Source organism: Drosophila montana, unplaced genomic scaffold (genome assembly GCF_035044405.1).
Source record: "Drosophila montana isolate Dmon_TW-CO22-7 unplaced genomic scaffold, ASM3504440v1 contig_1505_1, whole genome shotgun sequence".
NCBI lineage: Eukaryota > Metazoa > Arthropoda > Insecta > Diptera > Drosophilidae > Drosophila > Drosophila montana.
This window is the reverse complement of record NW_026996452.1, coordinates 1815003-2103360: the sequence shown is the minus strand read 5'-3', so window position 1 is coordinate 2103360 and position 288358 is coordinate 1815003. Positions and strand designations below refer to the sequence as shown.

The following is a 288358-nucleotide window of genomic DNA, read 5'->3' as shown; positions in this document are numbered from 1 at the left end:
GAGATCCATTCTTGTTTAGGCCTTGAATTCGGTGCGTAGATAACGCCGAGGCGTGACATTTCGAGCGTGAATTGTAAACTTTTGATTGGATTGTGCGGCAAGTGGGCTTGTGTGCTATGTGAGTGCGTCACATGCGGCGTATACGCAACGTGTGTTATATTATTGAAGGAAAACAGCTGCCCTTGCATTGCGATGAATCACTGCCTGTGGGCCCTGGCACAACTCATTAAAAAGTTTTCTTTTTAAAACTGTTTTGATTTGCTTTTTGCCACCGGCTGCCGCTCATGAATGTTACATCTTTTTGCTTCTTCCTTTCGATGGGTGCTTAATTAAGCAATCGCCTCTGCGAATTCATCTAAAATATGTCATAGTTGGCAAGGGCAGTCGCCGCGGCTGTCAGCTGTGCCAAACACGAAATCAATCAACAACAACGGAAAAAAACTCTTGTGCCCCCTGGAAAACTCATTTTCATAGCGAACTTGTGCGTCAGCCGACAGCCCCATGGCCATGTCATCTTGTGGCTAGCTGGTAATATTGGTTTGCCTTGTGCCTCGTATACTCTTACAGAGGGTGCCATAATTATGCCACGAATTAGGTTACAATATGGTTGTTTTGTGACTGTTCAAGCAGAAGCAGAAGTTGTCGCGTAATATATCAACGGGCTGTAGACAGCACATTAAAGCGTTTGCCTATTTTTAACAAGAACGTAAAAGTGTTTACAATTGAGTTTAATATATATTCTTACTTGTTTATGTAAGTGTATTTAGCAAGCGAATTTCGGAATATTTAACTTTGTTTTATTTTCTTTTTTCTTTTTGGTAGAATTTAGCCAACATTATTTAGTATGTATTTGTTGTGGCTGAGTCGTGCTCCTTGGCTTTGACTGGCATTGTTTTTGCTGTTTATTGGAAATAGATTTAATCTCTTCGTGGTCTGACTGAGCGTTGTGCTGTGATTTGCTGCATCGCGTAGACGATTTCTACTCTGGCTTATCAAAAATCAATTTGTCCAACATAGAGTCGCGTTAGTGGAAGAGAATAAATATTATTATTTCTCAATGTGCAGCACAGAAAAACCGATAAATTATTCGCAAATTTATGCATGAAAATAAATGCATAATTCTCAATAGTTTTATACAATTTTGTGACATTATTTTGCATTTAGCTTACGGATGCCATGCTAATTGTGTGTCAGGAAGTTTAATTTCGAATATGTGCGAGAATTCGTTTACGTTGCTTTTTATGTAGTATACAAATTGCATCCGCAACAAGCAACAACTGCAACACAAACACATAAAATTGAATGATTCAAAGCCACACAAAAATGATTTTCTAATTTCCACATACTATACAAAAAGCAAAAAAAAAAAGAAAAAGAAAACTGTAATAGCGGAATTGCAGCAGTAGCGAAATACTCGGACATGATGACAACAATCAAATGGAGATTCCGGCGAAAAGGGGGTGCGGCGGGGCGAGTGGCAAATGAAAATCATCAGTTGTAATTTAAAAGAAAACACAAACACATAATACACGCAAATACACATAAAGGGTCAACAGCAGCAGCTACAAAAAAAAAACATTGAAGGAAAATAAAGCAAATGCTGTCAGTTATTTTTGGCGCGGAAAAGTATGCTACAAAAAAGCAAAGCGGGCAACAAACGTTGAGCGCACACACACAGACACATGCATGTTGTGAAATGTGCATGCAAGTTGTTGCAGAGTTTTTTCTGCATACCCTGGCACTAATCAAAAACCAATATTTTTATTTTATGGCATATCCGTACGAATGCAGTTACTCATTCGGCTTATAACTACGTCAAATAGTGCTGCGCTTCTTTCAATATAGAAAAACTGCATTTCTTTCTCAATTATCGATCGAAAATCATCATATTTCATTTGAAATGTATACTAAAATAACTTTCCTAAGAATTTCCGAAAAACAACAATGTTTAAAATTAAAAAAGCATTTATTTTACCGCTTATTAAGTCTTGAAGTATACAGATCTATTTTTTCATCACATCCATTTACGCATTTAAATATCACAATTGAACTCGTGTCTCCCACACTTTCAGATAATTTAAAAGATTCATTCTTAAATATATAGGGCTACGCCCACTAAAAGTTCAGAAATTTTAAAGTTTCAAATATTTTCTCTCCCTTCAAGTGGTTTTTATATGTATATTTTTTACTTGCAATGCATAGAAATTAATTAATATAAAAGAAGTTAACATTACATTTGGTATTTAATCTATTTACCAGTACTTGATTATAATACCTGTCCTGCATGTATATAGCGCACAATAGTCAGTCATATGATTCCATATGTTGAGACCAAAATAATCTTTATCAAAAATGTTTTTTTCTTCAGCTCGACAGATCGTTTTATATATGTTTTACAGGGTATTGCATATGCACATATTGAATTGTTTATTTTTTCTCTCACTTTTGAAACAGTTTCCCTAAAGTAGGGCTTAGCAATGGGTTTGGAGCGCGCCGCCCTTTATTTTCGATTTTGCGTCAATTTCAGTAGCCTGTCTAGCTGCAGTCACGTACTCGTGATCATAATAAAATGGAACTTGACAATAGACATAAAAAGCAGCCGGGCAACGTTGCGACGGCAATGGCACTACAATTCCACTGAATAGCTGACCCTAAAATTCGTGTTGCTGCAGCAGCAGCAATTGGCATTAGCATCAATGCGCGTAAACAACAAATTGCTCAAATAGCTGGCACCTCCGCCAGGCAGGATGTGCACAGTAGAGTTGTGTGTGCATACAAGCATTATTCCGCCGGATGTTGTGTGTGTGTGTGTGTGTCATGCTGCTCGATGGCAAATTGAGTGGACATGCAACTGTAAAGTTTGCAATTTATAAGCACTTGAACCAGTTAAAGCTAATTTGCATGCAGGTCTCTTAACAATGGGGCCTATTAAAGGGTTGCGGCCGAAAAGCTGAGACCTAAAAGTCTGCAAAAAATGTTATTTTCGAAAAACAGTGCCACGTTGCAACAATATTGACAGAGACAATGCCATAATGCATGCAATCATGTGTGTGTGTGTGTAACGTGTGTGTGTGCGTGTGTGAATGCAAACAATTGCAACAACAGGCATAACATGCGGAAAAGTGTCACTGTTTTCTTGGCAACAGGCGGCAACAGCCAAACACACACTCACACACCCTCGACCAGTTGCATAAACACTTATAGAGCCATTTCAGCATAGTCATCTAAAAGCACTACCATTCATCCCACACACACACACACACACACGCACAAGAGCCTCTTGCTCATACGTTATGGTCGCTAATGTATCTGTTTTGTGTGTCCCAACAGGGCCGAAAGCAAGGACGAGGCATTGCGAGTGCAGTGTCCCAGCACTTGCAGCGTTTACGACTGAATTGCAGGGCCTTTTAAGCAGCTAGCGTACTGCACTGGCTGGTTTTTTAACCCACTTTTGAATGAGCAAAAAAAAAAACGTAGAAAATAAATAACAAGCATAAACAATTCGTTTTGGATTGCCGAACATTGAATACCCTTGTAAAGGACTTGCATGTGCGTCAATCAAAGAAATTTTTAGTCGATGCATTTCGATTGAAGAGTTTTTTTTTGTAGTCTTCTCATTGTGGCAAATCGGGCTTGAATTGAAAGGATTTTTAATTAACTGAATTTGTATTTGGTTGTATAAAAAGTTCCTTTTGACATGGATTTATTCAAAGAATTTTTTATCGGGCTTGCAGCTATGATATTCACATTTATTCATTTAATGTATTGAAATAAACATTTAGTTAGGAGCATTCTTAAAAGTTGACCCAATTTGCTTGGTCAGCATACTTAGGCTGAGCCTTACCGATTTTCTAATTACGATTTCCTAACTACTCTTAATGAATTGATTTATGCTTGCCATTTTAAGCTGAATTTAATCTAATATTAAATGCAGACTTATAGTATTTATAACTAGCTTTGTAACGCATTGATATTACCTTACTCTGTAGTGTATAAAAGCCATGCATGTTTTTTCATCCAGCGTGTAAGTCATTCTCGAATTGCAACCTGGCGGCATTGGCAGCATTGACAATCTCCAGGCATTCAGGCCAATATAATTGGAGCCATGCTGAATGGCCCCGAAAGAGCTTTAGCCATTTGCAGACACCTGTTGACCAATTGCTGCGGCAATTAAGTAGGCGAATGGCTGGCCTGAATTGTCTGTCATAAATGTGAAAAGCCATAGATCTGTTGCGACCAGCCTTAAGCAACTGAAGCAAGGCAACGATTTGGTCAGAGAGACAATTGCCTGACAGTGAGCACATTGTTCATGTCAATGCAACTGGCATATTGTTGTGGCTTCTGTTGTTGTTGTGGCTTTTGTTGTTGTTGCCCGAATTCGTTGTTGGCCTAACGTGCGCACGGGGATATATGAAATATTTCGCATAACTTTGTTGGCTGCTGCTGTTCTATCATTTAATTAAGTTTTCTTTAATTAAGTCGACATGTGAGTAACCGCAATGGCAGTCAAAGCGGAGCTCATGTCAGCGGGTTGGCGGACACACAAAAGAGCGCCGCATGTTGCACCAACATGCAGCAGCAATAAAAACTGACTAAATGACTTGTCTGTTGTGTGTGGCATCTATGCTTAATTATTAAGCGGAAATGCACACAACAGTGTACCCACACATACACAACCGCACGCCCAGCTGTTTGTGTGCGTGTTAATGTCAGCCTTCTTAAGAATTTTCGCACATTTGCCAGCTGCAAACACAACTACGAAATATTTGCAAATCATTTGCTGCATTTCGGCATCTAAGGGAAATACATTTTCTCAAGTGTCAACTCTAAACAATTTTTTTTTAAAATTATCAATATTTTTTATCTTAGGGTTTCGGCTAGTCAGATTAGTTCCCAAGGCTTATATAATGGTTATCCGTCTGAACCCTTACATAAACCCGTCCAAACTCAAATAGTTGGGTTATTAAGAATTTACTATTCACATTTTCACATTTATTCCTGCTATAAAATTGTTTTAATTCATACATTTTATTCAATTTTGAAATATTTTAAACAAATGTGTGAGAATTTGTGCATAGCTTTACTTATAATTCACACGAGGATTTTTGGATTCTTTGAAATGTGGACTATTATTAAATAACGTGTTACAAAACTTTTTAAACTATTTGTAGCATTGAAGAATTGTGAGCTTTTATTATTTGTAATGAGGAACAAGGATCTGGAGTCGAATAAAATATATTTCTATAATATTATTATACTCAAATAAAATTGTCATTTCCTATTAATTTTATTGACGCGTTTTGTCAACAAATGAATTTGTGCTGAAACTACGAACGGTTAAAAGGCTCTTCTCAATTGGATAAGTAATTTATTTTTATTAAAAATTGTGTTTAGATTTCAAAAGATATGTTTCGACCAACAATTAGCAGCATCGGACTTGTATTTTATATGGCTAGAGAAAAGATCCGTCGGAAACTGATGACATAATTTCTATAAGCAAAAAGGTCGGCAGCACTTGAATACCTGTTGTTTTTATTTTTATTTTTTTTAGATGTATAAATAAAAAGCATTTTCAAGTTGTTCAAATGAGTTTTAACAGTTCTTTCATTTGCTTTGCATTCAGCCTCGATTCATCCTTCACACTTGTCTATTCTGCTACTCCTACTCTCATTAGTCCTGTGCCAGTGACCCACAAAATGTCTGTCACAATTGTTTGTGGTCAATAATATTATGCTCACGAGTTGTGTGTGTGTGTGTGTGTGTGTAAGTGTGTATATGTGGGTGGGCTGGTTTTCGTTGTTCATGTAGATGAGTCCCAAGGTGACCGTTGGATTTTCGTTCATTCGTTCGTTTGTTTGCCCATGTGTTGACAGTTCACGCACACAATGCCCATTTACATATTGAACTTTTGCACAGACACACACACACACACACAAACGCACACACAGTTGCATGTGCCTGGCATACTGTCACGTCATGTGGCTGCTGCATAATAATTGCAACATTTGCCATACTCTCACAGTCTCTCAGCTGTGTCCGCTGTTGCAGGTAGCGGGGCAAACAACAATGGCCGCTGCCGCCATCAACGAGCGCAACTGCAACTGCAACGCGATGAACATGTCCCCCAAGCATTGCAGCAACATCCTGTACACACACTGTCTCTCTCTCGCTCTATCTCTCTCTTGCTCTCAATTATCAAGGCGACTCGCAGCAGGATGCTGCAAAATTGGCCCAGTTGGCGCCTTTAAAGGCGATCGATGATTGCTGTTGCTGCAACTTTATGCTTTCGGGTCTGACGAGAGTCCTTTAACAGGGAACTGACTTTCGGCTAAAGCCAGACTTAGCTTTGGTCTGAGGGACTTTAACTGCTTGCATTTGTGTTTAAATTGCGCGTGTTGCACGGGATTTGAATGCGGCAGCTGCTCGTCTGCTGATTGCATGCAGTGCGCTAATTATGAAAACCCAAGCACTTTGTCTAATTAAGCATAAGTTCGAGGGGACGCCCATTTGGTTAATTTTTATATATATATTTTTTTTTATAATTTACAGCTCATTTGCGCAATTAAGCAGCTTTAGGGAAGCTTTAACTAACGTCCAACTATTTGAAAAGCATTTAAAAAGAAAAAATTGAGCTGCAAACACAAACGAATTACAAAACATGCCGCAACATAAAATATTTATGATATTGCGGCTGGCGTTGGTTTGCGGCAACTTGGCCAGCCAAAATTGTTGAAACAAAAAGCAAGTCAAAGTGTTCAAATGGGGCGTGTACGACTAGGAGTCCAGCTCAAAAAAAGCATAGTTAAATATTATATTTATTAATCTGATTTGAGCTACAAAAAGTATGAAAATCTATAAAATACTTATATGGGATTAATTATATGGTATATAGTTTTTATAAGAATCGTATGCCAAGATTTGTATGTGGTATAATATATACCATAATATGATTTTCTTTTTTTCTCGGCCATGCCGAGGCCAAGACTTTTTCTATTTGTTTTCCACCCAATTTTAGTCGATGATTTAAGATAATCGGGAGCATAATCAGTATGTCAATAAGTCAGTTGGCATATATTTCCTATTCATATAGATAAAATAAATTGATATAATGAAAACGATAAGAACTTGACCTTGAACCAATTGGGGAAGCAATAGATATAAATTTGAAGCAATATCTTATACGAGAGTATATGGCAGATGATGTTCTATCGGGCTAAAATTAAGCATTTTGTACTTCATTCGTAATAAATTATATTTATAAATTTGAAGCAATATCTTATATGGCAGTTAATTTTTTATGGGGTTAAAATTAAGCATTTTGTACATCATTCGTAAAAAATTCAAAATTTCTTGAATAAAGTACATTTGTTTCTTACATTTAAATAAGTTTTAAACGATCTTAGAGTAAGTATACAAATTCTTGAACCAAGTAAGAGCAAGTCATATTTAATTTAAGGTCTTAAATATATCAAGAATTAAATATATCAAATATTAAATATATCAAGAATAGTTTGCTATGACGTTTAAAATTGAGCGCCCTCTCCCATTTGTGGACAATTGTAAACAATTTTATGATACTTGTCATTGCTCATTTGTGTGGCGTACAGGGTATAACAAAAGTTTAAAGCAACTACAAAGTGGGAGCCATAAACTATTTTCGCGCAAATGTGGCATTTGATAAAAGCTTGCCACAAATGCTGTTAAATGTAATTTTTAATGTTGTGGCCCATGCCACAAATGCAAGCATTCGTTTTTTTTTTTTTTTTTTTTTTGTAGTTTTGAGGCAAGCATTGTATCATTACATCAATGTATGGGTATTTCATTCAGTAGGGCTCTCAAGTTTTGTCACCTGCGGCTAGCCAAAGCTGCTTTCACACTTGATGCCAGAAACTTTGCTGTAGCCGTGTGTGTGTGCCAGTGTGTATCTGTGTGTGTCTGTGTGTGCTGCCAAGTTGGCTTTTTGTGGTCAGCACTTTGCTTAGATTTCTTTAGAACTTGCCACTTGACTCAGAATATTGCAAAATGTGTGCTGTGCAGCTTGCCAGAAATTTGCACAATTTGATTATCTGTTTGTTTTCTTTTTTTTTCGGCTTACGGCGTAGAGGTGAAAATCTTCGTAAGATATTGAAGGGCGGGCCAACATTATGCACCAGCGTATTCGCGTCTTCGTCCAGATCTGAGCACTATAGAGTGTCTGAACCTATATATTTCCTGTAGCCGCCGTGTCCAGTAAAAAACTGCATTAGGTGGAAGTTAGTTTCACCTTTCCGTTTACGATTCTATTGCTCCAGATTGGGAGTTAGTTTTCGTGTCCAACTCCCTTTGTTCGCCGTGTTCCATCTTTATTGTCAAGTTGCCATTGATGCTGCCATCTCCGATCTTTTGTTGACGTCCATTCAGACGGCATACGTATATTTTTCCATTTCCTTGGCTGTGTGTGTGTGTGCGTGTGCCAAACAAACGTATTTTTTTACAGGAGTTGAGTTGAAATTTTGTTACGCGCCTGAAATCATGCAACAACTTTGTCCAATAACGGCCTTTATGCTGTCTATTTGAACAGGCAACCAAAATATACATTTCAACAATTTGAATAAAATGTTAAATATTTATGTTTACACTAGGTAACTTAATTTCCATCCTTTTGCTGAACCCAAAACTATCAAACGAGAAACAAAGTGCGTGTGGCATGGCATTGCTGCTATTGCCAGCTGGACCCACAGCTTACAGCTTTCGATGCAAACAGGTGCAAGTTTTTTGGCCATCCAAATGTATATGTATATATATGTATATCTGTGTACATATATTTACCTACAAACATACATGTGTGAGTGTCTGTGGTTTTGTGTGGTCGTGTGGCTTGATAACTTTGCCCATGGACTGGGGGTAAATGCCAAAGCCAGGAGCTTAAATGCACTTCACAGTGAAGGAAAAGTTATTTGAAACATACAACAGTATATATATATTTATATTACATATCGTTAGTGCAGATGTTTCGTTGTTATATGTTAGCCAGTGTGGCTTTTAGTATGGGACAAATAGAAAGTTTTTGTGCCACAGCTACATTGAAAAGTAAAAGAAAATAATGGCATTGCGTCTTATTTTCTCCATAGAGTAAGACCTTAAGATATACTTGAGGTAGTAGGAATCATCCGGGTAAAGAGTCTGTCTCTTCAGATCAGATCAAAGGATTTCAAGAAATTTATAGTAGTTCAAGCCGTTGTGCTTGCATTTAACAGCTGTTAACTTAACATATCCAGTTAATGTAATGTAACTATTACTTAACATTGTTTAGAGCTTTCTCATGCATTATTTTTTACAAATTTGAACGCAAGAATAGTTCACTTTCGAAATAAAATTTGCAATTAAGCATCTTTATTTTTAGATTTAATTTCAAAGTGCAAAATTTATACACTTAGCCCCACTGTAGCAGTGGATTGGGAGAGTCATGGTCAACTTTGAGACAACTGTCGGTGCTGAAGTCCTTTCTGAGCAAACAAGTTTTTCACCTTTTGCACTTTAGCATTAATATTAGGAAAGTGCGTTGGTCTGCGGGCAGAAAGCAGCTTTTGTTTTAAAAACCTCAAACAAGAAAGAAACAAAAAAAAAAAAAAATTTAAATGAAGAAAAATAAACAATGAAATGTTGCAGGATTTTAGTAGAAGTGTTTGTGTTTACCCACACATAACATATGCAGACAAATGTGTGTCAGAAGCAACAGCTTAGACCAAATATTAGTATCAACAAATAGTTGCAACATCCCAAACTGCAACATTGAGCGGCACAAGCATCATGTGAGAGCAGCTTAAAGCCAAACCAAGCCCAACCAAACTAAACCAAACCAAACCGACTCCAAGCTGCAACCGCAACAACACAACTGACAGCTGACAGTTGAAACAAAGGCGAGCAACAAGACAAGCAACAAGAAGCGACGCGACGCGTCGCGACGAGTTGCAAAGCGATTCACATCGCAGCGACAATAAAACATTTTTGTGGCTCGGCTCTTCCCCTACCCTTGCACTGGGCTTGATTCTAGTTTCAGGAAGTGTAACACACAATTTGCGTTGAAATGCTTTTAAAGAAGTAGAATTAAATCAGGTTGACAAGCTTAATTAATCTGCTTTCAGCTGGTCTCTACTAAAATTATCTTTACTTATTCTGCATATTGGACAACAATTTATATATTGTATCTTGTATCTTGTATCTTATATCTTATATCTTATATCTTATATCTTATATCTTATATCTTATATCTTATATCTTATATCTTATATCTTATATCTTATATCTTATATCTTATATCTTATATATTATATCTTATATCTTATATCTTATATCTTATATCTTATATCTTATATCTTATATCTTATATCTTATATCTTATATCTTATATCTTATATCTTATATCTTATATCTTATATCTTATATCTTATATCTTATATCTCATGGATTTTACTGGTTGTTACTATCCTATTTTTGGTGCGTCTACCTATTTTAAAATGGACAAGTGGCGCGACAGTGGCAACAATTGCCAAAGTCTGGCATTGTTTTTGGTTTTGATGTTGCTGTCTTTAATTTCACAAAGTTGATGGCAGCTTTGCCCGTAGAAATTACATAAAATAATGAATTCTCTATTTCTTGAGCGTGCATGATGCGGCACATGCGAGCGCCGACTGGAATGTGGCGTCAACAAAGTTGCACTAATCAGGCAATGCAGCAGCCATGCAATCAGTGGCTGATTCAACGGCATCATGTCCAGCTATGCATGACACATGCCTGTTAATTAAATACGATGTATGTGTATGTTGGTGTACACACTCTTATACATACACATATAGTAGGGCAACACCTGCTTGCACCGTCAACTTTCTTAATATTGTAAATGTGATGTTGGCTTTAATGCTCGTTACTTGGGCTGTGTGATAAAATGCATGCAATTACGCATCATGTTCTTATTGCTATTTGTGTTGCAATATTTAATTTAGCTCATCAAGCGCGCCCCCACACACGAGCTGATATGTGCGTGTGTTTATTTAATGTGTATGTGTGCTCGGTGTAAGCCCTCTATAAAGCAGCACGAAATTAAAGCTTTACTGCCACAGTCTTGGTATGTTTGTGTGCTTGCGTGTGTGTGTGCGTTTGTTCGTAGTGTAAAATTATTTGTTTTTAATGCTGATGATTGTGTGCGATGTGTCTGTGTGTGTGTCTCTGTTGCTAATGTGCTACAATGCATTGTGTTGGTGCCAAGCGGCGTATACGCAATATTGGATTACGCATACGCCGCGTACGCGTGCAACCCTTGTGGCATTCCTATACAATATTATGACAGCTCAATTTGTCATGCCAGACAGAATGTAGCATGCAGCAGCCGCAACATCAGTCCATCAATCAATCAATCTTTATCAAGTCATTTCCAGTTGCCAACTGAAAGGAATATCCACTTGCCAGCTAAGCACGTTAATAAAATCCAAAAGGACATGACGGCAGGCAGTCATTACTTATTTTTACGCAGCCTTGCAAAAACAATAAACGCTTTTAATGGCAACTTGTCAATGATGCGAGCTTTACTCCCGCTTATAGCACCTGCCATTTGTCAGCTACCTGCACTTGCTGGCTCACAAAATCCATATTAGAATTTAATCGCATGTTAAGCCGTAAGCCGTAACTAAAAACTGCTCGCTCTTAAATTTTGTAGAGCTTGGCTTTTGTTTTTCGTACCAATAAATTTTGATGAGCGCACCAAACGCTAACCTTACTAAGAGCAATGCGCGACTAATGGCAACTATAGACACCTTCATGCTCATACTTTAGGCCCTGGCTAAGTTTATGACAGCGCCCCATTGGAATCAAGCCGACAAATTGATTTAAAACATTGTGTATATATACGTGCAAGACTTCCCACAATGGGCAAATATATCAATCATAAGGTGTTAAAATAAAACTTCAAAAGATTACATTTAGACAAAATTTTGATATTTTTGTCAATTATAAAAATTAATTATCACATCAAATTGCTTTTCTTAATTATTCTAATTAAATGTTAGATCACATGCTAAAATTATTACAATTTACAATTTTCAATTAAAAAGTAAATTTTTCTTTTGGTTTGTTTTCGGTGTCTCTGATATAAATACCAAACGAGAATTTATTTAATATATCACATATACATTCCTCACCAGATTATAAAATAAAGAAATGAAAAAAAAAAACAAACAAACACATTTGAGATATAAACGAAAATAAATTGTATGCTTTGTTGATTCAATACAAAAAATATTAAAAAAAAAAATATACACAGAAAATAATCTCAATCTAAAGGACTGCGGTCTAAAGGACTGCGTGTACACAAAATTCAACTACAAATATATATGCAACCTATGAAAAAAGGAGTTGTTTTCGGAGTACTGAAGATTAAATATAACAGATATATAATAAATAACATGATAACAGATACATAATAAATAATTGATATTATTAGAAAAGAGATTAGTTTACGGAAAAAAAATTGTTCTTTAAGATTTCTTAACGGAACCCAGTTCTTTCGAGTAATGCAAACTTCGCTACCAAGTAAATTCAGATATCACTATTAAAGTACATTTTTGTTATTATTTTTGCACAAGCTCGCCCACTGTGCGTTGCCTGGCACTCGACGGTATTTTATTTATTGGCATTGGCGCTGGTAAAAACAAGCGGGACGAACAGGAGCCAACGTTAGCTGTGTTGCCTTTCAATCTTAGCTTGTTTACCTGCTCTCCGCTGTGCTGTAGTCAGAAGGCAATTTAAATGGGCATTTTGGCTATTATTGGCGCCCATTTGGTTCCAGCCAGGTCTCAACACAAGTTTCGTATAGTTGTTATTAATGGGTCGGCCGGACCACCCGCTGCTGTGTTGATAGTGCGCCACGCAGCGCTATATAAAATTGTGCTATGCGGCGTATACTTAATTTATTTGCTTTGCATTTCTATATGCTTATAAGTTATAATGCTGTGTGGCAGCAACAAGTTTTCTAAGGACCAAGACTAAGTGGTATGCGATTGAATGTAGCACGAATGGACATACAAACTTCGTTGGCGCAATTAAAATTGTGCTATCTAATACATAATTTAGTTGAATTTCATTTCAATATAGTTATAAATTATGATGCTGTGTGGCAGCAACAAGTTTTCAAAAGGGGTATGCAATTAAATGCGATACGGATGGCCATCCATGGCAGCCTTTTCAGGCCTTTGTGCAAAGTTGTATGTTTTCAGCACTTATGAAATCATTCGAAAAATCTGTTGCCACACTACGTGACTTTGAATTGCCATAATTGCTATCACCAGCTGTAGTAGCAGCAGCAGAAGCAGCTTATGGCCCTCAGTCTGGCCCTATGATGTGCTGATGGTGTCCTTCATTTGGTGTTGATGTGCCTTCCAAGGAGCACGCTGTGAGAAGCACAGCACATGATGGGCCAATAACTCAAGCCTTGGCCAATATAAAGTCATAAGTTTGTCCCTTGGGCAGCAACACACACACACACGCACACATTCATTAACTGTTCCACCCTAACAGTAATTCAGCCATTTTATATGGGTATTACAGCACTTGTCCAGGGCACAATTAAATAATGTCCTATTGTAATGCCAACTAAGCCGCATCAAATGAAGTCAACATCAGAGAACTTAACTTTGGCTTGGCCCTCAACAAGGATTTAGAGCCCCGGGCAAGAACATTTTGAAAAGTTTGCCAATCTCTGTTCTTACACCCTTTAAACGCACAAATTGCCTAAGGGGGGTATAATAATGCATAGAAAAGTTGTTTTTAGGCAGAATATATTAATCATCGATGTTGTAAACTGCTTTTATTATTACATTTTTTTTTTCTTTAACACGCAAGATATTGTTTGCTTAATTCCCATTCGAGTCAAGGGGAGAATTGTTGTCCCATTTTTATACGCTTGTGGGAGGTGTTATAATTATGTCATTAGATGTGAAACGCATAAAAAAAAACATCTACTAGCCCACAAGTTATATATTCACTTGATGAGTGGAAAGAGGCGAGTCGATAGGGCCATGTCCTTCTTTGTCCTTCCTTAGCCGGGTCCTTTTGTGTCTTTGCATTGGTTTGTCTTTCTGTCGCAGGCAGTATTTAACAATATCATATAGCTGTAGCAATAGGAACGATGGATATTTAAATCCCTCGACCTCCTCTAATCAAGAACCGTTTACAGGGTATCATCATGTGTGATACTCTCCTTTTAAGCAAGCTAGCTTTTGTGTGGCTGGCATTGAGTCTACAATAAATTAAAGGCGCATCCGTAGACGCATCCTGTCAACAATTTTCCAGTTGTTTCTTTTCATTAGAACAATCGAATTTTCGGCTAACGACGCAAAGGTTTTCAAAAAGTCAATTGCCAGCCGGTGCATTTCAGCTGTGACTTAATGGCCGCTGCAGTCGCACAGATTTGCCACTGAATGAGGCTCATCATGCTATAATGCCACACTCGTACCTTTAGTGGGGGGAAAATTACTGAGCTCCAGCCAAAGCCGCTCGCTCATCGGACTTGATTGCCAACTGCTCCGTTGGTCGGCTGGTTAGCTGGCCAGTTGGTCAGCTAGGTCATGTAATTGTCTGTCGTACACACATGTGTGTGTGTGTGTGTGTAGATGTTGATGAGACCGATGCCGGATGCTGGTACAGCACCTCATTGAGACAACGACAAGTCCGAGTGTCGGGCAAATGCACTGCAGCTGGTCTCTGTGTGGATGCATCTGCTGTTGCAGTCTGTTGTCTCATCCAATGCCATTGCCATCATTTACTGCACATTTTCAGCTCCGTTCGTCCTTCGAAGTCTAGTGCAGGTGGCCTCTTATATAGAATAGTCAATCTTTTCGGAAACAATTAGAGAACATTGATTGTTGTCCTCTATCCCCTCGGGCAGCCAAGCAGTGCTGGCAAGACCCAAAAATTTAGCTTGTTTAGGCTAGAAATTAATATTAAATAAAGTAAAGTTTCATATTTTAAAGATCATAAAATATTTTTAAATACTTAGCATTAAAATATTCACAATTATATTCATTCTTTTTAACGTTTTTGTTTTTATAAAATGTATTGGCAGAATATTCTCACGATTTACTCCAGACACTTTCTTGATTTCTGGTCAGACTTATTTTTTTTGTATTATCCCACTGTTTAACTTTGACTCATTAATTATAATAAAGTTTTAATAATACTTGTTTTTACCAAAAGAAAATAGAAGTATTACCGAAATGGAAAAGCAACCTTCTCAATGTCTCAAATGATACGAAAAGTGCACTTAAAAATGATAAAGCAGCAAGTGATATTGACTTTAATCTAAGGGGTCCGAAGATGCTGCCTAGACAGAAATCGGCTAAATGATTGAGAGGAGCGCAGTTGTAGCTGGCATAGTTTACAAATTGGTAGACATTGTAGCTCGAAGCTGGGCAAAAAAAATCCCCATGCCAGATCATATCAGCATTATCATGATCTGACAAATCCAACTAACACTTTCTGTGGTTCGGTTCACGACTTTCTACATCTGTGAGGTCATCTTAAACAGTTTAATTTAATCAAGTAAATGTATCATAAATTAAATTAAATGTATTTATATATTTTTATTAATTTTTATTTATATTTTTGTTGTTTTATAAATGTTTATGTATTGAATCAAAAATAGCATACATTTTTATTACAACACAGTTGGCTTAGGTGATATTTTGCCAAGCCTGCTTGGGTCCTCAGGCTTTAGCGTGGAGGCGGTCTTTAAACGATCTACTCTTGAGCCTCCTGACTACGCAGCTCCCAGCGAGGTCTCTTGCTACCCGGTTGCAATTTTTATTAATTGAAATTAGTAAACTATTCCCATATTGGACACGGTATCGCACTTAACAAACAGCGAGAACTGACGGAAAAGCAGCGGCAGCACTGTCGCCGTGTTGGCTCATTCGGGGAATGACTTGAATTGCAGCAGTAACAGCAGCAGCTGCAGTGGAACAGCTGCAGTAGGAACTGCAACTGCTTGTTGCAGTCACTCGTACTAATTTGGCTTTAAAGCAAACACTGACGATTAGTTTGTTGGTTTAGCTACGTAACGCAACGATTTCAATTAAACGCGAAATCCACTTAATTTTGATGACAATTAGTAATGATTGCAGTCGCAAAGTCATTCCACGATGTGTGTGTGTGTGTGTGTGTGTGTGTGTGTGTGTGTGTCGGGGCAAAAACTACGTTATAATCACTAAATGACAAAATCAGCAACAAATCACGACAACCAACAAGCCAACAATAACAAGAACAGCAACAACAAGAGATATGTCAACAACAAATCAGACAAATTGCATTAAAAATGCTGCGGCACTCGAATGTCTGTTGACGGACAGTTACATCTAGATGCTTTGCCGGGGGTAGGGGGGGAATCGGAATCGGGAGCCGGAGCCGGAGTCGGACGCCCGATTGGGGCCGTCAACTAACTGAGCGATTAGTGTCAGACCAACAACTGCTTCACTCGCCCGACTGTCCATTAACCGGCAGCAGAAGCAGCGACGACGTCAACAACAAATCAAATCAAATGTACTTTAACACGCTCGGGCCCAGAGTATTTAACCGATACCAAAAAAAAAAAAAAAAACCAAAAAAAAAGGAAAAAAACATCAAGAAAGAAGAGCTATGTGCGGCACACCGACGCTTAAATACCCTTTTCAGAAATATTGAGCGTAAAAGCACAATTTTTCCCCACAAAAACTTACTTTTCAGCTGATTTTGAGGTTTGATTGCAAAAGAGGATTGATGGCAGACAGACATGAGTATATATATATATATATATCGACTCTGCTGTTATTGCTGATTAAGAAATTATATAAATTATATAGATAATAAAAATTATATAAATTATATAATCTTAATTCTCCCTCTAAGCTTTACACATTTCATAACCAAATTAATATACCCCTTACAAGAGTATCAAAAAATTGCCGTAAAAGCTGGCGTAGACGAAAAGGAACGGATAGAGCAGCGGATAGATGGCAAGTGGTAAATGGTAAATGGGAAATGGCGCTGGGCAAACAACGGTTGCGCCTGAGCCTGACAATGAGTGCTCACCGCTTCCGTTTCCGTTCTAAGTGCTTTGATATTGACTGCGAGAGGGGCCTGGCAGAAGGGGTGGGGGGGGGAGGGGGGTCACTCCTATTGCCTCAATATATATGTACAACAAATCGGTCCAAGGCAAATCGACGTACTCCATCAAGTGGCAACATGGCAGCGCCTCGACTCCAACTAGAGCCACGTTCGTTAGTTGCAACTTGGCTCAGTGCCTCACGATATCTCCGTCTCGAGATAAAAGCAGTTTAAATGTTTGGCCAAGTGTGCGACAGTTTGCATTTTTTGTTGTTTTCTAATTGCTGTTTTATAATACTCTGTACAAATGGCAACTGGTACGAGAAGCTTTTCAATCGACCCTTGTTAATTGAAAATTTCCCTGAAAGATTTATTAACCACAATTCACAGACCTATTTTCAGTTAATTGCCGAATATTCCCAGCTAGGAATCTCTCTTATCGATATTTGCGATTTACCTGTGCCCATGTAGGCTAAGTTTGCGAACTCTACTTTAGGAGTATAGGAGGAGTAAGGCGAACATTTTAGAAAACGAAAATACTCTTTCAAAGCTTGTGAACAGAGTATTTTAGTCTTCCTAGAAAAACTTAAATTATTTCGGCATTTAAAATATAGAACATAATTGCTTTAACGACTTTGATCAAAGACATTTTTGTAGGAGATAACTTCATCTAAATATTTATAAATATACAATTTTTATTTGCAAGTTTATAAATGAATTATTTAAAGATTTCCTCATTTAGCAAGTAGTGAAAAGAAGTGAGATAGACTGAATCTATATAGCTAGGCGCTCTTCAGGTCTAAGTATCTTTTAATAATAATATAATAATATTTAATATTGAAAGAATAGCCACAGACAAAGCTTAAGGCCAACGTTTATCACTGCAGTAAACCGATTCGGGTCTTTAAAACTGTCCGTTGGCAGTTGCCGGAACGGAAGCCGCACATTAAATAACACCCAGCTGATAATTAAGTTTAGGCCGAAAAGTTGATATCCAAAAATATAACGTATACGTCATGTTTGACCAAAATGCATGTGGAAATTGTATTGAGTGAAACTTAAAGCGCTGTAAAGATGATGCAAAATCAACTGGAAATTGTGTTTGTGTTGGTGGCCGACAAAATAATTAGTGCAGCACACACACACACACAAACACACACACAAACACACGCACACACACACAAGCACACACACACATATCACGAGCGCGATGACAGCGCGAATGCGAAATGGCTTTGCCAAATGGCAACAACTATGCGATCTGCGCCCGATGAGGCGTGCATGCGGCACGGGAACTTAGTTAGAGGCTAGAGGCTTGTTTAATGGTCGCTGGGTAATCTAATAGCCATAGTGGATGGCCTCTAGTCATGGCCAGTTCAGTTGTCGCGTCCCGCTCCGCTCCGCTGTGCTGTGCTGTGCTCTGTAGCCTGCTAATGCAGCATCGCATTTGTTGCCGCCAGCAGCTAGGCATAATTTGTGCTTGCTGTTCCTAGTTTTTTCTTTTATTTATGTCCACGCCTACTGGCGAATTAGCAGCAGCAGCAGCAGCAGCAGCAGCAGCAGAGGCGGCAAATTTATGTGCCGTTGACTGCAACTTTGTCAACGTCGATGTTTGGCGCTGCGTGTGCGCAGGACCTCGCATATGTCTTGGCCAAAAGCGCAAAAAATTAGGCAACATTTTGCTGTCGGCCTGTCATTTGTCCTGACTGCTACCTGCCTATGTGTTTACAGCTGGCCGGCCGGATATTTATGGCCAAGCAGCAGCTGCCAACTGCAGTTGCTGCTAATGACTTTAATAATTGGCTGCCACATGTTGCAAAAGATGAAGCAAAAATGAAATGGAAAAACTGCTACAACGCTGTGCAATTAATGTACGATTTTTGGTAGCCAATTGTCGAATTGTCGTTACGTATTACGTATGCGCCCGGTTGGCCAAAGTTGCCAGCTGCTTAGACATATGCTGGCCAGCAAATTGTTGCCACTGCAACTGCTGCTGCAGTTGCAAGTTGAGAGCTATTAAATTTGCTGCGCAGTGAACAATTTCTGCTACAGCTTCGTTTATATCGCATTGAATTTAAAGGCTAGACGAGCTGTCGCTTTTTGGCCAGCCTTTTGACCACGTTGCTGCATCTATTTCAATTTAATGTGGCGCAATGCCAAGTTGCGGCAGATGCTTTGTCCTTTCCAACTCTGGATCAACATTTCGCTTTGTCTGCTTGCCAGAGATCTCAACAGTTTTGCTCCATATTTCGCCGCCTGCTTAATCCGTTCACCATTTCATTTACCATGCCCCATTTGTGTTGCATATCGAGACGGGGCATGCGGCAGCCATATGTTGTTTTTTTTTTCTTTTGCTTTATTGCAAATGCAAGCGTTAAGCTGATTAAATTTCTCCTTATGTGGTTAGGTGCTTTAAGAAGCTGCTGCAGACCGCAAAAGCGAACACGGCCAAATCGATAAACGCTTCCGCTGACCTGTAAGATGGCAAAGCCGAGGCTGCTGCGTTGCCAAGAGCGACAGGGTATTACGGAATGCCCAAATGAATTTGGAGCAATTTTCAATTATTGCACAATTGAAGCGTAAATAAGTTGTAAATCATCAATTACCTAAAAAGCAGACACCTACACAGTAACACTAGCAACGAGCTTCCCCAACAACAACAACACCTGAATTTGTAGCAAAAAAGAAAAATAACAACTGCAATTGCTGAAAAATCGCCAAAGCGGATACGTGTGCTATCGCGCCGAATGAAAAGCAATATAAAAATACAAAAAACAACGTATTTTGAGCGGACCGACGCTTAAATACCCTTCTGAAATGCTTTAATATTCTAACAATTCAAAGAGCAGACATCAAAGGCAGTTTTTGAATAATCTCTTGTATTTATTTAGATTTTATTTATGATTGATTGGGTATTAAAGTTCTTTTCCCATTTTTCTTTTGGCAATCATTACTTACAGTTCATAAAATAATTATAGGTTAATCAGTGCTAAATGCAGCTTGTAAATTAAAACTCAACATTCCTATATTATTAAATATTAGTTTGTTTTCTTTTTTTTACCAAGTTTGAAGAGTCTTAAACTTGTAAAATCTCATGAAATGGTCCTTTATAAAGCTTTTAATATTCAAATTAGTAAGAAAAAAGTTTATTTTATTTATTATCATAATTTCTTACCTGCAGAACTAGCATATTCCATATGACGAGGCAACATAATGCTCATAGTTCAAAAATGTTAACAAGTTTTTAATAAAATGCTTTTATAATTTTTTTTTTGGCTTGGCCAGATTGAGGTTCTGCATTTAATGTGCTTTCAAAAAATTGCAGTCCTAATAAAGATCGAAGAGGAGAATTGTAATATATATTTGAAAGAAAAATTACATAAAATGGAGGTCAACTCGCAACAATTATTATTTGTAAAACTAAAATTTTTAAATGCGAAAAATTAATTTTCCTAAATTTGATATGATACAGGCCGACAGGTTTTGTCCATACATAAATTGTATTCAACAGATGCATACAATGTTGTTGACTCGGTTGATTTGGGATATGCACAGAAAAACACGGATTGGTTTTAGGTCTTAAACTTTGATGCTGATCAAGGATATAAGCACATTCTGTTGTCGGCCATGCTCCGCAAGGGTATAAAACACAGAAAACACTCACTAGAAATGGAGTGATAGGGGGATAGGGGGAGAGTTTGGGAGGCAGAGAGCGAGAGTGTGCCAAGTAGACAATGAAAATTCTATGAAATGAAAAAGAAAATGGGCAATCGTAAAAATAGCAACTAACATCCAAAAAAGTAGTATTGTTATTGTATAGTTAGCTGGTGGGCGGGACAGATAGGTGGGGAGTGTATGGGACAAAGTCGTAAGCAACGAGCCGCAGTAGCAATAGGAAGAGAAACAGCAGCAGCAGCAACAACTGCGACTGCGACTGAAGATAAGGCAAAGGAAGTGCTCGGAGCCAGTGCGAGCGGCTAAGTAGATAGATAGAAATGTCTTTGCCATGGCTTTGGCTAGTGCCAAGGCACGTGATTTATGTGGTAAATAAAAGCAGACACAAATGAGAATCAAAGCGCGCAGATACGGGCACAAATGCAACTGTAGCAGCAGCAGTAGTAGCAGCAGCAGCAGCAGCAGTAGTAGCAGCTGCATCAGCAGCCGTCGACAAAGTGCGGTTGAGGCATACATTTAGGCGCAGAGAGAAACGGCGAAGACAAAGCAAACTGCCTGCAGGAGGTGGCAGGGCAAAGGACTTGTGCTGGTAGACAAAAGCAAGCGAGAGAACATGGTATCCGGTGCGGCTGAACGGCAGACAGACAGACGGACGGACGGACGGACGGACGGACGGAGAGCCGGATAGACGGAACAGACAGCCAGACGGCAGCGAGTTGAGTAAAAGTTTTTAATATTATTTCAAGTCTGAAATGAGGGCAATCAGCGGCGCAATTGTCGAGCGGCAAGCATAACAAAGAAATTCTCTTGCCACGAACCAAAAGTGGCAGCCATGTGGTGATAGGGTGTTTAATAGGGGTGGGGTGCGGTGGGTTGTGGAACACGTTGGGGGTAAACACACGGCGGCGCACAAAGACGAGCGTTTAACACAGACAGCGCCTTTGCCAATAACTGGGCACTGTTCACGGCGGCAGCTGATGCATTCGAGCAGGAAGGAAATGATAACTTGCTGGCGAGGATGCTGCAGGATGAGCACAAACAAAAGTATTTCCAAAGGCAGCGACAAGAGCAAAGACAAAAAGAAGTGAAAACCAGACCAAGGTGCAGCCTAGACAGACATCGGCTAAATGATGCAAGATGAGCGCAGTTGTAGCTGGCATAGTTTACAAATTGGTAGACATTGTAGCTCGAAGCGGGTCGACAAAAATCCCCATGCCAGATCATATCAGCATTATCGTGATCTGACAAATCCGACAAACATTTTCTGTGGTTCGGTTCACGAATCAAAGGAAATGCCTTGCCTTAAGGTTCGGTTCACAAGCTTGATTTTCTACATCTGTGAGGCCAGCCTTGGGTCGTATCTTGGTTCATCCAAGCTCTTTAAATTTTTACCAGATTAATTTATTTTAATAATTTCATTTTAGTTATATTTGAATATATATATTTCGTAAAATTGTTATAATTTTTTCTTTTTCATATTTAGAGTACTGAAAATATGTCGAAAGCTTAAGGAATCTATATTTTTTTTTAAATAGCAACAAAAAGAATTTAAATAATTTTTTGAAAAATTAATGGTTTGGTTCAGGCTGTTCTAAATTCTAATACGTTTCAAGACTCAACGTAAATAATAAATTGAAACCAGAATTCGGCCTTGGTAGAAACAACTATTTGCCAATGAATCCGAATTTTACGACAATCCCAAACTGATGTGCCTTGGCCCATAGAAGTTGTATTAGGTTTTGTATTTACTGACGAGCCGTTGTATTCCCATCGGTATTTCATGGGCCACTCGCAGCGTGCACTGAAGGACATCGGCGTTTTATCCTGTTTCAATTCCACGTCGTGCCACAAACTGGAATCGAAACACAGGCGCTGCGCCAAAGCGCATACTGAACTTGTACCACTAACCCAGTTAGGGTCCGTGTTGAATCCACAGGATGCGTACCTAGCTGCAGTCACGAATGCGTGCGAGTCCTGTAACGAACAGATGCATCGGCAAAAAATGCCGAAGCCGAAGCCATTGCCGAGCGTTGTCCTGTAAACGTTTTGGCATTTGGACGGGCGCCGAGTTCGAGCGTGTTTGAAGGTTTGAAGGCGCCACACAAAACGCCTTGAGTGTGTTCTGCGCATGTTGCGCAACATTGTTGCTGACTCAACGTGCAAATGTTTGTATACAAATTGCTAAGGTCATTGCCAATTTGCTGGTCACAGTTGTCCACGGTATTATCGCATGGTTATATCAGCTTTGATAAGCCTCCACCCAAGCGCCAACTTGTTGTTTGTATTGCAAAGATTTGAATAACGCTTATAAAGCAATATTTATAGACGACTTCTTTGCAGTTCAGCCTAATCAGCACGGTTTTTTATTGGACCCCTAATCTTCCATTTATATGCCAGACTTTCTGCTGGGCTGGTAGCACGTGCTTTTTGATTGCCATATATCTGACTATGCTCAACCTTTGGCCAAAAGCTTCCTTGCAAATATTTTAAATTATCTTTATAGTTATCTCCATCGACAACTAGCCTAATATTTCGAGTTGGGCAAAAGCAAAGACTATTCAAGCTTGAGATAACAAATAGCTATATGCATAACAAACAAATTTTTTTAATATTTTAGGTATATTTTTTGTATTTTGTATATCCCAAGCCTCCGTTCCAGGCTTTTTGCTTTATGTTTTAGACATAAATTTACCAACCATGCCCATGGAAATTATAAAACCTCGTAATTGAGTTAAGCGTCTTGATTTATTTTAAATAAATCTTTAAAAATCAGTTTGAAATCCATTCAATAAAGAAACATAAGTTGGAATTAATGTTTTTCGCCCATTTTGGTCTCGTTGTGAGAATCTTGTAACTAAAAAATAAACTTTCATTCAAATTTCGGCTTGCATTAAAAACATGCTACAAATAAAACTTCACAAAAGATATTATTAAATGAGTTTGAGGCAAGACACGGAATTTTCCCCCAAACGTTTTTCACGATTTTTCCACACTCAAAGGTGGAATTGGGTTGTAGTTTTATATTGGAATCACTATTTTTTCAACCTCATATTCATTAAACTGGAACAAAGGTGAAAAAATGAGTGAAAATGTAGCACAGAATATTATCTTAGGATGAGAGATAAAATCACAACCAATTTAAGATAATGCGCGTATATTGTAGTTCTTCTTGTAAATTCATATTATTTTATATATTACTTTTATCCCCATTTTGTATTTGGCTTCGTTCTATTGCATTTCAATTTTCTTATCACATGGTAAAATCTCAATAGTCGCAAAAAAGTGACTAAGAAATTTTTAATTAAAAAATACTCAACGCCAAGCGGTTGTAAAAAAAAAACAAAAAACAAAATAAAAACGAATGTCATTTATATCAGCTTTTGTATGACACAAGGACACTTTGAGCCCCCTCTAACCCCCCACCCCCCTGACTGACCGCACCCTGCCTCTGATAGGAAGCAACATCAGTTGCCGTTGCCTTCGTTTCACTTAGTGCTTATCTTGCGTTGACATACCTTGTCATTTGGGGCTGTCTTCGTAAAAATATCCAATGTAATTTACTGCAACAGGAAAGTCCACAAAAACAGGCAAAAGAACCTGCATAGAACATAGATGCAGCCGATGCATCAGACCTAGTTGCTATTTACTTTTATTTAGTTTCGTTTTCTATTTGACAACAGAAACTTCATTTCCATTAAAGTTCATTTTAGAATGTTATTAAATGTACAATTTAACTTTGATATATTCTGTTGGTCAAATTGAGTGAATTCTTTTGTTAAAGTATACACATTGTTTAAGAGACAAGCCTTTTGTAGTACATAGGCAGCAACTGGACTTCTGGAAAGCTACAAAAGCTATAGCCACAAAATTCGGTGTGAAGGTAATTGTATACCATTCGCAGAAGTTTGCTTAAAGTTGAGGTTGTTTACTTTTGGTTTTCTTAAGTTTTGTTTCAAGTTTAAAGCTTAACACATAAGTTTAGTTCATGTAGTTCCTGGCATCAATATACTCTTCATCATCGATACCTCTTTCTGATAAATTAACTTTATTCAAATTTTGGGTATTTGGAGTACTTTTACATTTGTATATAGATCTACTGATTAGATAATAAAAAGGTCCTGAAAATATATATTATAATATGTAGCGAATCAAATTAATCGAATCAAAAACTAAACTAAACTAGTAAAATTAAAAAAAAATTGTATGTAGTTTTTTTTTAGGCGTCAGCAAAGCTTCACATTAATTATATATAAAAAACTATATAATTATTATAATATATTAAAATATATCAATTAATTTTGCGATTACTCTAGTTTTTATTAGCCTAGTTTTTTTATATTTTGCTTTAGGTCAATTAACCTGAATCGCAAAACTATTTGTTAGTCAAAAACACTTTTATATCAGTATTGATATATAAATTTTAATTGTTTAATATTTCCGAACCTACGGCGATAATTTTCATTGTTGCAGCCATGCCGCATGCCGCATGCCCGATGCTGCGTGCTGCATGGTGCATGGTGCATGGCAGGCGAACTAGCGCCAGCTAATTTATTTGCATAATTTACTTGTTTACAATTTGGGTCGAGAGCAGCAAGAACTAGCGAGAAGAGCATTGTGATTGACATAAATGAAGTTACGACTTTGCAACAAGATGGGGCAGCAACGGACTAAACGCTGCTCGTAAGCAAGTGGAACGAGCAGCAGAAGTTGGAATGAGACAATTTATAATATTCAATTTATATGCATTTTTTTTTTGTGTCGAGATGCCCGAGACGACGGCAAAGCGAAAAACAAGACAAACAACAACAACAATTGCAACTGCTAAGCTGATAATTCCACACACACACACACACACACACACACAGAGGCACAACAGTGGACGATGTTCATCTCCTTTCATTGCAAAATAAAATCTTCATTGTGATTAATGAGATTTGTCACTTGCTTCATTTGTATTTTCCAAGCTGTTGACTTGGATCCGTGTTGCGCCTTGCCCCACAGAACAGGCATGCATATAAATTTCATAAATACTAAGAGGCTGCAATTGCAGGCCCTGAAAAGTATGCTACACTTTCGGGCAGTATGCTCGGACGAAGATTTTATACCCTTTTCAATGGTATAGAAAAGGGTATAATATTTTCTAGGTCAGCATACTTTTCTATCCGTTTGTCTGACTGTCGTTTTTTTCCCGATTTTATGAAATCGATGACGAAATCCTGTGTACTTAAGCATAGCTCGCGTTTCTCCTCAATATTCAAAAGAATTGAAGAGGTGAAGCCTTGGGCATATGTTTTTACACACATGCCATACTTGTCCGCTAAAAATTTCAGAAAGATCGGACAATATATACCGAAGTTAATCAAGAATGAATTTCCCATTGGGTATTTTCTAGTCGGGCACACTCTCTTGTTTCATAATTTACCCTTGTAAAGTCTATATTAAATTAATCACGAAATATGCGTCTGTCTGTTTCCATGCAAACCAATCCAGGTCTATCGACCTGCTGCAGGTAATATATACTTAAGTCGGAATCGGTTTTTGCTTTTGAGCAAACTTGGCATTTTTCAGCTTGACCATAATCCTTTCTTGGGTATAAAATCTTATGAGAATCTTACTTCCATATCATCTAGCTCTAGAGGAATACTTTTCCTGCTCTTTCAAAATATCTTGTGTGAAAAGCCGTGTCATATGCTTTTATTATATGGCTACTAAAAAAATAATCGGCCGGAATTTAGATGGGTATTTGGGCTTCGGCGTGCCGAAGGTAGCTGCTTTTTCTGGTTTTGATCCCAATATGCAAGAGGCAACTAGGCCATCATTGTCGTAGTCTAAGTTGCCTTATTTGACGATTGACTGGCGCTGGCAAATTTAAGGCAGGCTCTGGTTAAATTGGGCTGGCCGGGGACATAACGAAGTGGCGCATTAAATTTGACCCGGCCAATAATTCATTTGTTAAGTCCCCCCCTGGCACGCGTCCAGGCAGCAGGATAATCATGGGCCAAGGACAGCGCTGCCTTATTTTATTTTATTTACATTTTCAGTTTACATTTACATTTTCAGTTTCAGTTTCATTTTATTTTTAGTAAATTTTAAACGCTGCACTTTCGGCTAGCCGAGTGAGTTATGGCGGGCAATAAATTTCTATGACATATAAATGTAAATAATTGAGTAGCCCGGCTAGGCCGCCAGCCGTCTAGAGCGGCTGCTGGAGCTCCGTTTCGCCTTTGTCTCCCATTACCATTTGCATTTGGCCAACCGGATGCCGAGTATGAGGATGTGGTCCGTCGACGTCCTTCGTTTACCACGTGATGGATGAATCATCCCACTTTAAGGCCATTTAATTTCAAACATTTTATGCCTTCTCATAAAGCATAAAGCTCTCAAATTATAGCAGCTTGTTTTTAACAATTATATCTATATATATTTTTATTTTAATATTTGTTTACTTAAGAATATTATTTGGAGCTGCTGCCATTAAACGGTCAGCGGCATAGTGGGAAACGGTGACGTCATGTCTATTTTGAGCCTCTTTATGGTGTCGAAAATCTGATTCTGGCTCTTCAATCCGTACGCTTCAAAGGGGCGTACATTGAAGCGCGTAGTTCTGTAGAAAGAAATTCATGGCTGATGAATGAATATGTTTATATATATGTTATATGTAATTATACCTGCCACCCGAAACAGTCAGCAGGAACTTGTAGTAGCTACTCCGAATAGAGTTTGGCTCCAGAATGGCGCAGTGGAACAGCAGCGCTGTGCAGGCCGAGTATAATATCATATTGAAGTGCGTTAGTTCGGGCAGTACCCCCGCCTTGGTGCCCCAATTGTAGAGCAGTTGCAGTGTCTTCCACATCACATACAACGAAATGGTGATGTTGGGGAACTGCAGCAGGCCAATGGAGCCCAGCAGGCCGGCGGGTATGGCAAAGCTGGCGCTGTCATGCCCACAAACATTGCGCAGCCCACAAGAAATTGCCTACAAAATAACAATAGAATAATAATAAAATAAAAAAAAAAGTATAATATTATTTATAACCCTAGCAAGCGTACCTTAAATATCAGCGAGAAGCTGCCAAGGGCCAGGCCCAGCTGCAGTGAGCCCTTGTTGAAGATCTGTTTGCGCCAGTCCATCTTCAGTTTGACTATCTTGGTTATGTTCAACAGCAGCTTTAGGCCCACCTGCAGCCCCACACCGCCCACGAAGGGCTTCAGTCCGCCGAGCAGGGCGTAGGTGCCGCAGCCTTGCCGATGTGGACAACTGGGATGCTTGGCGTTGCGCATGCGATCGTACAGCTGAACATAGGCAGAGATGCTGCGAAAGTTGAGCGGCTGCCGGCAGGTGCTTTGCGTGGTGGTCACAGCGGGCGTTTTAACTGGACCCTCCTCCCCCCTGGCCATGAGAATTGTCAGCGCCTTAAAGGTGGCATCCTTGACGGTGCCCTTGTGCACGCCCAGGCGATACATAAACAGCAGAGCTGTCAGGCTGCAGCCCAAGATCAAGACTTGTCCATTCGGAATGGAGCGCACCAGGCCGCGTGCCTCCAGCATATTCCAAAGCGCCTCGGTGGCCTCATTTGCCACATACAACGCCAGCGGAGTACGTCTCGCCGGACGCTCGATGCACAGTGCCGCATAGCTGCCAATGAAGGTGGGCATAAAGGCGACTGTGCTGAAGTGGAAGCCGCCCAGTAGGCGACGCAGCAGGCACACACACAGCGTGAAGAGATAGGCGTTCGTCGAGAGAAAGGCTGACGATTTGAAAATGCCAATAATCGTGTGCTTGAGGTCCAACAGCCTGGGTATGCGCATTTTCATGACCAGCGCAAGCTGTAAATCGTAAACGTGTTATAAGAAAGGGCATATAGATCGACTGACTCCCACTTGCCAGATAAACAATGCTGTAGGTGCGCATGGAGGCGGGTATGCTGGCCAAAAAGAGTCCGCATGCACCGCAGAAACAGCTCGCTGTCCATGGATGCACATACTCATGGCAGCTGCACCTGATGGCTGCGTCCACAAGTTTGCTCTGCCCGGCCATAATATGTATATATGTATATCTTTATGCTTGGCTCACGTAGCAGGTGTTCCGATTGAGGCTTAAACAAGATTATCGCGCTGGCCGCTGCCAATGATTAGATTAACGATGGAATGCGTGCACGCGACTAAATTTGCACCCAAATGCCAACTTCTTTTATTGCAGAAAGAAGTATTTTGTTTTTTTGAATATGCAATCGTAGTTAATTTCTTTGAACACACTTCACACTTTAGTTGCAGCTTGACCTTTGCCACCGCACAGTTTTTATATCTAGAGTCGCCTAGACAGCTGCGCGCTCCACTATCGACTGGCTGCGCCGCGGCACAATTATTGAACACTATTTATTTCGGAGAATTCCATTTGTAGCTTATCGCCCAGTGTTAAACAAATGGTTGCAGGTAACTGTGCAGAGCACAGTTCTTATCGCCCCTAACATTCGGCATTTTTTATTATGCCCTTAACCCATTGAAAGTCGTTTTAGCGGGTATACTGGTTGGCTGCGAGTGTATGTAACGGGCAGAAGATGGCATCGCCTAGAGCCCGTGTCCGTCTCAGAAACTACAAAAGCTAGAGAACTGAAAGTTGTAAAATATGATAACGAATATTTCACTTTTTAGCTACCTTCATCAAAATTACGAAGAAATAAACTCATATTTTAAGATAGAATCTTGTGCTTATATATACCACGTGACAGTTATGTATGCCATATTTAGGCCCTGAAAATTTCAAATGATCGGACTATAAACTCCGAAGTTTGCCATGGTATGGAGCATAGGCAGCAAATTCAGGGTATCTCCTAGTCGGGCACGCCCATCGCACGTTAACTTCTGTTCTTTTTATAAATTATTTGAACTCTTAGCGGCACTCTTTAATACAAAATTAAGAGCTAAAGCCAAATTGCTTTTTATTAAACTTTGATAACAAAAATAAAAACACTCAATTAGTTTGTCAATATACCCCATACTAACTAGTTTGTTTAACCTGCACGCGCGATGGATATACACACGCCCACGAGTGCGGCGTATAGTAGAATTGGGTTTCTTAGATACTTACATATATATATATATATATATATATATAGATTCACACTATGAATATTATGGTAATTGAGAGGCGCGTATTTCACGCTAAATATGCGCACTTTAAGTGCTGAGACTTATTGTGTTGACACTTCTGTAGCTCGATTTAGTTCTACATTAACCGTGGGTTAGCTCAGGAGGCAAACGCAAAAGCGGGCAGCGTCTTTTTGTCAATGATTTTCAAGCTTTTCAGCATTTCGTTCGTCTGCTGCTGAGTATTCAGGCCAAAAACGTCGAAGGCGCTCAAATTGAATTTGTTTAGCCTGTTAAAAAAGGTTTCAAAAATGGTTTGTTTACGTTTTAAATTTGATTTTTTTTAGAGTCAGAGCTTACCTCTCGCCCGATATGGCCTGCAAAAATTTGTAGTAGTTGGGTCGCAGCGACTGCGCCTCAATAATGCCTGCATGGAAGAGCACAGCTGTGAAGAAGGCATAAGTGTAAAGCATAAAGTTGGGAATGCGTGGAAGAATGCCCCGCTCTTGGCCCATGGTGGCGAGTATCTGCAGAGATAAACCGAATTATTGTGTGCAAGCTTTTTCAGAGTACGACCAAAAACTCACTTGTATGGCCTTCCACATGACGTACAAGGCGACTGTATTGTCTGGATATTGGGTGAAGGCCAATGAGGCCACCAGACCTGAAGGTACTGAAAATAGAGCGTGATCCCGATTGAAGCAGTGGCGCAGTAGGCAGGACATGGACTGAAAGTGAATATGAGTTACACATGTGAGTCAAGGTATATTTTTACATTTTCACGCACCTTGTAAAGGAAGGAGAAGCTGCCCATGAAGATGCCCAGCTGTAATGTGCCCCTGTTGAAGATTTGTTTGCGCCACGGCATACGACCTTGGAATATTGTTTTCATATTCATCACCAGCTTTAATGCCACTTGCAGCGCCACGCCGCCCGCAAAGGGACGCAAGCCACCCAATATGGCATAGCTGGGGCAGCTCTGCTTATGGCGGCAGCTTTCATGCTTGGCGTGGATTAGGTTGGTGTAGACACGCACCCAATCGGCGGTGGTGGCGAATCTGACGCTGGGTCGACGGCGTGAGGGTGCCGGCTGCTCGCCGGATGCCAGGGGCTCGGAAATCACCACCGGACCGGCCTCCTCTTTGCCCACAAAAATGCGTAGTATATTGAAGATGGAGTCGTCGTTTGCGCTTATGCGGTACAAGTACAAAAGTACCGACATGCTGCAGGCAAATATAATTGTCTGGCCATGAGCCACCGAACGCACCCAGTTCCGAGATTCTGCCATTTTCCAGAGTGCTTCCGTGGCAACATTGGCAACATAGAGCGTCAGCAGCGGACGGCGCGCCGGGCGCTCCACCATAATGGCTGTGAGCGAAGACAGAAACGAGGGCAAAAAGGCAACAGTGCCAAAGTAATAGCGACCCAGTAGATTGCGCAGCAAGCAATTGTACAGGATAAAGGTGTAGGCATTGGTCACCAGAAAGGCTGTGGACTGCATGATGCCTAGCAGCGTGCGCTTTAAGTCCTCCAGCGTTGGTATACGTTGGCGCATCAGCAATGAAAAGGCGTAGACGATTGTGTAGACACGCAAACAATAGGGCGTAGCTGATAGCAATATGCCCGCCGTGGCATTTACGCACTTATCCGTCCAGGGATGCTGAAACTCCTGGCAGGTAACGCACAGCGGATCAAGCAGCTTGCTTTGAACGCCCATTATGAGTTGTATACGACTGTGAACGAATTAATAAAAATGCATTAGTTACGTGCAGCTTAATGGAGACAGGGCTAAGGCCATAAGTCCGCAAGTTGGCCTTTAATCTTATCTAATGAGCATCGATAAGGGGTTGTTGCGATTTGCACCTTTGATTTTGATTGTATCGAGGCAACAGCTAAAGAAAAAGCTATATATAGTTCACATATGTATCAATCAATTTCTTGAAAGCATTTATTTTTGTCAGTGAAAATTATTGGCTTATCTTGTTGCGCTTGCGGGTCAAGCACATAGTACACAGCTGATAAAAAAGTCATTGTACTCTGGCTTTCCACTTTATGCTCTTCTCGAACTTATCTGTGTGTTGTACTTACGCTTAATGTCTATTTTCAAAACCAGTTGTTGCTAAATCGCAACTGTGCGTTTTAGTAGTAAATTATTCTAGCCAGAACACTTTAATGACTTTGGACTCAAAGCGGAAATAATTGAGAACTTACTGTGTGTCAAATGCACTGATTTGTGCTGAAACTGCTACTGCGTTCCATTAAAATGTAAACAAAACAATTAAAACAGCTGTCCGCAGTGTGACCGTAGCCTCTTTCTGTGTTTAAGCCGCCAACGTTTTTGGAAAATATCAACCTTTGAACTTTGGTTAAGTTAAGTTTTATGGCATTTGAGTTTATTTCAATCCGCAGCCTTAATTGAATTGTGGCTTTTTAAACATAATCTGTTGTATTTTCAAGCATTTTATAATAGCGCATGTGTTTTTTAAAAATAATGCAGTTTCGCAACAAGTAAAAATATCGAGTAACATGACCATAAGTCCAGCTGTCTATTGGTATATATTTAGAAGAAATACATAATAGTTTGTATGTCTTAACTGCGCACTGTAAGGCAGCATTAAAACTGCAATTTATTTAGCTTTAAAATGCCTAATACGCGGCAAGCGTGTCTGCGACGTGTCAAGGCCTTCTAAACATGTTAACCGCTTTCTAATTTAAATATCGATATATTGCCGGCATTTGTTACGATAGTTAGTGCTATCGCACACGGGTGTTGTAGCAGTTAGCTTCGTACTGTAGACTGTATTGCTTTTCCATGTGATTTGTGAGACAATTGGCGCGCTATTAGTATAATTTTATTATAAATCTTAATTTTGTGTTGTGATAATTATAATTGTATGGGTACTGACTTAATTGCTACCATAAGGATTACCATGGCAATTACAATTCCTGTTGCCTTGAAGGCACAGTGCACAACAGAGGAGCCCTTGGTATGCTTAAATTTGTGCATTATATACACGTACATACATACATATGTATGTATGTATTAATAGTCTAATTTGAATCACAAGTTGTGAAGAGAATTGTTTGGGGGCGTGCTGCGTACGCTTTTCTAAGGTGTCCTGCCCAGAGTTGCGTCGACATACTTGACATTGCTCAGGGAATAACAAAATATTTCCTTCAGGTGAAGGGTTATGGTTAAGAGATGCTTGCCCTTACCTGTGGGCAGGCTTATTTCGCAAAACTTACGTTCCTAAGTAGTTGCCCATCACGGAATATGAAGGAGTAGATGCTCTCGCTGCTGCATAGCGTTTGCTTTTGTTGTTTTGGGTTAGCTGCTTAGGAAAATTGCGGTTGCCATTGTGTGATTTCCGCCTTTAGGGCTTAGGCAGTCAGTTGCCACGGACAACAGCCCCTCATTCAAGCTCCCGACAGCGATTGGGGCATTCATTTCATGCATACCGTCATTGGGTGGCAGCTACTTACCTAATTTACTCGAGGTGCTCCTTGGCTGTGTGAATAAATCTTTGCGTTTGACATGCCACTTTCCGCTAAATACGCACTTCAAGTTAATAGCGTTGGAGCTTGCCGTGTGTTGGGGATTGGGGTTGTGCTGGCGGCTGTGCCAATGCCAGAGGCCAAAGATACTCTCAGCATTGACATTACCTGCAGCTTGTGCAGGCTCAATTGGCAAACGATTAAATCCTGATGCCTGTTTAAATTTTTTATTAAAATTATATAAGAAAATTAATGCTTTAAATATATTTATTTTTGTTCACATTTTTGTTATTTATTTATCAATTTTTGATAATGCAAATTTTCGTACAATTTTTTATTTGTTTCCAGAGATAACTTTTGTGCAAACAGAAAAGCTATATTTGACACACCGAAAGGAAATTATTTTTTATTTTAATAATTAATGAAAATTAAGGCTTTAAGTATTTATATTTTTGTTTACACAAGAAAACAGTATTTTAAAAATTTGTATTTATCAATTTTTGATAATTCAAATTTGCGTAAAACTTTTTATTTGCTTCCAGTGATAATTTTTGTGCAAACAAAAAACTGTTTGTAAAAAAACAAAAAAAAAAAAAAAATAAACAAAGAAAATCTATATGTGACACACCGAAAGTAGAATACCCTTTAGAGATTTTTTTTTTATAAAAAAGATACTTCCCGGTAGGAGTTATGTAATAAAGAATTTTGACATGATTCTATTTTGCGCACAAAAAAAGAGAACAGTGAAGTTCGTAATTGTCCTATCCTTTATCAAAAACCATATAAGTAGTACAATGTTAATAGAATTTGGCACATTTGAGCATTGCGTAACGCCGATATTGATTTTGGTTTTTTTATTTAATAAAGCTTTTCATAGTTTAGTTAGTTTTGATCAACATTTGCTATGTCAGCTTATCTCTATATATAAAACTGTTTGTCCTGACTGACCAACTTATTGACAGACTGACTGACTGACTGATTGATGATCAAAGCACAGCCCAAACCGTAAGAGCTGGGAAGCTGAAATTTTCTCTGAGGTTACCTCATGTAATGAAGGTGCACGTTAAGACGGGGTTTCCGGAAATTCCACCCGCAAGTATAGAAAAACCTCGGACAACCGGTTGTATGAAACTTTTTTGTTAACCATCCCATCGGCCTCTAACTCATATTCAAAGATATTTGTTCAAATTCATTTGAGGGGTGTTTCGCACTTTTCGAATAATCCATTCCTCCTTGGTGGAAATGGGGGTCAAAGATTTGGTGGGTGACGTTTCGCGCTCAAATTCATTTCCAAGGATAAATATGAAAAATCATTTGAGATGTGTTACACATTTTTCGCAAAATCAAAACTTCCTCGGTAGAAAATACGTGTCAATGTTTTTTCGGGGGCAGCTTTAAGGTCCGCTCGACCTCAAACTTACATTCAAAGCCCTACAAAAGAACTTAATTAAACGTGTATCAGCGATTTTAAAAATTCCATTCGAGACTGTGGTAATTTGGCGATGAACGATTCTATGAAAGTTTATTGTTTACCATCCGTTCAACTTTAAAATCAATTTCAAATGCGCTCTTCGTGGATGATAAATGCGGATGAATATATCTAACTTTTTTTTAGCACAAAACTTGCCACGGGCAAGGCCGGGTAAAACCCGCTAGTATAGCTATATATCATAAAATACTGGTCCGATCATTTGCAGAGTTTCATGACGCTAGATTTAAAATTGAGAGAATAATAGAAGCAGACAGATGGACTGATCAAAAATGTATACACTCGATGGGATCGGAGACGGCAATTTCTAGGCGTTGCACATAAAAGACACTTTTTTCTAGTCAGATTGGGACCTAATAAATTGGCCAGCTAAAGGAGTTTGCTGTTCGAGCAAAAAGCCAAAGTAGAGCTTTGAGTGTTTATAGTGCCAAACGAGCTTCCGTTCCATCCACATAACGAGAGCTTATTAAATTGTTTGCCTTGTTAAATGCTCTGCCAGCTGCAGTTGCTCCGTCCAACATATGCTGCAGCAGCAATTGCTCATGTGGCTGGATTGCCATTGATTTTCCGGACATATCTTTTGACTAGGCTAAGGCGTCTCATCTATGCTGTCGTCGTCGTCTGGAGCTTTGCCTGTTGTTTTAGCTGCTGGTTTGGCCCAAGTGCGTGTTTGTGGGTGTGTCTTTCTCCCTGTGTGTGTGTGTGTGTTGTGCTCCTGCTTCCTTCTAAATGTGTTCAATTAAGCGGTTATAAATTGTTCATTTGCCCATTGGTGCGCATGGACAAAACAACAACAACAACAAGAGCAAGAGCAAAGGGAATGGCATCCGGTGCAACAATGGACGACACAGCAGGCGACATTATCCTCGTTGTAATATTTTACTTGGGGTTTCAGCAGGAGCCAGCAGCTTGGGCCGATAAGCGCAATATGTGTGCGTCGACATTCTACATTGATGCATATCCTGCCATTAACAAACTTGCCCATAATACACAATTAATTATACGCAATAGTTGTTATTTTATTAATTGCTGCATTTATTTTCGGTTTTATTTCTGTGCCAATTCGTCCCAGCGATCAGTAACAAGCAATTACTTGGCTAACCAGAATGTTGGCTGCCAAAACAAAAGGCCGAACTCATCAATAGTCAAGCACTTGGTTGGGGCCCGCCTGTGCGGAGTGGTGAGGGGCTAAGAATGTGAATCGCTTGCATGCGAAGGCAAAAAGTCAACACACAAAAACAGTTTATAGAGCGGCTCAGGGACTGTTCGGTATTTATGCCATAACCAAAATTGTGGCCAAGACCGCAGAGACTTCACATCAAATAGAAATTTGCGGCTGCTGTTAAAAACCAGCATCAACACACACACACACAGCAGCAGCAGCGCCCACAAGCACACTTACACACACCCACAGTCTGTCTGTACATGGTGTCCACATTTCCGCAGCAAATGTGTCAAATGTCACACACTCGCACACATACTGACACCTCCAGATACACACACATACACACACACACACTTAGGGAGCAATTGCATTACAACTACTTTTTGGCATGGCCAACAACTGGCTCTGACTCGACATTGGGTCTGCAGGATTTGCCTTGTCAAGCGGAAGCTGTTACCAAATGTAAAATTAACAATGGATTATGTGCTAGTTGTGCGTATGTGTGTGGGAGTGTAATTTTTCTATACACTGCACCTCCATTAAAAATGTGTATAAAAACAGTTTAATAGACATAGTATATAAGAGTATATATATTCTTGATTAGCATCAACAGTTAGCACAATCATCGTCTGTCTCTTTGTCCGTCTGTATAAACACATCGATCGATAATTTTCTTACTTTTCATTTAATCGATAGATCCCTGTGATGGCACAGCTTATTTACTTTTCGATTAATCGATAGATCCATGTGCTGGCACAGCTTATTGAGCGTAAATCGTAAAATATATGTACATATTTCAATTAAAACATATTCACATATTCACGCACCTATTACCACCCACCTTACCTAGTCGGGATTACTTACTTGATTTTAATACCCTATACCCTATAAAGATGAATAACAAGGTTATCATATTTATTCGCAAGTGACCCCTTTCTACATTTATGTTCTAAATTAGGAGCCAAGACAATCTAGACATGCCTGTCTTGATCGTCTGTCCGTTCCATTGAATTTTTTGACAATAAAAGCAAAAGTTATCTAAGATAGATAATTTTACGATGTGTGACTGGGTATAGGGTATCCCATAGTTGGATACCCTTGACTGGAGCAGTCCCAATTGTTTTTTGTTTTTTGTATTGACGGCTTAATGTGTCTAAAATGTTACGAGAACTCTGAGCTCTGTATGGTTGCAATTGAAATTGAAGCGTAGGCCAAGTGGAGCCACTTGTCCATTGACTGCTGTTGGACACTGTCTTACTCAAATTACCCTAATGAAGTGCTATAGGAATGTAAATTGAATAGCAGCCGTTGCTACACATTACGAATTCATTTGACGAGGGCTTAAAGAACGAGATGAATAGTGCCAAAATGCAACGCATTGAACTTTGCTCTGCTTTTGAGGCTAGTTTTCTGTTTGTATGCAAATGTTTGGCACATGCTTTGCCGGAAAATCCGAAATCAATTCCCACCATGGGGCAGCGCAGTCGCCGGCGCAATATCCAAAGCAAAACATGGAGTGTACTCATACAAAATTAGTTCGCTGCTCATAAAAGTTTCGGCAAAGTTTGCCGTCGCCTTCCGTCGTCGTGCCGTGTGTGTGCCCCCAATGCTCGTAACTTGCCTCCTTCGCACTGATTTGTGCCACAAAACAATTTCGTGCTGCGGGGACCATCACTTGAGAAACTTTCGTCCCAATGGTTTAATTGTATTTTCAGTTTCCAGCTCTCGCAAAAACAACAACAAAACCAAAAAAAAAAAAAAAACTGAAAATCTCCGTGAAATGCGTACATACATTGCATTTTCATGCGTGATAAACGCGGCGCATTCTTGCAGCTCTGTGCTTCGATTAGGAGCGCGGCTTTCCTTTGCTCGCACCGCCACGCCTTCTCTTTATTTCCGCGCACCGGTTGTGTCTTTCATTTTGTCCCGAATCCCAACTGACCCTTGTCGCTGGCCGTGTTTTTGTGCCCAAGCACTGCGTGGAAGCTCTTTGTTTTGCTTTTTCCATCGTAGCACACCGTTCCATTGAGGTCTATCATCACCCGGCTTTACCATATTAACGAACAAGCGTGAAGTCCACTGAATAGCAGAGCCTTGTGGTTGAAGGTACACTGTGAAAATTAAGCGAATATTTTAAATTTTAGTCAAATATAACTGACATTAGCAGTATTATGAAAATCTGAAACACATGTTCCAGGCTCTTGTGCTTCCATTTTATGAATTTAAATGCTTACTTAAATACAAAACATCTAAAATTCTATATGAAAAATTATAAATTTAGGTGCATAAGAACTTTCAATTCTTATTTTTGGATAGTTTTAATTTGTGAAAGTTCTAATTTCTGAATCGAAATTGTGTTGATATCATTTGAATTATTAACGTTAATTAATATTTAAATAACTATTACTTTTATATTTTTTTTTGAAGGTAACAAACTACACAAACAATTACATCTGGAACATTGCCTGGAATTCGAGTTGCGTACCTTGAGGTTAAAAAAGGTAAGTTATAATACATTTATTTTTAATTTGCAACATTTATTTTGTAAATATGATAACCCGTACATATGCCTTAATTACTTTAATATATGTTCTTAATTTTAACTACCAAAAAAATACAATCATTTTTTTTACCGATGCTTAATTGTTAGCTATTGCAAGGGGAGATGAACTTTGATATGTCTCGGAATATGACATGCAAGAAAGAGAGAGGCAGAGACAAAGTGTAAATAAAAAAAGAAGTTCGAACAGAGATAAAGTTCATTAAGTTGCCAATAATTGTAATTAAAGCATCAAAGCCTTCAACTCTTAGTTGAATTCATGAGAATCGCAGAGTAGGGCCATATGTAAAACATGTTTTTTTTTTTTAGCCAGTAAACTTGGTCTACTTGCTAACACACACAAACATACATACTAAAAGTATACATATTAAAAGTTTAAGGCATCCATCCATATTTTTCTCACAGTGCACAATGCATACTTGTAATTGGGCTAGCGTGTTTTATGCGAGCAATTTGGTACGCTGGCTTGTCGAGAAACTTGAAGATTTAATTTATTTGAAGTGCGCTTCAGTTCGTGGCGACTTGGGGGTAGCCATTTTGCAATCCAATTTCGATTCGTTTCCCGCTTACCCATTTTGAATCCATCTATCGATTGGTGAAAAATGACTTCGTTTTGGTTTGATGCGCTGATTCGTTTTCCATTGCATTTATTTAAACGTTTCAATTGCTCGATTTCTGTTTTGTTTGGCTTCCATCGTTTGGCATTGCTTTTCCGCTTTCCGTTTCTCCGCTCCTTCTGTGTATAATGTTTTCCCAGTGTACATGTGTGTGTGTGAGTGTGAGGGTGTCGATTTTATCTTGAAGTGATCTATTATGCAGTCGCTGCTGGGCGTGGCAGAGCCCCGCCAAGAATATCTAATACAAAATGGACTCGAACCGAATGTAAATAATAATTATATCCAATGTCTGCGTATCGTAGCTTATAATTTGGCATATGGATGGCTATAACCGATTTCTCCCACGCGCCGCTAACTGTCAACAGTTAACTTTTGAACGGTAGACTATAATTTAAATGCATAATAAATCTGGGCACATATCCTGGCTATAAAAGTGCGTGCATTACAGCACGTATTTCATTTATTGTTCAAGTGAAAGTTAAGGGACAGCTCTCGACTATGCCGCTGGCCAAAATGGATAGCTTCTTGAAGTATGCCAACTTCTTTTATAAGGCCGTTGGCATTGAGCCCTATACGAAAAGCTCGCATCCAAATGTTGGCAGCATTTGGATTAGCCTTGTCTTCTGGGCCAATATCATAAACCTAAGCTTGGTGCTGCTCGGCGAGCTGGTCTATGTGGTGGTTGCCTTCGCCACCGGGGAGCACATCTTGGAGGCAATCATGGTTATGTCTTACATTGGCTTCGTCCTGGTGGGCATGAGCAAAATGACTTTTGTCTGGTTTGAGAAACCTGCGCTCAGTCGCATCGTGTGGGAGCTGGAGGAGCTCTTTCCAGGCGACAAGGCAGCTCAGTCTGCCTATCGATTGGATTATTATTTGCGTTCCTGTTCGCGGATCAGCTTTACCTTCTCAATGCTCTACTCCGTGCTCATCTGGACTTACAATCTGTTTAACCTCGTGCAGTATTTCATTTACGAGCTGTGGCTGCAGACGCGCATCGTGGAGGAGACGCTGCCCTATCGAGTGTACATACCCTGGCAGTCGACGGAAAATTGGACCTACTATCTGCTGCTTTTCTGCGAAAACTTTGCTGGCTACACCTCGGCGGCGGGTCAGGTATCCACGGATCTGTTGCTCTGCGCCTTGGCCACCCAGATCATTATGCACTTTGATTATCTATCGAGAAGGATTGAGCAGCAGCAGCTGAGCGGCAATTGGTCGAAGGACTCGCGCTTCCTGGCCGATATTGTGCGCTATCATGAACGCCTGCTGAAACTCTCCGAACAGCTCAATAAAGTTTTTGGTGTGCCTCTGATATTAAACCTTCTGATCTCCTCGTTTGTCCTCTGCTTTGTCAGCTTTCAAATGAGCGTGGGCGTGGAGCCCGTTCTGATGATTAAACATAGTATGTATCTAATATCTGCGCTGACTCAGGTCTATCTGATTTGCTATCATGGACAGCTGATCGCCGATGCGGTGCGTTTGCTTTGAAAAGTCCAAGTTTAAATAGTTTTTTAATTTCTAATGTTTTTTCCGTGCAGAGTTCGGGCATTTCTTTGGCGGCCTACAAACAGAACTGGAGCTATGCGGATGCTCGCTATCGCAGAGCCCTCGCTTTTATCATAATGCGCTCCCAGAAGCCTACTTATCTCAAGGCAACTGTTTTTCTGCAGATCAGCAGAGGCACCATGACAGATGTAAGGGTATCTCTATATTGTGGAAGACTTTTATACCTTGCTTACTGGGTGAAGTTTGCTATGTATGCACAGATACCCTTAACTTAAAGTTTATATTCGCGTATTTCCGCGAAAATCAATGTTTCCCAGTACTTGAGTGCTAGAGTCACCAAATTGGGCAGCTAGACTCCAATGAAGATCGGCCACGCTAGAGGGCATTATAATTTTGTCACGAAATGTGGAATGCATAGAAGAAGACATTTTCGACCCCATAATGCATTTATATGCTTAATTATAGCCATTTCCGTCTATCCTTCTGTCCGTCTGTCTGTTGATATGCTAACTAGTCTCTTAGTTTCAAAAGCTATCGTCATGAAACTCTGCAGGGGTCTAACTTTCAGTTACAAGCATTACATATATCGGAGCAATATATCATATAGTTGCTATGGGAACAATCTGTCGACAATTTACTTCTTGTATGACGTAAATATAAACTCTACTTTTATTAGTTTGACTGTGCTCCTTACATATTGCATTTATGTAAGGAGCACATCGGAGCTCAATATCGTACAGTTTTATTGGAAGAATGCGTTGAGAATGAGTTTTTGTATGGCAAACTATGTTGTTTTTCAAGATATCTTAACTAAACTTGGAATATGGGGACTTTTACCATGTTTTTTTTAACATAAAAACAATATCCTATCAACATCCTATCTACGTGTAAGGGTATTTTATCTCCGGCGTGTTAAAGATAGCCGTACTTGCTCGTTAATTGTTTTACATGTTTCGTTTTAAGCTTTCGACTAAGTTACGGCTGATAGGTCGTGATAGCATTCAATAGTTTAACATCCATTAACTATATTTTTTTTTTGACATTTCTCATTTTTGTTTTACAGCTGCTGCAATTATCGTACAAGTTTTTTGCGCTGCTGCGAACCATGTATGTCAAATAGAAATGCCCAGCAAATGCATGTATTAAATGCTCGAAATCCTCTACACATTACGCATGCTTTTAAAGGATCAAGGTTCATAGCACCAGGTCTTCATTATGCAAACGCATGTTCACATCCTTGTGCATTAGCTGGCATCCCGAAAAAAATACAAATAAAAACTCTAAAAAAAAAAAATAGAAATGTTGCCTAGTTTGCGGGCGTGTTTGCTCAACATTCTGTGTAGGAAGTATTCGCCGGCTTCCAAGTACTACATTTAACGCGTTTGGCTGGACGAAAGTTGTGCCTTATGAGTTTTTCAGTTATATTTTATTTGTTGTTGTTGTTGTTTCAATATGTTTTTTCAGCTTGGAACACAGAATGTTGAGCAGTAGAAATTTTTCAGCAAAACTGTTTGATTGCATAAAATGCACTTGCTATACACTGGGTGTGCGTGCGTGTTTGTGTGTGTGTGGGTGTGTGTGTGTGTGTGTGTGTGTTGACTACGCACTCAGCAATATTAGCTATTTATGCACTGAAGTGTGCGAAATGCTACAAAACGACAGCGACATTGCGAGCTGTGCCACAGTGTAGCCATTCCTTACTGTGGCTTTTTGGCGGTTGAGAAATGGCCAAACGACTGGGACATGGCCATATTATTGGCAAAGCTTCTCACTTTTGCCAGCCAGGGGGTCTAACAATAAAGCCAACAACATGCAGTGCGGATTTTTTGACGAATTTATGAATCACCTGCAACTGGCATTCGCACAACATGCGCTTCAGTTCACCGGCCGCTTATAAAACATATTAAAATATATTATAAATGTGATGTATATGCATCTCTTTTTTCAGCTACGACTACTACGCAACCCAACCTATGCATATACTATATGTATTATGTAATAGTAGCAGTATGCTATATTTTTTTTGGTTGCTATTGTTGTAGTCGTAAATATGTGCGCTTTCATTTTGGCTTGGGTCTTTCGGGGGATTTATTTTTCATTTTTATGAAATTTTTATAAAGCTTCATCTGTGCTACAAACATTTAATTTCTGGTCACGTCTTGTGTGATTTTGCAAATGCCAACAACAACGAGATTTTTCAATATCTGTTAGCTGCTTTGTTTGTGCGCCAATTTGTTTGCAATATCATGGACCATATTTTATAATATACTTGTAAAGCGCATAATGTTTACCGGGTCAAACTGATTCTTCGCCAAGCCATTGAATTACACTTGATTTAATCCTATATCTAAATAAGTGATGTAAAAGCCTTGGCTTTGTTTCAGTTCAAGATCCGGTCAAAAAAGAAAGGAAAAGCTACCAAGCTGATCTTATTCAAAATATCTTTCAGTTAAGATTGATATTAAACACAGAAAGCTGCCCAATTTCGACTCGCTAAATACAAACTTACAATAAACGTATATATCATGAAATGTCGACAAAGTTGTATATGCAAGGATCATACAAAAAACAAGTATATTTTAAAGCTACAAATTATATTTATTAATGAATATGTTTAGCAGCACATTTCAATGACATGTTGAATTGAACGCATTCTTAACGAGAGACAAATTTTGTTTCTCTCTCTTATATTCTAGTATGAAAAGCTAAAATTTATTGCTTAAGGTCTGGAATGAATAATAACAGAACTTTTGAGCAAATTTTATTCAAAATATCACAGTAGATTGAACAAATTTCATAAAAATTTAAAGTATCTTGCAAAAATAATAGTTTTTTAGCCTATAAATTGAGCTTTTTCAACATTTGCTCTGGTTTAAGAAGCTTGTTATTTCATTTGGTGAGAAATATGTGTTTTCTTAAACTTGAATATGAATTCATGCATATTCTGTGAATGCATTTCATTTTAATGAATAATTTATAAACTTGCAAGAATGATGAATAGAATAAGATAACATTAAAAAAATATATATATTTTACTATTTTTTAACAACAACATCCAAGTTATATTCATTGATATCATGGAATAGGGCATAGAGGCTTGAATCCTTTTTGACATTTTGGATTCGCTTGCAATAAGAAAAAAAATACACTGACTCTTTGATCAACCTCTGCACGGTAAAAATCAATTCATTTTATCTTTTTGCATTTTGCGCATTCCGCTGATTGTTAAATCCACTTATCAAAACGTGCAAATAACTCAACACCCGGGATAGACACACACAGCTGACACTCACTCTCACACACACACAGCTGACACTCTCGCACACACACACATACACGCCTAAACTCCCATGGATATGCATATGGCTCACATGACCTAGTCAGCCGTGTCCATTGACCAGTACACAAAAAATTGTTGGCAATTTGGGAAAAAAAAACCCGAAAAAAACTCAAAATGTGTCAGTCGAAAGTACTTGACTCGGTGATACCCTTTATCTTTATCTAGGTAGAACAGATAGGTAATGTATGGCTAGACAAGGGGAATCGGTAGTCTTGCTGAAAATGATCTTTGCTGGTTAGAAAAACAGTTTAACCAGCTGCTGCCTTCAATCCTCAGAATAATTTTTCTATGTTTATGGACTTCCATGCAAGAATTGCCTTGAAAGAGACACAAGACTTTTTGTTTAATATACCAAGAAAGGCATCTAGTTTGGTACAGTTGAATATTTGAGCCGTGTTGTTCGTGTAACTTAAACTTATCGAAAAAATACATATTTTCTAATTTATTTTAAATTTAAATTTAAACTGGGGTTGGATCCCAAAACCTCGTGCTGAGTGACCTGAAGAGGCATATTATTATTGTTATTATTATTATTGTAATTATTAATATTATTATTATTAGTATTATAACAGTATATAGCAGTAGCTCCCAGGGTCGCAGATGCCAACTTCTGTGCCCATATTTTTCCAAGGGTATTCAAATGTGATCCCTTTGTTCAGAAACTGTGATGTGTTGTTGCCGCAATTTGGGCTCAGTTCACTATTTTTTCAATTAGCTGCCATTAAATTGAATTCAAATATTGAAACTATATGTGGTACACGCCCACAGCCTGCCCTGCCAGCGGGTGCCACGCCAACGGGTTCGCAGTTTCAATGTAGTTTCAGTTCAGCTTAGTTGAGTTCTTTGGATGCCATCATATGATTTATTGATTTCGAGTTTGCAGTTTTTCTTGTCAAAACTTGACTGCGGCAAATGCGAGTGTTGTGCTGCCAGTTTTATCGTTCGGATTGGTCGGCTTCTGTCGCTGATGTCCACTGAAAATGTATATAAAAATTGCGTTGAAAAATCATAAAACTGTTAGCTTTTAGGGTGCTCTGCAGACAACAATTTTGTTGTGTACGCATATGCGGATATGTGTGAAATGCTTCTAAGTACTTTAATGTGCGCAGCAATGATAAATCGAAAAGTTAATTGAATATTTTGTGTGCTGGTCAGCTCGCTAAAAGGGCTACATCAGGAGCAGACCAACAGAGCGTTTAAGTTAACTTTTGGCTTGTAACTCTACTAATCGGCTTACAAATGGAATGCCAATATGAATGATGGTGAGCAATAAGCCCGTGTAAAAAAAAAATGAAGTTAGTATTTTATAGGTTTCTATCGTCATGGATTTATCTAAATGAAGGCAATTTAGTGGCCAATATTGGTTACTATTGTTTTTTTTACTCCTTTATTAAGTATATTATATTATATATATATATATTAATATATATAGATTGCGCGTTCTATCTGAGAATTCGAAAAACGTTATATCTCTGACATAGCTTGAAGCTAGAGTAATTTGATTAATTAGTCTGATTATTGTTGTTAAACTTAAAATACTGGCGAGTCCGATAACACCGATAATCTTTATTGTCGTTATCGAATCAATAGTTTTTTAAGCGTATAGTATGCACAGATTAAAAATATTATCCAGTTTGTGGATAGAATATTATCCAGTTTATAATGGGTGCCATTTCCGAGCTCTATATAAAAATAAACATCTATATGCATATCTTGAAGCCAGAGAAATTTAATTAATTAGTTTAATTAGTGTTGTAAAACGTACAATACTGGCGAATCCGATAACACCGATAGTCGCTACTGTCGTTATCGAGTCGATAGTTTTTTAAGCATAACTTATAAAAACAAGATTCTCGTATTGTATGCACAGATTAAAAATATTATCCAGCTTGTGGATAGGATATTATCCAGTTTATCATGGCTGCCATTTTCGAGCTCTGTATAAAAATAAACATCTATATGCATGTTTATCGATTGATATACTTGATTAGGTGAGTTACTGAAGACGCGTGTGGTAAAGCCATTTACCTGGGCCATTTCTTTAAATGCATATGAAATGAACTTTATGCGACAACGCGTTGAGTCATCACATAACGATTCTATGGACAGAGATAGAAAGAGAGTGAGCAAGCGAGAGAGAAAGAGAGAGGTAGATAGAGAGTGAGGGAAAAGAGAGCTATTGAAGTGGGTCATAATAAAAGTTGTGTATAGTACACTGCTATAAGTCGAGGGAAAAGAAGATGAGGACTTAATGTGCTGCTGAGACACACAAAGCGGCCGCAAAGAGGCGCTGCTTGTATGCACAAAGATAAGCAGCCGGATTTCATTTGCTCATTACTCAACGGCTTAAATGGCAGCGGGGCGGCACCATGCCGGATGTGTGGGGGGTGTGGTGCAAGGGGGGGGGTTGGGGTGAGTGGTGGCGGCGCGGAACATAGACTCTTTTCGCAGCGGTATATAAGAAATGCATGTGCACATAATTCATTTTTTACGCTAGATTACAACAAAATGCTAGCGACAGCAGCAGTCGCAGTGACTGTGGCAGTGGCATGTCGCTTAAGTAGCTACCAGCAGCACCTACACGCACACACGCACACACGCACGCACACAGACATGCAGAACATATCACACGCACACACTTGCAAAAAACTTCTTAGAAGAAAATTAAGTTGAAACAGACTATGTTAGAGAGCCGACATCGTTGGTGGAGGCAGCGGATACGGATGCGGCAACCAAGTTTATGTTAAAGTTTGATGCATGACATACACCCACAAAACCTCCCACAACACACACACACACACGCACACACATAACTAAGTAGCTATATTCGCTGGCAAAGTTATATTCGCAAGCACTTGCTGCCGTTGACTTTTATGCCTGTGTTGTGACATGCGGTGGTGTCCGTTGCATCGTGTGTGTTCGCGTCGCAATGTGTGTGTGTGTGTTTGCGTGCGTGTGTTGCAGGTGTAGCGGAAATTAAATCAGCTTCGTGTACAGTGCACGTCATTAGTATGTAAGAAGGCGGCGCCAATGCAATTAATTATTAATCCTGCAAATTGAGTTTACGCAAAATTGACAAAAGTGTCCTGATTCGTTGCAGCGCGTTAGATCGCACTTGCCACACGGCAACCGTATATGTATATGTATATATCTTAGCTATAGTGTGCTCTTTCTCTGCCCTATTGCTATCTCAGCTGACCAAACAGCCAAACGGCATTGCGTGCAATCACTCCACAACTCGTGCTGGCTGTTTTGTGGGCCTGTTTGTTTGTCCCAGAGCTCAAAGGCCAGCAAAAGCGCCGCTAGCTGCAACTGCAACTGCTGCATCATAGAGTGGCATCGAGTGGCAGCCAGAATGCTCGCACGTTGACGCACTTGCCGCTTAAGCTGCTTTTTATGATATTTATTTTCATTGACTGCACAGCGTTGAGAAAACATAGACATTGAATGCCTTTTCAAAACTTTAAACTGTTTGTGCTCGGGATCTGACTACCGGGGTAAGCTGATTGCAAAAGACTTAAAGCGAATTTTCAAGTTGTTTTCCTGCACACAAAAGGTGGAGCGTGGTCGTGCTCATGCAGTGCGGTAATGGTCTCCATTGCATCAGTCATTATATTATAATTAGAATGCTTTCAACCATCAGCTTTTCCTATATGTGCTTATATGCATGGAAACTGTGCAGCCACAATAAAAGACTTAAGAAGACCTCAATTTATGACTGATTGCTCCTATTGCAGTTCTGCAGTTATGCTTATTGTCAGTTTTAGCTAAAGTATTTGTGTCATAGTTTAATTTGAATATATGTACTTTAATATATATGAAAGGCAGATTAGTTAAGATATCGTGAAAAACTAACTAGGTTATAGTGTTCCGATCCAGTCTAGACCCACATATGCGCTGCTGTCTATAACAAAAAGACGAACAAGAGCAGAGAAATATAAGTATATGTACCGATCCGGAATATATATAATAAAGTCTAAGAGGCTTAAGATGAAGAGACGTTAAACAGTTTTAAACAAAATTATAATAACATCTACAATGATATACAAAAGTAATTAAGCTTCTACAGGCGATAGGACTAATCGATGCTAGGCTAACAGATATTATCAAAACATGACTATATACAATCCGTTTCTTCATGCAGACCATGAATATTTAACATATATATGGTATGTCTTTATTAAATGCGTGACAAGTATGTCATAACCACAATTATAAGTAATAATAATTGAATGCAGTGCAGGCATTACGTATACGCAGCAGAGTCCAGACAAAATCGATTGTTCTGCATTTCATCTTGCTTTTGTTTTGCACTTTGCTGCTTCACGTGTGGCATGTGGCAGCTGCTTGCAGCCATAGATTACCTTACGGCTGCTTAATTAGAAAAGTACTTTGTGTCGAGTGCTCAGATGCGAGAATAGCTTTCACGACAATTTTATTATTGTTGACAGACTTGCGGCTGTTGTGGCAGGCCACAGAATGCCACTTGAAGCAGTTTATTGGTCGCTGCTGCTGTTGCAAAACTGTCAACTATCAATGCCAATGCAGGCGGGACGGACAAATGACATTGTAGGCGTGGCACGCCTTCCGTTTTCCCTTATTCCTGATGCTGTTGTTGTTATTGTTGCTGCCGCTGCCGCTGCTGCTTCGGTTTTAATATCATTTTCGTTCCACTCCAGTTAGCATTTTAATTTAAGTTTCATTTTCAATTTAAGACTTTGACTTGCCAGCAAACGCAACGTCCCACCCGCGCCCGCGCCCCTGACCCAGCCCCATCCAGCCCCATCCAGCCCACCCTAACCCTTTCGAATGCTTCGTCGAATCCTCTTGCATCCGTTGTTTTGTATTTTCGCGCTTTTACGCTTTTGTATGTGCTGCCCCGACGCCATTTTGTGGCTATTTTAAATTTATTATTTGTATTTTGTATAGGGCGAGCTTTGCTGCGGCACTTCCCCACCACCACACCCATTTCCACAGGCCCCCGCCCTAACCGACCAGCGGCCAGAGACGTGGTCGAGTGCAGCTGAAGGCGCGTTTGCATTTTCAATTAGAAAAACTTTGCAACGCAGCCAACGTCTGACAAGAAGTGCGCAACGGCTGCATGCGGCAAGCGACAGGAGGCAGGAGGCTAAGGCTGTGGCAGCAAGTTGGCTTCTTGTTGTCTATGCTAATGCCTTGCATAATCAGTTAATGAGAAATATTTGTTGTAATGAATTTTCTTTTGAGTTGCGGTCGCTTATTATTATTATCATTGTTGCTGCTGCTGCTGCTGCTGCTACTGCTGTTGCGGCAGCGTCTTTGTTTGCGTGACAAATAATTTATTGGCAGATTTTTAATTAAAAACTTTGCCACATCCCCTCAATCTTTGCCCCGCACACATTTGCCGTTGATCACAAAACTCGATATTATAGCCATCAATTTTGTATTTCACTAAAACAATTAGAATACTCTGTTTGAAAACCCTGGCCGCGCTTATCTGTATGTTAGACTGTGACTAACCAAGTGTCAAGCTGCTGCTACAGTAGGGAAAAAACCGAGCTGAATGAGCTCCTGTATATAACTGACAAAGAAAGTCTTGGGTATCTGATATTCATGTGGCTTGCTATAGCGTATCGCTAGGTTAGCATCTGAACAGGATACAGGGTATTTTCATATTCTCATGCCTTTAAGGCATTAGATATATCTATCTTCGAATTTAATATTTATGTTTTTCATATTTATTGGAATACAATTTTTCACCCTTTTGCTAAATTTTTTGCTAGTTACAGGGTGTTTTCCTTGCCGAGCTTTTTTACTTAGAACGCTTTTTTTATTGCAAGTAAGACAAATTGGCTTCACGACTTAAATGCAAAAAATGTATATTTTGTTGTAATTATTATAATTTGAAAATTATTTGGACTCTCGATAACAGTTGTAGAAAAAGTATTTACAAAGGATTTTACAACTTTGCAAATTAGTGTCTTTTTTGGCAAATCGAGGCATTTTCTTATCTATGTATTCTGTCCCTGTGCCTAATTGAACCATCAATTTGTTAAGTGGGTAAAAAACGAAAAATATATATATACATACTATATATCCAAAAGGTAAACCAGCTGGTGCCGTAGACCTGTCTAACTATGCCCATGTGTCAGCTGGCTGAGCTCCGGCGGGATCCATTATTTATGGCCATCAGGTGGGGTGTGCTGCCTAAATGGAAATCTTGAAGACCCAAATATACCGTGTTGCTGCCCTTTGCCTACCCTTTTTAATAAACTCCGTGTCGGTGTCTGTTTCTGTGCTTGTTTCTGCCTGTCGACAGCAGCTTTTCTCAGTTGCCTGTGAAATTGGGTAGTTGCTTTTTAAACCAAATCCCTTTAAATAAGTTGAAATAAGTTTGGAAAGCGTTTAGGTACGCGTAGCTGCTGCCTGATCTGTGCCCAAACTTAGTGACAGTTGCTTGAGAACCCTTGAGCCATGATTGTGGCACTTGGGCCACAACAAACTGCATTGCCAGCTGAAGGTTTCTTGGTTCTTGCTGGTAATTTGCATTGCAATTTTTATTTTATGCAAAGTAGCTGGCAAAATTGTTCGACCATCAACAATGCATCAGCGGCGATTACTGTCTTTTGCCGTATGCCACTTGACGCAACAACCAAACGAACGTATTAAAATACGCAAATGCCACAGCAACAACGCACAACAAGCAACAAAAGCAACAACAACAACAAGAGACAGCAGCAGGATGAAGCATTTGGCGAAAAATGCAACTGCTACAAATTATGTGAATTATGCGTTCGGCTGGCGCATGCGTTTGCATAAATTTTGCAGCTGCCAACATAGCCAACAGCAATGCAGGGACTGGGATAGGGTATAGTAAGGCGTGGAGCGGTGTGTTTGTGTGTGTGTGTGTGTGTGTGTGTGTGGGCAATGTGGCACATTCGCAGCGCGCTTGCCACATATCTTGTCTAACAAATTGCATTCGAGTGTTTAACATGCGCCCAACAGCCGTTGATGTTGATGTGCGAAAGGATGCGAAGGACTTTTCCATGTTATTCGCAAGTTTTACAGTTGCCGCCACCAGCCGCCGCATGCTGTGTGTTTGTGTGTGTGTGTGTGTGTGGTCTGTCCTGGATTGTCATAATTTAGTTGAAGTGGCATTAATGGTCGCCCAGTTGCCCGTTGGCAAGCAGCTAAGGCCACAAAAAAAAAAAAAAACCAAAAAAAAAAAAAATTGTTGCCGCAAAAAATTTGTATAGCCGCAAATGAAATCAAATGAAAAACGCAATGTTCTATTCACGGGTAACACCGAAACACCACACAAACAAACACACACACACACTCATACGCACACAGGAGCACATGCATTTGGCCACAATCGCATGCATAATTGCATAAAATGGCCAAAATTTGATTTGAAAATGTTGCATACTTTTTGGGGCAGGCAGTCGAAATGGCGGCTCAGCTGCTGCGCACAATCAAAAGTCACACGGCGCACGGCCTCAAAAACATCAAACGGCCAAATTGTGCAAATTTAATATGCAATATCGCACACACGTACGCATCACATAATCACGCACACATCAGCACTTATTTGCATTTAATTAAAATTCACAGTTATTGTCCAAAAGTATTGAACGCTTTTTTCGCCTCCTGCTGTTGGTCAATTTTATGGCATTTGTAATTAAATTAGGCTTACAGCATGCGCTAACACATACACACTACATGTATGCATAGACAAATTGAAAATAAGGTGATTTAATTGCGAATTGATATTTGATTCAACAACAATATATAAATAAAATTGTTGTATAACTTCTCTGCAGAACTTTGGAGTGCTACAAATGTTAATCTTCAGCACGCGTCTGAAAGCTGAGATAGTTAAAAAATCAACATCAAAAATGAAACGAATTTCTTTTATGTTAGCTATATATAAAATAATAATGCTATTGTGAAATAATATTTATTCATCAAAAATTAATTTAATAAAAGCCAAAGTTATCACATTTAAAACGTTTTTATTCAAAACAATATTTCTTATATTGCTTCCCTTAATTAAGGCCCTTGCTTCTATGGCTGCCAAGTTTGTTGCAATTTGGAATTACGCTCAACTCTTTTAAATTAAAAAGGAATAAATAAAATTAAAAATTTATATTGCTTCTCCTGAAAGTTTTATAATTTTGATCTTATTATATTTAATATTTTTCAAAGTTTATCATATTAGATAGATTATTATATAGATTATTGAAAAATTTCAATTTCTAACAAATTTGTCCTAAGTTTAAAGGAATATTGTAAAATTTTGATCAATAGTGAAAAACATTCATTTAAATACGAAGCTCTGTTTTTTTTTATTAAATTGTTTCTTTTGCTTAAAACTTTCTTCGTAGTACTATATTGATAAATAAAAATAATAATAAAAGTGTTTTAAACATAATAAAACTTTCCAAGATAAACAAAAAGTTTTCTAAACCAAGTTTAGGCAAATAATAAAGTTTTAACCAAGTTTTTCTTCTGGCAACTGCATATAATGATATTTTTGAAAAACACAAAAACTGTTTATACAAGCTTAACCCTATCGTTTTTTGGCAGCTATCTGATATCGCACTAATAAAATAAATTTATCAAGGTTTATCAATACACTATGTATAATACATACATATCAAATCGGAAACAGTTGCAATTCGTTTTTCAGTTGAACTTTACTTGAAACACAAATTTATTCACAAATCTTATAGATTTTAATTGATATCATAGATAAAACCGACTTTTGAATAAATATGCGGCAAAATGTTGATTGGAGTTTAAGGCAAATGTATTTTAGTCATTATTATTTCTCGAATTGAATTAATTATTTGCAGACCATCGAATATACGTTCTAAGAATACAGAATACGATATATTCAAGTTTTTTGGGGTGGGTATGAGTGCAAAAACTGTGCCAGTATTTACATACATTTGCTACAGCCCAGTGCTTGCGAAATATTAATAAAGCTGTACGACCCACATGTCAGTACACACACACACACACACACACACACACACACACAAAAACACACACACATGCACTGCCGCCATTATGTTTGGAATTTGCGCAAATATTTACAATGGATTAGAATAGTTTAGCTATTAGCGCTTAGAGCTCAGCACATGTAAATAATGATAAGCCGAAAATCGCACAAATATGATGACAACAATTGATTGCCACGCCCATGCCCTCACATACACACACACAAGTGCAAATAATGGCGGCCGATAATGGTAACGAGTTTTTAATCTCGCATTTGCCAATTGAATAACACATTTTATATATTTATACTTAACCAAGAACCAGTGAGCGTTTAGTAAGTATTATACTAGTCAAGCGAAAAAATGTAAAATACAAAAATCGTGCTGGACTATAAGATACCCCATAGTAAGGTCAAAAATAAAGTCAGATTTTAGTTTCTTGTTTTAGATGTGTTTAATGAACATAAATAAATTGTAACAATTAAAGGGAACATAAAAATATCTTTAGATTAAAGAAAGGTGAAACCAAGGCCTAGACTTTAAATATGAGGCGAAAATTTATCCTATTTCCCGGAAAAAATGCTTTCCCATGTTCCAAAGTGAGCTAAAAAGCAGTTGGAAGATAACAAAGCGATAACGCTTCATTTATATTGTATTCAATCGATTCAATCAATTTCGAGATGCATAGACAAAGGTAAAAATTAAGCATCAAATTAAAACTACATAAATTTTGAATTAAATATTCAAAAATAAAGAGGGGAATCTTCAGGAATTGCCTTAAAAATGTGGAAGAGATGTGTGCTATGAGAACCAATATTATACATTCTTATGGTTACAGGGTATAGAAATAAAAAAGAAATGGGACGAAAAATGAATCCTAAATTAAATGGACTGAACAGCTGGCAATGTTGCAATTATGTTGTGTGCTTGTTTGCTATTTAAATATTTGAGTTTTAAAAACATTATTATTAAGCATTTGTGGTCGGCGCCATGTCCACACAATTGTTGCTGCGGCAGCTTGTATTTTAATGGGGCTTTCATATGGTATTTGGTTAGGTGTTGAACATGCACGCTATTTGAGTTGTGCCACACACAAAACACACACACACATAAATTTGGCATTAAAGCAAGCGCTTAATACTCTAAAAGAAACAGTGAGTGCTAAAAAAATGTTGACAAATTTTAATTACTTTTTTTTTTGAAAGCATTGCTTCGCGTGGGGCTATAATCAAGTGTGGTATGTTTCATTATTTATGTTTGACTAAAATTTACACACACACACGCGCGCGAAAAAAAGGAGAATAAGAGAAAACGAGAGCGACAGAGGGAGAGAGAAAGAGAAAGAGCGTAAGGCTTTCACTGCGGCTTGCAGTTGTTTTGTATCCCATTAGCTGCCGACAGCTGGCAGCACGCATACGCCATGTGGCCTGTCACTTGCTGTCATGTAAGGGCGTTGCTTGGGCTGCAAGTTGCTTACACACACACACACACACACACTTACACACAAACACATACACACACACATTGACAGCAGCTGCAAGTGTGTGTTTTCCATTTCATTTCTACTTACGAGCAGATACAATTTGTGCACGAACAATTAATTTGAAACTGAACAGCCCAGTTGGCCAACTTATTGCGACTTTTTGTCTGTGGTCATTTCTCAAGACTGACAAATCGGTTGTGCGAAGCCAATGCATTTTGTGTTGGACGGCAGGCCAAGGACACGCCACATTCTGCAGCAAATGGCAAAAAGCTGTTTGTCTTGTGCTCCAAGTGCGGCTGCGAACTGTGACAATTGTCAGCCTGTCACTTGGTCTTACTGGCAGCACGGAATTCGAACTAGAGTCGGGTCCGAGATGAACATAGCGCTCCAGCGCTTAATGCGTTATCAACCCGAACCCACAATGCAAACGCATAATGAGCAGCCGCAGAAATTTTTTAATTAAAATATTGCAAAAAAAGCGCAGCACCGGAACCGGAACCCAACCCCCCCCCTTGGCCGTTTGCTGGGCTGGTGTCAAATGGCAAATAGCTAATGCGGCGCTAATGAAAATGTCACGAAGGCTTTGCCACGCTTCGCTTCAGCAGGCAAATGAATAGCGATGCTTTTTTTTGATGCTTTCATATTGCTTATCGATTCTGGTGGGAATTTATTAAAATTGACATATTTATGAGACATCACGATTGCAATTATGTGCTTCAATTGGCCACTTCTTGCGGCTGCTGCCCAGGATTTCAGCTTTTTTGTTTTTGTTGTTCTTCGATTTGAATGATTTCAAGCATCAGTACCTTGTCGAGTGGCACCTCTGTTTACGTCGCGGTCGCTGATAACGTGTCACTTAAGGGTTAACATAAACGTTGTGCGGCCGACTCTTCTCCTAGTCCCATGTCCATAGCCTGACTCAGATGTCGGAGCCTCAAAGGACACCGCACTAAATGCCCTGCGGCTGGCACAACGAGCTGTTTCCACCACCACACACAACCACACGTTGGCCGATTAGAGTGTTTCCTGAAATTCTGACTATCTATTGTTGTTTAACTTTAGCCTGGCGGCAGCTTTGCATGTTGCTTTTCAGCAAAGTTGAACAATACGAAATGCAATTTAATAGTAAACATTTCTGAATGGAATTTATGTTTTTCACATTTGAGCGTACTGTTGCCACATGTTAAAACAAATACATAGGAGCAGCTTACATTTAAGTGCCACAGGCGTAATACCTTTAGATATAGCAATAAAAAGGAATTATATAATACAAATTAGGTTTGATCTAGCTTAATATATAAATCAATAAAACATTATAAACTATTATGGCAGTTATAATAATAATAAAAATCACAGTATTAATTTTAGTTTAATGAAATTAATTATTCAAGATATAGATACAATTTTGGAAGATGCAAAAATTTAAATTTCAAAATCATGTTCTTATATCGTGGTGCCTTGTGATGGTGAATGACTTTTCGTATTTTATGTTTCCTATAATTGTGTAACATCGCAATAAGAAAGAGCCCAGATTCAAATCGTACTATTGGGGGTTGACATCGACTTCGACTTCGAGTAGAAGATGGTTGGCATGGGTCCGCAGTCTGTTGTTATAGCAACTGGAGTGCTTATTTCAGAGTACAATTTCGTACAATTTCGCTCTTCGGGATGACTTTAGCCAGTCGAGTGTGTTTCGACAGGCAGCACCCCAGATTGCGATGCCCCAAGCCCAAGCTGGCATCAATATAGTTTGAAAGCATTTTTTCGAAATCAAAAGGGGTACGTAACTTAAATAAGTATCTTCTCTCTGAAATTAGTATCCTTGCTTGCCATGCAATTCGCAATGATTTTTAGCACTGGAAAATTTCCCCAAAGCCGCATCACATTAGCGTGTGTATGGCAAAGCCTGCAGCCTAAGCTTCAGCAGGAGCAGCAACTGCGATGAAAGGCAGCTGGACAAGCGGCGGTGGCTGTTAAGGCCAACAAGCCGCAACAAAAGCCACACACAACATGGCCAATCTGTGGAGTTCATAAAAGTGTCAACAACTTGGCCCTCGGCGAAGGCAGCGTTACGTTGCGGCCGATGCGGCGGATGCTGCGCTGACCGCTGATAACGCTGCGCAAAAATGGTCAACAAGCCACGCCCACACAGTGCAAAGGCTTCTGCGTAACTATCGCGTATTCGTTTGGGTCAAAGTTAAGTGGAAGCCATCCTGGACACTGGGCTGAGCAGCCAGCCGCTTTGTTTTTGATGCCAGCAACACCAAACGAGGCAATCAACGTGAAGGCCCCCCGCTCGACCCCGCTTGACGCCCGCAGTCTTATCAGACGCAGATTCACTTGCCTGCAAGCTCCGCCGGGTATCCATGTAGTTGCACCTGTGTGTGCGTGTGTGTGTGCGTGCACCATTGCAGTCGCTGACCATAAAACTAAACACGGCTGCAACCGTTGGCTTTTTGATCCCACACTCTATTGTCTGCGGCGTTGTGCTGCGCGACTTGACCAACAACTGCTGCTGCTTATGACTCTTATATGTGGCAGTTGCAGCGTGCAACTGTTGCCATGCAGCCGGATGTTGTACAGCTATTTTTTGTTCTCTTGTTCTTCGGTGTGTGGCTCTTTGCTATCAGCAATTGTATATCCTTTCGTATGGCAGCGCAACATGTATCCAGTTTCCTGATTTATGCAATTTCATGCATGTGCCACATTTGTGCAAAACATGCCGCACGCAGGGGCATAACAACTGTAGCGACTGCAGCAAAGCCACAAAATCTGCCACAACGCCACAATTGTAACATGTGGCCATGACTTATGCGAGTTCCATGACAATTCTACGTATCTCTCATATAGTTTCTAAGAACCTTAGGTGCCAGACAGTTTTAGATAAACCCATGCTCCATCCAGTCCGGGGTGTTGCCTTTGACTGGCACCTCGTTAGCTGGCCTTTTGTTCAGGTCCAGAAACTATGCGAAAAAAAACTTTAATTGTTAATTACGTTGCTCTGAGGGCGGCTGCCAATTAAATTTTCATTTAATGCAATGAAAAGACTAACACTGCGCAGTGTAAATAATAAAAAATATGGGGCGTCTAGTTGGGACTACCCTGTAAAATGCGGCATTGAGAAGAAGGTTCTGCCCGACCCAAGTGTATAACCTAAAATTATCTGTGTTCCGATCCTTTTCCGCCCGTGAAGTTGAATCTTTCAAAAGCGGTGAAACATATTCATATAAGGCTTACCTAGTGTTCGTTTGCATGAATTTTCCATATACAACCCTATGACAATGTTAAAATGAATCTAAGCATTTCAATTTATTTTTTTTATTTATTTATTTATTAATGGTCGACAAGACGAGTGTCTTCCTAATTAATCAATACATTATACACACATTTTAAAAATTGAATAATTAGAATACACAATTGTCTAATAGCATCACCGACCGATAGAGGTGTTTTATTTGCCCGTTTGGCCAGCTGTGCCCCTTTTTACAGCTAATTTTGCCAGTGACGCTATAAGAGCCTACTACTAAGAAGAAGGATGTTAGTAGAGAAAATGGTGTTCTTCAGTAAAATTAAAAATAATCTTTTTTTACTATATTATTTAAGAAAATAGAAAAAGAAAGAATGGAGTTATTAATAAAGTAAAGAAATTTAAACAAGACATAGAGAAGAATGTTAGGGAGATAAGATAGGTGGGGGAATATGTATATGTATATATAACGTGAATAAATGCTTACTTTCAGGTTTTGTTTTCAATTTCGTACATAGCTTACATTTTTTTGTTGTCGAGGAGGCTTAAAACAAGGTTGCAGTGGCTGCCCAGTTGGTCTGTTTGCTTCAGACTTATTCGATTCACTTCTCCTGTGACGGATGGGATGTTGAGGTACTTGTGGATGACACAGTTTTTCGAATAATAGGGAGCCTTATTGGAAACTTCCAGGTCGTGCCCCACAGCTGAATCCCGTATGTCCAGATTGGGTTCGGAATGACCTTGTATAGAAACACTTTGTTTCTCAAGCTTAGCTGCGATCTGTGCCCAAGGAGACAGTTCATCTGTCGGAGTTGCAGGCTGAGCTGCTTTCCTTTGGCTTTTATGCGGGTTGACCCCGTCAATCGCCTGTCTGGGGTTAGGCCAAGATACTTTACGGTGTTTTCTGTTGGCAGCGTGTTGCCGTTTAGGTTAACAGATAACCTACATATAACGTATTTTTTTTAAAGAATAATTCGAAGGCTTTTCCTTTTTTAATTAATCGTAGAAATATGCTTGGTGTAATATTTATACATAAGCCTATTGCGGGTGTAATCAACTTTTCTGGGTTGACTAGCAAATTAAACTTCTCTATCCCTACTAGACTACTGGGTGCTCTGTGCTGATTATAACAGGCATTTTAGATTCTGCTATTCTTAACTATTTAGCAAGCAGATAGTATTAGCATATAGTTTTAGTTTGTATTCGCTTTGGTACCTCGCGACTCGTGTCGTATTTTACACGATCACGACTACTAAGAATATTTCATTTTTTGAATGTCTTACAGTTTTGTTTTTTACTTAATACTCAAACAAAAAGACGAATGTAAATACTGATCTATCAGAATGTGAAAAAATACAAATGTTTAGCAAAACGGGTTTCCATCCGATTTTCCGGTGTCATTTTTAAAAACCTTGCCATAATTTTGGACGCGGACAAGTATAACTTAGAACAGATATTTATGAGAATTCTGTAAATTATAGTTTATAAAGCGAAATCAACATCTATGGCTACTTTAAGGTGCACAAATGTTGGTTCAGCGAATCGCTCTATGTGCCAGTTGCCCTCTAGCCAGCAGCTGTGCGAAAATTGTCATATGTAGATTTATAGTGTAAGATAAGAATAATATTTACAACGCCCAGGGGTAACACACACACACACACACACACACAGAGAGTCACACACACATCTATACAGATACAGTTATGGCGACAAAGTTGACTTTATGTGTTGGTAAATGCTTTGCTGCCCCGCAGCCAAAACGAAGCGACATCCAAAGCTGATGGCCCATTATACCACATGACGCCCCTCAAATTACGTATACGCAATGTATATGTATACATATATGTGTATATATAAAGCTGGCAGCCGATGCGACTTTGGCCATGGGCAACGGCTATTCGCCGCCCAAAACACTTGGCTAGTTTCGCATTTAATGTTGAACTTAATATCAAAACTGGACACTTTGATCGTAGCTGGCGATTAGATTTTCTGCTTGTTTATGTTTCGAGTTGCCAAAGGGGGTGTGTGTGTGTGTGTGTAAGTCCGAGGGTGTGCATGTGTGTGTTATCATCGGATATGCAGCTAGCCAGCATCTATGCGAGCCTGTAGTTATATAGTTGAAGATATTGGTTTTTAATATTGAATTACGACCCCAACCGTTGGCTAAGACAGTAATAAGGGCGAGTGGGTGGCGAGTGCAGCTGTATCTCTGATGATAGAGGCACTTCAGCTCTTCAGCTCGCTGTTAATTATCGGCCGCTGACGGAGGAGCCACAAATCATCACGCGAAAATGGATTGTGTTTACTCGCAATAATCGCTTTGGCTGACTCAGTTCAGATTACCGAATATAAATTCTCTGCAGCGTACCCAACAATTTTAAACCAACAACAAACGATACCAGCCGGGCAATGGCACTCACCGAGATTCGGTTCGCCTGACAGTGGCATGGTAAATAGATGGGAGAGGGCTGGCAGGGGGGGGGGGGGGAAGTTGGTGTGTCAGGCGAGCGGCGCTGGGAGCCGTCCAATTGGCGCCATTTATTTACTTGTTTGTTTCAACTTCCGTTCATTGCCACGCCGCAAAAAGTGTAAGCTGCTACCTACTGAACCTTCCGGCGGGGAATCGCCTTGCCAGTAGCCCCTGTCCCCATGTCACTCTTGCTCTCGCTCTCGCCCCTTCCTGCAGCCTCGCCACGCCTCATCCCGCTCGCATTTCCGCTGCCATTAGCCGACAAACTTCATTTGTCATCTCATTTTTCTGCACGCTCGACAGTTTTCCTTTGCTGCGCAGCGAAATTTATGTAAACGGACATTCGCCGGCTCGTTCGCCAGTCCGCAGGATGACCGGCGACTGGCCGGGACATGCGGACACAGCGCCTTGTTATAGTCGTTGCGGTTATGATGACATAAAAGCCGCCACTGATAAAACCCAAAAGGGCAAAACAAGCCAATCGCAGCTAAAGCAGCAGCAGGAGTACAAGCAAAAAAAAAAAAAAGACACAAAAAACAATTCACAGTGGCGATTGGGATCTCTGAGCACGGGCGACATAATCGTCCTTAGCGTGTTGTCCTCGCCAGTCGCGCAGCCGGAAACGGAGCGTTAAATGCGTCGCGCCGGCACAGCACTGGTCAATCCCCAACCCCCTCCCCCATCTCTCTTTAAGTAATCGCAATGTGGGGGACGATGCAGCGGAAATAACATGCTGTGATTTAAGACTTCATTTTGTCGGCGCCTGCTTGCTCCTCATTTAAACTGCCCGGGTGGAGGTGGCGGCTGTGCTCCTGGGGTTGTCGGGCTGTGGGGCTGACTGCACAATTTATAAACTTCATCATTCCGCTATGCAGCTGGTAGTCAACAAACTGGATTGTTTCTCCTCTTCACGCAGTAATTAAAAGTTCGCATTGAACGCGCATTAATTGGGAATTCTTTGCCTGGTGTCGCTGCTGATTTGCCTCTCGCCTAATTGAATTGTTTAATGCCGCGAAATTGTAATTGTTACAGTAACTGTGACTGTGACTGTGACTGTAACGGAACGGAAACGGATATGGCATCTGGTGTGCTGTAGCTGCTCCTGTTTGCCTTTAGCATTCAGTGAACCCATTTAATTAGAAAAGCTCCGCTCAATCCAACTGTTAATTTGCGCAATTGTGCGTTTATCGCTAGCCAAGAGTCAGTTTATTATATATCAGCCTGGCATAGATGTAGTCAGTCAGTCGAACTAGCTGTCTCACGGCTTGCTGAGTTCAAAGCTCTGGCAAATTATTATTCGCGTGTCGGATTCATTGTCTCGAACTTGGCATGAACACAAATTTATAAAAATGCTCAAATGTCGCGCTCCATTTTTTTTAATTTATTAATTTAGGGTTAATTTAGGTTTTATTAGATTTGAAGCAATAAGTGAAATATTTGTTAATCGAACGCAGTTTCAGATTAATTTGTAAATGTATTGTTGTCATTTAAGTATATTTAAGTCATATTTTAAGTGTTATTAATTTATTTCAATTCTTATATTTTTAATTTTTCTATAAAAAAAAAAAAAAATTAGTAAGGAGCTGGGAAAGGTTTATGTCAGTTTTTTTTAGATTTCAGGCAATAAGTGAAATATCTGTTAATCGAACCCAGTTTAAAAGATTAAGTTGTACATTTATTTATTATTAGACGATTTTTATATTCTCTGAATCTTATTGGCAGTTGTTTGATTCTCGTTAAGTCGGTTTTAAAGTCAATACTGCTCTGCTAAGGTAAAAGACGCTTAGAAACTCAGTTTTATGGATGGAAAACAAGCAAAGACGATTTCCATACCAAAACTAATTTTTCGATTGATGTAGATATAGAAATATTCAGTAGTTCGAATATTAGGATTTTGCTCAAAAGTAAAGAGAATAGTGCAAAATAGTTTTGCGTAAATGGACGTCATGTCGAATCCGACAAGACGATCCCATGCAAAGTAGACATGCACATTTATTAGTTTTCTAACTGAGAGACAAGTACGCACATAGCTATATCGAATCGAGCCTTGCAACTAAGAAATATAAAAGAATTTATACATACTTTATGGGTTCGGAGACGTCTCATGATATATATCCTCATAAGTATAAAATTCTTTTATTTATGTACAGTGATACTTCTATACTACTAAGGGATATTTCTATTAGCCGGACGCTTCTATTATGCGGACGCGAAGGCCGCTGTTCGCCCAAGACAGTTTTTACTATACTCGACTGCTTGGACACGCACGAATACGAAAATGTTTTATTTTTGTCGTGTCATGAAAGGAAACACGAGAAGTGCTCAGATCTAACTAGGAGCCAATCTTGTAGCTGCAACAAAAATCACGTGCAAGCATTTAAATGGAGTGTTGCATTTCTTTCGAGCTGCCCCAATCGTCGTCAGTCGGAGTCAGAGTCGGAGTCGGTCATTGGCACTCGCGGAATTAAACTATTTTGTTGCTGGTCAGCATGAAAGGCAATAAAAGCGCCAGTTGGCCAAGTGGTGCGTGCAGTGCAGCAAAGTGGTGCAAGTAGTAAATGGATGTATGGTTATGAAACGGATGTAAGCGCGGGTGGGGCAGAGAACGGGAGAGAGAGTGAGAGTGAACGTGTTGCTTATAGCCAACATGGCTGGTGGGTAAATCAAATTACCTCGTTGCTGACGACAAAATCCAATTAAATTTTATAAGCCATGCTTCCGCCAGTTTTCTTGGCAATTGCGGACTTGGCTGACAAGTTCAAGCGCAGGCATTGCACGCCCCTGGGGCACAGTTGAAACTTTTAGCAGAACCTTCGGTCCGTTGCGAACTCTGCAGATCTACATTTGGTATTTTATCTGGCATAGAACTTGGCAGTTGCAGCCTACTTCTTAACTACTTTTCGGGTTCAAATTCTGCAGTTGCCGCTTTGACAAACCGCCGACGACGACAATGTTATCGAACAACAACAATGCCGTTAATTATTCATGAATAGAAAAGCCGTAGAAAAAGCCAAGTGCAAAAGCGTGAGTGCAAAACTTATGCCAAACGCAAAAGTTTTTCCGCCCAAACCTAAAAAACTTTTTCTCATGGATTTATTTAAATATAGAAAGCTTTGTCTGTGTGTGCGTGTGTGTGTGTGTGTGTTTCCCTAAGCCCAATGACCGTTAAAGGCCTGCATGATAATAATGAAATGTTCGCCCTTAAGTATTCATCATACGCAGCGTTGTACAAGTTGCATATGTTGTAAATACTTTCGGCTCAAGTCCAGCCACAGCCGAAAAGTTTGCCGTTTCCTTTCTGCGAAGGGCCGGGCGAGCCGATTTCTTGATTGATTGATGTTTGGCTTGAGGGCATTTCGATTTGGCCAGGAGTCGTGAAAAAAGGATACGAAACTTGCAATGTGTTTTTCAACTTTTCTCGTTTTCATGCCGCTTGGTTGTTTGCCAAACTTATTTCATATTTATTTACAACAATTTAATAACTGAGCAACCGGCCCAGACTGCATCAGCCTAATGAAAGCCCTACGGCTCGGAACGGCGGAGAGAGCGGTTTATTAAATTCCTTTAAATTAGCAGTAAAAATTCGCAAATAAATGCAATCATTTATGGCAGCGAAATCATTTTTCATATTTACATTTCGTTGTTTTCTGTTGTTTATTTGTATACCCTGAACCCATTTAAAATAAGTAAAATGGGTATAATGGTTGTGTTCAAATGTATGTAACAGACAGAAGGTCGCATCTCCGACCCCAGAAATCCAGTATCAACAGCTTCAAGCTGCATTTGGTGTTGGTAGAAAAACTTTCAGAGTATCCCTAGTCGGGCACTCCCGATTAGTGCACTCTTGTTGTTTGCTGCCTTTGTTGGCTTCTCGCACACAAATCCATGCAATTTAGAAAATTGCATTAAACGTCGAAATGAATTTTAAATGGAAATCGAATTGCAAAAAATAAACAATCAACATCCCAATGTGACAATTGTTTGAGGTTTGATTGCGTTTGATATTCGAACCAGAAACCCATATAAATATACAAAATGCGTGCTGTAGTTTTTTTGAATTATTGATCTATGTGCGTTTCCAATGCATAATAATGCCTATATTAGCGCAATTTGTGTGGCTTTTCATAGTAAACACTTTTTATTTAGACAATATTTGAATACGCGCTAATTTTTTGTTTCATATTTACAATTTGCTATTTGGCAATAGAAGCTATATAAAATTATATTAGAAGCGTGCTTTGGGGTAAATATTTATTATAATGCATTGCTACAAGACACGACTTTTTTCGCGTGCGTTTTAGTTAGGTAACATTTTCCCCGCACCACCGCTTCACCCTCCCGCTCACCACATTAATATTTCATTTAACAAGGAAATAATAAAACTTAAACAACAGCCCAATTTTCTGTATTTTATATGTTAAGTATATCACATCAATATTTTATTTATAAGCAAAGTAATACAAATATGAAATATGATGTTAAAAATACAAGTGCATTTTTGATGTGCAATTCGCGCTGCCTTTAAAAGTATTCGAAGCCGTTCGACGCATCAACTTTACTCTACAAAAAATATTTCTATTAATATTCTCTCTTGTTTTCATTAATATTTTTTAACGAATAATTACACACTAAATAAACAAAAACTAAACTGTCAATTGCTGCTGTTGTTGAACTGCTGACTTTCCGCTCGCTAGTCCGAGGCTCAAAACCCATCTCACATTTGACCCAGAAGACAGCATCAGTAAAGAATTTCAGCTTAGAGCTTTTATGTTTTGGGCAGTAAGGACAAACCCTTCTCTATATATGTATATAGATAGCACCTGGAGTATGTATGAACTTGGCTTTTATTCAGAGAAGGCGTAAAAAAACTAACGGGCATTCCAAAAGCCAAACAGAGTCGAAAGGTTTGCAAAAAAATATCCAATATAATCAAGTTTATGCTACAGAACAGTCCAAGAAACATATCACGAATATGATATACGGGCTACAGAATAAATAATGAATATGTTGTGCTGTTTTAGGAAAACCAGAAGATCCGGCGGCATTTTACTCGAAAAAGTAGATCAAGAGCTCCGAGATGTGTGATGGATAGAAGCTGTTGCCTACGTTTCGCCGTCCGCTAGCCTGAAACAAATGATGATAAATTATCTAAAACCCCGCCAAAATCATAATACAACAGAAAAGATGTGCATAAAAAGAAAATCGGTATAATATAAGAGACACATTTAATGGTCTTGCAGAGCAAGTGTTAAGTGTCTCCGTTGGCGTTCACGTTGTCCTGTGTCAAGGACTTCACATGTGTACACGCTATCTTGCTGTGGGCTGAGACAAACAAGACATTTACGGCCGGCCGGAGCCAGTGGACCAAGTCAAGTGGTTGAACTCGCAAATGTCGTAAGTAGCCGCTTCAACGAAATTTGTCGTCGTGTCAGGACAAAGTCCCAAACTAAACGGGGACCAAGGACAAAAATATCTCAATGCCCAGCGGTTGTGCGCTTGATAATTTATTCATAAGGACAAAATTTATGTCACCTTGAGGCTGTGCAAATTTGTTTAGTTGCCGCTTTGGCTTAAACAGCTGTGCACGGGGCGCAACCCCTTTACCTGGTCCCGTTCGTGAAGGGGCTAGCATTTTTTTTTTCTTCTTCATGTTGTCACCGGGCCTTGGGCTGTTGTTTTTGTTGTGCGCCGAGCGCGTCAATTGAAATGCGGCCTTTGAAACATTTATCATAAATAATTTATATATACGAATTTTGAGACCAATTCATTTTGTTGTTATTTAATTTGGCATCAAATTGATCAAGCTACAAAAATGTTGCAAGCTATGTGTTTTTCACAGGCCAACGACTGCAGTTACGGGATGCCTGTGTGTGTGGGTGTGTGTGTGTGTGTGTGTGTGTGTGGGTGGGCGGAAGTGCGTGTGTGTGTAAACACTGTAAACATTTCTTTAGCGAAAAAATGCAATATGAATCTACGGGTAGGAAGCGCATATTGCACACAATATCGTTTTAAGAGAAATAAATAACTTATTTTGCAGGGATTTTTGTGATATAAAAAGCCAAGGGGAATGTAGGGCAGGGGAGGAATAATATTAAGTGCTCGAGTAATAAAAAATGGACCGTGTAACGCAGAAAAGGAGACCTCGACATCTACATTGAGTAATCACAAAATTGTTTAATCTGTTTGGATGAAAATGCGATATAAATATTATCCAAATCTATTGCGGAAATAGGAAACACTTCAAATTGTTTGCAGTGCATGTGCGTATGTGTGTGTGTGTGTGTGTGTGTGTTTTAGAGAGAACTCATTAAATTGTAGCGCTGTTGCCGCGGCAGCTTGTGGTCATCATGTTGGTGTTTAATTTTACTAATTCACATGATGCCACGCACACGGAGACACAGATACTCACACACACACATGCGTATGGCTAACCAAATGTTAATTTTAATTTATGTGGCCGCTGCGCACATTTGTCGCATTAGTTTGGGGCACTTTAATGACTGATTTATTGGTTAGGCCGCAGTGGCAAATCAATTGGTGCCAAGAAGAAGAAAAAATACAGAAATAAAATAAAATATTGTATTCAATTATTTATTTATCGTTGATCGTCGTTTGTCGCTTGCATTTCTAAATGTGTGTATTATAAAAAGCGCATTGCTGGCAAATGTAACAAATGGTGTGAAAAAAAAATGCGATTTTCCCACCCGGCGGCGGCCAGCATCCTGGCTGCGGTTCACCAGGAGGCGGGCTGGAAAATTGGTAGGCGGCTGTTAGAGTAATTAGAGCATTTCGAATTTGTGGTCGAGCTTAATACTTATTTGTGGAAACAATTGTGCATTGATTGATTAAAGGCGTGGCCATGCCAAACTGCTGCGGCTTCTAAATGCGCCTTTTGGTCGAGCCAACAGACCGGCGGCGGGCTTCAATGAAAAAGTTGTTCCAGCAGCGAAGCGCCAGCAGTTAGCACTTAATGCACAGTCGTGACTGAATGGCCACGCCTCCCCACATACGCCACTCACACACACACACATACACACACTCACACACACACACATATGCCCCCTTAAGCACCAGAAGCTACCGTGTGCGAGTTTGCCAGCGAATAAAGTCCACTTGAAAATTTCGTTTGCGTATTTCAATTTCAGATTTTGATTTCGCATTTGATTGCCAAAGCGGTTTTAGTGTTTTCACCATGCATCAGACCATGCACACACACACACACACATACACATCGTATACCCATAAAATGATTACAATGGGTATAATTAAGCTATTAAGAATTACACATTCGACCCTATGTACATGAAAGAGCAGCAAAGCTATCGATAACAACTCTGCTCGATAATTTCGATAGTCCATGATAGCGCCGCAAAGCTATCGATAACAATTTCAATCGATAATTTCGATAGTCAGCAGATGATTTTATCGTTTTTTTAATGTATTTTGATTAAGATATTGTCTTAAATTTAAAGCTTCAAATCATTATTAATATGGAAATCATTTTTAAATTTCATATTTTCTTTAAATTTCTGCATATCTGATCATATTAATTTTTCAAAGTATTTAAGAAAGTTTATATACTTTCAATTGTAAAAAAATATGCAACTTTTCTTTATTCTATTATATGTTTATAATACAGGGAAAAAGAGTAAGCGCGACAGAAGTTAATGCATATATATATTCTTCGATATTCAAATGAATAAATGTTATATAAGGCTTCAGGCATTAAAGCCTGCCCAGGAAATAGATGTTTTGATTTCTTAGCGCCTTATTAAATTTTTGTTGATTATTATTTATTGTTCAGATTTTTGTGTGATATTGAGTCCGTGTTTTCTTCCCATAGGGTATCTATATGTTGTTAATGCTACGAATCAAAAAAGCGCTCAAAATGAACGCGCCAGCTTGATGCAGAAAAGTAAGTACCGAGCGCATGGGAGAGTTGACTGTTGACTGCTTGACCTCACTAAAGGTTGTGGTCTCTCAGCGAGCGCACACTTAACTATTAATTTGATTAAAAGTCCGCATTTTTATTTGCCGGCCAGCACACGCGCAAAGTTAACAGCGACGGCTGCTGTTGACTGCTGCTGCTTGAGTGTGTGTGTGTGTGTGTTGGCTGGTGTTGTTGTCGCCTTTTCGGTTTGTTTTCAAATCGCATTAAAATGTCGTTAAAGTTTCTGCAAATCAAATGTACGATTTTTTCCATTACCCAAATTTATAGCGCTCTGCGGCACCGCGCGTTGCGCAGCTCGCGGCGTCATTTTAACACCTGATTGTGGTTCCTCGCACCTCTGCTCGTGCTGCTGCTGCTGCTGCTGCTGCTGCTGCTTAACTGCTTGTTCAGTGGTTGACTTGCGGTTTTGTTTTGCGGTTGCAGCAGCAGCCACAGCTGCCACGACTGCCACTTGGCAGCCTGCTGCGACTCTGCGCCCGCCATGCGCTCATTTGCATGCAATTCATTTTCTTAAGTGCAATTTCCATTGTTTTGCGCGAGTTGATTTCCTTGCACGGTATTTTTGCCTGAACACGGCTGTCGACGGCTGCCCTTATTGCTGTCGCGGTTATTTTGGGCCTGCGAACGCCAACGCCCCCTTCTCTCGTTGCTTGTAAAACCTTTTGTGGCAAATTACATTGTTATTGTGGCTGCGTCAGAGCTGTACAATGCACAGCTCACCACCCCGCACACGCATACCGCTCCACACCTTTCTTCTGGCTGGCAAATGAAAAATGCATTGCATTTTTCAACTAATCTTCGCATAAGTTCCCGCTCACAGCTGACAACTACAACTTAAACAGCGAGTGCGCTTAAAAATTTAAAAGAACCTATGAGAATAAGTATAAGGTTAGCCACTAACTGTGCAATACTCTATTTCGAGCTGAGAACAGCTTTCTTTGTAGTTTTCTTTTTTTTTTTTTTTTGGTTGCATATTTTTATGGAAGTCAACAAGTCATCCATGAATTTTGTGTTAAAGCTTTCTTTGTAGAGCTGAGAGTGGACAAGGCGAAAGAGTAGCAATGTTTTTTTATCTGTCGTTGGCATACACTCCTTTTGACTATGGAAACAGTGGATAAAAAGTTTCAAAGACCCCGCTTTCTATGGGGCATGGACATGGCCAAGAGACGGTCAGCCCTGCTGTGCGATGAAATTCATTCAAGTTGGACTTTGGCGACTTTGAAGCACGCGCCGGAAAATTATTTGTACTCTTCTGACATTTTTGTTTAATTAATTTTACAAAACGCCACAGCGAATGATGCCCGCAGTAGAAACGAGGGGAGCGGTCACTGTCAGGGCGAGTTTTGTAGCTGCTGTTTGAAAAGTTTATGACACTGTTCTGTTTGGGATTTCATGTTGACAACATTGACAGAAATGTCATTTCACGGTGGCGGACTGCGCTGCGGGCGGGGTCTGGCTTGGCGCCGCATAATTAGCCCTCATTGAAAGCCATTTGCATGAATTAATTAGCCAAAAGTTGTGGCAGTTGTGTTCGAGTAGTGTCAAAATCCAACATTGGCGCATACTTTGTGTAATTGAAATTGTTGCTAAAGACAAAAGCGGGAAAAAAAAATGCAATCAATCCAAACGCAAGCTCAAAATTTGTGCTTCGCATTGCTCTCTTCTTCGCCGCCTCTTTAATGTTTTTTTCTTCTGGTGCTGATGCTGCGCTGCATTTTAATTAAAGGTACAAACTGCCGCATGCATATTTATGAAAGTAATGCAACGGGGGCTACAGTAACGCCAACAACAACAACAACAACCACAACAGCCACAACAACCGCGACACCCAATCCATGAAACACCTTTACCTGCAGCACTTGCAACTGCTGGCCGCACGCCTAGTCGGAATTAAATATGCGCATATTTTATGCATTTTGCGGCGTTGCTCACTTTTTTTCTACTATTTTTTCCTACTATATTTTTCTTTTTTGTCGACGCTTTCGTTCTATGCCAAAAACGCAAAATCGCTTTGTGGCCTGAAAGTATGCGGCAGTGCGGAGTGCATACAACGGGCAGCATATCCCTTCCTATTCCACACTAAATTTGCCCACGATCTGTGCATTCTTTCGTGCCGCAATCGGCACGGTTCGAGAGCCTGGCGCTCGGTAGAGTCTAATTCGAGCTGTGGTTTAAGTGGAACCACAGAAACAGTCACAAGCACAACACACCCGAAAGTTGGTTTGCCAAAAATGATGTTTATTGGTGAAGCTTTCGAAAAAAAAATACAATTTATCGGTGCAGCTTGTGTAGCGATATATACATATCAATTTATCGATACCATCAAGAATCACGATCTATATTACTATCGGACAAAATTCTTATTTTGTCTTGAGTATCGATATGTATGTTAATTTATCGATGCTCCTTTACCTCAAGGAGCACGAGCTATATTTTTACCGAATGAAATTTTTCATTTGTGTTGTGTATCGATATGTATGTTGATTTATCGATAGCCTCAAGGAGCACGATCTATATTATTAACGGATAACATTCTTAATTTGTGTTGGGCATCGCCAAAGAAAAACGTTATTGTCATAAATCAATCAACTAATTAGCAGCCTTAACATGATTACATGCAGAATAACGCAATGGTATTATATTACAGAATAGTTAAAATCAGCAAACTTAAGTTTCGACTTTGATACGTAAAGGAAAATATCATAAAATTATTATATTGTTAAGATTAGGTTGTGGTCTAGCTTGAGCTATAATGAAAAGGTTGTCAAATTAAAAGCAAAGGCTGATTCAAAAAAAAAAAAATTATATTTACTTCGTTTCTTATATTATGCAAAAGGATATTAATGTACACACAAAGCAAAAGATTCCGATTAAATTTGCAAGTATTAAAAATGTCTTATTTCAAGTTTTTGTTTTTTGAAAGAAGGTACTCGTATCTCTTTTCTTTTATGCATAGTATATTTCAATATTCAATCATTATTTTATTTTCCGTTTTACAGCCAAATCAGGAATATGTATGCGCATTATAATATATTATTTTAGCTGGCATAATTGGAGCTATAATCAATATGTTTTTAAAGTATCGATAACTTTTGAATAAGCTGTTCAATGCAAACATTTAAAGGCAAACTTTAATTAGCATTAAGGGTATTGCTTAACACATATAATAATTTAGTATAAAAACATACATTTGTGTGGCAGCACGGCCCGAAGTCATCTCTATTACAAGCGCCCACTGGCCACATAGACTCTGAGTGTGTCTGCGTGTGTGTGTGGGTGTGTGTGGGTGTGTGTGTGTGTGCGTGGGGGTGTGTGCTTGGGTGTGTGTGCTTGTGTAAGAGTTGGTCTGTTTGTTTGTTTGGTGCGCTCGAGATGAAAAAGTTAAATTTGTTTCGTGTCAAAGCGTCGCCAGCGGTGCCGGACTAAAGCTAAGCGCATTCGACATTTTTGGTCAGAATTGAAAAAGCGTATAGCTAACATAGATGCCAACACGCAACTCCACCTGTACCCACCCTCTCCCATCTCCCCTACCCATTGCCCTATTGTGTGACAGCATTCAAGGCCCTGTGCACATGCACATATTGCGCATACGTCACGTTGACCAGTAGTGGGACGGCTTTGTGTTTTACTTTAAATTGCATAAATATGAATGTGTGTGTGTGTGTGAGAGTGTGTGTGTGTGTCTGTTCGCTTGTGTTCTTGTATATTTTAGCCACAAAAGTGTGGCCTTTGCTGGCGTCATCGCCCTGACAGTTGCCCGTCGCTTTGGATGACACCTGCAATGTTCGCATTTTATTGCATTTTATGTGTGATGTGTGCGTTTGCGTAGGCATGTGTGGGTGTGTGTGAGTGTGTCATGTTGTGCGAGCCTGTCAGTTGGTGAATGCGTTGGAGCGCATAAACAAATGATATTCAATTTATTGTATTTATATTGTAATGCTGCAGCATTGTTTTCACATTTCGTTTGGGTCCAAATATTTTCATACATTTTGTATACCCACAACTCAACATCGGTAAAAAAAGGGTATAATGGCTTTATACAAGTGTATGTAACAGGTTTGATCATCATCAGAAAGATAGATGCGACGATCTCGAAAAGGAGGATCCAACTAGGATCCAACTAGGCTTTGTGCAACTTTATCTTAGCTAACTGTCATAAAAATGTATGTTATTCTTGATTTAGTATAATAAATGAAAATAATTCAGGAACTTTCCCATCTATATTTATCGATTTTTATTGGTTTTTGAGACGCTAAGATCGCTAAGATATAACAAATATTTCACTTTTTGGAGGACGAATTAAATAATGATCGCACTATTAACTCCGAAGTTAATAAAGAATGCATTTACCATACATAGGCGAAGAGGCAAAGCAAAAAAGATAAGCCGAATAATGGTAGCTTTTGCGCTGGGTTCTGGATATTTGTTAGTCGTTTGCTTCCGATTTGAGTACTCTTATTGGTTTTTATAGAGTACGCCTCTTGATCTGGTTGATGTTGTTGTTGGCAAATTATTTCCGGTATGCGCAAATTCCTGGGCAAAGCGTGCGAATAGTGCCAAAAAGATAAGCAAACCAAGCGACGTGAAATGAAACCAACCGACTGGGCGCAGCTGACTGTCAACTCAAAACTCATTTGGAGGATTAATTTGACTAAGCGCTGAGCAGCGCAAATCCGCACTTATATCACCCTGGGCCAGAGGAGCTGCTGCCGATGCTAAGGCGATTTAACGGGCCAGCGACGGCAGTGCTAGATTGTTCACAAGACAATGGCTGAGGTCACGCCCCCTTTTGTTAGTGTGGAATAATTAGCAGCTGGCGATGCAAGCGCCTTTTCCGTTGCGTCTCAGTTACCAACTGCCGCTGTCAGTCTAGAAGGTGCGAGTTTTGATTTACAGATGAAAATGTTTGGCAAGTCCAAAATCAGATGCTACTGCGATGAACAAAAGCTGTTCAAGTTTAGCGTTTTGTTCAAAGTTTGAGCCACAAGTTTTGCCAGCGCAGACAAAGTCGCACGGCTCCTGCGGTCGCCTGTGTCGCCCGGAACATCTTGCGCCTCGCACACAGCGCATATGTTATCGTACACCATGACATTCAATCTCTGTTGGAAATTGACTTTACTGACCAGGCCAGGACATCGACTGGGTGGCTCTGCATCAGCTTCTGTGAGGCAAAAAACCTTGTAGCAATTTCTTGAAGTCCATTGAACTTTCTTGCAGTTGCTTTAATAGACTGTCCCGTGTTTGAGTTTTGTGAATGTTTTTGCAATCAGCTGGAAACCCAACACGTCTGTAGCTGGCAGTCCAATCGTTTCATATATCTCCATGAAAAATCGCTACTAAATTGCCGCTGTCTATTAACGACGATACAATTTACGCCTGAAAGTAGGCAACAAATTGTCTGTACAACTTTAGACAAAGCGAAATATAACAAAAGCTAAAACTAAGCCTGGTTATGGGGTGGCGAATTTTAAATACTCTGGCATTTATATTGCTGCATTCGACTTTTGCTCTTAGCAACAGGAGCAGTAAATGCCACATCTCGTCAAATATATGGGATTAACATCTAGTTTCAATGGAAGCCGGATTTTTTATTTGGAATTTCAATGGAACTATTAAGTCCATTTAATGCATGCCCATTCCAATGCAATTAGCGGGAATGTGGGCATGATTCAATGAGGTCAATCATTAAAGGTGCGCCGGAAACAATGCATTCACAATGACCTTAGGAAATCCTCTGCAATAGCAGAAGTAGCTCAAATTATACCGAATTACTGATTCTGCAAGCAACAAATGCATCCCTTCAAATACATATGAAATAAGCCACTAATTGTGCCATCAATTGCTTTGGCAATAATCTTCAGCAACAATAGAAATAGCAAGAACAGTTCAGCCAGGCAAAACAAAAGAAGCTTCAATACATCTATATCAATGACTGGCCGACCTATTGAGAGATGTTCAATGCGCAGCCCAAGACGTAAGGTAGCTGCAATTTAAAGAAGTTGGTTTATTTGAGGTAAATGCAGGCTTAGACGGTGTGGAAAACAACTGTGGGAAAGCGTTTCCCTTGTTCTTTCAAAAAACTTTGTGAAAATTAATTAGAGATATGTTCCGCGCTGTTCGCAAAATGCGCAGATTGAAAATGGGGGTCAAAGGTTGTAGCTCGACAATTTTCGTAGTAGTGCGGAAAAATTATATTGCAGCCTTTTGTTCTTCATAACGTAGCAGGATAAGCACATTTAGCAACATACATACATATTACATTCACACGTACATCACTCAGTTCCATATTACCTTGTCATTCACACACTTTAACATAAGCATTAACATTAACACGCTCTATAACATCATTGTTTACGAGGGAGTTCTATGTCGAGTGGCGAGCAATAAATAATAACAATTGTAATAATAAGTAATAATTCGCTATTCGACTGAATAGCATTTAAGTCTTCCACAAGCTTAAATTTAAATTCACACAGGCGAAACAAGTTACGTCTAAAATTGCATGCAAAAAACTGGATCTGCGCCTTAGCCCAACTTTTTGGGTAATACCCGCTAGTCTAGTTTGTTTTATGTTTGTCATTTTTTTACGGCAAATGTTTATTGGGTACCATCGATACTATCGATACTACTTATTAAAGTGCCAGAAAAGTCAGATACTACCCGCTAGTTATAAAATATCAGAAGATTTTTAAAATTTGTTTGATTGCTTTTTTATGGATAATGTTAATAGCTCATTTTGTCACTATCAATATTATAAAAATCAATTTAAGCATATTAAAGTAATTTAAATAATTGCGTAAATTTAATTTTCTTCCGTTTATTTATTATAAATCTATATATATCAATAAAATATGATTATGGTAAATAAATTCTTGGAGTAAAATTCTGTGCTGATAATTAGAGAGCGTTACAAACGATGCTCGGTCTGTTGCCTGCTCATAACTGAACTAGAATGCTCTGTTTTTTAAGGGTATTGGAATAACGAAAATGGATGCACATATCAACGTAAATGCAAATAGACTGACATTGGGGCACCGGGGCATCGGGCTCTAAATATAGAGCTATAGAATTGGGCGTTGCCGGGAGCAACTGGCGTTGAAGTCTACAGCAAACCTTATGCCGGCGGATGTGGTTGCTGTATGTACGGGCACTTAGTAAGCATATCCGTTTTGGTTTTATTTCCGCTCGACACACAACAAACACACACACACAAAACACACCTAAGCTGAGTTTTATTTGCTGTTGTTGTTCCAACATATATGCATGGAAGTGCAACGGCAATTGCAATTTGATGCACAAACAAATCCAAATGGCCGGCCAATCTAACACACACATACACACACACACACACAGTTGTAGTAGCGCGAGTTATGGGTGTGCGCGGGTGTGTTATGTGTGTGTCTGTGCGTGCTGCCCTTTGTTAGCGCTTTGGTCGTTTGCACTCAAATTGAGTTGCCGGTTTGGCGAACCAACTCACAAAATGGCGCCCGTGAGCCATTTGCAAATGCGTTTCGTTGCATACTTTTTGGCGCGTGCGGCAGACTTAATTGCCTGCTGCCACAGCGCTGCTGCGCTTAGGCTGTCACGTTTGACGTGGCCCAAAAGCTCATTTCCGTTGCCACAATTAAAATGTTAATCATCGCGTTTGGACGTCAGGGCTTCAACAGCTCAAGACATCACTTTATATAAATGTATGTATATATAAAATGTATATACATATATATATATGTATATGCATAGGCGGAAGTCGCACAAATTGCTGTAAAAGCGAATCAAATTTGACAAATTTTAAATGGAAATTCTCAAGATGTGATGCTGCTTGCTATTCCATCGTCGACCTCAGCGCACTTGACGGCTGCAATTTTAATTTAGCCCACAAAATGAGGCAGGCGGCAAAGGCGGCAAAGGCGGCGCATCGGCTGGGCAAACAAAGCGCCGCAAAATAGTTGTTCGCATTTATTTTGCGACGCGGGCGTTTGCCTAATGTACAGCTAAGTGCAGCTGCTGCCGCAAAAGGCAGAGCGGCTGACGTTGTATCTGGCTCAAGTCGCCGCGGCAGCCAGGGCGTATGCGCAATCTTCATAAGTTTTTGTTGTTGCTGGTGCTGCTGCTGTTTGCATTTCGTCTAAAAATGTCAAGTCACAAGTGTTGAATTCACACTTGACAAAGCAGCTGTTCTGTGAGTTTTGGGCATGCTGCGTGTTGCCAACACCACACACACACACACACAAGTGCAACTGACAGTTTTCATTAAAATGTTATCAAAAACGCAAGTTCCTTTTGGGTAACGTAAATGTGCCTGGCTGCAACAGCAGCCGCAGCTGCGGCGCCAACTTAAATGACAGCGAAACACTAATAATGGCACAGTTGCAGCTAACAGTCAGCGCACAGCAACTGTTGCAGCTACTACTAATCTTGGCCGGCTCAAAGTGACTTACAGTCACGCCACGCCCCCCGCACCCACAATGCGTATTTATTAATTACTCTTACGCTTTCTTGCAAATGTAACGCGTCACGCCCATTTGTCGCTGTGCAGCATATGGCGCTCATTTCCGGTTCGTATACTCTGTTCCCAAATGGAAAAGTGCATTTCTTGTTGTCTGTCATTTCTTGTGTTTTTGCATGCGGAAATTCAAAAATGTTTTACATGATAAGCTGCCATTACAAACAACGCTCAAACCTAAACTCGTGCGAATTGTCTTATTAAAATTAATTACATAATTGTTAATTACACAAAATAAAACTATTTTATCAATAAATGTAAAAATTTGATATTAGTTAGGTTTTGAGAAATAGAAATTGGCCGTGCGTAAAAATGCGAAGAGTTAAAGTTTCGTGTTCTTTAAATAATTCAATAACAAAATAGCAAAAATTACTTATGATCAAAATAATATTTTTCTCTATTAATTAAACCACAACATTGCATTTGAAATAAAAAATGTCTGCCAGGTCTTTTATAACTGGACAAATTCTGTGCGACGGTAGATATATCCCATATATTATGTTAGTTACAGTTTTAGGGTCACAGGTTAAGAGTCACCGTTCTTAAATCATTATTGTAGTCACTGCTTGTGATGGCTAAAGAGTCGCAGTTCAAGCGTGTCAGTTGCCACAATTTAAAACTCTCAGTTGTATATTTACAGTTTCACACGAGCAGCTGTAAAGTCCCAGATTTGTAGAATTAGTATTAGTCACAGTTGTAGAGCTGCAGTAAAAGAGTCACAGTTGTAGAGTTTCTATTATAGAGTATTGGTGGTTGACTTTTAGTTTTAAAGCTACAGTTTTCGTGTCACATTTATATATTCTCAGTTTTTCATTAATACTTAAAGAATCCCAGCTGTGGAGTATTTGTGTAAGTAACAGACTCATAGTTTTTGAGCCGAAGTTGAATGTAACAGTTTTACATTCTCAGTTTTAGAGTCATCGTTTCACAGTTAAATAGTTCGCGTGTAACAGTCACAGTTCTCGAGTTCCAAGTGCTGAGTATTAATAGTAGAGTCACAGTTGTAGAGTCATTGCTGTAGAATATCATTTGTAAAGTCAGAGTTGTAAAGTTGTATTTGTAGAGTAGCAGTTTACGAGTCACAGTTGCACAGTCATTGCTGAAGAATATCATTTTAAGTCACAGTGTTAAATTCCCATATGTAGATTTGCAGTAACAGCTATGAGTCTAAGTTATATGATTACAGTTGTAAACTAACAGTTGTGGAGTCACAATTACAGTTGTACAGTTAAGGCTGTAGAGTTTATGTTGTTATGTTATACTTATAGAGTTACAGTTGTAGAGTCGACAAATGCTCAGCTATTTTATGGAGAGCAGAGTATTGCGAGTCGGTTTATGCCACTTGCAACATTCTGACTCGTTTTCAGTGGGACCGCAATGGGCTGTTTGCTTCTAAGAATTTCTTGGCATTAATCAATCCAAATTACTGGAAAACTTCAAACTGCAACTCAGGTGCACTTCAGTTCGGTTGCAACATTAAACTCTTAGCAAAACATTCATCAAGGCAAACTTTGCAACTGTTACTAGACACACTTACACAAACACACACAAATACACAGAAATACACACAAGCACACACAAGCACGCACACACACTGCTTAGATAATAATTTATTTAGCGTAAAATTAAAATGAATGCAAATTTTTGTAGCGTTGCCAAAAGTTTTTGATTAAAGTGAAAACGAAACTGCCAAGTTTTCTAGAGTGTGTGAGTATGTGTGATGTGTGTGAGTATGTGTGATGTGTGTATGTGTATATGCTCATGTTATCGCAGGTGCTGTGTGGAATAGCTCTTGTTACCTCTGCAGTAGCTTCTGTTGCTGCCTCCACGGCTTCTGCTGTCAATTGCTGCAGTTGCAGTTGCGGCTGTTGCCGGTAAAACATGAAGTTTATTGTGCTGAATTTCGGGTTCCTTCTGTAAAAATTGGTTGAATTTGTGTGTTGGGCATGTTTTGTGTTTTGCCATGTTTTGCATTATAAGCCAAAAAGTTTCATTGACTTTGTATTTTGGGCCACTGTTGCTGACGCTGTTGCTCATTAGCCAAAGTTAGGGCAGCAACTGCAGCAGCAGCAAGTTGCAAATCAAAAATGACGCAACTGCAGCAGCCGATTGCCGGACTGAAGCAATTGCACGCCATAAGTTTCGACTTGGGGGTGGTGGAGGCCATCGTCGTGAGGGGCTTGCAACTTTTCTAATTGGCATTTTTCCGCAATGATTGCAGTTCAACACGCTGCAATAAAAGCTAATCGAATTATGCTTTTGGCAATTGCCAAACAGACGAATTAAAAAAAATACCACACAAACACAAACACAAACAATTGTTGTGGACAGTGCAGTGGCGTGGGCGTGGCTCATGTTGCAATGTGCAGAGTCATGTCAATGGCCAAGCTAGCTGCAAAAATTTTGCTTCCGGCAAAAAGTTGAAGTTCGCAAAGGAGAAAGCCAAAAAGGATTTTTTGTGTATGGAAACATTTTTTACAAGCCATTAACAAAAATGTTGCGCCTTGCCATATGCCACATAAAATTTGGTCGGCAACAGCAACAATGGCCGAGTCAGAGTTGGATAATCTGAGCCAAAATGTGCATTGGCTGTGATCTTGGCGCCGTTGTGTCCTTTGGTTGGGGGCGCCTGCCGGAAGCACAAAAAACAAACAAGCGGGTTTTACAGATGGCCAAACCGAACACACACACACACACACACACACACACACGCGTACACGAATAAAAAATGTATGTATAGGGTAAAAAGCAAAATAAAACTGCGTTACGGAAAGGCATGTAGGAAATGGAAACAAGAGCAACAACAACACCGACAACAATTGCAGGGGCGCTCGCGCCTGTCGTCTAAAATGATAAATTTAAACGCAGTGACATGACAAATCGCTGCTCATTTGTATTAATCAGCCGAGAACAGAAAGAAAACTTGCCAACGTCCCCTTCCCGCTTAAAGAGTTGGCAGCTGTGGGCGAAGGGCGAGATGGGAGCGAGCCCCACACAACAATTCCCAAGCCCAAGCCCAAGCCCAAGCGCAGCTGCTTGTTGTTGATGTTGCAATTATTGTTTTATGGCTTGCTGTTAGCTGCAGCCAAGTCGTTCGCCTACTTAAGTGATTCGACTGGGCGTGGCAGTGTGTAGTGTGTGTGTTCTTGCTGCAGCTGAAGTTGGAGTTGCCATTTGCATTTGCATAGAGCCCCAGCATAATAATTCGAGTAGAGTTAATTTTGCGAAAAATTAAAATTTCTCTTTGTGCAGCAACTGCAACTGAAATTGAAACCCACCAGGGTGGGGCAAGCAGTGTGTTTGGGTGGTGCAGTTGCTGGGGTGTGGGGTAGGGGGTAGGGGGTAGGTTGCTTTCTTCATTATAGCAAAAGTATGTGCTATATGTGACTTGGCTTTGAGTGATTTATTTTGGCTCACACGCTTGGCAACTGACAAACGAAGAAACTGACAGCAACTATGAAAGCCAAGAGTTGGCTGCTGCTCCTGCTGTTGCTGCTGGACAACTCCAGCTGAAAGTGCCTGCAATGGGGCCTCCATTTGGTTGTCGTTATCAGCTTGTTGTCAGCATGTGTCAATTTAATAAATATACAAACACAAACAATGATGAAGTGCCACAGCACAAAAGACAGGCATCTGCCTGATGAACGTGCAGAGTGCGAGCAGAGCTGGGATGCGACTTAAAAAAAATAATATATATATGAAGAATCAAGAGTGCTCTAAGGCAGTATCCGACTAGCAGATGCCCTCTACCCAGCACCGAGCTGCAGTTTCAAAAATGCAAGCTTTTTCTATACATAAATACATACATACATACACACACAAAACCATGCATGCCAAAAATAAGTTCCCTACAATTTTATGGGGAACGGGGGGAGAAATACAAAAACATAAATATTCTGGATTATATTTTATTCGAAGATCTACATTCGAAATTGGTGACTCTAGCTGCTTTAATCTCCGATATATGCTTAAATAACAGGATTTCGATGTCGATTTTTTCGATTGCTTGGAAATTGGGTCTGCTATCGATGATTGGAGACAGACTCATATCTCTAGCAACTACATACGGCCGGACAGACGGCTAGACAGACAGACCGACACGCATCGAAGATGCTTAATACATACTTATGCTTAAGACCAATCTACCTTTTTTGGCCATTTTCATTGAGATAAGGGTATCAAAATGAAATAATTCCAAAAACATGAACTGAAAACATAATTGAGTGAGTGTCAAGAAAAGGAACCACGTGCTCCTCACAAAAGCAACGCCGCTGGCCAAAATGTCTTAGCACCTACCCCAACCCTGCGCTCACTTTACTATGGAATAAATGAACAGTTTTTGAAGTGTAAATTATGAGCTTAAACATAAAGCTGGGTTTGGATCTGGTCTAGTATAGCAATAGGAATTACGACAATCGTGATGTTTATACTAATAATTCTGAACATATTCAGAAGGGTTCGATAATATAGTTCAAGAATATCCCTTGAACGAAATTTTATGCTAACTCACTAACTCTTTGTCCTATTCGGACAGTTGTAAAGATATTTAATCTTTGTAAAAAACTCAACATCTTTAAATCAGTATACCGAATTTTTGAACCCTTCTTCCCTTCCACTAAATACGAATTTGCACGTATGTTAATCATATTCCAATATTTAATCAGGATTTGTTTTTCAAATATATCAATATAAAATTGGAGGCTCGATTAAATAGTTCAACTTTTTCCAACTGTTTAACAATGTACGTTGAACACGTGTGTTTAAACAAATGTTCTATGCAGAAAATTATTTCTATAAATATCGAACGGAGCATGGAAACTTATAAGTTTGAAGGAATTCACATATCAAAGAGTATAGTTAAACAGAAGTTTAACAGCTGTTAACTTAACATAAGTTTATGTTAATATACAAACATATAAAGCAAAATGAACTGGAGAAATTTTTAAAATAAAATTTGCGAATCATAAAATAAAGTTTTAAAATATTAAAAAACGACCCATAGTCCGTTGCCCAAAATGTCTTTTCTTCCCTTCTGTACCAGAATATTGACTACAGACACTGACACATAAATAGACTTGAGAGCATTTTGGACAACAACAGCACACACTCACAGATACACACACACACACACATACACGCATACAACCCAACATGCACTGGAAAAAGCAATATTTGTGATTAATTTGGTTTGCCATTTCGGTCGGTTGGACAACGCAAAAGCATACGCCAAAATATTACGCACCCACTGATGACTGCAGCAACAACAGTCACATAGCAACAAGCACACACACATACACACACACACACACGTACACCCAGCAGCAGCAGCGGCAGCAACATCATCTATTGGGCAACGCGAACGTGAGCTGTCAAGAACTTTTCTGCGACTGTTGTTGTTCTTTGGGCATAGCCTCTTCTCTTCCTCTTGCCCATTGTTTACTTTCGCTTCAGCGACGAAATTAAATCGATTCCATGTACTAGCTCCAACTTTTCCAATGGACAATAGCTCTGTTGCTCTGTCCAGCAAAATGGCTTAAAGCTGTTGTTAAAGCGAGCGCACTGAGCAAAAGTCACTGAGAACTGGCACTTTATTCATTGAAGAACTGTCGACTATCAAAAGATTTCTTTGGCAGCAGTTGAAATCCGAGTTGGCCAAGTTATGATAAATTTGCAAACAGAGCCAACTTAATGAACAGTTTTTAGCTATTTCTCCAGCTGGCTGCCAGTTGGTGACATCCGCGTCAGGCAGACCACAGACCAAGACGCAAGGCAACAAAACGAAACAGCACAGTTTCGAGTATCGAAGTTTGAATACCCTGCCGTACCGTTAGCAGCTAAACGAAATTTACAGCATATTAAGTTAATAAATACAACAAATGAAGAGACTTTAGTTGAAAAAAATATCTTAAATAAATAAAAAAATAATGTAGAAAGTGAACCCTAGAAGGCAACTTGCAATAAATGAGAATCAAAGAATTATTTTATATTTATCTTTATTTAATATTGACATTCTTAAGGAATCGATAAAACTCGTTCGGAACTCTTTTATAATGAGAGATTTGTACATCGTTCCTGTTATCTAAAAAATATTGCAGCTAAGCATAAGGATCGGATGTTCGATCATTGAAATGCGCTTGTCTCATTCCATCTCTTCCTTATTTCTAGATAGAAGGCCGAAGCTCATATTCGTCGAACAATTTTGCGCCTATGTTAAAGTAATAAACTTATATTTATCCAATGTCAATGTGTTTTCACAACTGTGATTTAGGCTAATTTAATTAGCGACCACATTTATTTTGCATTCAGAGGAATTAATATTAAATTGACTGTAGTTAATGCTGCCCAACTCTTCTTGCTTAAATATAAATACAATTCTATATCAGTCTAATGCATTACACATTACATCACAGACTTAAAGTAGCCTTATTGTAAGGGTATGACGAGTAAAAGTCAACAGTCGTAAGTAGCGACAAGAAGTACGCAGCTTAACAAGCAACTAAAACAGCAAATCAGCGCACAATGTGAAAAGAGTTGGGAAAACTAAAGCCAGGGCCACTTGCGAGGCGAAGTGGAAAACGCAGCTTAAGCTAAAAGGATTTCCAACTATTGTACATGCTTATATACATGCACTATTAACCGACAACTGGCGACTGACTACAGCTAGTGCCTGGGGCAATATCCCAGTTGCAGTCACTCCGCTTTAATTCACTATAAAGAGGGACCAAAGGCAAAATGGCATCCTAATTGTTGGCTACATTCAACATTGTCGCCACTTCATGTTGAAGGCAACATTAATGTTGCCTGAAAGACGATTCCCGTCTAAGGTCTTTTTTGCAAATTAAAAAACACAATGCAGACAGCGACTGAAAGTGTCGATAAAGATAAATGTCAAAAAAAAATGTACCCTCGCTGGGGTCATCGGAAAATTGTCGTTAAATACGCCATCAAGTGCAATGGAGGAATTAAAGTGTCTCTCCATTGTGTATGCTCGTCTAGAATATACTTTGAAATATTTTGTTTGTAGAACAGAAAATGAAGCTTATCAGGCTAGAAATTGCAAAATCGCCATTCTATGTGATTTTCAAAAGCTGAAATATTACTTTATTTGCTACCTTAAGCTGCCTCGTCTTAACATATATGTTGTATCCTTTGTGAAAACCTCTTACGCCTTTCTATGTGATTTTCAAAAGCTGAAATATTATCCTTTTTGAAAACCTCATACGCATTTTCTTTCTCAATCTTCTCTCAATCATTTAACCCTATAATTAATAGTCACCAATAAAGGAACAATCTAAAGATGCAAGTTTATATTGTGCTGCTTTCATGTAACAGAAATATTATATTGTGTGTTAATGGATGCAGGGTATGTGCTAGTGCAGCATTCTTAACTTGAAGCCACGTAGTTTATTTTGTCTCAATCACTGGAAAAGATAAACATATCAGAGAGTTACCGAAAGTTTAGCTAGTGAAACTGTAAAGTTCATTAGGTGTTCTGATATTGTTTTTCGAATTACCATAATTTAAAAAAACAGCGTTGAAAAAGATTTCTTCATCAGATAGCTGAGTGTGGCTGAACTTGAAAGGAACCGAGTATTATTGTTAAGGAGGTCTTGCGACAAAAGACCACCCGCATATTATGAAAGCTTGTGTCGGTATGAAGGGGTGCGACGCATGCCTCCTAAATAATTAAATACAGCATGCATATTTAATCAGCGACCGTAAGTTACAAAGATAAGCAAATTTTCTTTGAAGCGCATTTGTGAAGCGGTTGCCCTCAGCAATTTTTTTAATCAATTCACTGATAACCAACCCTGTGGTGCAGTAACTTCGCTGCCAGACCCACCATACTCCCCGACTTTGCATCATGTTCTTCGGGTTTTTTATTTTTTTGTCATTTCACACATTTCGGCCACGCTGGGCATAAAGATATTTAATTTTAATTAAAGTGACATCTACGTCGTCGTTGGCGTCGTCATTCTTCTCACCAAAATCCACGTCCACGTCCTCGTCCTCGTCCTCGCTCTCTTCGCTCGTCCTTGTCGTAATGCCACCCACAGCGGGCTGCTTGCCAGGCGGAGCCTGTGGCATTTGCGCGGCTGCATTACGACAAAAAAAAATTTGCATATTTTTATATTAAAGTATTGAAGCGCGCCACACAGTGGGGCAAAGCGACAAAGTGCAACGCAACAAAAGTGAGTGTATTTATGTGTGTGTGTGTGTGTGTGTGTGTGTGTGTGTGTGTGTGTGTGTGTGTGCGTGTATGTGTCTGTGTTGCTGCCGCTGGAGTTGGGTGTCAGTGACTCCGTGTGAAACCCCAGCGACCACTTGTGCGCGCACCTAAGCGGCAGGCCAGGACATGCAGCAGCAGCAACCGTTGCGACCGCTATTTAAATTGTGGGCGGGGCAAAGCAAAATCCAGTTAAAGTGCTTCAGTGGTACGTGCACGACGAGGAAATACCCTGCACCCAGTGTCCACCTGTCGTTGCAAGCATTCCAGTTTCCTTCCTTCCAAAAACATTATGCTGCAGCTGTGCTTCTTCTGCTCTAACTATAGAAAACTGGATTCTGAAATAACTTCGTTGCTTAAAGTCCGATCTGCATGAAATGTGTATATAACGAAGCCCGACAAAACCATGATACCCATTTGTAGCCTGTTTTAATGGCAACAGGGTATACAAAAAAGTTGCACCACACGTGGACACTTGTCAGGAGCTGTGTGAAAGCGGAAGGTTGCATCATTTGAATAGTCTGGAGTGCGACGACTTTGCTGCCGCGCATGTCGCCTGTCGGGCCTGTCGCCTGTCGTGGCTGTGTCAGGCAAAAACATTTGAACACGTTTAACTCGGTGCGGGGGGGGGGGGGGGGCAGTAAAAGTTGATTTAATTTATCAAACGACAGCCTAATTCTACAGACAGATACCAGCGGCATGGGGCCAACGACTTTAACGCACTTAGCCAAATGAGAAAGGCCAACAAATGAGCAAAAGGCGTTAGGGGCAATGGCTCGCCTACCATGTTGTGTGCGACACGTGTCTCTGTGTGTGTGTATGTGAGTGGCACGGCGGATGCTTGTCTGCCCGCCAGGTGGAAAGCACTTAACAGCCGTCAACCATGCCCCCACCTACTGTGCCCACCACAATAGAGATGCAAAAAATGCAGCAGGTTAAACAGCCGTTGCCATCGGTAACTAGCGCAAAGTGGCGCATTGAGGGTTGCCCAGATAGAATCCTCGCAATGTCCTTTGCGTGCTCGCCATTTGCCGTTTGCTCTTGTTATTGTTGTTGTTGCTGCTGCTGCTCTTGTTTGTCCCTGTTGTTGTTGATTATAACGCATAATAAACTGAAATGCCACTCAGCGCCTGCATAGACAAGTATCCCTTTGTAAAAAAAAATTACTGTTGTGTTTTGTTCGAGCTCTGTTCTCAGTCGCGAATCCAACTGCTGTTGTTCTGTGTGAACCTTAAATATTGTGCCGACTATTGTCAATTTGTTCAGCAACTCGACTGAAACACACAAAACTCAGAGCAAGAAATAAAAATTATACACAAAAAAAAAAAAGAAACATTCCCATGCACATTAAAAACACACGAAAACAACAACTACCACGTCCAATCATCCCGCCCCTCCTGCTAACTGGAAACGCCGATCCAGGCGGTTGCCACAGTTCAAATTTTGCGGTTGCCGTGTACTTTATGGGCCTCTCTGCTAGCATTTGTTGTTAAAATGTAAACAAAAACGCCCCCTCCCCCCTCCCCGTCGACGCCCCTGCTGTCGCAGTCGCAGTCGCGGTGCAGTCGGGCAGAACGGCAAGTCAAAATTTGTCGGCGTCGGTCTGTCCATGGACTTCCTATACCCAATTCCATATCCAGATACCGTCCCCTTGGTTCTGCCGTTTACGGAATGACGGCGACAGCGTTCTATACAAGGGGAGCACGAGGCGTACAGGAGCGGACTTTGGAACGGCCAAATGATCGTTTAACATTTGATTAGGCAGTCAAAACTGTTTTTAGCAGACAGCGACGTCGGAATGCATTCACTTTGTCATGTCTGTCTTAAGTCCGTTTGATCCCCAAAATAATATAGATCTCATCAAATACATCTACAAAATGGGAACGTGAATTCAATAAAATAAAACCAAAATAAACGTTTTTTTTCTGTTACAAAAGTAAAGAAAACACAGTGCATTAAAATATTTAATTGTAATTTAAAAATCTTATGCGTATTATAAGGCTTTGCTCAGGCCAAGTTCTTTCGTATCAAATTTAAGACTTCGCTTTTCCACCTATTTCACTTACTCACAAATTAAAATCTGCCTTGAACCGCATGTCTCAAATCATATTTTGCATAGATACCCTAAAATGAATTTGAAGTTACTCGAATGAAAAAACAAAAAGTTGTCGTCATCGTTTTCTGCCATTTTACTTGCACGGGCTGTCTGACCACCCCACTCGTTTTAATGTGGAGCCTTGGAAATGACTCACACTTTCCACCCAAGAAGGATGGATTTGACTCAAAGTGGGAATCACGTGTCAAATTTATTTTCAAAAAGATCTTTGAAAATGAATTTAAAGCCAATTTGATTAAAACAATATTTTATACCACTGTTTTCCACCAATTTTTCACAATTACCGGTGAAATTTCCCGAAATACTTAAATCACGCAAGGTAACAAAAGTAAACACTTTAGTTACCTAACGGCTTGGGCTCCGCGTTTATGCTCTATCAGTCAGTCAGTCAGGCAGTCAGTCAATCAGTCAGGCTGTCAGTCAGTCAGTCAGTCAGTCAGTCAGTCAATCATTCAATCAATCAAGACAAACAGTCTTATATATTTATAGATAGACTTACCAGAGACAAATTTAGATATAAGCCGTAATGTCACTGCATTGAACTATATAGAGGGTGCCGCCCTGACCCTGCGGGCCTTTGAAGTCCGCACCTGGACGGGAACGCAGCGAGGCGTAAACGGCCTCGTTACTGGCGTCGCAGTCGACGCTGGCGTCTCTTCTGCTTGGGATTTGTTTTGCAAGGTTTACCTAATGCACAGTTCGTCGGCTCGTCTAGTAAGTTACCTTTTTGCGATTGCCGTCTATGGGTTCATTCTGTGACAGAGCAAGTGAGAAACACACAGAGAGAGAGAGAGAGAGAGAGAGAGAGTAAAATTCTGGGATACATATTCAATTTTATGCTTGGCATGTGCCGCGAAGGCTGGCGTCACAAAGTTTCAAGCCGCCGAGGCGAGTCAGAGATCTCTGGCTGATTTAGCTGGCAAAGTTGGCTGCTGATTACTTGACATATGTTGGAGCCGTTTGCTTTGTGCGGCGGCGTGTAAAACGGTATTCGCGTTTTCTCGGTTAGCCAAGCTTAATTTCGGCAGTCGAGCTTACCTGGGCCTTAACTTGGCTAAAGATGGGCCAACGGGCCAAAGGCAGCTGCTGTGCACGGCATAGCCTGACAGCGTTGTGATAAATGAAGCGCAGGAATGGCGCAAAATGTGGCAGCAGCAGCAGCAACAACAACAGCAACTGGCTGGCAGCAGAATGCCGTGACCTATGTCCTGAGCTGGTCAGCTGCCCCACAATCCGCTTGACGCCCCAACAAGTTTTGCAACAAAATTTACTAATTTAATTTTTCGCTATTTTGTTCAGCTTTTGGCGCTGCCAGACAAAGTTGTTGCCGCTGTTGCTGCTGTGTCCTTTAAGGACGCGTTTTGCATACATGCAAACAGCAGCCTCGCAGCAGGCGACGTGCTGCTAAAGCAGTTGCCATACTGCCACTTGCCGCACGTTGCACGTTGCACGTTGCATGCTGTGTAAAGTACCTGCAGCATCATCGTTGCTCCCTCAACCCTGGTAGCCGAAACTAATGTGGCATTATTAAGTTTTGAACTTTGTCACCAGCAACGCGCATCCGCCAAACAGCAGCCGCAGCGCATCCTTCGCTTCATTGCATGTTGTTTGTTGTGTTTACTGTGTGTGTGTGTGTGTGTGTGTGTGTGTGTTTGTGTGTGTGTACACCTTGTTAGATCATTAAGAGTCCATTAGTCATTAGCTACGTGTTGTCAGCGTCGCAAGCTTCCTGCCACGCTGTCGCCTCGTCTTAGCTTCAAGCTACCATTGAGTGGCCTCTGCCTGCCCCACCCTCTTCTCCACCTCCTTACAGCAAAGCGTCGCATTGAAATAGCTGAAATCCTTTTGATTTTAATGGGAATTTCACTGGGTAAACGGGGAGGCGCACGCTGTCAAATTTTGTTGAGTTTATAGGCATTCAACACCTGGCGGGGCTTGCGTTCATCTGGAATACCCGATAATCGACTCCACATGTGAGCGATATATTTTTGCTTGATTTTCTAGCTAGTCAGTGTTTCTTTCTTCTTCTTAAAGGTTTCCATTTAAAAGTTTTGGCTGTAGAAACTCGCTTTAACCTCGCATGTCTAGCCGAAAATGGTTAATTAAACGTTGCCTGCTCCGCTGCCAGAAATAGGGGGTGTGGCTCGTCTTGCGGGCGTGCTCAGCCGTAAAAAATAGCTGTAGACCGCAGGCAAACTTAAAACACAAAACGAACGAGTCGCAAAGTCAACGATGCGTTTTATGCTTTACCTTAGGCCCATAATTTGTGCGACATAATCAGGCCAGATTTGTAAATAGACGAGTCCGCGAGTATATGAGTACTTAAAAGCCATCACAGCGACTCGGCCATTGAAGCGGCAAACTGAGCCCGAAAACTGTGTGCCTGAGTATGTGTGTGCCTGAGTATGTGTGTGTGTGTGTGTGTGTACGTGTGCATACATGTTGATTTATTACAAACACGCTGCAATTTGAAAGAAACAGTTATTTTATATTGCCCTACTTTGCGATTCTCATGAATTCAAGTCAGAATTATTTGTTTTTATATCATTTGGTTGAATTAGGAATAAAATGCACTAAATTTAGTGTAAGGGCTCATATACAACCTACCATAGTTCTTATTAAATTTACATCATCGGGCAGTATGAATTGTGTTGACATTTTCAGTCCATAGACGCGTGCATATATAAGCCAATTTGAATTTAATTAATGTATAAAACAAACAGTTGAATTCCACGCGAAACTTATTTTGCATATTTTGGGAACGGACCTCAACAGTGGCAGCAATTAGCTGCTAATCAAATGTTGTGTAGATTTCGTAAAATTAAATAAATTATGTTTGAATAACACAGTTGTTATAAAAATAAATAAACGTAATATATAAATGAAAAGTTTTGAATAAATAATTAAATTACGTTGAAGCAACACAAAATAACACGAAATATTATTGTACTGATATTGTATTGTACTATTTGTCAATTAATTTGAATTTATTATACAGTTTTTTGCTCTGTTTATATGTGGCTGTGTAGAGATTCCGACATTTTGACAAAACTTCGCTTTTACTGCATATGTTGAGGAGGTTGCGCACAAATGTAGCTAAAACATGTTGCAGCAACACGTGCGTGGCAACATGCTCAAACCGGTTTATGAACTTACGTTTCGAAAAACGTAAACACAACATGTTGCATGCGGCGGCGCATTGCAGCAAGTTTGAGCGCATTGTCATAGGTTCGCTCGTTCCTTGGCACCCACATACGATGCCAATTCCATTCGTTCCGCTGCCACTCAGAGAGCCAGATAGGGAATTGCTGTTAACAGTCGGCAAGTTGAGACGTTACGTTCCACTAACGTCAACGGTAACGCTGACGTTCAGTTCACTTCGGGATTTCGTGCGGGATAGTTCGGAGCTGCGGCGTACGCGTTTGTGTCGCGCCAACAGTTAACAGTACCTAGTGAAAGCAAAGATACCTACCCCAACGCGGCACCAACTCGGGCTAGCCCCACCGAAACTCGCGCTACTCCATACAGTAAAACAAAATAAATCAAAAGGTATAGCAAACTCGTAAATCACCAAATAAATTTAATAAAAAGAAAAAGAAAAAAACAGAAAAATTGTAAAAACAAAATCAAAAAAAAAAACATCATATATTTTTGGCAACACGCGCCCCGAAACCATGCAACGTGGAGCTGCGATTTGTGGTCAGTACTTGCAACTACTCTATCTTTAACTGTAGCTATTTGTTGTGTATTTGTGTTTGTTGTGTGTAGCTCAGTTGGCTGGCAAGTGCATTAGTCTGTGCAAGTCACACAAAAAACTTTGACACACTTTTACCTCAACTTTGTGCTAAATTTTTAACGCAAGGATAAATGCTCGCCAAAAAAAAAAAAAGAACCTAAGTAGCTGCAACAATAGCAACGATTTTGTCAAAGGCAATCGTTTACGCTTGGCCACATCAATAAAAAATAAGCTCAATTTCTTTGCACGAGCCAAGAACTTGCTGGCTTACTCCTTGCGCCTGGCGCATATATATCTATATGTCCATACATTTGAAGTGCGACAAAGGATTAAGCGCTCGGTCGCCCTCTTTATGTGCGCTTGTATTTATGGACAATTATTTAAAAATTGCCAACGTCAAGGGCTGGTTGAGCTATTGCCTTGAAGGAGCCAGCCAAAGGAGATGGCCAGACTCTTTGCCAATTCCTCTGGCTGTGCATATTTTGTGCGATTTGTGAATTTCGAGCCAAACATTTTATCAGCTGTCATTTAAAGTCCTGACAGCGCTGTCCGGAGTTTTCAATCAGGCAGCGCATAAATTTGACAGGCCAAATATAATTTTGACAATCGAGCGCAATGCTGCTGGTCGCACAATAAAATTTAATTAAGCTGGCATTTTATTGTTTATAAATTCATGTTAATGATATTTTGACGGCGCGCCGCTCAAAAAGGGGCCAAGAGTCTAAACCAAAATATTTGCAATTAACTGAAATGGCGAGGCGCGTTCAAGAAATTTGCCGCTAATTGTTTTGTGACAAGCAGAAGGAACTGGCACCGGGCCCGGGCCCTGAAACAGTAGCTGGGAGCACTTCCATTGGCGGCGCCAGCTGTGCGCCAGTTCTACGCTGGGGAGGATTTCATTTTGTTTTGATATGCAAATGGTTTTAAATTCCGTGCTCCACTTGAAATGAAATTGCCTAAAAGTTTTTTGTTTTCCGAAAGTTAGCGGGCTGTACGCGGAGGCGGGCGCAACGGGCTATGGAGTCATTTAATTTTAAATGCCTGCCATTTTTATTAATGGTTATTGCCGTGAGTGTAAAGTAAAAGCCCTTCAGAACGGCGCACGTAATAATCGGAAATTGTTTTGCCATGCCAGCAGCAGAGTATTTCCACCTCAACAAGAAAATTTCGGTTTTTTTTTTTTAAGAATCTTGTTTGTCTTGCTTTATGGAGCAGAGCAAAATTTAGTGAGTCAAAAACTTTACTTTACATAACCCTGGGCTATGAACGGATCTGCAAATTTCTGGCTAAATGAATTTTTGAAATGAACTCGTAACTTTCTGGCGCCTGGCTTAGAGTTCAGTGCGTGAATTTTAAATTGAACATCAATTTTTTTTTATATCGAATCGCATTTGAAAACATAAAAGAGTCATCCATCCAAATAGCTGCTAGCGTTGACGACACTTTTCTCAGCCATTTCTACAAATTTGCGCACATTTCACATAATTCTATCTATTTGCGTAGTGGAAGAGCCCACACACACACACACACACACACACTTGTCTGTTTGCACAAACATTTATATCAATTTCTTTATTCCATTCGGGTTCGGCTGACTACGACTTGCATTCATATATTCCTCCCCCAACCCCGCGCGTCCAAAAACTCCGCTTGATATTTTGGTTTTGGCTCCAAGAAAATTTATGTATGCGTTTTATGGCTACGTGGCTCGTAAATAAGAAAAATGTTGCAGCGCCGTTAGAAAATCGGTCTTATCTCTCGCATATATGTGGAATATATAAAGGGGGCGGGTTTAAGGGTGCGGGATAAGCGTTAAAATTGCCAAGGCAGGAATAAAAGCCAGGCGAGGTACCTGCTTTATGCCTAATGCGCATCTACTTTACATTTGTTTGCATCGTTATCATTCAGCAATCTTTATAACTGTTCCCAACTGTTTCTACTATTACATAAGAATTCCTGATCTTACAGGTAACTGTGTAACCCGAAGTTAGTTAACAGCCGTTTATTGAAAATTGTTTATAAACTAAGTGGCATTTCAATTAAATATTAGTCAAAACAATTTGAGACTTTTTCTCTAGTTGATATCTAATATTTGGTTTCAATTTGTCGTGTACTTTCATCATGCGATAATTGTTTATATCAGACGACAGTTAAAGTGTTTGTTATTTTTATTGCCCGCAAGATATTTGATTGCTCTGTTAAAAATGGAAATACATTAATTTAGCAAAGCGTGAATTTGGCAATAACTCTTTGTTCTAAGAAAAACACTAAATAAAAGCTGTTGATTTTACGGAAACAACAGCGCAAATAGGAAAATAATTAAATTGCAGTTTTTCTTTTACAAAGCGTTTTGCATTTTAAGTATATTACCCGGAGAAAAGAAGAATCGCACAGGGCCGATCGAAAGTTAGAGAAGTCGTTAGTTAGACCTGGCTATAAATGAATTCGTTCACTGTCCAACACTGGTCTAACGACTTTATTAGTCACTAAAGCACTGGTGTAACTAATATTTTATCCGAAAACACCGAATTAACATTTTTATGAAAAATAATATATACGAATACGTATATTAAACTTATATATGATTTGAAAAAATTCTTTAATTTAATTCCATCGGTATTTATGATATCATCTAGATTTTGTTTCGAAAACTTGCATTTCATAAGGTAGAAAAAGGAGTTTTTAAAATTCAACATTTTTGGCACGCTTTCTTTGCATTCACTGCTAACTCATATTCAAAATAAAGTAGCTCTAGCTCTTCTAGTTCAGTTAAAAATAAAAGTGGACTTTCAGAGAGTTATGTAAATATTTGAGCGACGCCCTTTGAAGAATGTTGTAACTTTGCAGTATCGGAAAAGCCTATTACCTATATTTGCAGAAGTGTTTGTCAAGTTTTCAACCGTAACAACCCGATTTTGCAGTTTTCTGTGTAACAAATATTCAAATATAATTTTCAAAAACCTTACATACTTGATAAGCTTGACTTGTATAGGCGAGAATCTCATTTAAAGCACAGTCGGTGTTTGTGGCTGAACGAAAATGGCGTTGGCGTCGAGAGCGCAAATATATTATTGAATTACAAATTCTTGTAAAATTTGTTTGTTAAAATAACAATTGATTATTATTTTTGTGTGTTGTGTGTGATTCTTTGTGCTGTCTTACAGTTACCAAATGCCTCTGCAACGCCTGAATAAAAAGTAGATAAAAACAATGCAAAATTTGTGCAGAGAAGCATGCAAAAAGCGAGTGGAGATCGCCAAATTGGTTTAGCAGACCAAAAGCAAAGCACAAAAAATAAAAACAGCTTAAATCGAGTAAGAAAGCTCTAGTAGGGAATGCCCGACTGTGAGATACCCTGAACAATCATACGAGCTTCCTTTTATAAACACAACAAAGTCATTTATTCATTTGCACAAACATGCCACAATATCAGAATTATAAGAAATTCATTCTTAAATATGCTTCGGTGTTTATTGTCCGATCTCTATTTTATATTTATAATTTTGGAATAATAGCATGAAATATTCGTAATCTGGGTATACTCTATGAGAACAAGCATTACCAAGATTAGTGTATCTGGCTTTTTTAAAAAGCTAAGTCATAATCAAAATGGATACTCGTTCTGCATATAGTATGCGAGACTATATATTTGATATTTCAAGTCTCCAACTGATATATTTCAGGATAGACACGTTCACACAGACGGATATAGGGACATGGCTAGATCAAGCAATATATAAACTTTATCCCTCTGCCTGTTACATACAATTGCTAAGATTCATTATACTCTTTTTGCCCATTAGCAATGTGTTCGGGGCATAACAAAGCCCAAACGTAGTTCGTTAAACTCGGCCGTTTATGAATTTATACAACACGTTGCTTGTTGTTCTTGCTATTGTTGTTGTTTTGGTGTTCCTGTTGTTGTGGTTGTTGCTGCTATGCGTGTGTTGTTGTTGTTGTTGTTGCCGCCGTTGAGCTAAGCCAAGCAGAACGTTGGCAGCGGCATTGCGTTTCGTTTTCGGCTTGTATTTTGCAGGTTTATAAAACAGAATTTGTATTTGCTACCCAACTCTGCTCCCTTTACACATGTTGCCACCACCTGATGTGGCAAGCAGCAACAACAAATAACAAAACAGGCAACAAATAACAAGTTTGTTTGTTGCAGCAACAATCAAGCTGGAGGAATAATATTAACGCAGCTAGACAGTCGAGTGAGGGTGGGGCGTACAGGCCACCCTCAGCAGACATTTTCATGCATAACATAATTTGAATATTAAACTAGAATTAGCCAAGTGAAGCATAGAGCACCGAGATGCTGCTGTTGCAGTTGCAACCCTCGCCCGGACCGCAATTCACAAATGTGCCGTTGTCAAAGCCGGAAACGGAAATGCACACGGGACTCGCCCACTGCCTAATGCATGCGCTTTGTACTCACAAAGGAGGGGGTGGGCGTGGGGGTGAGCGCGCGCGTGTTCTCAATTAACTAGAATAATTCATGCAGCTGTGTGAGTGTGTGTGCGTGGGTGTATGTGTCTAGTTGTACTTAAGTTCTAAGTCCTTGAAACACTTGGCGCCCAGTAAAGCTCACAGCCAATTACCTGCCCTTAACAGCTGTGTGTGTGTGTGGGTAGTGTGTGTGTGTGTGTGGGTAGTGTGTGTGCGTGTGTAGTGGCCACTTTCTGCGAAATCAATTCAATCAATTGGCTTAGTTTACTTTCCTTTGAATGCATTTAAAACATTTCCCGCGAAACGTCCTCATTCAACATTCAAAATCAGGCAGCAATTGCTGCCATTGCCGTTGAATTTTCTTTGGCTTCGCAACGCTTTTCGTGGAAAGCGTTGCAATTATATGTGATTATGTTGTTGTGGCCCACTACTCGAATGTCAGTCAATAACTGCATTTGCATAAATAGAAAAACAACCAAACGGCAAATCAAAACAACAATTTTCATTTAAAGTGTTAATCAGCGGAATGCGTCTGTTTGCGTTTCTGGTCTGGCAGATCCACTTCGCCTAATGAGCTCTAATGCGCCGATCGAAAAATCAAATAATTAAAAAAAAAAAAACATGAACTGGGAATTGCCACCTGAATGGGGGCTGGCGGACACTTTGGTGGGCAGAGATTGGGTTGCGGGGTATTATTTTCATTATATTGACAACAATGTAAATACCTGAATAAAAGAAATTGGAATGCCTTAGATGTAGCTCAAGCGACTGACTAGGATATACCCTGCACTAAGAATTAATCTTTTCAAATACATTTATTCTATGTAAATCCCAAATACATATATGTATATAATATTAAATTATATTTTTATATAGAACAAATCGAGACAATAATTTTACTTTTACATAACAATTATTTAATTTATTTTACCCAGAAGCATACAAATTCCTTAAATATATATTAGATAGATTCTGCATTAATATTTTTAAAAAATAATTTGAGACAAACTCCATAAAAAATTCTATTATCATTTTATTTATTGAAATGATGATTTAATTAACTGAAGAGCTGCAAAACTAATATTTAAAAAATATAAAATAATATTATAATATTTTAAAACTTTGATATGAAGATAACCTTATTCGAAGGGTCTCTGGCTGAGTCTATATATGTTTTAATTATTTGTGTATACTGTGAAGATGAATTAAGTTAAGCTTATATAGCCCGACTTGGTTAAGAACCTAAATTCCAATTTTGATTAGGCATTCCTGTAGCTCGCCCAGATAAGCTAAGACGAGAGTAGCTCTGGGGCAGAGTATATACGCATAAATGTGTTCTTTCTTTAGCTCCATCACAAAGTGAATATTCCCTTTCATAAACATTGCCAGGGTATCATTTTGTATAGCTTTGACAGTCTGACTAGACTGCAATATATCCATTATGGCTGATTTGTATACATATTTATTTGAAATTGAGGCCTGGAAAAGCTTCGCATATCATTTTTCATAGGCACTCTCGTAATTTGGTCGACTGCACTCAGCTTGAATGCATTGCAAACGCATCTCTAACCCTCTCTCGCATTTGGTTGCATTCAGATAAGCGCATAATTTGACGAGTGGCAACATTAGCTGCTCTTATTGCCGCAAATGTGTGTGTGTGTGTGTGTGTGTGTGTGTGTGTGTGTGTGTGTGTGTGTGTGTGTGCAGTGGCAGTAGCAATAACAGTGGCTGCAATTAGACGACATTAGCCAGGGCCTCCACTTGAAATGCACTAATAGAATTCGAGTACCGTTAATCGCACAGCGGGCGGGACATTGAACCGCCCGGCATAAGAGCCAAATCCACTTAAGATTAAGTCATAAGTTGTTTGGTTTTTATTTGTTCGCTTTTGGGTCTGCTCAAGCTGGGTGCCGCAATCAAATGCGAGTCAAATGTCTTATGAATTTCAACTCAAAAATTCATTAGCCGCAAATTGAATACCCATATCAAAAGCCAACCGACCACAATGGTAAAAAGCCAAATAATTTACTTACAATGCCAAACAACAATAAAAGCCAAATAGCTGACGCCTCGGCATGCAGCACAGTCTGTGCCACAACACACACAACTTGCTGCCACACTAATTTGCACTAATTGATTTCTTTTTTGGGAGTCCAAATACCGATGCCCCCTGCCTACCCCCCACCCTCCCCTACTCCTCCCCCTGCCTAACCAGGCTCATTTGGCGGCTTTAATTGAGCGTCGGGCTGTCTGCGTTGCCTGCCAAATGTATCTTTCATTTGACATGCGTTGACAGTTTGTCGGCCTGGCAGGGAGCGGGGTCATAGTTTTTCTTCTTCTTCGACGACGACGACTATTGTTATTTGTGTGTGGCAGCCAAATCGAAAACTAAATAGCCATCAGCCAGGAACGACGAGAAGTCGGCTCAGTTCGACGCAGTCAAAGTCTCATTAGCTGATGGCTCAGATACCAAAAGCGAACGCGCCACGCCCCAACACTTTGATTGGGTTTTAATGCGTTGTACGCCCCACGAGCTGAAGGTTGGGTTTCGGTTACTCAGCACTCACCCATTGATGGTGCCCCCCCGAACGGTGTCGTCTTCACCCATTAACCAAAAAAAGAAGAGGAAAAAAAAAACGATCTGCGCAGTGACAAACACTTTCTCTTCAGCTCTTTGTTGCAATTAGGCATTACGCAAAACAAAATCGGTGTACTTAAACAACTATTGTGGCCACGATAATGATAGAAATTATATAGATGATGCGTACATATTGTACATTTTTAGATGTGGGCGGTTCCACTCCAGTAAAGTTCAACCTGACCAGATGCTAAAAATACGTTTATTCAAATACGCTTGATTTAAGAAATTATATGCTTTAATGTTTGCATTTTTATTTATTTTTTGGTACAAATGTTTGTATATTGATTTAATAGTTTTAAAAATGCAATGTTGAAAGTCGTAAGCTATTCATATAAAAGAAGAAAGGTTCAAATTGTTGATTTATTTATTTATTTTATTTGAACACAATATTTAGTATTATTAAATATATTGGTAAAGCTGCAAGTTGAACAAATCGAGGCTTTAAGATGTTTTCTACAAGCCAAAGAATGATTCGAGGCGTAGCCTATGTTATATAATACTTTTGCCAATAAACATGTACTTGGGAAGCGATTCAAAAGATTCTTAAATAAGGCAACAAAATCAAAATGAGCCGCTTTCTGATCCTAACTAAATTGTAGTATATAGTTGAAGAGGAATTTTCTAGTTTCAAGATCAGAAAAGATTAAAATTAATCTCTTTTTTCTCATAATTAATTTGAAAATGTTAAAATATAGTTTTAAAAATATATATTAATATTAGTAGCATTGCGTAAATTTATAAATAAAATATTATTTGAACAAATATTTTTGGTTTTTGGTCACTGTGCAGAGTCCTCAGGAAGTGGCCATAAAGTATGTGCATATAGCTATGCTAAAGGGACTTTTTGGGAAGAGGGTTGCAGCGGAGAGCGTTCAAATTGGTGTCAATGAGGTCTTAAACTCCCAAGTTCATAGCCGGGCAAATGAAGATGCAGCGTTTGGAGGCAACTGTGCAGACGCGCTTGGCTGCCTCGTGCAGCTGTACAGGTGTACACACACACACTCACTGCCTGCATGGACAATTTAGTGGCTCACGCCCACCTGCAAATCACTGGCATGAAGCAGCAGCAGACTGCATGCTGCAGTTGGCCCGGCACGATTTCAGGGCCCTTCCTCTGCATCTTTCACTGTAAATTGCTCTGGCCGTGTAAATTATACAACAACAACAACAACAACAATAAGAACAACAACAACAAGATCAGCAGCAGCGGGCCAAAAACAATAATCGCAACGCCAGCAGCAATTGGCACAGACGAAGTTCGGAGCTTGCAGTCGGCATTTCAACGCTCCAGTTCCAGTTCACAGACATTGACACAGTTAGCCCAGATACGTGGTAATTGCGAGTCTACTAGATGGGGTATGCCACGCTTTGAGGCAGCCCAAAGCGAGAGTTGTTGCATGTGTGGGAGTTGTGGAACTGCTGAGCAGCCAACGAGTCAGCATCTCTGGCTGTAAGCTAATTAGCAACATTGGTTTTTGGTATTATTGCAGTCAATGCATTGCTCGTGCAGCGTGCAACGTGCAACGTGCAGCGTGCAACTTATAATAAGCCTGCCACACAACTTCGTGCAGCTCATCGGAAAAGCAAACAAAATGTTGTTTGTTTTTGTTGTTGGCTTTTGCTGACTATAAATCTTCAATTGTCATTACTTGCTGTTGTCCGTTATTTAACGTTATTATTATTGCCGCATGACCCTCCCCCCTACCCACCCCGCATCCAAACTTGCCCCGCCCCCCCCCCCCCCCCTCACCACCGCAATTGACCTCTAAGCCGCTTACGTTTGCCTTTCTTTTGTTTCCATATAAATACGAATCTTAACAATTGGCTCGCCTGTGGCAGCATCCATAGCAATCTTTCTCTCTCTCTCTCTCTCTATCTCTCTCTCTCTTTTTTTTCTTGTCTGCCATCTCTTTCTTCATTAAAGGTGCTAACGAGCTTCGACAGTCGTTGATTGCCACGCAAATGGTACAGCACGAAGGTGTTGTTGCTGCTGCTCATCTTGCTGCTGCTGTTGTTGCTTATGTTGTTGTTGTTGTTGTTGTTGCCTGCAAATGCTAAAAGCCGCTTAAGTGTACATCAAGCGAGTTGGGGTAATGTGAGTGATTCACATGCGAAAGATTTGTCATTCTTATGGACTCTGAATTTGGGAGTGGGAACTTTGGGCTCATCCCAAATTCAAGTGCTCCTCTGCTGCTGGGGATCACAAATCTGTGCCAATTATGTTAATTTGATTTCGTTTTGTTTTTTTCTGTGTCTGCTTTTTATTTTTCGACGACTTTGGCATTTTATGGCCAAATCAAATTTGTTGCGGCAATTGCATTAAGTAGCCAGCAAAAACAAATTCGAATATAACGGCCAAAATATTGCGACTGCTCGGGGAAGGATGTTTCGCAGCTCCATAAGCACAATAAATAGCCACTCCCCTCGCCTTTCCTCTCCTCGCCGACCAACACACAAAACACAAAAAAAAATTGTTATGACAAAGCAAATGAAAATAAATGAGCCCACAAATGCGCTGCCAGTCCGAGATCTTAGAGCGGGGACAGCGCGTCCTGGGCACATTTTCTGTTTGTGTGTGTTTGTTTGTTTTTTTTTCGTCCTCCGGAAGATAAGCGTGCGGCGACACAAAGCGTTGCAAAATTGTATACAAATGGTCAACTTAACTAAAACAATGGCACCAAAGGGAAAGCACCGGCAAGGGCAACACCAAAATGAGCAGACCCCATAAAGGAAGAGCAACATCAACAACAACAACAACAACAACAGCCAAAACAAAGGCCGACAAAAAGCGGCAGCCATCTGTGGCGCCAATAGTTTGAGGCAAGCCTGGTGCCCGGGGGTGGCTGTTGGTCGGAGCTTGTCCCCGGGGGGAGCACGATAGGGAGAAATACAAGAGGCTGTCGCCTATGAAAGCCAACGAGCTGCAAATGCAAAATTAATAAGAAATCAATTCGTAAAAATATCAGCGACGAGCCAAACGTAACGAAGCGAAAGCGAAAAAGTCATAAATAACAAATGAGAGAATGCCCCACATAAAAGTGCCAAGCTAGTAGATGCCCTATAAAACTAACCAAACTATATCAGTTCGAAACGAAAAGCCAATATTTACCAACTTCATTTACTTAAATTTCTCAAACTGATCTGCATTATTTTATTAGTTTTATCATTTCATATCCTCCTAAATTTCTGTTCTAAATATATTTTTTTAAATAAAACATCAGTTTATTTAAAAATGTATGAAAGTTTTCCTGAAAATTTTTCAATTTTTCATAACATAAGTATGTATTTGAAAAACCACAATTAGCGTGTAATGATAAAAAAATATATGATAGTTAAAAGAAAAATATTTAGTTCGCTAAAATTAATTTTTTTAAATACATAATATATATATTACATTTTATCGGCCTTGGATCGACATCTCTTTGAAAAGTCACAATTAATTTTCATTTTTCGTTTTTATAGTTAGATAATTTCCTAAAACTCGCTCCAGCGGGCTCAAGGCTAAATTAATAATAAATAAAAGTAAATTAAATAAGTTAAGGTCTTGATACTGGGAAACCGAAGATTTGACAAATGCTCAGCAAAAGTCTTAATATCGTTTCGTGCCGAGACTCTAGCCCTGAAAGTGTTTGTTACTGTCGCAAATATATCTGCCAGGCGATAATCTTTTCGAACTACAACGAGATTCAACGATTCACTTACCTCTCGTTTGCTTATCGCCTAATTCGAAGATGAGAAAGCGAACAAATATAATATCGATACATTTATTTAAGAGGAGACATATTCATAATAAGCTTCTACAGCTAAAAAGAGCTGAACCTGGGGATATATTCTCGAGTGTACCCGCGTCAGACAAATTTTTTAAAATGATAAATTATTTAGATTATGACAATAACAAGCAATAACAAAAATCAATGCTACATATTATGCCTACGCCTTAAAATGGAGGCATGGCTATGATGTAAATCGTCATCTCGTAATAAATTATTATTAGTCTGTGAACGAGTATTGCACAACCAGTTACACCCGACTGCAACATTCCATACACACTTTTACTAATCAACCCTCTGCTACATACATAGTATTACATGCCAGTGTGTTTGTGTGTATGCGCGTGTGTGTGTGTGTGTGTGTAGAGGGTATACAAAATTGAATGTTATGAATTTCACTGTGTATTGCCTTTGTCATTTCGCGGTTATCAATTCAGGCGGACGAGCACAGCTGGCCAACGCATGGTTTTGGCATTAGCCAATAACTAAAATTTGTCCGCTTGCCCCGCTGGTCGGCAGCCCCTGTCTCTGCCCCTGTCCCTGCCCCTGCCGCTCTCTGTGCCAGCTGGCAAGAAACCAGTCTAGTCAATGTTTGCCAATGTTGCCACATGCGCGCAGCCGAAAGCGCTCCCACGCTCCACTGCACAGCGTCGAAGACGCTGCTGGCGCATCAATTTGCGATTATGAAAGGCTGCCTGGCCGGCAGCAGCCGCAGCCGGAGCAGCAGCAGCAACAACAGCAGCAGCAGCAGCAGCAACAGTCGATGCGGCAGCGGCAACAATTTTGAATCTGCCGCTGGCCAGAGATGCGCTCTAACAATGGGCAACTCTTTATTCCATTCAATTTTATGTGCATAGCCAAGAAATCTGTGCATTAAATGCGCTGCCGTCGCATCGTTAGCATCCACTGACCCAGCGGCCACTTTGTTGCCACTGCCACAGCTGCCTCAGAGCAGCAGCAGCGGCAGAGGCAGCAGAGGCAGAGGCTCTGGCTCTTTGGCCTTCACATTTAGCGATTGGCGTTTTGTATTTGGTGTTGCGACTGCGCATTTATGAGCTTGTGCTATACCCTGTACGCAGTATAAATGGGTATAAAGGGTATAATGCATGCATTTACATGGCAAAAGAAGATGTCCATGGGAAGAGCTGGGTTGATAGGGATCTTTGTCTATGTACTTATAAATGTACTTATAAATGTACATAGACTAAGATCCATATCGACCTTAAATTTGTACCCCTTATAAGTAGTATAGGTTGATGCTCGACTTAATACCCAAATTTAAGAATTTTCTACATTTTGAATTTATTTATTTATGCTCATATCAATGTATATCTAGTTTTTAAACCCTTGCAGAGGGTATTATAATTTTGTCTTAAAATGTGTAACGTATAGAGATGTCATCTCCGACCCCATAAAGTATAAAGTATTCTTGATCAGTATAAACAGCCGAGTTGATATAACCATGTCTAGTCTCTCAATTTTAAAGCTATCGTCATGAAACTTTGCATACATTCCTCTTTCTGTTGCACACATACGTATGTCGGAACCAGCTGGATCGGACCACTAAATCATATAGCTGCCATAGGAACGATCGGTCGAAAATTAAGTTGTTGTATGGAAAACTTTTTGTTTTTCACTCGGCATTTAGAGATGCCTACATTAATGCAAAATCCTTTATATCGGACCACTATATCATATAGCTGCCATTGGAACAATCGGTCGAAAAGTAGGTTCTTGCCTGAACAAATTTTTTGTTTCTCAAGATATCTTGAGCAACATACATATGAAAAAGCTTTTCAATAATATTTTTAGGTACAAAAAAAATGATAATTTTTTCAACCAAACCCATTATTTTTGTAAACGAGTTATTTCGTCTGTTCTTTGCCCAACTAGTCCGTTTAAAGACTCAGCTTATGGTATATAGGTTTTAGTATTTTGAACTAAAGGCGGCAATTCGTACAGGATATCTGATTCTCTTGCATTCCTAATTGTTGTTATTTTTTGTTATATTTGTTGTGAGTGTCGCCTCGCGTAGCAAGCTTTTTCGGTTGCCTGTCACAAAGAGCTGGTTGCAAGTTCCTTCGTTTCGTTTCGTTTTGTTTCGTTTCGTTTCGTTCTGCTGCACTGAAGCGCATCGCCGGCTGCGTTGTTGCTCTTCTTCTTCTTCTTCTTCTGGTGCTGCTCGTTGTTGTTGTTGCATGCCGCGTGCTCATTCTTATTTATGCCTCAGCACGCTGGCGCGATCGTTGTCTCTGGTTGCATCTACGCTTAGTTGTGATTAAATGGGTATTCGTGCCACAGAGCTGGCCTCGTCGCCGACTCAATTTTTATGGATATTTCGTGCTTTATTGACTAAATGCCAAGAGCTATGCGACTCGGAGAATCGTTTGGGATTTTCGAGAATTTTGTGAGAATCGCACGTTGGAGTTTGGTGTTCTTGTTGTTGTTAATTTAACGCTAAATGAAGTGCGAAATTACAAAAGCCCCGCTCGCTGCCCTGCCCCATCGTTGCCTTCGCTTTGTTTGTGTAAACACAAATGGATTTCGGTCAGCACCGAACTTGGCTTTTGACTCATTTCCTGCTCTGTCATAAGCAAAACAAAGACCCAGCGGTGAGCCGTAAGATGAGAGCTCTGGCACTGTGCTGGGCTGCTCTGGGCTGCTCTGGACCTGCAGACGGACCCCGGCTAGTGCTGCTGATGCTGGCAATGTGGTTTATTAGTTTTGTTTGTTGTTGAATGAATGCTTTTAATTGTTGGCCCTCTGGGAACGATGCGACTCGTTTCGCATTTGTACCTAGAGCTCAGAGGGCGCGGCTGCGGTTGCGGGTGGTTGCCGCATCAGCAGTAAAATGATTCGCAGCAGTTGTTTGAATAACATTCGAACAGGTTCCCTATCTTGGGTCCCTTGGTCACAGATGAAGCTATCCGAGTCCAATATGCGGACGCAGCGTTTGCTTTTCAAATTAATTTATTTTTTTATTTTATTTTATGCCTCTCTGCGCACACGTGCATCGGAAATGAGTGGCAATAACAGCAACAACAACAACAACAACAACGTCAGCGGTGCACAACAATGACAATATGCGCGATAAGCGTCCAGCTCTGATTATGCGCGGCAGGCAACAGACGGAGTTGCATGCCACAGACAGGCGCGCGTCGCTAATGCAACTTTAATGCACGCACCGCAATAAAAACAGGTGCAGGCGCAGGTAAACGGCGTCTCTGACTCACCTTCGGAGTTGTCGCCTGTTGCCTAACAACATGCTGTAATTGGCTGGCTAATAAACCGTTAGCAAAATGTTTATATTCATAGGCTCGCGTCGCGAGTCGACTTCATAAATAATTGATGCTCTGTTTGCGGGAGCAGACGGCGGAATAGCTCTTAACAGGACGAGGCAATAATGGCCAATATTCAATTCAACACTCCTCCAAGTCTCCTCCAATGGACAGCAACCGCGCCTCTGCCCAGCTCATTGCTGTAACTAGCCCAGGCGACGCATGAATATCGATGTTATTGTCGCAGCTGCGGGTGGCAACTGCCGACTGGCAACTGACCTTGCCTCCTGTCTGCCCAAACTGAGTGCCGCTTGCGCCCTTCTGTATTTTCTGGTTAACCATGTTATTTGTCTGCCTGTACTGAGTGGCTGCCGCGGGCTGTTCGAGAAATCGGCTTGTTGGTTTTTTGTGTTCATAATGAGAAAATGATGCAGCCCGATGCTGCATTGTTGCCAGTCCAAGGCCAATCACTGTGATTTATCCCAATCAGTTTCCTGGCGATGTGTCTCGTATTACACACTTTGCTGCAGGCAAAACGTTTTAGAGATATAATTTCCATAATTTATATAATGCTTTCAAAATTGTTAAATAATTCAATCAAAACAATTTATGGCATAGTTTCGTAAATGTGTAAGACAATACATTAGTTGGTCAAGAACGCAAACATTATCTCTTTTATTTTACTGCCTTTTTTTGAAGCAATTTAAATGTGTTAAAATATATTTTACAATAAATGTTTTATTACTAACAAACATTTTTCCTTCGGTTTTAATTAATTTGTTCTTCTTAACAAGCCAAATAAACCAAATTAAGTGTCAGAAAAGTTCATTAAACGAAATAATTTTGGTATATTTAATAATTATACCATTTAAAAGAGATTTAAATATTGTTTTGAAATTCTCTGTAATACATAAAGTACAGAGTATAATCTTCTTTAGTTCTCTTTTATGGCTCCGCCAGTTAGACAGAAATTCAGTTTATGTAAAAGTAAATTGATATTTCTTATAGTCAAGACTGGCAGCCGATTTTAAGCTGAACCGAATCGAAACTAAAATATTTTGAGCCACGAGAAATTTAAGTTAAACCACCTGCCAAAACTGAACCGAAACCTGAATGGAATTCTATTTAGTTTTTGAATGGCTTACTTTAAAATAAAAATAATTTTGAGATTCAAGTTTAGATTGAATATCGCATTTAATTGTTTTATTTAATTTAAAAAATATATATAACAAAACAAGACTTGAATTAAAATCTGGGTTTATGGGTTGTGGAGAATTAAACATAAAGACAGGCAGCCGGTTCGCTCTGCGAACCTAACAAAAGGACAATTTTTCATATTTTATCTTACTTATTTGTTATTATTCTTTTTTAGATGAAATTACAATTTGTCTGCAGTGTACCAAATCATGTGCTTTATGTTCAAATACTTGAAATACGGCTTAATTCTAGCTACAGCATATTTTAATATTTTTTATATATATATTTTTGGTTTTCACGAACTTTGTGGCGCTGCGAAGCTGCGCTCAAATTAACAAATTCAACGTTAAATTTGCGATTCTCATTATATTTTTGCTTAAGCTAAATTAAGCTGAGGCTTTGGACAAAGTTGCAGCCGGCACGGAAAATTGGACTTCTGTCTCGAGTTTTTCCAGCGCTACGAGTTTGCATTAAATTTGCTGCGATAGTCGTCATGGCTGGCTAACAGTTTTCGCCATTGTATCTACTTCTGCGGGAGGCTAAATTGCTGTCTCTTACTGACACACACACACACACATACAAACTCTCTCTCTGTCTCTCTCGCTCGCCCTCGCTCTCGTGGTTGTGTTTATGGTCTATGGCCACGTAATTCACCTGCTTTGTCTGGATTTATGTATTTGTATTTAGATTTGCGGTAGAATTGTTGCTGTTGTCGAAAAGTTCATTAGAAAGTGTTTCATTGTAGCTTTTGCTGTTGTTGTTTCAGCTGTATTTGTTGTTGCTGTTGATACGGGCGCTGCACAGACAATGCCCCAGCACTGTGCACTATGTGTCACGGTCATGGCTACTTGCAGCTAGAGCGGCTGAAAGTTTCTTTTCATACCCTGAAACTATTGAATATGGGTACCTAAAAGCCAAAAGGAAGCTTTTCCGATTACATTAGCTGTATATAATCTTGAGGACGATAGTCGCGACGTTCTCGGAACTTTAGTATTTCCACATATTTGTAAGCCATATTTCAGCGCTTAAAATTTCATAAAGTTCGGACTATATACACCGAAGTTAATCCGGAGTGCATTTCCCAGACGATTTCAAAGGAAGCTTGAATGCTTGTAACGGCAGCTGAGCGCATCTTTAAGGGTATCACTCAGGCACTCCCGACTTTCCTATATTTTTGTCTTTTTTGTAGAAAGTCAGTTTTGGCCAGGGACTCGATTGTCAACCGCATCAACTGCTGTCTGTAATGCTAATAGAGCTTACCGCCAGCCAGCGGGCGTTCAGCTAATTGGCTGGCACTGGGATGACACACACACACACACACACGCATACACCCACACAGGCACACACCCACTTACCCCGCCAATGGCCAGGTGTTAATTACACCACAAAGTCGAGTGGCCGTGCGGGCCATTGAGTATTGTAGTTGTAGGCCAAAATTGGCCTATCTCAAGCGTTGCCTCAATGTGTTTTTGTGCTCGCGTGTTTGGTTTGTCCTCTGTTGTCAATTGGTGGGCGGCCTTTGGCCCTTGGCTGTTCGGTGCAGTGGGCGTGGCGCGCGTAATTAATATTCAATATGTGCGCTAGCTAATTAATTGTGCTGGCAGGCTTTGCCAGCATAATATAAGTAACATTGTTATAGTTCAGGCAGAAGTACACACGTATATACACCCTCACACACACGCACACACACTCACACACACACGCGCGCCCAATTTGCGGCAACACGCGAACAAAAACCGCAGCCGCCGCAGCCTACAAACCAAATCATACTGAACTGCACGTAGCTGAGCCGAACCGAACCTATCGACATATCACGAAGCGTAGCAACATTATTATCGAAATTACGCAAATATTTACCAAAATAATTTGTCAACTTAACACGAAAACTTAACCGCAGGCCGCTCTACCACATATGTCAGCCCCCCTCATAATGCCAGCCAACCCCCCAACCCCCTAACCGTCCAACCCCCCAATCACCAACCCACCCGCGCAGACGGCTTAAATGTTTGCTCGCAATTTGATTAAGCGTGCAATTTGACTCGCTTGGTTGTGCCTGCGAGTGTGTGTGTGTGTGTGTTAGTCCATTCGAACGTCAATTGCTGCATGACACACAGGCTTAACTCGCATCACGAATGCTCAGCAAAGCAGCTGGCATTGAAGCGCACATAATACTTTGTGAAATTTTGTTTTCGGCTTTCTGGTTAAGAAGCCTGGCTATCGGCCATGGGCGCTTTGGCACCTGGCCATAAAATTAAAATTTCTTTACAAGCATTAAACGCTAAATGAACCTGAAAATAACACACAAATCGGCAGGCATAAGGAAAAATCAGTGTCTGTATGTTTGTGCCCGAGCGGAGGGTGATACCCGAAGGGCAAATACCCTACTCCCTAATCTAAAATGCCGTTAAGCTTATTCATATATGTTCAGTTTTCTTTAACTCCTTTCCTTAACCCCAAACTTTAAATAACAAACTTTAAATAGGCAATATTCTCAGAATACTGTGCACACGATTTGAATGTCCCTAGATCTAATAGTTTTCGATAGAGAAAACGATAATTATCGAAACAACAGTGACATGTGGAGTTAGCAAAACGGGCAGGAGGTCTGATACAAACAAAAATGTACATAACAAATATGTTGTTCAAAGTTCAAATAAACGATGATTAAACTTAAAAATTGATGGTTGCAAATCGATACTTATCGATTTTGCGGTGGAAGAAACATTGTTCTTTATTAAAGCATGTTGTATATTGATTATGGGTACTATTTATTGAAAATTAACTTGAGCTTTGAAAACCTAATTACTAAGAAAGTCTATAGGTCTTATATCGATTCGACAATGCCTGATAAACTGACATGAATAGACAGACATAGCAACAGATAAAATGTTAAGGCTCTGTTATGTAAAGGGAACGGATGTTAATGAGAGCATACTATGTTTGAGATAAAACATTTGGATTTTGGCTTCTGAGGCGAAGAGACATGCATGTAAGATCGTTTAACAATTCGAACCATGTTAAACCAATATTAAACCATAAAAGCCAAATTAATAAACCTTGAAAAGGCTTACATTTGTCCACAGTTGCCTGTAACATACATTTGTTCCACTCACTAACACCAGTTTTTCAGGTACAGGGTATAGAGAGACAAAATGAATGACAAACTGAGCAGCCATAAAGCGCGTCAATACCTTCCCAAAGCAAGCAAACAGTGTGTGTGTGTGTGTGTGTTTGGGAGTGGGTACACACACGGGTCGACTGGTTCTGACTGCTTGACGCATTGAACGAGCGATTGAATCTGCAGCTGAATCTGAGTTTGAAACTGGCATCGTGTTTCACGCTTCGCATAACCGCTGTGAGTGTGTGTGTGTGTGTGTTACTGGATGTGCGTCAGTTGCCGGGCATGTATCAAATTATGACAGTCGCTAGATGCTTACGCTTCGGCCCACCTGTGCGTGGCCACCCCTGCCCTTGAGGCAGCAACAATCCGTTGCCATCTTATCGATGAGCAACCTTTTTAGCGGCATGCTTTCAGGGGCACAAATTGCTGCTGCTGCTGGGACAAAAGGGTTGCCAAAATCGTTGCCTGGTCCCACACAGACGACTTTTTATGTTTGCCGCACACACACACACACACACACACACACACACAGACATGTGTGTATCAAGCCAAAAATATTGCTTTATTTGTGTTTAACTGATGCGCGCGGATTCATAATATCGAGGCTCCTTCTGTATACACACATGTGTGCGTGTGTTTGTGTGAGTGGGGGTGGGTCTGTGTTTTGGTTATGAATATAGATTTTTCCACTCAGTGCGTTGTGAGTTTTGGCCTACCTGGAAGCGCTCTAAAAAAAACAAAATACGCTATTGCCGAACAGCAGAGACATGCGCCAAAAAAGCAAATCACATGCGTATGCAAATGTGAGTGTGTGTGTGTGTGTGTAAACAATGTCAGTGGAGTGGAAGATTAGAGGGCGTGGCGCAGGGCACACGCACTTATACATACAAAAGAAAAAGGTGTTGACACATTTCGTGCATAAGGACCGACAGGTAGATGTGTATAGGCATATATTATTACCACTAAGCTGATTTTTATGCCCTTTTGCCTTTTGCCTGGCTCTGTGTGAATTGGCCTTGGAAGAATGGTAATCAATTCTAATTTGGTTGCGAATCACGCCATAGGGACAGACTTTGAGCTCTCTAGGGAATTTTATTTAAATTCTGCCAGATCTTACAGGTATTTCATTTTATTTGCAATTGCATCTAATGTATATTTCCCTCTTTTATTCACAGGTAAGCTTCAATAACATATGCCATATAAGAATTATTCCTGGTTGATCGATGAAGTCAGCGCCTTCGGTAAGTTTGCCAGCGAGTCGGCAGCCTGTCTGACTGGCAACGGCTGTTAACGTTGCTGACTTTGACAATATTCTGTGCACTCTAACGTGAATTCAGGCAGCTCATCAGGCGTTTCTGTGCCAGCCTTTGGAGAGAAAAATAAAAATAAACAAGACATAACGGCATTCTAAGCCAAGCCGAATTTTAAATACTCTTGTAGGCATATAACTAAATTATTTTGGAGAATTGTGAAGCTCGTGACTGCTGAGTTTGGTGAAAATGTTTCGAAAAATAGAAAATTTGTACATTCAAAAAATCATATACTAGTTCGACTTTGTAAGGAGCTGATCAGTCCGATATCTGCTCATATGTAAGGAGAAATTATAGTACCTCTTAGAAGGGTATACAAATTCAAACACGCCAGTGTAAACTAATGTGCAAAAGCATCAACGGCAAATTGCAAACGTGTATGTGTGTGTTGTTTGTGTGTCTCACATAAATTGTTCGCCAAACAGAGCAGTTAGTCTAGTCGAGGCAAGGGCTGACGCGTGGAGCGGGCAATTTGATGGGCAACCATTAAAAGTAGACTGAATCATTTAGCTGAAAGTGCGGCCTATCGCAATTCAACAGCCCAGATCTAAAATAAGAGACTCGGTCTGTTAAATTGCAAATGAATTCCTATACAAATCGCATTTGAAGAACTGCCAACGCAGCGTCCATAATTATCCAAAATTTAACTGCGCTGAAAGATTGTAGTAATTTATTTTCATTGTGCCCTGTAATCGTCAAGTTGATCAAATGGAGCTTACTAAAGTCGTGTGACTCCTGCCTGATTCCACAGCTGAATGCTGTCCAGCTGCCCATCTGAACAGAGAATGTACAAACTTCAACTTGGGATGTTTTCAAATATTTAAAAGTCAACGTTTTATAACGAATGAAAGTCTAAATCTGTAGATTTCATACATTGTTTCCTGGGATATTCTAAAAAAAGTGATATCGATCGGCGGTCGTTTATAGAAATCTCTACAAATAAAATAGAAAAATGGAATCGCAAATGTTTTTTCTCAGATTTCTTCATTCAAAAAAGCTATTAAAAAAAGAAACGCGATAGCTACTGGAAATTCACAATCCCATTCTTTATGTCAATTAATATTTGCCAGTCTGTGCTTAGTGTAAATTTGTATCTACTGGGTATCTTCTAGTCACACACTGCCAACTCAGGGATTATGGTTTATTTCCTATTATTGTAAAGCTCAATGCGCTCGTGTGAATGTAAGCGGCAATCTCCACCACCGCCGCTTTCAACTCCAACACTAGAACCAGCCCCAGCTCGATTCTCCCACTCTGTCGTTGTTTCTGTTTAGCAATTACTTTGAAGTGGCGCACTAGCCGACTATGTGCTCCATCGGCACCATTAAATTTGGCACACTTCATTGGCTCGCACAGAAATAATAATTTATTATTTAATTTTGCCAGCTCGTCCCTTGCCGCGCGACAGGGTATGCTAAAAAAACGCGGCTGGCTAACTTTAAAGTAATTAATTTCAGGAAGTGTCAAAGTTGCGATGCGGGCATACAAAATATTTTGTCCCCAACCCTGCAGCTTAAAGTGACCTCGTTTCGGGCACCGCGCATGACTTTGTTAAACTAATCATATTCCAGAAATTTAGCTATAGTTAAAGCAGTGAAATGGGGAGGTTAGCTGGAGAGGGGGAAGGTAGCTACAGCTTCCGCTTGTGGACATTGGCGTTTAAATTAAAAATGCAAATTAATTTTTAATATGCCATTACTATGTTTGCCAACAACGAATTCCGCTTCATCTGCAAATCATCATCTTCAAAGACAGTCTACATACGCAATTAGCGTTTAATTTGTGTATGTGTGTGTGTGTTAAAGACAGGCTAATTTAATGCCTACGGCTAGCGGGCTGGGTCAGTGAATACCTTTGTGGTGCGCACGCCTACCCGATGTCCGTCATAAATTAAAGGTGCGTCCTTTTTGCTTTTATCTTAATGCCGCTTTTATTTTTTATATTGTTGTATATTGCACAATAATTTAAATGGCCAAATTTCATTAGGCATCTTAAATACATTTTTATTGCATACTTAGGGGCGCAGCAGAGGAGCATAAATAATGCTCTTAAAGGTGCGCATTAAATGTCCGACAATTATTCAATTCAGCCAGGCAAGCGATTAATTTGCGCAAATTACATTTGAGCCACGGTTTGGGTGGGCGATGAGTTACCCTAACCCATAATCGAAATCGTAATCGCAATCGTAATAGTCATCGTAATCGAAATCGAAATCGATAAGCACCATAAGCACAGCTGACAATACATAACAGCTAAGAACCGCCAACTAAGGCAAAAATCGAGGGAAACAAACACAGAAAATAAACTTCAGAGCTGAAAAACAAATAAACACTGGGCGACCCACTTGACCCACTGTAGTGGCGGTGGCCAACATCTCACCACAACGCTGAGTTGGCAAACAAAGAGAAATGTGCCAAATGAATAGCCAAAGTTGAGGCTGAAAGTGAGCAGGCGAAAACATTTTAAATGCAAATGAAGTGCCGCACTTAGGTAGCCAGCGATGTGAGATCCGGAGTTGGCCAAGTTGCCAGAAAAGTGGCAGAATCGGAAAAATGGGAAATAGCAAATAGCAAATGGGCCAAGGGGCTGAAGGGGCTGGAAGGCATCGAGTAACGCTGATAAATTAGTGAGGTGGCACCCGAGCAGCAAACTTTGCCGCTGCACTTTGCTCAAACATTTGCAGAGTTATTTTTTAATGAACTTTCCATAAAAAAAAAATGCCTAAACAAATTTTTGTACTTCTTCCTAAATCCCCGCGCCCCACACATCAGCGAATGAGCTGGCAAAAATTGCAAAGTTGTTGAAATGTATTTTTATGATAAATGTACAAAACAATTCTCAAGTGTCTCTCGCCCCGAAAAACATCCAGTCCGCTTACGGCTAACAAACTTCGCTAGGGGCAAAACTGAATATTCGAAAACGTACTCATAAATAATAATCAGGAGTCTGAAGCTATTCAATTCTTTAATACACTGTGCTGGGAGAGTTTACTCAAAATGATATCACAAAATATGCGACGGCCCGTTGGGAAGGTTGCCAAAGCTTTTTATTCTAAAGCTCTTGTTAGTTCTTCAGCTCTCAATTCGATTTTGATTCTGATATACGGTGTATCCAATAAGCTAAATAATTTGGAAGATCTTAACGAAATGCTTATTTTCTTAGTAGAAGACTTGGTTTATCTTGAAGAGTTGTTTTTACTAATGATTTTTAGCTTATCTGAATTCCGCTTTCGAATTATTTTCCTATAATAGATTAATCTTAAAATGAAGAGCTTTAAAAATGTATCAAGTACATCTTAGCCAGTCTAACTTTAAACGAAATGCATTGAACTTACAACATTTTCTTTTATCGCACCCGAGCTATTGCTTAACAGAGCATAACATTCAAAATATAAATGAGGCTTAGTTCGCAACATTCGCATCATCTTCCGTTTTGTGAGAGCATTTAAAATTCGGCTACTCAACAGCTACAGTTATATTTGTTTCATATTTTGTCATATTTCGCTGTGGGGCGTCCAAGTTGTAAGTCCTGATTGACGGGCATTAGGATGGTTATTAATCTTTTTATTATTATTAAGTTTTGCTTTATTTTAATTTTTCTGTTATTATCAGGAACAACTTAAATTAAATTTATATGAATATTTACAAACTACTTATTCTACTGGTAAGTCTAATATACAAATTTACAGTGGCGACTATATAAATCGATCTGGGAGATCTATTGGGTGAGACCTTCGCAGTCTCCTCCGCGTTCGGAGTCCTCCAATTCTACGCCTATTCAGAAGACGCCTAGCCAGACGATTAGGATGATTTCTCAGTCGCGCTATATAATTTGCGGCCTGTATATTTATTACGTCCCCGACTTTGGGCACTCCTAGGTCATTTTCCAGGTCGGAAGTTCTCATATACCAGGGGGCACCAGACAGATTACGGAGCGTTTTTGCTTGGAGCACCCTGATTTTTGTTAGACGGCACTTTGCAGCAATGCCATATACCTGAATACCATAACGCCAGGCGGGAGCTATGCAGGCCTTATAAATATTTACTTTAAACATTAGGATGGAGAACTTATTTCGTTGATCTCGCTGATTTATTTGCTGCATAATTTGGGACGCAATAATGGCCTCCCGGGCTGAGGCTCTGACCACAATTGGCCGGCCGCTGCTCTGGCGCTCGACAAGCTCCGGGCCACGAGTTTCAAATAAATTGAAAGCATAAAGTTTGTCAGACGGGTTCAAAGTTTTGCTCAGCTGTCGAGTAAGTAATGTACTGAGTGGAGCAAAACAAAAAACAAAAAAAAAACGAGTACTTGCATACTTTTTGGTGTGCTTATAATTGTTTTTCAGCTTTAGTGGAAATGCCTTCGTCGCTTCGCTCGCTTCGAATTACCGCCACATAACTCATTAGGCAAAGTTTAATGCATAAAGTGAGGCACAGGCTGCTGGGGGGTGGGGCGAATCGCGATGCGGCTGCTTGTTGAGATTTACTTTAACTACTTTTTGCGCCTGCAACTATGCAATAAATTTTGTGAAATTTGTGTCCTACGCGCAGAGCCGCCCGTCTGACCTAAATACACACACACACACACACACACACACATCGACACACAAACTTGCTTCGGGTTATATAATAAGCAGCATTAGCTACACATGCTTAAGGTCGGGGCGAAAGGCAGGGGACAGACACAGCGAAACAGCGCGGTGTGATCACAAAGGCATGCAGCCCTGCCCTTGGGGCCTTGGGCTTCATTCAGTCCGGTAGCCAAATCACAGCTGCTGCTATTGTTGCGAGTTACTTAAGTGCAAGTGCGCCCAAGTCAAAACCTAGTGGTTGTACCTGGTGCCAGCAGTAAGAGTCGCAGTCGAGGGGCTGACGGTCCAGTGGACTGTCGAAACTTTTCCAATCTACGTTAAATAAAAAGAAAAGTCCTTCGTGTCTATCATGTCAGTAGGTATTTTATTATTTTTAACCTCCTCCGGCACAGCTCACAGCTGCCTGGCAGTGGAAGTTGGTTTAACCAACTGACGCACCCCAAACCTCTGGCTGCATTGGGTGGCAGCAAAGAGACGCCGGGACACTGCGCTGTTGTCTTCTGGAACTAATTTGTCAATGTCAAGTGTTATGCTTTATATATATATATATATCTCTTGTTTCTTATTTATTTTTGTTTTTTTTTTTGTTGCGTCTGCAAAAGTTTTGCACACGCAGGGGGTAACATTCTCCAAGCCCGCCAGCATCCGAGCACTGTCATTGTGGCACGCACGTTGCGGTTGCACGTATTCTATATCAATGCTGTGTTCTTTTAGGCGCCCCCCAGTCAAATATCCAGATACCCAGCCTTAGCCACGGCCACGGCCTCTGTCTCAGCGAGCGTTAGCTGACAGCCGGAAGCGTTCGCGCGACGAACGGCAAATAACACACAGCTGCCGCTTCCGTTTGACACCAGCGAAATTTCAATTAGGCAACTGCTTTAAAATGTGGCACGCGAAGCATGCAACGCAGCACTTTAAGGCCGACAAACGGCAACTTTTGCTTATCACAACAGGCGGCAGCTGTCACATCATTACGCGATGCAACAAACTTTTTGACACTTTTTAAAAATACCCTACATCAGCCAATCTACAGGCAGAGCAGTTGGCCTACGGCTGCTGCTGCTGCAGTCGCTTGCCTTAGTTGCCGCTGGTAGCTTCTTTAAGCTGTCATCTTTGGTTGTGGAACAGGCGTCGGCGGGCAGCTTTTATACTGAGACTGCTGCCTAATTGTTGCTCCCCAGCTGGCCCTCGATCTTATTCCCGCACTGATTTCTCTGAAATTCGCTAAATAGATTTTCTTGCACGACGTTTTTAGTGACAGTGGCAGCGGCATCAGCAGCAGCAGCAGTGCCAGAAGCAGCATCCGTAAGCGCTACACTTGACACTTGGTGTCAAAGTTCATTGCTGCAACAGTCGCTCTTGGTCACTGTCAACGTCAGCGTCAGCTTCGGCGTCGGCGTCGGCGTCGGCATCAGCCAACGCGTCACCCACAGTTTCCTTGTCGCGTGTTCGGGACGCATATATTTCCCTCGACTGTTTCGGATTTTTGTGCGGCTAATTAATTAGAGTAGAACAACGAGTCAGTTGGTTCCTAAGGTATGTGTGTGCGTGTCGCCCCTCGCTCTTTAAGCTTGTTTTCAAATTAATAAGTGGGAATAATCTAGTTAAGAGTACTCGCAAAGAAAATCAAAAAATACCCTTACCTAGGTCAAGGGACTATGATTCTTTCTTGTATTGCCAGCAATGACGTCTCATTTATCGCTTTTGTATATAACTTAAAAAAAATTAAAAAATGTTCCTACAATAATTGTCGAACAAGAATGTCGAAAACAGAATAAATTGAATATTGAAAGATTCTTAAATGATAGATTCCAAAAATTGGAGAGTATGAACGCGATTAGATAGTCATGACTAGAAAACTTGATTAAGGTTAATTTTTTTCTTTTTTTTTTCTTGGGTTTATTTCAAATTAAAGTTAATGGCTTTCAGGATCGCAAATTTTCGGTGTGTGCAGTGTGTAAAAAAGTCGGTGCTTATTAGTTCAGAGAGCAACATGGAGTGCTAAGTACTTTTTAAGCCCCGTTACAAAGAGATGCGAACAACATTTCCATAGAAAATCCATAATTATATGGCACTCAGCTATAATGAGCTGCCTTTTATGCCCGCATCAATCGACGACAATGACGATGGAGATGTCGACGACGACGACAACAACGGGCAGAGGAACTGGAGGGATCTTTGCATAACCCGAGTCGCCGCACAACAATTGATTAAAATGAAGAAGACGGCGGCAACATGACGTGGCATGTGAGCACCGCCACATGTGTCTGTGTTTGCGTAATCACATGCCCCACTGAATTTATTGAATGCCAAAGCAAAAATACTTAATAATCTACGTATGTAACATTTTGTCTCGTTAAGGGTGTGCCTGGTAGCCTCCCATGAATGTCTATTAGGCGCAACAATTGCTGGCAAAGGCAAAGCAAGGACACGACACAAATGTCAAGGCAAAGGCGCCATACGGATGCCCGGTCTCAGTCTCAGTCTCAGTCCCAGTCACAGTCACAGTCTCAATCCCATTTCTGTTACCGCTGCCATGCGACCCTGTCCGCTGCCATTTTCAATTTCCATTATGATGACGAGCACAAGCAGCTGCTGAATGTTGACGCGCGTTTATAACAATGTTTAACACCCAGCCAAGTGTCAGCAACAATAACGGGAATGAGTATGCGATTTAATAAGGTCGCACATACCATATGGCCCGAATGAGTGGGGTGCAGAGAGTTCAGCAGCTGCTACGCTGTTAAATGTTTTTTAAAAATTCAAATGCCAAAGCCAGTCGCTCGCAAAATTGCCTCGCAAGTTTATAAAAATTAAGCTGCAAATATTGTTACCTGCTATATCTGGCAAAAACCATCCCGCCGGAGAAGGGCGCCGGAGAAGGGAGCCTGTTGCCGCAACACGGCTTAGTCAATAATGGCCCGTGCAGCATGAGCGAGGCTGCCTTTCGCCTGCGCTAAATTAGATTTTCCTTTTTACACTCATCAGGGTTGTCGCTTCATTTTGTCAACTGCTCGGTCTTGTTAGCGCGCTGAAGCGACGAGCAAATGACCAAAACGTTGCTCCCGGAACGCACCACACAATGGCGGACGATGGCAAGCAAGCCTCAAGCTGGGGCAAGCGGGGTCCACCCAGATACTTGGGTCAGAGGTTCATTGTGCTAGCTGTTTGGCATTGTGATATCCGCTGAATGGCTCGCTAAGTAGATTGGGGCCAACGACAGTCTGTATTGGTGTGTGTGTGTGTGTGTGTGTGTGTATGTGTGTGTCTTAAGGAACTGCCGCATAGCTGCTGCAAATATTTAATTGTACGAATTTCATTTATGACTTTGTCAGCTGCTTCGTGCGCTGCCTCGTAATGTGCCGAAAAGCCAAATTGGGTTTGACTGAATTAGTAAATACACACACACACATGCATAGGAAAACACTCTCACACACACACACATGCATAGGAAAACACTCACACACACACACACATAAACTCACTCAAAGCAAAGTCAGTGCAGTGAGATGCAATTGCTATATCAATGCTGTGCTATTGCACATGGTCTATATGTGTGCTGCTTTAGTATGAAAGACAAGGCAACACACACACGCAAACACAGTTGCACAAATACCTAGACACACACACACACACACATACATACAATTACAGTGCTGCCATTGTGCCTTTTTCCACTTCATCGGACTTTTTTGAACGCGCCGCAATATTTGGAGAACGTTTTGTTAGCCTTATATATAATGCTGCATGTTTTGTTATTTCACGCTGTTCATTATTTTGGCCAAATATTGAAATTATTCTTCGTAATTTTAGTTAATAATTATTAACATAGCTTTTTAAAAGTACTAGGTATGTGCATGCAAAGAACAAAAGCTGCGATCTCCATAAATCCTTCTTTAATCGATAGTTATTGATATTTAAATAAATGAACTACAGCAAAGAGATTTGAAAATATTTGAGTATCAATACAAATACAATTAAGAGTAAAAAGAGTTCCTTGAAATTGCAGTACAAAATTCAATCATCCTATAATTGGAATTGAAATTTTATTTATAATATTTTACTATGACAATTTTTGCATTAGTTATGAATTTCTAACAAAATATCTAAAAGGCATTTAGCGAAAAAAATTACGAGAACAAATTGGATGAAATGTAAATATTACGACTAGAAATAATTAAATATTAAGCAAGAACAACTTTTTTCATATATTTTAATTAAATTCCGCCCAAAAACTAGCTTGTTTGCTCGCCAAAAGTTGGCAGCACTGTTGCAACGGTTAAAGTAGCCGCACGCGGTAAACTGCGCTGCCGAAAGCGAGCGCACAAAAGTAGGCAACCAGCAAACACACGCACACATCCACACACACACACTCACACACACGCGTAGCAGCAACAAAGCGTAATTATTCATAATTCAATTTTCTAACGCTAGGCGGCGCATGACAATTTCTAAACCAGCAGTGCCACACGACACAATTGCAAATGCTGCCTGCCTCGTTGGCTGGCTGCCTGGCCGTGTGTGCATTTCTGTATATATGTGCGTGTGTGTGTGTTTGTGTGTGTGCGGTTCAGTTAATGTGCTTTTTGGCATGCATATCGGGTTATGCAATATTAAGCATACGCGTTCGCATTCACCGTGCTTGCCAGCCAGTCGCAGCGGTAGGTTAAGCAAATGTCACACCACCGAAATACACATCTCGCTCAAATGTGGCTCGACAGCCGCAGCAGCAATTGCAGCATCAACAGCCACATTAACATGGCGTAAGGGCGCTCACATCTACCCTCCATCTACCCCCTCGTGCAGCAGCAGCATTCGTATTTATTTAGTTGTCATGTAGTATGTGGTACGGTATGCATTTGTCAGGCATTATATATTGGTGTTTGGCTTTGCTGTGGCTCAACTAATTGTCCATGGCTCTTACACAGGCTGCCAAGCAAACTCTCTGGCAGAGCTATCAAATGGCATTGTGGCTGCCATAAATTCTCATCAACTCTTGTACATGCATTTGTTCTGGCAACTGCAGCTGGGAGCTGCTGCACTGCTATAATATGAAATTAACTGCATCGACTTTGGACAATCGAGCAATTTATTGCTTAAATATAAATTTGTTGCCTGATTATTACGAGATGTTGAGGCGTTAGCTCTATAAACATGCCAGGGGTGCCAAGACGGGCAGCGCCTTGTCAGCTGGGCACCACTTAGCGTCAGCCATTTGTAATTTTATGCGACATATCCGCTTGCCGGGCATTTAGGTTACATTTAAGTAACGCAACTGCCGCTATAGCGCCCACACTGTGCCACAGCCACCTGCTGCGACTCCAGCAGCTGCACCTTCCGGGCCGGCGGCCTGTACTCGAGGCACGATTAAATGCTGCTTCTTTGGCTCCAGCCTCCTTGCCAGCTCCTCTCAACGGATATCCGGCGAACGTTGAGCACGTTCCAGGGGCATTTTTCTTCGGCTCCAGCTTCAACTTCAGTCCAGCTGCAGCGTTTGTAGATTGCAGATTTTTCGTCCTCAGACATTGTAAGCGACGCACACGCTGTGCGAAACAGCAGCAGCGGCAACAAGGACACCGAGAATAACGAGGACACCAACGCTGAAATGAGAAACGTACCCAAAAGAAGGCTACGAAGACGACAGCGGCTTCAAACAGAAAAGCGCCAGTAACAAAGGCCGCTCTTAAAAAAAGGAAACATTTTCACTCTTTAATTTATTTTCGGCGCCTGAGAAAAATGCGAAACAGAATGATCTTAATAGCTGTGAGTTGGACTTCCACTTGTGCATTTTACCATTCCAGCACTTAAAACGGTTGCGAGTCAAGTTTAAGATTCGCAAAGTTAAAGTATATATCACACATTATTACGTGCATTTTATAAAGTTGCGAAAAATGCAAAAAATAAACAAATTCGGGTTGTAATTTTTTTTTTTTTTTGTATTTAATTGAAGACCTATGATTAAGCCAATACTCAATAATTCCAAAAAAGTGAAGCATACTAAGATAAATCGATTTTTGTATGGCTTGCTTAGAATACAGTCTATTGATAATATTTATCATTTTTAAATCAGCGTGTCTTATACTATTCTTTCCGACCAGTCTGCAGTATACTTACCTATGTATGTAGTCGAACGAAGTACTATTTGGTTCATCATCTGGAAAAGCCTCTAAATACGTAAATTGATGTAATTGTTTGTTTGGTATTCATGTGGAACGGAATTAATGTTGTCTTATTATTCTGATTTGAACAGGGCAGGTTTTATTAGCTTTTATTATTGCAAAATAATATTTTGCAGACTGGATTGCAACGTCCAGAAAGTTTCCTGTAAAATCGTGAAAATATAAAAATTAAGGGACCATTTAAAAAGAAAATGTAACGAAGTGCATGCTGTATTGTATAAGGATATAGAAGTATGCTGTTAAAAGCTTCAATTTATTTCTTTGACAGAGTCTTTATTTTATTTTCAAACAGCTGCTAACTTTGATTCAGCTGACACCAAAACATTTTAGTATAGTTTTAGGTATAACAGTATTCAATAAATTCAGCCGAATCCAATTTGTTTTTTTTTCTTTTTCAAATGCTTTATTGTTCTGCTTGATGAAAATGCCGTGTAGTACTTCGACGAAAAACCTTTTCGATCGTCAGATTTTTGTTGTTATGCAATTTTTTGAAACTCGATATTTTACGCCACCGGCATTTAAACAGTTTTGCCTTTGTTGTTGGCTTGACTGTCGCATGTCAAGCTGATATAATGTCGACTTGCTATGCAATTTGAATAAATGTTGTCGTTGTCGCTGGCGTCTGGTTGTGGCAGGCAGGACGGCGCGTGACCTCGTGCCACACACAGTGCTAGACCGCCCACAGCGCACTGAGAGCCACAAATGGCCTTGTCGTAACCCGTTGCGAGAGTCGCAATATTTTCGCGTGTGTTCCCGTTCTTGTTGTAGATTGTTGTTGTTCTTGTACAAATGCAATTTGTTGTTATTATTTTGCTAACACTTTAATTTTTGCCAGTGGTGCCACGCCCAGCGTGAGCTAGTCAAACGTGCCGTTCGCCGGCAATAAGGATATGCGTTATCCTTTTACCAGCTATTTAGCATTTAAATGTTAAGCGCTTACGCGTTTAGCCTTTTTTTGTGTGCCCCAAAACGCACTTCTAGACAACAAGCCAGCGGGTTGTCCTGCGGCTTGTGCCTGCCGCACGCTAATTTATGCGGCCGCACAACGAGAAGCCAATTTTCGGTGACTTTTATCAGCTCACATCGGGATTGTGCGTGATTCCTCAGCTTCAGCCAGACATTCAAATAGTTTCACGCGCCTCCTTAAATGCTAATGAAAGCGATTGTCCTGATTGCGGCTTGAGGCAGACTATGGAACTTTGACTTTGCCTAGGTTCACTTTCGCTTTATTGCGTATACGCCTTGTTTGTCTCATGTTGAACACTAAACAGCTACTGTCACATTTACAGTAGCATTCACCAATATACTGGTTGTGGATTCACAGTCACTTTCACAGTCACGTGCAGTAAAACTTTGACTTTACCTGGTTTCACTTTCATTTTGTTACGCTTACAGCCTGTAGTCGCATGTAATTGCAAAACAGTTGCTAATATAGGTATATTTACAGTTACAGTTACAGTTACAGTTACAGTTACAGTTACAGTTACAGTTATTGTTACAGTTACAGTTACAGTTACAGTTACAGTTACAGTTACAGTTACAGTTACAGTTACAGTTACAGTTACAGTTACAGTTACAGTTACAGTTACAGTTACAGTTACAGTTACAGTTACAGTTACAGTTACAGTTACAGTTACAGTTACAGTTACAGTTACAGTTACAGTTACAGTTACAGTTACAGTTACAGTTACAGTTACAGTTACAGTTACAGTTACAGTTACAGTTACAGTTACAGTTACAGTTACAGTTACAGTTACAGTTACAGTTACAGTTACAGTTACAGTTACAGTTACAGTTACAGTTACAGTTACAGTTACAGTTACAGTTACAGTTACAGTTACAGTTACAGTTACAGTTACAGTTACAGTTACAGTTACAGTTACAGTTACCGTTGCGGTTTGGTAATAGTAAGGTAACAGGTCAATAACAGTGAATTTAGGGTCACTTTTTTACTTACAGTCAACATTCAAGTTACTCAAAGTTACAGTCGAACTCACATTTACATTTACAGTAGCAGTCACAGTCCCCGTCACAGTCGTACTTCATTTATCAATTTCACACACTTCATCAGCGCCAGGCACATGCTTAGCTGGTCTGAAAATGTGTGGCTAAGTAAGTGCTCAAATATTAGTGAGCACAGTGAAAAAGAGAAGGAACTAGAAAAAGAGTGCGAGAGTTGTTTATGCATATGAGCCGTGAAGGCAACCTCATTTCCCCCTACTTGCTGTTCTTGCAGCTGTGAAAATATTTATGCTATTTATTTAAATTCCCATTGTGCCGCGAGTCACGCGCACACACACATACACACGCTCACAAAATTGTGCACACAAACAACATAAGAAGATTTTCGCTTGTGATTTTCAATGTTCAACAAAGTCAAGTTGCGAGGAGTTGGGGTAAATTTACACACAACCACACGGCATTCGCGAGCCAAACTACTTATAAGCGATCTTGTGCGTATCACACAACCGTTCCCCCCACCCCCCTTCCCACTCCATTTAGTCCCTAAGTAATAAGCGATAACCGTTACCATTGGGCGGGTTTGGGGGTGCGTTGCGGTTTGTAAAGGCGCGAAACTGGAAATGGCGGAAGTTTATTTAATAACTGAAAGCGAAATGCAGGCAACGCGTCGTATGCGCAATATTTCGGGTCATGCGCCCGTTTGACTTGGCCAAATCGCCTGGTGTGTCAACACCAAATGGGAGACGAGTCGCAACATCAAGAACAACTGTTGACGTTTCATGGTTGAAAAACTTCATGCGGTTCTGGCATTCAAAAATTTATTTCAAGTATAAATTTAGTGCGTTGTTGCCGCACTTCGTGCATCCTATTCAGCTGTTTATGTAGCGTAAACACACACACACGCACACACAGGCTGACACACCCAGAGGCACACACCGCACATGAGTTTATTTTCATACGCACAGCAAGCAAACAACATTTTGTTGTTGTTTTGTTGTTGCTGTTGCCGTTGTTTAAGCGAAAGAGCAAAAGCAAAGCTTAACTTATGTCAACCCGATAGCATCTTGGGCCATAAATGTCTATGGCTACCATGTTACCATCGCCCCCAGCCCACCGATCCACTCTCGATTTCCCAGTCTATTACCAAACCAAAGAAATCGTTGAGACGTTGCGAAATCAGTGGAAAGCTTTTCAGAAACTTTTTGTCAAACATTTGTGTGGCACTTGTAAATTTGTTGTGATTTCTTGATAGCTCCTTATGGCTTGTGTGTGTGTATGCGTGCGTGCGTGTGCTCCTGTGTGTGTGTGAGTGGGTGTGTGTCTGGTCCCACACTCTCGCTATGTCTCTCAACACATTGTAGGCAGCACTGGCAACAGACTTTTATGAATTCGCATGTGCTTTCAGGCGTTTTGGCAGCACCAAAGCGACAGGGAACGTGTGAAAAAATGTAAGCAGACAATTCCTTAAATTTCTATGTGTGTGTGTGCAGACAAAGGCATTTCTTTCAAGCCTGAATCACTTTATTATATTGAAATTCAAATATAATTTTTACGCTGATTTACGAAAATTTCATTCACTGAAAATAAAATTAACTCAAGCTGAAGCAATATTTAGGTTGTCCACGGCAAAAGTGATGCATTTTTATACCCTTGTGGGGAGTATTATAATTTATTCAAGATATGTGTAGATGGAGACAACTGCGACCAAGTAAAGTGTATAAACTCTTGATCAGCATTAACAGCCGAATCAATATAATCCGTATGTCCTTCACTATGTTTTCATAGCAAACCAGTCTCCGGGCTTTAAAGTGGGGAGGTTTTCGGGTACACGACTAAAACGCATGAATTACCACTTTGAATTCGCACTTTACAACTATTACAAAATAATTAATATAATTTTAATATAATCAAATTTTTAATACCAATAGAATATTTCTATTGAAAAAAAGTCGTTGAGTGAATTTCTAAGTTAAACCACTTTTAGTACAATCTCCTTTGCGAAAATATTTGGAGTAATTTAATGTGTTATATTTCGAGTTTTTAATTTGAGATTCGTTCTTAATAATCCAGCAACCACCCAGCCCTGCTCGGAGCTATTTTCGAATTATGAAAAATGTACTGATTGTGACAGTGCGAAAGGAAAACGCAAATTCTTATCGCAGCGCGTGCAGGTCGCTGCTGCAGCGCTGCCGGAGTAAAAACAAAATCAATTTTCCACGATACTAAAACGAGCTACCAGCGCCAGCCACAGTTGGCGGTCAGTTTGACATTTTTTGCAGCGCCAGTGCAAAAGAAACTGCCAGAGAAAATTCCTTGCGCCACTTTGGCACTCTATAAAAAGCAAGCAGCCGAGGGAAATTCTTGGCCAAACTAGCTGGCTGCGACTTGCGTTCCATGCTATTGGCATCGCCTGGGCAGCGCACTTCATCATCATTTTGCCAGGCCATCAAAATGAAATGTCAAACTAAATGGCAACAATTTTGATTGAAAATTTTTTTATTTTTCTGTGCGAAAATATTGTGTTCTGTGGTTGAGCTTGAGATGGAGATTGTGGGTGCAACCAGCTGCTATTTGTTCTGACCGGAAGGATGTGAAGGGACACGTTTCACGGTCAAACCGTCTCGTGGTGCTCTTTGGGTGTCATAAGTAGTGCGAGTGGCTAGTTAACTATTTAAAGCCCAGAACGTGCCGCATGACAAAATGCCAGCAATGAAGTGCAATTCATTCTTTAAACTGACGCCACGTCCGCAGCGAAAAAGGCACAAGTCGAGCTGAGCCGGAATCACAGTCATGTGCATTTTTGTGCAAATGTGTGTGGCTGAGTGTGTGTGTGTGTGTATGAGTGTGAGTGTGAGTGTGAGTGGGAGTGGATATAGGGGGATGGCATTTTATGACAATGCCAATCTAAGCGTCAGCGGAGAAGACGTTGACATATTTTTCTCCGGCAAACGTGCAGCACATTCCCAGCACAGCCGCTGACAAAATGTGCCCGTTACGGCAATCCAATGATTAAAACTACATGGGTAGGGCGGGAGCTAAGCGCTGCTAAGGGTAGCTAAGCCAGAGCTGAAGCTGAAGCTCAGCCTCATGTGTGTGTGTGTGTGTAAGTGTGGTGCTGACATCAATCTGTGATGGCGCTGCTGGTACTCGAGCAGAGAACACAAATACTACATTAACCCAAATGAAAAGCCGTGCCAAGAGCCTGCCAAGTGAATGCCCATGAGACGTGTGTGTATGTGTGTGTATCGACCATGCAACCGCAACCGACGAGCTGCATTGATGCTGCCTGAACTTAGTGGCAAGCGGCACGTTGCAAGCTGCCAGCTACCCACGTTCAGTTAGAGCGGGACTTAGAATGAAACTCACTCTGTGTCCTAAAAATTTTAGACTCTAGTTTTTTCTTGAATATATTCTTGAACTAAATTTAAGTACAGCATAAAAATGAATATCACACTTTATTATAGCCGATGTAAGGTAAATTTAGTCTAGAGCGGATATCCATTTTTGGGAAATGACGTACTGTCTTCTCCTTGTTATCAAATTACAGAGTCGAGGGAATTGACATAAGCCAAGTCAGAATTACTTCTTGGAAAAGGCCTATAAACTGCTGCCATTTCTAGCTGAAATAGAAGTTACTTTGCGCTTACTCACGCTCCTTTTAATTCTCTTCCTAAAGGCTTGAAAACCAGGACTCAGATCTTAGGGAATGGATTCCCTTGCAATAATTCCCCATGCCTACACTGGTTCACTGATTTGTTAAAATCTAAATTGCAATTGGGACTTGGTCCACCATGGAGAACGACTCCAAACGGCTGACGCTCTCTTGGGTGCGATAGATTTGGCCATGGGGAGCTCGGCAACCAGCCTTGGGGGGCCAAGCTCCTTCTGTAAAGCCACCATCAAAGCTAAGATGAGAAAATTGACCGAACAAGAGATGGTGAAATTTTGGTTCACGAGACCGCAGCTGCTGCAAGTCAAAGAGCTTGTCGACCTCTCCATTGGCACGAGGACGTGTGGTCGATCTAAGACGGATTTATAACTCCTGGTTTCCGACCACTTACCAACTATGCAAATGCGTCTATCCTCTTACCGGGAGAGCAGTCTCCGTAAGGGGGAGGATTAAACTAAAAACGCTTACAGTGTGATTGTTCAGCAATTGTCTGGAGTAGGAGAAACCATCGGCGTGATGAGCTCTCGCCCGTTGTACAAATAACCGTATCCTTGACAACAGATATGGCTTTGTCTTAAATATTATTTGTTCAGCAAATTTAAATTTGAACAAGTAAGAGTGCTCTCGTCGGGAGTGCTTGGGAATACCCTGAGCCTTCTTCTACCAAAACCAAATGCAGCTCACGCTCTGTGCTCCTTACCTTAGCATTGATTAAAATAAATGGATAGAAAATAGTTAGTTCCCCCTGCCAGTGTCAATCTAGTAGGTAAAGAAGATACATAACCATGTAATTGTTTAAGTTAATTTGGCCTATTTACTTATAGCCTCAAAAATTGCTCAGTGTGGCTCCAACAAGCAATGATTGTCGGAGTGGCAGCTAATGCCATGTCTGAACTTGAACTCGTTTCCCTTTTGGAGCCTGCTTGGGGCCTACTTTTGCGACGCATTTCATTTGCATTGGGCTTTAAATAATATCAAGTGGGTGGCAGGGGACGATCGGTTAACAGCAGATGCTGCTGGCAGTGGGTCGAGCAGCTTAGCTTGGAGTGCTGCCAAACAGAAGCGCTGTCCTTCATCCTGCCGCTTTATGACAGACCAACCAAATATGAAATTGCCAACGAAAAAGGCAAAGCCAAAGGCAGCGTGCCACAAACATCGAGCAAGAAAGAAGCAGAAAAAAAAGGTCAAGAAACACTTGGCAGTACATTATCTGGGCCACTGGCTGACCAGCTCACCCACTTGCAGGATGGACGGATAGATGGATGGATGGACGGATGGATGGCCAGGCGGAGGTTGGACGAATAGTCGCTTGGTCTGACATTTTCGTTATTATTCTTATTCGTGCATGATGTCCAGTTATTGTTGTTGCTATTCCTATTGCTATTGCTATAGCTGCTGCTGCTGCTGCTGTTATTGTTGGCTCAATTTCCTAGCCATTTCCGGCTTTTCTGTGAAATTACGTAAAACATAAAGAAACAGAAGTAACAACAGCAACAACTGAGTGCAAAGCAGAGCAAAAAGCATAAACACACACACAGACAGAAAGACTGAACGAGAGAGAGAGAGAGAGAGAGAGGCGTAGAGGGGAACGAGAGACCTTATGGGTCATTCCACTTGATTTCCGAAAAGGATACTGGTCACACACGCATACACACATACGCAGAAAAACTGGCCACTAGCTGAGATCGAAGACGTGCCGTTGAAGGGCAGAGCCAAGAGACGACCGCAAGTACAAAAGAAATGAGCTCTGGGCGGGGCACAGTTGGCTTTGGCACCGCTGTCGCTGTTGCTGATGCTGCTGCTGCCTCTGCTACTGCGCAGTCAATGGTCCATAAATCGGTTGTCAACTATTCAAATGCAGACAATTGATTACAGCGATAAAGCTGAAGAGTCTTTTTAGCTGCCTTCCAGTTCGTTTGTGAGCGAGTGAATGCCCAGGAAGGGGGCCGAAAAAGAGGCCGAGGTGACAGGATGTGGAGGACAATTGCCAGCCTACAAGCTCAGCAGCACTCGACTTTAATGACAACGCAGCTGTGTCACGCAGGGACACATTCATTGAGGTAGATAAACTCCAAGTTGGGGTTTCTTAAAATAGCCATGACATGTGCAACACATTGAGGTAAAAAAAAATCGTTTAAATATCAGCCAACAAGCAGATTTAAGTTGACATAAAATGTGTTTATTAAGTCACAATATTATTTAACTGCCATGAGAACGGTTGGTCGAAAATTATATTAACTACAAAGCTCTTTTATGTAGATAGATATGTTGTGTTTTATACACTGTTAATGCTAAAATGGACTTCCATTTTTTGAGTCAACCTCTAAGAGGCGCATTTGCTTGCAGCCGATTATTATATAAGGGTATTTACGATTCGACTATTTCTTTTTTTTTATGGTCAACACAATCAATGGACAGCTGCCTGCCTTGCTTAAGCCCAAATATATTAAACCCACCGAGTCAATAGCCTGTAAGTCCATTAAGCTATGCTCAGAATTAGGTTACACTTACTTTGATACACACACCGCACACCCATACAGGCCCACGCACACATACACACCACACACGAACTTACATGATTATAGGCCAGTGCTGGATAAAAAGTCAACACAGTCTTGCTTCAAGTGTCTGCCGTTGCGTCTTCACGGGGAATTGGATAGTCGGGGCAGAGAGCGGAGGATTTGTATCAAACCGCTTAGCTTTGAGACGCGCGCGCTTGTGTCGGAGGTACTTCAAGTTGATGCCTGGTAAAAATATTTATTCACAGCTCAATAAATAAACACACTGTGCACCCAGCTCCACAGAGTGTATACTTGTATACTTGGTTCTTGCTATATGGCTGAACGTTAGTTTTAAATAAGAAATGAATCCAACGCCTTTGTTCAGCGTTGAGTTTAGTTTTAATATGCGTACATGTATTTGTATATACATATATTTGCTTAGCTGTGGATCTGTGGGTGGGTCTTAGAGCGCGCCCAGTGCTATGCCCTAAGCCCCAAACGTTTAACACTTTGTATTTACTGAGCTACCAGCACTAGCAGTAGCAGCAGCAGTAGCAGTAGCAGTAGAAGCAATGGCAATAGCTGCTACAACAAAGGCTTAAACATATTTACCATTACAAGGCTATAAGCCAAGAGCCAGGGGTAAAGTAATGCCAGCATTAAATGGAGTTGGGAGCAGGCGAGGGCTGGGCTTGTCTTCGACTTACCATAGTAGAGTTAAAGATAATGGTGGATGGGGGAGGAGGTCGACATATAGTTGATTGGGCTACCACAAAGCGCAGTGTGTGGCATTAGGAAGTGCGTCCACGTAGAGACATGGCCAAGACACAGGCTGCCAGTTGATGCCCAGCTTTATATGCAGCACGCGGTAAAAGCACGCAACACAAATTGTTAGGGACGAGCATGGACGCTGTCTAGCTCTGTCTAGGACTCATAGTTTTCTTTTTTTGCAGAAGAGCCCTTGCCTCTTAGCCATCTAAACAAATTGGAAGCCATGGCATATAGTTGACGTGACATGCAGCTGAAAGAAGCCTGCCAATTTCCAGTGTTGGTTAATGCAAAACTGAAGCCAGGCCATTGTAGGCGTGACGTGACAGAACTAATTGGCAAAAGTTCTGTGTCAACTGTCAATTGTCAAATGGCAGCAGTTCGCAGCTGACTCGAAAATCCGTTTGAACTTTCACAAAACATAATTCGCTTAGCTCTCTCCCCTACCCGCACACCCTACCCAAAAAATAAGTAATTCTGCCAAAGTTCACAGGGTACCAATCGAGGCATTGGAGCTCGTCCGTGCCAGTCCGGTTATGCAGTTTATAGCCTTAGCCAATAATTTAAGAAGTTCACGCTACACAAAGTTCAAGTGAAGTATGCCTGCCCTGCCCTGAATGATGGCAAACGGAAATTTACTGTAAGCACGAACAACGCACAGAAACACACAGGCGCGCTGGCAACCAAAAGGGGTAAAAAAACACACACTCTCAAAAACACTCAGACACACGCACACAAACAAGTGAGTTTTTGTAAAGTTTTCTAAGGAAAAGCGGAGGCTTGAGCAAAATATGCACATTTCCACACTTAATAACAAAATATGTTAAACAAAATCATTTGATGTTTGGCGTAAATTCGCTTCACCCAACAACAACAACACAAATGTGAGTGTGTGCATGTGTGTGTGTGTGTGGTTGCCAGGAGGCACGTAAATAAGCACATGTTTACATGCAAATTACATAAAGCAAACGGCAACAACGGCTACGGCAAACAAAACGCAAATTACATGCTGCATACTTTTAGGCTCTGCCAACGTACCGTATCAGGTTCCACAAAAAATCGAAAAAAAAAGGACAGAAAACATTGTGGAAACCCGACAGCTTAATACCCTTATGTATTATCTTGATCCTATCTAGAAAGTTGATTAATCCTGTCATCTATAAGATATTGTTAAAATCCAAAATAATTCAAGAGCTCAACTATTGATGGACTGTTCCAATGTTCATCCAATTACACACCGATTGTTCCTATAACTATATATAAATAAAACAAACATGTGTGTGGAATTTAGTTCTTAACTATTTATTCCCAAGGCAGCTCTATATTCTTGCAATCCGATCGATGGCTACAAATATTCTAAATGTTCTATGCACCGAATTTGTAACATATCGTTACGTACTTAACGACATGACTAATATACCCTCTGCCAGGATATATACAAAATGGGAGGGAAATAGTATGGGGATTTTTCTTATATTTAGTTGCGCAGAAAAACAGGCCGTCGCCGCCACAGCGTCCAGACAATGTATCGTCGCCACCGCAAACATCGCCCCTGTGCCCGTCCCCCCTTTGCATACATTTAAAGTGTGTTTTTTACATGCCTTTTGTTTTTTGCCACGCCTCGGCGCAGCAGCAGCGGCAGCAGCGTTGGCAGAGACGCAGCTGAGACGTGTAAACAAACTCATTTAACTGATTTTTCATGAAAGAAAATGTGGCTCCTGGGCAACGGCTGATGGCCACGGCCGGAGTACGCCAAATTATCATCATGTCGACTGCGTTTTCCTTTTTTTTTTATATATTTTTCTTTTTTTTTTTGTTGCGGCCAACTCTTTGCTCTAAAACAAAATGGCGCACATCCTGGGGCAAGATTTACATGTCACTCGGCAAACTTTGAGCCTGAACTGACCTCAGCTCTGGTCCGGAGCAACTTGGTTGCCCTTCTTGGCGGCTGTTGGCTCTAGTCGAGGGTCTGTCTCAAGTTGTGCACACAATCTTTGCATAATTTCTTGCTACCAGAAGGTGCACACCCACACACACACACGACACCGCCCCCGCACCGCCCCCGCCTCCGCCCAGTAAGCGCTAAGCGGCGAAACGGCAAATGTCAGCAGAAAAAAAACTAGCAACAACTTTTTTTGTGTCTCATCTAGCAGAAGTAAAACCCGAAAAGGACGACGCCGGCTTCTTAAGCGGAGTTAGCTAACAAATTGCCTCTAGCTCAACGATGACTATCTGAAATTAGTGCTGGCTAGGAAAGGAACTAGTGGTGCGAGCGGGTAGCCCCTGAATTAGCACACGCATTAGGCTAACATAATCGAGTATGAAAATGGCGGACTTATGCATACAATCAGTAGTTGCCAAACAGCCCCTGCATACCAAGTGGAAAAGCCATGCTCAAGGAGATCCAAACATCAACATAAACGCCAACGTCCTTGCCGACACGCAGAAGCCCAAAGCCGCAAACGAGTTCCCGTTAAATAACTAAAAGAAAATAATATTTCGGGGAACCAACCAGAAATATATATCAAATATATATACAATATATTTATAATATATAAAAAATCATATCATATGGCGGATGAGATAAGACAATTAAACAGCAACAACGTTAACAGAGCATAAACATTGCAACATTCTAGAAAACCCCAGAAGCCTTAAACACTTTAAAAATATTGAAAAGCCCCTTATAGATCGTATAGAAATACAATTTATAAAAACATGTCAATTGCTGTAGCTGCTTTCAAGTGGTATTTTATAATCTTTCTAGATTTACTCTTTCTCACATCTTAAGTATTAAGAAATTTTAGAAGTTATTGATTTCTCCACTCATAATTTTGCCCTGCAGTGTGCAGCAAGAATCCTTTCAACAATTCTTGTAAAACATTTCCAAACGAATTTCTTAAATTTTTAAAATAATTTATTTTCCCTGTAGTAAATCCAATACTTTGCAATATTTAGTCACCAATATTTTGAAACTGAAAATTGGTATGGTTAAAGCAATTATTGTTATCGTTGCCTGGGGACCAATGAAACAACGAACAGATATTTTTAAGTTGAAGCATGTGCAGCTTCGTGGAGATCTAAAATAAAACCAACTTATCAACCATATTTAATTTCAATTTTAATAGAATAAATAAATATGCCTTACGCATAACAAATAAATACAAATGTTTGTGGGTATCATAGAAGGAGGGCCAGGGAGTATGGCTCTTAAGCTGTATTAGCCAGGCTATTTCACATCTTACATTGTTATTCGAAAGCTTTTCACTGAACTCCCCGAAATTCTTTAGTAATTTGTTTGTGTGGAAATTCGAGAAAATCGAAAAGTGTCGCCCCCGCTCTATTACAATCAAACTTCATGATATATTATTGCTGCACTGTGGTATCGGACTTCAAAGAAGTCAAAAGTTTACTTTAAAAGTAGAAGAACAGAAGCTCTAACTTTGCCTAGCTATTGCCAGGCAGGTGTAGTGATTGCGGCGGGTGGAAGGTAGGGGTTGCGACAGCAAAATGGCGTGCGAGTACGTCAAATTCAAAGGATAATTGAGACATGTAAACAATATCCTTAAGTGCAAAGGCAAAAAATTGCGCACATCAAAGGTCGAGCGTGCCATTCACCCAGCTGGAAAGCAATTAACACGCTTTAGAATAAGCAGGCAGCTAGCTAGCTGCTGCCAAAGTTGGCAGCGGGCAGGCGCAACATTAAAATATTAAATACCCACTCACAAAAGGATTGCTGCAGCACGGGCGGTGTCTGCTGCTGGTGGTGGCTCAAAAGTGCCTGGCACACACGCACGACAAAGCAGAATAATAAATTTCAATTCAGACGAGGGCGACATCAGAACTTCTTTCTGACGCACGTTGAATTCAGTACTGCCACGTTGATAAGAAGGTGCCACAGCACTCAGAGGTGCCACCATGCATGCAAATGCCCCTCGTACCACCTGGCCACACAGCTAGCTAAAGAAATAAAAAAAAAAAACGAGGTAACGTGTGTGGCGCGGGGCAACAAAAAAGAAATATTTAAAAAAAGATTGCTTTATGCGAGCGCACACAAGAAGCCAGTCGGGGAAAAAGTCTTGCATAAGCTAGCAAAGCTTGATGGTGCTGGGGGCTGCAAAAAGGAAATGCGCAACGCAGCTCAAAGGTGTCAAGCGGAAAATAAAGCATAATAGTTCTCTCTGTTCTGCACTTTGGCTGGAGCAAACGCCTGCAACAGCCACACAACAACTGCTGCAGTGGCAGGTGGAAACGCCTAGACAGCCATCAGTCCATCAGTCAGTCGCTGCGACCTTCTTCAGTGCGTAGACGGTGGAAACTGCTCGACGCATTTTCCTCCCAAGACTTTTGCGGCCTACACAAAACTCATGCATGTACATAGCAGAAAGTATGCGTGTGTGTGTCAAACGAAAAGTTCAAAATTAAAGCGTCTTGATGAAAAATAAAGCAAAGCTGGCTTATAAATTATGTTGATGTGAGCGCTGCTTCAAAGAACATTTTTAATTAGGCAAAGCACAAGCTTAAGCTTTCTTTATGTTTATATGTGAAATCGGAGAACATCTCAATTAATGATACTATGTCATACATTTTCCATTTTTCTGTTGAATGGAACAGTGTACTATGTATTAGCTATTAATATCGTTGACAATTGCGAGATTCAATTTCAATTTAGATGAGTCTTTTTTCAGCTAAAATGCTTTTGAAATAATTATTGTCTTTTATTTATATATACTTCTCAATGTCACTTGGAGTTTCTGTGAGATTCATATATTATTGTATGAGACCCAAGATATGGAATCATGGGAATGCAGCGCGTGGCATTGCAGCCATGGGAGAATCGTATACTCATTATTAACTAGAAAAAGCTATTAGCCTTGATGTCTATTACAGTCCCAGTAAGATTGTTTGGGTTATCTCTTCCGCAGCTCAATTCAATTTGTTTGAAAAAACGCACGCAAATTAACTGTGGCAAAAGCCGACTGACTCAGCTACCAGAAAGACTGTGTATGATAACGGCAAACTCTGGAACATTTTGACTGAGCCCCATTAAATCTAAAGAATGTCCTCACAGGAATCCTAAATCCTGTGTATGGCAACTAGCCTATTTACAATAAATACGTTCCGATCCTAGTACATTCAGAACTTAAGAATAATTCTTTATTTAGATGTTGAATTTTTTCTTTTCTCTTGTTTTGCAGGCAGTTTGCATTTGGAATAATGTAAAAATGCGCAAAGCGAGGCCGCATTCCGAAAGTGGAGCTGCAAATCGAAGCTGTGCTTGTGCAACATCTTGTGGCAGCCACACGCTGAGCCATGTCCAATGCACAACGACGACAACTTGATGACGTCAACGCCAGCAGCCAGAACTGCCAACTGATTTGAAGAAATGAGCATGACATGCAACAACAACAACAACAACAACAACAAGTATCAGCAACAAAAGCAAAAACAATACAAACAATAACGACAAAAGTAATTTGAATTTGGGCGAGCAACAGGAAACAGAACAATACAAAGAAAAGGCAGAGACAGAGAGAGAGAGAGAGTTCGTGAGAGAGAGAGAGAGCGAGGGAAATAGCGGGAAATACAACGCAATGCAAATTTTGTGCATATTTTGCTTATATCTGTGCGTGTCCGTGTATATGTGAGTGTTTGTTGTGGGTGTGGTCGTGAGCGTGTCCGTGTAAATAAATGCTCTATAAAACGGGACAGGAGGCAACAGCATCAGCAAAAGAAATAGCCAGACGAAACGGCAAAAAGTGCAGTTAAGCGTGGAAATTGCATTAAACATTGAAACAAAAAAAAACAAGAAAGAAAAGTGGAAAAAGGCAAAAGAATCGTCGCAGCTAACGAGCGCCAAAAAAGAGAGTAGAATAACGCTTACAAAAATAGCAACTGCAGAAAGCGAGTAAAAAGTTTTGATTGAAAATTTTCATTGTGCTTTCATTTGGCTGCGCTGCAGTTGCCAACACAAAAACAACAAGCACTTGCAACAACAACAAAACTTGCAACAACAATAGCCGCGCCGCCAATTTGTTTGCCGCCGACGCGCGATGCGGTGACTGTGTAAATTTCTGATTAAAAGCAAGCATAAAGAGAAAAAAAAAAAGCAAAAAACAAATCAATACACAAAGTGAAATTGTAGCATGCCCCAAAAGCAGAACAAACGATTGAGACTTACAAAAAAAAAAAATTAATATAAAAGAAATATTAATAACAATTGCTGGTACACACTGCCAGCTCCTGCATATTCGTTTCATGCAAATCTTAACGTAAGCCCACATTTGAATTCATGACTTGCAACACCGTGCGAAAACTGTCAATTGAGATACAACAAATTCAATTAAAATAAACAAAAATATTGAAAAAAAAAACTTTGGGAAAACTGTTGAAATTGTTAATTGATTCGTCTGTTCATTTTTAATTTTGTGATGAACGTTGGGGCATGCGTGCGCGTTATTTATTTTATATTGCCATTAAACGACAAGAACGAGCAGACGGCGTTGTGTTGCACTATTGTCAGCAACAAAAAACACATGTAAGACAACCAAATTAGCAGCACCCAGGCAAAAACAGCAAAAAAAGAAAAATTAATAAAGGAATATTCGGCAATCAAATACGGGGGCGCCACTGTGAGCTGTAACAAGCCAAATATAGTGTAACGGTACACTGTGTGCCGTGCAATAAAAGTCAAGTGCCGCGTGGCATTCAACATTGAGAGACAGAGCGTGACAGAGGGGCAGCCAGTGCCAGAGAGCGCTTCGCATTGTGTCATTGACAAAGTAACGCATCGCGCGATAAGAGCCAACAAGAAGCACCCAACGAGACGCTCGATAAACGGCAAACAAAATGAGCAACCAGCAGAGGAGCAGCAGCATCAAGGAAGGGAGGAAGAGCAGCGGCGGCGGCATCAAAGAGCTGATAGCGCAACTATTGCTTCTTATCAGCATCACATCAGGCTTGCCGGGTAAGTGCCAGGCGAATGAAATGTGCGCCCTGTCCCTGTTTTCCGTGTTCTCTTCCCATTTGAATACCCTGTTTTCAAAGGGGGAGCAACAGAGTCAATTGGGCTTGTGCCACGTCTCATCTTGCATATTTGTTATATTATTTATAATATTATTTATTTGACCATACTCGACTACCTTTAATTTCAAACTTTTATTGATGGAATGACAATTCATAAATGATTTTATAATTAACAGTCCATCAATTTTATTTTCGCCGGATCGTTGAGTGTAACTGAATGTATATTTGTCCTCAGCCCACACACAAACAATACTATTTATTGAGATTACATAATTGATGAAATCATATAAGGATATATCCAAAATATATTCGACTTGGCCAATATCAATCCCCAATTTAACTAGTCCTGCTTGACTATTATTAATATACTTTGAACTCCGTCTATATTAAAAACAGAGTATCCTGTCATTCCGTCTCTTCTAACTACAATTTACAAACTTGTTTTTTCCTGGCCGACTTATCTTAGCCCAAAATTAATGCAAATATTTAACGTGTTTTTTTATGGATTTGGCGTTGTCATGCTCCTAGCTGTTGGCCCGAGCTGGTTGCCTCTGCCATTGCCGTTGCCTACGTTTAGGCGCTGCCACCATTGACATCGACTGTCGTCATAAAGATGATAGTCGGGCAGGAAGCTGGTGACTTGACATGACTTATAAATGGCTTTCGATTAAGTTGTCACATTAGCATTAATCTCAACATGGCTCCCCATGTCTTCACGTCGTCCCTCCCGCCATCACCATATCGTGGCTGGCGTAGGCCATTGAAGTTCAATCAAGTTGTCTGGATTGCCTGCTGTGCGGGAAGCGTGTTAATGAGCCGTGAGCCCTCATAAGTTGCTTTCGATTATGACGTTGACGTTGAGCCCTTCTCACTCTGCTTATGACGACGAGTCGATTCAGTGCAAGGCATTTTCATGCTTGAGGTGCATTAGAAGGCTTGAGTTGAACTGGGTCAAGTCGGCTGCTGGCCAAGTGGCATGCGCATCAGCCCCTACTATGCCAGAGATGCCACCGTAATTAGTTGGTTGACCCCATGGATGGTCCATTAAATTACATGGCATAATTGGAAATTAATTACCCAGCGAGCATACCTGTAGGTATTTACCTGCTCTCGCACAAATTGATTATTTTTATTAAAGGACATGCATGTTTAATTCCATACAAAGGCAACCACAACCTGACAAACGGGCGAATGTTTCATGAATAACCGCGTGTTATAATTCGGCCCTTTAAATTAAATTCATCAACTCTGTCGGGCCGACAGATGCTCAGCATGAGACTCTGCGTTTAACTCTCAGGCTTTGTATGCAAATAAGTAATACAATTATGGGGCATTGAAAATGAATGTAAAGGCCAGCCCAATATAATTTTAATTTTATTTCAATTTTAAGCATTTTATATAAGCATTTTTATATTTTATAACCTAAAGCTATTATCAATTGTTGCCAAGTTTGCAAGCTCGCGTTGCGTATTCCGTATACGTAATGCTTATACGTATACGTAATGCGGCATGTGTGTGTTAGGCCGAGTGCCACACCTACTTTGGATGGAATTGGCATGTTTTTCCAAGCGATTCGCTCAACATTTTTGTGATTCAACGATTTGAAAACATTTTCGCATTTCCTGTCACCTACCTCAACCCCCAACCCTTGGCCCCTTTGTACACAATTGTTGTTGTGCCACAATAGCAAACAGTTAAATAAGCGATACGATTCGCCGATAAATGTGAATTCGTATATAAAAAAAAAATAAGCCGAAATCAACAGCTGGCATGGTGCTTTGTGTCAGTGGGTCGCACGGTGTTGGGTTCAGTTTCGTTTTATTTAAAAAATATTTGTGCTTCTTTATTTAACAAAAAAGTTGTTTGCATTGTTTCTATTCGTCATTGTGTGTATCTTCATCATTTTGTGCGTATTTCACATTTATGTTTTGTCGAAGCATTTCCGATGCATTGTTTTTATTTATATAATATGTAGTGGCCATTTCTTGCATTTCGACAATATTTTCATGAAAATAATTGAAAATGATTCCAACAGCTAGGCAGAAAAAACGTTAGTGTAAAGAACGGAATTTGTCAATTGAAATTCATCGTTTACTTTTAGTAATTTTTTGAGAATGTGAAATTGAAAGGAATTTATGATATTTTGTAAATTCCTCAGGTTATTTTTAATCAATATATATATTGGCTTATTCGAATGTTTGGTATTTACAACTATTATATGATATTGTCTGTTTTATTGACAATAGCTTCTCTTAAGGCTAGAGACAAAAAAAAAATCAATTTAATATCGTTTATTGAAACTGCGATTAAAAAACATAATGAAATAAAAATGTTTTATTGACATGCTACTCTCAAAGCTAGAGACTAAAGGAAGAACAGGAATTTAATAATAATATAAAAATAAATAATATAACTGTCGTTACTTGTAAAAGAATTTTTGGAATTTGATTATTGATTGTATAAATGCAGTTAAAAAGAAATTAAAAATCAAACCCGAAACCAGTTCCTTTTGGCAACGACATGTGTCCATAAGAAGAAATCTTTACAAATCATATAGCAGATAAATAAAACATTCGATTTTTATTGTAAACGCGAATACATCAGGAAGGGCAATGAGAAAGTTTGTGCGCTGTCGTTTTATTGCTGTGCCAAAAATTGGGCTCAATAAAAATTTACGTTTCATAAAATTTATTATGTATGCAACACAATGGCAATAACAACAATCGATGCGGGGGCCAAAAGTTAAGACCGTCGCGCTGGCAAAGCGGCAAAACTTACGCAGCATACAAAATGACGACCGAGTCCCAGGGAAAATCAAAGCTGAAAAAAACATAGGAAATGAACAACTTTATATGCAGGATAATGGTCAAGCCATTATTAAGGCTCGTATCCTGAGTATGTGTTCTGGTGTGTGTGTGTGTGTGCGAGTGGCTGATGTGTGTGTATTAGTAAGTTCTAAATAGTGGGCGCATAGGCCCAACCGAATTTATGATGTGTGTGTGCTTGCGACCCTCAACACTTAAATCGTGTTATAAGGTGAAGTGTGAATCAGCTTTTGGGCGTGCCCAAGGCGCACTTCCCCACTCCCGCAAAAATAACCACAAAGATTGAAAGGGTGGAACAATGCTGTATGAATGCGTCAAAAGATGCAAAAGTATCTGATACTTAAAATTGTGTATGATATGCAATAAAGCGATAAAAGCTCAGCATACACATATATGTATATGTATATATATTTCTATATACTATATATGTAGCTAAAACATTGATAGTATAATTAGTGTTTATTAGTTGATATGTACTGTTAACCATTTTAAACTGGTGCATAGATTAAATTTTAATAATAGCACGCTTAAGATACGACAAAAATATATGTACAATTTAACATAGCTATCAGTAGCTTTATGCACAAAGTAGATAATAGCGCATCACATTTCAGATGTTGGCAACTTTAACTAAGAATTCTCTCTAGGCGTGCACACGAGCCCAATAATCGTTATTAAACTCTCTTTGTGTCGTATGCATTTAATTGATGCTGTTTGGCTTTCGGGAAAATGCTGTTGGTTGTCGAATTTTTGTTTAGCTCACATGACATAGATTAAATCTTTTGTCGGATTTTCAAGTAATCGAAGTTAAAAGTTTGCTATCACAGTTTTTGGGGACCGCAGCTGATAAAAGCTTTGGCCTAATGGCTGTTAGCTGACAAACAGACTGAAAGACAGCCAGACAGCGGGACGAGCACGCAAATGGACGAATGGTTGGGCAAACTTGAGTATTAAAAGTCAAATTTATGTAAAACATTGTGTAAACTGTGTGGGCGATATGCAAATACCAGCAATGCGTCGAGGGGAGTAAATAGTAAAGTCAGCATGACTTTTCAATTTCAAATGTGTTTAATGGGCTTTTATGGTGTCAAAGGGTCGCTCGGTCCGCCAGGCTGGCATTTATCAAGTGTGAGCCATTGGAATAGCTGACTGCATTTCCCAGCGAAAAACCCGCATCTGTGCAGCCAGCATGTGTGTGTGCGAGTGTGCGTCTGTGCGAGTGTGTGCTGTTAATGAAAATTGAACTTTTTGGCAAAGCTGCGAAAGTGCCGCACTTGGGGAATAGTTGCAGGGCCACTTTAATATTTGACCTGAAACCGGCGGCAATGTGGAGGCATAAAAGTTCGCACTGATTGGGCACCATTCAGCAGGCGGCAGCAGTTGCCAAGGGCAACTTTTAATTACACTAAAATAATTACAAACCAATAACTTGATCAACGCATAGATCACCCAATCAATATTGCAACACAAAACACACACACACACACACACACAAGCAGAGGCAGGCAGCCAGTTGCTGCAACGCGTGCATCAATTAAGCACAGCTCCAGAAAAAACATTTCAGAAAAAAATTAAACCAAATGGTTTGCCGTAAAATATGAAAAATTGTCGCTGTAGAAAATGTTGCCATATGAAACGGGGGCACAGGCTGTGGCAGCTACAACAGCTTCTTGTTTGGGCGGGGGTTGCACGTAATGAAAATGTTGCTCATATGTAAATACCAGATACGAGTGTGTGGGTGTACGTGCTTGGCTGAATGTGTGCGTGTGTGTTTGTGCTGTTTGTGTTGTTTGTGTGTTTGCATGTGGATCAACAGGGACACATTTTGTGTATGTGCCGCACACACAGCGGCTGATTGCGTTGGGCTTTACAAGCTGCGTTGAGCGGCATGCGCCTAATTAAATTAGAAATTAGAAAACGGAAATATGAGCACAAAATCTTGGTGGCAGAGAGATGGATAGAGGCAGAGTGAGCGAGGAGAGGGCAAGGAAGTGAAGCAGCAGGCGCAGATGTATATGATTTTTGGTTTGATAAAGTCAAGAGCTGGTGCACCAGGTCGAGTGTGTTGTATTTCCCATCGATTTAGATCCCAGCGCTGCCAACACAGACAAAAGCATACTTTTTATTTTATCCTATACCCATTGAATATTCATAAAATGGGCATCAAGAATATATATTATAGGTCAGGATCGATAGCCGAGTCCAACTTGCCGTGTTCGTCTGTCTGTCCGTAAGTTAGCGTCAATCTCAGATCGTAAATGAGCTAGAGAATTTATTTTGATCTTATTTTCTTCCAATGCCGAGTTTTAAAATCATAGATAACTTGCACTTGCCAGAATAAGCATTCATATGCTTATGTCCTGCTTCTTGTTTTGGTAGAAATTCCAGGGTATCTCCTATTCGTTCACTCTCGGCTGAAGCACACTTTGGTTGCTAATTAAATTATGTAAAATTCCAGAAAGAGATGCATCTATAAGGTACACAGAGGCTTCCCTTCGTTTCCTTCCAAACAGCAAGCTCAAACAAAGTCGAGCAAATATGTGCACACATGCCCACAAACAGCTTGAGCGGGAGTGTGTGTGTGTGTGTGTGGATGTTGCAAGTACTTTCTAATGCAAAACAAGCCAAACAAAGCAGCAACTAAAACAGGTTGCAACATCCAGTGTACAGCAGGAGTGAGAGCATTTGCTTTAAGCAGAATTCGCACAGATTAAGGACTTTTGCCAGACAAGGCGGGTCGTGGCGAGTCGAGCTGAATGGCCTTGTTGATGGTTAGTGTCCTCTTTTCAAAGCTGTTTCTTCTTCTTGTATACCCTGCAAGCATTGAAAATTTGCAAAAAAAAAGGGTATAATTGGCTTGTACAAATGAACGTGGCAGGCTCTTACGACCTCTTTAAGTAGACGAAATCTAACTCAGCATCAACAGTCGAGTCGATCCGTCTGACTGATCCTCCGTCCGTCCGTATGAAGCATCTTAAAATTTGAAACTTGTGCTCTACTTTGAAATCAATTAAAAATTAATATTCATTTACTGTTTTTTCTCCTAAGCTCAGTTCTTATAGAAAATACAATTTAAAAAACATTTGTATAGTTAGAGTGTTGGGCTTTGGTATATATGTATATAGATAGTTGGGTGCCATATTTATTTCGTGAAACTTGCATAAAGTTCATATAATAAAGACAAAAGTTATTCTATTATAACAATATATAAGGAAAGAAGGAGCGCAACCCCTGCATGAAGCGTGCGTGCTTGTGGGTGTGTGTTTGTATTGGTATTTTTTGTGTACTTGCGCATTTATAGAAGGAAGTTCGAATGCTTGTATTAGCAGCCGGGCGACAGATACAGGGTACCCCTAGTGGAGCACTCCCGACTATACCACTTTTGCTTGTTTTCTCTTACTTTCTCTCTTTCTCCCTTTGATTTTCGTTTGCCCCAAGCGCCAGTTGCTGCGGGCCGTGGCCTTGTTGTGGTTTACTGAAAGTCTTTGCTTGCAAACACATTTATTATGCATGCACTTTAAATTGTAAATTTCACTGCTCGTCACAGCACACACCCCCCGCGCCACAACAGAGCTCCTCTCCATCTGCCTGTCAACTACAACTTTAGTGGCAGCCAATGCGGATTTGCTGCCAGCTGTGGGCCATGGCTAAGACCTGCTGATGCGCCTGATGAGCTTTGCCATATTGTTTGAATTTTTATGGACTCACGCTAGGTGCCCCAGTTGTCCCAGCTGCCCCACTTGCCCCACTTGCCCCACAGCCACCTGCCTCCCACCCGCCCTGCTCGTTCTGTAGGCGTTGAGCGGCTTTTCGGCATTTTCGTGTTATTATCCTTAGTGCTGAGGGCCTTTGTAATGCACAAATGGCTTTAGTATCCGTTTTCCCTGCCCTTTCGACTTCTGGCATTGCCAAATAATAAATTTAATTGCCTGGCAATTGTTCAGCTCGTGTCAGCATTCTTGAGCCGAAAGACGGGTTGAAATACTAGCTAAAATAAATCTTGGCAGTCAGAAAGTGCAAGTAATTTGCAGCATCCTGTATTTATCCAGTATGTATATATATGTATATACTATGCAAATGTATATATATGTATATATTAATGCAATTAGATTCTCGGTAATTCATTCGTTGGCAAAAAGTTGGTTTCAGGCATTTCCTTGCTTGACCAAATTAAGTAGTTACACCGATTGAAGGGCTGTTCCGTCAATTTGCGGCCACTTAAGCTGGCCAAAACTTCAAGACGCTTAACTAGAGTATTAAAAGTGGCACGTAAATTGAATACCTTCGTTTAAAATTGCCATGACAACTGAGATGGCAGTAGATGTGGCACACAACAAAGGCTAGTCAGGAATTTGCGGCGCCTGCAAAACTTTTTCCTCTTGTGGCGTAGATCGAAAACTCAAAATTGGTTATATGACTCAACTGTCGTGTTGCTGCCTTTAACATATATTCCATTCCCTCTGTGTGCCTCGCGTCCTTCAACGCTGATCAAGATAATAGCTATTCAGGCAAATAGGCAGACCTCTTGCCAGGGCCGTGTTGCTATTGTTGCCAAGTACCAACAAAGCCAAGCAAACAAAAACCCATAGACATTTGTTTGCCATGTGCATCAATATATACACTCGCACACTCTCACACTCTCACACACACACACACTCGATTTTTTCCCTCCGCATCTCTCACCAAATCCGTATGGGTCAAAAACTTTTGAAATTCCTAATCCCCATGCATGTGAGGCGGCATCAGAGCAGCTTTAAGCGCCCAGTTGCGATAGTACCGCTCGACGCCGTTCTCAACTAAATGGTGTGGCAAGGGGCTGAGGGTAAATTCAGGGAGGGGGTGGGAGAGGAGATATTCTGCACAGGATTATGAATTTGGCACGGGTTACGAGTCGAGTGCTTGCTCGGTTGCCTTGTGCCCTACTACCTAATCTTTTTTATACCCTTGCGCAGGGTATTAAAATTTTGCCGCGAATTGTTTTACCCATGTTAAAGGGTATTTTAGTACTTTAAACATGTTTATTCCTGAACTGGATGGCAAGCTGAATCATAGTCTGTCAACCTCCGCACGGATTTAGCATCCAAATGGAATGATCGATTTAGTTCGGATTTTATCGAATAACTATGGTATTTATTACATTGATCAACTTTTATAAGAGTGATATTATTTTTTTAGTACTGCATAGATACAAAAAAAATTTCACATTAATTTGTTCGGTTCCTCAAGCTGGTTTTCTACATCCTGGAACTCACAAGTTGGTTCAAACCTTGCAAAAGCCGTATATATTTTCTTATATATATTGCGAACTAAGTCTTATCTGTACAAAAAATTGGCATCTGTCTAATATGGTTAGATACGTCATAGCCTGAGGCACTAATTGTTTATGCTTTGCGGCTGGTTTTCCCTAATTTTTTTTTATATCAACCAAACCATTATTGATTAACGCGGTTTTTCGGTTAGATTGTTTTTTCTTGACAACTGGTTTAATTTAAGGTTCGGCTCATTGTAAAAAATAATTCAGAACCGAATCGACTCAAACCCAGTCTTCGTTTTAATGACAGCTAATGAAACTTAAATTTAGGATTTAAATAGCAGGATCCAATCTGACTATTGGTAATAAATATTTAGAATTATGTTTGCCACAAGCTTGTTGGATTGTCATTTTGTAGTACATTTTTATCAAGTCAAAATTTTACAACGGAGTTTAATAAAATGTAAAAGTTATATAATTCAGAAAAATAACATATAAAAATTGGATAAAATTGGCTCTTTACACATCTGCCATGTTCAATAAAATATGTACAAGGGTATTCAATCTTCAGTTGCCGGCAAATCGCTTGTCATTTCATGTTTTTTTGCTTCTCTGCTTTCGGTTTAATCTTGAACTTGGTCCTAAAGAGCCGCACTCAATCTGCCAAATGTTGGATGAGTTCGAGAACCGACTGATGAGCAAAATTCTATTAAACGCGAATTGGTTGTGCTCTAACCCACACAAACACACACACACACACACACACACATGCCCTGACGAACTAGCCGTGAAATACGTTTGTCGTTAATTCCTTAAAGAGAATATCGCGGAGCAATTGTGAAAGCCGCCGAGCGCATCACTCCTTAAGTATTCATAATTCTGTAAGTCAAACTGGCGTTGCTCCGCCCCCCTCTATTTGCAAGTTGCATCTTTAGCTAAGGGCTAAGTGAAATTCCATGTTATTGCCTGTTTTGCGAAGTTGTTTGATGTTGTTGCCGGCCAACTGGCTTAAACTTTTCAGTTTTTTATGAGGCGCGCAAACATGTTTAAGCTTTCTATTTAGTAGCTGCTGCTGCTGCTGCTGCTGCCAGTCACGGGCACCTTCTGAAATGGCAAACTTTTGGCCACAGTTTCGTAATTGAAAAAGATTTACTCGTCCCGGGCCCTAAATGAGACGAGCTCATTTGCATAGAAGCGGCAGCAGTCGGCAAAGTCTTAGGCGAATTTGCAGCCGTAACAGAGGAAATCAATTTTATGAATTTCAAACAAACCTGCTCCCAAACGCCAGATCAGTTGGCCACATGAAAGGGCTGGGGCCCAAAACTAGATAATTGAAATGGCCAATGGCCATGTAATATACTATATACTGTATTGTGACCCGACTGGCTGCTGGCTGGGATATCGGACGGTAAAAATTAACGACGGCATTTCGCTTTGACCAAAGTTTGCCTTGTGGTTTGGCAGCCGCAGATAAAGCCAAGGCAATAAACTGGCTACAAGCGCGTATCGCTGCGGCTAAAACAGGTCAAAATCGATAAGGTGTGGAGGACGGGGGGCTGGTGGGCAGGCGGTCAGGCGCCGGGTCACGTCAAAGTAAAAGCATATAAATCACAAAATCTTGCAGCAGCGGACAGCTCCTGGCTAAGTCAGCAGCCGCTTGAGGTGAGTCCTTGACCACCAACGAGCACAAAGCCGCAGACGGCATCGATATATTGTAGGTCTGTCTGTGTGTGTGTGTGTATGTGTGTGTGTGTTTGTGTTGTCGAATCGAAGGCAGCGTCATGTTATCAAATGATTTATTTACGAGCCCGCTAGGCAAACAAACAAGCCGCAATGGCGAGAGAGTTGCCACCGGGGCCACGACAATTTGCAGCAGCGAGAAACGCTTGTCAAATAGCAACAGAGAGAGATAGATAAAAGAAAGAAAGAGAGATAAATAGTGGAAGCTATAAGAGAGGAAGACTGGGGAGAGTTACCTGCAACATGTACAAGTTCAAAACTGTTGAACCCACCAACCTTTCGAGTCGTAGGTCTACACGAGACACATTTTGCTGTAGCGGCCATCGACAGTGACAAGTAACAAGAATTATAGCCAAAAGGTGTACGCCTAGCCAGTGGGCGTGGCAGCCCCAAATAACCACAACTTGACTTCGGGCATTTAACATTGAGACCAGCTTTAAAGTGGCTTCCAGCCACAATCAATGTGATTAGTGAAGCTGTCAATAAAATACAACAAGTCGATGTCCAATTGAAATTGATATCCTTGTGAGAAAGCAGCTGCTGTCAGTTTGAAATATATATTTATGAAATGAAATTTAATCATTTTAAAAGCCTATTCAAAGTTGACACAGCAGAAGCACAATTGTTGCTCGAATGTAAGTGGGCCAAGTTTCTAGCCCAGACACACACACACACATACACACACACACATACACACACACACACACACATACACACACACACATACATACACACTGTGTGTGTCCACAGCCGACTTCTGTCATAGCTTGGCCTGCGTAAGCAGACTTACGCGTCTGTATTTTAGCCGCACAGAGCTGCTTTGAGCTTATCAACTCCAACACTTGCTCTCCAACAGAGCCAAAAGCAACGCATTTAAGTATGCTATGCTTTTTATTAAGCATGGACAACAGAGAGAAAAGGCAAGTTGGAGTGTTAGAGAGCTCTAATGCCCGATTAGGTGCTGCTCAGCTTCGCATTGAAAATGCACTTTGGCCAGCGGCCTTTTCTTCCTGGAAGACTGTGTATTAAAGATAATAAACAAATGTCATTATATATCCAAAACCGATGATATATCTTTATGCATTTATCGTACACATGATAAGAAATGTTATTTGGCCATCTGTCCTTTTATCTTTGAAATAATCTTTGAGATATACTCAAAATGTTGATTTTAGAATACGATATTTATGGAATATGTGATGTTAGATTCCGAGTCATTTCATCGAGATAAACCACCCATTTTTTTCATAGAAAAGAAAGGAACTTCCGCTCGCTTATAAATACAAATGGAACTCTTTTTAGAAGTTTCTTCGGTTTCGCCAGCTACCTGACACACAACATTAATTCATTTAGCTGCCGAGCTGTTGTGGCCTCAAGAGCCTCAAATTGAAAAAGTAATTCAAAGCTCGACAACGTTTTAAGCCACAAGCAACCGCGGGGCTACAACCTCAGCCATATGCCATCCACAAGATGAGTTAGGGGCTGGCAGGGGAAGGAGCTACCGCAATTTTGAGCAGAAACCACAGAAATTTATGTTTTTAGTGCGCTGACAGAGGTGGGAGGTGTCGGTGCTGCGAGTTGAGTGCGCGCACATACAATAATTTTCAATTTAAAGGTAATTTTAACCCAACACACACTCATACACACATACACGCATACACACGTTCAGACTTTGCGCAGATACTCGAATGTGTAAAGGACAAAACAGCCAGCAGGCCGAGAGCCGAGAGCCAAGAGCATTTTGGTCATAATTTAACTTACAACAACTTTCAATAAGGCGACGCAGGCAACGTACGTAGGCAGAGGCAGGCGGCAGAAATTACAAAAACACACACACACACATACAAAAATTTCTTGCTGGCAGCTAAAGTGGATTTAGCCATAAAATGGCTATGTGCCACAACGCGACGCAAACACGGGGCAAAACATAACAACAAAGTTAAATGCAGTTGATGCTTTAGTTGTTACCTTTTAGTATAAGTGTGCCTGTATGTGTGTGTGTGTGTGTGTGTGTGTGTGTGTGCGTGCTTTGAAGTAGCCAACAGCTCGATATTCACTGCCCAACCCATCCGGGGGTTAGCCTGTTTGGCTTGTGGCTTGGCGTTGGCCGCTTGCTGTGGAGATTTCCAGTAACCGCAACTCATATTTCACATTGCTTTTGGCCATAAAAGGCGGCGGCCAGGAGACTAAATGGCAAAAATAGCATAAGAATATTGCGCAGGGGCATGTTAGAAAGGCACGAAGAGTGAGGGGGTTGGGGGATCGGTTAAACGGGCAGAGTTGACTTCACTTGACTTTTACAGCATTTGCCGTTACGTATACGCCATGCTAGCCACGCGACTCGCTGCTTTGAAAAGTGTTTGCAAAGTAATTTCCGTTTCCTGCTTAGCAGCTACGAGTGGCAGCCGAAGCGTTGCAGCCACAGGCAAATGCAACGTGTCGTTGGTTCTGCTAAGGTTGACTGAAAGGGTGCCGCTTCCTAGCACTTGCATCGCTCATTAAGTTGCCACACGCGACGGCAGCGACTAAAATGTTAAACAAAACCAAAGCAGTTTCACCACTTCGCAGTCGTTTTCTGATCCAGCAATGTGACTTGCAACGTGACACAGCTGTCCAGCTGACTACGTGCAGGCCGTCAGCTGCTGCCGCCGCCGCCGCCACGAACTGCATATGCAGCGCATCTCAATCAATGGACGAACGACGAGCTGTGCACAAGATAAACACCATGCAGAAGCATTTAAATTGCAGCTGAAATGCGAAAAATTTACACATACCCATCTGGCTCAGCCCCCCACACACATCCCACACGCCACACCATCTACTTGCAAAAGCAAGTCCCTGCCACAAGATCGACGAAGTCGAGAGCAAATACAGCTCTTCGATGGCATAGGTCTGCAGCCGAAACTCCAAGGGAAATGGAGCGATTCACATAACGAATTATTTTTTATGGACTACCCGTTGAGAAGCACACATCAAATTGGCAAAGTGCAGGCGGGCATAAAGCAGCTAAGAGGGGGGTGCTGTGAGGGTTGCCACTGCAAAGGGTTGCCATGAACTACGATTCGAATAGGCACTACGCAAATATGTAGTTTCTGCTTTTCAGCAAAGTCGATAAATCGTTTCGTGTTGCATCGATTCAGGCAATCAACGGAGCCAAAGAAGGTTAGGCAAAGGACTGGGAGGGCGGCAGGACTGGACGGTCTGTAACAGCTGGCGCTGCATCTATTAAAGAAGTTTTTATACCCTCGATAAGGGTCCTTAAATTTAGCTAGATGTGTGTGTACTGTTTAGGAAGGAATACAATCATGCTAACAATGAACAAATATGTCAAAAGTATAGTACTTGTTAAAAAATTAAAAATAATTTAATTTAAAATAATAAATATAATAATTAAAAATATAATTGCTTACTTGTTCAAGAAAGTGGTAAAATTATAAATAATATGTCTGAGATAGTATAGGTCGTACAGCACCGGTTATTTCGATTAATCTAGCCAGTGTTGTAAAACGCGCACTGTTAGAGTGAGATGACAGCAAATCTTGAGAGACAGCACACAGCTAGTTAATAGAAGAAACCGATATGACTTCTGTTAATTAAATTCCGATACTAAATATAAGTTTAAAAAGTATTGATAATATATTATGATTTTCAAGATATAAAAATTGTCTTAAGATGAATTTTCTACATCGTGATGAAATCAACAATTCAATTGACCGTTGACAGCTGCTGTTTTATGTTTATTCCATTGTTATATGTGACCGATCTGTGTACTAAGATCAGAATATTAGGTAATACTTTATTCATATATTAGTATATCTGCAGCGTATAAGATATTCGAATGCAATGTGCTCTCTTGATTTTGTGTAGCTTCTCCATGCTTAGGTGCAACTATTCCGTCTGCTGTCTGCAGCCATTGAGCTAATCAAAACTTAATCAGCAACATCAAAAGTTCGTTTGCCGAAAATTGGCGGCAAACATTCGTTGCGTCACCTGCTACAGAGGCGACCCGGCAACCCAATAGGACCCTCGTCAGTGCCGCCAAATGTTGTTGGGCGTGATGCTTCTTATTTCAAACAAGAAACAAAAAGAAAGCATAGTTGATGTCAGGCGCAGTAAAAATAGGTATACAAGGCATACAGTTAATTTGATTATACGGTGCCGGAAGAAAAGTAATCATAATAATCCGAAAATAATAATGAAAACGGAAAACAATGAAAAACAAACAACATGAAGGCAAACAAAAAGCCATTAACTCATAACTATTAACAACTACAGCGGCAGTTGTAACAGGCGCACCAACAACAACAGCTACAGCAACAACAACAGCGACAACAACAAGCGGCTACAGCTCGTAAACATCAACGAAACTTATAATGGACACATGTACAAGGCACACACACACACTCATACAGGCACACTTGCTGCTACAAAACCGCATTTACACACAGACGCACAGAGAGAGAGGTTGTGCGACACACACGCACAACCACAGGCTCATTATCCTTTTTAATAAAGCTTATCAATGACAGAACATGCGAGCTGCCAGCAGCAGCTGAGCCAGTCGAGGCTGCCGGGCATTCAGTTATCCAGCTAGCCAGCCGGAGCTCGCTGCCCCTGAACACTGTAGTGTAGTGACAAGAACAACGAACACAACTACAACGACGATGACAACAACGGCGAAAACAACAACAACAACAACAACGACAACATCAACGATGAGAACGACAAACAGTAAATTCAAAGGTAATTTATTATAGCGACACCTGTAATTACCATGAGCCATAAAATAATACCCGCAAACACACACACACACACAGGCACATATATACATACATTTACCTGGCGTATACATATTCTCTTATTTACTACACCTCTTACATATGTACATCATATATATTCTGTATGGCCCACTGTTTGTGCTGTTCTGTGTAAGTTATTTGCTCGCTCGGATTCCCTGCGGTCTCTGGCTGGCATCTATCGGTACATATTTTTAGTGGAGATGGTTAGATGGACCTGTGACATCGACAGAGTTTTGGACAGCTTTGTTGCACCTTCTTTTTGCTCAACTAAATCAGTCATACATCAAACCTTGACAGCACAGTACATATACATACATACTAAATAATTGATACGGCTTTTGTCAAGAGTTGCCCTCAACTGTGGCTTTTTCAATATATATATATTTAACAGGACGATGATAAATCAAGTACGTTGAACATCCATTATTAAATTAAAAATGTGTTCGTGCGAGTTATTAAATTGAATGACACTAATTTTGGGTCAGATTAACTGAAATACTTAATATAAAAACACGGAATGTCCGATAAATTTGTAAATGGCGTAAACTATTTCAAATATTATTTATTATTAACTTTTTGAAGTAACTAAAACCTCATTTTCAAAGACTATTATACCCGAAATGACAGTTCAAATTCTAATTGTCTGCTTATGATATTTGCAAAATAACATGAAAAATAAGTATCAATTTTAAATGAAAACTCATGCTCTGTTATAAAATGTTTTGTCGAAACTTAAATGATAAATCTGAAATATAAATATTAAATTATGCTCAATTATGCTCTCCTCAAAAGCGACAGAACAATTCAGGTATGAAAATATAAATACAGCTGTGAGAAGCTAAAATATCAACAAACAACTGTTTGCCTTTCTTAATTTTTTATTTTTAAATATATTGATTCAGTTCATGAAGCTATGAAATAAATTACTTTTTAGTTTTGGAAGTCTCATAGCTTGCAGCTATATTCTAGTTATAAACATTGTTAAGTGTAGCTTAAGGAAAATGTTATTATTTGTTGTTTGCCCAATAGAAAAACGACGACGATCCCATAGTTGCATTTGGTTATATATTTAACAGGGTATCTGTTAGTCTTGTCCAACTAAAAAAGCTACAAAAAGAAAAACCTCTTCAAATGAGATTGCCAACATTAATTGTTTTTGGCCAACAATGTATGTTAGCCGTTTTTAGCTGTTTTCCATCTGAGTTGCCTGACGGCAAATCAACAAACAAACAGGAGCTATTCCTTTTTCTTTTTTTTCCGCCCTGCCAGCACTTTTAATCTTGTTGGGTCACACACATCCATGCATATATACAATGCTAGCACAAGTGCCGTTTACATATTTTATATTTATGCTCATGTAGTTGTCCGTCCGTCTCACTAACTGACTGTAGTATTATGCGCCCTCCCCACACCCCCCCTATCCAGCCTGTTCGTGTCTCTGTAGTATTTTGTAGTCGCTCGACGCGGCATGAAACTACTGCAAACAACAACAACAACAACAACTATAACTGCTGTTGTTGCAACTAAACACACGTACAAGACGTACACACACACACACACGCGCGCGCACACGCACAACACTTTCTTCACACAATACGCTTATCCTTGCATCGTGGCGTCGCTTTGCTTTGCCATATCCTTGCATCCCAATCCCCTGGGTTGATTGATGTGCTTTTGCTTGTGCTTGGCGCGGTTTCTAGTTTTATTGCTAGTTGCTTTTTGTTTCGCTTTTTCGCTTTGCCTTTGTCGTTGGCGGGGCTTTGTTTATGGTTTAGTTGATGAGCCCTTGCAGTCGTCCTGCGTACGCTCCCGTACGTGTTGTTCATTCAGCTAACGAATTTGTTTGCCGTCGTCCTTGCCTGTCGCAGTGTAATCGCATACGTCAAAATTATGCTCTTTCAGTGTGAAATGACAGGGCACAAGATGTGTTCGTGTCACGCTGACACGCCATGTCCTGCAACGAGTTGTAGTCGAGCTAGGACAGCTCAGCTGACAAAACCTGTGCGATCTCTTAAATTTTAAATTGATATTCAAATTAAAGACAACTGGCACAGATTTAACTGCTAGGGCTGTGGCACACTTCCACATTTCCATTTCACTGACATGTCGGGCTGTCTAGGACACAGATCCTTGTGAAATGCACATACATGCATGCATATATATTTAATTACACTAAAACGTGTCGCTGCCCACTGCGCCTCAGACGGATTTAGAATCTCGAATGGGGGTCACTTGGACTAACGAACAGCGTACACCACAGAGCCATCCGTCACACACACATACACTCGGCAAAAACTACTGACACACTAATCCGATTAGTTTGGCTAACATTTTCTGCTGGAAAAGTGCAACAGACTACGCAAAGGAGCCGAGCACCGAGCCTTACCTCCCTCTACTGCCAGCTTCTGCTCCAAGTACGCATTCCTTTTGTTCAAATGTAACAAGCAGAAAAAAATGAGGTCCACAACAACGTTGCCCCCTTGCAGAAACGACAAAAATGCAATAATTAAAAATAAAGAAACCTGCAACCTACAGCGAGGGACTGTCAGGCGAAACAGTCGACTCGACTTATAAGATAACAAGACACGAGTGCTCGACTGGGAGATACTCTGCCTACTATTGAATACATTCCTATATACGCCATTCTACAAAGTGTAATAATAAATTATACATGTGCCAAAAATCTCAAGACCTACACAATGAGGTTGTTGGCGATTAAATACCCTGTATTCTGGTCTAGGGCGCGTACAATTTTCAATTCGTTGAGAGACTTAAAAATGTGTTTTCCATTATTTTAGAAAACTATTTTATCGTATATGATTGTTGATAATTATTTAAGAATTGAAGAGAAAGAAAAAAGCGAAAACCTACACAACGAGTTCGGTGTCTAAATTTCTCATTATTTCCAAACTCTTCAAAAACCGAGCTCAGTCGGTTCGATCCAAAGGTATTGGGAATAAGTGTAGGATAAGCTCAAATTGAATTTGAATTTGAACTTGGAGTCAAAAATATCCTGTACAGCAATATACTTAAATATACATGTTGGCGCATTACTCGAGGCTGCCTTAACAACCCGCTTTCTTCTTTACCATTTTAAATATTCACAGGGTATACCAAATATAAAATTTTGTATGGCCTTTGCGTCAGTTGTTCTTCTCAGCCCGCTTCCACTAATTTGAGCCACTCGCTCTTTTTCAACCAATTTACACAGCTCTTGACTGCCAAAAACCAAACTGACAACTGCTAAAGGGCGCGCGTCGAGTGGAGTACTTCAGTTGCAACTGCAAACTGCAATTGAATGCCAAGCGCGCGGCACAAACTCCTTTAAATGCATGCAATTGGAAACAGAGTCCTTGCGCTCGCCGGGTTCGCGCATGGCGCATGCCTCGAATGTCATTTTTATTAGCGCATTTAAAATGTGATTCTTGCTCCGGGCAGTGGGGTGTCCCTCCCTGACTGAGCTTCGGCATTTTTATCACATCATATTTTATTTTAACGGCAATAAAGCGTAATTTAATGAGCCCATAAAACGAAAATACATTAAGGGCAAGGGCGCACCTGACTGACTGACTGACTAACTGACTAGCTGCCTGCCTACATGGCCAGCCCATCTCAGCCCAGATGCCCAGCCATCTGTCAGCGTAGCTCATTCTGTTGCCAAATTAAATCGTGCTGAGATTTGCTGCTTCTTCTTCTACGGTTGCTTCTGCTTTTGTGGCAGGCTTAGCGCTTGTGGCATCTAAGCATTAAGCGCGTCAACTTTTGCTGCGTCTAGAATGCTTGCTCTGTCGCGCATATTACACATACGCCCCATATTGCGCGCGCCATGTTGGTGCCAGCTACTTTGCTTGACTAGCCGCCTGTCTATGGGTCCGTCTCTCTCTCCCTCCCTCTCTCTCTCTCTCTTACGCTCTGAGTCTGGTTTAATGCCTGCCTCTGACTATTTATTCGCTGTCTTTTCTACATAACATGACATTGACTTTTATTTAAATGATTTCCACTGCGATTGCCTCTACTTGCTTGAGCTGGCTGGTCTGGCTGGTCTGTCTGGCGTATCCTTGAATTGCAATAGACTGCCATATGCCGTTGTTCTATATTTTTTTCTGCTTTTGCTTTTGCTTTTGTTGTCTGCCACGAATTACTGCGGCCCTTGCCACTGGCTTCAGCTGCAGCTCCAGCCATCGCTTTTCCAGCTGGTCTAGCCTTGCGGCAGTCGTTGTGTTTCTTGTTCTCTATTGTTGCTGTGTTGAATGCAACTCGTAATAAATATTGCAGTCGCTCCTCGGTTCGCGTTGAATGCTATAAATATTTGTTAGCCATTTTACACTGCTATTGCCGATTTGTGATATTTGCTGGAAAATATTATCATAGAGCACAAGAGAATTTGCATTTGTCATGGCGTATATAAACATATATTTATATCCATGCTGCCAGCAGGATATGTCTTGGAATTCCTTTAGTGAAACTATCTCAGTGTGGACTCTCTGTCGCCGGCGCAAATTGATGGCCCGAATGGTATCATGTCCTGCTTGGCGGCTCTTAAGTATGCAATACATTTGTAATGAATGTATATTAATTACTGCCGATAAGAGCCGATGATACACACACACACACACACACACACAGAGACACACACACACATGGGCAAGCATGACAGATATTTCAATGAGCAATAAATTTGACCAAGTGCAAAATCGATGCCAATTGCAACATGCAACGCGGCATATGCCATTAGGCGTATGTAATGAGCGCACAAGTGCCCAAATATACACATATATATTGTATGTAAACATCTATATATATATACATATATATTATATATTAGTGTTTACACTGACTGGCAGATTAGTACGCCCCAAAACCCCAAATAAGTTTTTAATTAACCTAAATTTAGAAAACTAATAAAATGTCAAAATGGACAAGAACTGCAACGCAATGGAGCCTAAATAATTCAAAAACAATTCCATATACAAAGAGTATGATTGCTCCAGTCGAGAGTGCCCGACTAGCAGATAGCCTAGAAATTGCAGTATTATAAGCACAAATTCTGTATGCAGCTGATGACCTGAATCTTCTCAGACGCCTTGGCTAATTCAGGCCTAAAAGATGACGCGTTCATATAGAAACTAGACAAGTAGATGGATTCTGAATATATATACTTTAAATCGCAGATATCTTCTTTAGCCAACTGTTGCGACTATTGCTAAAGGGTATAACAACAGGCAGCTGTTGTTAGCTGTGACTCGGTGTGTATATGTGCGTGTGTGTGTATGTGCGTGTGCGTGTGTGTGTGTGTGCGTTTGCGGCTCGCTCATTGTTTGTTTAATGCACACAGACACTCTACACGATTTGAAGCCGCCGGGCAATAACAACAACATTGTTATTATGCAATTACAAGTGCAGCGACAGTGGCCACCAAAAGTTAATGCACTGCATGATTATTAAAATGTTTGCAAAATATTCGAACCTGCCGCAACCCACAACCAACTGTGACAAGGGACGTTGTGTGTGCATGCACCCATTTTTTCTGTTTACATTTCGTATAACAAATCATGTGCAAACAATGTCTGGAATCGCTGTGCGTTCAGCTGGAAGCACAAACCGCAACACTGCGTCCCCGTTCGAGCGTTGTGTTGAAAGTTAAGCAAACAAATATTTGCACATAGGCTCGCACATGGCAAAAGGGGGTGGGAGTAGAGGTGCGTGAACGCGAGGGAGGGAGGTCGGCAAGCCAGCCGATCAGCTGTTAAAGCAACTTTTACAAATTGGTGCAAAACCGCTTAACTCTAAAGTGGACGGCACAAAGGCCCCAAGCATATCAACGCAATGCGCATCAATCAGCAATTCAGCATTTTGGCTGTTCGGCAATTCTCTCAACAATTAACTAAAAACCACACGCATACACCCGCATACAACTTGTTAAACAAAAGTGCGTGATATTCTATTATTCAATTGGGGACTGCGGCAGCCATTTAGACAATGGTCCTAGCCAGTGAGTGGCTTGGGTGGCAGGGGCTGGGGTTGAGTTCTGGGCTGTGGTTGTGGCTGTGGTAATGCCAAGCCGTTTGCCCATTGTTGTCTTTATCTAGTGGTTGCCCTTTGGCGCCCTTTCAGAAGTCGTAAACAATTTAAAATGTCATATATTGCGTATACGCGACGTAAATTAAAACGGAGGTGGAAATTATTTCGGCACGAAGGAGTCCAAAGGCAAACACCCGAAAAATACCCAAAAGCCAAACACCAAACCAACCGAGCGAGCGACCTAACAGGCAAACAGCAGCAGAAACAGCAAGAAGAATATGAAACGGAAGTAAAGGCACACAAACGCAAAGCTCAAAAGAAACAAGCCATAAAGAAGACAGCACACACACGCACACAAATACAAGTTTACGACTAGGGCGTATACGTAACGTTGTTTTTACGGCACCCACGATTCGGCTTACCCCGTCGCCTACCCGCACAGCAGCAGAATGTATAAACGACATGTGGCTGAATACGTTTCCGGGGTACGACATGCGTGTGTGTGAGTGTGTCTGTGTGTTACGGGGGGTTTCAGTGACCAAGTAATTAAGCAAAGTACAATTTGGTACCATTAAGTAATTTCACTTCATTCATTGACTCCATGACTACGATTGCGAATGCGACTGCGACTGCGACTCTGTCTATGAATGAAGCAGCGACTTTTACAGGTCGCTATCTTCTGCCTCCTGTTGCCGTTGTTGTTGGTTTTTTATTGTCGGCCAGTCAGTGCCAAACTAACTAGCATGGCTGGCTGACTGCAACCACGCTGCGTATGTATGATGTGTGCATATAAAACGGAGCTATTTAAAAAGGATTTCAATGTACGCCTTTTTGCCTTTTGCATCTTTATCTCTGCATACACATGCCACCCGCCCACCTCAACTGACAGTCGCAACGCCCCCTGCTCTTAACTTACAATTACTTAACAGTGAATGCCGGACCTGGTTCTTTCTAGTCCGAATGCAACAGAATTAGTATATCTAAAAGCCGGATCTCAGTCACCGCCTCTCGGAATTTTTGCTCTTGCTCTTGCTTTTGTTTCGCTTAGTTCAGTAAGTAAATTTTAATGTCATCTCGGCCAGTAAACTGAGCTACGGGACATTATCGCCAGTTAAAAGGTGTCTCTGAATTGAGAGCCAAGTGCCAGCATTGAGGATATCTCCACAGGCCAATTACCTTTAAATTGCGATACCTTTGCGGTAGGTATTGTACTTTTATTACGCACCATGAGGTCTGTCTGTTATTAAACTTTTAGCTGCGAAGAATGTTCTAAATTCGATTAAATGAATTATTTATTTGTAAACAATAAAATAAGAGCTATGTTTAAATTAATATATTTATATTTAATGTATAAATGCTATTTCCTCGAGGTCTAGATGAGCATTAGTAGTGCTTACATAGCTTAAATTAATTTTTACTTTTCACTTTGCTGAAATTGAGGAATTTTCAATTGGAATAATGATTGATGTTCGTTGTTGCTCAGGCAGTTAAGTTGTCAACAAATGTATTAACTCAGTAGCCTATTTGGTTATGATGAAAGCTTGCTGACATCGGACCTCATATTGACCAAATGTATTAGCTTAGTAGCCTATTTGGATTGAATGAAAGCTTGTTGACAACGGACCTCATATAGCTTCCCAGAAATCAATTAGCTGAAGCTGGATGGTGCGGATACACCGCAATATACCATAGTGCCATGAAATTCAGATATCGTACCTGCTGCGCATCAGCCAGTGTATTCGGGTCGTCCGCAACACACACAACATTACGTTCCTGCTGTGATTTCACACTACTGTCCTATGCAGAACTTATCCAAGAGAGTGACACAAAAGAACAAGTGGAATCACAACAATAAGTGCAGCAACAAATGTGACACTCGGCTAAAACCAAAGAGCAAACAAACTGAAATGAAGTTCAGTTTGGCTTTCCTGATTCTTGGCACAGCCACTTGATCCCTGAGCCACCCGTTGGGTACTGGCTAAAACCAGAACACCCACACAAACACACACAGAGAGAAAACTATGACCAAAAGCCACAGCCACAACAGAGACAGTTGTGCAAAAAACTGGCAAGTTTGCAGAAATTTTGACCAAGTCCTTGGATAACTTGCAAAGGAGTCAAATCATAGAATGCATACTGTTGCTTTTAGAGAGGCAAGTGCATGTTGATTAGTGCTTGATTTTGAGGCCTACATTTTGCTAGATGCGACTGCATGTAGGCAAAACTAAACTTACATATAAATTCCAGAAAATAATAGAAATTTACGAGCAGCTGTGGCACAATATAATAATAATTCATAAATATAATCAAACGCATAAATTACTCGAGGTTGTCAACACACAAGTTGGCAGCTGCCAAAATGCTGGAAATACGAAAATGGATTTCATTAAAATTTTTGCTGCTGCATAAATGTCAAAGGTCAGCAGAAAAATACAAACGCACATCAAATAAAATAAAATAAAAGATATATCAAGAGCTCAAACACCACACACACACACACACAGAATTTGTTATGGAAATATCGTAAACATATAGATATCGCATATATCGCATGTATTTTGCTGCTGCAACAGACACTGCGCCTGTCCGGTCGAAGTCGAAGAGGCGAGTTCAGTGGTTGACTGAGTCGAGTCTGGGGGCAAAGCTGATGAATAATGTCGCCTGCTTTTATGTTGCAATATTCTGTGCAACGCTGTGTGAACTCAAGGACCAGGTCACAGCAATTTCAAACAAGGCAACTAGAAATGGCGGGCATGCAACAGCAACAGCAACAACAACAACGACAACGACAACGACAACAATAACGATTGTTGCAACAAGATGTCGTGATTATAGCAACAAAAAGCAAGTGCAATACATTTAAAATGTTTTTCAATAAAAGTTTTTCGTGCTGCAATTGTTTTTCGCTGACGGCTACAGGACTTCGCACATGTGTACCAAATGTCTGTGTCTGTGTGTGTGTGAGTGAGTGTCCTGGCAGCCAGGGCTAACGCTTGTCTGTTGAGACGTGGCATTTATGCTTGTTTGTGTATGTGTGTGTGCTCGTGCTCAGTAGCGTAGGCGGAAAATGTAGGGAGGTTTATTTATTCACATAAGAAGTAGGAACTACAATAGATTCCGATTAAGAAATTGTGAGCACAGGTAATTTTCTGAAACTACAATGTATCTTATTTTTCTTCATTTTATTTCTGGAGTAAAAAAGTTGTAGCTTTTAGCTATGCCTTCTTCCTGCCAAACCAGCATTATCGCACAAGTGTTTTTCTTCTTTCCACTTTGAACAATTGTTATTTATTATTTTACAACTTGTTAGCCCTTTCTCAAGATTAAACCAGTTCTTCAAATGCTGAGAGTTCAAATCCAAAAGCCCCTTCTGCGGACGCCTCTGTGTGTATTTATTGCACCTCGCAAGATGCTCAAGTGTGCTTTTTTGTGTATCTGTGTGTTGTATGTCTGTCTCTTCAATTGTTGTTTGGAGTTGAGGGGCAATTTATCACAGCTTACAACGCGGCTGCTTACAATGCATTTCCTGTAGCCCAAGTAGAACACGAGTGCATAATCCTTTTAAATACAGCACAACATCGTGTCCTCTTAGGCTGTACAACGTTGCCAAGTCATGTCGAGTGCGACTAGATGCGATTCAAGTGCTTGCAGGGGGGTCTCTTGCTTCTGGCCAGGTAAACAGCTAGCCAGCTTTGAGATATAATACTTAAGCAAATCTAGAGGCAATCAGTACATCTAAATTGGGATAATCAATAGAAATTAACATTTAATTTGTGAAATAAATATCCAGGAGCTCCTCTCTCATGAGAACACCGACTGCCATTAAAAACATTCAACGCCTGGCACATAAATATTTTTATGACAACATTGGAAAGAGACAACAAGGCGGAACCAACGGCAACGCAGCAGGCACATAAAACAAGAAACGCGCCCAATGCCTCAAGGAGCAATGATAAATGTGCTAAGGGTATGGCGGGTGCGGCTCTAGACCTCCTGGACCCCGGCGTGGGGGGGGAGGGGCTAATAAAAAGCAGTTAAGTGTCAGAAGCGAAACAAAACTGCGCACATTTAAAAATTGACAATGGCTGTCCGGGCGATAAGTAATTAAAATGCAGACAGGAGAAGGAGGAAACAGGACATCGCCATCGCCATCGCCATCGCTAACAAGCGGCCAATGAGCGACCATTTGAGCGAGCAAATGAAAACTCATAAAATATGAACGAGGACAGCGCCAAGCCACAAAATAGTAAAGGATGAAGTCGCAACGCTGCCAGGATACCATATAAAATGCAGACTTAAAGGCAGCCTCAAGGACTGTCGGCTAAGGACTCGCCTGCCAGCGAACTGCTGTTAAATAAAACATAAAAACTATGTGACAAAATGACACACACGCACGTTGTGACAGGGACAGAGACAGGGACAGAGTCAGAGACAAGCGACAGGCACAGAGACAGTGAAAACGACTGCGACTAAGACAGTCCACTAAAAATGTCACGAAAATAAAAATAAAACAAATAAAAATAACGACAACAACTAAATGTGACACAAAAATGCATATAAAAATTGCACGAAACGAGCCAAGGCAAAAACAACAAGCACTGGAAAATGCCAAATGAAAGGCGCACAAATGAAAACTGAAAAGAAAAAGCGTCCCCGCGCAGAATACTTGTAGGGCCAGAGCAGATAGTGCCAGGGGGGCGAAGAGCGGTAGCGAAGAGTCGTAGAGCTAGGTGGCAAACTAGGTTGAAAGCCGCAACAGCAACTTTCCAGGCTGACAACAACAAAAAATAAATAAAAAAAATGTAATGCCAAAATGTATAGACGCGTCCCTATATACACATAGGTATGCATGTATGTGTGTGTGTGTTTATGGGCTGCCTTTTATGTGCCTTGCGGCCATTTGTAGCTTGTAGTTAGAGCGTTGATGCTCCTGTTATCAGTTTCTCTCATAAGAAGCAGAAGCCATAAAATATATTTTTATTATCCGCAGTTGCATCTCTGCAAAACGTATAAAGATTTTAAATTTTGTTGGCATCACTTGTCGATATATGTGCAGAACTATAAATTAAATAAGTGTATATGTGTATGAATTGAAGGCAATGAATCTGAGGCAGACCGTTTAGAAATCAAGCCGATTTCTGTTCGAAAGTCAGTCGACTTGCTGTGCTATTATAATTTTGTTCCTTAATGCTTTTAAGTATATATATTCCTAATCAATATCACAAATAAAAATGTGGATTTTTTGCAATACTTTGACAAATGGCTAGCTAATAGAACTAATTGACTCTTAATTTTATGAACTTTATTAAATCCTCAAACTATATATTGTTTACGATATTCTGTGTTAACGATATTCTAGAACGCAAAGATAGCAAAGTACGCATCTGAAAAAAATGTCTTCTGCAAGGATATTTAACTCTCACCATTCCTTTTGCCTTGACAGTTGTCTCTTGCTCATTTACTCGCTGGTGATGTGAATACATTCGCGCAAGGTGCAAACACGTAGTTGTGAAGAGCACTCTGACAGCTCGCTAACCCCCTGCTCTGCTTCCGCATCCGTTTCCGGTTTCCATACCCCACACACTTGACGGTGTACAAGTGCTATTACAATTTCTATTTTGTTGCTCTTGTTTGCCATTTTCATTTGCTGCTCCGGCTGTTCTCAGTAAATATTTGCATGGGCAAAGTCGTGCGCTTCACTTCTGTCGCCATCTTCCAGTGCCAATCTCCACTGCACTTCCATTTCTCCTGCCGGTTGCAGGCCACTAACTTTAATGCGTTCGCCCAGTGACCCATTTGAAAGTTTACAACTTCATTTGGCTTTTGCCATCAGGCAAGCAGACGCGACATCAACAGCGACAACACTGCGTATGAGTAATATTTCCGGAACTTCTCTTATGTGTGTGGGGGTCAGTTGCGAGTGTAGAGAGTTGGTCGTAATACTGATTATACCTTCGTTTGTAGACTTTATTTGATTGGAATACCTTTTTCCTGTTCTCTCTATTTTTTCTGATGTTTCCAATGATGTTCGCAAGTTCCCTGCCAATAAAATTGCATCAAATTCTATTATTTTCGTAAACACTACACGAAAACTTGAGATACACACATGCCAACACACACGCACACACACCCTACACTCAAAAAAAAAGCCGTCAACCTTGCAACTAACAATGAGTTTAACTCTTGTGAATGGGTTTGTAGCTGCTAAAAGGGCTACAAACAACTTTTTTCGGTGTGTGCAAAATAAATAAAAGCGAGTTGTAACGAAAACATTTTGCAACAATATAAAAATTGTAAACGAAGAGAACAAAAACAGTCGAGTAGTTGGGGCAAGAATTAAAGGTGCAGCGAGAGCGAATGCTTTGGATGGTGCCACGACCTTTGCTGGGGCAGCGCTCGACTGGGGTTTATTGGCAACAGTGTTGCCATTTGTGTAAACGACTCGTAAAATTTTATATTGCAGCTCTTCTTCTTTTCTTTTTTTTTGCCGGGCGACACATTTTGTGTTGCTTTAGTGTGGCATGGCGAGTGTTGCAAGCAGCAGCTCAATAGAGTTGCATGTCAACAATGTTGAAATTCAGGCAACTTTTATCACGCACCTTGCTGCACCTCTTATCTCGGCGGCAAATAATTTGATACAGAGCGCCGCTTGCCACACACGCACTATGCCACCAAATACATGCCACAGCTTCAAGCTGAATTAACTTATCAATTTGTTTTGTTGTCAATTCACGCAAAATTGACAATTTCTTCTGCGCATTTGTAGCTGGCTTTCCTTTCAAACTCACACTTCGCACGACAAGTCGTGGGGCGCGCGGGCGTTCCCCGTGGCAACAGCATACTACAAATGCTGCATATTGATTACATTTCACTTGCAGCCAGCTTGTCAATATCAATTCGTTGTTCGAGAGGCACTTTAGGACCACACCCGCATGCCACCCTCGCACTGGTTGCTGTTGTTACTCTTGCAAATGACTTTTCAGCTTTTCATGGAATTTGCATGTCTGCAAACTGTCGAGCCATCGGGAAATTCATAAGTTGCCATTTCAAAAAGTCACATTTGCATATCCGACACACACGTTAAACTCCGCACATTTAATTCATCCTATTTTTTCGTACCAATACTGTCACGTCGAGGACTAAATACACTTTTAAGCTTAAGTTTTTGCAGATATGCGGATAGAATAGTGTAGATCGTAATTGCCGAGTTTGCACGAAATACCTATCTTTAAAAACTGTAAAGTTGTCAACAAGAAACTTTTTTTCGTCCAAACTTTCCTGTGGCAGCTATATAAAAAAACCCTTAAAATTGAGGGTCTAGTCTGGCCATATCTAATCGGCTATTGATATTTATCAGGAATACTTTATGGAGTCAGGAATATCTCTCTATACGTTAAACATGTTTTCAATTTATTGCAATTATGTTACATCGTACTATTTGGTGTTAGGTCGTCTGCGTATTGCCATAAAACCCTGTTACTTAGCAGAAACACGACATATTTATCTTTGAAATTAATACTGAAATATTTTTCTCCCTCTCAGAATAATAATAATCAGAATATTTATATGGATCCTTGCTTAGAGTAATTTATTTTATAGACCATATAAATCAAATAATATTGCATATTTTCATATATTATATATATTTCATATTATATATATATATTTTGTAAACTTTGTATGCTTATCAAAACGCATTTTCCAACTGCTCGACTCTTAGTTATATTTATATTTTCTTTTTTTATGCGTGATAAAATGCAACTGACATGTGAAAATATGCAGCTTTGTTTTATGCGCATTTTGTTGATGAGGGGCGTTTGTAATTATGAGTGACAGGGTGTCAGGCAGAATTTGAAATGGAAAATGCGAAAATGTCACAAATATCAACTGAAAAATATCAGAAAAATGCAAAAACATGCAGACTAGCACTTTTTATTGAGTTAACTTACTATTTTTTTTTTATTTAAAATGAATTTTTTTGACCGATGACCCCGTTTAAATTAACAAACTTTGAACCAGTAAGCTTGGCTAATTGCCAAGAATTTTTAAGAACCAATTTGCACATACAGTTTGCCTATCATTAGTTGTTGTTGTTGCTGCTGCAGCTGCAGTTGCTGCTGATGCAAATCAAATAGTCAAATGTCAGCATTGCTACGGCTGGTAAATATGCACCACTGCCAAATAAAGCAGCTGCTAGCTGGCCGAGCTGATGCCACAGAGAGCAGAGTGTATGCAGCCTGGCGACATTTGTTAGCAGTTGGCCTAAATCGTGCGCCTGTTGCCACACATGGAGCAGTTGGTGATGGCACGTCCAGTTGCAAATTAGAAACAAATTTGTTTAATTCAATAAAAACATTGCTTCAATGAGATAAGAGAGTAAGAGGTAGAGAGGGGGTCAGTGACACAGAGCAAATAAGAGCAAACGAAATAATATATTTGTTATTCGTAGTGCACTCTATTTGCTGCTGCAACTGCCTCGCAGCCTGGCAAATGTGTTGCATGCCTTTCGGGGCACTCATGCAAAATAATTACTTAAAATATCATGCATTTTTCGCCCGATATTATTTTAATTTCAAAGTTCTTGAAAGCGTAGCTAAGCGTGCTCTCTCTCTCTTTCTCAGTCGCTATCTCCCTTTTCCCCCTCTCTATCGTTGCCTAAACGATGTTTTTTGGTGGCCATAACAAAACATCACAAAATGCAACCAAAACAAATGCCAAAACTTTTTATTGTTTTTGTTGTAGTTGTTTTTTGATGTTGCTGACTGTTTATGGCTGCATTTCATTTTTTACTTCGTTTTGTTCTCTGCCATTGAAAGCATTGAGGCTGTGGGGGGCTGGGGCTGGGGCTGGGGCCAGAGATACACACCAACAAGCCCACAAAGAAAGTCAAAAAATGCAGCGAGTGTGTTTGCGGCGGAGTATGTGTTTGTGTGTTCGTGTGTTAGTGGGGAAGTCTGCCTGGCACAACAATTTCCGGCAGCTGGTTTTCCACAGAAGCGAAAGTAAAACTTTATTGCAGCTTTAATAAATTTTATTTTATGTGGCGCCAAAAAGTGTGCTACTGTTTTTCATATGCAGCGCTTTAATTTGGCAGCGACCCCAAAGCCATTTTATGCATAATTTGCTGGGTGAGAATAGATAAAAATTAATAACGCAATTCGCCAGAAATGTTGTCAAAGGCACAATACACACAGACTCGCACACCCAGTGCCCAGCAGAGTTGCCAATTTGATGCCAAAGCTCGTTCACGTACGCCGGCTCAAAAGGCGCGTAATTAAAATTTAATTAGAGCTGGAAAATTAGACTATGAAATTCCAATAACGCGCCAACAGCTAGCACAGAGCTGCGGACACCCGAGCAGGGGAAATTGTATACATAAGCAAAAGAATTAAATAAAAGCAAAGTAAATTAGTTAAATTTTATGTGAAAATCCTTTGATTAAAACCAGTCAAGTATGTACATTAGCGAGTATTAAGAGAATAACGAAAGAGAAAAAGTCTCAAAGAAATTGAGAGTTGTTTCTAAAAGGCATAAGGGGCTCTGCAAGCCGCGCTCAAATACGTTGCGTACATAACAAGCTCGCACGCGCAATCTCAGCTACAAAAGCAAATACATGGCAAACAGGACGACACATTCTAATACACCCAACCCCGCCTCCCTCAATGTATCCCAGGCGCATACCCAAGGACATGCGAGCGTTCCAGGCGGTATGCCCCTGACAGCATAACATAAATTGTCAAAAGGAAGACAACGGATTACGCAGCGAGTATTTGTTGTGTGTATGTATGTGTATGGGTCTTCGAGTCTGTGTGTGTGTGTGTGTGTTATATGATATGTTTAAGTGTTTAAGGGACTATCGATGTTGAGGATAGTTTCAATATAATACATAATGTAAGCTGTGATTAAGCCTTACGGTTGTGACAGGTCATAGGTAAGGGTTTCATAGGGCATAACTGGGTGTATTGAGTATGGAGTAAAGCATATTGAAAATTCAGATAAACGAAAGGCTTTCGTTATTTTGAGACGTGATACCTCATTTCAAATAGTTTTTTCATATATAACACATAGCTTAAGCAGAAAAAATTGTTGGTAGGTTTTAGCAACCATATATAATGTCTAAAAACATACGGCAAGAATCATCAATTGTTATTGTAAGTATTGGAAATGGTTAAAAGCTATCAAAAGAATTATTTGTTTAGAATTATCTATGGCAAATTCATCATCAAACATTTCAATTCACTCCTGATTTTAGGTTCTATTTGCAGAATATATATCTATATTATATATGCATGAATGTTCAGCCCTTAAATTTTAATAATATGATCGAAAAATTCACATTTTTCTTCACATAATAATTTTAATTTGTTTTTGGTCGAACGTGATTTTATATATATTTTATTTGAAATATATGCTATAATTTTAGAAACTACCTCTATCGATAGTAGCATGCTAACCCAAAGTCTGACCTTGGCAGCAAGTCAAATAGTAGAACAGTTAACTTTGCAGCTGTCAAGTGGCGCTGACGCTAAACTGTTGGCGAGCTATTCGACTTGGACTCTGCTCGGCTGGCAGCAGGTGCTGTTGCCAGTGGCCACTGTAGTTGTGAATTGTAGCGCCCACCTGCGGCAGGTGGAGCTCTATTTATTTATACGCATTTAAAACTGATTTATATACGGCAAAAGACGACAGCTCTGCGCACTCTTCGCCGCACTCTCCGCTACCCGGCAGCGTGTGGGGAGCCGCGTGAGATGCATCTTTAATTTAGTTGGGCTCCAGCACACGCCCCAGCGTTTACCGCAAATGCGTCTTCAATGAAATTCTTACTTGAGCTCCAGGAGCATTCGAAGCACGCGGAGCACTGGGAAGGCAACGCATCAGCTGGCTAAGGCACGATTAATGTGGCATGGGGAAAATGAATCTCTTGAAATGCGAGTTCCACTAGCCAGCGGCAGAAGTAGTTGCTGCACATGCTTCAAAACTTAATGAATTTTCCCCAACGAGGAAAATTGCCGAAAAAGTAAATCGCTTCGAATGGGCTTACGGCGCACTTAAATCAGTTTGGGCTCTATCAAATTTATTTGCTAGGAAATGTTTCCTTTTTTTTTTGCTGCCTAGCAACTTTACATACACACACAGATACACGCACGCGCTAAGGCAATCTGTTATCGCATTAACAATTTCATACTAATTTCGGCAGCCCATACACACGCGCACACACTCACACACACACACACTACTTGTTCGCCACGAAGTAGGAAATATAATTAAATTGCGTGCCTCAACGACGTTGCAAGGATGCCTGCGTCGCCGCTGGTGGCAGGATATGTATAAGCTCTGGGGCAGACGTTGTAGTAAACTAAGCGTAATAACAAATAATTTCATTAAAAAAGAGCCATCCCAGCTAACCACGCCCCTCCCGGCCCATGAATATAATTTCTCCAACATGAGCAGGAGCCACAGCGATAAACTAGGCAACCAGGCATACAAATCCAACTGTAGGCGAATAATTCCCACTTGTATTTAAGTAATTATGCCAGCAAATCCCAGTGTTGCGCAAAAAATCACAGCTAACACATGTGTATGCCAGTCTGTGGGTGGGTGTGGGTGTGTGTGTGTGTGTGTGTATCCCGCTGTGTGGCAAATAGCAAAGAGTAAGCTCCACGCAACGGAATCAAATGTACTATACATATTTCTACCAAAATACTGTGCTTAGATTGTGGGTTAGAGAACGGGATATTTATAGTATATATAATAATATATATACTACATATATAGAAATATAGAATGTGCTCGACTACTCTTATTCAGTTGTTGCTATTGCCTGCAGGGTATTGCAGAGGAGCCTAAGCCGCTTTGCGCGCACTTGGTGTAATCGAAAAGGGAAGTCGCCGTAGCAGAGGCTCTTTTAAATTGTTCGTGCATATATAAACTTCATTGGGAAAATCAATTTTTTTTTGCATAAATCAGTGCTTGATTAAATGCAAGCAGAGCAGAGAATCGAAGTGCCAGAAAGCTCTGATCAAGGGATATAATCTATAAGATACAAAATATTTACCCGTTAATTCTGAAACGGACTACTGTCAAGTTACCGATGGGAGCTACATCACAATCCTACAGTCTTTTTACGTTCAGTTTTCAAAGAACACATGATTAAACAAATAATTAATTAATTTAAAAAATTTTGTAATGAGTAAAAGCTAAAAGTATTATTCAATGCTAATTCGAAAGCCAACATTATTAATATCAGCTTAATTCTAAATCTGGGAAAATCTGAAATTAAACCAACAAATTAGTTAGAGAAAAAAGTACACAAACAAAAGTGAAAATAGTCAACAGCTTTCTTTGATCTGATTTGCAATATCAGTATTTGTTTGGAATATACTTAACCTGGGTCTATTCCGACGAAATGTGACGATTGACAATTGACAGTTTAACTGTGTCAAAAGGCCATTGCTTAACGTGTGCACTCCATCAACATAAATCACTCATACGTCACGTTAAACACGCTCAAAGTCCAAAATGACGGCGCATTTACCAGGGGCGGGCGTGGCCGCCCGCGGGTAGACATGGCCATAAATTAATTAAAGCTGCCACATAAAGGAGGCAAGTTGAGAATTGAGATCGTGTAAGCTGCTATTAAACTGTAAACGCGAAAGGCGAACAACGGCAACGGCAACAGCAAATTACAACCATTTACAATTAATTTGAACAACACTTGCCATGCAAATTGCGTGCCATGGCTCATAATTTCGACCGGTCACACACACACAGCACAACAACAACAACAGACAAAAACCACGCACACAGATAGACACACACACACACAGATACGGACACGCAGAAAATAAGTCAGCGCTGGTATTTAAAAAGGGGGCAACGTGCAAACACTCAATTAGCATATCAATAAATCAAGAAAAGTGTTGCCAGCGCCAAGAATCAACTCAGCCCACAACTCCCACTGCGCTCCTTGCCGGACGCCCCCTGCTGGTAATCAAAATTTAGTTAACAACGGCAAACAATTTATTAACTTGGCTCTAGCGCCACTTGCCAGCCCGTTGGCTGACTCTGACCTTGTGTTCTTGGACGCCAGCGCTGCGTATGCGTGATGCTTGCGTGACAACAATATTAATCATGGCCATGGACGGCGTCATCGATGTCCTAGCGCCGGGCCAAAGTCTTGGCCTGCACTTGTGCCCATCTGACCTGGCCCAGTGCTTGTTTGATTGAAACGCCCATAAATTAGAGGATGTCCTTTGTGAATAGTTCAATTTATTTTTGGCCTCTGCTGCTGCCTGCCAATTAAAATATTTGCCAGAGCGTTAGGTGCGTCGGCCTGTCCGTCTGTCTGCCCGTCTGTCTGCCCAGTCAAATGTAAATGCCACGCACGCTAATTGGCCACTTTGATGATTTAATTTATTTTAATTGGCAAAAGTAATGCAAAGTGCGCGCAGCGTCCATGAAATGTGCGCCATTTGATGCCACATCCGGCATCATTCAATTAAACGTTAATACAATTCAAATGTGCTCATGACAGTCGCTCTTTCAATCTAACAATGCAGGCAACACTCCAAATAACGCGCATACTAACGCTCGTGAGTTTCGTGAGTACCTCCTAATATTAAATTTACACGCTTGAAAATTTGTAACTAGCAAAGCGAAAGATAGCTGCAATTTTTGGGATTTTACAAACAGTGTAAAATAATTGAAATTTTTACATTTCAATATACCGAAACTATTCCGAAGTAAAATATTAATATGCTTAAAAGAATATTTGGACTTAGAAACACAAGCTCTCAAGTTTCGAATCTCGCGGCCGCATGTGAAATATAGCTCTTCCTGCTTTCACTGATCGGCCAAGTAAATTGGTATATTTATTAATTATTACATTAATTATCATTTCTTTAAGAAATGTATAAATAACAATATGTGCGAGCTAACTATTAATTACAAATAAGCGATAAGCACAAGAGAAATGGTCAGAAAAGATTTAATTCAGGCCCTAATTATTCCTTTTCAATGTAAGGAAATGTTCTCAAAACTTAAGAATTCTAAGATCATAATAAATAGATTATCCAAAAAGAGAAAGTTGTTGGAATTCATTATCATTATCTGGAATAGACATTTTTTTTTTCAAGTATTTCTATATAAATAGTATTGTATACTCAATAATATTTGACGTAATTTAAAAGATTTAAGTTTAACAAGTTTGAGAAAATCTAACATTCAGATTTGAAGAAAATAAAGACAAAAATATTTGTAAAAAATATCAAAATTCTTAGGTTTTAACCACACTAAATTTCCAGCTGAACCTTTCCGTATTCATATATACATATACCAAATGCAGCACAGAATTTCAAGTCGTGTACCAAATCCAGAATCTTTATTTTTATTTGAGTTAAACGTTTTCAGCTATTGCTCTTTATTTTTACCAATGCTGAGCCTGAGCTGAGCTGCAAGGGGATGCGTGCTAATGCCACAGTAAGTGACAGCCACATCTAAAGGCAGTATATAAAAGCATTCGATCCTTGACAGCGCCTGTCGGCCAGCTGTTGCCAGCTGACGCGTCCCAGCTTGGACACAGGCTACGCAGATTGTCGTGCCAGCTTAAAGTTGCCCAAAGATCGTCACTTTACCTTCGCCGAGCTCTATACCATCAACATGGTAAGCTATGCTGCTTAAATCAAAGCGAATATTTAAAATTTTCGCAGTGCCTGGAAGAATGCAACTATATAGGCTCTGGCTATATTGATGTGGATCCGCCCTTTCGCCTGGACATGAGCCGTGTAAAGCAAAACTTGGAGCACATACTGCCACAGCCAAAAGCCACAACCGTTGCCTTTATGTTCGATGCGTATGCCAAGTGCGAAACCTATCGTAAGTCGCCGCACGGCTAGCCAGGGCAAGCGGGAAAAGTGTGTTAAAAAAGAGCGTTGCCTACTTGCAGGCGCACAGCACGCAGCACGATTTGCGCTGCATCTGCCGGATATTGAATTCATTGAGGAGAAGTGCAACCCGTTCGCGTTGCACGTGACCATCTGTGTGCGCATCCATGCGATGCAGAAGTGCCCCAAGGAGTTCTACTCGCCCAGCGCCCAATGCCACATGGCTCAAACTTTCTTTACAAAGTGCGTGGATGACATTGAAACGAATCTTTCGTAGGAGTATATACACACACACGCACACACCCAAACACGCAAACGCAGACACACCTCTGGGCAAAAAGCAGCCAAAAGGTGATACGTGTAAATGAAATGTATTAAAGTTCTGCATGCATATAAATTCGTGTTGCACCATCGTGGCGCAAAGAAAAAACCGTTTCAAAATAAAAGAAAAAGTCATAAAAGTCATAGATGAAATATGGCATTTGACTTTGCTCACTGTGTGGGTTAGTTTTACATGTGTGTGTGTATGTGTGTGCTGGACTCCTATGCTGCAGTGTCAAAACTGCAAATTGAATCTCCCCTACATACATACACACATACACACACACATGCAGATGTGCTCGCATGTCAATGTCCGCTGCTGCTGACTTTGCATAACTTCGTCTGCTCCTTCAAACTTCCAAGCGTTGTGGCACTTGGTTTTATATACTCTGTTCGGAGCGTAAAAAAGGTTGAATTGGCTTTGTGCAATGTCCGTCTGTCCGCAAGAAATACAATTGCATGCTCGCATTTGCCACATAAGGTTTATTGCTGATGAATTTTGTGATGTTACCTTAGATAATGTTGCCACGCCCACTTTCGCAACCATGCTCGAAGTTTTCTCTTTTATACACTGTGTGATAGAGCATTGCGTAGTCGGAAGTAGTCGGTTGCAACGCTTTTAGTTGTTTTTCGTGTTTTATATTTTTTTCTCTATTTTTGCACATCCCTGAAGCCGAGTCAGCAGTAAAAGTTGACTGGCGTCGGTGTCGCTGTGCGTGTGTGTGTGTCACAGGACATGTTATGCAACTGAAACAAAGGCAAATTTATGTGTTAGTCCAGTGCCTCTCAGCGCCTGCCAACAGCCAACAGCCAGCAGGCAGCTTGAGCCATCTTGCAGGCCCCGCAGCGTCAGGTTAAATGGAATTTCGGTCGCATCCTCCTTTAAGGCTCTGTTCGTGTTTGTGCTTGAGCCTTAAAACAATTACCACATTACTAGATTTCTAGATTTCTCTCTCACTCGCACTATCTCCTTCGTTAAGTCTTTTCTACGTCTTTTGCTTTGCGTTTGTCTTGCTTTGATTTGCATTTTCAGCCCCCTCAATGCCATTGCTAAGAGCTCCACTGGCTGGCAATCAAAGAGCTTTTGCATTTTTCTTTAATTACGCCCTTGAGTCAAATTAAAAGCAAATGATAGCCAAGTTACACACACACACACACACGCGCAGACACAGACACACATAGAGGCAAAAGCTTGTAGCAATTTTGTAGCCTTTTCCATTTGCGGCTTTGTCGAGTTTTACAGTTTTACAGTTTACTTAGCCAAATCAAAGCGCACGTTTGGCCAGCTTTTAAGAAAATTATTTTTACAGACAAAGTCTGGCCAAGACGAGCCAAAGACTGGCAACGCCTTGCAAATGAGTTGTAAGAATTCACTAGATACCCGGCCTTCTGCGTACCGCTGCTCAAGTACCTAATGACCACTAGGTATTGCCTCATTTGTGTGCCAGCTAATTAGTTCAGCTTGCCGCTTCGCTTTGCCACGGCCGGGCCCCAACGCAGCCAACGAGTCAAATAAAAGACGTCGAGTGCTCGTAATTAAAATAAAAATTCACTAGAAAATACAAAAAAAAAAATATATAATAATCGTAGTCCTGCCTCAGGCATGTTACACGTGTGAGTCTGGCCGGTCTGTGCAGTCAACCAGCCCCTGGGGGCGGCTGGTGGGACAAGGAAGCTGCATAATTCATGCAACCACTGCCAACAATAACAAGCTGGCTGCTGGCTTGTGGCGCTTTGCAGGGAGCGAGGGAAGTGCAATCAAAATTATTATAATTGCGACGCGTTCGCCATTGTGCGACAACAATGACTTCCGCTTCCGTGCTGAAATTTGCTTGTCTCCAGTGTCGCTCGTCCTGCTCGTTATTCGTTCTGATTGCGCCCGCGCCTTTGGTTGTTGTTGTTGCATCTGCGACGCCTGCATTTGCATTGTTTTTAGGCAACTCGTACAACAATACCGTTAAAGGGTAGCGCTCTGTGTGAGGGTGTGGGGCTGCGGCACATTAAGTGCCTGCAAAAGACGCGCGACAAAGTGAGCAACGCCCTCAGGGCGGACGAGACGGTGGCTAACGTGCTCAAGTGCTGAAAAGCTAGACAAGTCGCATGGCGCAGTTGTAGGACTGTGTGTGTGTGTGTATGTACATATGTATGTTTGTGTGAGTGGGTGTGCGTTTTCAAAGCTGTAATTTTACTTTGAGTGAGAGGATAACACACAAGCCAACGAGTCTGGCTGTGCAATTAAAAGCAGTCAAACAATTCTCTGATTAGCTGAACTTTGACATCAGTCAATGCTTCATGAATGACATAACCTTTTGATCAGCTCGACAAGCTCATAAGCTGTTGCTCCTCAATGAACATACGCAGACACGCACAACTCATCAATCAAACTGTGTGAGGCGAATTCAAAGCGCACGAGAGTAAAGGCCGCAACTTTGTTTGGCCTTTTGGAACGCAGCTAATGACATAATTTGATTTGTTTTACGAGAACTATTTGCATCGAGTGCGGGGTATTATTACGATTATCACCATATCATAACTTTTGCTAAGTGCATTAATTTAAGCAAATTGTTGGCAACCAGCCCAGCCAGGCCGTTCGAGTGTTTCGGAATGTATAATAAAGTGCAATTAATTAGTTTAATTAATAAGCAAAAACTTTCCAGTCGCTAGCCAAACACACACATGGACATACGCACCCACACCGAAACTCATATTTACTCACACACATACAGCATTGAGCATCAAATTGAATGTTTGTCTTTGCATGAATGAATCTCTGAATGGAAACCCTGATTATTGCTATGGAGCAATGGGGCGTGACTTGGCATCAGTGTCTGTGCTGTATTATATTAAATTCTGGCTGCCATTTCAATTAAGTTTTGAATACCCTGCACCGGCTCTGAAGCTCTGCAGGGTATGTAAGAGAGATCAGTACTACGAGCTAAATCTTTCTACCCGAAATCAAATATTGACTCTCGAAAACTACTCCTCTCTGTGGATAAATATCGGGCTTATAGCCTTGAAGCGGCTATCAAAATTAAAGGAAATATCTTTCACGTTATCTTCATCGCAATCGATATCCGACACGCGAGTCATTTGTCACGATTTAAACTAAGATCCTATCACCATGTCAGCTAATTGAGCTAATTGTTTTATATATGAAAGTAAAGCGTATATTTTATCTGTTCGTGCAGGGTATTTAATTTTCCCAGATATTTCCACTTTCTGTCATATATGGCTTTATTTGCGCTCACACACACACACACACACACGCATACGCACGACATCTGACAAGTCTGGGGCTAATTGTTGCATTAGATATCAGAAGTTTATGGCCCTGAAAGCAGCAGATTTTAGATATATATTTTAATGAATTGTTATTACGCTTATCTGTCACACAGTGCAACCACCAGCCGCACCCCTTCCGCACCCCTTCCGCACCCCTTCCGCACCCTTTTGTTTGGCATGTTAGCTATGTTTTGTGCTGTTGGGTTTTTTAATTGTTGCGTATACGCCAGGTGGGCCGGTCCGTGACACAGGCAAAACCCCTTTTGCATATTAATGTCGCCACGGCAAGTGTGTGCGTGTGTGTGTGGGCGTGTGTGGGTGTGTGTGTGTGTGTGTGTGTGTGTGTGTGTGTGTGGAGGGGGGGCTTACCTTTGGACACTTTCTAGCTATTTGCCTGTGCCTTGCGTGCTTTTGACACTAGCTTTCCGGCGCCACGAAAAACCTGTCGCCATCCAATTTCATTCGGTGTCGGATTTTCACTGATTAAATATGCGCGCCCATATTTCATATTTCTGGGGCATTGCCTGCTGCATGTTGCCGCTATTTCAGGCCTTAAAACCCCAGAGTGCACTCTTTGCCAACGGCTGCTAATCGATGTACTCGACCAGGCCGTATAAAAGTAAATAAAACTTTTGGTCAAGTGGGGCACAGCTCGAAGTGAAATATAATACTGGAACAACATATAAACCAGCGCCAAAGCATTAATCCAAAGTGGCCACTTGACAGGCATATGAATACAACGCACGCACACCGAACTGTTTGGAGAGCGGCAGCCGAGCAGAAATATTACAATATGAGAGCACAATACAATAAATCAAAGAGCCATGTTCGCCGCTACAAATAAATGCATAAATTTCGAGTACCAGACAGCAGCAAGAACAACAATAATAATAATAAAAACTGTGCGAACGAGAGCGTTACAGACCATTTCGCGCGCCAATCAATGAGCTATGAAAATATGAAAAAAACTAACAGCTTCGCAAGCGAGAGCTTGCGACTGGCTCATACACTGTTTTCAGTATAAATTCAAACATAATTAAGAGCGTAAGTTGGCGTGGCTCTCACAGCTATATGCTAGATATAGAAATCGATTTTCGGAAGTGAAGATCTTCGGCCAGTATACCCATGTTTACCAACTCTGTCCCAACACCAATACACCCATTTTGTTCGCCTGAGAGCAGAGTATAAAAATCAAAAACGATCACAACAGCTGTCAATGGCAAAGGTCAGAGACGGGTGAGAGGCTCAGCAGCAGCTCTTGTGTCTGTTTTGAAATTATAAATCACTTTTTGAAAATGGAAAATGTTGTCGCACGTTTTCGCTTGTGAAGACACGTCCCTAAATTAAACTTATCTATACATATGTATATTTATGTATGTATATATAGATATAGGCTAATCGCTGGCAGCCCTGGCTTTGTGTTGGGTGACCTCAAGTGACCCAACCGGACTCATAATAAATCTGCTAAAGCACATTGCGTATACGCACTATTGACACAAACACTTCAAATAGACGGGCGAGCAACCTAATGGTAACTCAAAGCAAGCGTGAGAAGCGAAGCTTATGAAATAATAACAACAACAGCAACAGCACACATTGAGCTGGATAAGAGGAATGGAAGTCCTGGGATTGGTTGTAGGGCTGTGGGGTGGGGGCTATGCATGAAAAGCAAAGCGTAGGAAATCTGTTGAATATCAAATAACAATCACTTGGCAAGCTAAATATATCATTATGCTTAAGTAGGTGGCCGTATAACTGGCTTCGAGGCAACGGCATACAGCCACAGGGATAAAGCAAGGATACCATTTTAGCTTAGGACACACACCAACACACACACACGCACACGCACGCACACATGCGTATAGCTAAGGGACCGCACAGGGATTCTAAACGTTTTGCGCGTTTGCTTTTCTGATGCTCCGTGTTGCTGTCGCAATTCTTGATGTTGTTTTTGCTGTTGTTGTTGTTGTTATTGTTGTTGTAATTGTTGCTTCCCTTGTTGTTGTTTTTGGGTGCGTCTGGCTCGCCTTTTTTGTGTAGAGCAAACGAGTATTCCCTGTTATAATCCCCATGGCTTGCATGTTTGCTTAGCACCTACTCAGCGTGTGTTAGGTATGTTAGTGTATTTTTTACTGTGTGTGTGTGTGTTACTGCGAGTGCCTGGTTGTTGGGCAAAGGGGGTGGGGGGGGAGGGGGGGGAGTTTCTTCTGCTGTTGCTTTGCGTTTTTACTATGTTATAAATTTGAAAATTTACAAAATCATCGTCCATGTTTGATTTGCATTCAATTTTGTATAGAACCTTCTTAGCTGCCAATTTGCCTCAAGTGTGCGTGCGTGTGTATGTATACGTGCGTATGCGTGTGTGTGTTGTGCCTGCGGATTGAGCTCGTTTGTATTTCACAGAATTGCACAAGAGATTCACAAATTGCTTTCATTGATTGCCACCTACAATAGTCCGTCGAAAGGTGGTCTCAAACGGCGCAAAGCAGGCACTGGGAATAGCTAAAGGCTAGGTGGTCCGTGCGGTGCGGGGCATTGCGGTGCTGTAGTGTGAACTCGCATTGGGAAATGGCCTTAAATTGTCTAGTGCCACAAGAGAAACAGAGAGCACAGCTGGCAGCTGCCCTAGAGCACACTCGGCGTATGAGTAACGTAGTACGACAAACACTTTGGCAGCTGTTTTATAGTCGGCCAGCTGCAGCTGAGAGGCGCCCAGCTGACCCCTTTTACAGCAGCCACCGAGGCTTATGCCGCGGACGTCTACGTGAAATTATTACGCTGCAATGCATCATCCAAAGTAAACAGCGGCAGGCACCAGACGAATCTGCCGCTGACATGCTGAAGAGCAACAGCACACGCGTTGTGCTCGTAGCACAGAAAATGTGTGCGTTTAAAGGGGCCCGAGCAAAGTATTTAAGCTCTAAACAATTGAAAATAAATAAAACGAAACGAACCGAATGAAAAACTGAAATAAAAAACGCGCACAGCGAAAAGCGTACGGCAGACAGTTGGGACACAATTGACGGACATGCTACTAGAGTAATTGTTATCCTTGTTCGCTGTGCGCAGGCACGTCGCGTACTCGAAACGTGGAACGCCGAACGAAGCGCGGACTAAGCACAGGAGACGAGAGCATACTACACAAAGCACAAGCGCCACTTGAGCGTGGCACGCGCGCGCGGGCATCGCCAGCAGCAGAGGCAGCAGCAACAACAGTTGCAACAACAACAAAAAAGCTGTAAGCAGCACTCAGCGGCACGCACTTGAGGGCTTTTGCAACAGGGCGAGGCATGCCAGGGCTGGCAGCTAAAACTGCAATCGCAGCTGAAGCAGGGGATTCAAGTTGGGCGCTGTTGCTACGCCAATGCCCATTTCCTTCATCTATATCTATGTCGTCCCTTTGTATACTCTAGCAGTCCGCTCTACAAGTTGATCGCGCTTGCAGACAGATACAAATAAGTCAGGTATTGCTGATCACCATCAAATGGCAATTTCAAGAATTTTCTCAATTTAAAAACAATTTTTATTAATATTGGTAGGTTTCATTTTTTTACTGCAGGTATATAGAAATGCTTGTACTTATAAAATATGTTACTATTTACATAAAAATATTTTGATAGTATCTGTTATTTTACCAAAAAACCTATCAGCAACCTTTTATCTATTAAGAGATAGTCGCCTCTAAATGTAGTTATATGAAAAACGCTCTTGTCTGGCTAAGATCAAATTATTTGTTCGCAAGAGTATTGAATTTTGAGCAGTGCCAAAGTAAGTCACTTTTCACTTGTTCTGTTTATTTATTTTATTTTTTATTTTTTTTTCCTGTTGTTTTGGGCTTCGCATGCTTTTGTCCCGCTCACTGTAAAGCTTCTCTGAGTTTACATTTCGCTGGGGACTTATTTATTTTTAATATTTTTATTTGTCGTATGCAAATAGGCACTCGTTCTCGTTGTTCTTTGGAATTATTTTTATTTATTTGTCTGCGGCTTTTGCATGTACTCTGCAAATCTTTGCGCAACAATGCCTTTCAATTAAGTAGCGGCCACGTCTTGTTTGAGTTTCCTATTAAAACTTGAAGCAGCAACTATGTTGCAACTTGCAGTTGCGGCATAAATCACATGTCAGCAGCAGCATTGGCAGCATTGGCAGCAACATGTCAACAGCAAAGCTGGTTCGCATGCCAAATGAGCCAATATGAGCGCGAAAATGCAGCCAATTCGGAATGTGTGGCAGCAATGGCCGCTGGCCAATGGGTCAATGGTGCATGTTGCATGCCCCACGATGGCGGCTGCAATCGTAATTGAAATACAAAGCCAATTTATAAACGAGAAACGATAAAACGCAAACAACGAACGGCGCGCAACAATAGCAACAGGAGGCAGCGGGGTAGGAGGCAGGCGTCCGTCTGGTTCGACAGCAACATTGTGGGGGCAGGCGAACGGTTACAACAACGGGAAGATGAAATAAAGCATCAAAGTGGCAATCACGCCAATCACGCATAATAAATCATTGCGTGAGTGTATGCGCGCATTCTCATGTGTGTGCCTTTGCGCGTGTGTGTGAGTGTGTGCGAGTATGGTTGTGCGTGCGTGCATGTGTGTGGCCATGTCAAAAATGAGGAAACCCAGCAGCTAACGGCGGTCACGTGTTGTCAGCACACAAGAAACAACGCCGGCTTAAAGTAACACGTACACACACAATCACACAATCGCACACACACACAATTGCATACACACATGCCGACGCATGCGAGTGTTTATTTATGCTTGTTTATTGGTGGCCATATATAAGCCGCAGTTGGCAAACCAGGTGAGCTGACCAAGGAATTCAGAGCGCATGAAACAAAACCAACAACTGACAACGAGTGGAAGCCACGCACTCCGCCTGTTGGTGGGTGGTGGTTGGTGGATGGTGTTTGATGCTTGTGGCTAGATATTATGCAAATTGACTTTAAATATCTAAAAGCCTTTGATTAGCTCATGACACTTGCGAGATATGAAGACAGCTATAGAGTTCAAAGGCCAAGCTCCAGCTCCAGTTTCAACTGCCCTTTTCTCTGGCATCTCTCAGTTTCCGAGTCATTAAGAACTGGTTCACCTCACGTGGCAGCTTCGGCTTCAGCACCTGCTTTTATCGTGCACAAGCAGAGCGTGTAATTTCCTCCTGTAATTGGTGTAATTGAGTGCAAGAGCGAAGAAAATATTCAACATGCCAGCAATTAACATAAATTCACTGCGAGAGGCTAATGGAGAACAGTTACGAGGCGCCGAAGATTAAATGCACTGCGAAACTCTGGTATTTATAAGCGAAAGCTGCTGAATAACTGCGTATAGTCATTTATTCTTGAGCAACATTTAGAAATCAAGCAAGTTATGTTGGTTCGTTAAATATAGTAAACTATTTTTACAGTCCTCGGTGGAAGAGTTGTCGGCCTGACCAATGCAGACAACTGAACAACAAGGACCAGGCTAATTTGAAAGTGAAAAATGAACTATATAAATCATACACACATAATTAAAATAATAATACGAATAATAACTGTTATTAAATCTATGCGATTGAAGAGTTAAAATTAGTTTTTATATTTTAAGAATATATGAAACTTGTTAGCTGGGTTCAGATATCTGTCAAAACAAATACAACTAATTTAATAAAATGATTTGCATTTGTGCCATGTACAACAATATTTATCACAGTGAAACTAAAACCCAACTGTTTTTTAATCACAGCATTTTAATATAAAGCCCACAAATATAAATTACAAATAAATTTAAATTTAAACTGGATTAATATAACTGCAATAGTATAAGATACTTAAATACAGACATTTAAGCTTGCAGAAGTTCCCAGTTTTATGAAGCTGTGAGACCAGTTCGTTCACATGGAACATATTAAGTCGAAGAAAGCCGTTTGCAATGCGTAACGTATATTACACATAAAAACTAAAAGAGCTCTCTGTAAGTGTATGTAAGAACAACGCAAGCCCAAATGATAATGAAGCGCCCGTGTTGGGCGTGGCAAGTACAAAGATAAGCAAATGGCAGCCGCAGTGCGCTTGCCGCGGCGACTGCCGTTGATAATTGCCCGCGTGCGTGACAAATGCAGGACGCAGCGAGAGATATTAAAAAATATAGCATACTTACATGCGCGACAAGCCAACGGAGTGGGTGCTGGGCAAGGGGAGTGCTGCTTATTTATTATGCTATGCAGCAATGTCAACGCGTTGCCTTATTAACAATGCGCGCGAGGTGTAACTCAGATAAGTGTTAAGGGTTGAGCCACGAGGGGGGATACGGGAGCTCGAGGTATACTGTGAGATTATTGCACAATAAACAGCTCGGTCCATTCGAGCGCATTTTTTATGCCCACGTAATATTTGTCGTTGTTCATTTGGCGTGTTTTCTTTTGCCTTTGCAGGAATGGAGTGCTTTCAACGATTCTCAGAGCAGCCCAAATACACGGAGGTGAATCCACGCGAGGACGCGTTGCTCACATGCAAAGTAATCGATAAGCGCGGCTCGTGCTCCTGGCAAAAGGATAACAAGGTAATCTCGTGCGATATAGTAAACTAGTCACACATATTGACAGTGCTCATTTAATTTATATATTATATGGAGGCTAGTGTTTGCTTGCACTTTATAAATATCCTTAGTTCACACACATACGCAGGCAGAACATTAGCTGAAAGTCATTACATATGCGTAACGCGTCCTGTGGTTCAATTAAGTGTTGTTTTGCCTGCCAGCCTAGGCACATGTGCCAAAAGTAATTTACGCCCTTTTGGCAGGACGAGATACTGAGCTTCTGGCAAAGCTGTCGGCTCTGCCCTTGCCATCGATATGCCCCTGCACAGCGTTTCTTTGCCCACCCGACTGCGCTTTGATTGGACCATGTGGCTGGCCAAAGTTTTAATCGAATATGCGTGACAGCTCGCACCGAAGCCTTGGGCAGTTACACGCATACATACACACACACATACACATTCGTGCATACACACATACATATGAACTCAATTAGATTCGGCGCCGCGCTACATGAAAACGCTATTATGACCAACAGCACATATCTAACAGTACTCTTCGGTACTATGTCCCAAATTCAACCAGAGATCTGCATTATTTTTACCTGTTAAAAAGAAAAAACCAAAAAGGATTACTCCAATGTATCTATGTAAGAATCCTGCAATTTCCATTTAATGCACCTGCAAAAGGCTCAGGCAACCCAATTAACTAACTTTGGTATTTTGCTCGTTGCCAGCTCGTTGACTTGAAATAACTCTAAAGAAACAAACAATTTAAAAGGCTACAAATATGTGCATGTGTGCGAGTTTGTGTAAGTAAAAATAAATTGTGTAAGCTGTTGTGATTTGTAAAATGAGAGTTATATGATCTTTTGATACATATAGTAGCATTAAGTCTTGATTAGACAGGTTCTTTAATGCCGTGTGCATATTAAAACTTTATATAATGATATCGTTAATTGTGGAGCATATCAGAACAATAAGATTAATCACCTACAAGTTTTTATAGATTTTCCGTAGTTCTCAAACACAATACAATTTTTATGCTTAAAAGTGTTATGAAAGTATAATTTTCAAATATTTCTAATAGTCGAAATAATAAATATAAATATGTTTCAGTATATTTGAACTTTTTCACCTTAAAAAAAAACTGTGCTCCTTAATAATTGATGTGAAAATTATTTTGCAAATACTGCATTAAGAAAAACAGACTGTGAATTCTCCTGCAATATTTAAAGAGTTTTAACTAAATTAATTTAATAGATCCATAATTTCAAATGTAGCCGAAGATGACAAACGCAGAGTGAAAAATTGATATTATTCGATTAGTTGAAGAGCGTGTGTTATGGGTGGCAGCAGGGTATCTTCCAGTCGATCTCCCACTATTTTTCTTTCTCTGTATGTCAATCTTCTGGCAAAATGTCATGTTTCACTTTGGTCTTGTGGGCTATTGCTTTATGGCATAGAATCAAAACATCTGCGTGTTAATTTGCATAGCAGTCGAAAATGTTCTGTACGATACGAAGCAGAGTGGACTCATTATTGGGTTGGCCCGAGTCCAAGGCATATGAGAGGCTCGGTTTATCTTTACCTCGAATATGATTTTGCTGCTTGTTATTCATGGCATTTGTATGCATTTGTAGCATAACTTTTAGATGCTTCTTTTCCTCCTCCCCCATTCTCTCTGCCGCTCGCTCTCTCTCACTTGTATCATGGACCTTGCGGTCCAGGCAGTTGCCTCTGCAAAATCAAATGCCCGACGGGGTGTGGTTGGGGCTGGCGTTTCTGGCTACTTGCATGACAACAATCACAAAGCATTTCAAATGCACTTTTTCATATGCTGCACATCGCAACGGATCGCATCGCAGCGCTTTGCCTCGATTTGCAGCATATACTTAAATGTTTACATGGCTTGTGTCTCCAGGACACTAAGGAGCTGCCATGCAGCAAAACACATAGATGGGCATGGCCAAGCAAAGCATTTGCATGCGTCGAGTGTCCTTTACATGTACAACCCTCACACACACACACACACACGAAAACATAAACACACACACATACATTGTTGCTGTGTTCTGTTCGCTTTCATTTAAAATTCACCCTATTTTTGAATATTTATAGCAATTGTTGTTCTTGTTTGTGTGTTTGCTTTCAAAATTCACTTGCCCATTTTTGCAGGGCATTTGTATGGTTTTCCATATAATATTTTTCGTATAGTTATCGTAAGTAGACAACTTTCATGTCTGTCCATGTCCCAAACTGTGCAGCTTCCACTTCAATTGAGGCTAAGTACAGTCCATAAATACTTGTGCGAAATGTTTATTAAGAGGCACATTCGAGAATCGCTTGAAGAACTTACCTCGCCCCCAAATAGCCCCAGAGACAAGCAACAAATGGGCCAAGGAGAAGCGACACGGAAAGGGCCATTGATCGAAGGCGAATTATTGTGGGCCAATTGCAAAAGTGCTTAACTGTCTCTGAGCTTCTTGGAGCTATTCAGATGTACATACATAATTTGGACACAGCAATTTTATGCCAAACATAAATATTAACTACTGAAAATGCCTTTACGGCTGCTGATCAGCTATTAAATACCCTGTTCATACCCATTTTAGAGGCTATTATAATTTTATCTCGAAATGTGTAACGCATAGAAGGAAACATCTCCGACTCCATAAATTATATATATTCTTGATCAGTATCTACAGCCGAGTTGCTATAGCCATGTCCGTCTGTCCGTCCGTCCATCTGCCTGTTTCTATGCGAACTAGTATCTCCGCTTTAAAGCTATCGTCATGAAACCTTGCATTCGTCCCTCTTTCTGTTGCACGCAGCTGCTGGATCGGACCACTATATCATATAGCTGCCATAGGAACTTTCGGTCGAAAATTAGGTTCTTGTAAGAATTACCTTTTGTTTTGACTATATGTAACTATAACTATAACTATTTTCCTTATGCTTCTTAAATACGAGCAAAACATTATGAACATTATGAAAAGGTTCGGTCTGCAAGGGTTTTCATTCTTCGGCTTATGAAAAGTTTCGGTCTGTAAGGGTATAATTATTTCGGCTATTCTTTCTCGTTAGATAATAGATTTTATTAATTTCGATGGTATAATCCAAAACTTAAAGTATGTTATTAATGCATGTTCAATTAATTTTTTCAATTTTTTATAAGGTGTCTTAACTGACAGCTAGTCAGGCAAATATTAGCTACCTAAGAATGTATTAATTCATATAGTATATATTCAAAGGCAGAAACTGTAATTCTCTGCTACACAAGTAAACTCTTGCTCAACTTGAGTACACGGTATAGTCAAAGAATAAAAACTGACAAAGAAAACAGAACAATGCGGTATGTTGTGGTATGGAAGATAATGTCGATTGGAAACGATTTAGTTCACTTTGAGGGCGGTTATCACAAGCACAACCGACACACACGCACACACACACACACACCCATACACTCACACACACACACACACACATACAAGCTCACACACACGCACGCTCACAGACATGCACATTCAAGCAGCAACTCAGAGACAACAAAATATTTGCTGGCTTTCAAAATTGTTATTTTGACAATTGGCAGAGCTTGGCCAACATTATTGAACATCATGCGCTTTGTGTTTTGGCCAACAGACACACACACACACACAGACACACCCAGAATAACACAGATAGATTCGCTTAGCCCCGGTTCGCCGGCCAACGCAAGTGCAGCTGACCAGACGATGGTTGGCCAAGATAGCACACACAAAAATGTCGAAACGAAAATGAAATAATAATTTAAATAATTCTCAAATGGAAATGCCTTTTGGCCGTAGCTAATGTCGAATGCAAATGAATCCATTTGCATAACTGTACGAATACTGAATACGAATATGCGAATATTACGCGTGCCGTTCGACCAAATTTTGGAGCCAGGCCAGTCACATGAAATGTCATGCAATATTTTAGCCGTATGTCTGTCTGTCTGTTTTTATTGTGCTGCAAAAGCCCTAAATTGCAATGCTGCGAAATTCCCTTAAAAATGAAAACATAAAAGAATAATTAATTGTTGATATAACTGCATACCTGATGCAATTGATCCTTTTTTGGCGACTACAGTGTACAATTAATTAAACCCATTAGATGAGCAGACATTTTAATGGTTCAAGGGCTAAGCAACCTGGAAGCCGGCAGACGGACAACGTGAACGCTATTAGGTAGCTATGGAAACATTCCCGACAGGATACAGCCGGATACACGAGGGGGGCGTGGCATAGAACATAAATACTTAAATGCGAACGATGCCATCCTCAAAGATCACTAATTGTAATTTAATTTCCAATTAGCAAACAAACTAATGCCAATTTAGAAACGGCAACAAGGAGAACGACTCTTGTAAGCGGAGTTAAATGACACGTAGTTGAAAATGGTAGCAGACAGGCAGCTGGCCGGGGCGGTGCGAGGCGGGTTGGGTCGGGCCTGGCCGGGCCGGGCCGGGTCAATGGGTTGGGTCAGCGCCATTCAAAAGCCAACCTGCTGGCTACACTCTCTGTAAATACATACATCTGTCTATTTCAGTGTCTCTGTATGTGAGTGTGTGTATTTGTGTGTGCGTGTAGCAAAATTATACGCCTGACTACATCGAAAAGTTAAGCATGCTAAACATGTCGTTGTCCAGTAGCCCGCCCACAGAATTTCGTTTCCATCCACATCCACATTCACATCATCCTCATCATGGTCCTGCCACTCCATTGTTTTAGCAGCTTTAGTAATCCAAGATTCTTCTTCCTCTCTCCGCACATCTAACAGCCAGTGGGCATCTATCCGAAGAAATACGAATGGGCCGCACGTCCACTGAGCGGCAATGGCGCCCTACAACTGGATCTACATCCGCCGCCGCCGCCCATGCAAATCGGCGGCGATTGCTCACTGTGGATACGCTCGGCCACCCTGGACTTTGACGACGGCCTGTGGGAGTGCCAAGTGACGGCAAGTGATTTTACCGCACAGGATGCGCTGACCAGTCAACCGGTGCGATTGGTTGTACGTGGTGAGTGTTAATCCAGCAGCTAAAACCAATGTCGCCCAACGTGGCGTATGATTAATATTTGGGCTTCACCCTAGAAATGCAACTGGTAGCAGTTTAATCCAATATAGCTTTCCCAAACAGATTAAGAACTGCGTCACAAAATGAATAAATCCTTAAAGGACACGTGTCCGATTTTATGAATTATACTTTATTGAAATGTAATCAATTTTTTTTTATATATTTATTTTATATACTATATTTAGTACTATTCGCCGAGTCCTAGATGCTAATGACTTTGGAAGCCTGAATGAATTTAATTAGAACTCAACTTAGATTCAATTATTACTTGAATTTATTATTCTACTTGGTAGATCAGCAGCCTTTGGAAAGCTGCTTTCATAAAGCTGTTTTATACAACTTTGCATGTACAAGTTTTTTCCTACAGGTTTATATGCATCGAACGAATCTAATACCCATAAAATATAAAAGCAAATATCGGTGAAAAATTGAGCACTTGTATCACATTCCTCTTTAACAATTTTATCTCATTGAAATTGGGCAGCAGGCAAAAAGTCGCATCTTCCATTGCATAAAAAATGTACATATAATCTGGTTTAGAAGTGTATAATTATATAGGGATATCTCTTAGTTGGGCACTTTCTTAAGGAACATTCTTTCTTGTTTGTTTCTTAAAATGTTTTGGACAAGCTTATCAATTACGATCTTTAGGACGCCACAGTTTAAAATCCTATCGAATATGGGAAGAATCAAATGAGACTAGAGCCATGTGGCTTACTTTAAAAACACATCGTTCATTAGATATATTGATAAATTGGCACTCCAAAAATAACTGTTGCTCAAATAAATAAAATAGCAGCCAAAGAGCAGCGTTCGGTGCGACGTGTTCGTTGGGGGTTTTAATTAAATTTACCCTCGAGCTGCTCGCAGTGCTGACATTTATTGCTGACCCCAAGAGCCGTACTACTAATCTGTGTTTAAAATTTCTCTCCTGCTTTTCCCACACACACACACATTTAGTGGCGCCACAACGTCCACGTCTGGAGTTTGAGAGTGCACCGTTGCCGCCGGGCCACAACATCACGGTAGACGCCGGCAGCGTGGCGACTGTGAAATGCGCCTCACATTATGGTAATCCGCCTGCAACGCTCAAATGGTATCTCGGTAAGTAGCGGGGTTGTGTGGCGATGGGGGTTGGGGGTTGGGGCTCGGGGCTTGCAGTTGTTATCCTTTGATTGCAGTTGTTATCTTGTCTGGCCGTGACATAGCCGTGTTAATTAATTTGAACGATTTGCTCTCGACAGGCGACCAGGAAATCTCGCCCATACACCCGCAACTGAATGCCACCGAACCGGACAATACACGCACCTGGTCAGCCACCTCGGTAGTGCAGGTGTCCGCCATGCGCGAGCGACACGGCGACATACTGCGCTGTGTGGCGTTCCATGAGAACTACGAAGCCAAATCGGTGCCAGTGGAGGCCCGTCTCGATGTCAAATGTAAGTCCCACAAAAAAAAAATAACACAAATGCCAGCAAGAACAAGCAAAGAAAAGTTTAGTCTACAGTCTCCGGCTGGACGAAGGAGCGCGTCCCTTGGGCATGGTCCTTAGCTTGGCGGGCTGAGCTGATTGCATTTAGTTGCATTTGGCTTAAAGTCAAAAACTAAAAGGACATTGCAAACAGCTGTAACAATTCAATTAGCCACAATTTGCAGCAATTTCCTGTTTTGTTAAGCAATTCAAGATTTTTGGCCCCAAGACGAGCAGAAGGACAACTTCAATGTTAGTTGCCTGTTGACTTGTTTCTTGTGCTTGTGCTTGTGCTTGTTTTGCTTGAGAGAGAGTCAACTATTGCTCTTCTTCTCATCCCGTTCTTGTGCCTTTTGCAGACGCGCCAACCATTCGTCTAATTGGCTCACCGGAAATCGACTTGGAAGAGGATAAGGATGCGCTTGTTCTGCGCTGCGTGGCCGATGCCAATCCGCCGGCCAGCATCGTTTGGCGACGTGCCGGACGCTCCGAGATAGCCAGCTTGCAGGTAAGCCAGCATCAGCCCCCCCCCCTCCTTCCCCCTTAACTCTCTACAGCAAACCCATTATCCTGGGCAAACCTATAGACCGGCAGCGTGGCATCCTGGCAGCCAGGTTCTATTCCAGCTTGTTGTTTATGTTGCTACGAAATTTCGACGTCGCTTGCCTTATTTATCTTAAGTGTAGCAGAAATTTGTAATTGTATTAAATTGCCATCTCTCTCTTTCTATCTTCCTACCCGTCTCCCTCTAGGAAACGCTGCAGTTGCGTCCTGTTGGACGTCGCGACGCCGGACTGTACACCTGCCAGGCACAGAACTCGGTGGGCACCTCGGAGCAGCTGTCGGTGCAGTTGGACGTGAAATGTGAGTCTCTTACAATATTTATCTTGGCCGCGATTGTTGTTGTTTCAGCATTTGCTTGGCTAACTTTTGCTTAATTTTGTATTGACGGTCGCTCCTCTGTTTATTCTGCCATAGATCCACCGAAAATTATTTCAGCCGGCCCGGACCGTCTTACAACAGCGCCGCTCTTCAGTCCCGCGGCCTTCGAGTGCGTCGCCGATGGCAATCCCATGCCAGCCTACAAATGGGTCCAGAGGTGAGTCCAAGGCCCCCAGCTCTAACCATTCGTGAAATGCGCAAGATGAAGGCTACAAAATTTTTGCGTTGCATACTTTTGGGCGTCGTGGGGATCACGCAGCCGGCATGCGTATAATGCGCCTTATATGCACTGCAACCAGAACACGCGCCTTCGAAAACTCCCTGTGGCGTTAATTAAATCCTTCAGCATTCAAGGCTGCATATACGCATATTTGCGCACAGCACACATAAAGCCCTTAATATGCTGTTCCTTTATCAATATGCCGTGGCCTGTTGACACAGCCCACCCGGTGTATAAGTAATATTGCATGCAGCGCAAATAGACACGCTTTCTGAGACGCGTTCATACATATATGTATATGTTTTAAAATTCCTTATACTAAGCGCTAAAACAGACTGTATGCACTAAAGAGTTTTTGCTTAGCTTACGAACCCGCAGAATAGTCAGGGATTTTTCATGTGCGAACAACTTTTCCGTAAGTCTGTTAAGAGACAACTCGCAAAGTATGCTGTAATAGGGATAAGCTCGCTTAATTTCAATATTAAAACGGGCTATATATATATCACACAAATAAAACAACGCCAATTTCAAAAGAAATCAAATGAGTCTAACGTTAAAAATCTGCGTTAGAATAGACAGCAGCATCTTAATGCACTATATCTCACGATAAAAATCTCACTAATATATTAAGATACAAAAACCAAATTTATTAACGTACCAATTTCTAATGAGATAATGTACGCAACTTCCATCGAATTAACATTCTCTTTTTTAACAAAGTATTTAGTAAAACTATAAAATATTCCCACCGTTTTTAAATATTTTTGAAAATACTTTGCAAACGCTTATTCTAAATATCTCAACAAATAAATCGTGTGGTTAAAGTTAATCTTCCATATTCAAATGAGCTTCATCTATATTGCAGATCTGAAACAAGTTCTAGACTTTTCACTTTTACCTACTATAACTATTTTCAGGAAACATTAACTATATTGATTTAAAGAGTAAATCAGACTAAATCGTTCTATACCTTATGAATTTATTTAATTCTCCCAGAAAATCTTTGTATATATTGCAGTAGAATATTCCAAATTCAAAACTAATTTAAAAGTAACGAAAAAGCACAAATTTTTATCAAACCAAAAAGTTTTTAGTTTTTTATTTTTAATTAAAGCATCTTAGCAGATCCATGGACAAAATAATTTTATTAAATAATGTATAACCATTTTCATACCATATGTATGGGATATAAAAGTCTTATACTCCCTATTAAAGAAGCGAGTTATAAAATCAAATTTTGAGTATCTAGTAAATATCTCAGTTATTATGCACTACGAGAAGCGCGATAAAAATATAGCTTTCGTTTTATTAAAATAAGATTATGACATTGAATTGAAATTGAAATTTCCTGAATGCGGGTGAGCTTCCTGTTGCGCGTGGTGCACAGCTCAGCCAAACAGTAGCAGACGCAGCAGCAGCAGCTGCATGCTTTTATGGCCACGCCCACCATCTATTACACTTGATGTTTGCGTCATTTTAATTAGCTGCACAGCGGAAGTCGTGCACAAAAAGAGAGAACGAGAGAGTGCGAGGGAGAAGGAGAGGGAGAGAGATAGTGAGGAAGGTTGGGCTGCCACATTTTTAATGGCTCACAGCGTCAGTCTTGTGTCTGCAGGCTCTTTCTGGGACTCTTGGGACATTAATATGCAAAGCAGTGCCACACTCATCCGTCCGTTCGTACATTCGTTTGTCCATTCAACAGGCAGCAGCTCGTCATGTTGGAAAAATCGAAACACAAAGTACAGTACGTGCCACTCTGTGTGGCATGCCACCAAGCCAAACTCAGCTCCAGATCAGCAGTCTGTACGTGATTTGTGATTTCATTTGTTTGCATTTCCCCCCGTCGATGTGCTCATTGAAGTTACATATGAGAGTTTGTGTGGCTGTGTGTGTGGGTGTGGGCTCTTCTTGAGCTGATTCGCTAGAGCGTCAAATTCTAATAACAAATGCCACATGCAACGTGTTGATTTAATGAAGCGTGCCCGCGCGTGTTTATCAGAAATTAAATGTCAATTGTTGAAAACTAATTTCCACGCGTAGCCCAACCTCCCACCCACACCCAAGACACATTAAATGGCGCGTGCCAAGCAAAACCAATACGGGGCGTCGTGTGAGTGTGTGTGTGTGTGAGTGTGTGTGTGTGGTTGTGTGTTTCGGTGTGTTTGCGTGTAATAAATCAATGGTGGGCGCTGTTAATAGGCTACCTAGCGAGCCGAGGTGGCTCGCATGCCACAGGCACCATTACCGCTGGCTAACGGTGTCCTTTGCTTTGACCCACCCGCACCACACACTGACATATGCAAATGCAAGCCACACAACCGGCCGCCACTTGGCCTGCAAATGTATTTGCAGAAGGAAAAGCCCAAGCGCAGCATAGGAAAAGGCATGTCACTTTGATTTACGTGAAAACATTTCGACGAAGCCTACACAAAGCCCCGCTGAATGGAAATGTAGGAAGCGCTTTGTGGTTGGACTTTTTGTCGAATTTTTGCGACTTCATTTGTGGTGCAGGATTTGCATTTAAATGGCTTGCTAATTTATTGCTTTTAATTGCGTCGCGGCCCTTCAAAAGCCGCTTTAATTGACGATTTAAGCTGGTGACAGAGTCTATGCAAACTGTTTTGAGCACAACTATGTGCGCATATCAAAGGAATTTGAATGGGCGCAATCCGAAACTCTGGCCAAAATTGGGTGTAGGGTGTGTGTGTGTCTGTGTGTGTGGGTGTGGCTGGGCCGAGCTGAGCTGAAAGCATTTCGCAACATAAAAGGCATTTCTCATATTAAAAAATGTATCAAATATTTTTTGCTTGCAACGAAAATATCTCGCCCACAAACGCAATTTTCAATATTGCTGCACAAAACTTGCAACAGCAGCAGCAGCAGCAATGGCAACTACCCCCAACCCCCACCCCAAGTTGCAATGTAGCTGCTGCCTTTTACCCAATCGGGTTGTAGTTCAAAAAGCTGACAGCAAAAAAAAAAAAAACAAAAAATGAAAATGAATAAAAGCGCAAGGCGAAACGCTTCAAAGTTTGCCACGTCTTTTCTTTATTCCACCTCTATTGATCATCTCTTTGGCACTGAACTTGTATTAATAATTTTCTGATTTCCACTTGCAGAATCTCTCATGGCTCAAAGTACGTAGAGCGCGGCAATGAGCCGCGACTGGTCATCGATAATGTCACCTATGAGTACCAGGGCGAATACGAGTGCCGGGCCACCAGCTACATCAATGGGCAGGAGCGGGTAGCCATATCCGATCCCGTGTCGCTGCAAGTTGTGGGTAAGTGCGGGCCACACATGCGTGTATACACAGTTATTTTTTATGTACATGTTGCTGCGGGGCAACCGCAAATGCCACAGCACCGCAAAATATGACTACAGACACAACTGTCCCCAGAGCAACTGGAAAAAAACGTCGTACAAAAAATAGGAAATTTACTGAAAACTGAGTTACGACATGCCAAGCGGGCCGACAAACGACGTGAGCAACTGTTGGCCAAGCTGATGACCAGCAACAGCAGCCAGTATCAGTAATAAAATAAAAAAAATGGTTACCTTTGGCATGCTGAAGATTAAATACCCTTTAGAAACATGGAAATATGAATTATGAAAGTTTTTCGTCCGATCGGCTTCTAACTAATTTTTAGATCTTCTCAATAAAAAATTCATCAAATTTGCTGCAAGTTGTATTGTATTGCCTTACTATGCGATTCTCATGAATACACGTAAGACCAATAGTTTTTCATGCTATAATATTTACTATGATATTAAGAAGTTGTGGCAATCTAAAAAACTTTTCTAGTATTACGTAAATATCAATTAAACTAAACGCAGAACAAATTTAATGCCCACTAGGCTGTTAATTATAAAAAAAAACACTGTAGTTCTCGCCCCACTATGCGATTCTCATGTATTCGAATAAGCTTTACAGATTTTTATGCTGTGATTATACGTATTATATTACCATGGGTATTAACATGTTTCCATGGCTGTCTCCATGTATGTCTGCATTATTGCACAAAGTGTATTTTTATTTGTACCCGTGTTTGTACACCAAACGCAGACCAATTTTAATTGCCGCTGCTCTGCAATTCTTGAAAAAAAATTGGAATACCCTATGCAGCGTGCAATATACAGCGCATGGTCACTTGCAAATGCAGAACTGCGTTTAAAGAAACAACTCAACGTGTGCCCCATGTGAGCGAACTAAGCTATTTGGCCTGCTTCTCTTAGCCCCTCCCGAGCATTTCCATTCCCTCCCCGATCCTTCTCTATGTGTTTTAGTTACACAGTTAAGTCGCTCGCTCTGTCGCTCCCCGTGCAGCTAATGCTTACTTAAAATAACACAAAACTCCATTAAAAACTGCAACCGGAAAGCGCGTCGAAAACATTTTAAGCGCCTGCGATTTTGCCAATTCCCCTCCTACCGCTAACCACCCACCCGGCAAGTTGTCGCTGCGCTACCCACCCAATTTGGCGGCTGCAGGCGCCGCACAGCACAGCAAATTTAGCAAGCGGCAACTGGCGCTGGCGGCAACAGACTAAACCAAAATGTAACACAAAATCAAAATGAACTTATGACCACAAGAAAAAAAAAAGCGAATGAAAACATACAAAAAAAAAAAAATGCAGGCAAAAAATGAAGAAGAAGCGCGGCCAAAATGGCAGAATATAACAACTGCCATGGCCAACACAGCCGCGGGCAAGCGTCGAAAAAGCGGGAGACAGAAAAAGACAGAGAGAGTGTTAGAGAGCGCGCGCGAGAGTGAGAGAGAGAGAGAGATAGCGTATATATTTAAATTTAGTGCTGAATACCACAGCACGTACATAATTTATGGCCAACCAAGGACACGAGCAATTTAGCAGAGCCAGTCGTGAAAAAGTGCTATATCCTTTATGGGTATGTGTGTATGTGCACTGGCAAAAAAAAATTGTGTGCACGCCATCCATACATATATGTATAAATATATATATACATGTTTCTGTGTGTGGTGCATGTGTAAAGTAACTAACGAACTAGTTAACTAACAACAACAAAAAAAATGAAATAAAATAAATTGAAAGAAAAAAAAAACGCAGCTCATTATGTGCAGCTGCGCGCTGACGACATTGAAATACCCTACAGACAACAAAGTTTGTCAACATATTTGGTAGCGTTTTCAGCGGCACAGGACACATTTGAAATTCGTTTAACCGCGTCAGATTCAGTTCCCAACAGATACGCTTAAATTGGCCAACAAAATATGCTCAACGTTCCCAACCGTCTTTTCAGTCCTATTTTGATTAACTTGACAGCTTTTAAATAAGTAAAACATTTTTATACGCTGTTTACCTGTTCACAAAGTAAAAAGAGACTTGCCGCCTTTCGTCCGCGCTTGCAAAGTTGTGCAATCTTGAGGCCCCAACTACTATTTTAAGTATTGCGGATTTTTAGTCCTTGGTCAGTTTTAGAGCTCGAGACCAAATTCGCTGGATTAATAGGTAGCTGCATGCCTTTTGAGATCGAGTCGAATGTATGCTTGCCACGCCCATTCTCCCTCCATCAAATCGCAAAAACAAAATTTGTCCCAAACACAGTCACCGACCAAATCATCAAGGATATCAAGTTTTAGCTTAGCTGTGAACAGCGTATTGTGCATTCGACTAAATCCGACCTTAAAGTTCTTTTTGGTTTTTTGTTTAATTGTGCGCTCATAATGTAAGCTAACATAATTTTCGGTTCCAGAAGCATGTAAGATAATTTCAGTGCCACCAATGGATAAATTTATTTAGGCTAACGCTTCGTGCCAAATTGTTATATTATTTATCAAATAAATAATTATATTAACTTATTATATTTGATTGATCAAATATATAGGTATAGTTCTTAGCATTCATATCAACAACGGTTGAATTTCAGCAACAATTTCAATTAAATATTCTCAGGCAATTATTTGCTTTCATATCGGCACAAAGTATTTAAGCTGTAGCTGTTCATTCAAAAAATCGCGAAACTTAAATAATATCCCAAATGCATGCTGGATAAGTACTAAGCATACAAGTTCAAATAAATGCATGTACAAAGTGGCGATAACTTGTAAGTAGAAGAAAAATTAAATTAATTCTAAATAAATAAATCAGTTCCTGGCATAATCAATTTGTATGTATAACAATATGCTTATACATATTAAGAAGTATAAATTGGAATAAAAAGTTCAGTAAATATTAAGCCAAAGGTGCATTCAATTAATTTTTTATTTAAAAGGTTGTATTTACTAAAACATTTTTATTTCAAGCAAATGTCCAAAGCAGAGATTCATATAATACAAAATAGTTATATTGATAAATCACAAATTGAAGCACGAGTTGGGTCGATATTCGTCAATATCCTGTCTATCCAACCGTCTGGCCGGAATCCTGGGAATATATCTTTGTATATATCTAAAATAATATACAACTCTTGTTACCATATTTTGAATGTCATTCTACAGATCATTTGAAACCGAAACCCTTTTACGACGTAGTAAAATCGGTTAAAATAATATTTTGTAGACATATGACGTATGAGTTTTTTCCAGCGGTTGCTCATAACTAACATCAACTTTTTTCTATATGTTTCAGGTGCTCCGCAAGTGCTTCGTCTGCATCCCTCCATGCACACAGTGTCCGTGAAGCGCGGTGAACCGGCCAGCCTCACGATGGTCGTCTGCGCCGATCCGCGACCGCAGCGCGTTGCCTGGGAATGGGGTTCGCTGCGTCTAGAGGCAGGTTCGGGCATAGGTACGTATACTTAACGGAGTGCGCTTCATTGGGCAGCTAATGAAAATGCAATTAGATGCGTTGTTGTAGTTTTCCTTTTTCAATAAGCCCAAACTCAATTAACGCGGCGACGCATCAAACGCATTGCACATCACGCACAGCCACATCGGGGAAAAGGGGGAATATTGTTGCCGTGTGCGTTGGTTTGCCCTGCTGCACGGTTGAGTGCTCATTAACAAACCTTTTCGGCAAATTTGACATTGAACAAACGTCGAGCGTGCTACGTGTAGCTAAACGGGGGACACCAGGAGAGCGGGAGACAGACGTGCCGCACGCTGCACAAATCAAGACAAATTACATGTCCAGAGACGGCAGCTTCGACGCCAGAATCAGACGAATGCCACCATCATGTTGGGCTAGTGTGGCATTAGCATTGGCAGTGGGGCCTGGGTGGGGAAAGCTCTACGCGTAGCCCCGACCATTGCCGGCGCTCGAGCAGACTTCCCACGCTTGTCAGTTGCCGGTAATCCTGGCTCCGACAGACAACGACACAGCCAAGAACCATATGCAGCTCGTTTTTCACTTTAAACTGCATTGCGTAGCGTCTTTTGTGGGCCAGATGCAGCTGTAGATCCATCTCCAGCTTCAGGCTGCCAACAAATCTCGCGCATTACTCTTAATTTTCAGCTTGTCTGCGTGCGCATCCGGTTGCCCGTCCGCCCGTCCGTCCGCCTGTCCGCCCGGCTATCCATCAGTCCGGCAACCCGTCTGTCCGTCTGCCCGTTTCTCTGGCCATGCGTGTAATCCGGCGTACTTGCTACTGACAGGCATCAGGCGAATCGCATTGCATGCTTAACCGCATGATGCGTGGCTGTGGCGTGGCAGCTTCTTGTTGCGCATACAACACGTTGGCTTGGCTCTTCAATTGTTCATATTTTTTTATTATTTTTCGCACTAATACTGAGCTATGCATTTAATGCAAAATTGTTTATCACTCTCTCGCTTCCCCTCTCCATTTTTCCTCAGATCGCTTTCGTGCCGACGATATGCTTACGGATTCGCGAGAGGATTGCTACCTCTCTACGTTGCACATTCACCACACCGATGAACACGACTCACGACCCTACTATCTTGTGGTGGAGAACGAGCGGGGCACCGATCGTCATGCCATTCATTTGATTGTGGAGGGTACGTTTGCAGGTGCATAGTGTTTTCTTTATTTTTCCTACCATTAACAATTTAGTTTACACACACATACACACACACACTAGCACACTGAAACTGCTTTCCTGCAAACAATTTATAGATAAGAAGATAAGAAAGCGATTCTAAGATTGTTAAGAGATTTATTTCCCACCCTACTTTGGTTTACTTTCTCGTTTGAAAAATGATAAATGCGATACCAATTTATTTCTATATATATTCCAATCTATCGATTCTATCAATTCTACCGTTCGGCTTTGTGCGTTACGTGAAATACTAAAAAATGTTTGCAGGGATGTTTTTCAGCCATTTTCTAATGGGCATCTGCAGGTGTATGCGACCCTGTGACACACTCATTGACAATTATTGATTACATTTCATTTTTGCACAATGCATGCCAAATAGCAGAACTTATTAAATATTTTTCATGCGAACACCATATTAATTATTTTAATTAAAATCGAACCAAATAAACAAATGAATATTCCTTTTACGCCTGCAAAATCAACGCCATCGAATATCAACTTTAACAACAATGAAAACAACAACAACAACAAAAACCTGAATAATTGAAACAATTGCCGCTTTTGGCAACGCACAGAACCTTTGGAGATGAGCTACCTACTGGGCGTGGCCGGCGGCTGTATGGCCGCCATTTTGATCCTGATCTGCCTCTGCATCTACGCCGTCAAGAGCAAAAAATGTTGCTTCAAGGGTAAGTGGAATTATTACGTGGATTGTTGTGTGTCCAGCTCGAGGAAGCTGCTCATTAAAAATTAAAACTCAATTCGCTGCAGCAACAACAATGGCAACAGCAACAACAATTGCAACAATTGCAACTGCTGCAACTGTGGGCAAACAGGGCCGCATATTAATTACAAGGCCCTCAAAGCGAACGCGCGTCCCAACAATTAAAGCATTTTCTTCATTATGCCACCAGATGGCGTTGAACTTTACGCTTGCCGCATGCCACATTTTGTTGTCATACTAATTGCAAAAACACAAAAAAAAACTTACACCAAAGCCAAAAGAGAGAGAGAGAGAGTGAGATAGAAAAACAAAAACAGGAAAGCCGCGCCTTTCATTTAATTTTTTTTTTTCTCTTTTCTGAACTTTTTTTTTCTTTTTGGTTGGTTTGAAACTCAAATAAATCTCATAAAATATTCATTAGCGCATTTTGCGCCGGCAACGCCTGCGGTCAGCTGGCCACAAGACAAAAGGGTTAAGGTCCTAAGCAGCACAGCTTTCAGTTAAGAACAACATATTTTTTGTTGAGCCCACCCTTAGAATATTTCTTTACTTGTATGCGGCAGCTTAAAGTCGTTGAATTTTTTGGGGCTAGATGGACTCTGGATAGGGGCTGCTTTGGCTAATTAGAAATCAAAATCGCGCCGCAAAACTTTTGCTCCACGCGCAATTAAAATGCACATTTGTAAAAACAATTTACAAAGCAGCAAAAGAAAAACAATTTGGCAAAAGAAAAAATATAATGAAAAAAAAAAGCAGAAAAGAAAAACTTTGCCAAAAAAGGAACTTGCTCAAGGACACGCGCTCAAGAGTTTTGTGGCTGGCTTGAAATGAATTTACGCTCAGGGATTTGCGCTGGCCGATTGCCTGGCTGAAAATACAGCTGTAAACCGTAAACTTCGAGTCGTAAATAAAGCCAAATCCCGAGTAGCCCGGCGTCTGCAATTTCTCAGTTGTCAATCAAAATGTCAATTTTCACACAGCGGCAGCAAACGTGAACATCTTGAGCAGCTGCCGCCAATTGCCAAGTTATCAAATGGCATTTGACAGATCTTCAATTGCCCAAGCTACCCCTATCCCCTACACACACACACACACACACACACACACACAGTAGTGTGCAATACCATCTAGTCGAAATCCATCAACATTTTTCCGCTCTTTTAGCTGGCTTTAGGCAACTTTACACCTTTTGGCCATCAATAAGTTTACGGCTCGTTTGTGAAAACGTGGCTGCAGATACAAAATGTATCTGTATCTATACGTGCGTCCAGCCATCCATCTATTTACCTACGTCTGCCTGTCGTATCTGTCCATAAGCGTGGATAGTACTAATTTTTAGCGGCTGTATGTTAAAAATCCACTCTATAATGTACATATGTACAATATACACAAATATATATATGTGTATCCATAATATACGCCAAATCGAAAGAGTTCTCATAAATACATTATTTTTGCTCGCCTTTGCAGGTTCCACGGGCTATAAATCATCGGATAAGGACAGGTAAGTTGAAGCGAAGCATACATACACACATACACACACGCACACACACACACACACACACACACACACACACAACACACCACACAACAAATGGCCGGTTATGATACATTTTTATGGAAACGCGCTTGCAACGCAACGCATCGGACAGTCAACAGGTGGCGCTGGCGTGCCAATTTATGCGTCCCGCAAGGCCATACTTATACACACACACACACACGCGTTCGCACACTCGCTCATAGCCATGAATAATGCGCACGGTGTGTTTGTGCGGCGTATGAAATATCCAACGTTTTCCATACATTCAATATTGCAAAGTCGGCTTTTGAATATTTCTCTATTTTGCCGCCCAACGTCGAGCAAACACATACACACACACACACACCCCCATACCCCCTTAACAATCGCTCATTGCCGCCCCTCATTTTGTCGTGACATGAGTTATGAGGCTGTGGCGGTTATTTGGCTCGCCGCTATGCCGGCCCCTCGTTGTGTCTTGTTGCCACATTTAAAAATTACCATATTTTATTTATGGAACACACTCTCGGACAACACACACCCACGCGCGCACACACACACACACACACACACACACACAATCCAGTAAGCAAAATTGCATAGCATAGTTTTTGGGGCGCACCATTATGGCAACGCGTTTCAGTGTGTGTGTATGTGTGCTTATATAGCGGAAATGGATTTTGAATTTCCGTTATAAACATAGTTGGCAACACAACAACCAGGGCCTCATTTCAAGCGGCATTACAAAACCGCCTAGAACTAGCCTCCAAAGCTAACAAACTAATTTCGAATATTTTTGTGTCTATCAAGGCGAATGAAAGATATTGTCAAATAAAATCTCCCTCGTGGTTGTAATAAACCACGCCCGCCTCCGCTTCAGCATCAAGTCAACAATTGCCGCCAGGCATATGAAAAAGCTTGATGTTTAGTTATGCGATTGGCATGAAATTTGCCAATCAAACGGCCGCAAATTAGAAAATAAAAGAAAATTTCGTTTAGCAGAAGATTAAATACTCTTGCAGACAGTTAAAAGACTTATCTGCCTTTTTCATAGAACTCACTTTTCGCATGATTTCTAATAGTATTCATAATTGAAATCTTGCATCCTTATAAATCTGACTAATATTTCCAATGGGAGCTATATATGGTCAAACCGGATAAAAATAGCCTTAAAAAGTACCAAACTTTATTGCATAAAAAGCTTGTCCTTTCGATATCTTCCCTGAAATAGTACACAGCTGGAGCAGAGTTTATAATAACCTAGGCAAGCGCATAAGAATCTAGCCTCTCCTCTTACATGCCCTACACGATTGTCACCCGGCCTTATTGCAAAAATTTTCGATAACAATTTCTTGTTTTCTCTTGTTTGATTTTTGCCCGCAGCGAAAAGGCTGATTTGAAATCACGCTCGGATAGCACAAGTGGCCCCCAAGGTGATTCAATTTACACAACGCCTGCCGGCTTCCATCATCACCAGCAACAACAGCAACAACAACAACAACAGCAGCAGCAGCAGCAGCAACAGCAGCAACAACAGGCAGCAGCTGCGGCGGCAGCGGCATTGCACGCAACCTCGCAGCATCCACAGCAGCAGTATCCGGGACATGGATCGCCGGAGGCAATGAAGGTACGCATGGCTGCAATGATATTACAACCGCCCACTAGGGTCTAGCAGGCAGTTGATAACGAAAGCAACGAGCTTCAGTATCAACAACAGCAAGCTCAACAACAACAACAACAACAACATGAACATGAACATGAACATGAACATGATAATAGTAATGCCAACACCAACACAAGCACAAACACAAACACAAACAGCAACAACAACAATAATATAAATACCACAACGACTGCGACAGCGACTGCAACACTGACCAATAGTAGTAACAATAATACAATAGAGTTAGCCAAAGCAACGGCCACTGGCAACAGCAGCAATAGCAGCAACAGCAGCAACATGTTGGCTGAGGCGCTCGGCAGCAGCAACAGCTCACATAGCCTAAGCCTAGCCAGTACGCTAAATAGTAGCAAAAATAGTAGCACAAATAGCAGCAGCAGAATTAGGAGCAATAAACAGCAGCAGCAGCAGCAGCAGTTGCCCACATGCGGGGAGCTGGAGAACAACATGGACTGCGAGCTGAAGCCGCAGGCCAGCGGGAAGATACTCAACTTAAATGTGACCAGCCAGGAGCTAGTGGGTAGTCAGATAGAGAGTTTGGACCATAGCTCAACAGCTGGCCAGCTGAGCGCTGAGGAGACTGAGCTGTTGCTTCAGAAGCTGAGCATCAACAATCCGTTCTATCGCTTTCGCAAGCAGAGCAACTCCCTCAGGGAGCTGCGGCGTATGCGTAGACGCGCGCGTCGCCAGCTGCGTCGCCACAGATCCGAGGCAGACCTCATGCCACAGCCACAGCAACACCAACACAATGAAGCCAAAGTTGTAGTTGTAATAGACAGTAAGCAGCATTTAACGTTAAGTAGTTCTAGACAAGGTACGAGTAGCATTAAGACTAGATCCGTAAGCAGCCTGACGCCTGATAGCTCGACGGTCATCACAAATCCGTTCAGCATCTTTCACGATGACGAGATACTCACCCTGGGCGTGAATCCTCGCCTGCGCAGCGCCAACAGTGCCGCGGCCGCCATACGTACAACGCGTCCGCAGCGCAGCGGCAAGGGCCTGCGCCGGCTCTTCGATAGACAGACATCTCCCAATCCAGCCAGTCATCAATACCTGCACGGTGTGCCCGTGCGCCACTTTGAGCGGCAGGACTTCAATCAGGAGGCGAGTCCGACGGGCAAGCCGAAGCGCGCGAAGGCCATCTTCAAGCAGCTTTCCCTGCGCAAACTGCACAAGACGGAGGAACTCTCGGTGCTGCCAAAGCTCAAGCTTAGCTATCGTTATCCGAATCGCACGCAGAGCATACAGAGCATGCGCACCGCCGGCAGCGGCGGTTACGATATACAACACACGGCCTACAGGCCGCGACTGGCCTCGACGACGCCAAAGTCCAACTACTTTGAGCGGCTGCAGGCGAAAACTAGGCTGGGCATACAAAAGATACGCGACAAGTGCCGCAACTTCAAGGCAAGCAGCAGCGACGCCAGCAGTAACGGTGGCGGCGGCAGCGGCAGCGAATTTAGTGGATTTCACACGCTCGCGAAGGACGAGAGTTTCCGCTTCATTAGCGATCGGGCGCACATTTCCAGCTACGAGTCGCGCTGCGCTGCCGCCCATGCCGCCGGCAAACAGGCGACCATCTACAAGAGCTACAAATCGGAGATAGATCTAAGCAAGAATCTCCACTACCTGGAGCACTATCTGGAGCAGAACTTCGAGCAGCAACTGAGCGACAGCAAGCAATCGGCTCACTCTGTGGGCCGCATCAGTGGCGCCCAGCGCCGAGCGCTGGCCACCGCACAGCGCATAAGAGAGACAGAGACGGAAGAAACGGAAGCGGAGACTAAGACGGGCGGAGGCACGCCGCGGCGACGCCACAAGCGTAGCCAGTCGCATACCAACAGCCAGACAGTCGGCAGCATCAGATGTGGTTCCATGGCCAACTATGAAAATCTGGGCACACTGCCAATTTCGGCACGTGCAGCGAGACACAACAAGGCAGCCTTTCACTCGGACTCGCTGAGCAGCTCAGACTATGCCTCCGTATTCAGCGGGCCAACGACGGCGAAACGGGAGACAGCAGCACCACAGGCTGAAAATAGGATGGATGAGCAGGATGTGAGACAGCAGCAGCAGCAGGAGTCTGTCCTTAAATTACGCTATGAGCATCCGGACAAGATGTGTGAGTACTACTTTGATAATCTGACCAGCTATGCGCTGGCGCTGGAGGAGAGCGAGGACCTGCTGCTGGCCGAAAGCGCCAAATCAGCGCGTTTCTTCTACGACGACGAGGACGAAGAGGATGCTGATGATGCACTGGCCACTAACGAGCCGGATTTTATGGCGCGCGACATTCGAATTCGCGTCAAAGTCAACGAGTGCGAGGATGCTGATTGGTTCCAACGCCGACAGCAGCAACAGCAACAACAACTGCAACAGCGGCAGCGACAGCAGGCGACTTCGTATAATGAGAATCTTGCCGAGAGCACTTTCTATCAATCGCTCAATCAGCATTTACAGCGACAGGCAATTGCAGTTGACGACAGGCACAAGTCGGAGACGGCCTCGGCCTCGGCCTCGTCAGTGGCATCCCTCGGCGGTGAAAGCTACTTGGCGCACTTCGAACGCAGCCGCAGCCGCAGCGATTTCGAGCGGATCGAGCGCAACAGCCTGCAGCGTCCAAATGAAGACCTAGAACAGTTTTACGCCCGCGGCGAATACTACGGCTTTGGTGGCAGCATAGGCGGTGGCGGCGGCGGTGGTGGCGGCGGACCGGAGGTCGTGTTTGCAGCCAGGCAGCGTCGCGCCGACCTCATGGAGGCACATTACTCGCGCAGCTATCCGACTGCTGCGACAGCAACAACAGCACCGCATCAATTGATGCCCAGCAGCGATGCGCTGCTCGACCAAGCAGACGGCAGCGGGCTGGCCAGCTACAAGCGCACTGCAGCAACAACAGCAGCAGCTGCAACAGCGGCAGATGCAACCACGTTGGCGTCAACCAACATCAGTGATGGGCTCTATGCTACCAGCAGCAAGCAGCAGCTGCAGTTTCAGTTGCAGGCAACAAAGCCGGAGCCAGAAATTGCAGCGGGCTCAACAGCAGCAGCAGCAGCAGCAGCAGCAGCAGTGATAGCGCCTGCGGCTGCCCTGTCAGCTGGAAATGCAAACACCAATACGAGCGCAAATAATCGGTACATGTTGGAGAATTTGCGCAAATATTACGCAAATCAGCAGCAACATCCGCCAGCGCACTCTGTCAACTCGTCCTCGCTGTCCAACTCGTCATCCTCGAACTCGTCCATGTCGCAGCAGCAAAAGCTGAATCTACCCACCGCACAGCCGCATCAGCCGCACAGCTCCAAACAGCAGCAGCAGCTCCATTTGGGGCCACCGCGTCGCAATTCGAGCACTTCGAATGCCTCCTCGACGGCGGACAACTTTGACAGCTTCATAGCGCTGCGCAATGCAACCACCACCAGCACGCCCACCACCACAGCGGACTACATGGCCAAACAGCAACTGCAGCCGCAGCCACAGCGTCGCAGCCAGCATCAGGGCGCGGCAGGCAAGGCGCCGCTAATCTCGGCTCTAAACTATTACGGCCAGGGACTGCCCAGCGGCAGCGGCAGCGTTCTCACCTACAATGGCAAATTATCTGCGACCGCAATGTTGTCACAAGTAAATTTGGCCAGATCTCCCGCGCTGCATCAGCAACATGCCACGACACCAGCAACGACAGCACAGCCAGCAGCATCCGCAACCGAAAGCTTCATATTGGAATATGAGTGTTAGCGCAAGATTAAATTACTATCGATCCATTGGGAGCAGCAACTCATCCTTATCCTCCTCGTCCTGCGCTCCCTCAGGGTGGCACACCTGTCGAAAGCGAACCGGGAATTATTTCGCCCGGCGCTTGTCCGTCCGTCTGTCCGCTTGTCTGTGCCGTGGGTAAATTTTATGCCATGCCTTGGAATACTATTTGCCGAAATTACAATTACAAATTGTTAACGCAACTGATTGGATTAACGCCACCGCCACCGTACCGCACACCCCAACCCAACCCGCCTCGCACAGCATCCCAATGGACCAGCTTAAATGTGTACATATGTGTGTATCTGATGCTGATGCTTAGCCCCAGGGCTAAGGCTTGGAATACCTAATGAATACACCCGATGTATCTCTCGTTAGCGCATAGAAAAGTACGAATAACTGAAATATCTATCCTGTGCTGTAAATGTAAGCTATATCTAAGGAATCGTATGTGTTTATTTATAAATATTTATTGCGGTTGATTAGTGTAAAACTACATGGACTTAATGGCCGTATATTATATTATAGCTAGGTATACATTATCGTAAACTACTGACAATAATACCATTCAATTACCGATTACATTCATTAGCTAAGTTAATAGCGTATATGAACATTGTATTCGACATTGAAGGAAATGCATAAATCAAATTTATAGTTGTATCATCAGAAAAATCATAAGCATTATTCTCGTACTCTAACTGCTACTACAATATATATATATATATGTCTATATATATAGATCTATTCTATAGAAATCGATTATCGAATTTTGACAAACTAAACTCCAAGCTAATCGTTACAACTTTTGATATATATATATATATATAAGATGCGGATATCGATTGTTCTCAAAGCTGTTAAGTTTTTCAGTTTAGCCTAAAAGATAATCTCAAACTAAAAGTTATCGAATATCTAACAGAGATCTGCAATGATTACAAAGAGCGCAATATCTATCTTCAAATACTTTCGAGCATTTCTTTTGAGTACTAAAAGGTACTTAACGTAATCGTATTTAACGCATGGGTATTTATTAAACCTATGATCAATTTTTACTACAATTTTTGAAAGAATACTTAAATTAATCCCGACAAAGAAAGTGAATATCAATTAGTTAAATTATTATTATTGCTGAGTAGTACATTGCAGATCTTTATCTAGATATCTAACTCTCCGTACTATACGTTAATTGTGAAGCATGCCGCAAAGAATAAAACAAAAATTATTTAATGGTACAATTTTCCAAATGCAACGCAACTGCGTTTAATTGAAAACTTAAATAAAAAAATAATAATAAATAAGGAGAAAAAAAACAACATTAAAAAAATGGCGAAAACAAAAATTTTGAGCTTCCACGTTGACATAAAGGAAATTAAAACGGCTGCATTAAGAGACAGCAACTAAATTTACACCAGCAACAACAACAACAATGAGCGGCAAATGCAATGACAAAGCGCATAAAATATGAAAATCTGTAATTACGTTGAAAGCAAATATAAAATAAGAGAAGGAGCAGCAAAAGCGCTTGCCAGCAACATATTAAATTTATTTATTTATTGCGGCAAAAGCGTATTACGTAAAAGGATGTTTGTGGCTCAGCTGGCGTCGCGTATACCCACATATATAAATATATCAAAAAATACAATATATATATATATATACATATTTACCTACTATTTATGTGACGTCAAAGTGTTTTACTTTTAAGTGAAACTGTAAATACAACTACAACTTATTGACATGCAACGAACGATAGGCGACAAAAGCGACACACTCATTAATTTCCCATTTATGCAGGCTGTCATACACTGCGAATGCGCAATATTTTCAATCATAACTTTAAAAAACCACAAATAATAAATGTTGCATAAATATTTGTATGACGTTGCGCTGAAAACTGTTTCACTGCTATTTGAATTTCCGCATTTACATATTAAAATTATTGCGTATGTGGCATGTGCTCGTATTTTTTAACCGACCTCCCCCCGTCCCTCCATAGCCTGCTCTGCACTGGCACCTCGCCCATGCAATTATCTGTGTGCGCGCAATTTATCTCATTTGCGGCTGAGTTATTTCCAACTGCAGCAAATAACACTTCCAGACGAGCCAATGCCCCGTGCCGCAACGCCAGCCCTCCACAATGCCCCACGTTTGTGTTTGTGTGCCACATTTTCCTTCTTTTTTCCCCCCCTTGTTATTGTTGGACAGCCAACACACTTTTCCGCTTAATTTACTGGCTGGCAGCTGGCTTCATGTTGGCCCCGAAAGAAGATGCCAGTGTGGCATAGTGGCACAGCACTGGCCGGTTGACAACAGCAATTGCTGCATAATGCATATGCCCGGGCACAGTTTGGACCATGTTGATCCTGGCTGGAAGCTCGATGCGCGGATGCTGTTGCTGCGGTGTCTGCTGCAGCCGTTTCAATTGCTGCAACTGTGACAACAATAATAATTCATGGCATGCTTTATGGCTGGCCATCAACTTATCGGCAGTTGCTGCCACCCTTACCTTCCGCACCCCTTCCCATCCAGCCAGTCTTCACATCAACAGCCAGCAAATAAATTAATGAAAGTCAAATTAAAATTTCTCTGATGCGGCAAATAGAGTTGGTTCAGTTTCGCCTGCGCGTTATCAGCCATGCAACAGTCGCTTGTGGCATAAACCTATCAATTGCAATACAAGAACAACTACAAAAACAACAACATTAACAGCAACTAAATTGATTAAGTAAACGCGTAAAGTTTCATGTTAAATTGATAGCAGTTAATTATGCGTTTGATTAAATAGTCAACAGTTTATCTAATTAAATTATTGAGCTTGAGCGGTAAACTAAAGTGTTTGGGTTAGGGAAAGACAACGACAAGAAGAAGACTGCTACAACATAAAAGACAGTTAAAAAATAAAAAAAACGACCAGAGCTGACAGTCAAGACAGAGACAAACACACACTACTAACCATATAAACTCAAGACCGGAACCATTATTAACTCAACTACAGAAGATATATTCCATATATACATATATATATATACGTTTTTCCCTCCCATTTTCTATGCCTAAGCGTATGTTCGTGTTTACCATTTGTTTTAAGTATTTGCAACAATAACAACAACAACAACAGCAACAGGCAACCAAAAAGCGCAGCCTCAGCTGCACCATTAACCATTTATTATTGTATAATTAAGTAATCGTATGATACTTAGTACTATTTTAACTTAGGACATTGCTGCATTCGTCTCTATTATTTCAAGTGTGCTAATGTTTATTTAGTTTATGATCATTTTCTATTAGTTCTTTATTAACATTAATTCAATGAGATTTACAATGGGTTGTGATAATAAACACACACACACACACACACACACACACACATACACTCCTCACACACTCACATACATTTGTAATAATCTCAGACACCAAATACACCGAATTGCCAACGGAATGTGTACCCCTAAAAAACAAAAAAAAAAAAAAAAAGACAAAACAAAACAAAACAAACAAAAAATTAAGATAACAATATGTAAAACATCCAAATCAAAGCAAGTAACCAGTAATATCTGCATATATACTATATATAATAATTATCCGTAAATCGTAACCGATGTATGTGCTCCATGCATTTTGTGCATTCTCTTTGGTAACTCTCAAAACTCGATTCGTATGTACCTTGTTTGATTTTCCAGTTCTGGGATCTACAATTTTCCATATCCGTTTTCTGTTTCTGTTTCTGTTTCTATTTTTGCGTTTGTGTTTGACATCGTTGTTTCCACCGACTTTTCCTTTCACACTTGTGCTACTTTTTTGCATTACATTTGTACTGTGTCTAAGAAGCAACCGATACAGCAATCACGACAACCCCCACGCTCACCCCACTTTCGTACTATATTAATTCCCGACCCAGTTCCAGTTCGAAATATTTGTTGCCTGTTTTGCACGCGATTTAAGCGCGTGTTGCGCGCGTTCTTAACAGCTATCATTTTATACAACATCCAACATGCAACACACATATTTGTCGTTTGATTAACAACCTTCAACTTGTTTATAGACTCTTTTATTTGTCATACTCTCTTATTTTTATTTGTTTATCGTGTAACCGAGTGTTGAGGCATGTTTATGAACCAGGTCAATAAAAAAACAAAAAACAACCGAAACAACTAACCGAATTTAAATGTAAACAAGCAGAGCTTGCAAATTTTTGTTAACAGATTTTTTATATCAATTTTCCACGTTTGTGTTGTTCAAATTCAAGTTTAACAATCCTTGTGTTGCTGTCATGAATGTTTGTTATGTTTTCATGCGTCAGATTTTCTTGCTCTCTATAGGCAATTTACATGCAGGCCTATGTATGTATGTATTCCCATTTTATTGCCTTACATCATCATCAAATTTAAAGTCGTCCTGTGCCTTGTATTATCAATTGCTTACTATGCTTACATAATAAATATAAATATTCTTTTGCTCTCTTTTTTGTTTGTTGTTTTATATTTAACTGCTCATGCGGCATGTCTGTCTGCCTGTGTATGTGTGTGTGTGTGTGTGTCTTTAAATTTAATAATTTTATTTTACGAACCATCAAATTTCATGCAATTGTGTGTCGAGTGAAACGGATTTTGCTGCATTCAATTAAGCCCGTCAATGAATTGTAATTAATCCTTGAAGCGCATAGCTTACATTTGTTTTGCTTTCGATTTTTGTTTGTTTGTGCAACAAGACTCATAAATAAATGCCAGACACGCACCACAAAACTTCAAGTTCTGGCCACTCAGCTACGCCCAGCCCCGCCTTAACGCAGCAGTCAAAAGACTTTTGGGCAACATAGAAAACTTTATTGTCGCTCTTTGTTCCCTGGCCAGCTCGTGCCATCCAGCTGACATTGCGTGCAATTTGTTAAAGCCTGAAATGAACAAAAGCAATTTCATTGCATCATTACACAATTTGGTGCAAGCAAATCGTTGCATGCAACCTCCAACTTGCCACATTCTATGCACAAACTTAAGTCGACTTTCGGCACTCGGCATAAGTTGCTGGTTGTTGTCTAAAACAAGCGCAAATGCAACAGCGTTTGCCCCTCACTGGTGGCGCCACCTCACTTAACTTGCATTGGTTTTCCCTGCTAATAACTTGAGCCAATTAATTGTTCGGCTAAAAACAATGCACAAGTTTGGCAACTCAACTTGAAGTCGTGTGTTGCATGTTGCATATTATAATAACTTTGCAATAACAGCCGCAGCATCTCACCATATTTTGGCCAAATTTACGCGGCAGGTATTTTATACATATTATGGCCAGCACATATGCACACTCACACTGATAGATCCGCAACAACTCGGCACACACACCCCACCCACCACACACCCACACACTGACACAAGCACTTGCAAACTGTTAAGCGCACTTTGAAGTCCACCCGTTCGCTCATTTCTGTTGCAAGTTGGTTAACAAGCATTTTGGCCCGCTTTTTTTTGTATTTCAAATTTGACATACTACTATATGCCATATGCAATGCATTAAAAATACCCATTTCACGCGCTGTCAACTCGATAAATGTGCATTAATGCATTTAATGTGGCAGTGGTGAAAATTATAATTCTTAATTACGACCAATTAAAGCTGAATGCAGATAGCACTTAAATCAAAATGTAAAAAACACTGCCAATAAATAGCCCAAGCCAAGCGCGAACCACTCCAAAGGCCACTCAAACCACGAAACGAGATCGCAAACAAAACAAACGCAGCGCATTGCAAACAATGACAAAAACAAACAGCAGCAACAACAACAAACAATATATATAAAGCGCAATTATTATAATTTCATTTTTCTGTCAGTCATAAAAATTGATTTCCTTTTCACGGAACTTTTCTTTATTTATTTTAATTTTTTAATTATTAAAGTGATAAATATTTGCTTTTCACTCAACTCAAAGAGTTGAAAGACTCCAACAAAAAAAATGTAAATTTATAAAAATTAGCGCTATAAACAATACAACAAAAAAAACTATTCAGTCAGACGCATAATGAAATTACAAAAGTTCCTCTTGGCATGCATTTTACATGTTTGTTTTTTTTGTGAGCGTATGATAATGTTGAAAATGCAAGAAATTTTTACAAAAATTTTAAAGACTGGAACGAAATAATTCACCAATTTGATTTCTTATGAGTATGTCGCTCTGCTTGGTTATTTGTTTTGATTTATGTGTGTTTATTATCCTAAGTATGAATACCTACCTATTATATCACCCACTCTTTTATATGCTACCCCTTAAACTATACTTGATTATTGTTTTTAATTTTAATGATTGAAGCTACATTTATGCCTTTTAGTTTAAAGTAAAGATATACGAAACAGCGTGTTTGCAGAAGCCAATTGAAATTGAAATAATGAAGCCCGGCGGGCGTAATCATGATGATGATGTTGGTGATGATCATGTTGATGATAAATATGACGTTTGAATCTCAAGTGAAATGCAATGTAAATGTGTGCACCTTGTATTTAATTTTTAATTCTTAAGTGTATAAAATAAAATTATTAATATGCCTATTTATTTGCAACTGATGAAATGCCTAAGCAACCGAAGTTGATTTTAATAAAACTTATTTTCTATATACATACATATATTTATTTTTGTTTCTTCCATTTGGAATTGCGCATTAGCCAACAGCTAACTACATAGAGAGAGCACCAATTCTAGAACGAGTCCATAATTACAATTAGAAGTTTTTCCATCATTTAGCCAATCCAAGTTCTCAGCTCAGTTAGTCAAAAGGCAATGCTTTGATATGTATTTTTTTCGATCTCTATATCAGCTCCTAACTGCATAGAAAATATTAGTATTTTGATTACCTTATAGCGTGATAAACAATTGATATATTTAGAGTTTATTAATGATTTTCATTCACCCTTATGTTGGTTGCAATTTGTAACAATTTATATTTTATGTAGAAAAATCATAATGAATTGTTTGCAAAGCAGTTCAGAGAATTCAAAGAGAGAGAAAGCAAAAACAAACAATAAATAAATAAGTTAAACAAATATTTATATGATAATTATGGATAATGCAGAGCAACTACTAATTTATAGCAACAAAGGTGAATTGAAAAAGAAGAGAAAAACTGAGTACCCCCTTAAATGATGAACAAATTTATAATAACTACAAAAAAAGAACATAAATTATAATAATAAAAAAAAACTACTATTTAAATTCATAAGCGTGTATGTGTGTGTTTTAATATTTATTCATTTGTGTGTGCCTTTATATTTTTCAGTTGAGTTTTCATTAATATTGCATTGAGCATTGTTTTATATTAATATTATTGATTCTGTTCGTTGCATTCGTGTATTCCTGCTGTATGTGTGTGTGTGTGTGTGTGCCTTGTGCAAACGTTTGGATAATTTTCTCTCTTTCACTCCCTTTCACTGCCTTTCACTCTCTTGCGTGTGAATGGAACATAAAATCATGAGCTCAGAGCTGCGCTCGCTCCGTTTATTCTGCATTTTTTGAGGCTCTATGCGCTCACTGTTAGTTGATTGAAAAATATAAATATATTTTCATATATACATATTTCCTATAAAAAATTAAAACAAACAATGGAAAATACTCCATACCAACAATACAGCCCAAAGGCCAAAAGTACTCGTAATTGAGATTGTTGGCAATCAACAAATGCACTTGCCGAACTGATTCTGATTCGTATGCAGATGCATTCAGCAAATGACCCAATTCTAATTCCTCCGCCCATCCGCACTCCCACATCAAAACAGCACTCACAAATACATACAACACACACACACACACACGCGCACACACACACAAATTTGTACGACGACACCTTGGCAATTGTCTTGCATATTGAATTAACTTTATTCGAAATTGTAATTACTTTGTATAATTTCTGCGTTGCCCCTTATAATTATAGTGTAACCACGCAACCCACCAACAACCCAGCATAACCCATCCAATAAATAAGATTTAATTTCACACACATGTGGCTGTAGGGAATTGTGCATCTTGAAGCTCCAGCAGGCAATTATTAAGCTAATTAACGATAGCGAGAGAATTTCCAAATAACTCAAATTCCCATCTCAGGCGGCACCAAATCTTCCAAATCCACCAAGAATATTAGAATATAAAAATGGTTTAGTTAAAAAGATTCCAAGAAATAGGAACAGAAAGCCATTTTAAATATTTAATTTAAATGTATTTCCGTTTTGATTTACGCTTTACGTGGACTTGGTGAACGCCCGAACCCGTATTCTTCCTCTCTTATCTCTTGCCTCTCTCTCTGTCTCTAATTATTTATATATACGCATACCTGTAAATTGTTTAATTGATATGGATTGATGGATTGACCTTAACTAAATATATATACACACAAAACATATATATATATATAAAGAATATATACATATATACAAACTATATATCTAAATAATAATGACTATATTTATGTATATGATTATTTTTCTTACTTTTGATGACCTTTGATGATGTAATAATAAGAGAATGAACTGAATTGATTGAATTTTTACTTTGATATGTACATTGAATTGTCATTTATATCTACATAAACATATATTAATATATCAATATATATATATATATATATACATACATACATATATATTTATATATGTATATATATATGTATATATATACACACATACTCGCATACAGTAAAGAACGCCGGAAATTGCTGAAATTCCCAAGTTCCTCCGTTCCTTCGTTCGTTCCTTCGCTCGTTCGTTCGTTCGTTCGCTCGTTCTGCTGATGATCGTGATTTGCGCATAAAATTTAACACTTACAACAATTTACAGTTAATAAGCATAAATATAATACATAATATACATAATACTACTACTAATTGTACTTGTACTCGTGCCAAGCTAATTTGATGACCTGATATGATATGATCATGATTTGTTATGTGGTGCAACCCCGGAGTATATACAATACGAACGTTTTTTGGATTTTTTTTCGAATTACATTATTTCTAATATTTATACTTGTACTTGTATACAATATATATTTATATTGCCTATTAACCTATACGACAATTAATATACGACCTAGTCATACATATAGTGTACGCATCATTCAATGCATATTGTAATTTTTAACTGAATGTTCTGTGATAACCAGCGAAGCGCAACAAGAGCTCCTCAAAACAAAAACCACATTTTTATATGTACACTCACACACATGCCCACAACCCACAACCCACAGCCTCTGCCACAGTAAACACTGAAACTTAAAACGACACGCAGAAAAAGCCACACAAGCGCCACAGAGTCTGACACACTGCCTATAGAAACATGTACATACACACATACACATCTACAAGCACTTAGCGCGCACCGTGTACAGTTTTATTTATACTGTGTCTTGCCACACACACACACGCACAATCACAAACACACGCATCAGCACGTAAAGTTTTTGTTTTTTTTGTCACGATCATTTGTCGCACCACGTTGCGTATACTTAATGCGCGATCTGGCCTTGCATCCAAACCATTTCCAGTTGATGGCTTGTGGTTTATGGCTTATGGCATGGCACAGCTGCCAGGACAGACTCATTATAAATTAATTAGCCGAGCAATTAATAATTTCACGTTCCATTTAAGTTTGTTAATCAATTAGTATGATACACACAGACTGCAAACAAACCAAAACTAAACGGCCTACAACATCAACAGCCACAACAATAGGCTATATTAACACCCAGCAAGCCACTAACCAAGCACCACCAGACAAATCTCGCACATTTCCGTTTTATTGTTTTTGTTTGTGTCTTGTTCTTTGCATTTGTAGCTTCTCAGACAACAGAACTACCCGTGAAATTTAATATTCTTAGCGTTTCTAATGTGCACCATCAATTATTTATATTCATTTATTTTATGTTTAATTTCGTGTATGTGAAGCTAGCGACCACCGTTTGATAACTTTTTAAATATAATTTAAGTTTTTTAAGCTCAATTTGGGTGTACAGCGCAAAAAATAACAGAGAAAAACCGAACAAAGAGCAGAAAGTATAATTAAGCTTTTCACCTGCAGCAGCAAATAACATTTTTAATTTATTTTTTATTCACTCTTTCCGTTTGCATACCCACAAAAAAAAGGAAGTGAATTTGGCTTTAGTTTTAAGTGCACTAATAATAATTATAATTATAATTTTCACAATGCCACCCACAACTGCACTTCTGCATTTCCTGCGCACCAGCTGCCCCTTGAATCGCTTGCCGCTTGCATTAAGCCCAATAACAGTCCGCCTGCCCGGAAGCGAAGCCTCCAACTCCCCGAAACCCGCTGCACACCTTAACTTTGTTATTGCACTCAATCGAAGCACTCACAAAATTTGTAATCGCCTGCACCGATCTAATATAGTTTTATGAACTTGGGGAACATTTAAATGTATTTTTCGCTCGTTTTAAGGAATGCAGTCCTTCAGCATGGCTTCAATTTGTTGTATAAGGAGGTATGAACTTTTCCTAAGATTTGCATTGTTAATATGGGATGCCACTTTACGATATATTATAATCAATACTTTCTCACAAGAAACTGTCGCAGAGGCATATCTCGAGCATGTGAGGGCAATATTTAAAGCCTAATGCTAATGGAATATTAAAAGGAATTAGGACACAGCAAATAAAAAATAAAAATTGTTACTTGTCTCAATATTTACAGTCTAAAGTATTCGGATACATTATTTCGTTTCCTTGCTAAAATATTTAGCATTATTCCCAAACAGACACTAAATTTGTTTTTATATGTTGCTTCTTATTCGATTTCCATAGACAAACAAAAAAAAATAATTTATTTATTTATTTAGTATCGTATTTTATACGAAAACTACAAAAAACGAAAATAGCATAAAATCTAAAGGTAATTAATATTATTTCAAACGCTTGCTGCCGACTCCACTCGACCGAGATATGTCTCTTTGACATTTTTAGAAATAATATTCTAAACTTGGGTTTTTTCCAGCGGGTAGGCCGCAAAACAAAGTTAAAAAGTAAGTACATGAAGTATATATTAAACCCTTTTATATAATGTTTTATTGTTCAATTACGACTTGGACTCCCGAAGTCATATTCAATGGTTGTTTCTCTTTGACTGCATTGATAGATCCGTCATTGTCCAATTGCCAATTAAATTGCAAACTGTAATGCTTTAATACTCAGAGCTTCGAACCCAAATAAATGGTCGGTGGTTCGCCTTATGAATTGAACCAACTTCCTGCATTAAGGTTCGGTTCGTAAACCTGATTTACACATCGATAAGCTCGTGGCTTGGCTCAAACCTTGGCTTGTTATATATTTTATATTTTCAATGATGAAATTCAATTTTATATTCGTTCACATTTTTAAGGGAAGTCGCTTTAATGGTTGGGACCCCGTTATTTATGCTGCTGGGCTGAATCTGCCTCAAAAGTATTATATTTTGAAAATTAAAAAAATAAACGGTTGGGTTAGGATTTTGGCTTAGCTGTTTTTTTTTTATTTTTTTTGGCAGCTGCCTTGGCTTAGGGTACGTTTGAAATTAAAAAATAAATTGGAATTCCGGACTCGAACCGGCTTGGTTTAAAGAGGGTGTTCAGCAAGGACTTACGATTATATATAATTGCTCATACGCCACGTAGTCAAATGTATCGATCATTAATTTTCCGCATGAACTTAGAATATTTCATTGATTCTATCTCGATTCGAAAGGCAAGGCGCACACATTCGTTGTGATTTCTCATGGAGTTGTCTTAACAGGATTCTTGTTTCATTGCGTACTTATGGCGCCATTCGTTTCTTTCGGCTTTCAGCGCCATTTTAATGCCTCATTGCACACACACAAACACACATTGATATGAATAAATGTGCATATAGAGGCATATAAAATATAATGCCTTGGCATCAATTTTATTGCATTTTGTTGGGCCCTTTTCTTGCATCATTTGCTGGCCCGTCGGCAGGAAATGCAAAATTGTTCCACGTTAATAAATTTTATTATTGTTTTATGTGTGTGTGCCCTTTGTTTTTGCTTCCTCCACTTTGTGTGTGCGTCTGTGTCGCCGTATCGTTCCTGGATGGAGCATCTTCGTTGCATTGCGGCTGCATGCTGAACATTTTATTGTATTTCATTTTAAGTTCAACGCACCATAAATTTCAGTAAGGATTTATGTTGCCCAGTGTATCCTTTGGGCCACCTCACGTCGATTCATAACCAATTCGTGTGTGTGTGTGTGTCGCTTCATTCGGCACGGCTATAAATTATTGTGTTCGCATTTCCGCATCGAGTTCATTGAGCTGCATGGCCAAGCGACTCGACTTTCAATGCTCTTCCGGCCGCCTTTTGTCTCTTTAAGAGCGCCAGCTATAATCATTTATGCATTTTCCTTGAATATTCTCGCCTCAGCTTTAACTGCTATTTAAAGCAAATTATGGCGTGCATCAAAAACAGCCTCGGTGCGTAGAAGTTTTGCGCAAATGAACTTGCGGGTTGCTAAAAGTTTGCTTTTGGCCAGCAAATAAGCCGAACAAAAGCAACACGGGCCGAGAGCACATAAATTTTAGCAGCTGCTGTTGCCGAGCTTTGCAATGCTAAACTAATGACAACTCCCATGCAAAATGAAGAAACAATACGCGCATAAATTACAACAAAATTGCATAGCAATGACTAAGCGAGAACGAAACGTAGAAGCAACAGCAGCAGCAGCAACAGCAAGAACGGCAACCAAAATCTCAGCTGACATTAAAGTGTCGTCGGAGACAATGAAAAACGCATGCGGCAAACAATAGCGCATCAAATTACACCAAACAACAAACAGCAAGAAATGGAAGCCAAAGACAGCTGGAGCAGGAGCTGGAGCTGGGGCTAAAGGCGGAGCAACGGTGGCAAGGATACTCCCACTATCTAGCCACCGAAAAATCACAGCCAGCAGCGGGCATCTATGGCACAACTTTGCATTGTCGGGGCTTTTGTTTCAAAGTGCCATGGCGTATACGCAATTTGTTTGCACATCTGTGTTATCTGTGTGTGTGTGTGTGTGTGTGTGCGCGTGTGTGTGCGTGGGACTGCCTATTGTAATTTGGCGCCATTATTAAAAATCCTTTATGATGCCAGCGACAGCTACGGCGACAGCAGCAACCGCAGCTCAGCTTTCAGCAAACGCATTTTGTGTGTTCTAATTGCACCATTAAAAGATGACAAACGAAAGCTGGAGTCCCGCAATCCCGTTGTCCTGTGTAGTTGTCCTAGCTCGCAGACGCTCGCAAAAATGCCAAAAACAATAGCGCTAAGAGTAAGGCATTTAATATGGTTTTTATGCGTTGCCATTTTTATATACCCTATGCAGAGGGTACGCTCGTTTTTAAAAGTGTTATAATCGATCCCGATTTATTAATCATATACCCAAGACAAGCTAAAGAACTCCGCTCCGATTGTTTCCATCAAACCTATCTGCTCAGCCTGACAGCTTTACATTTTTTCATATTTTTGATTGGGTATTTCAATACCTCAAAGGGTATTTCGTTCTCGACAACCCGACAATAGCTGTTCATAATGTTTGTTTTGTTTTTCAGATTTTCTTCTTTTCTGCTTCTTTTCGGTGCACGGATGTCATAAATGGCATGCCTCAGGGGAAGGGGCTTAAGTATGTGCGTCGCTGCTAGTGTGTGTGTGTGTGTGTGTGTGTGTATGTAGGTGTGCTGCTCGCTAAAGTTTTCGCCAAAAGCCACTATAAATGTAATTTATTTTCGTATATTTGTGCAGCGGGTATCACCATCTGCAGGTGTTTTTTATTTTTTAATATGCTTAAGCACAAGCAAAAAGCCCCAAAGACAAATTTGCATTTTATTGCCTCACGCTCAAGCGGTACTCGTTTTGCTGCCGTATATAGAATAGAATCTCGTGAAAAAAGAACTAATCCCAAATTAAATAACTGAAAGTAGAACAGATAGATAGAACAGTGGCAACAGCAACAAAAAACCCAACTAAGCTCGGGCTAAATGGTCGGAGCTCTGCTCTTAAACCACTTGAGAATTGTAAGCACCCCAGTTTGGGCTTTATTTGCTTGACTGTGGTTATAGGATTAAGTGACATTTTGCCCTAGATCGATTCTAAATTACCTAAAACTAGATTATCACAAACGGATTATCATAGAGCTAATTAAATTTTTTTTTTCGGCACTAGACTTTTTTTTTATGTGAGGCAGGTTTTTCAATTCTCTCCACTGCGATCGTTAATAGAAGAGCAATTATTCTTGCATTTTGCATTGCACTTCTTCTGTAAATAAAAAGATATGAGCCAGTCCATATTTATTACCTCTGATAACCAGGCTTTATTTATCGACCGACGCTGAGCAATTGCCAAAATTAATTCAATTAGTGGCTAGTCCATCTTTTTTCCAAGCTAATAGCCTAATGAATTAACAGTTAGAACACTCGACATCTGGGATAAAAAGTCTTTTGGTCCCTTCTATCCCATTAAGTTGTACAGCCTCAGATCAATAGTCCGCTCTGGCTGCCTGTCCCACCCTCATTAATATATATTGGACTATAAAAGCTAAGCTATATAGGTTAAGGAATCCCTAATTTAGTTTCTTACTGCGCCGCAGTTTGTTTATTCCATTGGGACAATCGATAAAAATCGATCGATACACCGGCTTTTAGGAAAATACCTTGATAAATATTTGTATTAAATAAAAGTGGAACATAACAGTTATTCAGTTAATCGATTAAATTGTTTTGCATTCAATTCGGTTTATTTCTAGCATCTAACTATCCCATTTAATTGGCCTAAAACGCAGGGGCGTTAGCTTTGCGCTATTTTCGGCTTATTGAAAAATTTAACTTGTAATAAAATTTAATGACTTTGCGCTTTTTAATAAAAGTACGCCAAAGCTCCCCCCCCCCCCCTTTCACACTGCACCCGGTCAGCTTTTGCCCACAATTTAAGCGCAAATTTGTGTTCATAATCACAATTTTCGTACCTTTTCTTTTCTTATTTTTGGTGGTTCGTAATGACTACACAGAAAAGCCGGACGCAGTTCTGCCACGCCCTTAGCCACCACCCCCACCGCCCCTCGGGCTGTGCGTGCAATAAAAAGTAACGAGGCTGTTAGCATTAAGGCAAACGTTTGGACCGCGGCGGCGGTCAAGAAGTCAGCGGAGTGATTGAAACAAAAAAACCCACAGACTCATTGCCGTTAAGTCGGCGTTAATATTTAAATTTATATTGCGACCGCTGCCCTTTCACTGGCCCTCACCTTGTCGGACCATCAATTCCGCTTTTAATGCCTGCGCAAATATTTGCGCAATCAGCAAACAAAACAAGCGCCGTCGCCGCCGGAGTGTCCTCTGTTTGAGTAAAGCAATTGACCGTCGCTCTGGACACGTCAATTTACGTGCTGAACAACAGCAAGAACAGCAACCGCGATATAAAAACAACGGCCACTGCACAGCACCACAAGCTGTACTTCCGTTTCCGCTTGTCCTTGAACTGGCGGCGCGTGAGGCGTGCCTCACGTCGTGTTGGCCGCGTTATTTGTGCAACAAACAACAACTAACGCAGGTGTGCACACACACACCACGGCCTCATACCCGTCTAGAAACAGAAACCAGAGGCATTTGTTTTTGTGGCCAGCTGGCCGACTTATGTTGGCCCAAGGCGCGTGCCGTAAATAACCTGGTTAATCATTTAATTTAAGCACGACCACATGATAGCCTCATGCTCCCCCCTCTTCCACACTGCCCACGCCTGACGCACGAATTCAAATATATGGCGCTGCTGTCGCCTGCTGGGCCGAAAAGCCTTTCGACCCACTAAATTTATTGTGATTTGCTTTCTGCTGATTGCTGCCAGCCCATATAAATGCTGCGGGAAATCTACAACCAAAGCCAATAGCCAATTTTTATGCACAGTGCCCAGCTGTAAAAACGAGTATATTAGTTTTGTGCAGTACGCATTGCCATGTGTCTTAAAATATGTTATCAAAGTTTGAGCTGAAAACTTTGGTATTTATTCCTGCAGAGGCCCCCGCCTATTAATGCTTGTGCAAATTGAAAAAATCTTTTTCGATATTCACATTTGCATGCACAGCTGTATAAAATAGACTTAGTTAGTTTTTCTAGACAAAATTAACTGAGGTGCACTCTCTGCCCAGATCCTAGTCTAATTGCTTACTGTGGAGATTCCTAACACTAAGCGCTTTGTTATATTTTATGAGAAATTCCAATTAGAAATGCCGCAAGAAAAAGAAGAATATACTGCACTGGAACCTGCAGAAAATCTATCAAATTCTACTTAAAGCCGATTTGTAGGCAACTGTATGTCTCCTCTTTCAGAGCAAGTATCTTAATTTTATGGAAGAAATATATTCTGAGAAAAGCAAGGCAAAAATAGGCAATCTCTTCACATTGCAAAAAACTATGTGCCCTACAGTTTTAAAATTTATCACACCAAAAAAGAAGCACACAGATTTATATTCAATTCAGCTGTTGTTTTTCATCGTCACTTCTCTAACAATATGGGCATATATTTGTTCGTCTCCGTTAATCGCACTTCTAAGCCTTAGTGAGTATTATAGCCACAGTTTTTCGTTCACAATTAGTGAGCCACAGTTAAAAAGCTAACTGCATTCGCTTCTTGATGATTTTTTGTTATAGCCCTCTTTTCCCCAATTAATCAGCAAAGCTTTCAATACACTGAAGCGTGCACAGTGTATTCCGCAGTCGGGTGTTTACAATTGCAATATTTTTATCACAGTCTGGGTTGACATTTTGTTAATTGAATTTTCTCTTGTCCATGGGCCATATGCGCAGTGCTCGGAGGCACAGGTGCCCAAAGTGTTGCATACTTATGTGCGCGCATTTAAATATAACTTGCGCGCAGAGCCAGACACAGTTGCTGCCGCTGGCACGTTGCGCAAATGCAACTATTTACTATTTATTTACAACTTACATAAGTACGTGCTGGCTGCCCCTTATGCCCCGCCCAATTTCGCTAGGACTTGGCGCATTTTATACGCTAAAAGTCGCACACACAAAAATGCAAAAGTATAAACATTCTTGCGCTGGCAGCTGTAAAAGTTTTCGGTAAACGCATTTCAAACACTCGCTGAGATAGTTATTACAATTGTACACAAAAGTAGTAGCAGCAGCAGCAAACACAATGCGCGGGCAGGGCACGGGAGGGCAAGTTGGAAAACTTGCAGCATTTTCTTCAAATGAAATGCAAAATGCACAACGCTTCGACTTGCGTCGGGAGGGGGGGTTGCGGGTCAGGGGCTACAGCGTAATATTTACAAAGCAGTTTTCTTCTTTTTGTGGCGTGTTGCAAGATAGAAGCCATTGCTGAAGTGCAGTTAGCTTTGATCGGCATATGGGCGTGACGCTGCCAGCCGGATCTAGACGAGCACGCCGGAAGCAACGAGGGCGACGACGAGGACGACGACGAGGACGACGACGAGGACGACGACTACTGCTGTGGCAAACATCCGCTGGACAATTGATGGAAGCCTTGTTATTGTATGCAGAGCAGCGTACTCATGGCCCACTGCCACATGTTGTAAGTTTTGGTGCAAGTACCAGTGCAACAAGCATTTGCCGTGTGGAAAACTTTTGTGCAGCTGCTGACTAGCAACGGCCAGGATGAGCCTCGGTTCCGCTAGCTAGCGACTATACACAACTATATACGTATATAAATATCTCTCTCTCTCTCTCTTTATATATATATAGACATATATATATATATATACAGCCTTTCTTATTCTTTTTTCGTGTTGTTGTCGTAAGAGGTCCTGCGCATCGTCGCCTGATGTTTTTCGTTTCGTTTCGCGCCAGCAGCAAAGTGCACAGCGCAAAGTTTTGTTTACAAAGTTTTAAAATTTTTGTGGCACCCAGTTGAACTTCCTGCTGCCATGATGCCTGCCGCCTTGATGCCCGCTGCCTGCCACGTTAAGCGACATTCACTTCCCGCTGTTGATGATGTTGCCGGCAAACCAGAGCCGCGCTCTAGCACCCATCCCCGCAGCTGCCCTACAGCCATTGATAATCTAAGGGTATTTGCAACTGCTGCTGCTGTCTTCAATGAAGTGCACCTTTTTCTCTCTCCCCCTCGCCTTATCGCTCCTTTTCTCTCTCTCTAGACTGAGCAACTGCTGGCACATTGTCGCAGCCATTTGACTGGCTAGCACACAGACCAACAGCAGTTGGCAGAGATGGCAGCTGAGGAATGTGCTGCGGCTGTTAACTACCAATAATCCATCATTAGTGACGAGACACAAAACACGAGCTGCAATTATGTGGCTAGTCTATTACATTTTTGCTGTTAGTAAATGATGCAGAAAATGCAGCACTTTGCCGAATGCAGTCGACGGCTTGAGCTTGTGGATGTGGCACTTACTTTCGCGTCTATTTGCCTGCAGCACTTGAAGACGTCGCATCCTGCGGCTCCTTCGGCTTGTCATTGCGTGTAAAATTATGTCAACGCTTGTCAACTTTTATGTTCAGCAAAGAAGTTCAGTCAAGTGCCACACCCATCTCAGCCAAGGCGAGCTCAAGTGCCTTTCAGCATGCATTGAGTGAATGAATGAAAGTTTCTTTTGCCGCGCATGTTTACTTACCGAGTGTGCGTATGCGTGTTTCGTGTGTATGTGTGTGTGTGTCTCGCCGCCATTTGTTATTGACTGTGCATAAAGAGTGCAGTTGCAGTGGCAGTTGCACTGGCTCTGGCAGTTGCACAAAGTGTCTGCAAACTTTTTAAATTTAAATGTGAAATTTACGAAGCACACACACACACATTCACACCCCTGTTCGCATCCACTGGCAGCAGTCGTCCCTCAGTTGCGACTTTAATGTGGCAACTTTTGGTAACCTAACAAGTTTGGCCACGCCTACTTACTCTGGCGCGCATTAGCGTGCCACAGCTCAGTTTCTTATTAAAACTTATACTCACTTTTTTCCAAACTGTCCCGGCTAATTAGCTTTCTCCGCAGTCTGTTCTTTTTATTTTTTTTTTTTTGCTTTTTTTGCTTGCGTAATTTGCAGCGTGCTGGCTGCGAACGCCATTTCGCCTGCCGTCTGCCCGAATTTACACGCTATTTTATGCTGCCACAAAGCGCAGCGAGCCGCAGCGGCATCGATGCATGAAATTTCGCTTGGCCTCGTTTGGAATTTATCTTAAATATCTGAATAGTTAGGTAGCCAAACTTTTGCTATCCCAAGTAGTACACAAATCGTAATCGTATATCCATTATATCGTTTGTAATATACATATGTTCTGCAAATTAATGTACATAAATAAGTAGAACTAAACGAACTAATCAACATTAATTTCTTTCTTTTATTTTCCTTACCTTAGTTTCACTCTTCTTTTAAGCACTTGTATCCGTTTGAGCGATTAGTTTTATATGCATATAGAATATATTATATATTTATTAATACGACACCAGCTCTGACACGCCCGCGGACATATCAAGAACCGGGCACACACACACCCAAATAACTGACGCACCACGTTGTTAAGCAGAAACACACACACACACACACTCACACACACTCTACATATAAGCAATATATAAATATATATCTCATACACAACTTATATGATAAGTGTCTACTCTTTTCCTTTTTTTCGTCTCTTTTTACGCTCTGAAATTTCATTTTCCGATAACAACCACAACAAATGCGCCCAACAACAAACCACACACGCACACCACCAACCGCTAACTATGACATAACAACAACAACAATAACAACCACAACAATTGCTATGTGTTAACCACCAAAACCACCACCAATACCAACACCACCTACACCACCTCCAATAACACAATCAGAGCGTGCCAGTGCTGCGCACATTTGGCGGGCATCACATCGCGTAGCGGGAACTTAACGTGGCCAGCACCACCAACATCAACAACACAGCAACAGCAACAACAACCACCACATGCTCATCGTCGGCAACCACCATAACCACGCCCACAGGCACACCACCATTGCCACCGTTGCCAAACACGTTTATAGCCATCAAAACGAAGAACGACGCCGTCAACAGCAGCAACAACAACAACAGCAACAACAGCAGCAACAGCCTCACGCTGCAAAGTGGCAACAATAGTTTTAAATCGAACAGCAACACAAACAGAAGATCGCCAATTGGCCAGCAGCAACAGCAGCAACCGCCGCCGTTGCCAATGAAAAACGGCGCCAAACAGCAACAGCAACCACAACAACACGACAATTCACATTATCAACATCTGAGCTACAACATGACACATCTGCAACACTTTAATGCACGCCCGAACAACACACTCGATCGCAAGCACATGTCACATCCACACAGTGAAGCCAATGCTGGCGGTGACTACTGTACGCAGATAAATCCGCACTATCTGCAGACCTTCGACAGTCTCGATCCCGATCATTATAGTGTGGCCAATCTGCACGCACATCCGCATCGCAGCCAGTCAAAGTCGCAGATCTATAGCTATGGCAGCAGCGGTACCGCCAGCGATACATCCAATCAGCAGCAGCAGCAGCAGCATCCACAGTATCACAGCAGCAGCAACATAGCGCACATTGAACACCACTACCAGCAACATAGCCACCCACACCAGCAACAGCTGCAGCTGCAGCAGCAGCAGCAACTGACACACCACCACCAACACCACAGTCTGAAGCACACGAAACACAGCAAGGGCCACAAGGGCAAACACAATTCCAAGAACAGCAAATCTCAAGATGATTTCAAGGCCATACACAAGCAGCAGCAGCAGCAGCAGCAACAGCTGCAGCAGCAAAAGTGCAGCAGCAACAGCAACAAGCAGCAGCACAGTAAACGCTCTAGCAACAATCAGTTGTTGCCACAGCAGCCGCAGCAGCAACACTATTCTAGCTCCAGTGATAGTTTACCATTTGATAATAACTATTATTAAAAATGCAACCGCACACACACTGCTACACAACTACACACCCACGTACACACACACACACACACACGTACACACGTATTGCTCTCTTAGTTGTAGAATGTTGTCGTTGCCCAAAACACAAAGTCGTATGTCGAAAACGCACACCAACAACCAACGCAATGTGTCAATGCACTCACACACACACACACACACACATAAACGTGCACATATATACTTATACACTTACACATTAAATATTAGAATCGGGTTTTCACTGTCCGAAATAATTTGCAACATGGCGTATACGCAACATGCCAAAAACGTTGCCTACTTTTGTGCGCGACCAAACACCAACACACACTCGCACACAAATACACTCACAGACACATACACAAAGTCATATTTCTAATCGATGCTGCTCTGCTAATGGCAGCTGTTTGTGTTGTTGTTTTATTGAATTGAACGTTAAAAGCCACAAAATATTTAAATGGATTTAGCATAAAATAAATACAATTTGAATAGTTTACATAATTAAATTAGACAGTAGTTGAAATACCAAAAATTACGCAAATATTTATAAGCCATAAGTTCGAATATGAAAGTAATTACAAAATTAATGATATTTGCATTCAAATGTTGTAGGTTTTATAAGCCAAAAGTCATTTATTGTTAAATGTGGTCAATATATGTGTGTATATATATGGTATATATAAGCTAATGTACTTAAGATATATTTAGAAGTTAAGAAGCGTCCTTCCTAATTTACCGACCCTCTGCCCATGACTCACCAAATAGCCAATTTTCCGACGTAGTCGGTCAGTCGCACAATCCCGCTCTTTATTTCTCTCTCGCTCTCTCTATCTGTCTGTCTCTCTTGCAGCCTTAGCTAATCAGATGTTTATTTATTTATTTCTATAACAATTTGCTTGAATTAACTGCCAACAACTCGTACACAACAACAACAACAAAACATACAACAACAACAACAACAACAACAACATACAACACCCCTCCCATACACAGTCGTCCACTTTGGCCAGCGCCAGCGCCCACGATGAGCTTGGCAATCTGCTCTGGCAGCAGGAGGCCACCGAATTCATTGAGCAGCTTCCCTGTGCTGCCCCCCGCTGCCCGGTGCCGCCCATACGCCATTGCCACGCCCACGCCCACGCTCATGTCCATGGCCATGGTCGGGCAAGCAGTGTGGGCGGGGGCGGCGGCGAGCTGCTGTCCACACAGCAACGCCATCAGCGCGACATGTTCAGCGGCGACCTGGGCATACCCGAGATCAACACACACGTGGGCAGTGTTGTGCACACCTTCGAGACGCTGGCGCTGCAGCGCCGCCTGGCTGAGGCCGAGCAGGATCGGGATCGGGAGCACAGTAAGTATGAGCTGCGCACGAGTAACAGCAACAACAACAACATCAGCCAAAGCCAAAGCCAAAGCAAATACAACCAGGTGAAGCGCAAGTCGCAGGATCTGCGTCAGCGTCTGCAACAAATGCACCGTCAGAAGCAAAAGCTGCAGGCACTGGCACAGGCACAAGCACAGTCACAGACACAGTCACAAAATCATCATGGCCACTGCATACTAAGCGCACCCGCACCTGGCAAGCTCATCAACAGCTGCAGCACCCAGAGCCTGGCCAGTCAATTGGCCACGCCACGGCCACGACCAGCACCCACAGGTGCACACTCCACGGAGCAGCTGCGGCAGCCGTATGGCGGCATTGCGGACGACTATCGCAAGAATCTGTTTGGCACCTTGGTGTCTCAGCGGCGTGCACGGAGCAGCCTGCAGCAGTCCAGCGAGGAGGAGCTGCAGGATGAGACGTACATTGTGAATGCGGCCTTTGATGAAATATTCGCGCATTACGATGACGATGGCGAGGAACTGGAGGAGATGTGCAACACGCAGCAGGAGACGAGTCGCAGCTACACCAACGACAACACCAACACGGATGACCTATTTGACGATGAGCACATGCTGGTCAGCCTGAGCGAGCTGGACGACGACGTGTTTGCCAGCCGAGCGCAAACGGCCTCCACCACACCCACGACAGCGGGCGCCGGCCGCACGCCCAAGCATAGTCATCCGTTACAGAAATACCCGGCACCGGCGCCGCCGCTCCAGCAGCGCTCTAGCACGTTCAACAATCTCTTCGAGCGCTTTAAGGGCAACTCATCAACGGTGGCGGCGGCAGCAATTGCCAAGCATCCGCTTAACAAAACGCACTCTGAGCAGCAGCTGCAGCCTTTGCCGCTGGCTTCGACTCCAACGAAGCTGCACAAGTACGCCGCACAGCCGCAGCTCAATGCGGAGCCGGATTTCAATCGGGGCTCCACGCTCAGCCAGTCGTTTGTGCGGCAGCTAAAGCGCGTCTCCTACAAGCAGAAGCGCGCACCACCCGCACCGCCGCCCAAGCCGCGCTCCAATGTGGCGCATGTTACACCGCTGCGTAATGCTCTGATCTTTCCGAAGCGCTCCAAGTCATCCAACGAGCTGTTGCTCGACGATCTGAATGTGCAGGCACGTAAGTATTTTCGCCGCTCGGAGCACAGTGCAGCGGTGTAATGGAATACCGGACCATACTGGAGCCAGTGCACTGTTTCTTACCTCTCTTTTGCTCACCCCCTTTATCCACACTAGCTATTAATCTTTGTGACTGAATCCGCTCCCATAAGCAGATCAAATGATAATCACTTTTCTATTGATTCAATTTTTGGCAGAGGCGACGCTCTTGTAGACTAAGTGTCCCGATAACCCGCCATAATGAAAACCGCCAATGACCCACGATTCCGATACCAATAACGACCCCGATACCATTACAATCTAGCATTACCTAACCAGAAACAGCCGAGGATTGAGCGTAGTGAACCCGCCGCCGCTAAAATATAATGAAAGGAAGCAAAAGTTTCTCCAAATGGAAAAGCTAAAACGAACCCAAAGAGATTCGCGCCATAATTGGATTGAAATTTGCCAGCACTCGTAAAGCCAGCTAATTGAGTAAATTACCAAAATAATAAGTACTCATTATTGCGTTTATGAAAAGCTCGTTTATAGAGAAATCAAATAAAATATGTACTTATAAGTCAACTGCTTAAATGTACTTAAATATGGATATGCATATACATATTTCTCAATTTATATACATATATATATATATATACATATATATACATATAAGCTGCATGTGAATCAAAATATTTAAAATATAAGAAAAACCCCTGAAATCATTAACAATATGTATTTATGTACAAAATTGAAAATTTTCAAATCAAAGAATTTGTGCCCTCAAAACTTATGCATGTTATTTATGTAATTTTTGAAATCGTAAATCATCTATATATATATATGTATATGTATACAAAGTTCACATATATATTATAAAACCGCGTATAAAAATACTTACTAATGTGGCCAATTGTATGGCGCATAACAAGCATTTGTGTAATTATGTAATCTGTTGTAACTTGTAGACTAAAAATAACAAAAGCAAATGTAAACCCATTACGAGAAAGAGAACATACCTTAACTTATGTGCATGCAATAAAAAAAAAATCAAAAATAAACTCAATGTGTTTGTTGTTCAAGTCCTAGTAGGAGAATGTATCTATGGGAGAAAATATTATTATTTATTTTAATATTTAAGGGTAAGTAATAACTAAGTACGTAAAAACTAACTAGCTAATTTAGCATGCACATTATTACATAAGTGTTATTAGGCAATACATAAGTCAGCATCTACCAGCTTATTTAACAATCACTTTACAATGTTGTTTTACTTGGCCGGTATGATAAGATAGTCCGCAATAGGCTTTTCGCATATGTTGGCTATTTTAGACAATCCTTAAAAAAGTTGTACATACAAGGACTATGGAAGTATGGAAGTTTAATGTAGATATGATCGATTGGTCCCAAATCAAAACTTAAGTTTACCACATGGTAGTACTCAGCAATAAAATAAAATATTCTTTCATAATATATCATACACAAGTGTATTTCCCGATATGCATTGGCAACAATTTTACGTAGCGTTGCGAGATGTCCAAATAACTTTCTTAGCACTGAAGATTACAACTCGCTTTATTATATTTAACCTAGTGACATAACCTATCAAGGACTTAGGTGGTAAACCTGCCTTATTTATTTACAAGAATCAAGTACCTTAATGCTCCAACTTCTGTTGCATCACGTTTTAATGCTAGTAACTACGAAACCACTTCCTCCGTTGTTTGAGTGCCCGCACGTAGGCAGGACTTGAGTTGATGCTTCTTTAGCTGGATCATGCGGCTGAAGGTCTTCTGGCAGAGGTCGCAACGTTGTCGCCGCTCGCCAGTATGGATGCGTTCGTGAGTGCGCAGCACGCTCAACTGGGCAAAGCTGCGATCACAGAGGGAACACGCATATGGGCGCTCGCCCGTGTGGGTGCGTTTGTGCATCTCAAGCAGATAGACGCGGGAGAAGGTTCGCTGGCAGATGGTGCAAGTGTGTGGCCGTTCCGACGTATGCAACGAGGCAACGTGTCGACGCAGATTGCTTGACTCCACAAAGCCCTTGCCACAGTATGCGCACTCAAACTCCACCAGCTTTAGGTGTCTTTTCTGGTGGGCTACAAGTGCGCCATTCGTTTTGAAAGTCTTTGGGCAAACGTCGCAGACAAAGGGCCTTTCGCCATTGTGCAGGCGAAGATGCATAACCAGACTCGAGGCAGACTGCAGCCACTTGCCACAGTGAACGCAACGATGGTGCGCCCGCTGTGCTCGCACACCCTCGACCGGCACATCCGATCCGGTGCAACTGTGCGCTTCTAAATTGCTTTTCTGAGTAAAGCTGTGACCACATTGAGAGCAATCGTGGACGTCTGTTGCGGGATGTGCCTTTACAATGTGCCGCTGCAGCGTGGCTGCCTGCTGGAATACAGCGCCGCAATCATCACAATTGTAATGGGCATTGGATGGAAGCCCTTCAGGTGCGTTTTCTAAAGTTGTCGCTACTTTTTCATCTGGCACTTCCGTCTCGCATTCTTCGTATAATTCTACATGTTCGCTGGGATCGAATGTAATGATGTCATCCGCATTTATTATGTCCTCCTCATAATCGTCCACCACCAGCTCCTCGCCAGCCAAGACGTTAATAGCAGAAGCTGGCGCTGCGTCCTCTAAACGTACCAGCGTTCTCTGTTTTAGCGCCTGTTCCGTGGCTGCACATTTCTCCCGAAACTTGGCCGAGATCAGCAGCTCTTTTGTACACTCTTGGCACAAATACTTTGGATATGCATCCCATTTATCTACCTTTAATAAACAATTAAAAACATTTGTTAAGATTATATTTCGAAAACTCACTTTAATGTCGCCACAGCGCTCTAGTAGGGTGCACAGATCCGATTGCTGTTCTTCCACGTGCTCGTAGATGTCCACCATCAGCTCATCCTGCTTCAGGCAAACGCGACAAAGTAGCTCACTTAGCACTGCAGTCATCTCATTGTAATGTATTTATTCGCAATTTTGAATTTATTGTTTTCATTTGCACATGCGGAACTTTCGACCAATATTACGCACTGAGGCAAATTTAGTACGTTTTTAGTGGCAGCTGACTGCGCATCTATTATCGATAGGCCATGTGGCGCGTTATTCAAAAGTGCCATTTATTGGCAGTTGTGGGACATTCCACCTATATATCGCACTGAGGCAAATTTAGTACGTTTTTAGTGGCAGCTGACTGCGCATCTGTTATCGATAGGCCGTTTGGCGCGTAATTCAGAATTGACAGTTATTCTATCGATTATCTATTTTAGCACTTTGACTATTTGTTAAATTGAATTCTTTATAATGATGAATAATATGATAAAATGTTTTGTATTTAAACTATTCGTCACCCTAAGACCAAATAGTCGCGAACAAAATTTATATACTTTTCTTACGCCACAAATGAAACTTAATAAAACTAATAATAAGAGCAGCGCTTTATTTTATTTTCATAACAGTATGTAGTATACATTTATTATAATTTGTTTCTTATTACTCCAGCTCCTCAAAGTATCCCAGATGCAAGTAGCGTTTCAGATTACACCTAACATCCTCTAGATAATCTTCATTCAGGTAGAGGGTTGCCCTTAGTTCTCGATTTTCAATCACTTCAGAAATCTCAACATTTCCACTCTTCGTTGCATTTATCACAGGCAAAAGTGTTGTAAGCAAAAAGAATTCTGTGGGGTAAGGCCACTGTGAACAAACTATTTAATTCAAATAATGTGTTAAAAGCTTACCAAAAAACTTGTGTCGGAATAGCTGCTGCCGAAACTCGCATAAACTGGGTAATTCGCCGTCATAATTTAATTTCTTCAAAGTTTCCGTAAAAGTAGAGAAGTAAAAGTAAATTAACTCATCCCGATGGTTATGTCGTTGTTCTGGAGACAGCATCTGATAGATTGAGTAAATAATATCATTGGGCATGGGACCCACATTGCTCATCTGAAAGTCCAATAGCATACAGTCCTCCAATGCTCCGCTTCTTTTGTTGTACTTAAACATCAAATTCCTGAGATGAAAGTCACCGTGACATAGTACGTAATAAGCATTTTCTTGGGGATTCTGTCGATGCTCCATATAGGCTTCCCTGCAGCGTTTCATATAGACGGGACGCATTTTCTCAAAGTACTGCTTATAGACTGTAAGGTCTGGCACTGAATCCAACATATTGATGAAATGATCAATGCCATTCAACACGAAGTCATCTTTTTCGATTTTTGGAAGCTCGAACAAACTGTATTTGAATTTCTTCAGCAGCTCTGGCTTCTCTTTGTACCATTTATAGCTCACAGCATGCCATTTGGCTAGCTTACAATATGCACTACGAATCTCCTCACAAGTTGGCTCCCGATCCCGAAGCACGATGTAGCCCTGCGGCAACAGATCTTCAAAGATCATCACCTGTCGTGGCTTTAAACTGTGGTAGATGCAGGGTACGTGCAGGGTCGTCTCATCCCCAGCTTGTCGGAGTATTTCCTCAAACTTTGGCAATATTTCCGAGTACATGCTTATCTCTGTCTCAAAGATATGTGAATCGCCCAGCAGTTCCTTTTTGTGTCCCTCCTTTTCGGGCATGGTCTTAATAATCAGCGACTTGAAAGATTTTCCATTTTTGCTCTTATACTCCACGCCAGCTCTGAACATGACGCTTGCATAATGATCACCCTTGCCAGTGGCGGGTGAGATGTTCACATCAATTATCTCCAGCTCTTCATCATTTTCATGGGCACTTAACACCTCTTTAAAGTACTGCCAGTCCAGCCATGAGGGCGCATCCAGCTCATCCTGATTGAAAGATTCACTGTTTGGTGGCATTTCGTATATGAACCAGTTGGCTTCAGCTCTTGCAGATAACTCAATGTAAAGATTCAAAGGCAGCGTACTTTAATAGGCAGTCCAACCAATTAGCAGGAGGGCTTTTATATATCTCGTTATCAGTGCATATCTTAATAGCCCGGTTAGATTATCTTCAGTTTATATGTCTTGTTACTTGCATAGTCATGGCATACAATTTTGACGGCTCCCACAATCTTTTAATTACAACACATACTTCTGTGTTCATGACGATGTGAACTTTGTGTGCCTTCGTCACTATTGATTGATCTCAGATATTTTTTTTGTCCAAAACATACAAAACATTTTCTTTCAAGAAACGATGTGGGATCTCTCAAGAGAACACGAGTTCTTTCATTTATGCAAATACTTATTTAGGCTGCTGACATACTTAAGGATATAGAACATTTCTGAAAATTGGCAGTCTTATATACATACATATAAACAAGAGCTATAGTTATTATTATTTATTTTTATTCATTTAATTTTTTGTATTTATTATTTATTAGACAGCCCTCTTGCTTTGTTTATTCCATTGATATATATACTTCCAAATATTTCATTGTCATGGTGAAAATAGTTTGTCCAGATAACAATTATCTATAAAACAATATTAAATGCAAACTCATCGTACAGTGGGTATAAGTTTATAATGATACGATGTTAAGATAGCAAATGGAACTGAAAATTAATTGTTAATATATTGAATCTTGGATGCCGACTAACAATGTGTTTATCTATGCAAATGTAATGTAATTTCTTGCCACCATTAAGAATGGATACTTTTTAATTTTCATTTTTAAAAATTTTTTGGGGCAATGGATCTCAACATGTATTTTTTTAAATAGGTCTAAGAACACTAATAAATAGATATAAAATATTTTAAAAATAAAAACATTAAAAGAATGTTGTTTAAATTGCATATTAATAAAAATATGAATTTTTCGCTTTGTCAAAACAATTTCTTGACATATTGTGTGTCCCTTATTTACAACTTCATATAACAACTACCATATACGCATTAAACAAAAATAATAATTATGTTAAACAAAAAAAAATAAAAAAAAATATACGAATACCAATACCACATTTTGAACATTTTATAGGGTACACGTAATAGCAAATACCAATTATACTTGTTCTGTTCTAATCAATTAAAGGCCTTGTTAAGTGAGAATTATTATAATACCTTGAAAAGGCCTATTAAAAGTTTAACGAAAAAACACAAGCAACTAGGGCAAATGATTTTGCAATTGATAAATTTATTTTAACTACTATTCAGGCAGCTCAAAGTAGCCCAGTTGCAGCATTCGAGGTAGTAAATACTCCAGTTCCTTCTGGTAATCTTTATTATAATAAATATTAACGCGAAGTTCTTCACTCTGTAGAATGTCACCAGGATCCTTATTCTGACGCATACTATACGACAAAGGCAATAACAAAGTGAGCAGCATGTAATCTATTGATAAACAAACAAAATAAAGATTATAATCAAATATATTTGTTGTATAGGGGATCTTAAGACTTACCACTGAATCTCCTGTCAAACATCTGCCTGCGCAACTCTACCAAGCTGTGCTTCTCGCCTTTGTATCCAATTTTTGATAATGTCGCTAAGAAGGTATCAAAATAGTGGGAGATGAGCTCATCAGAATTATTCAGACGTTCCTCGGCAGCGAATAGCATGTATTTCGCATAAAGCAGATCGTTAACCATCGATCCAACGTAGGACATCTGGAAATCAATCAACATGCAGTCGTCGAGCTTATACATCAAATTACGCACATGAAAGTCGCCGTGGCATAGAACGTAATAGGAATTTTCTTGCCGATTCTCACGATATTCACGTATAATGTCTGCCCAGCGCTTGATTATATTTTGACGCATCGGCTCAAAGTATTTGCGATAATCCTTTAAACTCTCCACCTGACCAATCATATCTATAAAGGTGGGCAGGGCTTTGGTTACAAAATCCTGTTCGAAAAAGTTCGGCAATGTCGTTATATCATATTTAAGTCTGTCAAATATATTCGGCTGCTCCTGCAACAACTTCTGGCTGACGGCATGCCATTTCGCCAGTTTTCTCAGCGCACACCGCAGTTCATCTAAGGTAAGATTTCGGTTGCGTATCACTTCGTAGCCCTGAGGCACCAGATCCTCGAAAATCATCACCTGTCGCGGCTCCAAGCTGTGATAGACGCATCTTGTACAAAACGTTGTCTCTTCGCCCGCCTCGCGTAATATCGCCTCGAACTTGGGCAGCACTTCCGTGTACATGGCGATCTCTGTCTGGAATATAGGGGAATCGCCCAAAAACTCCTTTTTATTGCCTTCCATCTCGGGCATTGTCTTAATAATCAGCGATTTCGAAAACTTTCCCTTCTGTGTTAGATACTCAACGCTGGTCCGAAACATGACACTCGCATAATGATCACCCTTTGCACTGGCCGGGGATATCTGCACATCAGTCAATTTTAGACTGGGGTCTTTGGAGTACTGCATTAGCACCTCTTGCAAGAATTGCTTGTTCAGCCAGTCGGGTGCTTCCAACTCATCCGAGTTGTAGGCATCATTATTAGAGGACATTGTTAATAGGAAACAGAGAGCGTCTGGTCTATGGCGTAAATATAATCAAACTAAATGAGAACCTAGTGACTCCCGGTATTTATTCACGATTTTTTACTGTCGTGAGCTTTAAAAGCTCTTCACACTCAAACTCATTGAGTTAAAATAAGAATACTCATAGAAGCCAAATCTTCCGAACTACGTTCTCAAAAGATTGTTGGATTGATGGTCGAGCGATATAAACTTAAACATAAATTTTAATTTATATTGGAAAGCATATCAAACATATCCTCGACATATCCCCCAGCATATAAACATAATAAAGTTAACTTTTTATCGAATTCTGGATATCTACAAAATATCCCAAATTATTCATACGCTCCAATAGATATGCCACTTCCTCTTGGTAATCCTTATCCTTGTACATGCTCGTCCGTCGCCGAAATGGGTCAATGGCATTCTTGCGGGCAGATATTTGCATGGGCAAAAATGTCGTGAGCAGCATAAACTCTAAATAAATTATAAAAATAATATAAGGAGCAGTACTTTATTGTAATGTCTATAATAATATACTCACCATTGTGTCTCTTGTCGATCATCTGGCGCTGAAATTCTTCAAAACTAGGTGCTTTGCCTCGGTAACCAATCTTTTTTAACGTATTGGCAAATACTTCTAAATAATAATTAATAAGTTCATCGCGGCGCTTTCCGCGATCTTCAGCAGAAAACAACATGTACATCGCATAGAGAAAATCATTGACCAGCGGCCCCACGTGCGATAGCTGAAAGTCTAGCAACATGCAGCTGCTGTTCTTAAACATCAAGTTTCTGATGTGGAAGTCGCCATGGCATAGAACATAATAGGAATTTTCTTGGGGACTCTTACGGTACTCGCCTAATGTATCCGCCCATTGTTGAATTAGATTTCCACGCATAGCCTCGAAATAATGTTTGTACTTCTTTAGACCTTCTAATTCAGCCAGCATATAAATAAAGTTTGGCAAAGCATTCGTGATGAAGCTTTGATTCAGAAAATTGGGAAGTGTGGAGATATTGTATTGTAACTCTTCGAACAATTCTGGCTGTTCCTTTAGCAATTTGTGGCTAACTGCATGCCACTTGGCCAGCTTTTCCAGCGCGGATCGTAGTTCATCTAATGTGGCAGATCGGTTGCGAATCACTTGGTAGCCCTGGGCCACCAGATCCTCAAAGATCAACACCTGTCGCGGCCTCAAGCTGTGATATATACAAGGCACAAATAATTTACACTCAACCCCCGCGTCGCGCAGTATCCCCTCAAACTTGGGCAGCAGTTCTGTATACATGGCTATTTCGGTCTGGAATATGTGTGAATCATTCACCATTCTCTTCTTCTGACCGCCTTGGTCGGACATTGTCTTGACAATCAGGGACTTGGAAATGTTGCCTTTCACAGTTGAGTACTCCACGCTGGCGCGAAACATGACGCTTGCATAGTGATCCCCCTGTGCACTTGCCGGGGACAATTTGAGATCGTTTAACTTTAAATCTGGTGCATTCTCGTATTGAATCAAGACCTCGGTAAAGAATTTCGGATTAAGCCATTCCAGGGACTCCAACTCATCCGGATTGTAATTTTGATTTGTCGACATGCTCTACTTAAAATGTATTTATCGATTATATGTGCATTTACACAGGTATGCACGACAACTAACTAAAAGTTCTCCCAAAAATTGTATTTATTTAGAAAGAGAACGGCACAACAGTAAAAAGTTAGACTCGACTAGGTAAATACCCTGCAGCTTGGCCGCCGTTTGCACTCTACAAACCCATTTTGTAGAGTATGAAATTGCTTAAGAACAATAATACTTATAATTCTCTCTGCTAAACGTTTGTATGCTCACAACAGAATGTTATCAATCGAACATTACCTTAAAAGGTTGTGTTGTAGGTGAGAAGCTATTATCAACATTGAGAGAGAGAGAGAGAGAAGGGGAGAGCAAGTTGTTGATAGAACCTTTTTTATCCCCATTTGAAGAGAAGTTAAAGAAAAAAGCTTTTTTGCCGGCTTTTAGCACCATGGTGCTCCAGCTTTTGGCTCTTTGTGGATGGCTGTAGAAATCCATAGCAAATGGTAATATCGAAATAATACACAAAAGAGCTTTACTTAATATTTTATAAAAAAGCCCAAGGCATGACAAAAATGATTATTGCTACAATTAAAAAAGCTGTAGTGGAAACTATTTGGGGGCAGATAGTTTTTGTTTTATTTTTTTTTTTTTATATTTTACTTTTAATAATTTTATATATTTTAGATAATTTCGACTTCACCTCAAATTGCATGTGTACAACACGTGTAAATCTATATATATTTATATTAATACGAATATATATTAACAGAAATGTGCCATAAATTAATGATATGTAAGTTAAATGAAATAAATGATATTAGGCTATTAAAAGCAAGTACAAGATATGGTGAAAACGAATTCCAAAACGAATTACTGATCTGCATCCAGTAACCCTTGGCAATCAAATCGATGCAATAATTCCCGCAGAACCTTTTGGGCAACCGGATTTCTATAGCAGCCGTTCTTAAAGTTAATTGCTCGCTGGTCGGACTTCATTAAAGCATTGAAGTCCGCATCCTCTGTTTCCTCATTTCGCTGGATGGGAAAGATATTGAAGCTGGTGTGCATGGCTGCAGGGACGAAATAAAGAAACACAGGCTATTATAAATTCAGAAGAGGTTCACAAATGTTTTAGACTTACCATAGAAAGATTTCTTCTCAAGCTCCAGGTGAAAGTTATGCAGGCTGGGAATATGCGCTTTGTAGCGCAGTTTTCTGAGCGTGTTTGAAAAGATCTCAAAGTAGTACTGGATGAGCTGCTCGTGATGGTGCAAATGGAAATCCAATTGCAGCGAGGAATTCAAAAAGTAGAACAGATCAATCGCCGGTGAGCCCCAGGCAGCGTACTGGAAATCAATGATAATGACATCCTCCGGCTCGCCGGTGGATTCGTTATACTTGACAAGGACATTATTGGTCCACAGATCGCCGTGGGCCAGCACGTTGATGCCCGGACTGACATCGAACACTCGCTTGCCCAGCTCCATGTAGACGGGCACGAGAGCCTCCAGTTTCTCGGCGTACTGCTCGTAGCCAGGCCATTGGGCCACACGCCTGCTGGCCGCCTGAATCATGCCCAGAAAGCAGGGCGCATAGTTATCTGTGTGACGGTTGAACATGCCGCGATCGTAGGATTCCAGGGCGCCGAGCTCGCGCTCGTTCAGCACCGCAGAGGTGGCATGCATCTTGGCCAGCTTTCGGAGGACAAGGCGGGCCAGTTTCAGATCCAAGCCCACTAGACGATCGGGCATAAGGTAGCCACGCACGCTCAGATCCTCGAAGATCAGCGCAGAGCGATGGTAGTCGACAGCCATTGTGTCTGCAAAGATTTGTTCATCATCGTTAATTTCGCGCAGCAGCGCATTAAGTTTGGGCAGGATCTGTTCATAGATGGACATCTCCCGATTGAATATATCGTAGGGTTCCATGGCCTTGCGTGCGAATTCGTCGCTCTCAAACGAGGTCTTGATTATGTAGTGCCCGATCAGCGAGCTGCCATCGCTTCGGATAAACTCCGCCTTAATGCGGGTCAGAACGCCGCCATAGTTTTCGCCACGTCCCAGTGCCGGACGACCATCAAGCGCGGCGATCCTCAATTTCGGATCCCTATAGAACTTGCGCAATGCATCCTGCAGATAGCTTTCTGTTAGCCATTCCGGCGCACCCAGAAATCCCGAATTTATTTCAGGGTTAGCTGTTGGCAGCTTGGGAATGGCATCCAATGCGCTTATCAAATCCGGAACAGACATTTTTCTTCAGCTATTCCAACTGATCTATCACAATAAACTCTTCGAAGGCTGTTGCTGAAATATCAATGTTCAAATTTCTGAAGCACACGGCTTTTTATACGACACCTCGTGGCAGGTGTCGACGCCGTCTCCCTATCACAATTGTGATTTATCTCGCTTAGATAAAAAGATGCAGATTATATATATGCCTGTGCATGCATAAATACAGATTATACTTAGTCTAAATGGATTGTGGCATCGCAGCTCGTTCGGGCTGCCCCACGCGCTGTTGCTACCGCCCACTACTGATAATTGGGGGTTGTATGTTGTCATATATAGACTTTAATCACTCCAGTCTAGTCGTAAGATACTCAGGGTTGAATAAAACACAAAAATTTTAAATATTTAACGAGATTTAAGCTATACACTGAGCTTGTGATGAATGAACTTCAAATACATACAATTTTACCTGCGTGCGTATAATTTATTTAAAACTGAAAATACGGCACGTGCAAAATGAATGGGTTTTACATTGTTCACGGATTTTTACACCCTTGTAGAGGGTATTAAAATTTTATCTTGAAATGTGTAACGCATTTCCGACCCCATATAGTATACTATATATATTCCAGATCAGCATCAACAGTTGATATAGGCATGTCCGTATGTTTGCCTGTCCGTCTTACTGTTTCTATACGAACTCGTCTCTCAGTTTTAAAGCTATCGTCCTGGAACTTTTCATAGGTCCGTACATATGTAGGAACCGGCCGGATCGGACCACTATAAAGCTGTCATTAGAAGGATCGGTCCAAAAGTAGGTTCTTGTAGGGGAATCTTTTTGTTTTACAGATTTATAAGTTTTATGATCCTCAACTATGTCAGATAGCTACCATAGAAAAGATCGGTCGAAAAGTATGTTCTTATATAGCCAAATATTCTGTTTGCCAAGATACTTTAAAGCTACTTCAAAGTCAGCACATACGAGCTTCACTATTCTCACATATCCGCCAAAAGGGAAATGTCTACAAGGGCATTAAATCTTCGGCGTGCCGAAGATGTTAATACTTTCGCGTTTTTATTTAATTTGTCTTTGTTTGTCCAGTTACTAATAGCGTCTAGGCAAATAACAAACATGATAAATTAGGGGATGAGACTATATTTTACAGGTTTTTATGGTAGCATGCATACTAAGTCCTATGAATCGAGCTAAAATGTCATTACACAATTTATAGTGAATGGGCATTGACGTCTAACAACAATCAAAAGACAAAAAAACTATTATTATTTAAAGATAATTGATACATGACCGACTGATCAACGCAAAGCCAAGCCATGAGAGCTATAAATCCACGTAAAGGCGGGTTTTAGGTCATTTCCGCCCGCAAATGTGGAAAATTGATGGAATGGCGCATATAGTATACTTTTTTTTTACTTACCACGTAAACAGCTTCAAACTTATTTTTAAATATCTTATTGAAAATTCACTTAAGACGTATTTCGAACTTTTCTGAATATCCACTCCACAAAGTGAAAAGTCCGTTTCGGATCCTTGTTGTGCTATTCGTAAAAAGATATATGTAAGCGCGAAAGATGTCAGTGATAAAATAGACATTAGGTAATTTTCAGTATATATAGTAGCATTTGTAGTGTGCACTCAACTTAATTAATGATGTTCCCAGCCGTATATCATTTAAGATTGCACGCAGACTTAGATAATGTTCCGTGCGCTTATAACCAGCAATTCGTCTGGTACACGTCACACGGCACGAGCTCTGGACCTGTTGCCACACAGTTGCACTAAGCTCGGAAGCAAATACCATATATGAATCGTATATGTATATGGTAGTCAGAGCAAACATTTGCACAAATATAAAAGCATCGCGCGTAGTAAGAGTGAGAGATTGTAGAAGTGTAAAAAAATAAAAATATAAAAAAATAAAAAACTGTATGAATTTCACCTTCACCAAAGGCAGTAGCCACAGAGCCGATCCTCTCGTATATAAGTCAGTGAACCCGATAAAAGTGCACCACAATCGTCGAGATCTCAGCTAGAACAAGACATAATGGCAGCGGCACCTGAGTGGCTGACACATGATTACATTGAGCACGCGCTGAGAACTCATTACAAAGATGACAAATTACAAATTTTGCAGCTGGAATTAAATCCGGCTCTGGGACCGGGCGAGAACTATGGCGGTGTCTTGACCCGGGTCCGAGTTCGTTTCACACTTTCGCAGCAAACCCAAGAAGAGCAGCTGCAGAACCTGATCGTAAAGACCTCCATTGACGATGATGAGCTGACAAAGGAGCTAATGGCGCCCTACGACATTTACAATCGCGAAATGACCATCTATGAGGAGGTGCTACCAAAATTGAATGAGCTGCTCAAGGAAATTGATGAGTTTGAGCCCTTGTTTCCCACCGCCATCTTTGTGGACCGCGAACGCATGGCCATCATCTTTGAGGATCTGGCCGTGGACAACTACGTGATGGCCGATCGTGTTAAGCGCTTGGACAAGGATCATGCCCATTTGATACTGCGCAAACTGGCCAAGATGCACGCCACCTCTGCGGTACTGAATGAACGCAATGCCGGCAGCCTAGAGAAATACGATCGCGGCTTCTTCAATCGCTATACAGACGCCTACAGCGGCTACTTTGTGGGCGGCCTGCTGGCCGCCGCACGCTGGATGAGCCAGGAGCCCGAGTGCGCACAGTACGGGCAGAAGCTCTTTGAGCTGGCTCCACACTACATGGACATTGGTCGGGAATGTTTTGCTCCGCTGCGGGAGTCGGTGAATGTGTTGGCGCACGGAGATGTCTGGACCAACAATGTTATGGTCAAATACGATGCAGTTACCGGTCGTCCAGTCGATATTCTATTGATTGACTTTCAATATTCGTTTTGGGGCTCGCCCACAATTGATTTGCATCATTTCTTCAATACATCGCTGCGGGAGCCACTGCGACGGGAGGAACAGGGCGCTCTGTTTGAGTTCTATCATCGCATATTCAGAAATATTCTCACAAAACTCAACTACAAACAGAACCCAATTCCCAGTTTGCATCAATTTCAGTTGCAGGCCGAACAGAAGCGCTTTTTCGGTAAGTTAATTGACAGGAATAAATTATTGGAATTAACGAAAAGCTAAATGTGCTTGATTTTTTCCCTTATAGCCATGCACTCGGCAGTTGTGGTGCAGCCCGTCATGATCAGCGAGGACTCCACAGATGCCTGCTTCAATGCTCTCATGAACGATGATGAACGTGGCATGCGCTTCAAGAATCGTCTCTATAACAATCCCATAGTCCAGCAGAATCTGAAGGCCCTGATGCCGGTCTTCGATAGAAAGGGCCTGCTGGAGGTTAATCAATGCTGTTGAGTCGACAAATAAACTTAGATATTAATTCACATTTAAAAACTGATGTAAATAGAAATTCCGAATAAGCTTCTCTAAAAACTTTCAATACATACATATATCGTGACGGTGCATTCAAAACTCATCTTACCTTCTTTTATCTGCGGGTCTTCAATCGACCAAAGTGGGAATAGGAATATTAAATAGTTATTCAATAATTCGCTATACACAAAACTATTTGTTTGACTGATTAAATGGCTTCCGGAGAATGGAAAGCTAACTTTTAGGGAAATCCTCGGGCAGGTATGGAAAAATTCGAGAAAATCGGTTGTATCAATCTTTGTTCAAATTCGTTTGAGAAATGTCTCACATTTTTCTGAAAATCCATTTCTACCTGGATGAAATAGAGATTAAAGATTTGGCGGGTGCCTTTTTGGGTTCATATTAATCCTTTGCCTTATATTCCACGTCCCTACGCGTGGCAAGTTTTGTGCTTACAATTTTATATATTACTTTTTTACACAGTTGCCGCCCGTGAAAAATGTAAATCTGCCCGTACCATCTTAAACTTCACGTCTTTTTGAAAATAAGTTAAGAGTCCTTCGAATAGTAAACAAAAAGTTGGATCCACGGGTTTCGACCATGTTGATCTTGTGGTGAGAATTTTGATCCGCATTTTTCATCCGGAAGCGATGGATTTCTTGAAAAACGTATCAAATACATTTTCACAAAAATGTTTGAAAATGATTTTTAAGCTGTTCCGATACTAAAACAATCGCGAATTTTCCGCCAAATTTCCCATCTATCTGAAAATAAGTTAGAAGTCCTTCGAATAAGGAATTAAAAAGTTGGATTCGCCCACGTTCGTCTTGTAGTGAGAATCTTGATCAATTTTTATCCGAAAGCGGTGGATTTCGTGAAAAACGTATCAAATGCCTTTTCCGATACCAAATAATCGCAAAAGTTCGCCCAAATTTCCACAGCTGCGGTTGGAATTTCCAAAATCGCTGAAACACGTATTCCGAAAGGGTTTATGTAGTGCTTAAAAAATAAGGTTAATTCCAATGACACGAGACTTTAAACTTCGCTCTTGTAACCTTTCACCCGCATTTATCAGTCAAGTGGACCGGATTTTGTGCTAAATGCCTCCCATAATAATTGCCAAATAAATGTCAAACCCGCATTTTGGTGTAAGAACACATAAGTCAGTACACATGAGTACTGTGCGTTGATCACCAATCAGTCAGTCAGTCAGGACATAGAGTTTTATATATAGTATAGAGATAATAAAAATTTGTTAAAGGGGATCCAACATGCACTGTACTCGACGAGATAATTTTGCTCAGAGTGCAAAGCTTTGGCAAATAATGCGAGAGCTTGTTTGAAATCCATTATAAAACCCAGACATTAAAATACTTTCAAATATTATGTACACTGTTTCTGACGGCAGGTCCGCCAGCCTAATAAAGACACGGCGATGACGGGCTAAAATGGCGAGCGCAGCCATATACGGGAATAGAGTCGTTAAATCAATCTGGAAGATATACATAGTCGTAGACATAGTCCAACTGTTTTCTTATCGTCAACTCGAGCGCCGTATAAAAGTAGATCAGCTCTGCGAAGACAGCTCAGAAGTGTTTGCTAGCTGTGGATGCGATCCAACAATCATGCCAGAGCAAACAATTCAAGAGTTCCTTGCGGCGCCCGCTTGGCTCACCCGGGATTACGTCCAGCGGAAGCTGCGCGATTATCTGAAAGATGGAAAACTGCAGCTGCAACAACTTCACATAAAGCCCGCCACGGCGAATGGGGAGAACTATGCCAGCGTGATGACGCGCATCATTGTGGAGTATAAGGACAAGAATCTACTACAGCACACGGATACCTTTTTAATAAAGACCACGTTCGCCGACAAGGATCCGGCAGCTCATTTGCTGGAGCAATACGGCATCTATGTCCGCGAAATGGATATGTATGAGCAGGTGCTGCCCAAGCTGGCAAAGATCATCCAACAAGAGCTGGGCGACCAGAGAAAAATATTTGCCGGCACCGTGAACGTGGATCGGGAACGCGACTCTATTATGTTTGAGGACATGTCCTTGGATAAATACACCGTTGCGGATCGCATAAAGCAGTTGGATCTGGACCATACAAGACTGGTGCTGGAAAAGCTGGCCGAATTCCATGCCGCTGGGGTCGTGCTCAACGAGAAACAGCCTGGAATTTATGCCAAGAAATACGATCGTTGCTTCTTCAATAGGCACACCAGAGCCTACAAGCCGATCATGCAGAATATGCTGAGAGCCCTGATAATATCCATTGAGGACGACAAACTGCTGCATCAACGATACGCGGCTAAGCTAAATGGAGTGATCGATCACATCATGGAATATAGTGAGCGAACGATGGAGCTGAACGAAGGCGATTTCGCAGCTCTGTGCCACGGAGATCTGTGGACTACGAATATTATGTTCAATTATCTGGCAAGCGGCAGACCCAACAATATGATTTTTATAGACTTTCAATTTAGCGTGTGGAGCTCACCGGCTATCGATCTGCACTACTTCTTCAGCACCTCGCTGCAAGACGAACTCCACAAGCATAAACAAACTGAGCTGGTCCAATTCTATTACCAGAAGCTCGTCGAGGCCCTGACCAAACTCAAGTTTCGTGGCCATGTGCCCAGCCTATTCGAGTTCCAGCTCCAGTTTCAAGCGCGTGCTTTCTATGGTGCGTAACTGATCTTTGGTGTTGTAGTTCGATTTATGCTAAGTAAATTATTATTATTATTTAAATTATTTATTTGATAGCTATTTTTTGCTCCTTGGTTTTCCTGCCCGCCATGCTGCACAGTGGCCCCGAAGAATTCTCCATCGAGAAAGCTCTGTCTAACTCTGAAAGCGATATTGCTTTGAGAGTATCCCTCTATAGGAACGCGATCTTCCAGAAGAAACTGAGAACCATTTTGCCATTTTTCGATCACAAAGGATTGCTGGATGAGATGTAAATGGAATTTATGTTTTTAGTTGCATAATATTTATAATTTAAGAATTATTGAAAAATAAAATTAGCCTCAAGCTGATCGGTAATATTTGAATAAATGGGGATACGCTGACATCTGACTTGAATTTTTAACCATTTTTTGTGTACAGCTACAATATGGAAATGGGTTAGATTATTTATTTTGATGTCATATTGAATAACTAAGATTAGGGCAGTATTGTATTTTAACAAAATTCAACTTGACCCTGGTCATTAGTCTAGATCAAATAATTGCTCTTTGTCGTGGTTAAATTCAAAATCTTATCGGTAATTGTATCTGAAGATCTATAACCATAGGTAAGAAAAAATTTAATATTTTATTTATATTATTCATAACAATCGGAAAAGTAGAGATGACAAAGAACTTGTCAGTTACCACAATAATGTATTCTTATACCCTGTACCCATTAAAAATTGTTAAAATGGGTATTTTCGGCCAATGTATGTAACAGGCAGAAGTATCTCCGACCCCTTAAGCATCAATAGCCAAGTCCATCTAGCCATGTACGTCTGTCTGTCCGTATGTATGAAGGATCTCAGAACATGTAAGAGCTAGAGACTTGAGATTTGAACGTAGGTCCTCCTAGTGCCCGCGCAGTATGAGTTTATTTCCGATAATCGATAACTTGCCCGTTTTCAAACAATCAATAAAAACCGATATTGAAAAAATTGTCGGTATGGCTGTTGAGTTGCGGTGGTGGCAAGTAGTTCGATTAGTTATGGGTTCGAGTCCTAAAGCAAACTGCATTTGCTGTTGGTAGAAGAGGGTTTAGGGTATCTGCTAGTCGGCAACTCCCGATTAGAGCCTTTAACTTTTTAAATAGTACGTTTTAGTCAACCCATTTTTACCAAACTTAACTATATATTCAGATTATCTGTTTTTCCTGAGATATCTGTTAATTGCAAGGATTAACTACGTCAAAAATACGTTTTAAGATTGTAAAAAGAACTAAGTCAATGCAATAAACAATACGTAACACAACTAACTGCGTGTCTCTATTTATTTTGCTCAAAAATTAATAACGACGTCATGAAATATACAAAATGGATAACGTGCCAGATAAAATGAAGAGCGTGCAAAGATCTGAGTAGACTAACCCATTGATAAGGTGGGAACTACGCTAAGCTAACAAGTGGGACTAACTTAACTAACTATATGTATTTTAGTTTTGTTAGGTAAGTAGACTGCGCGGTTTATGGATTGTCAAGCAGATGAAATAGTCGCACATGTAAGAGATTTATAGGGGGCACACTTACTGTATACTATATACTGATATACAGTTATAATTCAATGTCAGACGTGTGTACTATCTAATGCGCTTCGTATAGTAGTCCCATTTGTGCTGAGATGACATTGCAGAAACTGCAGATTGTAGCTAATAGATATTAGTCTACATATGTATATATGCTTATGTAAGTATATAGACAAGTCTCTAGATCCGCGTTATATCAGCGACACATAAGTAATACAACTGTCTGACGCTAAATGGACAGATTAGATAACGCCAGATTATGTATACATTTAAGCTTTCGGGATCGTTGGGCCTGCCGGACTATAAATTGCGAATGCTGCCGAGTCGATGCGAGAGTATCAACTAATCATGGTCGAAATACGGAACGGCAACAGCAACGGCAGCCAAGATGAGGATGACTTTCATCCTGCACCGCAGTGGCTGACGGTGTCCTATGTAGAGTCCATTTTGCGTCGCCATAAGCAGGATTCGGAGCTCAGTATTAGGGATTTAAATATCAAGGCCGCAACGGCCAAGGGCGACAATTATGCCAGCATCATGACCAGAATCAAGGTGGAATATCTACGCGGCGGCGCCAATCAGCCAGAAACGGAATTCTTTATTGTGAAGACCACATACGAAAATGATCCATTCATATCCAACATCTTTGCCGGCTACAATGCCAGTATCACGGAAATGGTTATGTACGACAAGATCCTGCCACAACTGAGTGACCTGTTGGAGGGCACAAAACAATCGGAGAAACTATTTGCCAAGACGCTGCATGTGGACTACGAGCACTCGGCCATCATCTTTGAAGATCTCGCTGTGTCCAACTACGTGCTGGGCGATCGTTTGACTGGCTTTGACTTGGAGCACGCCAAGCTGGCGTTGCGAAAGCTGGCCAAGATGCATGCCGCAGCCGCCGTCTTCAATGAGCGCCAGCCCGGGCTGCTCACCAAACTGGATCATGGCATTTTCAATCGTCATACGCGGGCCTTTTCGCCAATGTTCGAGAGTCTGTTCGGCGTGGCCGCACAGTTTGCCGGCCAGTGTCCGGAGCTGGGCAGCGTCTATGAGGAGAAGTTGAAGCGCCTGCAGAAGCGTGTGATGGAGTACACCGAAAGAGTTTATGATCCACAACCGGATCAATTCAATACCTTAACTCACGGCGATTTGTGGATAAATAACATAATGCTGAGGAATAAAACCGATCAGAATGAGCTGGATATGCTGCTGATTGACTTTCAGTTCTCCGCCTGGGCCTCGCCAGCCGTGGATCTCTTTTACTTCAGCAACACCTCACTCCAACCCGAAGTGCGCAACAAGCACCTGGACGCCTTGATCCAATACTATCATAAGGTACTGGCGGATACCCTGCGTGAATTGAACTTTGGCGGCCATATACCCACGCTTCGGCAGTTGGTACTGCAGCTGGAAGAGGGTAAATTTATGGGTGAGTAAACGGATCGAACGTCTTTAAAGAGCTGACATTAAATGGAAATTTATATTATTCTACAGCTGTGACCGCCACTCTGACCTGCCAGGCTATCATGCTCAACGAGGAAACAAAGGATGCGGACTTCAATGGTCTACTGCTGGACGATGAACGGGGTCGCAACTTTCGCAAGGGCATGTACAATAATAAGAGGCTTCAGGAAAATGTCAAGAAATGGCTACCCGAATTTGAGCGCCGCGGCCTACTTGATGTGTTGGATTAAGATTAATATATACTTAAATTGAAGTATATGTTATTAATGCTTACTGTATGCTTTATAACCTGGACTTTTCGTTTTTTATAATATTATAGCCTAGATATTAGAATGTCGCTCCTATGTTTTAGGAACAAATTAAAGAGTTTATATATTAAAAATGGTTTGGTTTTCTCTTACTTGTTGCATAAGATCCTTTAAAGTCTTACACCAGCTATAAAATTATGGCTACGTATTTGATCCGTAGCAATTTGGCCACCAGAAAAATCAACACTAATTTGTCTTAAATAATTCGTTGATCTTATTGAAGCTGTCAACCAAATGCATTCCAACGTAAAAGATAATTCATAGTCTCACCAATTACATATGTTTTATGCTTTTTTGCTACTTTTTATAATTATTTCAAGGTAAAGGCAATGATTCTTGCTTTACATGGTGTAGCCACTCAAAGATTAAATAATATATTTTCAGACAATAAGCCAAATCAGATACGAAAAAGGTTTTGTATGTACATTCAATTAGAAAGTTGAAATCTTGCAATTTGGTATCCTTTTTGTGATATGGGAATTCATATCTGAAAGCCGTTGTGCTTTAAAATACTAGAATCCTTTAAAAATGTTACGCATACCTATTAAAATGGAGCTAGTCTATCCACTCCTTTTAGTTTAAACACTGGACACCACTAATGAAAGCCAAATATTTTTATTTATTTAATAATTATTCTTTTAGCGTTCTAAGATCATATATCTTATCTAATCCGCACAGTAAAATAATTTCATCACAATATGAGAGAGAATTTATATACACTCATGTATGCACATTCAGGAAGCGTCTATCTCAGTTAATCAGCGTTTTTACTTACACTAAGCCTCGGTAGTCCCAAATTGCAAAATCATGCCGGATTTTAATAAAAGGCCGTTGTGCAAATTAAATAAAAAGTGAATGATAATTATTATTTGAATAAGCAGCTAATGCTGCGTCATTTAGTGTCAGAAAAAGTAGTCCAATTCCTAAACAAGTTTAATAAGGAGAGGGTATCAAAGAAAAGTCCAGATGTAAAGAATGGAAATCAAGGACTTCAAATTTTACATTCTTGTCACACTCTTAAAAACCCAATATTCCTTGCTTACTGTTGTTATCAATATTTTCCATGAATTTTTATTCATAAATTTTAATATTATTATAATTTTTTTTTTTAATCGGTAAATGTGCAGTATGTATATAAATACTATATTGAGCAAAGTGAAATCAAGCTTTTTTATCTTTTCATGGATTTAACTTATTGGCAATGCGATTTGAAAAGGCGTTACAGCGATATCAGTACAGCGCAAGTATCGATAAATATACATTTAAAAGAAATATCGTGTTGTTGTGTATTATTTTTTCTGGAAGAATGCTCGGTCACACTTAAAATTGACGTCATGTACAATACAATTATTGATGATGCTGAAAGTCCCAAAGTTGCTGAATCAAAATACTTGCTATAGTATAGTTAAAACCATAGATTATTGTGCATTTTTATTATTTATATATAGTGTTGTTAGCTAGAACAGAGTTTATCCTTAAAAATCCCACCCCGCGTACTCTTTCACAACATCTTTGTTTTCCTTACGATGGCGATGCACGGCACTCGCTTCGCCCTTGGCCACACAACGTTTGCGTTGCTCTCGCTTCTCCTTAATATCCAAGTTGCGACGTATGCGATCTGTGATCACAGAGGGAGCTATCGTACTGGCTGTGGTGGAGAAGGATCGCTGACTGCGTGCATCGTTTAACATCTGTTCGACCATCTTTAGACGGTACATACGCGAATTGGGATCCAGGCCAGCTAGCTCTGGCATTTCATCCGTTTCCAAGTCGTTGGAGCTGATGGAGTGCGCATCTTCAGCTGCGGGAGTGGCTTCTATTGTATTGGAATCAGCTTCAGTAGCGTTTGCCACAGCTTGGCTAGATTCCTGGGTTGGAATAGACGTCATCCGTTCGGAATCTAGGATTTTTGGTGTTGCCACTATAGTCTGATCGGATATCTCGGGACCAACGCTTAGATTGCCCAAGTATTGCGTGCACGATTCAATGTAACGCCTAATGGCATCGTCGGACTTTAGTGCAGGCTTTGTCTCGCTATAGGACACCTCATTTTCTAACTGCCTGCGACACTCGTCAATCTCGGCGGCTGCAGCTGGCACCAAGGTTGGTGGCTCATCATCAGCCAGCTGTTCTTCCTCCTCTTCCCCCTCCTCCACTTCCTTAATCATGCCATACTCCTGCAGCAAATCCTGCTCCATTTCCTTTGTGAATCCATAGCCAGTGCAGTGCACCTCAGCGTCTAAATCATCTTCGCGCACCAAGTCACTGAATTTGGGATAATCCTCGCTTTCGTACGCAAACTTGCGACGGAACATCTCACGCACGCACGTGACGTCGCGCTCAAAAAAGCTGTCAAAGATTGGGAATTTGTTAATAGACAATAGAAAAGTTTGCTAACCGCTTACAATTGGGCGTTCTCATGGGAAGTGGACATCATTTGAGGAAAGTCAATCAGTATGGGCTTGCCGGCATCAGTGAGCATCAAATTAAACTCATTGAAATCTCCATGAATGACACCCGAGTTACCAAGGCGCACGATGAGATTCATTAGATCATCGTAGACCTGTGGTATATCCAGTAGCTCATGCACTTGTGTCCTGTAGTTAGGAAATAAAGACATTCATTGGATGCAAATTTAACTACATGGATGTCCACTTACATGGGCCAACCGTTAACAAGCTCCATGAGCACACAGTGGCGATTGAAATCGATGGGCCTGGGCACGGGAAAGCCACGATCATATAAGGCAGACATATAGGCAAACTCCCGCGTTGCCGAAATGCGCGAAAGATACAACCACGAGGCCTTGTGCCGGCGACCATGGTAATCGCGCTTTGATTTAACGTTGCGGAAACAGGTGCGACCCAGGCGATGCAGCTTAAGGCAAATGGGCGTGCCATCTTCATCAGCAACTACATAAATGTTGGACTCCTTGCCAATGCCAATCTGGTTGCCAAATGAGCTAACAGAACCACGCAGCGTGAGGGACTTCAGTGCGAGATAGTCGTAGCCCGTGTTAGTTAAACGATAGCCATCATCTGCAAGCGAGAGATAGCTATTAAAAATGGAAATCAAGGATTTTAAATCTTACTTACACTTCTTGCCACGCTCATAGGCTAGCAATTTGTGCTTGCAGAGCTCTTTAAGCAGTTTGTGCACCCCACCCGTTTTGAGATTGGCAATCGCAGCGGCCAGGGGACCTGGTACCAGTTCGTGATTCTTCATGCCCATCTCGATGGCTGTCAACACGCGAAAGTCCTCCTTGGTGAGGTAGCGCAGCACCGTAACATTTAATTTACCCATTTTACTATTGTTTTCGACAATTTGCGTGCATTTATTTTGTTTTGCGTTTTACACGTGCAGGTAATTCGATTACAAAGGGCGATGCACCGATATTAGTATAGCCAAAGCATCGATAACTACTCACTCATCGAAAGCATCGTAGTGTTGTGCATTATTTATTCTTTATCAATATTCGGTCACACCTCGTCTGGTCGTCGTGTACAAAAATCAATTACTATTACTGCTGAAACTGAATACGTTAAGCGTTTCCGCGAGTAAACAAAACGCCAGTCAACCACAATTAGCAATAGAAGTTGTACGTGTTTGTTACAAAATTTGGCGCAAGCAGCCGTCGCTAGTGTGTGTGCGAGTGTGTATGTGAGAGCGGCCATGTGAATGTGTGTGAGTGCGTATGACTCGTGCTTTTCGCCGACATGCAACAAAAAAAAAATACTTAATAAGTGGACGCTCAAAGGCCGCCTTTACCATTGCACGCACAATCATAAATTATGAGAAAAGTGCAAAAACTAATGAAAATATATTTTTTCTATTGTCATTGAATATAGTCGCAAAAATTGTATCCTCGCCGTGATCAAGTGTGTGTCTCTGTGTGTGTGAAGGTTGCATTCAAGTGCAACACATTCAATATCAAAGAAATCTAAATCCAAGTTTCCCCTCTCTCTCTCTGCTTCTCTGTTTTTCGACCGTTCCCCATCCGTTACGCCCGTGCGTGCCACCTGACAAGCAGTAAATCAACGGAGCAATACAATTGGGAAAAAATGCAGATCAAAGAATTGTAAGTAAACTATTGTTAAAGAATTATTTTTTTATTTGTTGCTCCGACTGAAGTGCAAAACGTGTGCAAGCCGCTGATTGTGATAAATCGATTTTACGCTCATATGTTCTCAGCTGCGACGCACTCGCTCTCTCGCTCTCCCTCGCTCTCTTCTTCGTTATTGAAGTCGCGTTGCCAACCGCTGAACAATTGCTTTAATTTATTAACTTTCTACTTTAACTTTGTTTTTGTACACTTGTGTTTTGCTTCTGCTTGCGCTACAAATATTGCCTCATCCACAGGAACAGCGCGCATTTTGTTTTTTATACTCATTTGGACGTTGTTTGTGTTGTTGTTTACATGACTTCGCCGATGACGTAATGAGAGGCAACGCCAACTTCGGCTGTCTGATTTTCGACTGAGATATGCAAACCTATTTACGGTTTACTCATTTTTTTCGCTTGTGGCGCTAAAATATTAAAATATATGAAAAGCGATTTTGCCACGTTCACAATTGTTATTGTTGTTGGTTAGTGCTGTAAAGTTTTCAATGGCTTTTGTGTGACTCATTTGGCAACTCTTCCTCTCTTTAGCGCTGCCACGCGCTCTCTTTCTCCCTCTCACTCTCTCTTGTCTTTTTCGGCTTCACTTTTTGTGCAACTTTTCGCGCCGGTTTTCCAGCTGCTTTATCAGCGGCGGTCCCAGCAACGACAGCGTTTTAATCAAACAAGTTGGCAATATTGATAACGCTGTTCGCTTGCTCCTATAAAATAGATGCATGTGTGTGTGCGCGCGTGTGTGTACTATTTAATTTACTGTCTTTCTCGCACTAACGCTCGTGCGAATTACCTGATATATGCGCTATTTAATTGCACGAAGGGCTATTTGAGGCGTTATTTATACGATTTAAATGCTCAATTACTTTGTTGATGTGTTCGATTATCAAATAAAAAGTGTTCCTATATATGTATGTACTATATGTACATATATGTACCTATGTAAATATATAGATTGGACTCATACAGTCAGCTAATCAAACAACCGGATATACATATCTAGCCAAATGCTGATTAGGAATACGCACACATACTTAAAACTATAATTATAGATTATTATAGACGCAGACTTTTGAAGGCATACATAATTATATAAGGTTATTGCTTCATACATTTTTGCATAAACCTGAACACACGCATCTAATCACAATTCTTCGACATACAACTAAATGTGATCACACGATAATTGGAACTTATCCGTTGTAACTTATTGAAAATTAAAAATTTTGTTATTGTTGAACGTGCTATTTTTTCTATTTTTAACTATTATATATTTATTTACCAAGGAGATGCAGTGACAGTTCTATTTCCAGTGCCTCAAATACCATCAAAATAATTTCGTTCAATTTGCCTTATGCTAAAAATTCTATTTTCTCATAGCTCAATGCTTCAAAAGTTATTTGAAAAAAGGATACAATATTTAGAAATAATTTCTTAAAAATATTAGAACTATAATTCTAAGCATTCGATTTTCTAATTAAGTATTAGTTACTAAACGGTTCTTATAGCGCGCGTCCACTGTAGATCCGTTCTGTTGACTCATCAACCAGACCGAGTGCATTTTCTCATTTGCAGGCTGCTCACGTTAGCCAAATCTCCGGCCAGCTAGCCATCTTTTTGCGCCCCAGCTCCCTGACGTGTTTCATTTATGAGCGGAAATTGCCAAAAATACAACTAAAATTTTTAATTGATTTGACTTTGAGCGACAATTGTCAAATGAACAAAATTCACAGTATGCTCAGTGAAGCATTAACTGGATATAAGTATATAGTTAAAGTACATTTATCTGTGATGATCAGGTATCACAAACCATCTAGACTTTAGAAATTTTTTTACAAAAATGGTAAACTGTGAAAGTTCTCTTAAGCGGACCGTTTTGTTGTCTAGTTTTTGGTCCCAGTTGTGCTTTAACGAGTTGTTGCAGAAACAAATATTAAAAAAAAAAATCATTCGTTCATTTATTTAAAATAATACGTATATTCATTTCCGAGTAATGTTGTCCGTCTTTCACTGTAATTGCAAGGGTGATATGAATAAAATATATATTCATTAATTCGAATCGGCATAATACTCTATAAAATTGTATACTGAACAGCAGCAAAATAATCAACCTGCACGAAAATAGATTTTTCCCGGCTTATACACAATCAGAAGGTCAGATGTCAGACGCAATATTTTTTTAAACTGTTACACAACACTGTAGCATTTAGTAAATAATTTGTTGAAAGTTTTTATTCAACTTTCTGTATTAAAATTGCACGTTTTTTACTGCTTTTTATTCATATTGAATTTAACTTAAAGGCATTTTTAATTTGAATGCATTTTACGGGGCTATGAACCTTTTTGCTAAATAAACATTTACGAAAAAGGTGCGAAAAGCTAAGAATAGTAAAACCTAAACAAATTTTCTATGAACATAAAGCCGCCGCCGACAAAAAAATAGCTATCGTTAATGAAATTAAATTCTATGGCAACCGGTCGACCAACAGCGGGGGAGGGGGGATGTGGCTATTTGTAGAGTAAGCGATAGATTGTTTGGGATTCTTTTTTAATTTATTTATTATCACGTTGTGAATGGAAACAATGTCAACAGCAATGAATGCGACAAAGCTGAAGTAAGCTCGTAAACAATATTTAACCGCACTTCAGTAATTAATTACGGCCGCCGGGCAGTTGATAGAATGAAGAGCTACCGCTAAAATACAACAATAATATTTCATTTAACATTTTAAAAATATGTAGAGGAAAAAAGGCAGAATAAAGTTGTGCAGCGGGCAACATTTTAAATCCCATCAAGTTCAGGGTGCATAACCCCCAGTTCGCGGACTCAGTTCAGGCTGAGTCTCAGTGCTTAAAGGAACTATTCTTGATACTGTTTTAACAAAATTAATAAACGTATTCAATATATTCAGATGGACACCAAATTTGGTAGGTCAGCAGTCGCATATCGTATCGTATTATAGGCACACGATTGCCATATTAATTTTGTATGAATATATAACACATCAACTGGCAGCTGAACACTGGGTATGCCCTAGTCGAGCACTCTCGACAGGAGTAATTTTTGGTTTTACTGATGCCATTGCCAAGGGGCATTGAAATGTTTATGTGCTTTCCGACAGTGGGCGCACTTTTTCCATTATTTAACAATTGCGTTGATATTTTTATTTTTCAAACCAATGAAGCATAAACAACAGTTGCACAGTAGGTGAAAGAAAAACAGGATTCATTTCAATCTGTACGCACAGCATACACATATACAAATGTATAAATGCATTTTCAATGCTATCTATTCATTAATTTTTATTGCAAAGTCTGTGTCCATTTGGCGTTGCTTTTATTTGTTTGGAATACGTTTAATGTGATTTACTTGAAATCGCAATAATATCGAAGGCAAACTGACGATTTTCATTACCAAACTAATTCATTTTGTATAAAGCGCCTATAACAAATTTAATTTCATACGAACATTTAAGATAAACACTCAGTGGCTTTTATATAAAGGAAAAAGAAATAGGAAAAACACGTTTTCAAACATGCGAGAATTTTAGATTCAAGTTTCTGGTGCATTGAAAATCACGATTGAACATCTGGAAAACTCTGATTTCGCAATGGCCGCTCTGTAAATATCTATAATCAATTTAAGTTCCCAAATAACAGCAGAATATAGTTTTATGGAAAACCATTTATTATACCCTGAACCCATTGGAAATGGGTAAAAAGGGTATTATGTATTTGTGCAAATGTATATAACAGGCAGAAGGAAGCATCACCGACCCCATAAAGTATATATACTCTACAACAGCATCAATAGCCGAGTCGATCTAGCCATGTTCGTCTGTCTGCCTGTCCGTCTGTCCGTATGTATTAACGCAAGGATCTCAGAGCCTATAAGAGCTAGAGACTTGAAATTTTTAGATGTAGGTCCTCCTAGTGCCGGCGCAGATCGAGTTTGTTTCCGATATTCGATAACTTGCCCCCTTTCCGAGTAATCGATATCGAAATCCTGTTTTTTGAACAATTTCGGCAAATAATATCACCAAAATTGACATGTAGCTTCTAGAATGGTATTGTTCTGGGTATCCCCAAGTCGGGAGCTCCCGACTAGAACCTCTTACTTGTATTTAGTTTCAAAACATGCACATAACCCGTATGTCTTCTTTTATACATGATTCATTAATCTAATAGCTGGAATTTCTAGATCCACACTTAAAGAGGCATTTAAACCTTTTCAAACCAAAGTAAAACAACTCTTTAAAGGAGCACTTTTTATCATTTTTTATAAGCATTTTAAGCATACGATACCCCAATTCGCTATCTTTTATTTGTACTCGTTTTAGCTTTTTTAATATTATATTGTATTTATAATTCGCGTGACTTTACGACTTTAATAAGTGCCCCGTTTTGTAGCAGTTCGCGTATCACATCTATTCCCCCTCCTCTTCCTCCGCCCCAACCCTCGTTAACAAGTTGAGGTCAATTTGCAAATGGTACAAATGGTACACGCGCTCATTTGGCCACAATTCGCAATGTGGTATTTTAGTTTGGTTTCCGTTGGTGTGTTTGTATATATTTTAGTTGTACCACAGATAAGATAACACGCCAGACAGTTTACGGTTCCCTCACAAATGGAACTCTCCAGTTTAATAGTCAGCTATTTTGTTTGTGATGCGCAATGGAGTGTGAACCCAGAGCAGCGACCAAATGTGAACTAAAACCCATTATTTTAATGCTAATGGAAGCATTTAAGCTGGTCAATTAGTTTTAGCTGAAGAGTTCTAACCTGAGCCCCAAACCTAGCTTTAATTATTCGAGCTCTAATGCATAAATATAATTTTTTGTAAATTTATTTGTGGCTGACGTGATGCCATGTAGTTACATTTCCTATAAAATGCTTATAAAAAGCCACAATTATTGAAAAAAAAAAGTCATTAGCGTTATGATAATTGAGTCCTTGACGCTTTAATCAAAATGAAGATTTATAGCGTAAATTACAGGCTCTCAAGGATATGTATCTGCAGAGTACAGAGTGGAACCACAGCGATCTAATTTCCCAGGTTAAAGTCCATCAAAACAATTTGTTTGTATTTTTCTCTTTTGACTTAATTGATTACAAAAGCTTTGAATTAGTCGTTCGAAGAAATTGTTGATTATTAAAACTAACTTTGTATGATTTAGATTTTATCCACTTATATTATTTCCAGCACTTTTGTACTTTAATTTCATAACTAGATATCCTACAAGTGGAATGCAGGGCCACAAACAGCAAAGGCTTTGCAATAAGCACAGCCCCTCTCTCTCTCTCTCTCTCTCTCTCTCTCTCTCTCTCACACAAAGGCAGCCGTGCATTCACTTTCCATTTTCAATTATGCCCACAAAGGGAAAACAATGCCTCTGTGTTTCGGATTCAATGGGTCGCCCTTGCCTCAACCTCCGCTCGCACACCCACCATTCCATCGTGCGCAAGAATGTGAATGTGTGCGTGTGTGTGTGTGTGTGTCAGGTCTCATTAAGAGTTCTTCAATATATTTTTGATGTTATATTTCGTGACTCTCTTGACTTTGTCCCCCTTTAACCGTCCACACACTTATGTCAGCTCAAGCACAACGCGGCAATTTCTAAAGTGCCTCCTACTTTTTTTTTGTGTCTCTTTCATTTAAACAGCTTTCTGTCTCTTTCATTTGTTAAATTCATGCGTGTCATATAAAATACTAAAGTACCGCAATACCCCAGCCTCCAGCCTCTTGGCTACACCAATTTTTGCATAATCTTTTTTATAGCTTTCTATACTATTATTGCCTTTTCTCTTGAATTTTCTTTCTGTTTGTTGTCGTTTCGCTTAGCTTCACAATTTTCATACACAATTCATTTGATCTCTCACCATTTGATTATTGACCCAGTTATTTCAGCCCCAACCCCCCCCCCCCCTCTCCTCCTCCTCCTTCTCCAAAAACTTATTTACTTATCTTATTGGCACCGAATTTGCCGCAGCCATTTCTCTGCTGAGGCTTTGTTGTTGTTTCTATTGAAATTGTTCGTTACTTTGAGGGAGGTTCTGATTGTGGAGATTGGGAGAAACTTTGAGTAAAGGGACAGACGACGACTCTTTATGAGCAACATTACTTTATCTGAAACTTTTCCAATTTGAATTGATTTAACGGCAACTTATTAAACTGACAAGCGAAACGGAAAATTCAAGATTTTGTTTAAATAGGCAAAAAGTTTTCAACTAATCACTGGGATGGGGTTAACTGCAATAGAATGGAGCTTCCGTTATTTATAACCTTTTTTGGGGAGGTGTGTTTATTTTCCTTCTTTTGTGCTATTGTCACGGCAAAGTTAAGATTATTGACAGTGGAAGCGTATTTAAATCAATTCTGATAAATTATTTATGATAATTGCAAATTTTGTAAAAGAAAAATGGAATAGATATGATTTTTATTGCTTACACTAAGCATGAACTCTTACATATTTATTATTTTTTCCTTATAGCGCATCGATATTTGTCGATATAGAAAAAACATCGGGATTGATATAAATATACTATAGTATACAAATCTAGTATACAAATATTCTATTATCAGTCTCATTTAATAGAAATATTGTCGAAAGTTGAACAAATAGTTCGTTTTCCTCTGTTGTTTTTATAGCCACTTAAATGTGAGCAGCATTAAAAAGTTTAAACAGCTGTTTGTAAAAAAACAAAAAAATTAATTAAGTAAATAATTCCTTTAACAAGCTCGCTCAGCTGCAACCTTTGATCTCCGTGTCCACAAAGCAACTAACCCACAGCTTAAGGACTATGTGTTTGACACACCAAATTAGGTGTAAATAAGTCAATTTGCATGGAGCACAGTTTTGTGAATAAATTGACCAGGCACGCCCAATCAAGCATCGGGGCGAACTGCCTGCGAGCGCTTCTCGCTGTCAAGTTGTGTTGAACTTTAACCTTTATTAAGTTGCAGCCGAGTCAACTTATTGGGCCGCACTGTCAGCAGTCGGCAAAGGTTAAGTGGCTCGGCTCGCTAGGGTCCAATAAGACAGGGCCACGCCTGCACAAGCCGATGTGGCCCGATTAGGCAGGCAATTAGCAACACATCATTACACGTGTCAACACTGGCAAAAGGTTAATTGCTACTGGAAGTCGCATGACATGACGGCGGCAGATACTGCCACAGTCACAGCCCCTGACAACAGATTGCAAATTCTCATTGTTCCCTATAGTTAATTCTCATAGTGTTGCCAACTGCAGGCTTGCCAACTTGATTGGAACCACAAAAGCACGCCGAAACTTAAATACTCTTGCATATATATGAAGGATAATGAAGCTCAAAATTGCTGAGTGCGGTTAAGATATATTTAAAAACAAAAAAGAAATTGTTTGTATACTACTCGTTTTTAGACAGATTCTTCTTTCTTTTTCATATATTGAAAAACAAATATATTTGTATTTTAAAACTGACTAGAGTCGACTATTGATACTGATCAAGAATATATATGTTATATACTTTATGGAATCGGTGACACATGTATGTCATGACTTAATTACAATGCCTTATACAAAGGGTATACAACGGTGACGATGTGAAGGCAGCTGCTCATAAAACGTGGCTAAATGCGAAACTTGACTGCGTCAATTTTATAGGCCAAGTTGTGAACCTTGGCCAGTGCGTCAAAAGCTTAAGTCACAGCTGAGAAGAAGCAAAACTCGCGGTTTCACTTTTAATTTCCTACCCAAAAAACTTGGCCCCAAGGCAGGTCCAACGGCTATTTAAACAAGTTTGTAACGCGATTTAAATATTCATACCTCAATATTTTTAACAGCAAATCGAATATCAATAATCTGCTGATAATATGTCTGTTCATATAAATGTATATATGTTAATATTAAATTGTTTAACTTGTCCAAATATATTTCACTCTCCTAGAAAATATCACTGACTCTGGAATAAGAATAGGTTTTACACGTTAACTTTTTTTTATAAGTTTCTGCCATATAAATATTTTCTTAAGCAACGTGCGTCTTGAAGGGCATATAAACGTCGACTTGGCCATAAAAATTTCTTCGTAATTGTGCCAGTAAAATTTTTCAATTTAGGTTATCCCACAAAAACCGCCACAAACTGAAGCCATTGCGAATAAGTTTCAAGGCCGTCGCAATTATGTTTTTTGAATAAACTCGCGGAAAGACCCCCTCACCCCCACCCCCTTCCTCTCACACACTCTTGTGTTGCATGTGTATGCGTGTGAGGCACGGCTTGTTTAAAGTTAAAGTGTGGCATACTTTTCGGCTGTGTAATTTCATTTTCCAGCCCAACGAAATTTAACAGTCATGCGTGCGTTTGGGCTAAATTTAATTAAAAAATAAAATACATATTAAATTTAATTAATTAAAAATGCCTTTTTTCATTTACACACACATTTTCACTCTTTATCTCCACTCTCTCATTGCAGCCGCGTGACTTTGCCATTAACCGTGGAAGAGGTAAGAGACAAAATTATCCTGCCACTCCATGGTATTTATAGGGTTACATTTCTTCCCTCTTTGCTTCACAGTATCAAATAGCACAATTATTCTCGGTGGCGGAGGCATCAAAGGAGAACACGGGCGGCGGCGAGGGCATTGAGGTATTAAAAAACGAAGCCTTCGAAAATTTCCCATTGTTGGGTAAGCAGCTTGCCAATTAACGAATGTTTTACTTTACTTATCTTTGCACCTCTCCCGTTCTATAGGCGGCAAATATAATTCCGGTCAGTATACATATAAGATCTACCATCTGCAATCAAAAGTTCCAGCGTACATAAGACTGTTGGCGCCGAAAGGCTCATTGGAGATACACGAGGAGGCATGGAATGCTTATCCTTATTGTCGAACGATTATTACGGTAAATATATTCAATGCAAAAACTCTCTATAGACTTCTCCAATTTGGAAAAAGCCTTTCAAAGCCCTTTTTAAATGAATGGCAAATTTGGCAATTTGTATCAACTGAAGAGTTATTTTGTTTAAATTGATATACATTTTGTGTATTCATCACCCTAAATTGAAGGGTTTACTTTTTTATGAATTTAGAATCTTATGTGGCATTCTTTTTATGGCAATCTATGCGAAGGGAATCGCGATGAATTCTAAATATACAAATTAAGCGAATATTATTACAAATAAAGATTCTTTTTGATGATCTTGAATTAAAAACCATTTCATGATCTGCCGGTAAATTGCCTGCCTATTTAATTTATTACCAAATCAAAAATTTATCAAGTATATCGTACTATTTTCGCTTACCCAACTTTGTGTTTAATAAAGATGATTTATTTAATTATTTTCATATTATTAATTAATATGTTCATATAACTGAAACGAGTTGGAAAATCATATTATTATGTATTTAAACTATATTGATTATAAATGCACCCTTTTCTAGAATCCCAAATTCATGAAAGATGCATTCAAAATAATCATCGACACGTTGCACGTCGGCGATGCGGGAGACTCAGAGAATGTAAGTGAAATTTTAATGCAGTGTTTAACTAATTCGTTTGTTTCTTTCTTTTTCTTCCTTTACTTACACTATAATTATGCATAAATACTAACAATATTTAAAAAAAAAAAAAACAAAAAACAAATATCGAAAACTGTCTTAAAACCGATCATTTAACATTGCAAATTCGTTTTTGATTGTGGAATTTTCAATTCAAACTTCATTGGGTGCGTTTTTGTTTGTGCATTTTGTTTATAATTTGACTGTTAATTGTTAGAATCCCCGCTATATGAATCAAAATTTTTTTATACATGTTGATTCACTACATTTTGCCGGCGATTGTGGCACATTGAATAATGTGAGTGTTTTGGGTATTATCTATCATTTGATTATATTTTATCTTTGCTTATTTCTTACCTAAATCATTATGTTTTCTCGCTTAAAGGTTGTTCAAAACTTGTTTCATATGCATGTCTCTTGTGATAGCCGCTAGCTACTAACCTTTTATTGTACTTTTAATCGCTTTGAATGTGTTGTCTCTTAGCTCTCAGCGTAATTCCAGTTCTAAATCGCAAATATTTTGATTATCATACTTGCAGGTGCACGAACTGTCGCCCGATAAGCTGAAAGTGCGCGAAGTGGTGCACATTGACATTGCCAATGATCCGGTCCTGCCAGCGGACTATAAGCCCGAAGAGGATCCGACCACGTAAGTTCTAACACTCTAAATCCCTTAATATACCTATGATATACATCTATCTATTCTTTTACGCAGCTACCAGTCAAAGAAAACTGGTCGTGGACCTTTGCTGGGCGCGGATTGGAAAAAGCGTGTAGATCCTGTGATGACCTGCTACAAGTTAGTCACTTGTGAGTTCAAATGGTTTGGCCTGCAAACAAGAGTAGAAAATTTTATACAAAAGTCAGAGCGACGTCTCTTCACAAACTTTCATCGGTAAGAGAATGAACCACAAATCCAATATGAAGATGTCGACAGTAAAGATTTTAATTCTGTTTTACAGTCAAGTTTTCTGTTCAACTGATCGCTGGCACGGTCTTACAATGGATGATATACGCGCCATTGAGGATAAGGTTAAAGAGGAGCTGGACAAGGCGCGACAGACGGGCGAGGTGCGGGGCATGCGTGCGGATGGTGATTAAATATAGTAGAGAATTTTTAAATATGTACATGTAAAAACACAAAACAAAAACTATGATAAAACAAACACAAGCAACTGAATAATATAAATTGAAATGCATAAATAAATATACAAACCTAATTTAAAAAGAAAATTAATAAATATTACAAACAACAACAAAAGAAAACACCAAGTGTATAACAACAACAAGATAAACAGCAAAGCATAGCTCTAGTGTAGCGCCCGCACAGTCCCTAGCCCCCAGCCCCACACGGCCCCCAACAACAACAATAAGCAACAAGCAATAACAACAGTGCCCGTTAGTTAAGTTTTTATTTTGTATGTAAAATGTAAGCAGGATAAAAACACACACAACCTCACATACACACACACAGACACAGACTGGACAATTTAAATGGACATCCCGCCCAACCACAAGCCTACCCAATAAAAGTCACACTAGCGTTAAATATAAAAAATGTAATCGGATAATTAAAAGTTGTTTCCCCGAATTCAATTTGTATTATTAAAATGAACCGTTTAAGTTGGAACTGTAAATGAAACTAACTAAATGACAGCCAATGTAAAAAATTTAACAGTAACTGCACCAAATAAAAAAAAAGGAAAAGCCATTAAAAAAAATATATAATTATATATAAAATGAAATGAAATAAATAAAAAGTGCATCGAAGCCAAGCAAAACCAACAAACAAAAGCCGAAATCAACTCAACGGTTGGCTTGCAATAGCTATAGATATTTACACACAAACACACACACACACACACAGATGAAAGACAGGACAACTTTGGTTCACTAGCATATGCAAATTGTGCCACGGATTTGCATTTGGAGATGTGGAAAATGCTAAATGTTATTCAAAGTTTGAGTTCATGAAATATTTAAAACTATCCAGCTGTACAGAGAAATCCATAGAAAACGTTTTTCATTTATGTTCCGATATTCTATGCATACAAAATATTGCAGTACCAAATGAATTACATGTTAAATACTTGTAATTTCTTTAAATCTCGATCTGATCTCTTGAGTAGACTTGTTTGTGTCACAACTTTTCCGTTTGATAGTTCTGCACAATACCAATCCCAAGGCAGACTACTACAATTAGTTTTAGAAATTTCAACGAATTTGTTTTCTGTTTAACCAATATATAATAATATGTACTGCCAGAATTGTATGTAATGTTAAAAAATACTATACACACTTAGGGGCACCTCTTAACAACTTCGAATTCCGCTCTAGGCACACCGAATACTTCAAGTACTTGCCGCTATTCTCTGCTCAAAGTATATATATTATCTATCTATAAAACGTCCATTTTAAAGAAAACCTAATAAACGGCTTTTAAAAGAACTCTTTAAAAACTATAAAACAAATTAGTGACACTCTATTTTCATGAACGCAAAGGAGCCCCCCCCCCTATAAAAGAGTATAAATATATATAGTGAATAAAAACATGCTAAAAACTTTATTTAAACTATAGTGAAATTAATGGAACCTCATAAGCTTAAATCGTGGATTGCAAAGAGTTCAAAAATATGCGAAGTATAATAATAAAAATTATGCTGCAAGTATTGCATATTTAATGGGGCGACTGCGTTTGTTTTCAAAGGCAATATGTGAGACGGGTTTTTCGTTCGAACCTTGACACACACACACAGACACTGGTACACACATACAAATATGCAAACGATGCATTGACACTGTAAATACGTTTGTATGCTGTCAATATGTATGTGTGTATGTACATTATACACACACACACACACACACGGTAGTAAAAAAATATATTTGAAAATATGTTAACATCAAATGCGTTATAAGATAAATATTCAAAAAATAAATATGTATAAATATAAAATTGTTATTTGCTGTGCGAGTGAGTTCCCGTTCAATTTCGTTGGTTCGTTGGCTGGTTTACTTATACAGCAATTTTACGATAACCTACTAATGTCTACACATACACATACACGCATACGCAATAACTCTTTCCAAAATGCGCTCTAAATGTTTATTCGAATTTATTTGTACTTCAATCTGAAAATGAAAAACTATACGAGTACATTTGTATATTCGTATGTGTATTCAATTCTTTGCAACGGGTCTACAGATATTTATTCTTATATGTATGAATGTCAGGCGTGTGTTTTTTTTAATTCCACTGATGATTGACTCTTTGTAAGGAATGTTCAGGCTTCGGCATTGTCGGAGTTAGCTATTCTCTATTTTTTCATTTGTAGCAACTGTCGAGGGACTCAATTTTCAACAATAAATCCATTTAGGTCCCATTATCAAATCAATAAGCAGATCTCATGTTATTGGCCTTGGGAACCAAAACTTATTGCACACATTCTACAACAAAAATACAAAAATTAGATTTGAAATACAATTTAGGCATTCAAATAAAATATACACCACGAATCTAGAGAATTAAAACAAAAACACAAAAAAAAAAACGAATATTACATTTTCATAATTACGAGTTAAAGCCAATAACAATGAACATTTATAAATAAATATAAATATTTTTAAAATAAATTCGCGTTCAAATTTTATTAAATAAATTTATCAACAAAAAAAAAAAAATTTGTTTTAATTAAAATTAATGTTAATTGCGTATAATTTGAAAATGTAATAGGAATGATAATAATAATTATATATACATAAATCACTTTAAATTAAGTTAAACTAAAATATGTACGAGTAATAATGAAACAAGTTATAAGCTGTTAAAAACATTGAAAATACATATTGTATTGTAGCAAATATTTTCATTAAAAAATTAAAAACAAAATAAAGCATTATTAATGACATATAAACCACATTTTTATTATACAGACATAGATATATATAAGAGATAGGGTATTTAAACACAGATACACATGGATTAATAATTGGCTGTTGTTCTCTTCAGTCTGTTAGCCAAAAGAATTGACGCACCTCCTCCTCATTGGAGGGTCGGCAATGCGGCGGCGGCTCAATCAATGAATTACGCAGCGCCTTCATAGCCAGCGTATTTCGCTGGGAGGCCAGCGAGAGATCAATAATGCGCTGCGGATAATGAAACCCAATGAGGCACTCGTTGAGCTCCTGCTGCTCGGATGACATACGCCATGGCTCGTGGCTAAAAGAAGAAGAGAACGCAGTTGGTAAAATAAGTTAATAATTATTATTTAAAACAGTATAACCGCGAGGTCTCAATGCAGAACACTTATATTCCAAATATATTCTTGAGGATTGAGGATTTGTATTTCTAAGTCAGGGCGACTCGATTTGTTCTTATATGACAGTGTAGGGTATTTGTCAGTTTCCTATGCATTCTATCAATGAGCTACATTCGCAAATAATTTATGTTTACGCCAAACTGAACTCACATGAACTCCTTGGGCACGTTCTTTAGCTCTGGCACGTACTGCTTGATATAGGCGCCATTAGGATCGAGACGTTTGGATAGAGCCACCGGACAGGTGACCAGCGAGGAGTCCAGCAGTCGCTCGAATGCCGAACTGGACACCCACATCCAGTTGCCAGCACAGACAGACCAATCCGCATCCAGCAGATACTTGAGAAAGTGCTCCACTCCCAGCTCCCAGTTCTGCCAGAGACCGCCACGGGTCAGGAATGTGGCCACCGTGTTGCGCAGCGTATGATGCAGCCAGCCCTCAGCGAGCAGCTGCCGCATGGCGCCATCGATCAGTGGGAAGCCCGTCTGGCCCAAGCGCCAGCGTTGCAGTTGATCGGCATCCGGTTTGGACCAGGGTATGCTCAGGCAGATCTCATTGCCCTCCATGCGATCGTACTGCGGATTGTTCACCGACATCGTGTAGAAATATTCGCGCCAGATCAGCTGTCCGGTGATGTGCGCACCGCCCGTCATTTGGACGCCTCTGACGCAGGCGCGCATCTGCACACTCTTGAAGAGATCATGCATGTTCCAATAGAATCGGCGCACCGACAGGCAACCGAAACGCAGATGGGCGCTCATCGACTTGGGCGTTTCCAAAATGTTGGGCAAGGCCTGATTGGGCAGATAGTAGCCCCGCTCGAAAGCGTGCTCCTCCACCTTGAGGCGCTCACCGAGCAGCGACAGCGCCTGTGTCTCACCGCCGACCCAGTTCATCTTGGCCAGGTAGCCCATATTATCGCTGTATATGTTAAAGTCTTCCGGCGTCGGTGTCTTCTCAAAGCATCCGATATCTCTGCGCAACTCCGATGGCAGCTGCGCAATGCTAATGCCCTCAAAGTTCGGATCATGCATGGGCCTTGGCGGCAAGCCAATAATTTGCACCGTGTGCTGTGAATGATGAAGGATGTACTTGGATAAGTAACTGGCAACCAGTTAGATGGCAGCAACAACTTACCAAGAACATCTGATAGGTTAGCGGCGCAATGCCGCCGTTCGTATCGATGACCGTGCGTGGATCCCACAAAGTGTGCGACACCTTCTCCACATACTCGATGCTCAGTTCGCGGCAAAGGCTTTTTATTGACTCGTCGCGTTCGTTCCAGATGGGCTCGCAGTCCTGCTCCACGCAGATCTTGTGCAGACGCACCCGCTCGTGCAGCCGTCGAAAGATCTGTGTCGGCTGGCCCTGGCACATGAACAGACCACCCCGTCCCTCGATAGCCTTCTGCAGCTGCATATCGATGTCCTGCAGCGAGTCCAGCAGGAATCGCATCCGATTGTAGCCAACGCTTTTGGTGCCTAGGAAGGGGATTATTATTGGATGTAATTCATTGGATTGGATTATTGGTGCCCAGAGAAATACATTTGTAACCTGAGAAATTGGTAATATATCAATATTAATATGCCTACGAGCACTATTTTAAATATAAAAGTTTGTCAGCCTTTGTCAATTTTCAATTTTCAATTTTCTTTTGCCTTTTGATTTCAGATTTAATATTAATAAATATTTAATTAAATTTAAATTCCTAGATCTTTTCCTTTTTATTTGCCTTTTAATTTCAGATTCAATACTAATAAATATTTTGTTAAATTTAAATTCCTAGTTAGGTTAATTGGGTTGACATCCGTATTAAAAAAAAATTAGGTTTAAATTTAAAAAAAAGAAAAAGCACAAACAACATCACAAATGAGGATTTTTGTCTTTTGTTTTTATATGAAATTTGGCAGAACTTTTTAAAGATTTAAAAAAAGTTTATATCCGCCCAGAAGAATGAATATATTAGTATCAATATTTAAATATTAAAATAACGACTGTACTTCAATAATATTAATGAGAGATTTTATATTTCGTATTTTCAAAGCTCGACATAATAACTTAATGAATACGTGTTTTTTAGCGATTTGGCAAATTCTATCCCCAGCAGTAATTAGCGAAAAACGGTTGTATGAAACTTTTTTGATTACCACCCGATCGGTCTCAAAATCATTTCCAAAGATCTTCGTGAACATTTATTTAATACGTTCTTGGGTGGCGAATTCTGATCGGAGATTGAAAAACTAAAGTTTATTCTGTAGCTTCAAGATTCTCACCGCAAGACTAACATGTACGAAAACCTTTAATTCCAGCACTTGGTTCTTTACTCGATGAACCTAAAACATATTTGTACTTTATTTTAATCTATCACGGACGTCTACTTAGTGGAAAGGTAATATCTAAAACTTTTAGCACAAAATGCTCCACGGACAAGGCCGGGCAATAACCGCTAGTATATATACATATATAATATTTATTCTAATTGTTAGCTGTTAGAATCAACTGTATAATAAGTTATATAAGTATTTATTCATATAAGTTTTTTTAGGTTGTTCCTTTAATAGCGATTAAATTAAAAGTACAAAGCATTAAAGACAAACAAAAATTGGAAATATCTTTAATAGGTGCAATCCTGGTCTTTAATTTTTGGTAACACACGCTAATAATAAGATGTATGAATTTCCTACGAAGAAAATTTATAATCTGATAATATGCAAATTAAAATTCAATTTTCATTTAATTTATCTAAATAAATATAAATATATAGAAATTGAATTGTTTAGTATATATATATTATATAGTGCTTGTAATTTTTATAATAATACGATTTTTTTATCAATATACAATAATTAAATGTACTTTAACAAAAACATAAAAATGAGAGTTATACAACAAAGAAAATTATAACATTTGATTCGAATTGTAAAAAGTCATATTAAATAATATAACAAACGGTTTTTTTACTTTTTACATTCTCTTAATCAGTGTGGATCATTGTGGGTCACGACTTTAAGTATTTATTTAAATAGTATTTCCGATATCCAATTGGCATGTATTTACCGGCACAGTGCTGTATATGTTTATATATGCATAGATATGCGCCATTAATCGTGTATACGAATAACCATTATTATCAGAGGAAGGCTCTCTGAGAAAGTAATTGCATTTGATTTCGCTTGATTCTCGCTTCTATCTCCCTCTCGAACGCTCTACCTATCTCTGTCTCTGTTTCTCTTTCAGTCTTGCACACATTAGAATGCATCGTTTGTTTGGCTAAACAAACAGAGTTGATTGCACCTAAACACGAGCATGGGCGCTCGCGGCCGGCTTCCCCCCTGGACATGGAAACTGCTTCATTTGCATGCACGAGAGGTGCAAGACGATGCTGTCCACTAAATATTTGGTAATAAAAAAGTCACTGACTTGCACGGTTAGCTCATACTAGTAGAGCGCCGCGAGCGTACAGGCCGCAGGAAACTGAATGGGATGGTTGGACACTTACCCGCGCTCTCGCCATCGAAAATGAAGATGGGTATCAATGCAACACCATGATCTTTGTCGGACAGTGCGGCCAATAGGGCGGGATTATCATGCAGACGCAAGCCGTGCCGAAACCAAATCACATTCGCACCACGCAGTGCCATGCTGATGATCTATGCAGAATTTATGAATTAAGTTTTTGCAACTGCAACTTGAATTTTCCAATCTTCCGTGCATGCGACGCGCTCGCGCCAACGTTCAATTTGCGAATGGGGCAACTGCGACGACGTGGACTGCGACTATGAGTGCAGCTCACTTGGGGGACGACTGGGGCGCTTTGGAGCGTTGGCTTTGATGTGTTCTCATCGCTGCCGAGTGCGTCAATGCAAAGCAGAGCGCGCGCGTGTCCCGCTCTCCCTCTCTCTCGCTCGCTCTCTCTCTCTCGAGTGTGTGCGAATGTATCTGCGTTTGCGTGTGTGTGTGTGTGAGTGCCAATGGCAGCGGGCAGCAGGCAGCAGGCAGCACTTAACACATGGCCCGTTGCATTTTGAGCACTACGCTCAGCTAAACCAGAGACGCCCCCGCACCCGCCATAGCAAGCGCCAGTCGACTACAACCCCAAAGCTCAACTGCTGCTGCTTATTACGTCGCATGCATTTTATGACCTCACCGAGGGTATCTTAACTATGCTGTTAAGTTTGCGCTGTGCACAAAGAAAAAACTTTGACCATTTTATCGTAAGATTTTGCTGTACCAAAATGAAATTTCATTTAATGAAAAATTAAAAAATAAAATTGATAATAAAATTAATAATAAAGGTTATTCTTATCGCTTATAATTAATAATTATCAGATGCAAAATATATTTTAAATACTTATATCCACTGTCATCAAACTAAGTATTATATATTTTTAAATATTTTTTACTATTATTATTATTATTTATTATTATTTATATGAAGAATATATATATAGATGAACACACGATCATTTAAATATGCACAATTTTTGAGGAACTTTAACGTAGCATACTTTTAAGAAATTTTTCATTGCCAAATTTAATAAAAAATATCATTTTACTCTTGTAATGATTTGTTATTACATTTTGTACAAAACAAACATTATACGCCGTTGTACAATAAAACCAAGCTAGTCTCTTCGTCTCTTTGGCATAGAGCATGCTTTAGGAAAAGGGAGCGTGAGAGAGCGGGGTAGCGAGACAGAGAAAGAGCCAAGGATAAAGAAAAGTTTGTATTGTAATACCCTGTTGCCATGGAAATGGGCTTAAAGGGTATAAGGAAGGCTTGCGTATAAAAGTGTTATGCAAGAGTATTTTTTATGAAAAACATTTTTTTCAGCGTATCTTGACCAGACTTGATAATTCTGAGCCTCTCTATGCCACGAATAATTGAGCTAAAAATTATCAGCATGCAAATATTCCATAACGCATTATAGAAACATAGCTGTGTATTACATATAGAAATATTTGGTAAATCTACAATATCTGCAAAAATATTTATTCTGCGGTATTCTACAAATAAATGTTTTGTCTTGTTAATTTTATTTATATAATTGTTCTTATATCCTATACTATGCATGGAAAAGTTCCGCCAAGGGAAAACTTAGGGTATCTCCTAGTCGATATAACATTCTTGCATTTTTTACAGATGCACCTGAGGAATTGATAACTGATTTGCCTTGTTGACTTTATTTATATCATTGTCGACATACTATACTATACTATGCATAGGGTTCAAAAAGTGCTGCTTAAACCGAACGTAGGGTATCTCCTAGTCGATCACTCTTGGATATTACATTCTTACATGTTTTACAGTTGTGCTTGTGGAATTGACTATCCATTGAGGTTTCAACTGTTAACCTAAGCTTTCAGCCGGCTTTGTAGCCCCAACCCCATGACCCAGCCCACCCCACTCGTTTGTGTGTGCATCGGAAACTGCAGCTTTGCATGTCGGCAAGAGAAAAGGGGTATTTCGTGACGGACACAGGGCAATATTGGTAACTACAAGCTGCCACTGTCAATGCATTGGCCCAAAGTCCACCAACGCACGTGGCCCACGTGTCCAAGCCAAGAGCTCTACCTACTAGAACAGCAACCACGAACAAAGCCTTGCAATTTCAAATTAATGAAGACGAAGAGTGAAATGAAGGGGAACGTGCCGCAGCAAACCTGATAAGAAATGAAATGCCGCACAATGGTAAAGTCAACCACTTGAGCTAATTTGCAGATACGAATCGACGTTGATGACAGAAATGTGCGGAGTCTGTTTTAGGGAATGTTTGTGATTTTCTCTGTATAGCATAGTTAAATGAGATAAATGCTTAAAATTAAAACTTTAAATTGTTTATAAAGAAATGGCTCAACCATTTTTTTTTTAATTTTTGTGCCTAAAAACTGGTTCGGTGCACGGTTCGAAGCAAATCTTTGCCTTTCGTCTCAATATGATTAGATAAATGCTTTGGGACTGAGCTCCCTCGAAAGTTTTTTATCTAAAGCTAAATGTAGAAAAAATATATTAAATGTGGTTCGATCTTATGGCTCGGCTGTTTAACCAGTTTGATTTAAGGTTCGGTCCTTGGTAAGAAATAAATTTATATTCTGGGCTCGAACCATTTTGGTTCAAAGCCGATTTGCAGCCTTAGTTGTAATAAGAGTAAATTAAAAATTATTTGTGGCAAAGTGTTTTAAGTATAAACTAAATTAAAGCTCATGGACAATCAATAACAATAACGTGAACAGGTTGTCTGTATAGAACCTAACTATCCGATTTGAGTTTTATATGTATATAGAATGCATATAAATACATATATATTATAGATACATATAAATCTTTTATCTAAATCTGCACAACTTCTGCACTTTGTAGCTTATAACAAGGTCAAGCACATTTTTGACCATTTTATAGACCTTTGCCGCCCACTGTTCGCCTGTTACATTGGCTGCCCAGGTGCGCCGCTTTGAGTCCTTTGGGCTCCTTGGTTCAGCTGTCGTTTGTGCCCTGCCGGTTGCTAGTTTATTCTTTTGCTCAGCACGTCACCAAGGACTTGACGGGCTTGGTTTCTTTGTGCAATCAGGACACACACACACACACACACATACACACACGCACACACAGATACACATGCACACCCGCACACTGGGGACAATGGAACGTTGGCTTGTATGTCATCTTCCGCCTGCAGTTGCCACTGTTTGTATTGATGGTTCATTGCCTTACATCATTCCGAGCTCACATTCATGACATTGTAGTGAATGCTGAATTGCAGATTGTTGCACGATTGATTGTTAAATAAATTTTATATAATTTACAGTTGTGTATTGAAAATTGTTTGTTACTTATGTCCAGTTATGAGTGCTCCGGCTGCCATTACATACCTTTAGACCATGTGACAGTAAAATGCCCCCTGGCTCAAATCAGTAGCAGTTCTAAGACAATCATTCACAGATTTGTTCATGCAAAGTCAAATGCGCAGACAATCAATCAAAAATGTTCCCCACAGCTCAGTGGAAATAAGAAGTTACGCATGAATTTGAATTTGATAGCTACAAGACATGTTCTTGACAGAAATTCAAGAAATATTTTGTGTTTTGTCCCTTTTTATAAAAAATGCAATTCTCTATTGACGTCATTTGCGGCTAACATAAATGAAAGTTGCCGTCTAAAATAGAATACATCACATGCAGCTGTCATTTTTCTATTGACGTCAGTCAATGTTGACTAAATTAAGACTTAAAATAAAAATGGACTGACACGTGTTTGTAATGGCAGATAAAAAGTAGAAGTGAAAATTATTTCTTAGAATTTGGCTTAGGGCTAAGTTTTGATTTGCATAATATTTAAATAATATATTTGAATAATAAACATATATTGTATTATTCTTAGACATCATTTCTTTTACACTTCTCTTGCATGGCATTACACTATTTTGATTTGAGATGTTTTTAGTGATTATTTCTATGTTATTTTCATATTCGTAAATAAATTGAAACGGAATGAGCTGCTTTTTTCTTCTAAAGTAAATTGTATTTTTTTCATAATTATTGTGGCACAGGTCAAGTGGCAAGGATTGCAATAATTAAAGTAAATATGTCATATATTCATTGATTAATGATTGTTTTGCTATGCAAAATAAAACGATTATAAGGTTGGCCTAACTACGACAACAATTTCTCAAAGAATCGGAGCAATCAAAATAAACAAGTCCGTTGCACAAGTGGCAAATCTTTTGTCCAAACCGTCTGAAAGAACTATTTCGATATATTTAATTGTACACGCAACTCCTGTAAATTACTCAAACGTTGTATTTGTTTAATTTGTATAAATTATTCTGTGATCGACACTGTGGACCATTGTTGACCCAACTAATACAGGTTCAACAATTAAATATGTTGTATACACACATATCAATCATACGCACCGTTGCACTTTTGATTGCGACACACACTCATTTATTATACACGTGGCCCTTTACTCTTGAAACGGCCATAACGAAATCAATACTCTTACTTATTAACATAATATTAATGCATCAATTCTGTCAATTCGCTTAATAGTACTTGTGATATACATATTTATGTATATATGCCCGTAATTATCTGCACTTAATTGCACTTTTTACATTCTCCGCCTGCATTTAATTATGAATTTTAATTTACATTTTAAATTCCCAAGCGCTGTCTGCGGACATTTAAATTTGCCATCGACTCGTTTTACACTTTAAAGCTGACTTTTCCGACCATTCTATTATATAGCTTGCATATGCGAGAGATGTGCCTTTTGCTTAGCTAGATAAAGCTACTTATATTGATACAACTTGCTGCTGCTTAATGTGAACGGATCTGATTCAAATATTTATTTCTATGCTGCAGATTAAAAATTGTAAGATTAATGTTGTAGATAAGATGTGTATTTTATATAAGGAGCATGGCAAAAGTCGTTGATTTCAGGTTTGGTCAAGTTATCTGGAAAAACACAAAAGTTTTTCAAGCAAGATCTTAACTTTTGACCGATTACAATAAGATATAAGTTAGAAGTTATAATAATAAAGAAATATCTTGTCTTCAGGTATTTATTGGCATTGGAAACTTTAAAACCTTTTAAAAATGCTTTTTCTTTTAAGTCATGATAATTATTGATCAAATATAGTTAAGCTTATTAAGTTTAAGCGTATACAGTAAAGCGTATTTAAATTAGGAAAAAATAATCATTAAATTTGATTGACATGAAATCATGTGTCACTTAACTGAATACCACTTGAGAGACCCACTAGATTGTAGAGTATGCAAACAACCACACGATATGATTTTGATTTTTTTTGTAGGTTTCTATACTATGCATAATATTAATTTGTTCAAAAGTGAGTGAAATACATTCAGCTTTAATTGTAAGGCTGCCAATAAGTCAAGTTGATTGTTGGAATAAATTAAATATGAACGGAATTTGACTATTTGCTGTTGAGCAAACACTTATTAAATAATATTTGTTATCATTGTGTTTAAGTTTACATTTGGCTTTCATGTTGAACAAATTGAGTTAGAGATTTATTGATGCGCAGCAATCATTGCATGCCACATCCTTTAGGGTATTTAGATTCCATCTTATCTATTGCCCGGATGCCATTTGTTATTTTACAGCCCATGTTATTCTTTGCTACTGACTATTGTTTATTTTAAGTCAAATGCCAGGACTCGTAAACAGTCATGTATACCCATTCTACCGTAATTGACAGCAGTGTGAGTGTGTGTGTGTGGGTGTGTGTGCGTGTTGCTGTCAGCAGCAGGCGCCACAGGAATATTCCTGCCGGCATATGAACTCAGCATGTCTCTGCAATCCTCCATTGTCCATTGAACTTCTCACAGCTCAGTCAGCCTGGGCACGGTAAAAGCTGCTCACATCGACCGCAATTTAAGCCAGTTGAGTTAATTCGTGGTTCGTTTTCAAATTGTAAATATTGTTTCATGTCTGATTGATCACACAGCGGACAGCCCCCAAGGTCTGAATTTTTGCCCGTAGGCATTCGTGCCGACAAATTAACTCTCTTAAATATTTATGTAAAACAGCAGCGGTTCCTTTAAATTCGCATGGAACTGGACATAGTCCAAGCCCCATCCTCAGACTGAGAGTCAGCGCAGAGCTGGCAGCAACGGGTGGCCAAGCGAAGGTAATTCAATAAGGTCTGAAAGTAGGTCGCTAAAGTTGCACGGGGCAGTGTGGCAACTGCGAACGTGGAATATTATTGAATTGCTGCAGTGCCAGCTGAAAGCCAATTGGACTGTGATTGAATGCGCCAGCTGAAAGTCAATGAGCCCGCAAGTTATTGCAGGAGTATGTGTTACTCGGCTAATTGCTTGGGGACTGTGCGAAAAGCAATTAAATGTGATAAGAATTTATTTCACATACATCGATATATCTCTTTATCTATATATATATATATATAACTGTTTGTGCTGACTGACTGATTGGCTGATTGGCTGATTGACTGACTGACTGCCTGGTACAGTCCAACCCTTAAGACCTGAATTGCAGACAAGATATATTTCAGTATAACAGACTTCATTTAAAGAGTATTCAAATCTCAAGTTACTTTACAATTTGCGTTAAGGCTTTAAATAAATAAATAATTATAAGTTCATCCTGTGTTACCTGAACTTTAAGATCAGTAAAAAATTTAATTAGAAATTCTGAAAAATAATTACGTATAAGAATATTATAAGATATTAATGCATTAATAAAAATAAATATAGTAAAAAGCTCGAGTGTTTTTTTTATAAATATTTCCAGGGTCAGCTTAGTGGGCAATTGAAAAGACACTCACACTGCCAGATTTTAGATAATATCCCATCTGAATAAAAATGTCAGACGAACAGAAACTGCAAAAAAAGGACGACGATAAATCGATGAGTAAATTGACAACAATTTTGTTGGATTTTAATGCAAACTTCAGCAAATTTTCCGGGCAAACATTGCAAGTGGACGACAAAAATGAAGGGTCGCAAAATTCTACAGCAATTTTTTCAGGGGAAACAATTGCACATAAAAGTTGTTACAAAAAAGCAAAACAACAAAATATTTAGTTGCATATAAATGTAGTGGGATTATGACGTCACATTATCTATGGCTTGTGTTCAAAGTACACAATCACTCTGGCGGCAGATAACATGCATGTTAAAGTTAATGTTAGGCATTAGAGTCTGTTTGAGACTAAAGATAAAATATTTACAAACATACCTATACTTAATTTATGGACTTGCGCATTTCATTGTTAGATTATATTATTTACGCATTTCACCGCTTTTCAAAGACTGAAAGTTTAATGAAAAAGCTTTGTTTTTTTGTTTAAATATATTCGTATTATGTGATGGCCACCTAATTAACTTTTTCTGTGCGTACATTTTCAGTGCCTAGTTTCTTAAATAAGAATATAAGTAAAAGCAATGCATTTCTGAGCTATTCGTAGAGTAGATATACACATGAGTTATTAGATCTAAAATGAGTGCTTTTTGAATACTACTCAGTGAGTGTCAGTCACTTGTCATTCTCCACAATGCTTTGAAAGATACTCTGATGCCGCGCTATTCGTCAGCATAATTTCAAATTGTACGTCATCGTAATTATTATACGCCATGATATTCATGCCAAAAGTGCAAGTCAAATATACGAAAATAATACTTCTTGCTTTTTGGGGCCAAATTGTATACAATTTGATGATGCCTTGATGCCGTTTCTTATGCAATATTCGTTCCTTGGTATATACCAAGTTAATATGTTCTGACAATATTTCATTTGTTTTTCTGCTTTCTTTTTTATAATATGGGTAACAGCTTTGATGTCATGTGCGGAGGCGAATGTGTTTGTATTTAGCAACTCAATTGGAAATGAGAGCCTCGAGGAAAATGAAATAGAAGAAATTATACTCCAGGCCAACAATTTATGTGCAAAATGCGATGCGTTATGCTCTTATAGAAATGCCCGGTAATAAGTCTCAATTTATGTTTAATGCCCTCATAATTGATGTTTTCTATTGCAAGAGAATTCTAAGAAGCAGAGCAAAACTCGTAAGTATAACATTAATAAAATGCAAAAACCTATTTCCACAACAAGGGACTCAAATGGCGAAAGCTTGTCAAGGCAAAGGCTCTTCAAAAGGCTTACCTGTGAGTACTCTACTATAACTTTGTCATGAAATTTGTAAAGCATCGAAGCAAGGACCTAAAGTAAAATAATATATATATAATATACTGTTGGCCGATTTGATTTATGAAGTAGCTGCCGGTTAACTTTGTAGCTACTATAACTTTTCTATTATTCATTTCTCAAGAAGTTCAAGCTAAACTATAAAAGAGGAACAACTTTTTTATAACAATAACTAGTTTAACAGTTTATTTTATTTATTTAGGGTATTTAGCGCTTGTATAGATCGTGTTACGTTCTGGTAGACTTTTGTCGCATTGTGTGAAACATTTTATGCCCAGAAATAACTTTATTTGTGCAATCGCATATGGTTTACGGACAAACATTTGGCATTCATTTAATATTTGATCGGCTTATTTTAGATGTGTGTTCAGCTTATTTTGGATGTTTGTGGTCAGGCAGCTTTCTGGCCTTTTGATTGGGCCGGCACAAAGTAAGCTTAGCCACAGCTATTATAGCCACCACATATAGTATTGCAAAGGCATTTCTTGCCATGTACCTGAAAAGCTGAAACGGAAAATGTCAACTTTCAGCAGCTTGTGCAACATCAACCGAACTTAAGCAGTTAACAAGAAAATTAATCATTTTCTGTAATGAGATAAAAGTTCTGAAACTGATTTGCCAGCCAGGAGCAAGCGCATTGGAGGCCATTTTAATATCAGGGGAAAACAGCAGGAACAACAAAAACAACAAACAGCCACAAATATTAATCACTCTTAATGAATTTTATGTCAAGCAGAAATATTATCACATAACTTTTTGCTACGAACGCTGACAGACAGCCCAGGTATTTCGCTGATTAAAAATGCCTGCAGACAAACGCACGAACATTTCTCTAATTTGGGCTAAGAGACATCTGTTGTTCCCTGTGTAATAATAAAAGTAATTTATGTGAGCATAAACTTTATTAATGCCAGGCTTGAAAATAAAGAAAGTTTTGTTATTTCCATCAAATTCGAGCAATATTTTCGTTTTCCACGAGTGCACCAGCTCTTCACATCAAGCAAAGTAATTGTTTTGACCCGAAGAAATTGAACCAATTTTTGTTGGCTAGCAGAAATTTAGCTTTTCTTACAATTCAGAAAATCTTTGTATTTGTAGTTTATGCTGCACTTCTTACCTGTCCAAATGACAGGCAAAATTGTCTGCCCTAAATTTGGCCAGAAAGGCAGCATTTTCTGTAAAGAAAATGCAATCAATAGTTGGCAAATGGTAAAGGAAAACTAAAAATGGAAACAAACTAAATTAAATGGGATTGATTTTGGGAAGATATCAAAATAATTAAATTTTGCTATTCGATTTAATATATTTTAATTAATACTATAAGGTGAATATAGAAAATTATAAATTTTATGTATATGTTTTAAATGCGATAATAAATCTCTTCTTGACCTGGCTTCTTATTAATATTTATTCATGTTTATCATTCACTTTAGATGTAATTAATTGAGCATAGTGTGAATATTATAGAAGATATTTATTACGATCTAATAACCCATGCTTTAACTCATACGCTAAAGACTGGTACCAACAAAATTATAACACATATGATACATATAACATTTGATTATTCACAAGTTGATGAAAATTTCAATAAGACAGCGTTTTGAAATTCTCTTGGTAGTATCAAGTGAATGCTTTGCTGTTACAATATGCATAAACATGTGCTTTAACTTTTTTGACAGCTCCTTGCCAGCTCCATTGTGCTGGGGGAATTGGTGGCAAGGCGCCAAAAAGCTGCAATCCCGGCTACGGGCGACTTAAAGACAACTTAATCTTGATGCTCAGATCTGGATTGAAAAATGGCTTGATGCGGCATTAAAGCGATTTGGACGCATTAAATGCTGTCGTTTATCTCACGGCGCGTAGCCAACGCACACACATACTTGAGCCGCCGTCGCTGTCACTTCCCCGCCCCGGGGTGGTGGTCGGGGGAACACACACGTGTGTTGCATGCGGCTACAAAGGGCGCGCTGGTTTTGCCAGAGGCGCTGTTTGCTTTAATACGCTTCAGCTTCTTTGCCCATAAGCCAAAACGCAGACGCAACCATACAAAAACACAAACACATATGCCGATATGGAGGCCAGGCGGACATGTCAAAGGCACGTGCAGTGCAGTATAAACAATATCACATACACTCACACGCACACAAAAACACGCACACACACACACACACACACACTACTTTATGTATTGATGCTGGACTAACCGGCGGCGTTTCATTTTGCGCAGACCTTTCTTTGCCCATTGGCCCCGCTGCTAGTACACAATATTTTGTTGTTTTTCTTTTTTTTCCATTTTTCCCTTTATTGTTGCTTTACAAAAGCCGTCGCATGGGGCACCACTAATACACACACACACGCGCTTACCACACGGCCGCACGCGGCGTATACACAATGTCAAAAACTATCGATGGCGAATTTACGCCTTGTTGTTGGTATCGTTGTTCGAGCTGTTGTTGTTGTTGCTGTTGTTGTTGCTGTTTTTGAAGTCGTTGTTGCTGTTGTTGAAGTCGTTGTTGCGTTTGTTGTCCCGTTAGTTTCTGCATTCGCACCCAGACTTATTGGATGTTAATATACCCTGCGCTGGTCAAATGAATCCAAGGTGTACACGACTTGAATAACTTGCTTTAAACACAGTCTTGGGAAATTTAATTTTTTTCTACGAACGAATCGTTTTTAAGAACTTAAATATATTTTTGGTCGAATTGCTCGAACTAAAGATGGGGCTTTCGGCTGGTGCAAAGTAAAAGTTACACAGTAAGTAAAAGTATTTCGTGACTTTCAGGACAAAAGCGTTCCGATTAAAGTATATATTTGATAGCTTATAAAATATAACAGAATAGTTTGAGTTGTGAAAAAAATTAGAATTCATGTATTATCTGTTAAAACTAGTCATCAGCAGATGACTTGGCTAAGCGAACCGACTCGAGGCCCAGACTAATACTGAGTTATTTGAAGACCATCTAACATAATATTATAATAACAATTATGATTTCAAGGAAAAGTTTGCTTCTTTACGTGCCATGCTTTTCACATATTTTCCCGTTCGAATTTGATGAAGGGAAAATTTGAGGTCGAGTATATGTAGTTTATTTGTGCTTACATCTTTTTTCGTTGGCCGTTCTATCACATATTTCACTACATTTTCATTTTAGCGCGCACTAAATACATATACACTTACACACACATGCATGCATGCAAAAGTACGCACACAATGGCGCATTTCCTGTTTCCGCTTGCTGCAGAGTCGCCATCGCCAACACTCGTAGGCCAGGGGCAGTAAGGGAAAATTTGCATAAATTTTACGTACTTTTCGCACAGAAGGCAAATTGCATTTTCAGCACAACACGTACTCCATTCAACTTACCCACACACACACTCACACACACACACTCGCTTACACCCACACACATTATCCTAGTTTTTGCTACTCCGTGCTAAGGTAGGCCGCGTGTCCTTGCCTGCTTTGCTCTGGATTCTTCCTGTGTGTATCTGTGTCTGTGTCTCTGCGTGCGTGTGTGTTGGTGGATGGCATGCAAATGTTACGAAAATTGCTTTTTACTTTTCATATATGTGAATGAGTTTACACACACATATGATTATGCGCAAAGTTCGAGGCCTGCCCCCTGTAGCTCAAATCGAGGACAAGGACCTGGACGGACACGCACGCAGACACTCGCAAAGTTAGTTAAGTGTTTGCCTCCAAGTTGTTACTACCAAATTACCTTTTATTGTCATTTTTGCTGCAGGTCCCCGTACAATGGCCACCCACCAGATAAAAAGACTTCAAAAATAAGATAAATAATAGATATTATAAGCCTTGGGATTTCTGCCAAAAATCAACAGCGAAATGTGCAAAATTATTCATCGCCATTTGTCGAGTAAAACTTCTCTTTTTGTTTCCCAATTTTCAATTGGGCTTTGTTATTTATCCATTGAATTGCAAAAAATTGTTGAAATTTAACTAAATATGCGAGAAATATTCAGCAATCAATGCAAATTCAATTAAGCAAGTGTATTTAGATATCCGAAATTTGTTAAACATTCAAATTTAGAGCTCCTGCATTTTGGATTATCTCATAACAATATTTATAGTAGTGCTTCCTTAATATTGCACACTTAGAACAGAAAGTCCGTTTTTTTTAGCAGATATAATATTATTACAATTTTTTATAAAATTTATATTTTATGTGTTTCAAGTATTATCTTCCTTGTGTGTGATTAATTATTGAAAAGAAAAAAGAGGTGCATAAAGATTTTCCACGATAACTTGATCAGGGATAGAGAAAATTTATATAAGAATCCAAAGTATTATTGATCTTAAGTTAGCTTAAATCTTTACTTCAATATATTAAAGCACAATTTAATTTCAAATTAACCTGAGACTGTGCTTACATTGAGGACAGATATTTAAATCTGATTAATTCAAAATATATTTTAAATTTTACTTAAATTGAAATTAAATAAGCCCAAATTGAAATATAATAAATAGGACAATGCCATTGTGGCCATGGCTATCAGTGCTAGCCACAAACATTTCACTTTTAGCCATTGTGCCTAATCTTACCTTGAATTGCCATTTGCCTGCTACTTGAACTTCTGTCAGCCTGTTAAATGATGTGTTGTCAGCCAATTTAAGGAAAACCTCCTTTTTGTTAGATTTGTGTAACAAAGGGAATTGCAAATGATTTATTTTATAACAACTTTAAAACATTTAATTACTCTCAAAGCAGAGCTCTGGTCGTAGGCAACAGATTTAAGCCAACTGCTGGCGGTTTGTATCTGAGTGTTTTCTGGCTTTCGGTCTGTGTTCTGGCTGGCATTTCAGTTATGCATGCAAAATGCTAAATGCAATGTCAAGCGCCAAAAACGTGCTCAAATAATATTCTACATACCAAATAAAACACAGTGCCTCTAATGGTTGGAATTTAAAATGCATGAGGCCGCCCCTGGAATCCAACCCACCTTCTGGCCGGACGGGGTATTTGTGTTTGAGTTAGTACATTTATATTTGGGTTTTGCGTTTGTTGTCTGTTGCTTTTTTGTGAACTGTTGAAGTTTGTTTTCTGAGATTTGAATATGCATGAGCGGAAGATGAAGCATTTATGGCAAATACCCAGCCACACACACACACACACACACACACATTTATATATACACACTAAGTCTCACAGATAGTTGCATTTGTGTATGTGTCTAGCATATTTATGTTGTTTCTTAGAGTTTTCCTACCCTGAACCCATTGAAATATCAATGAAAAGGGTTAATTGGTTTTGTGCAAATGTATGTAACAGGCACTAGAAGATATTGCCGATCCCATAAAGTATATATATTAACGCCAAGTCAGTCTGTCTCGAATACTAGAAAGTCAACTAAAACGGGGCTTTCATATCTCCTCCTAATTTCAGCCTATCGAAAAAAATCTAGAAAACTATCAGTGCACAATTCATCAAACTTGGTATGTAGGATCTTATTTATTATATATCAGAAAATTAAAAAATTAAATAATTTATACAAATAGAGCCTTGAGATCAGACTATAAATACCGAAATTAATATAGAATGCATGTTAAATACATTCAGCTTGTCTCGATTAACTTGAAACAATGCCGAACCTTGGCATTACCTAGTATGAACAAAAATTAGTCCGATTTTGTAATATTTAGATATCAATTACAAAAAAAAGTCTTTGGTTAGGGCAAGAAGAAGCATAGGCGCAGCGAATGTTTGCAACGGCAGTTTGGCAGGGTATCACCTAACCGGGCACGCTCAACTGGAGCACTCTTAGTTGTTTCTTTTTTGGCTTACAGACTTGGTTTTTCTTTTGGCCACAGCTCTTAAATACTTGTCTGACTTGCCGCTTTGGACACTGTGTGTCTGTCGCCTTTCGATCCATTCGGCATGCTCTGCAAATTTCCACTGCCAAAACCAGTTTGACTAATGTAGCTTACGTGTAGAACATATTTAACTACCAAAGCTCTACGACGCGTGCCCGTTCTCGAGCCGCTGTTCGCCTGTGTCCTGATAATGCAAAACATTTGTATGGCAAAAATGTACGACTACCAGACAGGGACTTCATTTTATATCGCACACTGTGCTGCGTGTGTGTGTGTGTAAGTCCATATATGCCATACACACACACACACACACAAGCACACACAGTGCAGTTCACGGGCTGCTCTTGGAGCGAAATGTACAAAATGTAGCAGCTTTTTTGCGGCTCGTTAAGTTGGCCTGATGCCATTTGTTTTATGTTCCTCAATTTATGAATACCCCTATCTATACGCAAACTTGTAACTGGATTTTTTTTGCATAACCAGACATTGTTAAAGAAATATCGCACGTATACTAACGACAGTCGTAATCGATGCTCTGTGCATGTCTATTGCATCTATTAACTGTGTTTCAGTTTTTTATTAAAATTCTCACCTTATAAACAGGTTTACAATTAAGCAAATATTTATAGAAAATACTACCATTTACAAATGGATGAATTAGTTAGATAGAGGTACTTAGACTATGTATATAAATTTATATACATACATACATATTTCAACTATTTACTTAGTTGACTTGTAAAATATATTCAGCCTATCTCGAGAAACTTGAAACATTGAACGACATTGTCATTACCTAGTATGAGCATAAAAGAAATTAGTCCGATTTTGTAATATTTATCAACTATAAAATATTATTTATATTTTTTATTTATTTATGTTTGTAACGTATCAAATCAGCCTGCAAGTATTTAAATAGTGCTGTCTAATATTGCCCAACACTGTCAATCAGTGATGTCAATGTAAAACAATCTTCGACGAGTTTTGGCAATTGTTGTGCTCTGTCAGTGTTGTAAAACCATTCACACATCAAACTGTACGTGTTTACATTTTCAATCGGAATGTTTAGATTTATAATCCACATTAGTTTATTATTGAATTTTGTTATGTATATTGCAACACAAAGCCTGATATTTTATGTGTTTTAAGGAAAAGAATAAAAGTACAACAAAAATATATATTCTCTATTGCGTCTGAAAAATAAACGCCGGGATCAGTTAAAAAGTTATAATAACTAGATATCTAGTATATCCAAAGGTTAACGTTCAAATAGCGTAATATCTGTTATATTTATAGTTAATGGTTATTCCTTCGAGGTCAAATCGGCCTCTTTTATTCCATTATTAAAGTAATGACATTTTTTAACAATGCCTCACTAAATATGGCTTGAAGCTGGCTAATGAATAGTTCCGGATGGGCTTATACAACTGAATATTGAGAATCAATTTGATATGCCAAACACAATTGACACCACAGCTGACGGCATCCGCATCGATTGGGCATTACCGTGCTGAAATTGAAAATTGTCATTGTGTTCTAATTCGTCTGTTGATTTGGTCCAGTTAAGCCGCAAACGGGTTCGGGCATAGCTGGCTGTACGGCCGTGCAGCTAAACTCTGACACTGGCTATAAAAGTGTCGCGTTGATTGCCAAACAGCATCAGTCAGTGACAAGTCGACAAGTCAACAAACGGCAGAAGAACAAAACACAATCAAATCAATATGAAATTCCTCATCTGTTTGGCTCTGTGCATTGCGACCGCCCAGGCTGGCATATTGGCTGCACCGGTTGCCACCTACTCGGCCGTGGCGCCCGTTGCCACCTACTCGGCCGTGGCGCCCGTTGCCACCTACTCGGCCGTGGCGCCTGTCAGTTATTCCACCTATGCTGCCGCGGCTCCCATCTACAGGACACCTGTGACCACTTATGCCGCTGCGCCAGTCTATACGGCTCCCATTACCGGCTATGCTGCAACGGCTGTGGCCAGTCCCTTCTGGAAAAAGTAGTAAATGTTAATGGTAATACATGGCCCGATATTTGGTTCACTTGAGAAATGAAATACAAAAATAAAAATAAACCATAAACCGAGTCTTGGCAGTCTTTCAAGCATTTCAGTTTGCGTGTGCCTGCCTTTACTTAACTCAATTGATGTTAGCTTATTTTCTTTATGGCTAAACGTTTCTCTTGCCGTTTCCGTTTCCGCGCGCACAAAATAAACATGCTCATGCACACACACACACACACACACACACACGACTATACACGCCCACACCCACGCCCTAATAGCCGACTATATGACTGTCTGGCATATCCTGGTCATGTTGTTCCTTGCGTTTTACGTGCTCATTATCTGTGCTTCCGAATAATTAGATTCAATTACCCACTCGACTGTCTTCCATTGTCAGCAGCCGGTTGCCATAATTTCTCCACTCTCCGTTTTGTTGTTGGCATTAAAATATGCTCGCCTCGACACACTTTTATGCACACAGACCACGTATCCTGCGGTAACTGCT

The 288358-nt window shown here is 40.3% G+C and overlaps 19 protein-coding genes and 1 long non-coding RNA gene across 23 annotated transcripts; 11 read left to right on the top strand and 9 right to left on the bottom strand.

The window, feature by feature from the left end:
- Nucleotides 1-27169: 27169 nt before the first annotated feature.
- On the bottom strand, nt 27170-29587 carry LOC135435181 (transmembrane protein 135-like). The gene is made up of 4 exons (XM_064692106.1): nt 28670-29587; nt 27835-28611; nt 27453-27760; nt 27170-27388 (listed from the first exon to the last, which is right to left on the bottom strand). Exons 1-4 carry the CDS (start codon nt 28820-28822, stop codon nt 27259-27261), a joined length of 1368 nt encoding a protein of 455 aa, XP_064548176.1. The 5' UTR covers nt 28823-29587; the 3' UTR covers nt 27170-27258.
- Nucleotides 29588-29698: 111 nt separating this feature from the next.
- LOC135435171 (transmembrane protein 135) lies at nt 29699-31588 on the bottom strand. The gene is made up of 4 exons (XM_064692093.1): nt 30659-31588; nt 30459-30599; nt 30232-30398; nt 29699-30161 (listed from the first exon to the last, which is right to left on the bottom strand). The coding sequence occupies exons 1-4, from the start codon at nt 31586-31588 to the stop codon at nt 30032-30034; spliced, it is 1368 nt and encodes a 455-aa protein (XP_064548163.1). The 3' UTR covers nt 29699-30031.
- On the top strand, nt 30007-38462 carry LOC135435183 (uncharacterized). Of its 2 annotated transcripts, XR_010437349.1 has the most exons (4): nt 30007-30185; nt 30440-30605; nt 30668-32858; nt 38448-38462. It is a non-coding gene; the product is annotated as an uncharacterized LOC135435183 (long non-coding RNA). The 2 variants fall into 2 exon arrangements; XR_010437350.1 differs by lacking the exon at nt 38448-38462 and having other exon boundaries at nt 30668-33628.
- Nucleotides 38463-39707: 1245 nt separating this feature from the next.
- On the top strand, nt 39708-41826 carry LOC135434738 (odorant receptor 85c-like). The gene is made up of 3 exons (XM_064691410.1): nt 39708-40673; nt 40739-40894; nt 41770-41826. Exons 1-3 carry the CDS (start codon nt 39711-39713, stop codon nt 41824-41826), a joined length of 1176 nt encoding a protein of 391 aa, XP_064547480.1. The 5' UTR covers nt 39708-39710.
- A 94697-nt stretch (nt 41827-136523) lies between these two features.
- On the top strand, nt 136524-209792 carry LOC135432910 (uncharacterized). The gene is given in 15 exon segments (XM_064688806.1): nt 136524-137164; nt 182762-182889; nt 187668-187908; nt 188926-189069; nt 189210-189404; nt 189796-189944; nt 190189-190300; nt 190415-190535; nt 193718-193881; nt 197202-197360; nt 198366-198539; nt 199144-199257; nt 200763-200796; nt 202195-202773; nt 202843-209792. Coding segments are annotated over 15 exon segments (5820 nt in total). The 5' UTR covers nt 136524-137046; the 3' UTR covers nt 206231-209792.
- Obp85a (Odorant-binding protein 85a) lies at nt 172110-173168 on the top strand. The gene is made up of 4 exons (XM_064693763.1): nt 172110-172337; nt 172392-172520; nt 172568-172733; nt 172804-173168. The coding sequence occupies exons 1-4, from the start codon at nt 172320-172322 to the stop codon at nt 173016-173018; spliced, it is 528 nt and encodes a 175-aa protein (XP_064549833.1). The 5' UTR covers nt 172110-172319; the 3' UTR covers nt 173019-173168.
- Nucleotides 209793-224154: 14362 nt separating the features above from the next.
- Nucleotides 224155-227169, top strand: LOC135433063 (putative mediator of RNA polymerase II transcription subunit 26). Its single transcript, XM_064689007.1, has 2 exons — nt 224155-224292; nt 226117-227169. Exons 1-2 carry the CDS (start codon nt 224155-224157, stop codon nt 227167-227169), a joined length of 1191 nt encoding a protein of 396 aa, XP_064545077.1.
- A 933-nt stretch (nt 227170-228102) lies between these two features.
- On the top strand, nt 228103-230716 carry LOC135432901 (uncharacterized). The gene has a single exon (XM_064688795.1). It carries the CDS (start codon nt 228403-228405, stop codon nt 229720-229722), a length of 1320 nt encoding a protein of 439 aa, XP_064544865.1. The 5' UTR covers nt 228103-228402; the 3' UTR covers nt 229723-230716.
- Nucleotides 230717-231023: 307 nt separating this feature from the next.
- On the bottom strand, nt 231024-232711 carry LOC135432897 (zinc finger protein 501). The gene is made up of 2 exons (XM_064688782.1): nt 232494-232711; nt 231024-232442 (listed from the first exon to the last, which is right to left on the bottom strand). The coding sequence occupies exons 1-2, from the start codon at nt 232626-232628 to the stop codon at nt 231360-231362; spliced, it is 1218 nt and encodes a 405-aa protein (XP_064544852.1). The 5' UTR covers nt 232629-232711; the 3' UTR covers nt 231024-231359.
- A 384-nt stretch (nt 232712-233095) lies between these two features.
- Nucleotides 233096-234555, bottom strand: LOC135434312 (uncharacterized). The gene is made up of 2 exons (XM_064690852.1): nt 233417-234555; nt 233096-233356 (listed from the first exon to the last, which is right to left on the bottom strand). Exons 1-2 carry the CDS (start codon nt 234492-234494, stop codon nt 233169-233171), a joined length of 1266 nt encoding a protein of 421 aa, XP_064546922.1. The 5' UTR covers nt 234495-234555; the 3' UTR covers nt 233096-233168.
- Nucleotides 234556-235754: 1199 nt separating this feature from the next.
- On the bottom strand, nt 235755-237133 carry LOC135435254 (uncharacterized). The gene is made up of 2 exons (XM_064692231.1): nt 236042-237133; nt 235755-235971 (listed from the first exon to the last, which is right to left on the bottom strand). Exons 1-2 carry the CDS (start codon nt 237096-237098, stop codon nt 235787-235789), a joined length of 1242 nt encoding a protein of 413 aa, XP_064548301.1. The 5' UTR covers nt 237099-237133; the 3' UTR covers nt 235755-235786.
- Nucleotides 237134-237384: 251 nt separating this feature from the next.
- LOC135436245 (uncharacterized) lies at nt 237385-238753 on the bottom strand. The gene is made up of 2 exons (XM_064693794.1): nt 237655-238753; nt 237385-237587 (listed from the first exon to the last, which is right to left on the bottom strand). The coding sequence occupies exons 1-2, from the start codon at nt 238706-238708 to the stop codon at nt 237403-237405; spliced, it is 1239 nt and encodes a 412-aa protein (XP_064549864.1). The 5' UTR covers nt 238709-238753; the 3' UTR covers nt 237385-237402.
- A 660-nt stretch (nt 238754-239413) lies between these two features.
- Nucleotides 239414-241008, bottom strand: LOC135436980 (uncharacterized). Its single transcript, XM_064694780.1, has 2 exons — nt 239829-241008; nt 239414-239757 (listed from the first exon to the last, which is right to left on the bottom strand). Exons 1-2 carry the CDS (start codon nt 240934-240936, stop codon nt 239558-239560), a joined length of 1308 nt encoding a protein of 435 aa, XP_064550850.1. The 5' UTR covers nt 240937-241008; the 3' UTR covers nt 239414-239557.
- Nucleotides 241009-242935: 1927 nt separating this feature from the next.
- On the top strand, nt 242936-244376 carry LOC135436322 (uncharacterized). The gene is made up of 2 exons (XM_064693898.1): nt 242936-244020; nt 244093-244376. The coding sequence occupies exons 1-2, from the start codon at nt 242979-242981 to the stop codon at nt 244296-244298; spliced, it is 1248 nt and encodes a 415-aa protein (XP_064549968.1). The 5' UTR covers nt 242936-242978; the 3' UTR covers nt 244299-244376.
- A 1525-nt stretch (nt 244377-245901) lies between these two features.
- On the top strand, nt 245902-247356 carry LOC135434047 (uncharacterized). Its single transcript, XM_064690403.1, has 2 exons — nt 245902-247004; nt 247085-247356. The coding sequence occupies exons 1-2, from the start codon at nt 245942-245944 to the stop codon at nt 247279-247281; spliced, it is 1260 nt and encodes a 419-aa protein (XP_064546473.1). The 5' UTR covers nt 245902-245941; the 3' UTR covers nt 247282-247356.
- Nucleotides 247357-248897: 1541 nt separating this feature from the next.
- LOC135436165 (uncharacterized) lies at nt 248898-250421 on the top strand. Its single transcript, XM_064693664.1, has 2 exons — nt 248898-250004; nt 250070-250421. The coding sequence occupies exons 1-2, from the start codon at nt 248918-248920 to the stop codon at nt 250267-250269; spliced, it is 1287 nt and encodes a 428-aa protein (XP_064549734.1). The 5' UTR covers nt 248898-248917; the 3' UTR covers nt 250270-250421.
- A 1323-nt stretch (nt 250422-251744) lies between these two features.
- On the bottom strand, nt 251745-253723 carry RIOK2 (RIO kinase 2). Its single transcript, XM_064691194.1, has 4 exons — nt 253443-253723; nt 253007-253385; nt 252753-252944; nt 251745-252696 (listed from the first exon to the last, which is right to left on the bottom strand). Exons 1-4 carry the CDS (start codon nt 253648-253650, stop codon nt 251823-251825), a joined length of 1653 nt encoding a protein of 550 aa, XP_064547264.1. The 5' UTR covers nt 253651-253723; the 3' UTR covers nt 251745-251822.
- A 66-nt stretch (nt 253724-253789) lies between these two features.
- Nucleotides 253790-265592, top strand: vib (phosphatidylinositol transfer protein vib). Of its 3 annotated transcripts, none has more exons than XM_064691204.1 (9): nt 253790-253945; nt 254378-254425; nt 262915-262945; nt 263017-263128; nt 263194-263345; nt 264219-264299; nt 264541-264650; nt 264717-264896; nt 264964-265592. In XM_064691204.1, exons 2-9 carry the CDS (start codon nt 254409-254411, stop codon nt 265100-265102), a joined length of 822 nt encoding a protein of 273 aa, XP_064547274.1. In that variant the 5' UTR covers nt 253790-253945; nt 254378-254408; the 3' UTR covers nt 265103-265592. The 3 variants fall into 3 exon arrangements, with proteins under 3 accessions (XP_064547274.1, XP_064547290.1, XP_064547283.1); XM_064691220.1 differs by lacking the exon at nt 264219-264299 and adding an exon at nt 263885-263962 and having other exon boundaries at nt 253791-253945; XM_064691213.1 differs by lacking the exon at nt 253790-253945 and adding an exon at nt 254013-254031.
- Nucleotides 265593-267897: 2305 nt separating this feature from the next.
- cry (cryptochrome) lies at nt 267898-272067 on the bottom strand. The gene is made up of 4 exons (XM_064693775.1): nt 271820-272067; nt 269458-269801; nt 268471-269390; nt 267898-268220 (listed from the first exon to the last, which is right to left on the bottom strand). The coding sequence occupies exons 1-4, from the start codon at nt 271959-271961 to the stop codon at nt 268007-268009; spliced, it is 1620 nt and encodes a 539-aa protein (XP_064549845.1). The 5' UTR covers nt 271962-272067; the 3' UTR covers nt 267898-268006.
- A 15366-nt stretch (nt 272068-287433) lies between these two features.
- Nucleotides 287434-287853, top strand: LOC135438322 (larval/pupal cuticle protein H1C-like). Its single transcript, XM_064696609.1, has one exon. The coding sequence runs from the start codon at nt 287567-287569 to the stop codon at nt 287849-287851; it is 285 nt and encodes a 94-aa protein (XP_064552679.1). The 5' UTR covers nt 287434-287566; the 3' UTR covers nt 287852-287853.
- Nucleotides 287854-288358: the final 505 nt, after the last annotated feature.

Bases quoted from the DNA above. Each gene is read 5' to 3' on its own strand.
- LOC135436165 (XM_064693664.1), top strand. From the start codon at position 248,918: ATGGTCGAAATACGGAACGGCAACAGCAACGGCAGCCAAGATGAGGAT. The intron at 250,005-250,069 runs GTGAGTAAACGG...ATTATTCTACAG, and splicing joins GGAAGAGGGTAAATTTATGG to CTGTGACCGCCACTCTGACC.
- RIOK2 (XM_064691194.1), bottom strand. From the start codon at position 253,650: ATGGGTAAATTAAATGTTACGGTGCTGCGCTACCTCACCAAGGAGGAC. The intron at 252,945-253,006 runs GTAAGTGGACAT...TCCTAACTACAG, and splicing joins CTTGTTAACGGTTGGCCCAT to GACACAAGTGCATGAGCTAC. The intron at 252,697-252,752 runs GTAAGCGGTTAG...AATCTTTGACAG, and splicing joins TCCCATGAGAACGCCCAATT to CTTTTTTGAGCGCGACGTCA.
- Obp85a (XM_064693763.1), top strand. The intron at 172,521-172,567 runs GTAAGCTATGCT...AAATTTTCGCAG, and splicing joins AGCTCTATACCATCAACATG to TGCCTGGAAGAATGCAACTA. The intron at 172,734-172,803 runs GTAAGTCGCCGC...GCCTACTTGCAG, and splicing joins TGCCAAGTGCGAAACCTATC to GCGCACAGCACGCAGCACGA.
- LOC135434312 (XM_064690852.1), bottom strand. From the start codon at position 234,494: ATGCCACCAAACAGTGAATCTTTCAATCAGGATGAGCTGGATGCGCCC. The intron at 233,357-233,416 runs GTAAGCTTTTAA...CTTACCCCACAG, and splicing joins ATTCCGACACAAGTTTTTTG to AATTCTTTTTGCTTACAACA.
- cry (XM_064693775.1), bottom strand. From the start codon at position 271,961: ATGGCACTGCGTGGTGCGAATGTGATTTGGTTTCGGCACGGCTTGCGT. The intron at 269,802-271,819 runs GTAAGTGTCCAA...TCCCCTTCCTAG, and splicing joins TTTCGATGGCGAGAGCGCGG to GCACCAAAAGCGTTGGCTAC. The intron at 269,391-269,457 runs GTAAGTTGTTGC...CATCATTCACAG, and splicing joins TAACCTATCAGATGTTCTTG to CACACGGTGCAAATTATTGG.
- LOC135435181 (XM_064692106.1), bottom strand. From the start codon at position 28,822: ATGGCCGGGCAGAGCAAACTTGTGGACGCAGCCATCAGGTGCAGCTGC. The intron at 28,612-28,669 runs GCAAGTGGGAGT...TACGATTTACAG, and splicing joins CCTACAGCATTGTTTATCTG to CTTGCGCTGGTCATGAAAAT. The intron at 27,761-27,834 runs GTACGCTTGCTA...GTTATTTTGTAG, and splicing joins GCTTCTCGCTGATATTTAAG to GCAATTTCTTGTGGGCTGCG.
- LOC135436322 (XM_064693898.1), top strand. From the start codon at position 242,979: ATGGCAGCGGCACCTGAGTGGCTGACACATGATTACATTGAGCACGCG. The intron at 244,021-244,092 runs GTAAGTTAATTG...TTTCCCTTATAG, and splicing joins CGAACAGAAGCGCTTTTTCG to CCATGCACTCGGCAGTTGTG.
- LOC135435254 (XM_064692231.1), bottom strand. From the start codon at position 237,098: ATGTCCTCTAATAATGATGCCTACAACTCGGATGAGTTGGAAGCACCC. The intron at 235,972-236,041 runs GTAAGTCTTAAG...GTTTATCAATAG, and splicing joins GTTTGACAGGAGATTCAGTG to ATTACATGCTGCTCACTTTG.
- LOC135436980 (XM_064694780.1), bottom strand. From the start codon at position 240,936: ATGTCTGTTCCGGATTTGATAAGCGCATTGGATGCCATTCCCAAGCTG. The intron at 239,758-239,828 runs GTAAGTCTAAAA...TCGTCCCTGCAG, and splicing joins TGAGAAGAAATCTTTCTATG to CCATGCACACCAGCTTCAAT.
- LOC135434738 (XM_064691410.1), top strand. From the start codon at position 39,711: ATGGATAGCTTCTTGAAGTATGCCAACTTCTTTTATAAGGCCGTTGGC. The intron at 40,674-40,738 runs GTGCGTTTGCTT...TTTTCCGTGCAG, and splicing joins GACAGCTGATCGCCGATGCG to AGTTCGGGCATTTCTTTGGC. The intron at 40,895-41,769 runs GTAAGGGTATCT...TTTGTTTTACAG, and splicing joins GCAGAGGCACCATGACAGAT to CTGCTGCAATTATCGTACAA.
- LOC135438322 (XM_064696609.1), top strand. From the start codon at position 287,567: ATGAAATTCCTCATCTGTTTGGCTCTGTGCATTGCGACCGCCCAGGCT.
- LOC135434047 (XM_064690403.1), top strand. From the start codon at position 245,942: ATGCCAGAGCAAACAATTCAAGAGTTCCTTGCGGCGCCCGCTTGGCTC. The intron at 247,005-247,084 runs GTGCGTAACTGA...TTTATTTGATAG, and splicing joins TCAAGCGCGTGCTTTCTATG to CTATTTTTTGCTCCTTGGTT.
- LOC135432901 (XM_064688795.1), top strand. From the start codon at position 228,403: ATGTTCAGCGGCGACCTGGGCATACCCGAGATCAACACACACGTGGGC.
- vib (XM_064691204.1), top strand. The intron at 262,946-263,016 runs GTAAGAGACAAA...TTTGCTTCACAG, and splicing joins TGCCATTAACCGTGGAAGAG to TATCAAATAGCACAATTATT. The intron at 264,651-264,716 runs GTAAGTTCTAAC...TCTTTTACGCAG, and splicing joins CCCGAAGAGGATCCGACCAC to CTACCAGTCAAAGAAAACTG.
- LOC135436245 (XM_064693794.1), bottom strand. From the start codon at position 238,708: ATGTCGACAAATCAAAATTACAATCCGGATGAGTTGGAGTCCCTGGAA. The intron at 237,588-237,654 runs GTGAGTATATTA...TAATTTATTTAG, and splicing joins GATCGACAAGAGACACAATG to AGTTTATGCTGCTCACGACA.
- LOC135435171 (XM_064692093.1), bottom strand. From the start codon at position 31,588: ATGGGCGTTCAAAGCAAGCTGCTTGATCCGCTGTGCGTTACCTGCCAG. The intron at 30,399-30,458 runs GTGAGTTTTTGG...TTATCTCTGCAG, and splicing joins TCATGTGGAAGGCCATACAA to ATACTCGCCACCATGGGCCA. The intron at 30,162-30,231 runs GTAAGCTCTGAC...CTTTTTTAACAG, and splicing joins CAGGCCATATCGGGCGAGAG to GCTAAACAAATTCAATTTGA.
- LOC135432897 (XM_064688782.1), bottom strand. From the start codon at position 232,628: ATGACTGCAGTGCTAAGTGAGCTACTTTGTCGCGTTTGCCTGAAGCAG. The intron at 232,443-232,493 runs GTGAGTTTTCGA...TGTTTATTAAAG, and splicing joins AGCGCTGTGGCGACATTAAA to GTAGATAAATGGGATGCATA.
- LOC135433063 (XM_064689007.1), top strand. From the start codon at position 224,155: ATGCCTGCCGCCTTGATGCCCGCTGCCTGCCACGTTAAGCGACATTCA. The intron at 224,293-226,116 runs GTATTTGCAACT...CACATCGCGTAG, and splicing joins CAGCCATTGATAATCTAAGG to CGGGAACTTAACGTGGCCAG.